Source organism: Anguilla anguilla, chromosome 3 (genome assembly GCF_013347855.1).
Source record: "Anguilla anguilla isolate fAngAng1 chromosome 3, fAngAng1.pri, whole genome shotgun sequence".
NCBI lineage: Eukaryota > Metazoa > Chordata > Actinopteri > Anguilliformes > Anguillidae > Anguilla > Anguilla anguilla.
The window spans coordinates 27,491,235-27,695,065 of record NC_049203.1 but is presented as its reverse complement, the minus strand read 5'-3'; the positions used below and the strand labels follow the sequence as shown (position 1 = coordinate 27,695,065).

General features: G+C 44.0%; 3 protein-coding genes across 17 annotated transcripts; 2 read left to right on the top strand and 1 right to left on the bottom strand.

The window, feature by feature from the left end:
- The first annotated feature begins 13,937 nt into the window (after positions 1 to 13,937).
- On the top strand, positions 13,938 to 31,067 carry si:ch211-161f7.2 (retinoic acid-induced protein 2). The gene is made up of 2 exons (XM_035407466.1): positions 13,938 to 14,297; positions 26,217 to 31,067. The coding sequence occupies exon 2, from the start codon at positions 26,353 to 26,355 to the stop codon at positions 28,078 to 28,080; it is 1,728 nt and encodes a 575-aa protein (XP_035263357.1). The 5' UTR covers positions 13,938 to 14,297; positions 26,217 to 26,352; the 3' UTR covers positions 28,081 to 31,067.
- A 3,130-nt stretch (positions 31,068 to 34,197) lies between these two features.
- Positions 34,198 to 95,470, bottom strand: scml2 (Scm polycomb group protein like 2). Of its 5 annotated transcripts, none has more exons than XM_035410466.1 (15): positions 95,339 to 95,470; positions 73,821 to 73,973; positions 72,765 to 72,833; positions 72,317 to 72,387; positions 71,757 to 71,991; positions 71,131 to 71,219; positions 69,302 to 69,545; positions 54,838 to 55,157; positions 53,239 to 53,374; positions 48,285 to 48,488; positions 46,607 to 46,783; positions 45,412 to 45,537; positions 41,388 to 41,630; positions 39,947 to 40,110; positions 34,198 to 37,549 (listed from the first exon to the last, which is right to left on the bottom strand). In XM_035410466.1, the coding sequence occupies exons 2-15, from the start codon at positions 73,840 to 73,842 to the stop codon at positions 37,424 to 37,426; spliced, it is 2,226 nt and encodes a 741-aa protein (XP_035266357.1). In that variant the 5' UTR covers positions 73,843 to 73,973; positions 95,339 to 95,470; the 3' UTR covers positions 34,198 to 37,423. The 5 variants fall into 5 exon arrangements, with proteins under 5 accessions (XP_035266357.1, XP_035266358.1, XP_035266359.1 ...); XM_035410467.1 differs by having other exon boundaries at positions 39,947 to 40,107; XM_035410468.1 differs by having other exon boundaries at positions 41,397 to 41,630.
- Positions 95,471 to 100,881: 5,411 nt separating this feature from the next.
- Positions 100,882 to 201,790, top strand: cdkl5 (cyclin-dependent kinase-like 5). Of its 11 annotated transcripts, XM_035409344.1 has the most exons (20): positions 100,927 to 101,016; positions 109,611 to 109,616; positions 113,698 to 113,965; positions 124,772 to 124,806; positions 165,135 to 165,180; positions 166,834 to 166,970; positions 169,547 to 169,667; positions 173,953 to 174,012; positions 175,550 to 175,640; positions 176,924 to 177,113; positions 180,651 to 180,731; positions 186,630 to 186,796; positions 188,877 to 189,948; positions 193,529 to 193,630; positions 194,200 to 194,305; positions 194,607 to 194,730; positions 194,918 to 195,023; positions 196,144 to 196,266; positions 200,012 to 200,242; positions 201,407 to 201,790. In XM_035409344.1, exons 3-20 carry the CDS (start codon positions 113,902 to 113,904, stop codon positions 201,767 to 201,769), a joined length of 3,219 nt encoding a protein of 1,072 aa, XP_035265235.1. In that variant the 5' UTR covers positions 100,927 to 101,016; positions 109,611 to 109,616; positions 113,698 to 113,901; the 3' UTR covers positions 201,770 to 201,790. The 11 variants fall into 11 exon arrangements, with proteins under 11 accessions (XP_035265238.1, XP_035265237.1, XP_035265234.1 ...); XM_035409347.1 differs by lacking the exon at positions 109,611 to 109,616 and having other exon boundaries at positions 100,882 to 101,016; positions 200,015 to 200,242; XM_035409346.1 differs by lacking the exon at positions 109,611 to 109,616 and having other exon boundaries at positions 100,882 to 101,016; positions 200,012 to 200,237; positions 201,402 to 201,790.
- The last annotated feature ends 2,041 nt before the right edge of the window (positions 201,791 to 203,831 follow it).

Genomic DNA, 203,831 nt, shown 5'->3' with positions numbered 1-203,831 from the left:
TTAACGAATCAGTGGTGCGCAGATTTACTGTGGCTGCGAATCAGGCATGAACTTCCCGATTCAGAAACATAGGCCATGTCAGACCTGCAGCTCAAGTAATTAGAGGTGGCATACGTTATATCAAAAGGAAATGTGTACACTACAATTAAGCATTTTCATCATGTTTCATCATGACATAAATCACTTGTGGCATGGAAAAAAGTTTTTGCATCTTTAAAGGATATTCTCTTTGGATTTTGTGCAAATACCGTGTTCTTTTGTCCTTTTAGCAAATTGCTTACCGTGGAAGTAGCTTCATGTCATGATCGGAGTGGGCTATGCACGATGGTGGGTGTACTCGCGTAGGGATTGTTTCACGGGTAGAAAACAAATACAGTGGTAGATAAGAAGAGCGAGTAAGATACTGGGGGATACCAAGTCATTCATCAAGAACAAATGTGAACGCCATTATTTATCCCTTCATTCAAATTTTCACACACAGGAAAATGTTTGATACCAAGGCTATACAAAAATATAATAATGATCATGGTACTTTAAATTTCAGACAAAGATTCACACCTTTGACAAGGCAATAGAGCTTAACAACTTAAGTTTTTATCTTGAATGTTACAGCCAGATGTAGCTTTGCTCTAGAGGAAAAACATCACAAAAAATGTATTTCTGATGTCCTGTTTCGTACTGTACCTGAAATCATAGATACAATCTCGATCCTGATTGGATGGGGATGGAACAGTGAGTGCAAACATGGAACCACTGGTCTCTATCCACCAGTAGATGGAGCTAGAGAGCCATTGCATGCCTGGACCAGACAGAAATTACTGTGCCAATAAAGCTGGTTTGTTATTTTTAGATGATGTTTAAATGCAAAAAAAGTATCAAATTGTTAAAATCACAGCAAAATCAGTCTAATTAAATAATTTCTTTAGCCTTATATTCCAAGCCAAATATGTATGATTATGCTATGACATCTGTAGTGACTGGTCGTTCCACAATTTTCTTTACCATTTCAACTCACGGCTTGGTGGGGCAGCATGCCCCATACCGAAACAGCACTGCAAGTTTGGGACTTTGTAGGGTTTCCCATAGAAATAACCACAATGACCACAGACTCTCAACCCTTAAGAACATTCACGTCTGTATCTTTCTGACCTCATGTAAACACCCAGAATTCAGATACTTCACTTCACACGTCCGCACAATAGAGCCCCAAACTTGGGTTATTTTGTGTTTTGTCCTTTTTCGTTTTGTCATCACAAATGCTCCAGTCCCACAATCAATAATTCTCTCCAGTGGAAATTTTGCTACGTCTTCTGCCAATAACAACATCTGATCAAATTAGTCTGATCTGAGTAGCCAGTTTCAAGATAATGTTCAATGCAAATGTTTCGGAAAGGTCAAAAGGGGGAGCCATATGTATTTCATGATGGCAGATTTATTGATTTGCTTAAGGTAACAACAAACAAATTGACCACTGTGGTGTTTCTAGTGTTAACTCATTTTAACTAGGCTACTGTAGCAACCTTGCAAATGCATCCTTTTAAAATTAATGTTAGCTCAACCTATACTGTAGATCATCTACCAACATACAAACAATTAGTAGGTTTATTGTGTATAGAAGAACCCATTAAAACACTTACAGGTGATTCATTTAAAAATATGACAAGCTTTCATTTTGTAATTCATTTGTAATTCACAGTCAAGGAAAAATATTGAATCCATGCCTATGTATTTCTTTAAGCTGGAATGTATGTGTGTTTGCACAATGTTTAAATAACCTAATTCTCTTCAGATTATAATATAAAAAAAACACAGGGCAGCGTTACCTGAAATAATTGAGGAAACATTGGATAGCATTGTTTGGCCTCATTTTAATATAAATACTTTCAACGGTAGGCCTAGATTTTGCCAGTGCTTTGTAAGTTTGAGTAAGCCTTATTTAATTGTTTAAAATTGTTGAGATTTTAAATACCAGAGTTCCATTCAAAACTAAGCTATTAGGCCTACTTGGAATATATCAAGTGCTTATTTTTGTGGTAGTGGTAGCTTATTTCAGAGAACGAAATCTGCCTAGACACAACCAACGACGTCATCTGGCATAGTAATATTGAGCAACATGTAATTCTAGAGACACTTTTTGAATTTTAGATGCTTGCTCTTATGGCCTGCAAGTTCCTATGCATTGCATGCATTATATATGAATACTTGGCAGGATTGTTGCACCTGACACCACCAGTGTAAAATAGCAACAGAGGGGAAATTTTAGACCTGGATTGATGTTAAAAATATTCCAGTGTGAAATTATATCAAAATCTATATGAAAAAATTAAAGATGGCCAATTTTCAATATTTAAATATATTTTCACAATATATTTGAAATGTATTTAAATATATGATATACAAATGAGCACGGGTCATCACCATGGCAATAAATAAATGAACCATTTTCATTTCCAAACATGGAAAATACTACTAGGTACTACAATAGGTAGGCTACTAGATGGAAAACTTGAATAGCTTCAACATCTTTTCAAAAATTCTATCTTGTTAGCATTACATAGCTAGCAATCAGTTCAGTATTATTTTTAAAAGGTAATTTTCCAAATATTTATTTTATAATAAAAATATAGACCGTTGCTGCTATAACACTGAAATTAAAGAACCATTAATACACCCCAAAATATATCACAGAAGAGTGAAGGTGGGTGAGTTCACATCACTTGTAATATCATTGGTCCTGTAAATTGAATGGGGAATGTTAGAGACGTTGCCAATAGATGGCGACATTTTACTGCAATTTCTCAAGTTAAAATACCCCGTTTTTAAAAGAAGTTCATATGAAACAATAGGCCAAATTATACTCCTGCTTAAAATGATCCAATGTCTTTTTTCAAATATGTGTTGAAAATAGAGATTCAAATTTTTAGAAACATTGAAGACATTCTACTTTAAATGTTAGTGTTGGTTTTAATATTTGTAATATTTCCTTTTAATTTGTAACACTAATTGAGCAAATATGACAGAAATTATTTTGCACCTTAATCAGTTTCATATTTACATGTTTCATTATACAGAGACACAGAAACTATTTGATGCGCTATTAGTATATTATATATTGAAAATCCATTTAGCATTCCCTCCTGGTCTGGCTGCTGTTTCTCTGTGTCTCAGTAATTAGCTGGCTCCTGACACAGAGATTAGTGTCTATTGCTCCATCTGTCGTCTCCTCTGTGTATCTGATACAGGCAGGCCAGAGGAATCTTCAGGCTCCTAAATGGAAGGATGTTGGCTGAAATAGATCAGATTATGGTCAATCTGTGTCTGGCTCATCCATCGGGGCTCAGCCCGGCGATTGGCTGACAGCCCACCTCCGGCAGTGTGGCTGCACTTCAGAAAGTGACCAGTCTTGGTTGGTCTTTCTGCATGAACAGCCACCTGTTTCTAGACCATATAAGACAAAAGCTGCATCTATATATTATTATTGTTATTATTATTATTATTATTATTATTATTATTATTGTTGTTGTTGTTGTTTTTGTTGTTGTTGTTATCATTATTATCATCATCATCATTATTAATATTATTATTATTATGTTTCTGTCATTGTTGTCAGGCATGGATACAACAGCCTCACTTGCACTCTAAGGCTTCAACAAGATTGGCCACTACTGTATGACATGTTTCCAGTATGCAGAAGATATAGAATAGATGATACAGAAGATATACAGTGAGCTCCATAATGTTTGGGACAAAGACATATTTTATATATGAAGGGTAGTTTTATACACTTTGATTTCACTATCTAGGAATTAGAGTACCTTTTATACATAGCCCCCCCCCACCAACCCCCATTTCAAGGTACCATATTGTTTGGGACATATTAATGTTATGTAAATGAAATTAGTCATGTTTAGAGTTTCCTCTGCATGCAACGACTGCATAGACATTACCCAGTACTGAGTATTTTCTCTGGTGGTAATCTGCCTGGCCTGTACTGCAGCCAATTAGATTCACTTCAGGTAAATGACTTGGCCAGTCAATAATTCATCCGTTTTGGCTTTTAAAAACTCCTTTTTGCATTAGCAGTATATTTGGGATCAATGTCTTGCTGCAGGATGGGTTTGGAGGCATTTGATTGAACTTGAGCAGGTAAGATGCTTCTGTACAGAATTTGTTCTGATGCTGCTATGAGGAGTTACATCATGGATGCTGACAAGTCAGCCAGTATCTCTGGCAGCCACACATGTCCAAACCATAACACCTCGACTATCATGTTTCACAGATGAGGGGGAGTGCTTCGGATCTTGGGCAGTTCCTTTTCTTTCACTCTGATACAAGTGAATCATGGTCTCCAAAAGACCTTTTTCCGGCTCTCTTGTGTATTTCTTAGCAAACTGTAACCTGGCCATCCTGTTTATTCAGCTAATTAGTGGTTTGCATCTTGCAGTGTAGCCTCTGTAGGTCTGTACGTGAAGTCTTCTGCAGACAGTGTTGGAGGGTTTATCTTCTTTATGATGAGAATTATTTGGTCATCGACTGTAGATGTCTTCCTTGGCCTTCTAGGTCCTTTGCAGTTACTAAGCTCACCAGTGCTCTTTCTTCTTAATCATGTACAAACAGTTGATTTTGGTAATACTAAGGTTGGGCCAATGTCTGTAATTGTTATTTTTCTTTTTATTTCTCAGTCTCATCATGACTTCCTTGACTTTCATTGGCACAACTCTGGTCCTCATGTTAATGAACACCACTAACAAACTCCAAAGATCAAAAGCCTAGACTCAAGACAAGATACTGAATGCTCTCTTATACCTGCTCTAAGAAGGCAATTAAACACATTTGACGCATCGGAAACACATGTGAAGCCATCTGTCCCGAACATTATGGTGTCCTGAAATAGGAAATTTATGTATAAAACATGATGTAATTTCTACATAGTGAACCCAAAATGTATAAAAAATACCCTTTAATAAAAGCTGAGAGTTTACGCTTCAACCACATGTGACTTATAAATGGAAAATTGGAGAGTACAAACATTCTGTAGCTCACTGTAGACATTCTCAGGCAGGAATACTCATTCCTGCAGACAGAGACAAAGCAGAGGACCTGCTGAACTCTATTTCCCAGCAGACTCAAAATGACACGTGCGAGCTGTACACTATCATTTATGAAGAAGGCAGAAAAAAGTTATGAATAAGTTCATACAAAGAATGATTGTTAACAGGCTGAGAGGAGGCTACAGAGGGAACAGCAATGACAAATGATAATCATGCTTGTCTATTTGCTCTGCACTGTCAATCTTTATAATTGCTGTTATTGAATAATTTTCTGTCTGTATGGAGCTGCCTTCCTGGCCAGGTTTCATTTGCAAAGAGACTGAATGGGACTGCCTGGTTAAATAAAAGGCTAAATAAAAATTACAAAAGAATTAAAGGACTCTGGTTCAGTCTGTGCAGGAGTGCATGGTCACATGTCCCATGATGTCACTTCCCTGGTTTGGAGAGGAGCGTGGCCTCAGCTGGGCTACATACAGGCCCTCCCCCCCACCCCCGATTCCTCCTGTTCTTCATCTTCGTTCACTCAGGCTTTTCACTTGGACGCGGAGGCCGAGATCAGTGACGGACGCAGCAGGGATGGATGGCTGTGAGCGACAGGGCTTGGTCATACACCAGCCCAACCCGACCAACAGACGTACGGCAGCCCACTGAAAGCCAGCACCGATCGGACCGTCGTCTGCCCCAGCTGTCGGCCCGCCAGCGCACCGCGTTCGGCACTGCAGCGGTCCGCTGGTCACCGTGAAACGGCCAGAATGAGGATCAGCCGTTACGTGAACGCAGATCAGCCGGTGGACCGCCCTGCCTCTGCCGCACCATCGTTCTGCCAGTATGCAGGTTTGGCAGACAGACAGCTGGCACCAACGGCAGTCCCGTAGGTCCTTGCTTTCTGGGAAGGAAGTTCTTTCCCTTTCTCTGCGTTCCCCCAAAATCTGATTAGTCAAGAGATATCAGTAAGTGATGCCTGTCGGGTGACTGTTCAGGCGCAACCCCTTTGGCCACAAGATCACTGGTGCTATGTTTCATTTATTCCTCAAATGAATATATATCTCAATATGTGTGTGACGCATTTATTTAATGCAAATGCTCTGTTAATAGTTAAATGCTTCAGTAAAGGGATTTGCTCTGTCAAATAATTCACATCACTCAGCAGTACAGCAGACTGCCCGATCACTGAAGGTCTGCACAAATCCTGCACTGTTTTGAGAGTTTGCCATTTGAATAGAGGTTTGCGAGAGATTGTAGCATGCATTAAACTAGTTTATTATTAACAAGTCACTAACACACCATTTAAATAGAAACCTTTGAGTTTTCCCTACTGTTCAGTTCAATACAAAATCTGAAAATCACAGAAAGCTCATTATTTTTTAATTAATCAGGAGTACTAAATATGTTTAGATAGTAAATGTGCAGTATTCTTTTGTTACTTAAAAAAAATATATTATATCTGTCATATTCTGGCAATGGTTACCAAAAGGGCCTGGGAGTATCAAGCTTTACATTCTATGGAAGAACGTCTTATGGTGTGCATTTGTATTTTTGCTCAGAAGCCACCAAAGTTTTGTTTAGACTAACTTTGTGAAGAGTCATTGTTCGAATTTCAGAGCCTGAGCTGTAATCTTATCACCTAGTATTAGGTCTGTGAAGGACCGGGAGGAACCCAGGGTGAGATAGTGCTGGCAGCGACCCGAGTAAAACGCCACACAGTCAGTAATGCAGTTCTCTGGCTATTTCATCATGAGCTCAGGACATGGCAGCCAGAACACAGGACTCTACTCAGGATGCTAATCGACTCAAAGATTACATAAATTACAGGGAGTTTTTAAAGTCTGTAAACTGATAATATTTGAATTCTGTTTTCTGTTTGGTCAGGACGGCATTGGTCAATATTGTGGCAATTGTTTACATGTGAGGTTGCTAGGCAATTATGCCTAGTCCTTTGTTTACATTTTTATATTTAAAACATTTCATGAGGTGTTGAAAATGAACCTTTGTCTTCTTCACCAGCTAGCTGTATCTGTTACTTCTTGTACTTCCCTCTCCAATCTGTTCAAGGCCTGAAGGGGTTCAATATAGGACACAGAAACAACCTGGGAACAAAGGCCCCTTTAATGAGCAATGGAAAAGAGTGAGAGAGGAGATATGGAACAAGGAAGGAAATTGCACAACAATACAATTAGCACAATAAAATGAGGCACTCTTCAGGTGCAGCATATTAGTAACGTCAGTGATCAATAAAAAACAAAGTGAATACGTTATAGCATGCAGGTGTGTGTGTGTGTGTGTGTGTGTGCGTGTAGAAGGTGGTAAGTAACTTTTTTCTCTCCTTTTCCAGTGTCTGTGTGTGAAGGAATGTGTGGAATATGTTGGTCACAGACACCATCTCACACCACAGTCCAACACCTCTCCTGCCAGACACCAAACCGCAGTGGGAAGTTAAACAGCATAAACTGTGTATTTAAGTTCAAGCATACAGCATCGCATGCCCCTTTCCAAATTACTTGTGTGAGAATATTGGTGCGTGCCATTCACACAGACTTGCGTACAATAAGATGCTTAATGCAAGTGGTGTGGATACACATTAGAAAACACAATGATTAGTCCGAGTGAGCATGCAGGGGAGACAGGAGTCATAGCATTGCAGTCATAAGGAAAAGCCCTGCAGATGGCACCCAGCATTGATTTCGCCAGCCTTCCTGTTTTGAGGAGAACTCTTTAGAGGTTACTGGCATCCTGAAAATGTTTTACACGTAGCACACCTATAGGATACATTACAAAACACTTTGAAATTTGGTTTGGGAAAGCAGAAGTAATTTAATGAGTTGACAAAGCCCAAAACTTTCATTGACAGATTGGAGTGGAAAATAGCTTACGTTGTATTTCTTATTTTTTTTAATAGACCACGTCTAATGATTGGAGAAATCAAGGGTGAGTAAAAGAAAGACATATAAGCACGAAGGATTTCATTATCATCTCCTGTACAGTGAATGACTAGTAAGATGTGGTTTTAACCTGATGTTAAGAGAAATAAGATAGTTCTGTTTTCTTGCTATAAAAACATCTTACCTGACTGAGATCATATCACCAAGAGTGGAACTAATATTTTAGATGTTTTACCCCTCTTGATCCTAGTTTTGTTTCACACTCTTTTCACTTGGGCTGTTTTTATAAAACCCAGCGAAGAGACACAACAGGCTTTTTATTCATAATGGGTTTTATTTATTTATTTATTTATTTATTTATTTTGCGCACTTATTTTGCCCATTTTTTATTTGGACAATAACGTTTTATTCCTCTTGACAGTTTCCTAAAGTATGATATCAGCCATGGTGGGTGGAGGGGGTCTTCATCTTGGTGAATGGGAAGTATTGAAAGAATGGGGGTGGTTGAAGGCTCAGAGGGGGATTAAAAAGAGGGCATTGATAATTGATTTACTCTGACTGGGATTTGGAAAGGGTGGCTGGGATTTCGGGCAGCCGCCTGTCCTCCTCCTCCTCTGAGGGTTAGAGGCCGTGTCCGGGGGGTCAGTCCCGCTGTGTCACAGGGGCGCCCCAGAACAATGTACTTTTCACTGACCACAGGCTGGTGCAGAGACAAGACCATCGGCTACCAAACAGTTCAATACATTCCTGATCCTTTCCTGCTTCTCACCAAGCCTAACAAACATTCATTTTAAAGGATACTTTTCCTGGCACAGCAGTTATTTTGCCACGCTGGTTGTCACCTGAGGTCACACATGAACTTCCTCATTCTGTGACATCAAAATGGACACAGTCCAGATGAAATTGCTCAGTGATATAAAGTTCCTTTTCAAGCACCCATAGTCTTAAAAATGTGTGTGTGTGTGAGGTGACACATGAGATGGCAAGATGAATAACCACGGGGTGAAGTTAAAGCCCTGTTTTTAGTGTGAATGCCTTCGGTATGCGCATAATGTCATGTTTTATGGGGATGTTCTGTTGAAACTGTTAGAGGCTATGCGTATTGCATGATAAAAAAAATGTGTGAACATAACATCATGGTACCTTATGATGACCAAACAACAAAAACTCAACATCGCCATTAGAAACCCAATCAGAATTGTGTGGAATCTGGTGCAACCCTTCAGTAAGTTGACCAGGTTTCAAGATATGTTTTGTATGGTTAAGTAATTGGTATGTGTTCTATGCACTGAAGATCATTTGACCAAGAGCTCTGCACATTCTGCATTTTTACACTTTTTAACATCAAAATAAAAGCATTACCTTGCATCAGCCTATTTGAAGCTTCATTCTGAAATTCTATTTTGAAGGGTGGGGCCCAGGAAATAAGATCATTTCTGGTTTCTGGTTTCTTCCCCCACCCTGCACTAGTACACATACAATTATTTTGTTTTTCATGTTTGTCTTTCTATCTTGCTCAGTTTTGTTTTGTGCAAATATGAACAAATAATTAAATAAAAACAATGCTTCAAAAATATGTTTAATTGTGAGAATGGGATGTACCGGGTGTCCCTGCGACTGAGAGTGTTCAGGGAAATAAGCAAAACAAAAAAAACATTTCATTAATGTCTCCATAAGCAGCTGGTACATAAATAAGAGAGGCATGAGGTTGTGTAGAACGGGCAGGGTGGGGGATCGTTGGATCAGATTATCTGTCCGGATCCTCTTTATCTAATCAGAGGCTGTGATGCAACAGCAGCAGGAGCGTCTTGTTTAATGGTTCTGGGCTCCCATGCTGTAGAGAACATCCCCCTGGTTGAGGGCGGAGGGGATGAGCCTCAAAAACTGGATTCGCAGCACGCTGCCAGTGGCACAGCACAGACAACACGCACGGCCTCACTGAGCGCGTGCGTGCAAACGAGGGCAGGCTGTGCGGCTCCCTTTGTGCAACGCATCAGCGGCTGCCTGTCTGCGAGCAGAAGCTGGAGGGCAGCGGTATCTGTGGAGGGGGGCGGCCTGCTGCTAGAGACGGCCTCAGAAACACACAGAGGCCACTGAGCCTTGCGTGACGTCTGAATTCATTTTTGATGAGAGGAAGCTGACCTAAATTCAATTTCACCATCCTTTGGCTACACAGACCACAGACCATAGGGGCAAACCAGACATCTCTCTCGCTCTCTCTCTCTCTCTTTCTCTCTCTCTCTCACACACACACACACACACACACGCATGCACATACGCAATGTGATCTAGATCTATTCTCTTTCTTTTCGTTTTTCTGCAGTGTCAGTGTAAGCTGTATTCCCAGTGTACTGGGAATGCTCAGGATATTATATATAAACCCTTTGCGATTTGCCATATACATATTTTCAAAGACAAAGGGATATCATATATATGAAAATCGGTTTACTCTATGTATCTTGCCATGACTGGATATTCACTTCTGGGGGTGGGGCTACATAACCTATATAAAACCGTTTTTTGAAGAAATGGAGATAAAGCAAGTTTTGCTGTAAAATGTGGTTCGGTGTTTTTTGTCAGGTGCAGTGTGATCTTTATAACTGTTCAGTTATTTTGCTTTGGTTGACATTTTCCTACATTTTTTATTTTTTTTATCATTATTTATTATTATGTTTGTGTTTGTTCATTGTTCATTTATTTTTTGCACTTCTGCGTTGGGAAATGTGGCATACACAAATTGTGGAAATGTTTTTCCAAACCAAATAAAGAACTTGATTTTTTCACCTGATCTCAAGTCTGGACATTGCTCTTTATATTTGAACAGGTTCTGACCCCTTCACAAAGCACCTTATCTGGTGACACCTCTCCACACAAACACACATTCGTTACTCACACACGCTCTCTCTTTTGCTCTCTTCCTCTTTTTATCTATTGGAAAGCATTCATTGGTCTTCGCAAGGCTGCCTGGGATTAAGAATAATTATCATACTGCAAACATGCAAACAAATGTCACCCCCCACCATTTTAGTTGGGAAAAATTAGAGGTGGAGAATCCTCTTGTGATCCACATCAATTAAAATGCAAAGTCCCCTGCCCCTGTTATGTTCCTCTGTTTCTTCTCGTTAAGGAATGGCTTATAGAGCTTCAATCACCCACGCTTATTAATTTCCATTTAAGCAAACAGGGCATGGAGAATTTCAGAAGACAGGCCATCCCAGGCACCTGGAATTTATTCCTAGATCACTCCGGTCACCTAGCCTGATACTACAGCACGGTTTCAATGGGGAGCGCGTGCAAGGTTATTTACTAGCTGTCACTCGGTAATGATCAAACTCATCAGTAGTTGAACAGGGAAACAGAGGGGGAGGATAGAAGAGACACATGGTTGTTGTGCCAGCATTTAAAGCTGTTTATACGGGTAAAGGCATCATTTTTCATAGCGACAGTAAATCTGATTCTGCTTGTGAGACAGTGAATTGACGCAGAAGGTCAGCTTTAAAGGTGAAATAAAAGACGTTAAAGGGAGGGTTGTTCTGATGCAACAAACAGCGATTTTGGCTGCATTACTCTAAATGTCATATGAATCCACCCACAAACTGGAACAGCAGAATCCAGAGACAATAAAGCAATTCTGGTTCTCCTTTGGCAGTTATGTAACTGAAAGTGAACATAAAATCAATAAATGACCCGGCGGGAAGATCTTTATCAGCTAAACGGGTGTGCTTTATTTTTCTCAATGTAGTAAGCGTTTCATTTCCTAAATCCTCTTCTCGTTTAACTGAATTTAAAAAAAGAAAAACGCATAGAGAACATTTTCATCTTCATTAACGATGAAAACCAACGGTGTTTTGGATATTAATCTTGTCACCCCATCATACATTAAAAATAAATTAAAAAAAAAAAAAACAATTACAGAAGGACAGATTGCCGGGAAGAGATACAAAACAGGGGAGGCGAGCGGAGCAGTGGCGGTGCCACGAGGGGTGCGTGGCTCATTAAAGTTTATTAAGTGTCGTCTCAGCAGAACAATGGGGAGACCGGGGCCTGGGGCTGGGCCTGGGGCTGCCTGGCAGTGATAGGGACTCCCTCCGGGCCCCTCCTCATCCAAGCATGTCACCGCCAGGCACCGGCTCTCGCCACTCGGCTGCGCACAATGCGAGACGCGGCAGCCGCGCGCGCGGCCTCCTCGTCCGTCCTGACACTCCCCTACCATCACAGCCGTCGCCATGGCAGCACTGCCACCCATGAAAGTTCCTTTATTCGCGAGCCGGAAAAGAAGCCCTTGACTGATGCCATCAATTGGACCTCACTCGTGGTGGGGGCGGGTGGTGGCGTATTAATCCAAATATAAAAAATGTATTGTTTGCATTTTCAAGCCTTTTTTTCCACGAAAAAAATATTAACTTTGTTTCTGATGTTTATCAAGTGTTTATCAAGTGTTTTGTCTGAAGAGTAGTGTGTAGGAACAGGTTTAAAATGCACTGAAAAGATCATAATGAAGACGGTGATAAAGAATACAGAGAAGACAGGATAAGGTAGACTAGAGTAGGCTATAGTGAAAACTGGCTACTTGTGCCTCTAACAGCAGTTTGCTTCTATCCTTCTAAAAGTAGTAGGCAGCAAATAATTTTTAAAAGATTTTTGTTGCAGCGCATGATGAATTAGGTGGTCGCTGGAAATATCAAAACAATTCATATGTTTTTTAAATAATATTATGAGCATTTTTTCAGATAGCAATATTTTTTATTTTATTTTTTAATTTTTTGTTTAAAGCATGTTAGGATAGAGGACTTTGGTCCTAACAGTTTTGTTCAAATTATGTCAATTTTTTCTGAATTGTTTTCATGTTGGACAAGTCTTAGTGCATACATGACACCAGATAACTGGAAACATGGTTTTGCTGACTCACTTCCAGAAATGCATACAGATTAGGTGTGATACACAATACTTGGTACACCAGCAAATAAAATAAACAAGTCATTTTCAATCAGCTGAGTTCATTGGAGTGATATCTTCTTACATTTGGCAGAGGTCAACAAGACTGTATCAGCCTGTGTTCTGTTATTAGCCAAAGCCCTACCCTTGTTTTAATGGAATGTATAATGAGTTGAAATTTGTTAAATAGAGTTGATTTTCTTCAGTATTAATCATCTAGCCTCATGTACCAGATGCGTATGTGGTCCCAAAAGCATCACACGTTGCTTTGGTATTTATGTAGCTATTCACTTCTCCTGCCAAAAAGCCATCCCTTCTGCTCAACAAAGAGCATTCCCCACAAGGAATGCCAATTGCATTTGGGGGCCTTGTGGAAAAAAATGTGATGCCTGAAATGCCTTTTAAAATAATATATATTGTATTAATATGAGTAAATCTAACAATAATTCGTTAAAGTGATATATTTTTTACATTTATATTCAAGCCATAAAAATTTTTTTTTACTTTACTAAAACATGCAATAATAATAATAATAATAATAATAATAATGGTGATGTTGATGATAGTGTTTATTATTATTATTATTATTATTATTATTATTATTATTATATGTTAATAACGGGTTTTTTATAGGACAATGTTATATCATTCAGCCTGCACATGCAGACGCACATACAGTCTGCTACAGGTTTTGTTCTTGTGTTACTATTTGTTTAATAGGAATAGGTAAAACGCGAAATCGTGTCGGACCTGAGGGATCCAATGCTGTTAGCTAGCAATTGCATGGCACGCTGTCCCATCTTGGTACATAAAATATATGTTTTTTAACCAACATGCATTATTGAGGTGGAAATACGAAGTGAATGATGTTTTTAAGATGATGTGAATGTTCAAATATATATAGAATACTTAATTACTTTTTTTAACAGATTCCTAAATACGAGAGAAAAACGCTATATATAGATTTTGGTAAGTAGGATGTGTGACAGGCAGCGTTGACCAGAGGTTTACCTCTGTAGCGCGCACGCACGCACCACGGATCGGGGGGTAGGGTCTACAGGCTCGGGCTGGGACGCTGCGCGCGCAGCCTGCTGTCACAGGACTCCAGCCTTCTGTGGTGATAGCCGAGTTTCGAGCTTTCATCATTGGGACGATGGTGATTTAACAGTGGCAAATATAAACCACGGCTGTTGTTTTATGGCAGTCGGCTGTCCGTTTTTTACCTTTCACGGGGACTAGTCCTTTTGAGAGAAGTATATTTTACGGGTGATTATCGGAGCTGCAAATACTGCAGGAGTACGACTCGACTGAAAAAAGAGAATTATGGTGCTGGGTGGATCGCTAGCACAGGAAAAGACACAAATGATGCGTATTAAAGGCACCCTGTCTTACATGATATTGCATTGTTCTGGCACCGGATTATAATATTACGGTAAGAGATGTTTTCCTCTTAACATATAGCTAACAGGCACGTAAAATGTAGATATTATTGCGAAAATATCGGCAATTGCAATTGTTGTTATGCTGTCAATTGCTACGAGACTCTTTCAAATGAAGCATAAATCGAAATTTTATATTTACCCGATGGGGGACCAAATGCCAGCGCCTTGCACAAAATCATTTATACGTTTCGCTATTGTAGCAGTTTAATAGTCTTGAAAATAAATAAAGCGATGATGCATTTTATTAAGCAACGCATATTTAAAGGGTAAGGTGGTGATACAGGTGCGTTGACAAGCCTCGTGTGCATTAAGGGAAGGCGCCCTTAAAGAGACAGAGGGTCAATTTCCCCATCAATATTACTGTAATGTGCATTGTACTCGGCTTTACGATTGATGTAGCTAAAGATATGCTTTCTGCGGGTGTGAACACGCTACTTGTCCTTATATAGCTATAGCCTAGAAAAGACAGATATGCTCAAATACAGTGTACAATGCAATGTTAATTTAGATTGAACATTACATTTATTTCTGTTAAAATCTCATAGTTATCGCTGGGATAGAACCAGACGCAGAATTACTGCTGTATGTTTTCACCTTCTGCGTAAGGGGGCGGTGAACTTCTACGTCGTTTCTGTTATATTCTGGGTCAACAATGTTGCCAAACAGCTGCAGTATTGTGAGGTAATAGAAGAGGTCCCTCGAGCTGGTTTGGGATACAATGAGATGCATGTGCTATGTAAAAGGATAGGCTACACTGTGTTTCTGTCTCCGGAGGCGTTCGTTAATAAGGCAATTACTGGCGCATCTAACCGCCGGGTTAGGCGGTGGCATAACTGAATTCGGGAGTATACTGTACATTGAATCGTTCGATATCTTGCAGTCCCAAAAAGGGAAACCTACTGTGTTACATCGGCTATGCCTGTTTGTGTTGTCTAGAAGCTGTGCTTCTGAAGAGGACAAAACGCAGTCGTGGTCTGCCGTCACACATGTTTACAGAAGACAGTATACTTCCCAGACAATTAAAAACGTGTTATGCTATTATTTCATGGTCCATATTTACTCGACATTAGATGGTACGGGGCCACCATTGGCTTCTCTACTCAGTTTTAATTAAGTGAACCTTCTCTTTTTTGCTGTCTTGAAAATTCAATATAATACATCCTTCGTCCTGTACTCCGAACAACTATTTGCTGCTGACCACATGTTCGTTACCTTGGGGCATTTTTGTATTGTTTCCATTGCCACTCGCCTTCTGACAATCAGAGAATAACTATGGCCTACGATAACTATGTTTGTGCGTGTGTGCATTTTGTCACATAAAGATAAATACTTTTTTTTTTTTTTTTTTTAGAAAATGCAAGACTTACTATATTTTAATCTTGAGACTGACATAAGAAAGTACACATATCACTCAACATACTATCTGCATCCTTATGGTTATGTTTATCCCCTCAAGAGTACAAATGGCTCTTGATTACCTCTGTGAATGTGTTGGTTATGTCGGTATCATCAAACATGAATCATACAGAATAAGGGATTATGCGTGACCGTATTTCCGTGTGACAGTAGGCCATTTACTGTGCCTCGTTTTGGTCTACAGCAGTGAACTAACAAACCCGAAAGGGAAAAAAATCTGTTCTGTCAGTATGAGATAAATTCTTCTCTTCTCAGTGTAGAAGTCGTTAGGGCCTTCCCCCAACATGGGACAGAACAGTAAACAAACTGGTTTATCATAGCAAATCATCCTTGTGAGTCCTTCAGAGGCTGCAGTCATGTCATAAAAGCAAATCACATGGTATTCTCTCCCTGTTTGAACAGAAATAAGAGAGCATTATCAGTGTTTGACCTAACCCCTTAGGCAAATGTGTAACATTTACACCGAAGAAGCTCACTGCGTAATTCACATTACAGTTTGTGCACTGGGTCATTGTTCATATGATATAATGGTATTCGTTATATGGTCTTGATTGTACTCTACATTACAGGCATTTAGCAGACGCTCTTATCCAGAGCGACTTACACAACTTGTATGTCGCATTTACATTGCATCCATTTATACATATTTACCAGAAGCAGAGGTTTCATTGAAGATGATCAACCTCCCAGTGCTTTACTTACTTTGCTTAGTCATTCATTTACCGTCTGTCAGGTATGAGTTTATGTGCATATTAAAGCTCTTCGCTGCGTATGGTTTTGGCGCTATGAGCACTCATAACCGAATGGCTTAAAAAGGTCACGGGGGTCAGTAATGTGTGTTGAGATGTCAAGTGTGCAAGATTTAACGACATACTAACCAACATCACAGTATAAGCATGATTCATTCTAATGCGCACACACAGACACACATAGCATACATGTCTTCCTCCCCATCAGCTCTCTCTCTCTCTCTCTCTCTCTCACTCGCTCTCCCTCTCCCTCCCTCTCGCAAACACACACATGCACACTCACATATTGATTTAAGATGGTTTCATTGGCTTTGCTGGTTTTGTTAACAGTGAAAGCTTTTTAAGTGGCTTCTCTAAGCGAGTTAAAGTAAGTCAAGCGTTGCTTTGACCATCAAACGCCAATCTCACAAGGTTAGCACATACATTAGCCTCTTAACACAAGTGCTTTTGTTGTCATCAAAGTGATGAACTGCTGAAGCTGTTGTGGTGCAGTGTATTCACTTCACAGGAGTTGAAGGGAGTTTGTATTGTGGTTGTGACAAGATTTTGTCTGTTGTGAGTCAATTTCTGTTCCAGTGTCTTAAATTAAGATTTTGTCAGCACAAAAAAAATGCTAATGCTGCAATATTTTAATGAATACCATCTCAGAAAGATTCAGATTTCATTTGATGATTTGTAGTTAATTGATTTTAGGCACTCTTCAGTGGAACACCTTCCAGTCACCACTGCAAATGTTTGTGCTTGGCAACAAAAAAAAAAAGGGAACCCCGAAAACCAATGACACTTGCTTGATGTGCCATTTAGCTCTATATATGCAGTGAAGCATTTTACAGTGCAAATCTCAATCTGCTGTTTCCTTTCTATTTCTTTGTATTATTATTTTCTCATCGGTTTGAAATGGGGATTAAGGATTGCTGCATGGAACACTTCCCTTTAGGGAGATGAAGGGAAAAGTAAAATGCAAAAATAACTGCCAGACCTGCAGACCAAGTAAATGTTTAAATACTTTACAGACTATTAAGAAATCTATTTTATTCAGTATTCAGAACAGAATGTTTCTTTTACACAAGGGGTCCGTAGCCCTGGAGAGCCATGAGGTCTGCTGGTCTTTTGGTTTTACCTTATTATTAGCAACTAGTTCAGACGCAAGTATGCATGTGAGATCAGTGTAATGCACTGCTACAATCGATCAGTGAGTAACAACAGAAAGCAGCAAACCCTATGGCTCTCCAGAAACAACGTTTCAGACCTCTGTTTTATACAGTTCTACATTTTGGTTAGTAACATACCTTGTACTTAATTTGCAGAATCTGATTGCTTTCCAATTTTAATGCTTTACATATATAATTATTTGATTTGATCCCGTTCTGGTCTCTACTGCATAGGGTTAGCATTTCTGTGTTGGTGCCAATGGTAAATGCCTGTGCCAGGTTTACCCCTGCCCTGGTTGATTTGCCCCCCTGCGCTCATCACCAGCCTAAAGAACAGTGCCCTCATGGACCTTCACGTTCAGAGGTGTCCACAGCGTTATGTTTGCGTTGGTCAGCTCTCCAGTAAAAAACTGCAATTTTTGAACATCAGTACCTCCATGGCCTCAGTACCAATCTCAACAAATTGTTCAAACTATGGACAAATTGATTTGTCCATAGTAGGTGCCCTGTACAGTATATTGGAAATTGTGGATATTAAAGCTGGAGGCAATGGACATACAGATTTTGAAATTTTATTAAGCGTATTTAATTTCTAACATGCCCATGTGTCTGATTTCACCAGTGTCTGGTGATGCCTATTGTTACAGACTTCAGGCAGTCATCAAATACAAAGGATTTTGCAACCAAGTACTAAATCTGACTATATTTCGATAATGTTAATTTGTCCCATTACTTTTGCTCCCCTATGTATGGAAAGGGCTGTTATTCCTACACAGAGCATCTGATGTGGATGTAAATATCATCCAAAAAAAAAGCAGGCCGCACTTCAACCTCATATACACTTACAATCCAACATGATAGAGCACAGAGCCAAAACAACAAAAATTGTGTCACTTCACAGTGCAAACATTTATATGGTAGTCACTACTCTGAGGAGTATGAATTAGGCTCTTAGAGTGAAGGTTTGAATCTTAAGCAATCTGCCCAGTGGTGAGTATATGTGGTTTGAAGTACAGTAGACATATACAGGGCTGTAGCCGTTTTCAAAGCTCTGTGCTGATACACCTTGATGGAGAGCAGGCTGATGTCAGCATTAGGGCTGATCAATTTAATTTTCTGTCTTTTGAGGCTTTTGGAAAATGCAAACATTTCACTTAAAATGGAGTTTTTTGTAATTAATAGCCATATTTCTCCCGCCATAAAGGTGGCAGTAAATAATCCTAATGAATGGTGATGGGCCGGGTTGTAATGATAACGGATGTAAGCGGGCTGTTATGGATAGAGGGTTCTCGTGTTTCTGCTGCATGCAGGCTCATATTACCTCATATTTAATTAAAGCGCTGTTGATCTGGCAGTTATTTATATCTGTAGCCTCCTCCCTTGTGCTCCACACAGTGGGGGGGGGGGGGGGGGGGGTGGTGGATTGGTGTGCTGAGGGCCAGGGGGTGAGGGGCGGGGAGCGACAGGGGATCAGACAGAATCCGCAAAAGTTAATGGGGTCAGGGTCATTTCATAAATTGCAGCACAATTAAACAGATGTCTTTTTTGACACTGTTATTTAGAGTGTTAAGGCTTTGGATTACACAATTCTGTCCCCCCCCACCTCTTCCCAAACCCACCCTGTGTTGCTTGCCTTGGCTGTGGATTGTAGTTTACTCCCCAGTTGTAAGGGGTAGAGGTAGCCACCCAAGCGTTCCAGACCACTAGAGTAATGAGGGAAATAACCCCCAGCCTGCTCCCATCGCTAGGCCTGGATGGATGTGGGGTTCCAGATTCCCATCAAGAACTGAGGCCAGCTCCCTACAAACAAACATTTCGCTCTGATAAGATGAGTGTACCTCAGAGGCGGATTAAACACAAGGGGGCGGGGCAGGGCTCAGGCAGGGGGCAGATGTGATTGGTTCAGCTGGGGGGGAAAGGTAGTGGCCAGGGAAGAAGAGGCCTTAATAGAGGATCATGGAATAGGGGATACAGACTTAAGTGGGAAACCTGAAGGTGATTGTTGGGAGGTGTCGGTAGGGAGTTGTTGTATATGTTTGTGCAGGGTGTAGTTTGGGAGCTAACCGGTCTGGGGGTGTTCTGTAAGGAGGGAATCGAAGTGCAAGACAGTGCTCATGCGATCTGATCCTGAATGACGCTAATGGCAGGGTCAGGGTCCAGAGAGAGAGAGCAGGGGTCTCGAAGCGTCTGAACAGAGACCAGGGAGTTGAAGCGTGACTGCACTTTGGCTGGGAACTTCTCTTTTTCACACGTTTGCCCTGCTTCCAGAGACTTCCAGAGGCATGTGATCCACCCCCTCCCAAAAGTGAAAGCAGCTGAACGTGAAGCAGAATTCACTGAACCGGAGAGGACAATCGTAAACTTGTGAAGGTGAAGCCAGCTAAGGGGACAGAGTTCAGTCCTCAGTTTTCAGTGTTTTATGTTTAATATCCAATTTTTTTAAAATGTCCTCCAAGTCTGCAAACAGCCCATTGTTTTTGTAGACAGTCCTGTTGGTGCGACCTCCCATAATTTTGGGAGAGGGGGCAGACTAGACTTGTGCGTGCCTGCAAGCCATTGTTGGCTGGACCGCAACAGCATGGCCAGCCCTACAAACGCGAATGTCTGTGACTGACTGAGTGAGTGACTGAGTGAGTGATGAAGTTACACCATTGGTCGGCCGGATGACGTGTGTTAGGTCCAGCCATATAGGTTTTAACCTGGTCTTGTTTCTTGTGACCCGGCAGCCCACTTCCTGTGCAGCTGGAGTGGGTACAGTGCACCCGCCCCATCAACCCCTCATCCGCTTTTGATCAAGGATTCACTCTCGCATAATGAAACAGAAGGAACACTTAATTGTATTACATCGCATTCATTTCATAGATGCTTTTATGCAGAGCTACTTACAATGATAGAGCACAGTGCGTCCACCTGAGTTACATATGCAATAGTGTCAGAGTCATCCATCTAGCCTCATCGACAATACGCTAAAATAAACTATGCGCAATAATGACAAATGCCATTATGTATTTCACCTCAACCTGACCTCAGCTGGTGCTTTGAGAAGATGCTTCAGCGGTTGGAGTTAGGTGCAGCAGGGCTCTCGTCATATCTGATTTTATTTGCACTCAGTGAGTTTCACAAATGAATCGGGCTCAGCCTGCTCCGGATCAGGGCATGCCAGCAACAGCTGTGGCCAGGAATCCCACCGGGTGACGTGTACTATGCCATACCGTCACCCCGAGAGAGAGGGTTTCCACTGGCATGGCAACCCCCGTCTCCTCTCTCCTCCGGCCAGTCTGACTCCTGCCATCTGCTTTCCCCAGCTGCAACAGCTGCGTAGTTCTCTGACACAGAGAAAGCGGTCAGGTGACAGGTTCTAGAGGATGAACGGGCTTGTGTGTAAATAACAGGAAGTCATTTTTTGGCCCGCTGTTGTCATGCTGTTGCCATCATGTGTATGTTCTTAGGTTACCATTTTTTTCATCCTGAATCTGAATTGATGGAAGATATGGTGGAGATGGAATAGGGTGTGATTGGACATTCCAATTTGGGGAGAACAACGGGAGGGAAAAGTGCGAAAAATCAGGGTGTAGCTGTGGTGTGAAGTTTTATTCCTTTTTTAATTGACTTGTAGAGTGTCGACAAATGCTGGTCTGATGCTGAGTCTGTAGTCGCCTATGTCACTGCACAAGGTGATGTATGGTTTCTCATGCCATTTTCGAAGACAGCACATTAATCACAGTATCTGCGTTATAGCTGGTTTGTATATGTGTGTGTAACACATGCATGAATGTGCGCACGCGTGTGTCTGCATGCCCTTCTGTCTTTAAGCGTGTATGTATTCCTGTGTGTGTGTGTGTGTGTGTGTGTGTGTGTGTGGGTCTGTGCATGCACACGTGTGTCTACACTCATGATCTCATTGCACATTTATTCCTGGGGTGCAGGCACCTTCCACTCACAGACGCTATAAATACAGGCTGCTGGATTGACTGCTGGTAGGAAGCCAGGGAAAAGTACAAAGGCTGCACTCTATAAATACACATGCTTTTTTACTGGATTCTCATACGATGTGTGTAAACTGGCCCTACTATGGGCCTGCAGCTCAGGTCCAGTGGAGAAGATCAGCCATGAGTTCTTTCCTCCCAAAAAAAAAAAAAAAAAAAAAATCCACATCTAATGGTTCACAGCCGTGCCGCGTGGGCTCAGTCGTGCTGCAGAGCAGTGTAGCTGCGTAGGACTGGTGCAGCACAAGCAGGCAGTGGGCCTGCTTATTTGTGCAACTGCTTAGCCACATGGATGCCATTATGTTCAAAAAAAGAAGTGGTGTAATAAAGTCCTCAATGGCTTGGGCAGGAGGCATTCCATTCGGCTGTTGAAATGCCATACGTGACTCCTGAAGCCTCTGATTATGCGGACGGCTCCGCCTCGTGACACGTAGCATTTCTTATGTGTGCATTAATTAATGCCCACGTTCATTCATTCATTCCTGACATATTGCCCACACATGCGCTGCAGCCTGTTTACAAATGATTCTGTTACCTGTCACCCCCACTATTGATCTCAAGTTTCCAAAAGCCGAATGTGACAAATTGCTGAACGGGGAGGGGGCTTCAAGATTAATTGTTAAGAGGGGAGGGGGATTAATTTCTGTTTAACAACAGCTTAGTGACTGAAATGTGTGAGGTTTCTGGACCTAAGATGTGCGAGTGTGAGACTGGTCCACAATGCGTGACTCTCACGCCTGATGTGTGAGATTTAAGCTTTGTATCTCACATCAATACGCTCTGGCAGCAGAGGGAAGGGCAGCTACTGGGACAGCATATGGTGACAGAGAGAGAGAGAGAGAGAGAGAGAGAGAGGGAAGGAGAGAGAGAGGGAGAGCTGAGGGGCAGGAGGCCATACAACCACACAGCTACTCCCAAATGAGGTACTCCCAGGTACAAAATGGCTGCCGACATAACCAGTGGAAACCATGGAGTTATATTGGTCCTGTGTTGTCATGACAACAGTGGCCAGACTCTACAAAAAAGAATAAAGAAATGGGGCCCTGTATTTTGTCTTCTACTTTAGTAGTAATATTTCATGGTCTGGTAACTTAATAACATACTGTTTACATTCAGGTGAACCTGGACTTTGTCTCTGAATGTTTACTGCAGGCTTTCATTAATAATTGTTATGGCAAGTAAAAAGATACTTCAAAAGTGGGGGGGGGGGGGGGGGGGGGTTGAATGTCTTTAGCAAGCCGTCTTCTGTCTTCTCCCATTGTAGAGGCACTGTGAGATAGCTCTCTTAGCCCACACTGAGATCTCCTCTTCCACCTCATATGGAGTTGATCAGTTTATAGGTGGTCCATCCACAGGCAAACGTTTCTTCTGATCCTGACAGTCCAGTGATTCACTGCTCCGTCTGTAGTTCTCATATCATCTGTTCAGTCTGTATTTATGATCATTCTTGGTGGTGGGTTTAAAAGCAGTTGGATCCTGAAACCAACCACATATTCTTCACCCAGACCTATTTCAGACTATAGGACTGATACGAGTTAGTAACCATTTGATGTCAGATACTACATTGGATCATTTTCATTTTACCTGTTTTTTTGAGTTTTTCTACCATTAAACTGAAAAATATTGTGGGTACCAAACCTAGGGGACACAGAACTGCCTTGCTATGATAAAACTGAATAGGCTACGCTATGATTTCTGAATCACTGGACCTATAAAATAGGAAAATCAGTTCGTAACAGCAGTTCATGTTTACATACAGTAGCATTAAGCCCCTACATTTATAAGCCTGTTGTCAACATAATTCGCTATGTAGTAATCTTTCAGATATACTGTAAATGCACTTTGCTTTTTTATGTTGTTGCAATGCATTTTGAGGGATTGCTGTTTTTTGACTGTCAAGTTTCTGTTGGAGTATAGCTTGTTTCTGTTTAGAATAATTTCTCTCCAGAGTATTTGACTTGCTGCATTGCTTTCCAGTTCAGGCTTAGAATTTAGGCTTTTTTTTTGATGGGTTCTTGGCAGACCATTTCATAGATCTTGGACTAATAAAAGTTAGACATGTGGTACCAGTGATATTACAAGCATGTGCTTGGTTTTTAAACTGATACTTAAATTTGTGTTTAATTATTTATTACATCATTTGCAGGTCATGCCGTTCTTGGCAAGAAAGCTCACAACACCAGTGATGAAACCAAGCGCATGTTTGTTAAATAATTCCTTTGTGAAATGGGTCTTTTAGTTTCAACTGCACATGTCTGAAAGATGTCTGTCTCAGGCTCCAACCACAGTGGGTTCAAATATTGCGGTAAGAAAATATTCCTAACCTTGGGTCTGTCAGTGAGATTGTGGGGGAAATCTCAGTTCAGATTAGATAAATAAGCAAATGATAATTGTGGTACATCTTAAACAGCACTGAGGTCACTTAGAGTTTGACTATTCTTTTTTCCAAACTCCATGGCCACAGCCAAGGTTTAAAGACGCATTCAGACTGAAATGCAGTCACGTTATTAAAGCGTGAAAGAATGGATCCTTACCAACAAGTCAATCAAACGGGAAGCGTGACTCATCCTCGGTCTTCTCAAAGACACCCGCATGAAAAAGCCTTCTCAGAGCAGTCACGTGTCATATCACCCTCACATCACCTCGCTGTCGCATACATTAACACATTAAGTTGGGAGGCCTCCATCCAAATGTGAACTGAAAACATAAAACCCCCACAAATCTCATTGGTGGTAATCAAAGGGGTGGGCTACAGTCTGGGTGAGTGATCTCATTTTTATCATTTTCTTATTGTTCCACGTAAGCAGGGCCCTCAAATGGAAAGTGTTATCATGGGGACTGGCACACAGTTTGAGGTCACAGCAGAGTGGACAGGGGTAAACTTCACAGGTCCCTTATCAGTGTTCCTCTCCTTGTGTTTCTGTGTCAAGGTGACATGTGCTTACAGATAGTGCAAGCAGCTGTCACATATTGGGTCAGAGATTTTTATTCTTCTAAAGGAAAATAGGAATCCCACCTGGAAGGAAATGACAGAAAATTTCTTGCCTGTGTTTAGATGGGTAAATCTGATTAGCTTCTGCAGTTGCATGAGGCTAATGGCTCCACTATAATTAGTTTTCTTGGCTGACAATGCTGTATTATTATTATTATTATTATTATTATTATTATTATTATTATTATTATTATTATTATTTTATCTATAGATGTTTTTCATTTCAAAGTGCTTTGCAGTTGAGGTGGTTAACATCTCAACCACCAATGTGTAGCACCCTCTTAGGTAACGCTTGTCAAAGTAATTATGGAAATGTTGGTTTCTTCACAAAATAGACTGCCAAACAACATCTCAGAAGTGATCCTTCCTATGCACTTTAATATGTCATGTAACAGCATTGCCCATTTCAGTAAATAAGGATAGTACAGTGACAAGGATGAGAAGATTTGCATGAAAGTGACATCACTACTGTATGTGCTGGCTGTTGCAACTTACCCAATTCTGTTGAAAAAAAGCCTAGTTTTGCAGTGACACTAGTGGTTCTGAATGGTTCTGAATCCAAAAGAACTCAGCAGAAATGTTTTTCCTTTAGTCAAAACATAATTTGGCAGAGAAGGAAGAAACATTTCTTGGCTCAAATCTTTCAGCTTTGTTTACTGACCTTCATAATAAAATTGAGGCTATTATGTTTAGTGTGGCGTCAGTGTGTTTGGTCTTCCACTGTTTTCATATGAGAGTATCATTAGTCAGTCTCTGCCAAAGAAAGAATTTGTTTATTTGCTGCCAGAAACGTAATTGGATAAAGCCTGCAAGCTCACAGTTTTACTAGAGTTATTTTAGTCACAGCTTTCAGTTAGGGTGCAGGTACTGTTGAGCACTGTGTTTGTTTCTGTGATCACACTCACAAGCACAATCGCGACGCATTACTGCACTATAAAAGAGACATGAGTGAATATTTCATGGGCCCCATGGGGGATCTGCAGGAAGATTTATTGAGCATCATAAATGAGTGTAGTCCAGGCCTGTGAATTTGTCCTTGAAGAAGTGTCTTTCATTGAACCGGAGTGGGAGTGATCATATAATAAAAATGCAACTTTCTGTCTTTCTGTCTTCACCGCAATGATCATAAGATATGCTTTTATATAATTTTGACACGTCTTTGTATGGTAAGTGTCTTGTGCAGGAGTGGTGACTCCAGACTTAGCTAAGTTGCTTTTATGTGAAATTGATTTTACCCTCTTTTCCCATTTTTATTATTTTCCTCAATTTATTTGGATTTTGAATGTATTATTATTTATAATATTAAATAAGGATATATGTATTATATCCTTTTATTTATTTTTTATTTCACAGTGAAGCCCTTTCCAGGGATTGTTTCCTTGAATTAAAGGTGCTCAATAAATTCATTGTGTTCATTGTGCCTTGATCAAGGGTAAACCAGCAGTTCCCCATCTGGAACTGGAACCTACAACATCTGAGTTACAAACTCAGTTCTGTACACTGCTGGCCATAACTACACCACTGAATCCTTCACTTTTACTGTTGACTATAATTTGAGTATAGGTTAGTTACTAATTATTACCCCAATCCCTTCCTTTTTTCTTCATTTTCATAGGACCTGTAGCTGCAGTCATTACTCAAGAGATCCAAAACCTGGGAGCCATGAGATCCTCAGCTTTGGTCAGCAGCTGAAGCGGATTTCTTTTGAGAGAGAGGAATTTTTTGTTTGTAAGAAAAGGGAAAAAATCACCATGGATGGCCTGCAGAAGGACAGCCAGCCTGGCATGCCGTTGGACATGGTGAGTGGCCATAGCGCGGGCAGCGGTGGCGGGGAGGCCGACGGCGGGAGCGGTAAGCTGGAGAACGGCATGACCCAGCTGATCACGGCCGAGGCCTGGAACATCAACTCCAGCGGGCTGATGAAGAAGGCCCTCTCCCCTATGGTGGCCGTCCCGGCCCCCTCGGTGGTCAGCCCCAGTGCCGAGTCCCCTGGAGGGGTGGCCCTGAAAGTGGCCGCCACTGTTCTGCAGCCCATCTGTCTCGGGGACAGCCCGGTGGTGCTCCCCATCCACCTCCAAATGGCCGGGAGCACCGCCCCCCAGGTCAACCAGGCGGCCAGTTCTCCCTACCTCATGACCAGCCAGGGTCCTGTCTCCCTGCCTCTGGTCTTGGAGCAGCAGGTGTTCCAGCACCTCAACTCCCCCGTTCTCCCGCCTGGTGCCCAGTGTCCCACCATATCCCTCCAGAACAATGTCCTGTGCCACAACTCCTCTCTCTCATTCAGCCAGCCCTCACCTTTGGATCAAAAGCCCATGGGGCAGGCGCAGGAGCCTGGGGTCCTGCCCCTCTTCCAAAACCCAGGGCTGGCTGCCATTTTGCAGGACATGTTCCCATCCCAGAACAACTTGGGCTCCTCCCCTTGTCACCCCACTGCCCCTCCCCCGGCTGACCCTTTCTCTTCCTCCACGTTCTTCCCGCAGCCCCCTCTCCCCCATCCATATAGTTCCCTGCTGTCTCCCCTGGTTCCTCCTGCCACCCTGTTGGTCCCATACCCCGTCATTGTGCCCCTGCCCGTTCCTCTACCCATCCCCATCCCAGTCCCCATCCCCATCCCACCTAACGCAGAATCCAAGTGTTTTTCCGACCCTCCCAGGCCAGTTTGCACTTTGAGCAAAAGCACCCAGACTAACAGCAAGGAGATCCCCAGTCCCTTGCAGAACTACAGCAGGGAAATGGCTCTCCTGGTGCCCCAATTGGACTCGGCGTCCTGCATTCCTATCACCAGTGGAGAAGTTCTGGACCTATCTATGAAGTCCCCACCATTTCAGACCAAGCAGGAAGTCCCAGTTCAGCAAGACAGTGTCCTTGACTTGTCAGTGGCCAGTGTGAGGAAACCGTGCATCCAGTCATATGCAAGCAGAGATGTGGGGGTTGAGCTGGACCACGCCTGTCGCTCGGGTGAAGAGACAGCACATGCTGCCTTATCTCTGGAGGTCCTGCGTCCCATCGAGCATGCCCAGAAGCTGGACTCCAAGATTCTGAATGGCCTGGCATCCCTGGAGTTCAGCCGGCAGCACAAGTGGGTAATGGACGGGGGTGGAGGAGGGGGTGGAGGTGGAAGGTCTGGCTGTGAGCCCAAGTGTGGTGGGGGCAGCAACTTTGAGATCGTCAGCACCTCCCAGACAGCCAAGGTCATCGTCTCGGTCAAGGATGCTGTCCCAGCCATCTTCTGCGGGAAGATCAAGGGGCTGTCCGGTGTCTCTACCAAAAACTTCTCCATCAAACAGGATGCCAACCAGCAGGCTGTGTTGCAGCAGTGCTTTGAACGGAAGGCCCAGGCCGACCCTCGCGACCCCAATGACCCCCTCAAAAAGACACCCAAAAACAGAGCCATAAAGTTAAAAAAGGTCAACTCCCAAGAGATACACATCCTCCCCATCAAGAAACAACGACTTGCTGCGTTTTTCCCCAGAAAGTAAAACTCTGTGCATATGCTCAAATTCAAATGAAGGTCGGGCTTGTCCTAACGATGGTCTCCTGTAGAAATGGACAAGGCCACATTATGTGCTGTTTTCCGCAAACAGTTAAGGGCAAGTGATACAGCCTTGGTTGCCTTTGCAAGTACTTCATCAGTCAAGTCCACAGAAAGCAGCTTTGTTTCACAGAGTAACAACAATTTGGTAGGGGGAAAGGACATATAGTACCATAGCCAAAATGCCCATGGGGTGATCTACTTCAGGAGGTTTTGGAATGCTTCCTTAGCCACATCATGAATATGCATTTGTTTTGACCCAGTAAGTAATGTGCTCTTATAGACTTTTCCCTCATTTACCATCAAGTTTTGTGTCACTGATGGTTTGCATTTCTAGCCTTAAAATGTATATCTTATACATTTAAAATCCCATTCCACCTCATTATATATATATATATACTATATATTAACTGTTTTGGGGGAAATAATCACAGTTAAGTCATGAATCAGAAATCATCAGGGGGTCACTTTGAACATCAGCATTAGATCTAAACATTCTTTGTTGATTATGAAATTTGATATAGGGTACTAACTTTCACTTCCTAATCTGATATCAGTTTACTGGCAATCGGCATTTCAGTGATTTACTCAACCAGTGCATATTTCTGATGCAGAACTTGGATTGATGACAGCTTGGCACAAACAAAGCTGTGTTTTCTTTACTTATAATGAATGCTTGGCACGCCAGCCGTGATATCATCAAAGCACAATATTAATCAGCTTGTAATGGGAGAAAATAGATGAACACCCCACATCTCTCCCACATTAAATTTTAAATCAAATGACCACCAAGGGCTATTTTAAGGAAAAGGGTCAGATTTGAAAAGGTCTGATGAGCAACTTGATTCAGCCTTGACAGAATGTCAGTCTGTTTTTATTTTTTTGCATTATTCACTGGAGACAAAATGTAATGCATATCACTATGCTTTTTTTTTTCAAGAACCACCTTTCATTAAACTCAGAGCATATACGTGATGCTTAGACATGTACATAAGTCATCATTAAATAGATTCATTTCCACATTTGGGAAGTGCTGCACCATTCACAGCGAGTTTTATTTGAAAAAAAAAATTACTTTCAGTGTCTAGACTTGACTCTGCATGTTGTCTTTCACAAAGCCCAGAAATAATCCAAAATGTACCTTCTGTTTGTGTGTATGTGAGCTCGAAATGGCAAGTTCTGTTAACTTCTATGTTATTGTTTTAAGTATTTTTACCTGTTCATGTTTGTGGTCAGAATTGTAATGTATATGTAAGTGCTATTGGGTTGAAGTAGATGCTCTTAATCTTAGCAATTTAGTCAGATATCTTAATTGATTTGTTTTTCTCCACCTTTTGAGATGATCTTTTACCAATTTTGTTATTTGTTTTTTATGGTGAAATCATATTGCTCTGTAAAGATGTGAAGACATGCTACTGCATATAGGCTATATGAATACGTTTGGTAGGAACTGAGTTTTGCAAATAGCAGGGGCAAAATGTGAACTCTATGAAACTAGTGTTGGGGTTGATGAGAAGAATATGATGTGTTCTACTTTAGAATAGTAATTTAATTTCACAGATTGATTGGTTACTTTTTATTGCTGTAATTTATTTTGTTGTACAGTGCAATTGCACAAGCTTTTTCGAATGAAAATAAAATCAATTTACTGTTGAGTGCAATACCAGCTGCTACTTCTCCAAATATTTTATAATGTACTGACATTGGTCAGACAGATTAGAAGGAACATTCAGATTGTAGACTAGATATGGAAATGTTGACCAGTTTTTTTTTTTTTTTTTTTTAATAAAAATTCACAGACACAAATGTGCATGTTCACACATAACATGAACACTCTTAAACATATTCAGACATGCATTTGCATCCATGCACACACACACACCTTTGGTATGAAGGATCCCTTCCCTTGTATGTGTGGACTTTTCCCTCAGTGCTGTTGTGTTAGATAAAAGTCGTATGTTGGCTTTAAGCCCTGTAGGCTTGTAAAGTGTGTGTGGGGGCAGGGGGGTTGAGAGGCTGTGTGGAGGGGGTTTGGTTGGGGACACATTTTCCTCTGCACTGTCAGTTGAGATTGCTGTTAAAACAGCTGGGTCTCTTTGAAAACAAAGAGGTATTCAAGTGTCATGTGACACTAATTCAATCTGACCAGTTTAATATGTTGGAAACTATGTGCAACTTTGAAAATATATCATTTTTTAGGTCAGAAAAACAGTGCAGGACCTCAAGGGTCATGTCACAATTAGTTGTTCTAGAGTGCAGTAACAAAACAGAGCAGCCGCATTCATACGTACAGGCCATTGGCTTATAGAAAAAAAGCAGTACACCCATGTCCCTATGGACAATCATATAGATATATTTTTACAAGTGGTTGTATGTTTTCAGCATGATCAAATTAAAGAAGGGCCCCATTCTAATGTATTTACTTGGTACTAGACCTAGTTTTGGATTGAAATGGACCTTGAAGAGGATCCAGCTATCAATGTATTTATGTGTTTGTGATGTTTCAACAACTATCCTATAAATTATCCTTATCTTACAATAAAATACTGTCTTGAATGTCTTCTACACAGTGAATTATTATACATTAACATTAGTGGCATATCTTAAAAGTATTAAACTGCATTGACAGTTCTTTCTACTTTTGCTTTTACTAAGAAAGACTGTACAATCGTGTAAGTACATGCCAGACTGTTAAAGACTGCAATGATTGTAAGTCATAGTCGCAATTTTCAGTGGAGAGCAATTTATGTTTAACCCATTAAATTTCAAGCTAGAATCATTGCTACTTATTGTCATGTGAAAAAATATTTTGTATACATTGGTATTTAAATTCCTGGATGAAGATTTTATACTGTGAGCCATATAATGGTCCACATTTTTTAAACAATGCAGCTGGGTGAATTACATGAATGAAAATAAAAAAAGGTTCTCCTATTTTGCTTAAGCCTGATTATTTACTGTATCAACTCAAAGTACATAACCAGAGCTTGGAGATTATGGTTGTGTGGCATAATTTATTATAAGAATAAATGGCAATAACTAGCATGTTTGTCTCAAGAGACACTCATATGAAGGCAACTGTCAGTAACAACATCTTGTAACATTATGAATTTATGTTGTTAATTTATTCAAATTTGGTCTAGTGTTGTATTGTATAGTAAAGTAGATTGGAAAACTCATATGAAAGAGCAGAACTGCAGTTTATATTTACATGGTGCTCGTAAATGGAAGGTTGTACTCGAGCCAGGTATATAAGCTGAATTTCTTCCGGGCATATTTGCCTGGACAAATGAAAAATGTGTAAACAAAGCACTTTAAATTGCAGAAAATAACCGTCTGCCAAGCAAACAAGTAAATAAAGACATTATGCAGCTGCAAGTAGTAACTGAACAGAGGCCGCAAGCGCAATTAGTATTGATGGTTTGACTAGTGATGTGAAATATGGGAGCAGGTGCTAATCCAAGCCATTTGTCTTACAATTGGAACAGAAATTATGGAAATTGTCTAACTTATCTGCAATGATCTGTAATTTAAAAAAGAATCCTTATCTGTAATTGGCTTGGTCCTTAGCCACCATATGGTTTTTACATCAAGCAAGAAAATCTTATGAGTAAGCTGGATAAAGGACACACCAGACTGTATATTTCATACAATTAGTGGCAGTTTGTAATAAGAGGCACTTCAACGGGTGGTTGGAGTCAGGTGTTTAAGCACATCTTAAATTAAGGCCACTGGACAGAATTGTATTTTCTGTACAGGTTTCCTGATTACTTTTACATATAATAACGGGGATAAAATTAGCCTTCACAAAATCAAACTGCCTCAAATAGACAGCCATTAACACAATTTTTGGGAATAGAACATTTCAATTATTTTTTGGGCTTAGAACTAAATCATTTGGAATAGTTCTGCCAGTATTTCTTGCACCAAATTTTAAAGAAAACCTCCACTGTATATATACAAAAATACAAATAAATCCATTCAAAATGTGGTGAAGAGTAAATGAAGAATATACCTTTGGTTCCTGTTTCAAAATGGATACTTTTTTGTTATTTGGTTTTTTTAAAATCCTGTGGGGCCTTTGACCATTAGCAGAATGGAGCATCATTTGGTATCATTGGGTGCTGTTTTTGTTTGCCAATTTGTATGACAGGACTCCCTGGAAGAACAGATATTGTATCTCAGTTGGAATTTCCTGGTTCAATAAAGCATAAATAAAAATAAAATAAAATTAATGTATTTGCATTCAACTGAATGTCTTGGTTTCAAATCTGAATAATGACTTAAACCATACCCACCTACACCAAGAACAGTAACTGCCCCTTCAAAAAGAGTATGGAGACAGGGAGCCAGAAAGCCCACAGTGCATTGCCCCAATTGCTTTCTAAAAGGCCACAGCCATTCTTGATGGCAATAACCAAAAAAAGGTAAGCAATTCTGAAACAGGAATGAAATGGCAGATACCCTTAATTTATTATCCTCTACATTTTTGTTCATGTTTTTGACTTCCAGTGGAGGTTCCCTTTAATTCACGCAGTTGTCTTATGTCCACGCTTCAAATGTGCCAATATCGATCTGCCGTTTCATTCTTCTCTCATACAGTCATTATGTGAACACTATAAATGAAAGGTGAAATATAATAGGCTGCCAAACATTCTGGCAAACAATTTGGGTTGTTTGGGGTGTATATACAATGCACTACGCTCTACATTGCTGCTAATTTCCATACAACAACAATGAACAGTCTAGAATGTATGGCCTTGTAAGCATTCCCTTAATCTGAGTATCTCATGGCATGTAAACTTAGAAATTTCAACCATCCTAACATAGGGCAGTTTTGGAACAGGTAAGGTGCATTTAATCATATTTTATCAATCCAGAGGTTCAAGAGAATTATTTTTTAATGATGAGTGTAAAATACAAATAATTATTTAATTGCATTAGTTGTAGCAGTTGTGTGTTTTCTTTTTTTTTTTTTTAGTAATATTCAGTAATGGGCTCAAATTACAGTTACAGAATAGACCCATTTCTCAATACCAATGAATGAGATTTACTCATTTGCATACTATGCACAGAACTTTTACTAATCTCATTTACGGAAGGCATGTTATTTCATCTAAAAAAAGTTTCATATCCAAAACATCAGTAAAAGACTTGCTGCTCCCAGGTGAAAAGGAGTGTGAGAAGGAGAGTATAAGGTGATGGTTTTTTTAAACATACTACATTTTCAAAAAGGTGGAAAACTTCTAGACCGAGCCAATACGAATACGAATGCGTGCAAGGGAAGGGGAACACATAGCATAGCGACCTAGGTTTACACATAATTGCTGTGTAAACTATAATTAGTAGTTTACACAATAATAATACTAAAATTTGTTGTTGCCAATAGTAATGACTGGGGCCATGCATGAAATGGCTTCCAACAGTCCTAATCAGTGCATCACACTCCTGCTGACTGGTCAAGTCTTTTTTGCAAATTGACTTTTTTTCCCCAAACTTACCCCCTGCAAAAGTGTACAAAATCATTTTGTATAATGGTTCATTAATGTCACTTGTCACTTTTTTCTCTTTTTAAAAAAGAAAACCATCAGAAAAGACTAAGTGCTAAATCTCAGGGGTCCTTCAGAAACATCAGTAATAAATCTTGTCACTATACCTCATGCATGGCAAAAACAAGCGCAAAAGGTCCTGCATATTTGGAACCAGTGTGCACAGCACCGCCATGTGGCCATGCTGCATCACTCATGGTGCTACTGCTATGGGCGGCAAAATCTCAATGTTGCATAGATTTTTACTGTGCTTTTTTTTTTTTAACACAAGCCAATAAAAACATAGTATGATATAGTATGCAAGGCACAGCAGGAGTCTGAATGCATATTAAGAGTGTGCAGGTGTGATTCTGAGTGCAATTGAGTGCATATTTGTAGACTATAGTCTTAAATCAGCCAGTTGAAATTTAACATGTATCAAAACAGACAAATTACCAATGCACTATAGATATGTTGGTGAAGAATGCAAGTGTGCATAATGCATAAATTATAAATAGACAAAACTCATTACATTCTCATTATTGCTGCCTTTATAAATAAAAAAGAACAAACAATGTCTTTTTTTTTGTTTTTTATAGAAATACAGGATGTAAATGGAGGTAAAATATTTCCATTGCTTTGACAAACATTTCAGAGGTGTATGTATGCATATGCCTATTATACAAGTGTTTCTTCAAGTTCTTGCGAGATAATTGAGAAATAGTTTAAAAGCACTATGTATACATTGTGTTTGTCTAACTTATGGCACGAGAGAGACAGAGAGAGAGAGAGAGAGGGGGACAGAGAGAGAAAGAGAGAGAGAGAGAGACAGAGAGAGGGGGGACAGAGAGAGAGAGAGACAGAGAGACAGAGGGAGGAAGAATGAAAATGAAAGGTAACATCCTCACAAAAGGGTGAACAGAGTATAGTCAAACTTAAGTGTCATCACTTTAAACAAAAAATGCTACTTTACAAAAAAATTCTGTCCTACAAAACAAAAACATAGACTAAGTAAACCTGAGGAATATCAGTTAACGCATAGCAATTTCCGTCAAGTACTTTTGAGGAATATCTTGTTTCAAACTAAAAGCACTGAAATATCAAAGGCAGTCAGAAAAACAATCTACATCCCCCCACCCCCTCCCCAAAATGAAATTATCCAAATTTCTATTTTTCATATATGATTGGTTTTACATATTTCCCAACAAAAAATGTACACTCCTGTCCCTGATATGTATGACTAAAATAAAATATCGAATCACAATAATCAGAAATTATAATAATAATAATAATAATTAGACACTATACCATGACAGGATCTGGAGATATGGGGAATTCCTCATTGTGCTAAGAAATAGAAACCTCACTTTAAACAGGTCAAATGTTTAGATGTGTTAAATGGGAAAAGTTGTGCTCAATACATTTTCGTGGAAAACTGGAGTTCTGTTCCTCAGTAGACATAATGCACTGGCAGAACTATTTTACAAACCTTTTTTATCCAATATAAATGTGAACTTCAAAATTCCTTGAAATTCCCATGCCTCCGTTTGGTGATATTTAATGACATTTTTGCACTTTAGCAAAAAAAAAGGGGGATGATTGTAAAGCAGACAAAAATATATATTTCTAAGTACTCCAAATCGTTCTGCATTATACAGGGCACCGTAGTGGATCGACAAGTCCTGCACGTTATCTTGAGTGAGAAGGGGGCGGGCAGGCCCCCATACATCCCCGACAACGTGCAGTTGTAGTATGCGTCTCCCCACCCCCAACCCCAGTGTTCCAAAGGATGGCCAGCAGCCCTAGGGAGGTGACCATAGACTGTAGAAAAAAATAGTAGTGACACTTGTGCTCTCTGTGATTTTATCCACATCGTCACCCGGTGCACTGACTAGGGTAGTACCCTAGTACTAGGGTAATTTCATTTTCAGAACAATTCAATCAACTCAAAATGCATGTGAATGCATCATATATCTACACAGTTAGGTGGGGGGTGCCACCTGCTTAAAAGCAGCAGACATTTGCTGGCTTAAAGCTTACAGAAAATGTAAAACCATAAAACTAAACCACAAACACTGGGTGAAAGGTGTGGTTTACTGACAAAAAGCTTCAACGCATGCAATGAACAACGAAATTAGATTTAACAACCTGAGCTTTCTAAAAAACACGTAATTTAAAACAACAACGGCAATAAATAATGACAGGTCCCGCTGAATTCACCCCACGACCTCAGCGGAATTTCCATGTGACCAAACAGAGAAATGACGAATATAAAATAAAGTTAAAAGGCGTGCGTTTCCTTTCTCTTCGTCTCAGAAAAGCCCCAAAACGCGCACGCGACACACTCATCCTGTTTGATAAAGGCCACAAACCGTCAAAAGACAAATACGCTAACCAGAAAACGGATGTTTAAATCTTTATGAAACGGAGTCCGAACATTCAAATCAAAAGTATTGGAGGCGTTTGGAAAACGTATCGAGGAGACGTGCTTTGCACGAAGCAAAGCTGGGATGGTGTATGGGTTCGCGGTTTAATCATCGGTATGTCTATTTTGAAATCATAAACAGCGGGGTGAAAACACACTTCTGTCAACTTATGTCATTTAATCATGAAGCCCTGTACCACATATCTTACCACAGACCCTACGCGAATGCAAAAAAATTAAAACAATAATAATAAAAAATCATATTGTTTATCCCATTTTTACAGGCTACATACAAAACTCTGTTTAAAAAAACATTTTCTATGTTTTTGTACATGTGTATAAAGTATGTATCATTCTACAATATGTGACCTGTCACTTTTTTTTTTGACAAAAGCACGTTGTTCCAGTCATAGTCCAATACAACACATTAGACAGAACAAAAAAAAGTCTGTTATCCTAAAAAGTTCATCACTGTAGAAATGTACCACAATCATTACTCCGGGTAAGGCATCCCATCAGTAAAACAAGGAGGCTGGAAGATGGGTCGAAAAATCATCCTCTCCCAATGCACGCTGGCGCGGCTGACAGGGCATCCCGAGTTCAACAGCTTTCGCCGTCCACAAGAGTCTAAACCAGCAGTGTGAATAAGCTCTCTCAGACACTCATTTGTAGTTGAAGACTATCCGGTAGTCTGGAAAAACTAATGAAATTATCTGTGGACTCTTTTTGTTTTTTAGCCTTTATATTAAAATCTTATTCCACTGTAAATAAGCATTATTTCAATTGTTAAAAAAGAAAGAAAAAACAAGGACAAAAAAAAAAAACAGAAATGTTGATTAAAATTAGCCCCTGCGGCTTACTGGAATAATACTCTAAGAGGACAAAACAATCTTCATCTTTGGGGCTTCAATCTGCACATGAAGCAAACATTGTTTTATTTTTAGTTTTTTTTGTGGAAAAAAATCACAGAAGTCCATGTGCACGCACAGCACGGATATGCAGTGTAAACAGTAGACAGATTATCCTTTGGGATTCAGCTGAGTCAACTACGTTACTCTGAAAACTTCCTTTTGCTCGCTGATGAGGTACTGTGGTCTCTGCAGTATATAAATAGGAGTCTCTATGAACATTATTAGCAAAGGGGGCGGAGCACATGTTTGTCGTCCATGGGAACCTCTGACCAATGAAATCTCCCCCTCGTGGAGTCGTAGACTGAAAGGGTTTCACAGAGGGGCTCCAGCGGAGGTTGGCGCAGTCCTGGTCTCCGCCCCATTTGTGTGGCCCAGGGTGGGTGTGTGCTGGGGCCAGGGCAGGGCAAAGTCGGCATGGTCAGTTTGCTACTGTTTGCCCTGTTTGAGCCTCTCGATGTGGTAGCAGAGCTTGAGGGCGGGGCCGAGCTTCAGGCCCATGTACTTCATGATCATGTCACTGCGTAGCAACATCAGTGCCTTCCCATCAATCTCCTGCACAGACAATGACATCACGTCACTCAGAGCCCCACCCTTAAAACCAACCCAATAGTTAGATATCACAACACTAACAGCACTCAATAAACTGTGGTCAGTCCTTAAACATAGACCATTAAATGTTCAAACATGGAAGACTATTATTAGTAAAGCATGCAGTTAAAATCAGAGGATTTTCCCCCCTAACAAAACATGCAGAATAACAGAAGAAACAATTTCAGGCATTTTTCTACATAAAAACGGCCATGTCACTGTCTTCAAATATACAGACAGGAAGAAATTATAACTGCAGGCAGGCATTTTTTTCCAGATTCATAACAAACAGTGTAATTTTCTGCATTACCTCCTTGTAAACAACTACTCTGACTTTAATTTTGGGTTTAATAGCATGGGAAAATGGTTGAAACTGTAAAATTAAGGTCAAATTTCCCCCAAAGAAAAAAAGATTTTTAAAGGGCAGGGCAGCATGGCTTTGAGGCTCTGTGTTCTGAGTTTCGACAGAGGGTTGATTCTGAGGGGGGGCGGGTTGGGGGGCATAAGACAGGCTGGAGGCAGCCTGATGCGTTGCAGACGGTGCTTTTATTCGCGGCACGAGCCGCGATGCTCCCCAGGAGCAGCAGGCCTGTCTCAGGAAGACGGAAGGCAGCCTGTCGGCTCAAATCTAAACACAGGGGACACAGGCAGGCCTGCGGCCGGCGATGTACACAAACCAGAGGAAGCACACACACCAGAGGAAGAACAACATGGCTACCTTCACTTCCCCTGCATTGGTGTCAAGCGGAAATCCTGTCTTTTTTATTTAGGAACAAACTTCTTTTTTAAACTTTTAAGGCGTAAGATGACAAATATGAGATTAGAGTGTTCTTAACTGAACATTCTAATGCTGATGTAACGATCACTACCGGTAACTGAAAGCAATGCAGTTCTAGAATACTGACTTGGAATTTTGAAGGAAAACATTCCAAAAAACATACTCTTCAAAAAGTTAACACACGTTGCGTTTTGTCATGCAGCTCTGTGTCCTGTAAATGTCCAAATACTAAAACGTTGAAGTTGGTTCAACTCTCCAAGTGACCAAACAAGAATGCCTTCATTGTCCGCAGTGAGGATATAGTTTTCACAGCTCAAGCAGACATTAAACAGGCCGCAGAGGTCATATAGCTTTTATTGGTAAATGGAAAAAATAATATATTTTAGAAATATGAGGGTTTTTGCTCAACACTACATAACACTGTCCACACATGCCCAACACAGACTGTTCACATACGAAGGACCTTCAGCTGAAGGAATTAAGGGGAGGCACCAGAGGTGAAAAGGGTGATTTTGGACAATTTGAGATCAATTTTAGGGTATTATGGTATTTAGCTTCTACAACTACTGAGGTTGCTGAAACGATGATCATTAACTTTAAATAGTTAATTTAGATGTTTTTATACCAGTAGCTTCGTGTCTACCAAGCACAAAATTAGCTTTAACAGCCATTTTCTCTAAATAACATATTTCCTTTATTTTTTGGCATATATACTGGGTTTTAAAAATAATTCAAGGATAAAACCAAATTTGGAAAAATCCCTCTGTAAATTACCAGCTATTGAGTTATTCATCACATTGAAACTCAAAAATTAACTCTGACTTAATCCACTGAGAAAAAAGTGTTTCAAATAATATGCAAATTTGGGCTTTTCTGATTATGCATGAGATAATTTGCATGTTTCTGAAGAAATAAATGGTAGGTATAATACAAGAAATGTTTGAATTTGTGTCCACATTCAAAATATAAATGTAATTTTGATTGGAGGAATGGAATTTTTTTTCCTTCTATTCTCCAGTGGTCTGTGGTTTCCTCCCATTTATCCGTCAGAACAGAATGGGGGGGGGGGGGGGGGCTGGGGACTGGGAGACACAGACAAAGACTGAGAGGGAGAGGAAGACAGCAGAGGTTCACCCTGCAGTGGAGAGAGAGGAAGGTCCAGTTTTCGGTGGGCGAGAGAGGGTGGAGGTGAATGAGAGCTGGGTGGGGTTAGTGGAGATGGAGACGGAATTCATGCTACTGAGCTTATAGGACAGGCTGCATAGGGTGGTCGGTGTAGAGAGGATTTCAAAGAGTCAACGCAGGGCAGAAACCTGGTGTTGCAGCGCTCTGTACGAGTTAAAATTTTCAACCTGAATGCACGGCTGGCCACATCCAATCAGTGATGTCATTACAGGCACTTTGCCTCAGCTGTCAATGGAAAAATGCCTGCTTAGACCTCACTGACCACAGGGAGTGCTGTAACAGCAGGGCTCTGCCCTGTCTTGACTTACTCTTTAAGGTGTTGAGTTTAAGGGACCGGCTCTTTGGGGGGGGGGGGGCACAGGGTCAATTTGAGACAGGGGAGAGAAGGACAAACTCACGTGTTTTCGGAAAAGTTCAGCATGGGGTGCCAGAGCCAGGGGGTCAGCCTCCCGGACAAACTGCATCACCTCCTCGATGGACCAGGTGGAAGGGCTCTTACTGGGGCCCCTGGGGGCCTCTCTGTCTGCAGCCTGTAGGTCGGGGCCTGTAGTGGAGCTGGCTGCTGCAAGGGACCAAAAACAGTCATTGAGTACCATACAGTATCCCAAAAAACCACTGAACACTGTGTAGTACCCTTTTAACCCATTTAAAATATAAAAGGTTCAGATCAAGAAATCCCATTTTCTTTGTGGAGAATTCAAAAAGGGCTCCACATTTTTTCATTATTATCACAAATACCCCAGTATGTTGGCATAAAAAATGAACACGAATGGCTTGTGTTACTGTCACTTCACTTGAACACAAACACAGATGCAGACAGAAGAGCGGTGGCAGAGAAACATCCACCACTAAGTGGCACTGTTTCATAGTGTTAAAACAGCACATTGTACGTCTGGCTAAATCATAGCAGAACACACATAATCGTTTTTAAATGGGAGGCAGAATTAATTGCATGATATGCAGGGCTCTCCTAGAGTCATCATTACTAAAATATCACATTTTAATTAAAAAACAGGAAGTCAGTAGTACTGACTGTGTGCTTAATCCACACCAAACAAATCATAATTATTCCAATGCCCTTCCTGAAGAATGCTATTATAATGTCCATTTTAAATAATCTTTGCAATATAAAATAAGCTTGCCATTGGAGGGAAGGCAAGCAAGATATAAAGTGCGACATACACACAGCTTTAACACTCACATGTGTCCACATGCTCACACACGCACAGTGAGAATGCATTTTTAACAGAAACACAGAAGCACAACATTTGGCTGGTAGCATGTAGATGATGTTGTGTGTTTGTGTAATTGGGAGTGTGCAGACGACGCCCTGATGACTGGCTGGTTCGGGAGACATCTTGTAACGATAGTGTCTCTGAACCAATCAGACAAAGGCCAACACCTCACCCTCAGGACAACTCAATCCAAATGCAACAGTTAGAGCTGTACAAAAGGACAACTAAAATGAGTGTGCCTTGAACACTCCTATGTGTTCTCATGGCCGGCTGCAAGAATTAAAACATCATGTCTTTTTGTGCTGAACATAAGGTCTATCTGTTCAACAACACTGGTATTATTCCATGCAACATTTCAGATTGACTGACACACACACAAATGCATGATCAGGATCACACACACACACGCACACACACACACATGCAGACACACACACGCATGATCAGGATCACACACACAAACACACACACACATGCAGACACACACGTTCACATACACACACACACACGCAGACACACACATGCACGCGCACACACACACACACACACACACACACGCACGTGTACGGTGTGCAATCGCGGTGCAGAGGGTGGAGGCTCTTACACTGCCTACCTTCCACTCGTCTGTTCAGGCGGGTGGAGGCCAGCTCGGGGGGGTTGGAAGCCAGGCGGTGCAGCGGCGGAGGGTGGCTGGGGTAGTAGGGGGTCCCAGCCTGGGCGCGGTACTCCGACGAGCTCCGCAGCGTCGGGGGGCGAGGCGTCATGGAGTTGGAGGCGGAGTCCATGGACTCCTCTGAGAAGCGCTGCTCCTTCAGCACGCCGTTTTCCTCGTGAGGAAGCGTCCCCGCTGGGGAAGGGACACGCCCAGGGCACAGTCAGCCATGCTCCTACACCCTCAGTGTTACTGGGCAACTCCGTCAGAGTTACTGACCAACTCTATCAGAGTCATTCAGCACTCTATCAGTCACTGACTAACTCGCACAGAGCCACCGACTAACTCGCACAGAGTCACTGACTGACTCGCACAGAGTCACTGACTGACTCGCACAGAGTCACTGACTAAAGCGGGCAGCATACTTCTTGCGGAAACTAAGTTCCGCAAGGTCGTAAGAACAAAATGACGTTATTGCGGAGAAAACAAAAAAACGCATTTCCTTGCCAAAGTTTTTTAGGCACATCTTGCACCTCCAAGATTTTCTACCTAGCCGAAATCACCGCAGTTGACCTCAATGCGAACATCGTGTGTGACCGGTCAGAAATTCACGGTGGGCGTGATCTATTTTGTTTTATTTCCGCAAGCTGATTCCCCGTCTCCATGGAGACCACACTGCCGGCAAAGTTACAATAATTACATACATACATAATACAGTAATATTGATACTTTTGTTGCTACGTGCGGTTGCAAAACTGCATCGAATATAAAACAATTTAGTCCGCAGAGAACTTCTTCGGTTTCGGCAAGCCAAAAAAATTAAACTTCTTTTGAAGTATGCTGCCCGCTTAACTCGTACAGTGTTACTGACTAACTCTATCAGCGTCATTCACCACTCTATCAGTCACAGACTAACTGTCACAGAGTCACTGACTAACTCTATCAGCGTCATTCACCACTCTATCAGTCACTGACTAACTCTCACAGAGTCACTGACTAACTCTCACAGAGTCACTGACTAACTCTATCAGCGTCACTGACTGACTTGTACAGTGTTACAACTTGCACAGTTACTGACTCACACTCGCAGAATTACCAGGTCACAATGTTACTGGTTCACACTCAGAGTGTTAATGGCTTACACTCACAATGTTAACTGAACCACACTCGTTGTTAACATCTCACACAACCAACTAACACTCAGTCTTGCCAACTCACACACACAGTGTTATCAACTCACACACAGTGTTATCAACTCACACAGTGTTATCAACTCACACACAGTGTTATCGACTCACACACACAGTGTTATCAACTCATACTCACAGTGTTATCAACTCATACAGTGTTATCAACTCACACACACAGTGTTATCAACTCATACACAGTGTTATCAACTCATACAGTGTTATCAACTCACACACACAGTGTTATCAACTCACACACAGTGTTATCGACTCACACACACAGTGTTATCAACTCATACAGTGTTATCATCTCACACACACAGTGTTATCAACTCACACACACACACAGTGTTATCAACTCATACAGTGTTATCATCTCACACACACAGTGTTATCAACTCACACACACACACACAGTGTTATCAACTCATACCCACAGTGTTACTTGCTCACATTGTGTTAAACTCATTTACACAGTGTTACCGGCTTAAAGTCATAGTGTTAGACCAAAACTCACAGTGTTACTGGTTTATGGTTACTATCTCAAACTCACAGACACACTCACAGGGTTAAGACAAACAGCAGAATATGTATAAAACCACCCATTTACCAGTCTAAAAGTTTACCACCTTCTGATGAACAGATTAAACCCCTACCATAGTTTGTAATGTAACAGAAGGTTACATTACAAACCAATGCTGAGTTTCGTAATCCACAATTCTACATTTTGCATGTAGCTGGCATGGTTGACTACGAAGGGAACACAGTGGCAATGCAACACATTATCTTGAGAATGCAGAACAATTCCATCTGTGTTCACTTTGGGCCCGGTCCTGGATTGCGATACGCGCGCTTGGCTCAAATTTCCACACGAGTAAAGCGCTTTTTTTTTCCCTGGCACGTCCTGGCTTGAGTGACTCCGGGGCTATGATGGATGTACGCTTAGGGAGGAGCCATTTTGAAAAGAAGCTGCGTCCTATCGAGTCACGCGCTAACCGAATCCTGCCCTGCGGCTCTGCGCTTTTCATCTAGCCCCATTTATGATGCATTTTCTCCCATGAAAAGCTGAATAAATAGGGCAGAGCTATCTGCCAGCATATGGAATTACAGCTCATTGGGGTTTCCCCCCCCCCCCCCCCCCAAGTGGACGACCATGGCTTAACGTGCAATACTGATCTGTTCCAAACTGATGAAACCCATCCAACCATTATTCAAGCCATTGGATGGCAATGCACACTTCAATGTTCAAATGACTAATATGAAGTCAAGCTAAAACAAGCACTTAAACCCAAACTGCAGTCAAGTTACTTGGCTACAGTACTTACAGCTCTTCTGCAGCTTTCACCTCAGTCCCATTCCCTGTCGTGATTATTTTGCTTACAACACCAGTAACCAAGCGTGTATGGTGAAAAATATTGTTGCATAGCAACTGAAAAGGGTGGGTTGGGTGTAAGGCTTAATTCTATCAAATGAACTGAACTTACTCAATTTCAACTGAAAAATCTATATATTCATAACAAAGACAACACCTTTTGACTTTGCATGTGAATTGTATGATTGGCCACTCAAATTTCAGCTGAAAACTGGTGAACACTGCTTATTTTAGTAAAGTTTCCATATACTAGATGTCCAAATTAATACGCAGTTTGGAAGATGTGTATTTGCGCATGCCTGGGTCTGTGGTTTCTTACATGCAGCAGTTTTCATTTGCTGAAGTTTCGCAATCTGCAATATGAAATAAAAGCCCTTTAATTGTATATTCTTCCTTACTATTGCCTTGCAGCGCTGGATAACAAGTTTCTATGAAAGAAAAAGCAATGTATGGGGACCCATTTTCCACATGTTAATGAGCTCATTTCATTTATCCGGTAGATCTCAACAATGAGCACCTAAGCATGCGCCTAAATCTGATGTGCGTAAATGCTGCATAGCTGGGAATGTATATAAAGAGCTTCAGTTCCACAAGTCAGGACCAGGGCCTGCAACATCATCTGCCAACGACCACCAATACTCCTGTAAATCTACAATCAGCGGTAGAAGTGTCACATACATAAATGTGCCAGACTTCAACTGCTACACTCTACAACCAGGAGAGGACTGAGTTTCAGAACAAGGGCATGTTTCTCTGTTAGCAGTTCTAATGGTGAATATTGATACAGCCAGAAAATCTCTCTTCAGAAACGCTTTCACGCACTCCATCAGACTTATGTATACACCCCACAGCACCACAGAACAGGCATAATAACTGAGAAATTTGATTCCTACTTTCTTTATAAATGAAATCTGGATGAAAGAAATCATTTTTAAATTCATATGAATGCACACAGTGTATGAAATGGCAGCCCACCATATGCACTGTACATGCGAAAACAGTCCTTCAGTGGTGTAAAACAGACCATTAAGATAAACAATTCATCAACGTGATTCTGTGCATCCTGTGATTCTCTTAAACCCGTCACAGCACGTAGGGAATCATAAACGAAGGCGGGCTGTGAATTTTGAGACGGCGAGAATCATGAGTGGCAGGTCATCAATGAGCCGGGCGAGCCTTAATTAACAAGCGATGAGGATAATCCAATTAAGAGAACAGCCACATTAGCAAGAGTGCTTCGGTCATCCGGAATGTTCCGAGGGCACTGGGAGGAAGTCGATGGGAAGACCCTTTACTGCTGCACAGCTATCGAACAGAACCAGCAGCACGACATGCTCATTTAGCGGAGTGCTCAGTGAATCACCGCACCCCTGCCCCAGTGCACTGTGGGTAGAGTGTGGACTCGGGGGCGGGGTACCTTCTGAGGGGTGTGCCTCTGTGCGCAGGAGTTTTGGGGACAGGGGAGCTGTGTAAGGAGGAGTCTCCCTCGGAAAGCGCTTGGTCCCGCGGTTTATAGACAAGGCTTCTGATGTCTCCTCTTTTACTGTTGTGAGAAAAACAATCATGAAACAACAACTGGCATAAGATACTGCCCGTGGAGTTCCATCAAATGTGTGTGTGTGTGTCTGTGTGTGTGTGTGTGTGTGTATGAATTGTTTTTTCCAAACGATTCTTGAACCTGGACTATAATTTGACTCTTTCAGTTACTGTAATGGAGAAATGAAACTGATTCAAGGTAAGAATAATGACAAATCCAAGCATGTATAATTGTCTTTGTACACCACATGCATACAGACTCAGTGTGTGTATCTAAATGGCCAAACACGCATGTGCACGCGCAAGCTTGCATGCCAGCACACACAGGCCTGCACACACATACTTACACATACACAGACACTGACTTGCGGGGACGCACAAACTCTTACTCATACGCAAAAACTTGTTTGCACACGCACAAACTTACTCACAAACGCATGAGCACAAACAGACACCCACATACAAACATGAGCATGTGCACACGCGCGCACACACACACACACAACTGCGTACACACGCGCACTCACATGCGCACACACTAGCGTGTACACACGCACACAAACACTCACGCACACTAGCGTGTACACACGCACACACTCACGCGCACACAAACACAACCACTCACGCATACTAGCGTGTACACACGCACACACAAACACTCACGCACACTAGCGTGTACACGCACACACAAACACAAACACTCACGCACACTAGCGAGTACACACGCGCACACTCACATGCACACAAACACTCACGCACACTAGCGAGTACACACGCGCACACTCCAGCGCACACAAACACTCATGCACACTAGCAAGTACACACGCACACACAAACACAAACACTCACGCACACTAGCGTGTACACGCACACACAAACACAAACACTCACGCACGCACACTAGCGAGTACACACGCGCACACTCACGTGCACACAAACACAAACACTCATGCACACTAGCGAGTACACACATGCACACACACACACACACACACACACAAACACTCACGCACACTAGCGTCTACACGCGCGGACACTAGCGTGTACGCACACACACTCTGTACGCAGTGCCGTACCTGACTTGCTCCTGTCGTAGGCGGTGTGTCCGGCGGCCATGTAGGGGCTGAAGGGCTGGCTGCTGAACAGGTTGTCACACTGCAGGTGGTGGCACAGAGTCTCCAGGAAGCGCAGCACGAAGGAGGCGCTCTTGGCCGAGGGCAGCTGCACAAAGTGGGTGCCCCCTTCTGAGCGCACTGCCACAGGGAACATAAGACTGCCATTAACTCCCACTGGCCTCAGTCACAAACACGCACACACACACACATGCACCCACACGCACACACACACACACACGCACGCACACACGCATACACGCACGCACGCACACACACACGCACACAAGACTACCATTAACCCCCACAGACCTCAGTCACACACGCAAGCACACACGCACACAAACACACACACACACACGAGACTACCATTAACCCCCACAGACCTCAGTCACACACGCACACAAACACACACACGACTACCATTAACCCCCACAGGCCTCAGTCACACACAAACACACACACACACGAGACTACCATTAACCCCCACAGACCTCAGTCACACAACACACACACATGCACGCACATACGCACACACATACATGCACACACACATGCACAGAGGTACACACACACCGCACGCACACGCACAGGGGTACACACACACACGTATGTATGCACACACATACACACACACTCATACATGCAGAAGTAGACACACACGCACATAAACACTCTCTCAACATGCACGCATAAAGGCACACTCGCACATGTACAGCGGCATACACACACACACACGCATACACACACATGCATAGAGGCACGCAATCACACACACACATGCAGACACACAATCAAACAAACAAACGCAGACACACACTCCGACTTCCAATCCGGCCGTTTTATTTGAATGTATTTTGCCTTTCTCTGCATTTCATGCTGATGGTGCGTGTCAGCCCGGGTAAACCCCTCCCCCCTCGGCCGCCCCGCATATACGGGCCGGTAGGAGAAGCAGATGTCCCGGCGGGGCCTGGAGCCCCCGCCCCCCCACCCCCCCACCCCCGGGGACAGCCCCAATCAGGCGCTCCGAAACCAGGTTATGTGCGAGTGTCACTCCTCATTACGCCGAGACGGATTACATCAGCGCCGGACCCCCTGCGCTCAGCCCCTCTGGCTCCGCCCCCAGCATTAGAGCACGCTCCCGCCCAGGCCTTCCCCAGCCCGCCAATTCAGCTCGGAATGAGACACCTCTACCGCCACGCCAAGCGTGTCCATCACAGACGGATTTCTATGAATATCTAAAGCGCAGGACCATCGCGCTTTCGCCTCATTTTTCTTTCCGCATTTTCACCCCGCGCCCCACGATGCCCCCTGCCGACACAGGACAGCTGCACCCCCAAAAATTATGAATAATTTATATTTATAATATGAATTATGATCTATATTTGTAAGCTCACTATCCTGCAACAATCTGCTCAAAATGTTTCACACAAATACGGAAAAGAACAAAAGCAAAAATAAAATTAAAGCGGCAATAATAATCCAAAATTATTATCAAATAAAAAGAGGCGACATAAAAGCAAACTTAAAAAAATTTTTTTAAAAAGATTATAAAATAAAAGATTAATAATCAGGACACCCCCCCCACAAAAACACCACCCTCCCCACGTTCCCCATGTCGACCCCCTGCTCCAGCGCGTACCTTTAATGACCTCCCCGCCGTCGGACTCCGACTGCAGGAAGTTGAAGAGGATCTTGGGCTGGAAGGCGCAGTCCACGCAGGCCTGCACGGCCTGCTGCAGGACCAGGTTGACCGGGCCCGGCCCGAAGTGGTCCGGGAGCTGCTGCATCTGCTTCCTGTCCAGGTGGGGGCCGCAGTTCCCGTGCTTGTTCACGTACACGCACACTGCACACGGGCACACAGACGCACGCGTCAGGTGACACTGCATCAACAATGGCTTACGAGACTTAAATCTGGACCATGAATCCAAATCCAGCCCTGGTTTTCTCCTCAGCCAGGTAATTAACTGAAGAGTCAGTGCTACTGACAGGCAAAACTGTATTTAGACTGGACCTGTAAACTGAAAACCTGTGGGTCCTGGACCTCGAGGGGCGTGATTTGAGTGACGGCTTTAGAGTATGAGAGCCAAACCCAAGTCCTAGAGCACAGGTGTCCAACTCCAGACCTGGAGGGCCGCAGTGTCTGCAGGTTTAACTCCAGTCCTGGAGGGCCGCAGTGTCTGCAGGTTTAACTCCAGTCCTGGAGGGCCACAGTGTCTGCAGGTTTAACTCCAGTCCTGGAGGGCCGCAGTGTCTGCAGGTTTAACTCCAGACCTGGAGGGCCGCAGTGTCTGCAGGTTTAACTCCAGTCCTGGAGGGCCGCAGTGTCTGCAGGTTTAACTCCAGTCCTGGAGGGCCGCAGTGTCTGCAGGTTTAACTCCAGTCCTGGAGGGCCGCAGTGTCTGCAGGTTTAACTCCAGTCCTGGAGGGCCGCAGTGTCTGCAGGTTTAACTCCAGTCCTGGAGGGCCGCAGTGTCTGCAGGTTTAACTCCAGTCCTGAAGGGCCGCAGTGTCTGCAGGTTTAACTCCAGACCTGGAGGGCTGCAGTGTCTGCAGGTTTAACTCCAGACCTGGAGGGCCGCAGTGTCTGCAGGTTTAACTCCAGTCCTGGAGGGCCGCAGTGTCTGCAGGTTTAACTCCAGTCCTGGAGGGCCGCAGTGTCTGCAGGTTTAACTCCAGTCCTGGAGGGCCGCAGTGTCTGCAGGTTTAACTCCAGTCCTGGAGGGCCGCAGTGTCTGCAGGTTTAACTCCAGTCCTGGAGGGCCGCAGTGTCTGCAGGTTTAACTCCAGTCCTGGAGGGCCGCAGTGTCTGCAGGTTTAACTCCAGTCCTGGAGGGCCGCAGTGTCTGCAGGTTTAACTCCAGTCCTGGAGGGCCGCAGTGTCTGCAGGTTTAACTCCAGACCTGGAGGGCCGCAGTGTCTGCAGGTTTAACTCCAGTCCTGAAGGGCCACAGTGTCTGCAGGTTTAACTCCAGTCCTGGAGGGCCGCAGTGTCTGCAGGTTTAACTCCAGTCCTGGAGGGCCGCAGTGTCTGCAGGTTTAACTCCAGTCCTGGAGGGCCGCAGTGTCTGCAGGTTTAACTCCAGTCCTGGAGGGCCGCAGTGTCTGCAGGTTTAACTCCAGTCCTGGAGGGCCGCAGTGTCTGCAGGTTTAACTCCAGTCCTGGAGGGCCGCAGTGTCTGCAGGTTTAACTCCAGTCCTGGAGGGCCGCAGTGTCTGCAGGTTTAACTCCAGTCCTGGAGGGCCGCAGTGTCTGCAGGTTTAACTCCAGTCCTGGAGGGCCGCAGTGTCTGCAGGTTTAACTCCAGTCCTGGAGGGCCGCAGTGTCTGCAGGTTTAACTCCAGTCCTGGAGGGCCGCAGTGTCTGCAGGTTTAACTCCAGTCCTGGAGGGCCGCAGTGTCTGCAGGTTTAACTCCAGTCCTGGAGGGCCGCAGTGTCTGCAGGTTTAACTCCAGTCCTGGAGGGCCGCAGTGTCTGCAGGTTTAACTCCAGTCCTGGAGGGCCGCAGTGTCTGCAGGTTTAACTCCAGACCTGGAGGGCCGCAGTGTCTGCAGGTTTAACTCCAGTCCTGGAGGGCCGCAGTGTCTGCAGGTTTAACTCCAGTCCTGGAGGGCTACAGTGTCTGCAGGTTTAACTCCAGTCCTGGAGGGCCGCAGTGTCTGCAGGTTTAACTCCAGTCCTGGAGGGCCGCAGTGTCTGCAGGTTTAACTCCAGTCCTGGAGGGCCGCAGTGTCTGCAGGTTTAACTCCAGTCCTGGAGGGCCGCAGTGTCTGCAGGTTTAACTCCAGTCCTGGAGGGCCGCAGTGTCGGTAGGTTTAACTCCAGACCTGGAGGGCCGCAGTGTCTGCAGGTTTAACTCCAGTCCTGGAGGGCCGCAGTGTCGGTAGGCCTTTGCAGTCTCCTTTCATTCAGCGGCCATTTTAGGACTTGGTAACAAGCTGTGTGAACTATTTGAACTCTTCCAATCAGTGACAGACATTAAACACCTAAATGCTAAAGTACACCCAGAACCAGCAGGACGCCGCAGCCCTCAGCTACCCCTGCGCTAAAGAACCACAGGGCTAAACAAACAGAGCAGCAGAGACAGCGGACACAGCAGGCACAGCAGCGTAGCACTGTTTTTAAAACCAAACGAACGCCTGGGTGTTCAGGCAGACGAGGTCATGCGGTTCAGGAGGTCTGCACACAAATTCTGTGAAATTATCATTCAAACAGCGAGAAGTGTGGTAATTTTCCTAAACCGTTCAAACGATCGGATATTACTCAAACTTGCAATAACAGCAATGTTAGTGGACAGAAATAGGGAGCGGATAGCATTACATTATGAAGTACCTTCAATAATGTACCCTAATTAAGGAAACCAACTGTCATTTCCCTCTTTTTCATTTGTTATTTTAACAACAAAATAAGGCAACTCATTTTCCCTTTTTCATTAGCATTGTATGTTAGCGTTCACAGAGTTCATTCATTCAGTGTTCTTTTTATTTCAGAATTCTAAAATGAATTAAATTTTCAACAGTGCTAAATTCCAAATTAAATGACCATATGTCCTCAGTGCACATCTGTATTGGATTGTGTCCCTCAGAATTCCTGCACACCGACACTGGGTACAGTGCATCTTTGGCTCCCTCTCAGTACTAAATTAGCACATCTTCCCTTCATGTTTTTATTTAGAGCCGTTTATTTTTAAATTCGTGTATTCAAAAATTCTACAAATAAACATGATGGGTTTTTTCATCTGAGGAGAGCCTTTCATGGTTGCCCACCCGGAATAAGGCATAATAATACATATTTACATGGCTCCAAGTTGTGGCTATGCTAATCTGTGAAGCTAGATGTAGCCCAGTGATCCTCAATCTTATCCAGAAAGGGCCGATGTGGGTGCAGGCTTTTGTTCCAACCAAGCAATATCACACCTGATTCTACTAATCAAGGTCCTTAGCAAAGACTCGAGTGTTTGATTAGCAGAATCAGGTGTGTTACTGCTTGGTTGGTACAAAAACCTGAACCTGAACACCGGCCCTTTCTGTATAAGATTCAGGACCCCTGCTATAGCCTACAAAATGCCCCTGGTGTTAGATGGTACCTAGTGAACAGTAGAGAAGGCAGAGTCACTGCGATGCTGAAATGGGTGTTATGATGCCTCAGCCTCTCTTCACTAGCTAACAGTAGAGAAGGCAGAGTCACTGCGATGCTGAAATGGGTGCTATGATGCCTCACGCTCTCTTCACTAGCTAACGGCTCATTTACTTTCCGCTCACACTCCGTGGTGATTTACCAGAATCGTCCGATTCCCCCGTCTACAAATTCAAATGGACGTCACGTCCGACTTAATTGAATCATTTAAAGCAGAATCTTTCCGGTGACGCGTGAATATTCCTTTGCTTCACGGAAAGCACACAGCTGCCCTGGTGACTCATGGGGGAGAGGACAAGGCCCTTGGTGGCTGGAATGGGCAGGCATGCCCTGTGTTTCGATATGATTCTGCAGCATCAGCTCAGCTAGATTCATCTCTGGAAATTCACAGAGCCAGAATTTCTCCATCTTACGCACACAGCCCAGCAAATGTGCAGTTACCCACTTGCGTCATGGTCCGACTCACAGCACCACCTATTTGGTGGAACGTGATACTGTCATTGGTCCCATAAGGCCGCATAAGCACTAAATCCACTAACAAATTATACTCATTATAAAAAGGAAAATGTTTCCACGTTCATTCCACGGTTTTACGGTCTTAATCCCAAATTAACCACAGTTCCTCATTAGGTGTTAGAGGGCATGTTTTCAGAGTCCGGACAGGAGCGGGGGTGTAAGATTATGGGTTTTAAAAGGTCAAAGCAGCGTACCCACGCCAGAGTCCAGGCATGATCAAAGAGGGTAAGCCTTCTCCCGGCTAATGATGCTAACGCTAGGGTATTTCTGTGGGGTGCTGTGGCATGTGCCAGGCCAACAGAGACCCAGGACCATTAGGAGAAACAGTCTCTGAACTGTGAAGATCATCGTTTGCTGGTTCCTCCTAAGATTCTTTTAATGAGGTATCACATTCGGCAATTCATGCATAAACTGTCACTTTTTTCCCTAGCCTTTTACTGTCATTTTACACATGCTTTGTCTTTCAACTATGAAGCACTTTGTGCTGCAATCCATGTATGAGAAGGTTCTGTACAAATACATTTATTCTTATTATTATTACAAATGCGCATTCAAAGGCAAGATGGCACAATTTATGTCAAATTACGCTGTGTAGTGAACTAAAATGTTTTGAAGATTAACCGTACGATCGTTACCTTTTCAAAAGGCTTAACCGGGCAGCTAATGGTTATTCATAGCCACAGTTCAAACAGAAAATGCGTTCTCTTACACAGTGCTTTGACTGCACGTTAATTGTGTTCTAAGATCTAGGGCGGGCCTTGCCAACACAGGACCTGGAGAGAAGCAGGGTCTCCTAGTTCTTGTATTCACCTCAAAATCAGTAATCAGTTCAGACCAAGGAAGCCAGGAGGGATGAGTTAAGTGGTAGGTAACTGGCTCATTGGTCAGGAAAGCAGTCTTTGGCCACTGCTCCAGGAGGCAGATAAGTGGAGCGGCGTTTTACCTGTGGACATGACTGCGGGGTTGGCGTTAAGGTGGCTGGGCCCATCCTTTGGTACCTGAACGCCGGCCAGTCTGGACTCCGGAGCCGCGGCCGGAGAGCCAGCCGAGGACGAGCTCTGGACCACTCGAGGCTTCCTCTGAAACACAAAGTCCCGCCCACCGTCAGGGCTCCGCCCACACCGCACCCCACCAGGGTACCAAAGAACCCGCCCAAAAGCCCCACCCACAGTGACGGCTTGGCTCAACCCCCAGCACCACCTGAGGCACAAAAAACCTGCCCAACACTATTAATAGCCCTGCCTCAATCTACCCAGTTAAATACAAAGCCCTGCCTGTCACTGCTATGCACAGTCCTGGGGCACTAAAGACCTTCTCAACAGTATAGCCACGCCCGCCCCGCCCGCCCCACTCCCCCCCCCCTGCTTTGGACTGAAGTGCAAACCTCACATTCCAAGAGCCTGCCACGGACCAAGGGACTGAGAGATAACATATAATCCATCCACATCAGCAGATAACGGTTCTTTTCTTGTAATGTTATTGAAAGCAAATCCTAATACGCATGAAAGTGTCACATTGAAAGTGTAACAATAGACAAACTAAGTGGAAGTAATTGACCTTAATGCCTCATAGTATCGTTAATGAAAACACTTTGCACATGCGTCACATGACTAGGGAGAACCACTGAGGCCGTGACATTGCTGGCTAAAATCCTGCAAGTACTTTACGCATGTCTCTGTTTATGCATGTAATCACTACATTTATTCATGGTTCATCCCATTCTTATCTGGCCGCACCGCGATTACTGAAAATGGGCCTTTCAAGATTTAGCCGACTGCAGATAGCCCAAACAGATCCTTATTCAGTGAAGACATGTGACGGCCCCTGATGCTTTTGATATTCCTATTGCTAACTATTATAGTTATTCATGATGGTTATTTCCTGATGTACTCAACAAAAACATTGTCATTTTTAAAATTCACTGATGCTGATAGATCTATGTTTACAGATCTATCTGACAATAATTTACTAAACTAATTAACATTTTACTGAGCACACCGGCATCTGTGTAGCCTATATTATTTCCAGTATCACGCAAACCGGTGAACAAGGCTCAGGCCAAAACATTCGTGAGACTTTTGTGTTTGTTTCATTAACTTGTCAATAAATGATCACAAAGCGAATCCGCTTGGAGCACAGACCCATCTCTCTTTATCTTCTACCATTTTTCAATTATACATACTGACCAAACCAACGTGTCCAGCTGGAAGAACACACTGGGTCTCTTTAAAAATGGAGTCTGTAACACGCCGAAAAATTTGAAAAGGCTGCGTGTGGGGATATCCATCTCTGGAATGATCGATATTTTTCAGAGTGCTGATGAGGTGCCTCACTGAAGCCAGCACGCCAGGGTACCGCCAGGTTATGAACATTTTTCTCAGAGGCGAAACGGGGGCCTACAGACGGAGCATTCTGTGGACTGGCCATCTCTCTAAAAGCAGACTGCGCTTCCGTGACCAGCTACACAGGGTTAGCGTCGGGGCTAATCATCTCTGGGATGACCCGCGTCTGGGAGGGCAGAAACGGGGGAGGGCGAGGTTACCTTGCTGCCCGGTTTGGGCCCCCTCTTCCTGTGGGGCCGGGGGGCGACCTGCGCGGCGGAGGCGGCGGCGCCCTGCGCCGTGCCGTTCTGCGCGGAGGCCGCCGCCGCGGCTGCAGCGGCCGCCTCGGCCGCCGCCTTCAGCATGGCGATGGTCTCGCTCTTGGGCCGCCGCCCCCGCACCCCCTTCCTGACGGGCAGCGGGGGCAGGGGGGCGCTCAGCCTGTACGGCGACTGCATCGAGCGCCTGGTGGGCTTCGCCGGCGACGAGGAAGATGAAGGTGGCGGAGGAGGAGGAGACTGGAGGCTCTTTGGAAGGGTCACTGCAACAAAGCAAGGGGGTGGAGCAGTCAGATCATGGAGCCGTCAATGTGCAAACCCATGATGCACCGTTTTTTAAACATTCAGCCACTGGTGTTCATTTTATTCTCTAAATCATTATTTACTTTTTTTAATTTTTAAGGGAAAAATCACCACACTTCAGCAAAAGCATAACGACATCACAATTACGTTGTGCCCAGAAAAACCAGTCATCTGATTTGACACTAATGCAATTCCCATTAAGCGTTTCAGAAATATCTCACACACATCACAAACAAAGACTTGCAATGAACTATGGGAGCCACAATTTTGTGATCTTTTGGCTCTGTACTCCAGCCCATTGGAGCTGAAATTAAACGATGACTATGAGGTTGAAGTGCAGACTGTCAGCTTTAATTTGACGGCACTCACATCCATATCGGGTGATCTGTGTAGGAGTTACAGCCCTTTTTATACATAGTTTCCCCATTTTAGAGAATCAAAAGTAATAGGCAATTGGCTGCATGGCTGTTTCTTGGCCAGCTATGTGTTGTTGCATCATTCATGTACAAGTAAGCTAGTGAAAGGTCTGGTGTTGATTCTAGGTGTGGCTAGGGTATGAACTTAACACCTGCCACCAACCAAATTCTGCTACAAATTGCAGCTGGTATGATTTTCTACTCAATCAGGCAACCAAATTCTAAGGCAACCAAACAGGCAGTGTTATACTGTAAAAGGTACTGTGGCTAATAAAATGCTGAAAATGGCCTGTGATTTTTAGAATCCACTAGCCGCTCTGGCTAGTAGGTGAAAGAGTTCATTTCATGCCCTGGGTCATCGGGAGTCTGCTGCTGTTGTCTCCCAACATGAGGACCAAATAAGTCTCAATGCTAGTAAAGCAGGCCATCATAAGGCTGACAAATCAGAATAAATCAATCCGAGACATAGCAAAAACATTGGCTAAGTGTTACCCCTTTTCAACTGCAAGGCAGATCAAAAACAGTCTCAAGGACACAGGCATACATGCGTATCAGACTACCATGAAGATAAGACTACACCAGCATAACCTCAGAGGGTTCACTACAAGATGCAAACCAATGTTAAGCCTCAAGAACAGAATGGCCAGGTTTGCTTTTAAAAAAATAAATTTAAAAAAGTACATTTAAAACTGTAGAGTAGTGGAACAAAGTCTTTTGGAGAGATGAGTATTAACTAGTACCAAAGTGATGGAAAGACAAAGAAAGAAACTGCTCATGACCCAAAACACCCCTGTTATGGCTCGGGCAAGACGAAGTGTACAGAAACATCCATCTGCTCACATCCAGCCCAATGCCACAAAACTCATTGGACAGTATTTCACCTTGCAGCAGGGACAATGATCCCAACAACTGAAATGTTCCTGATTGGCCGAGTCAATCACCCGACTTGAATACAACTGAATGCGTTCAGAGTGTTTCACTTGCTGAGAACAAGCCTGAAGGCAAAAAGCCCCTGAAACAAACAGGAACTGAAGACAGCTGCAGTACAGGCCTGGCACAGCGTAACTAGAGAAGATATCGAGTGTCTGGTAATGTCTGAGGGCCATACAGACAAAAAGGATTTGCAACCAAGTACTAAATGATGACTTTATTTAACATTATATTATTTTGTCCAATTACTTTTGGTCTTCTAAAATGGGGGACTATGCATAAAAAGGGCTGTAATGCTTATAAGGATAAAGGATCACTCAATGTAGATGTAATTACCCTTCAATAAAGCTGAGAGCTTGCACTTTAACCTCATATTCATTGTTTCATTTCAAATCCATGGGCTGGGGTACAAAGCCAAAACAACAAAAATTTTGTCACTGTCCAAATACTAATGTATTTATTGTTTTTTTTTGTTTAATTATTATTCCTGTCCACCTGTGTCATTCAGAGCTTTCCACCTGTAAATATTCAGAGCCTGAATATTCCTCCTTTGTTGCTAATTACACAAAAACATGAATGAAACACACTGCTGTTCATAATAAATTCAAACAATAATGTGGATGGGCTCTACAAAGCAGAAAGAAGCCTCATAATATCTATAGCACGTCCACTGACAGCATCCAAACAAAGTCAATGTCATTTACATATATTATTTTTGGTTCTCGGACTGTATCTGCGAGCCAGGAATCTCAGCTTTGCTAGGAAATTCTCTTTATGTAGTGGGGATGTTGCCTCCTGATTTTAAAATGTTGTATTTCATTCACCAGAATATATTTCAATGAAGTCACAGGGTGCAAAGAACCAATGAATCAGCCAAGGGGTCTTGAACCAGATACTACTGCGAGTACCTACTCACATCTTTCAAGTACGGTTTTTATACACACACACACACACACACACACACACACACACACACACACACACACACACACACACACACACGTGTACGCACATACTCACACGCAGGCATGCACACATGCACACACACACACACACACTTGCACACTTGCACACAAACCCACACACATACACACACACACACACACAAACACATACACACAGCTGCTATAATATGCATTACAAAATAAAGAAGCAGTCTACATGTTCTGAACATGGAAAGATCAAAAAGAAACACACATGAAAAAATAACTTTGATCTTCCCCTCTTTGAATCATACCGGCTCAAGGACCCTCGTGCCTTCGCTTTCATTATTCCCCCCCCCCCCCCCCCCCCCCCCCCTTTCCCGACTGAAAAATTCTAATTTGCCGTATCTGAAGTGTCATATTTCAGCTCCCTGCATTATGGCTATGTAACAGGGGCCTGGCTGAAATGCAATCCTTCTTAAAACAAACATCTCCAGGCAGGAGGAGGTCAGCCGAAATGGAGTCCTGAGAAGTGTGTGTGTGCGCGCACGCTGGGGGGGGGAGGGGGGGGGGGGGGGGGGGGGTGGGGGGGTTGGTCCTTGTGCCCCCCTGGTTTGACGACCCTTTTGTCTAAATGCCCCTCCCCCAGCACTTGACGGGCCTGTTTCCAGGTCTGGGACCTGAATCCTGCGGGACCCTCCACAGCGGCCTGTGTCCCATCACCATCCACCCTACCCGCACCTCCAGCAAGTCTATTAACATAATATACACACTGGACACACACTCAACATCTACAGCACCTCACTAACCTCCTGCACAAAGTTTATTAACATAACATACACAGCACACAAACCCACCACCTACAGTACCTTACTAACCTCCTACACAAAGTCTGTTAACTCAATATACACAGCACACAAACTCAACATCTACAGCACCTCATTAACCTCCTGCACAAAGTTTATCAATACAATATACACAGCACACAAACCCACCACCTACAGCACCTCACTCACCTCCTGCACAAAGTCTGTTAACTCAACACACATTCAACATCTACAGCACCTCACTAACCTCCTGCACAAAGTCTGTTAACTCAACATACACAGCCCACAAACTCACTTTCTATAAGAGCCTACTCACACCTCCAATACAGACATCATTGTTATTCACATACAACTGCTGTTTAAATGTTAATTTACTTGCAGTTTAGCAAGTGACAAGCGGTTTTCAAACAATAGTTTTAAGCCATTCCAAAATGTATAATTTTACAGAAACATTCAATTACAACAAAATACTTAGTGAACATCACATTTATACCACCAAAATAAGGACAAATAATTTTTAAGGCAAACAAGTAAAGGTGAGTCCTTAAGTAACAAAAAATAAGTGCAAATAAACAATTATCTGAAAAAAAACATTGTTTATTTGGGTAGGCTATAAACTATGGGCTATGAATAACAAATATAATCATTCACTCCCAGACACACAGGCTGGGGAGGCCATATTTCTGTATAATATACTAGACTATATATATTATTTCTGGTAGGATCAACTTACTACTAAATTTTCTTTTTTTTTAATGCCAGCATTAATCTTACCCAAAAGTAAACATACACATAACCATAAAGCGTACTCAGACAAATGAACAGGTGTAGTGTTAACATACTGGCGTGACTACTTCTATAAAGCCGTACGCAATATGACTTTAAATGCCTTCTAAAACAGCGGTAACTGTGCGTTTTCCTTCCTCTGCCTCCTCCGTCTGCCCCGTCTCACCACCGGCGGCTGTGAGTGACAGACGGAGAGGCTCGCCTATCTCCCATTCGCAGCGCTGACCCATCAGCGGAGGTGCAAAATGGCACTCTGAGAAAGCATTGTGGAAGCCACACAAAGCGACGGCTCCAGCGCTGCCCACGTCTGCCTTTGTTAACGCGTACACGCATTTCAAATTTGATCAGATAAACATCTAGTGTTTCAATAGAAGTGAAAGGCTGAGAGGCCGAGCGCATTATGGGGGGAAGAAGGGGAAGGGAAAATGCGCCTTTGGAAGCATGCAGACCGACTCTCCAGGGCAGTCTGAAGGACTGGAACCCCCCCCCCCCCCAAAGCTGTCTAATTGGAAGGAGCACAGAAACAAGGCCAGAATAGTGCTGTTACAGTGTGGAGAGAGCTCGATCAGTACACACACACACACACACACTCGCAGATACACAAAACCACACACAGACACACATACAGACAGACACATGTATACAAAAGGAAACACACACAAGGAAGCAAATGCACACACAGACACACACACAGACAAAAAGCGTAAGAGCCAGAGTATGGCTGTGCCACCCCCCAACTCCAATCTTTTTAACCCCCCCCTCCCCAATTCCCTCTCCCCTCATTTCCCCTCTTGGGCCTTAGGAAGGAGAATTCCGTCTGAGACAGCCAGATTTTTTTTTTAAATTTAAAAAAAGAGAAACTGTGGGACCAAGCACACATTTCCATAAAATACCTCCTCCTGCCATATTACCCAGGCATATGGTGCTGATCAGGACGACTTCATTTCCATGTGACCCAGTGACCCGAAGGATGAGAGCACAGTGTGTGTGCGCGTGCGTGTGTGTGTGTGTGTGTGTGTGTGTGAATGTGAGCCACAGGCTCTGAAGTGTGTCTCTGCTGGGGGGGGGGGGGGGGGGGGGGGGGGGGGATTAACGCTCACAGTTCATTAGGCTCCGTCCCACAATATTTACATTTCCCCCCAGACCCGGGCCCTGCTAGCTCTGGTTCTGAGCGACCCGGGACGCACAGAAAATCAGAACCACATGGCCCAAAACCGAGCTCCGGGGAAGCGTCCAGGGTGGAACGGGACGGGATCAGGGGAAACTGGGAAACGTAGTCACAATGCCCGCGGGTACTGGGATAAAACAATACCATCTGTGGGTGTATAAAATATCAAAATATCCATTACACCTCAACAACACAACCAACGTAACACAGAGGCAGGGTTCCACGGTAGAGCCTCATTTCTTCCCAGCTTTTTTTCTTTTTTGCGACTTCAGACTCTACTTCGTCAAAGCGTGTGAAATATAAGGCATGATATTTTTAACGTATTTGGGTGCTAAAAGTAAAGTAAAGACGTTCTGTAAAGTCTTTTTCGTCAAAAAGCTGCAAAGACTCAACGAAAAGCCATGTAAACACCAAATTAATTAAGTCGTCGCTATAAAGTTTTGTAAACCAGAGGCAATATCGCACAAGAGCTATGAAAACATTGATACAACTCAAACCTCTCATGAAAAGTGCTTCAGCAATAACAACACAGAAACAAGATCCCCCCCCCCCCCTGCTCCAAATAATCAAAGCTCATCTACCTCGCTCACTGGACTGTGTTATGTTTTCCATAATCAGATCCACGGAGCGGAGGAGCCTTTATGTGCGCCAAGTTTCCCAAATTTCACAGAATTTCCACTAATATCAACCCCCACCGACTCCACCGAAGGCACAGCAAATCCAACAGGCAGGCGGTTCTGCCGAGACACAGGCTAAGCAGCGCTAAACATTCACAGCCGCGCTTCGAGCGACGCAAAACAAGCCGCTCCCCGGCCGACTGCCTTCCCGCGGTCGGAAACGCACGGGCGCACGCGGACGCAGCGGCGACTCGGACAAAGAGCCGGCTCCCCGCTCGGGCGAGCCGCCGCCGCGAGGGCGTCTCAGGCGGGCGGTCGCAGGTGAGGCAGCGAGCCGCGCTTCGCCGCCGCCGCCGCCACACGCCAGAGTCAGGACCCGAGACTAAACAAAAGCCGGAGGGGGGGGGAAGGGGAAGGGGAAGGGGGGGGGGGGGGGTTGGAGGAACGGAGGAAACTCACCAAGCAGACAAAAGGGGGTTTTTTTTAAAATGGAAGCGGCTCCGGTTGCGATTCAGACCCCCCCCCCTTGCCGTTCCCGGGCCCGTTTGCCTGCCCACCCACCCCCCCGAGTCCGAGCCAGTGCGATCCGAGCCGGCGTCAGGAACCTGTGGGAGCTGCTGCTGCTGCTGCTGCTGCTGGCTCCCCCTGCGAGACCGAGTGGCTTTCTGCAGCTCGGACCGACCCACAACAAAGCCCACGCTGCCGGAGCGGGCGGGCGAGAGAGAGAGAGAGAGAGAGAGGGGGGAGAGAGAGGGAGAGGGAGAGAGGGAGAGAGAGAGAGAGAGGGGGGAGAGAGAGGGAGGGAGGCGGGCGCAGGCTGATTTGCATTAGAGCAAGGGAGGGAGAGTGGGAGGGGGAACCGAGAGGGGGAGTGAAGGGGAGGGGGGAGGTGGTTTGGCTGGATGCTCATATGCATATTATCAGCGGGCCGTATTGACAGTGCCCATCAGTCACCTGCTCTCTTTGGCCCCTCCCAAAGCTTTCTGGGAGGAGGGGGGGTGGGGCCAAAAGGTTAAAATGGATCAGAGGACCCTGCTCGGGGAGGGGGTTGGGATGTGTGGAGGGGGGAGGGGGGGGGGGGGGCTCCTGTTGGCTGCATTAGCGGGCCCTGACGTTCCCGTAGGAGGGGGTCTTGCGGTAACCCAAGCCTATTCAAAAGTCCCCAGAGGGCCAGCGCTGAAAGGCAGCCTCAAAAACACAGGAAACAGTAGCGCATAACAGCATTACCCGGCCTGAAAAAGTATGCCAGGAGTCCCCCCCCCCCCTCCCCTTCTTAATCTTAATAATGAAACGGGAGGCAAACAAAGCAGGCCTAATCCTGAGCAACGGCAACCTCAAAGCCCTTCCCCGTCGTTACTGCACTTTCCCCAGGAGAAATTATCCTCCTCCTATTTGAATATTCAGTTTTTCCCTTTTCCAAAATGCAATTTACAACTTCCACCTCCCCCCCCACCCAGCACATACGCACAGACACAAACACCACCAAAACCATTCATTCGTGATTGGATCTTCAGAAGGATACAGAAGTTTCTATTTTCTAAAATTTTATCCTTACTAATGTGGAAAAAATAAACGCAATATTGTTTGTTCCTGGTGCATTTTGGTCTTGGTGACATGGAATGGGCACAAGGAGAAATAACAGAATGAAGTAGAAACACACCGTTTGATGCCACAATAATGATGAACCCATAACAATAACATGCATTGCTTACAGAAAATAATAAACAATTTGTAATTTCAATACAAATTATTACGAAATAATATTTATTAATTATTTATTAACTTTTATGTCCCTGAATAGAAACATGCAGCTACCACAAAAGCAAAAATAAAGTAATACAAATACATATTACCCTCCATTTCAAAAAAGAAAATTCCTTTTAATTTTGACCAACTTGTTCAAACAGAAAGGCGTATTCAGATCCATTTGGTAAATTAACAAAGCCAGAAAATACTGTAAGTGTGGCCTTCTGCTAACTTGCATTAATGCTGCAGTCCACTCCATCATTGTTCACTCTCTCTCTATTGCTCTCTCTCCCTACACATGTACACACACACATGCACACTATATATAAATATACATATATATATATATATATATATATATATATATATCCTATTACACATTAACTTTAGAAAGTAGTCTTGTATAAAGAATGAATAAATGTAAAATCCAAACCCCGAAAACTTTCAAAAAACAGTACAAGCGATACAGAGCCCATTCCAGACCGTTTTAAAATTTCAAACCTCAATATCACCAGGCTTTAGAAATCTCAGTGCATGAAAAAGCCCACACATAAAGCCAACACTTCTTAAAATGCTTGCAGTTGTGAATTCCTGCTCAGACAAATTAGCATCTCCACTGTAGCTCAGCACAGGGAGCCTTAGCTCAAAGGAACAGACCATGTATTGGTAAGCCATCGCTTCATTAATCGCCGGTTCATACCTGTGACCGAAATAGAGCCTGAACCCCAGGGGAAGGACAGAACGAATCTGTCCGCCCAAACCAGTCTGTGAAATGACAAACGGTCATAACTGAGGTGATGAACTTAACCATGTCCAGGTTACAGGGTGGCGAAGGGGGTCAAGCCAAAGGAATCGTAAATTAAAAGATTTACGTTTCCCTCCCGAAACGCTCCCAGACAGCCCCATTTCCACCACCGTGCGAGTGAGCGTGCGTGCGAGAGTGTGTGCGTGTGTGAGCATGTGTGCAAGCGAGCGTGTGTGCGAGAGTGTGTGCGCGTGTGAGCATGTGTGCGAGTGAGCGTGTGTGCGAGTGTGTGTGCGTGTGTGAGCATGTGTGCAAGCGAGCGTGTGTGCGAGAGTGTGTGCGCGTGTGAGCATGTGTGTGAGCGAGAGTGTGTGCATGCGCGTGAGCATGTGTGAGTGTGTGCGTGCGCGCGCGTATGTGTGTGAATGTGTGCGTGCGAGTGAATGTGTGCGTCTGTGCATGTGCACAAGTGTGTGTGAGTGTGCGTGCGAGTGCATGTGTGCATCTGTGCATGTGCACGAGTGTGTGTGATTGTGTGAGTGTGTGCGTGTGTGTTCTTGTGAGGACCAGCAGGCGTCTCTCCTCACTCAACAGGGCTGAGATGTGCAGCATAAACAATAGAGCACAGGGACCGGAGCTCTGGGGAGCTCTGGGGAGCGCTGGGGAGCTCTGGGGAGCACTGGGGAGCTCTGTCTCCACTCGGGCCCCTGGGCTGCCTCATTAGGGGAGTCATATCGGCTAATTAGAGGGCAGCTGACGTTCTTTAAACGATTCTGATGCAGCCGATTCATTTTGGCTCCATCTACCAGAGGACTTTTTTTTGGGAATATGGGGGCATGTGTGTAACCCCCGCCCTCTCCGACCCCCCCCCCCCCCCCATCTCCACTCCAGGGGAAGAGGTCTTTCAGCACGTCTCAACGACCTCCTTACTCCACAAGCCCACATGTTCCATTTCAAAAGAGCACCGATGCTACTTACCAGGAGCCCACTAAAACCTGCGTCCATCACCAGCACAGAAATCATCAAATGAAGGCTTAAATGGGACGGTGTTTCACTCACTTTCAAAGTTCGGCCGGGGTAACGTGCTGGTCAGTGGGTTATTACTGCTATAAAAACGCCCGAAACACACCACAAACCTAAATCAAACCTAAAAAGCTAAACTTAAAAAAACAGCTTTTCAGCTGTGAGTATTTCTGTACATCAATTCATACTTTGCACTTGTAAGTTTGCGAATATTCCCCAGGCATTTCCTTGCACACGTAGAAACAAAGTGAAGAAAGAGCCATCGTCAGGTCCACAGGACAGAACCAAAAACGGGACCACTTCAGTCGGCTTGGTCTGTGTAAAATAGTTAGCAATGAATCGGGGAAAATTCTGTGAGCATTTAACTGTGAATTCAGCGCTGTTCTTTAACCCAGAGCAAAAGCGAACAGAAAGACTCACTGTCAATTCCCACAATAAAACAAAAACGGCAAACCACTGCAAAACAAGCAAGATAAAAACCAGGGCGACGGGAAAGCATTCTGTGGGGTCGCAAACAGTTTCGCAGACAGCGACTGAATGTGAGGAATTTGTAGCGTTTTTCAATCGCGGGACGGAGAGCGCTGGAAGATGGGGGGGGGGGGGGGGTGGGGGGGGAGTAATTAAAGCCCTTCCTCTGCGGAAGAAGGCAAACATTCGCTAACAACTGAAATGCCGCGTGGAGGAAGACGAATCCTCGCGTCACCCAATAACCCTCCGACGCCCGGCATTCGGGGACAATGAACACAGGAAGCGGTCTGTAAACACACCAAACGCACCGTTGGCCCGGAGGAACACGACCAATGGGAACCCTCAGAAACACGCACATATACCGTCCCCCATTCAGTCTGGGTCTGTTTACCCAAGTCATATCACTTATACTTCCAGGGACTTCGGTCACTTTTCAAACCAACATCCCCACACCCTTACTAAACATTACATTTACATCGCATTTATTTGGCATACGCTTTTATCCAGAGCGACGTACAATAAGTGCACACCGAAGGTCTTTGGAACAACCACGAAACACTAAAGCAGAAGGGATTACATTCAACAGAGAACAGCCCTTTCTTTCAACAAACCAGGGGTGTACTTCAGAGACAACAAGAAACAATGTGTGTGTAAGTGCATTTCATTAGTCGTATGTTTTATAATATAATCCCACAGGAAGGGAATGTTGCACGCAACCCTAAAAGGCACCTACTTTTCTCTGAAAGCCAAATTAAATGTCTGCACATATTTTTTGTTTATGGGTCAAATATGTAAAGGCAGTCTGGTTATTTTCAAATGCACGGTTGAATATATACACACAAGAACACAAACAACAGCAACAACAACAACATCAAACGGATTTCAATGGGAAATAAGATTACATGTGTTAAATTACAGGGGAATACTGAAATCACCCCAGGCACTTTCCCAGACAGCTGAACACAAGCAAAGACAAAAGGTGTGCTATCCTGCATTTAAATCCAACACATTTACTCAGCAAGCACACGGATTTTAGTGATCGCTCTACTAACACAAGAACACAACTTCAACTAAAAAAACCCTCCTCACTTGTTTCTTTTTTTTTTTTTTTACATTTTTTACCTTCAAGCTCAAAAAAAATAAAATAATGTAATGGAGGATACTTTCACAACAAAATAAGACTTCTTTCCATTCGACTACATAATTATCATCGTGAAAAATTCATTTTAATTGAGTAACTGCTTTCTTTGTGGGGGTAATGGAGGGGAAAAAAAAAAATCCAAATCCAAACATAAATGAGAAAAAACCAAGAGGGACGTGACAATCAACAGGGCTGGGCGAGGGGAGCAGCTCCATAATGGGTGAGTGGCGCGTGGGTCAACATCGCGCTCAGTCCTGGTCTTTGTTTGCTCGAGAGGGGAGTTGACATATGTGCACGCATTTCTGTGTGGGTGGGTCTCACAGAAGGCGGGGGGAAATTAGTTACAAAAAAAAAAAAAAACAGCCAGAATAATTGCCACCATCTTATTTCAAGAAAGAAAAAAAAGAAGAAGACCTTGAATCAATGGTCTTGGTTTGGTTTAATGGTGTTAAACCAATTTCAGAGCACACGCATACATACAAAAAAAAAAAAGTAGATATGCAAACGGCTCTAATTTGGATTGTGTTTGCGCGGATTGTGAGAGCCTTTTCAAAAAAAGGAGTTCTGTGGCTCTGGCAGGGTACTCGATAAGAGCAGGGAACTAAAGAGAAAGGATACGTTTAAAAATGGACCAAAATTATTTTCATCAGCTTATCCCCCAAGTCTAAGGAAAATTCAAGAGATTTCCTTTAAACCTATTAAGGCCTAACAATTTCACAGCACGGAAACGGATACAAATAGCTTGTCTGAAATCATTGGGTTAGATTATCACATTAGAGCTTATAGAGGTCTTATTAGCCCCCTTGCACAGAATAACCTGAGGGAGTGTGAGGCAGTGTGCTTTTGTGTTTGTGTGTGGGTTGGATATACGAGTGTGAGAGTCGACCCCTATCACGATACACAAAAGAGAAGGGTCTAGAAAAGCAGAGACTGATATTTTGCACATCAAACTAACCAAGACCAGCATAGTTAGGCCACATTCGTCAAATCTGCTTCCTGCAAAAACCACTACTGCACAAATTATGGAGGAAAAAAAGACTAAATAATAATTTTTTTTTAAAACCCTGAATTGCCAATCGTAGTTTAAAATTAAACCTAAAAAGCCCGAAAAAAGCACTGTATTATTAAATCTGAGAACTTAAAAAACTACAAATGGAGCCTTTAACCTCGTCTGTTGAAATTTCGGAGAGTTAACGACTACGTTAACGATGGTCGTTTGAATGCAATGCGGTCGTTTGCAGCATCCCACGAACGGCATCTCTGCTGGTAAACACGCCGCTCCACCTCACCGGAACCCCCCGGAAAGGCTGCCAGGGCCCCCATTTTAATCAGCCGGACCTGGGGAAAAGGGCCCGGCCTCTCCAGCGGCCCCCAGGTAGGCGTCCTGAAGGAGAATTCATATTTTTGAAACCCGGGTCACGCGTGAGCGGGTCGTGACCTGGGACGGAGCCGCTTCGGGTTCCCCCCCTTTCAGGGAGCACGCCCCGGGGCACTTCCAGCGCACCGTGGAATGCGCCGGAAAGCAAGCGCCCGTCACACGGCTCTGGAGCGTTTGCCCGTGCTAAATTCATTCACATTCCATTACAAACCACTCACTCACCAGCAACAAAAACAAAAAACAAAACAAAAGCAGCTACAGGCCACTCAAAGTTAGAGATAAAGCTATAGCTAAAGTTACGGTTAAACTGAAGTATTTTTGTCGCAACAAAATTGTTTCCCCCGTACACAATAAACAAAACGTTACTCTCATACAGAAAGCATACACTCTGTAGGCCTTTATGAAAAAAGTACTAAAAATCTGTCTGCTTACCAAATTATCGATATCAAACTGATACAAAGTTATAGCTAAACACTCAGTGACATGTTTTATAGAAACAAAAAAAAAAGCAATGCTACCCAAGACTTTTCACATTTAGTCAAGGAAACTGGCCCAGTGTTTCACTTTGCCATCTCATCTCTCGTTTGGTTTGTTGGGGGGCCTCACATGGTTAAACTGACAAGTTCTCCAGTCACTTGCCATACGCCACTGACATTTATATTTAAATACAAATTAATCATAAAAATAATCAGTGCTTAAAACAGAAGAGTCAAGTTCGGAACAAACAGTGCGAAACCCCTTATGGCAGCAGAATAAACGATAAGCATATGCCAGTGTTGCCGCATACAGAGTACCTAACACGTTTCAACTTGTTTTTGTAGGCAAATGGCGGGCCGAGATGGGCTGAATGGCCCATACTCATCACTAAGTATTCTTATGTAAATGTATCGCAGACTCACAGAAAACAAATCCTTTAAAGAAATATATTAAGCAACTTGCTCATGTGAATGAGCTGCTTATTATTTGACTGACTGCCATTTTGTACAAGCCTGTGTGGAGACAACATTGGGACAGAGCTCTAACACTGTGTATCTTATTATAGGAAATACACAAAATCACTGACAAATCACAAACTGTTAAACTGGATTTGTGGATGGTGAAGTTACTTCCCATTTATACTGGCTTCCAATGGACTCAGAGCTGAGAGGCCAAGAGTTTGTGGGGAAAGAAAAAAGGATTTCTACGACCCACGTTGTGAACAGCTTTTCTCAAAAAATAACACGCAGGTGGCAAAGTTACTTAATTTATTTCAATTACTTAGCCATCATGTTACTGATTTTTTACCAAGTTGGCTGCAATTTCACTGAAATAAAAAGGTTCCACATCTAGAATGTTTATTTCCTCACAACATAAAAATAATGTGATTGAAAATGGCAACATTCTGCTACTATGGCACACAAACATCCCAGTGTCAGTCAAAGCTGTCGCTGATAGCAATCTCTCAGACCGTACCAGGCCGGGCTGTGACCAGGTCTTGGGTTCGAGTGGGATAATCGTGGCTTCTGTAATTTGCCAGTTCGCACTACTCTTTGTTTACAATCTGGGACAGAAACCAGACAACTCCTGCCTGACACATTTACAAAACACTGCAATGCACCACTCGTGAGATTTTATCATTTTGACGATTTCAAAAAATCTTAATCTATTGCATTTTTAGGAGTCACCATAACTTAAGTTTATAATCCTCTTCTAATAAAGGCTTTGTTATAAAATAAACTGATCTAATCCACTTCCACAGATATATGAAGTGTTCTTATAGGTGTTCACATTTATTTGTTGTTGCAATTAATACCACACCATAGTGAGATGCATAACTGCAAGCTCAATTTGTAAAATTTTCTATATCCGTCAACTATGCTGCACACAAAGGAACTGAGAAGGGATTGGGAGGGCTCAGAAGCGTGAGCTCTGTCGCCCTCTGCTGGACGGGACTCACCGCTGTTGCCGGGCGGCTGCAGACTGTGTTTGGTGACGGAGCACCAGCCCACTGGGAAGATGTCCCGAGACTCGTATTTGCACCAGTAGTCGAAGGCGCCCCTCCAGCCGTCGAACATGACGAAGATCTCGTCGCCCCGGACCTCCCCGATGGTGGCGGGGCAGATCAGGTAGGGGTTCTTCTTGTCCACGGCCTCCAGCTTCATGCCCGGCTTGAAGCCGTTCTGCGGGGGCCTGGCGGGCTCCTGCACGAGAGCACAGGAGAGGCATCGCCATGAGACGCTGCGCTGGAACAATGCATCACGTCCCAATCCTTATACCTATCGCTCATGCACATGGAAACACTTTGAACCACTTTGTTCCAGTCTATTGCTCAATGGAGCGCAGCATCAATGTGCAATCAATCAATTATGTATGTATGCCTGTATGTACGCATGTACACTACATGACCAAAAGTATGTGGACACCCAAGCATCACACCCATGTGTGGCCTGTGGAACATCTCATTCCAAAACCATTAATATGGAATAGGTTGCCCCTTTGCTGCTCCACTCTTCTGGGAAGGCTTTATACTAGGTATTGAAAAATGGCTGCCGGGCTTCCATTCAGCCACAAGAGCCTTGGGGAGATCGGGCACTGGAATTGGGCGATATGGCCTGGCTCTCAATCAGCATTCAAATTCATCCCAAAGGTGTTGGATGGGGTTGATGTCAGGGCTCTGTGCAGGCCAGTCAAGTTACTTCCACACCAAATGGCAAGCCATTTCTTTATGGTCCTTGCTTTGTGCATGCATTGTCATGCTGAAATAGGAGAGGGCCTTCCCCAAACTGTTGCCACAAAGTTGGAAGCACACAATTCTCTAGAATGTTACTGTATACCGTAGCTCTAAGAGTTCCCCTCACCGCAACTAAGGGGCCCAGTCCAAACCATGAAAAACAGCCCCAGACCATTATTCCTCCTCCACCAGTTGGCACTATGCATTTGGGCAGGTAGCGTTCTCCTTGCATTCGCCAAATCCATGTTCGTCCATCACACTGCCAGATAGTGAAGCGTGATTCATCGCTCCAGAGAATGCGTATCCACTGCTCCAGAGTCCAATAGTGATGTGCTTTACACCACACCAGCCAACACTTGCCATTGTGAATGGTGCTCCTAGGCTTGTGTATGCTGCTCGGCCATGGAAACCCATTTCATAAAGCTCCCGGTGAACAGTTCTTGTGCTGACGTTCTTCCAGAGGCAGCCTGGGACTCAGTAGTGAGTGTTACAACCGAGGACAGACCAAGGACAGATTTTTACACACTTCAGCACTCGGGAGTCCCATTCTGTGACCTTGTGTGGCCTACCGATTCAGGGCTGAGCTGTTGTTGCTCCTAGACGTTTCCACAATAACAGCACTTACAGTTGACTGGGGCAGCTCTAGCAGGGCAGAAATATGATGAACTGACCTGTTGGAAAGGTGGCATCCGATAACAGCACCACGTTGAGAGTCGCTGAGCTCTTCAGTATGACCCATTCTACTGCCAGTGTTAGTCAATGGAGATTGCATGGCTGAATGCTTGATTTTATGCACCTGTTAGCAATGAGTGTGGCTGAAGTAGCCAAACTCACTAATCAGAAGGGGTGTCCACATTGCCATGAAGTATATGTATGCGTACGTATATGTATGTGTACATTTGTATGTGTGCATGTACGTATGCATGCATTATTATTTCTACTGTTACTACAACTATAGCAGCTTTTTGTTTTTTACTGGCATGCAAACCACATGGTCAAAGAAAATTTTATATGTAATGCACATTAGAACTGGTATTTCAAGTGGCGACATTTACCTTTTTAAACGCTGTTCCAGGAGCCATTTCGGCTCCACTGAGGGTCCTCAAGAGGAACATGGGCCACGAGGATGCATTCATCCTGAACCCTACAGAGAAAACACACCCATCACATCTACCTCTCTTCACAGCTGTCACAATGAAACATACAAAAGGAGGCTTACACAACACAAGTACTATATGTCATAAAGTGGAAACCAAGAAAAGCGCCAACTCTCAGTACTGTACTGTTACAGGGGCGGCACTACCAACTCAGAATTTAGCGGATAACCTGACATGGAAGCAGTAACAATCTCGGGGATTGTCTTATACCCCCTTTCACACTCATACCATATCCCAAAACAGTAAAACAACAAGATTTCATACATCATTTACAAAAGTCAGTAAACAAAAACTTCACACTTAAATTATAATATAAAAATGTGAAATTTCATTTTAGCATTATTTCTGTAAAAAATGTATACAAAGAAGTGTTATTTCAGTAAATCCCACACACATTCCACATTCTGTAAAAGCAAAGATTAGTTTAGCCTGCCCCCCAGCCACCCTGCCCTAATGGTCCTCGTTTCTCATGATTCCGCAGTGCAGCTCCCCGTTTCCCATGATGCTGTGGTGCAGCCCCTCACCCAGCGGCGGCTGCAGCATGTCCCCGTTCTTCTCGCAGGTGCCGATCGGCTGGATATCGGCCGAGTCCACCAGCCGCCAGAAGTCGTTGGTGTTGTCGCTGCCGTCCAGCCGTAGGCGGAGCCGCGTGCCCATCAGGCCCATCACCGTGGCGATGCAGACGGAGGTGGAGTTTCGCGGGTCGCGAGCCTCCAGCTTCATGTTCATTTTGAAGTCATTGGTAGGCGGCACCCTGGACTGGAGTGACAGACAAAGAGGGGGCGGGGTCACATGGGGACAAAGAGCTGGCATGAGCTAAGTATCAGCTGACCGAAAAGAGGAAACAAGCAAGCAGAATGCAAGGGTAAAAATAAATGACCTGTTCAAGAGGAGAAGGAAAAACAGAAAGGGACACAGAGAGAAAAAGGTGCTGAGAGTGGCAAAGAGACAGCAAGAAGAAACAAAAACAAAAAGATAAAAAGAGAGGTCGAGAGAGTGATACACACAAAAAGAAAGAGAAAGTTGACCTCCCAAATGAGTCACAGTAGTGACACGACCTCTGAACTCTGATGATGAAACATACCTGTCTGAAGCAACTTGGAGGGGCAGGTGTGGAAGATGTTTCCTTCAGATATTCCTCCCAACTGAATGTCTCTTTAAAATAAAATCGATGCGGGTGAGGATGCCTTTTGTATTTGCACACTTGAAAATAAAGAACTAAAGCCAATTTTCATATTTAGCAGATATTTGATTAGAATGCCTTTCCACTGACATTCTACAGGCTGGCATAAGAGCATTAAAATATGATCCTTACATTAATGTACAATGGTGCCTGGTGCAGTTACAATTTCACAACAGTGGGGCAATATGCAATGTCCTTTTCTCAACAGCAGAGGGCACTCAAAGCCAATGTTCCAGAAGAAATCACCAAACAAGTTCAGCTCTGTCAGTTTAACCTTTGGATACAAGTTCGAAATGTTCATGATCACATGATATACTCATCAAAATTTAGTAATTAATTAATAAGGTACCTTTATTTGGAGGAGGACCAGTTGCTGAGCCACTCCTGCCAGGTTTCTCTTTTTTATTGTCTTTCGGGTCTAGAAAAAGCAGAGCACAAAAGATACTCAAGCACACCCAATAGCACACATCAGTTCTTGAAATGAAGTGAAAATCTAGCTGACTTATAGAGTTCCAATGTGCCAATAAACTGTTTTCAAGGGGCAAGATTAAAAAAGGCATTCCTTAAGATACTCAGTTATACCCATAATCTGCAACAAAAGTATTAAAGGAAAACTCCACCCTAAAACACCATGTCATTGTTAGAATGCGCATATTTGTGATATACAGCGCAAGCCAGGTCCTATTTTCCCATTTTGTGCAGTATTTGTTTTTCTCAGTTAAACTCGAGTTCTGTAGACATGAGGTCACGCGGTGATGTTGCCACAGCAGGCAGGAAGGAGTTTAATATGACTGTGTGTCTTCAAATCACGATAGTGCTAATGGTAAGTATCAGATATTCATTTCAGCCCATTAGGGAAAACAAGTCAGGGGTTTTGCCTTGAATCTCTGCAAATCACCTTTCTTTACTATTCCTACTGAGAGAAATCAATCAATTATCAAGAGGACATACTGTACATACACATTTATAAGTTAACCCAAAACAATATTGTTTTTTAAGTTAAGGCCACTTAATTGGTTTACCTCAATTAACTTAAAATTCCTTTGATTTATGGAGTTAAAACAACTCCGGTTTTAGCGTTTCTAACTTAAGTATCAAGAGTCATGTTTCCATGAATCATCCAACTCGCACCAAGCCTAGTTCATCTATTCAAAGAGCCGAGTTGAACTTATTCAAATGTCAAGGCTCACAAAATTCACTTCAATTTCATGACATCAGCAGTCATTATTTAAATTGCGCTGAGTAACCGGACGATATTTGAGTAAACGGAACTTAACACAAGCTGTCCCGACACTTGCAGATTTGCGTGCGTGCTGTCCTGAGATCTACGAGGATGGCAGTTATGATTTACGGCGCAGAGGAAGGGAAGCAGTTGAGCTGCGGAACCCGAAAGCGCCTGGGTTACCTTTCACCGCAGTTCTGCCCATCTTGGCCGCCGGCTGGGGTGGCACCTGCGCCGGGTGATCAGGTGACGGGCAGGAGGGCGGTCACTCCCCCGACGCTGGGGTCCCGTAGGCGCAGGGAGAAGCCGCGACTCGCGGTCAGACAGACTGCACCTCTGCAGAGAGAGAGAGAGAGAGAGAGAGAGAGAGAGACTGTGTCAACAGTGCAGTGACTGAACTAAGGGATAACATACACAGGGCCTTCTACGTCATAAAACAACTCATTTCTGTACAGACTCAAATTAGAACTTGGCTTAAAATCTTTGAAGCTATAATTGAATCAACCACTCTGTCAGTGAGGTGTGGAGTCCACACATCAGTCAAAAATTTGGCAAATGGCAAAAACCTCCAAGTGAAATCCTGCATGTAGAATTCCGTAAACACACCTTAAAAGTACACAGAAACACAACTGGGCAGAATTAGACCAATGCCCATTACTTTTCAAGATACAAACAAGCCTAGGCAAGCAGAGTTCAGCCGGAATGGGGACAAAGCCTGTGGGGAGCACTGTCTGTCAGAAACTGGAACCTCTGACCCACAACTTTTTGTATGTGAAACGAGGGTCCAGTACCATTTATGAACAAAAACTGATAACATGAATAAGAAGTGATATAATTTTGACTTCAAAGTGGGAGTATCTTCATTTAAAGTCTATGAATCGAAGGTACGGTGATCGCCCTACCTTGACATACCTAAATGAGGTCTCTGGCTTCAGATAGTCAAATAAGCCAGCTTCACTATTAAATGGACGTTAGCTAAGTAGCTAGATGGCCACCGGTAAGCTTTCAGCACATCATTAAATGTTAGCTACTTGTAACTAGCCACTGATCTATAAAATATGTGGCGACATAGCTCAGGAGGTAAGAGCGGTTGTCTGGCAGTTGGAGGGGTGCCGGTTCGATCCCCCGCCCTGGGCGTGTCGAAGTGTCCCTGAGCAAGACACCTAACCCCTAATTGCTCTCAACGAGCTGATAGGTACCTTACATGGCAGCCTTTCACCGTTGGTGTGTGTGTGTGTGTGTGTGTATGTGAATGGGTGAATGAGAGGCATCAATTGTAAAGCACTTTGGATAAAAGCGCTATATAAATGCAGTCCATTTACCAGAATAGAATCTATTTAGCTAGCAAGTGCTTTGAACTTATCCAACAAATATACAATTAACATAATACTTACAAGCTATCTACCTACAACATGAACACCATTTCACATCCACAGTTGTGCTGTTTTTCTGTCCTTCAAAATGATCATACTCGCCAGCTGTCACTAGTCGTTTAAGACTAATAGCACTGCTGACTGTATGCCACTGCCACACGGACACATTTCAACAGTGGATTAATACCGCCACCTACTGCACACCAATGGGAAGTCAGCCAGCCCCTCAGGAAGAGACATTCACTGGCCCTCAGGATCCAGCACATTCAAATTTTGGAAGCACGTAAAACATATTGACCCCCAGTCAGATCAATGCACAGCCCTGTAATACTAAGAGTTGACCAAAGAAAACAACCCCCTCACAGCTTGTCCTGAGCCTTAGTTCTTCACGCACAGACACATACTAACACCTCCATGGCTCAGAATCAGAACAAAACAACTACAAACTGAACTAGAATCAACAAATTGCGACACAAATGAAACAAAGTACAAGCCCAGCGCTTACTGGGAACCTCAAACAAAATCACAAAGGGAAATCAAGTTTTATCAGGCAGCACACTGGACCAAACTATCCGTCTACCACGACTGACAAGATACCGAGAACCACCGTGACGAGGTACAGACTCAGCGAGCTTTGCCTAGCCATAAAGACCAGCAAGCACAAAAAAATCCAGAAAAAAAGACGATAAAACTGAAATAGAAAAACACTTCCTGATTGAATGTGCCAACAATAAAAGTCCCCGCACCTGATGCGGATGAGCTACCCTTCTTACGAAAGGGAAAACACAAACTGCTGCGCACCAGTACAATTTGTGTCCTCTTGCCGTCCTCTGAGGGACACACATACATGCACAAACATACGACCTTGCGGCAAATAGTCGTCATTTTGCTACAAAAGCACTTTAGTGCAAATCGTGAGAGAAAAGAGAGACAGAAAAAAAGAGGCAGAGACAGGGAGAGATGAGCGATGTATGCGTGAGTTCTCACCAGCCGCACACTCACGAAATGCTGTCCCCAGGATTGATTACAGCCTGCTGAACTAAAGCGACCCTTGATGTAAAAAATGAAAAAATAGCTTTACTGAATCAGATTTCTCCCCTTCCCACACTCCGCCCGTCTCTGGCCTTCTCTCTCCACTGCCAGCACACACAAGACTCACTTCAGCTGCACATCGCAGCTTCTCCTCTGTCATTTCTACGGGTAAAAAGCTTTCTGTGCTTTTGCATGTTTCTGATGTGCCACTTTGACTGTGTAGATCCAGACCAGAGCTAAGTCCCACTCCAGCACGATGTTCACCTCACGCAGTGACGCGACACTGTGGCAGAATTCACCGGTGGCGTGACACATTACAGGAGGGTCCTTGAACATACTCCAACACTCTGCCGAGCTCACCCTAGAGGAGGAAGACGACACTTTGTGACATGTTTTAAGGATTGCTTCCCTGTTGGGGGGGGGGGGGGGAAAGGCCATGCAACCCTTTGCTAAGTGTTTAAGAAACAACACGAAACGCTCCCGTCGGACACCTTCCACGTTCCAGCTCCAGGTTTCCACGGAGCTCGCGCCAGCCACTCGCGCGCTGTGGTCCCGATCGATCCGGGGCAGGATTTACGCCCGGTTTCCCCCGGCCCAGGCACTCAGGAGGGCCGAGAGCGCCGCTCGGTCTCGTCGTTCTGTGTTCTGATCACGGGGCGGAGCCAGCGCAGGATGGGCGGGTACGCATCAGCACGCCGCTCCGCGTTCCAGCTGTTTTCCGTGAAGTAACGGCACCTCGCCCGTCTCTGTACACCGCACTAAATCACCAGGAGACAGCGCAGCACGGTCTGCCCCGCAGCCCCGTCCCCCTCTACAAGATAAACATGGAGGTCTACAGGTTCCCTGCACAGTGGCCAATTCCCATTAGCTAGTCCCCGGTGAGAGAGAAACATTTTAAAAATGGCTTGTCTTTTGGCAAATTTCAAAAATAGACCAGCATAGAAATTAAGTTTCTTTTGCAACACCGTGCGGTAGCTTGCCTTTGGTTTCACAATGACATTTAAGAAAAACAAATTAACAATCATCCACAGACATGTAGCATCAGGAGAATTCCCTGGTCAGGATATTACCATCAGCCGTGTGAAGTAACAGTGTATGATTACATACTGATTTTAAAAATTGTAAAATAAATCCAGAAATAAAAGTACATAAAAATTATACAAGCTATAATACATTTAGTATATGCTGACTGCAGGAACAAAAGATTTTCTAAAAACATTTCTAGTTTACCGGGGAATTCCAGTGATTTAGCATTTTATGCTGTTCTAATTAGTTATGCCCAAACGTGATCATCAACTATCAACAAGAAGCCCCCACCCCACAAAAAGTAAAGCGGAAGTTTTCTTAATGATTCACCATTTAATATATTCATAAAAAGTACTAACTCTACACAACACTCTCTGAGTAGGCATAACGCAAGTTATAAGACACACTCTGCTTCTTCATATCTCAATCTACGGGACTCTTCTGAAGCCACCCTCAACCGTTTTCCAGGGTGAAAGAGTTCATATCCAACACCCTGTGCAAACCACATGGTGCCCTTTTTTTCTTGCAAGAGTATATTTGTTTCTCTCATTGTAACAGGAACTGGATGGATGTTTACATTTCTGATGGAATGTTCCACGTTCTCCTGAAAAAAGAAAACACGACTCTCCAAACATTCTGGGCAGGGTGACTGTGTAAACTCCTCTAACGGAACACGACAGGCTAAATTATAGCAAAAAGAACACTGAACCTAGAGGAAATGTCTGTGCACAACTATCATATTAGACAAAAAAATGTACACATTAAGACTAAGTAATGTCAAAACTGCACAGCAATAAAACATCAAATTTGTTCGCAAATGATGACTATAATAACAATGTCCATTAATTTTAACATTTCAGTGACTCAGAGAGGACACTTACAGAGTAGTCTGTAATTACGCTACAGCTTAGGATAAATATTTGCACGTTCCTGCAGGTAGAAGTTCTGCAACTCTGTCCTATGTTGCACGTTTTGCAGCAAGCTGCTTGCTTTAGCCTAGTTGTAACGCTAAAATGTTCTCCACTCGGCTCCACAACACTGAGGTTTCTCTTGACCACTTCCCTCAGACTTTTGAGGCATGGTTTAAGTTATCCTCATGCTGGAAAGTTTTTTTGTTTTTTTTTCCAGCCAAGCCTGAATCGGATTTTTGAGCCATAAATTTCATGGTATATATCTGTATTAATCTCCCCCTTGAATTCTGGCATGGACACTGTAACAGGAATTCAAGATTTAAATCAACCCCAAAGAGAAACAGGGCAGCCCCTGTCCTTCACAAAGGGAGAGACGTTCTTGTCACGGTGATTTTGAAAAACAATTGCAGATGAGCACGTCAAAGCTCATTTCTGAACCACAAAAAATGGTATTAAGGATGGAAAAAGATCTGACCAATCGGTACTACAGTAGCCAATGATTTTTGATCACCAGCTTTTGAAAACTCCATTTCCATTTTCCTTCAGAACAGGAATACAGCTGCCAAGTTGGAGAGCTGAGCAGAGAAATTCAGGATTGTGGACTCTTCCGGAAAGGGGCTGGGCCCCCCAGGTCTGCTTCTGCTGCATTCTGGGTGGGGTCTTCCTGTTGCAATTCTTTGCATTTTAACTCAGGAAAGGTCATATTTGGAGGTGTCGTAACCCCGCGACTCAGAATCCCAGACTGCCTTTATGACCTTTAACCTTTGGCGGTGTTTAGCCTTAAACCATTTGAATAATTTATTTTATGGTATACTGAGGTAAGAAGCTCTTGAGTCCTCTTCCTCACAAGGTAGAGATTATTCCAGTATTTTCTGGATTACAAACACTAAAGTCAAAACTAAATGGATCAGCATCATGTGATTTTTTTAACAGCAATTACCCAAAGTAGAGGTCAGTTTAACCATTAATACAAGTTTCTAAAGCTCCAGTAATGTTCTAGATGACAGAAATCTAACACAGAGTTCATTATAAAAGCTGTGCTTTTTAAAAGAGAAAAGTAGTATGCCGTAATTATTGGAGCATATGCCATTACATTAGTACTATATTTGACCCATTTGACCCAAGGTGTAAGATCACCAATACGCTGTTGAAGTAACAACACTTGGGAGAATAAAAACAAACAAACAAACAAACAAAAAAAAAATTCCAAATAACATAGGCTACTCTTCAAAGGGTTAAGAATAAAAAGTGATCCTAAGTGGACTGGTCAATAATGCTGCTTCTCTCTTCCTCTGGCCAGAACTATGCCGGTATGCTGATCCTCAGCAAAGAGAGCAGTCACGCGACTCAGCTATAGAATGGCCCGACCGTACCAAGAGGCTCGTGGAATAAGCCAAGAGGGCTGAAAACCTCAGACAGGGCGAGACCCTTCACTTTACTCATGAAACACCATGATACCTGTTTGCATCTGTCAACTTAGTCCATCGATTATCTCAAGTCCGATAAAGTGAGACGCTTAGTCCAGATGGCTGCCTCCCATACATAATTTAGCTACCCGCGGGCGCCTGCTTTCACTGTCAACAGACTAGCACGTTACATAACGAAAGCAATGCTGCGGCCTTCCCGCACACATAGGGCAATGAACTGCATCTGTGATACGGCAACACTACAACACAAAATTAGCAATGTTTTCAACTTCAGAACTAGCCATCCACCATTAACAGACAATTGTATTTAAATGTGAAATGTCATTATTGATATACAAATGTCACAATGATTATTACTGCAAGCCAGATTGACTTGAGTTAAGTTGAATTATAAAATGCAGAAATGCACTCTTACAACATTAGAAATTATTTGGATGGGCAAACGTTGTTAAACTGCAAAAGTATCTTCAGTAGCTTCTCAAACTGTCAAAATGCTAGCAACACATTTTGTAATGTACAACAATTCATATTCTTTACCATCCCATGTCAATCTGTTATTTATAAAAAAACAATAGCTACAACAGTTGGAAAGCATTACAACACTACTTGCACAAGATACAAACACACGTAATTCAACTTCTTCTATGCATGCAGCTAGCAAGCTAGCAGAATGCCAGTAAGAAGTTAACCACCTATAAGGTGCACCCGTTTCATCTTTCTCTAACCTGAAAACAGAACATTGCCGGCCTTTCCACCCAACATTTTAAAGTGAACAAGCAGTTTACTTCCTTTTCACCGAGCAAACCGTTCTACAACAGGCTGTTATAATACTGTAGCCAGCTATGTCTTCCTCTGACACTTCCCTTGTCTGTGTGTGTCAGTCAGTATTTCATAAAATAACCACCGTGCTGTGATCTACGCTGAAAAGTGTGATGAACTGAAAAGACACAAAGTTTAGAAAGCTAAACAAAGCAAAGGACGCAATAAGGAAATTAATTATTGATCAGGTTGATATGCAATCATCTTCTGGTTTAGTGTAGACAATAAATTACAACAACTTCCCAATCACGACAGGATATTTAGTCAGTCAGTGTGCATTATTTTAACATTAGGAACTAATGGATGAAGAGCAAATAGCAACTGGCAGAGTCCAGATATGCCATCAGCAAATTGATCAGTCACTGGCACCAGTAGTGTCCAAATCTGTTTATTTCTAGTACATCATGTTTGTTACAAAGTATCATTTGCATAACTACATCTGGAGGCCCGTCTGGAGCATGTACTCCGAAGCAAAGGGATAATGAAAAGAATATTTACATTTTTTTTTTTTTTTTTTTGCAATTCCTGCAATTTAATATGTCTGCCGTTACGAGGGGCCCAGAGAGCCGGGGAGAAAGGTGAAGCGCTCGTCATAAATATGTTTTGGGGGATTAAAAGACGTGCTCTTTGAACCAGGCTCGATATCGCAGGCAGGGCTGCAATTTACTGAACCTCCATGGCGGAGTGGCGTGAACGATCGAAGCCGGTCCAGCACGCCGGGACCTAATCGCAGCCCATTTAGACACACCACCGCAGACGTGCAGTCGGAGAGCGGGGCGACACAAGTTTTTCATTATTTCTCCCCCTCGTCCATATATTAGTCCATAACCCCACATTTTGAGATTTAAAAGTCTTCATAAAACAGAGGTAAGAGCAGTCTAAGCGTATGCTCACATTGGTACAATGAGTGCACCCCATTTTCCATGAGATCTGCTCGATTGCCTTTTAAGGCATCAGCGAATGATCTCTTGGGGTAAATTCAGTTTCTCTGTTTTTTTTTTTTAAATCCCTATGGAAAATGTCCATTCTGAAACACTGTGTGGAAACTTTTCAATGGTGTTATAGAAAAATGAAAAATCGACTAGGCTTGGGGTAGGCCTCTGTGAAGACCTCCACCACAGACACTTCCTCCTAGAGTCAAAGGTTTCAGGCGGCGGTTCAAGCAAATGTAACCGCACCTCCTGTGAGCAGACCGACGCGGTGCTCTTCATTCAGGGAAAGTGAGGGGGGGTATGTGTCATCTGCCTCCTCAGTTCTTACCAACATAATCAGGCAGAACTAGAATTGCAGTCATTTCTCCATCATTTGTGAGAAACACTCACAATGTCACCTCCCTTTTCTAAACATGTGAATGCACACACCCCCACATTCTCTCACATACGAAAATATGAATGGCAGACTTTTGTCTCAATGCCCTCCCACAACCACAGCCAACTACTTCCATTATTTTTTTTTTTTTAAAGTCCAGAAAACAGTGAAGAACTTCTGCTGGAGTGGCTCTTTAAACCCTTAAAGCCCAATAACCATGAAATGGTTAGATGCTGGCGTCCAACAATGTGTCTTAAATTATTGCTTTTATCAGTCAGTGATTCAAGGTGCAGTGCTATAACCCATATACTGTTGTAAAGCTTACATTCTTCGCATGGTGATGCAGTAAAACCACTAGAAATAACAAAAAAAACAACTAGTGCTGAAATTGACACCGCAGGTAGATGATTACAATATTTTATAATCCAGACAATGTCCGTAACAAGACAAATGGCTGCTAATCCTTCTCGATTGAGATTTACATAAACAAATTACCACCTGAGCCAAAACAAATGCATCCACTCTTTGTAGGCCTACACAGGTTAGGACAAGTTGATGCATTATTTTCCATTGAGCTGATTGGCTTTTCAGGAGCACCTGCAATTAGCGGTTCTGCATACGCACATACAATTTCAAATGTGAAAAGTGCCATTTTCTAAATAAGCTAATTCTTACCTTTCATGCAGAGAGAAAATAAATAATCTCAACCAGACATTTGAGTGCTGAGTGAATCATCCAAAAACGACTCCTACATGAACAAATTAGCCCACTCTATGATCTACCCATTGTGACTTGAGCCCCTGCTGGAAATCCCGTTATATAGCACTATAGTCAGTGCTGTCCACGGTGTTGATGGTTATCATATGTCAGACTTGGATTGAATGTCAACCTTAACACAGCCTATGAGTTTAGGCCTACGCATTTTAACAATAGCTACTGCCATATTGTGGGAAAACCAAAGTGCGACAATGATAAAGATTCTTGTCCTTGTCAGTTCTTGAAATTAGATGTTTGACGGCCCCTGTCAACAGTTGTGATGCCCACCTTCCCCCATTAAATAACATCAGTGACAACAGGCGTGCATCAAAAACCCAAACCTCGCTGTGTACAACATATTGTACCAAGACTAATTTTAAAGAAATAAAAATGGGCACATGGCAACCATGTTTTATTTTAGCAATGCAATTTGAGCATGCTCTATTTCTAGAGTGTTCTGTTAAACGCAAAAAAAGTATGCTGCTCATTTATTTTTAAACTTCAAGCAATTTTTACTTTTGGTACAGTTGAGTATGTTATTTCAATTGTATCCCACTGCAACGCATGAGATCTAGCAATCAATTAAACGAATTAGCATTTAAAAACTGATTCATTTCCTTTTTCAACAACTCTGCTGTGACTGCTCCATGACTTCTGTCAGTATTTTCCATGACAAACAACCAGCCTTATCAGTACAAACAACCCTACCAATCAGTAATCTGTAGCACTACCCCCAGAAATTCACCAGAAATTATCATTTCAGTTTTTCCAAAATCCCCCCTAGTGGGTTTCATTTCTCAGGGTCTATGCATTTCAACCCCTTCAATATTCAAACGAAAGTTACGCCCTTGCGATAATTCATTATGCAATGATGTAGGCTAGACTCTTACCATTAACCTACACAGTTTTTGCCTGTATGCCCAGACTGAACTGAGAAATAAATTCTGAAAAACCATTCATGTTGTCACAAGGTGCAAGTAACACCAGTGATAAGAAACGGTGCAAGAATTCTTTGAGCGAATGTATAAAAATAATTGAAAAACATTAATGTGTAATTTTTGTATATTAAGTTAAAATGTTAATATTGTACCCTAAGTTTTGAGTGACAAAAATGAAATGCATTTCAAGACATACCGCGATTCAAAATACCACTGTTTCTGTAGAATGACCCCTTGCAATATGTTAATCCATCATTGTATGCTATATTGTATGCACAATTCTGGCACTTAGCCTATAACGTGCAACCCTTCAATAAATATTTAAATTGTTCCAATTTTAAATTTTTGCCACGCCTTTCATTTTTTATAACCTACATCTCAATGTACTGTGGTGGTTTTCTTGAAGACTCTTGACAGAGCTTTGACAAGCACCGTCAAAGTCACCATCTAGGCCCTATTTTGAGTCACCAAAAACCCAGACTTCCCATGAAATTTCTGTTGTAAGCTTTGATAACTAGCGGTGTTCAGAACAGGTAGGCTAATTGTTATTATTATTATTATTACTATTATTATTATTATTATTATTTAATACAAGGCTTAGCCACAAAGAGGGACTTTGATAGAAGTCTGATAGAATTAGCTTCAGAAAGTGGAAGATGGCTGGGAAAAAACCATGTTCACAGTGCTCCAATTTGGAGAGGATTTGCCTTTGGTAAAACACATCTAATTTTACTGCTTTGTTCAATAGACTCAAACCTTTTTTCCTGGTGTTGGTGAGATCTTGAGGCACGATTGGAAAAATCTGGTTTCGTATAGTATCAGAAGTACATGTAATCACTACAGAATAAAGAAAACTGATTTTTTGATTTCTTTTTTTTTTTTTTTACAGAATAAATAGGCCTATGTCTTTTAACTTGCTGAGTGAGCATCCCATTGGATCAGGTCTGATTTGGTCATTTTTGTGCAAATGTGCTCTTTATTTCAAGCTTAGAATCATGTCTGTACTTCGTGTAGTTTTAGAGATAATGGTCTTTTCTAGGGTGAGGGGATTCTGACAAGGAATGATTAAACTAGGACTGATATTTCTGATGACAAGCTTTTCCTGCATCTCAACATGGCAGTTAGTGGATTGGCATGACTGCAACAAACAAGACAACTAAACAATTTCACTTGTAGCAACATCAAAAAATAAAGTGGTTAATACTTATGGTCAATTAACTGATGACTGTTTTCCAATGAAGACATTTATAACTGTATGCCTTATTAATGAAAATATATTTAAATATAAATATATAACTTAACAGTAACTATGTTTGTAATTGATGGAAAAAGCTCTTTATTCCTAAGAACAAGTGGACAAGACTGTGCTCCTGGGATTTTGGCATCAACAATAAAGGTGTCTAAAATATTCGATAGATATCTCACACTCCAGTGCTTTCATAATCAGTCAGGTTACAATGGCACTACCACCATCCTCCTCCCTCCCTCTCTGCTTACCTCCATCCATCCATCCATCCCCTGCCCCCATCTCTCCCTCTCTCCCTCCCCCCCAGATTGAGCCATGGGTTCCATTGAGAGTAGAGCCATAAAGATTCCAAGCCACAGTAAAAGCCCATTAAGCCCTTTGCATGTGGGGCAGCCTGCAGCCTGGAGATGAAAAGGATTCCAGCTCTCCTCATTAAGGGACGACTCTCGCAGTCCTCTGGCCCCGCCCCGTTTGGGAGGGGCCCTGCGTCCTGCCCGGGCAGGAAGCCCTTTGGAAAAGCCTGCTTTATGACCTGCGAGGAAGCACTGGCGGGCATGCGAGGACTCCACACCCCCCTTTCCCTTCAGCCACGTGAAAGGGAGGAGACGCAATAAAAACTCCATTTCCCTTGGTTTCAGAAAAAGAATTCCTGCCACTTAACTCTATATTTCACTCATATTAATTTCTCACCACAGTCATTCTTAATGATGAACTGCACGTCTGCCATTCCCTGCTGCCGAAGTGGTATACGATCAGAGCAGGTAAATCCGTACACTGTACACCCCACAGGCCAGCCTACATCCCAGATAAGAGAGCCTGAGTGTACGGTAAGGACGAGGCCTCAGACCGAGGAAAGGCCTGAATCGAGGCAAGAAAGTGGCCTATGAAAGAGCTCTCCGCGTGACAGGTGACCCATTTCACTCCAAAAACAAACACGTAAAAAGGGGTCAGGGGAGAAAGCAGGGCTCACAAAGGCCCAAACGCGTTAAACAAACAGAGCGTCAAAAAAGCAGGAGAGAGGGATGAGGAGGAGGAGGAGTAGAGAGAAAGAAAACGGGGTGAAACAGGCACGCCGGGTGGAGTGGGGGGCCCGCTGGTGCTCTTTTGGGAATGTTTATAATACGTGAGGCCGGAGAGGTCCATGGAAGCCGCGAGATGGGGGGGAGGGCACACGCCAGGCCTTCACACGGCGCTAGCTCTTCTCCAGGCAGTCGGCACAATGACAGTCCTAGATGGGCCGAATGGTCTGTTCTCTGCATCAAACGTTCTTTTGTTCTCGTGTCCTTATTCCACATCGCAACCTTCTCGGATTTTGCTTGAAGTCAGTACAAACAATTTTGCTGTTATAAGGAACAAGTAGCCTATTAACCAAAGAAAGCATAGTGAGCTCCATAATGTTTGGGTTTTTTTTTTTATTTGGCTTTGTACTCCACAATTTTAGATTTGTAACCAAACAATTCAAATATGCTTAAAGTCCAGATTCTCAAGCTTTTATGAAAAGGTATTTTTATACATTTGTGGTTTCACCATGTAGAAATTACAGAACTTTTTATACGAAGACCCTCCATTTCAGGGCAACACAATGTTTGGGAAAAATGACCAGTCAGGTGTGTTCAAATGCTTCATTAATGCAGGTATAAGAGAGTTTTCAGGATCTAGTCTTGATTCTAGGCTTTTGATTGCCTTTGGAGACTTATGTTTGGAGACAACATAAGGGCCAGTGTCAAGGCAGCCATTATGAGGCTGAGAAATAAGAAAAAAGCCAGAAACAAAAGGGAAACTTAGACTTGCCTAAACTAACAATTTGAAACATAATTAAGAAGAAAGAGAGCACTGGTGAGCTCAGTAATCACAAAGGGCCTGGTAGGACAAGGAAATCCTCTACAGTCAATGACTAAATAATTCTCACCATAATAAAGAAATAAAAACCCAAACACCTGTCCAACAGATCAAACACAGTCTTCAGGAGGCAGTCATGGGTGTGTCAGTGACTACCGTCCACAGAAGACTTCAGGAACAGAAAAACAGACAGGCTTTTATGAATTTTATGAAAAACTGAAAAAAAATCTTCTCATAAACCGCAAGTCTGATTGACAAAAAAATTGGTAAGTGGCATGTCTGTACCGGTCCCAAACAAGGTTAAGTTCTTACATCAAAAAACAACCATGCAACATGCAAATTAATCAGTACCGTAAATAACAAAATATGCAAATGAGACTGTCAGTCACTGTTATGCTAATAGTCCTCAAACTTGCTATGGCTCAACACAGAGCGATAGCATCGATGTGTACCAAGTCTGACCTGATAAAAACACACAATCGGGGAAAAACAAACGTGGCTGCCACAAGTGATTGAATATTCTGCCTTTTCTGTAATATTTGAATACACTTTTACACATCTTCATTCATGTCCATTATAAAAGGACCCTTATGATTATTACCATTATTATTATAAATAACAACAACAACAACTACAACAACAATAATAATAATAATAATAATAATGACAACGGTGACAAACTGGAACTCTGACTGTGGCAGTGCAGGTTCTAGCCAGATGCCTTGCCCCACAAGGCAGTGTCCAGGGTTGAAGGTGCTTAGCAGGCAGGGTTTGTCCCACCTCATCATGCACTAGCACGCCTGCATCAGCTGCACAAGAAGCTCATCCTCAAGTGCAGCAGCTGCGCAGCTCGGAGTGAAAGCAAGAAGCAGTTTGGATGCATGCGCTTCAGAGGATACGCACACTAGACTGCTTTCACCAAATCAGACAAGAGGACGATGCATGAATAGGAAGGGCCGACAAATAGCCTTGGACATTCCAAACCACTTGTCCACTTTTTAAATTACACTGTAGGTTCAAATAGTGCCATCTAATTTAGTTAATATTCTCTATCCAGGAAAACCACAGATGTCCGCCACACAGAAATGAATGGAATAGTCACTGAGCTGCTCAATGTTACTACAAGCAAACTAGAAGCACAAAATTTCAGACATGCAAATAAATTCAGATATAAAATTACTAAATCACATAACCACCATGTATGAGCCTCTCCATATCAGTGACAGTGTTAAATGCAGTGAAATATCCGCCAGTCACATGAACTTGAATTAAGATTGTTAGGGGGTGGGCTGGGCAGTGGGGTGTGTGGGGTCTTGGGATGGGAGCACAAATCCCCCTGATCCCTGTGCTGAGGTCTGTGGGTTTTTCTGTGTGGGGAGGTGGGGGGCGTGAGCTGAGATGGCACTGGCGTGGCTCTGTAATTGAAACCACATTGCTTCTCAAGCTACAGAAACACAGAATGAGTAAGTAGAGACATCCAACCCCACGCCCCACAAAAAATGGCAACGTCCTAGCATCGACATCACCGGCAGAATCTGTCCCCTTCCCATCTCTTACGGAAACTGAATATACACGAAGAGTATATTGATAAATATACTTCAGATTGGTATATATTGTAAAACATACTGCTATATCTAAAAGCACCAATAATGTATATTTACTTGAAAGTGTTGCAATAACTTCTCTGACCTTGAGGAAATATTTTACTTCAGTATACTGGATTTCCGCAAAGGATGTTTAAAGTCCAGTAAGACAACAGCCACTCTTTAAATCCTTACAAGAGCACCTGCAGGTTAAAGAATGCTTCCTCGGACTAATTTCAGAAATGATTTAGCCAAACCTTTAAAATATTTCACAGACGCTTTACCGCTAAGGGATCAGTAATTCAGTCCTTGGCCAAGGAGCTATGAGAAAATGACCCATCACAGAATATGACCTCCATACATCTGCTTGGCTTGCATTTTAAAACAGAATTTTCTGTGTTTTTACAGTGTGCTGCAATCAAGGAAATTTGTCTGTGGATTTCTTCTTTTCTCTGGCCTGGCCAGTTACCTCTAGCTTTTTCTATGTTTCGGGGTACCGTTTGGGGAAATAAACAGGACAAACAGTGTAGAAAGGGGCCTGGCTGTTCGCGGCACAGAAACGAATTCACGCAGCTCCAGCCAGGAAGCGAGAGAGCGCGGACGTGTAGCCTGACCGGCGGCGGCGGCGGTGTCATCCGGGCGAGGGGCGCCTGACGGCTCTCGGCCGCGGGAGGAATAATGCGCTCCTTGTGCTCGTGTGAGGAACGCACGCGGGCCCCACTATCGTCTGTCTGCGCGTCTGTCCGCAAACAGAGGATAACAGCAAGCCACTGTAATCTCAGGCGGAAAGATTCGAAGCCCTCCCCTGTCGCAGAGTGCGGTCGAGCAGCAGCACTGAATGGGGTCCATGGCGTAGGGCAGTTGGCACTTGGGAAGGTCCTTTAACTCCCTACCGCATTATGAGACTGATTACAGGGCCCAGGGCTGCCGTGGGGCCGCCCTACTGGAGCCTGTCTCCCACACAAGCCGCCCCGTCCCCTTTGGAGCTGCTTCAGGGGCAGAGAGCTGGAAAGCTCACCCAGGGAAGGGGCCAGAGCCCTGTGACGCGGGAGACCAATTAAGCCCTCACACACAATCACCCACTCTACATGTTACACGCAAGCTGACGAACACCCGCATTCACACACCCCCAGCCCTCCACCATGCCCCAACCCCCCTCATGGAAGTGAGATATACAGCCATATACTGCAAATATGAGGACTTTCCTGAACATATATATATATACACATACATATTTTTTTTATAGGCATTGTGAAATGTAACATTTTTTGTGCAGTGTTGCAATATCTCGATTAGGCCTATATTCCTCTTATTTAAATGTATTTTCAGTTGGCTTATATTCTATTGCCATAATGTCACAGCAGACGATCCCATTTCCTTCTGCACTCTGACGGTTGAACTCCGCAGGGCCGGAACCGAGTGCATTCTGGAGAGGGGCGTGCGAGTGACCGGGTCAAACGAGCGGTGCGTCTAGACCGGCAAGGAGGGGCACGACCCCCCCCCGAAATTCCTCGCCGAGGCACCAAAGGTGGAGGTCACAAGCAGAGCAGCGGGACAAAAGCATTCTGTACGCAAGGGCCCGCCCTTTAAACATGCCTTCGGGAGCCCAGAGCAAACACGGGCCTCAGCGAATCACAGGAGGCCACAGAGCGCCCAGTGGCATCTCATTAAAAACACCACAGCCTTTGAAAACTGTCCGTGCACACAAACTGCAACTTCAGAAGACCTGACTGAAGACTCAGCGAGCAGCATTTTCTGTACCACCTGTGGGAATCTTCCCTCTAGCTAACCGAAGCTTGGTCCCCCCCCCCCCCCCCCCAAAAAAAAATCTGGTGCGAGGCTCTTTGAGGAGGTGCGAAAAGAGAAATTAAACAGAGGGTGAAAGGGTTTATTCCTCCCCCCTCTTACGGCGAGCTGACTTTATCTCAGTTCAAGGTCTTGGTCCCCCATGCCAAGAGATGCAGACTGCAAATTGTTTTCTCGCAGGAATAAAATCCATCTGGTAAATATACAGTAAGCACAGGCAGGAATACAGAACAACCATCGCTCTGACCTCTCACCTCAAAGGGAAATAAAGGCAAACTTAATTCACAAAAGGTAGGCCTACTCCCACCATTCTGTATCATAAAACACATCCCTCTGAAATCTTAATCCTACAGCATTTATTCAAGAGCTACAGAACAAATACAATTGTCATTTCTATTAAATTTCCTTAAGTTCATTAAAAAGGCAGTCAGTCTAACCTCCACGGATGTTTCACTGATTAAGCTTCAGTTGTTCTGTCTACGGCCAGAGTTGCGGAAGAAAGGCTCGCTCCACAACAATAACGGTCTGATTTTGCCAGTCTTGCCGATTTTACGGCCGAATCATCAGTTTTTAATTTATGGCGTCCTGTAACTTAACCGAACCGCGCGGCGATTTCCTCTGCGACGTCCAACAGGCGCTCGGGGCACAGAGCTCCCTTTCACTGCGCGGTCGATGTGTCAGCAGAGTGCATTACACTCACAGCTGGAGCAGGAAGGCTACGGGGCACCCCATCGACCGGAGCAACCCTTCTCGCACAACGAGAAGGACATAACGTGGCCAACTCGGGCCCTCCCTTATTGGCTGGAGCTACAGCCAGTTACGTGCTGCTGTGCAGGACCGCGAGCCACCGTCTGTAGCGACACGGTCAGAATTCCGACCCGGACCGCGGGGCTCGCCAAACCGCCACGCTGCGTTTTAACGGGATGAGCCACACGGCAACACCTCTCGTTTTTGTTGTCCTGAAGAGAGAGTTCACCCAAGAAATGATTGAATGCAACGCGCAGACAGGTTTACAACCTGTTTCCTGTAGAGTAACAAACTGTGACTGTGACAGTTGTAGGTTGCTGTCGTCGTGCGACACCCAGCAGCTTTCCGCGAGCAGGGCGGCGGAGAAGTGAAAAGCGAGTGAATTTCGCCACTCTGCCGGCGGTAACAGACGGTGAAATACGCGGCGCCGCACCTCAGCCGCGAGCGAGGGCAGGTGTGGAGGCGTCTGGGTGGGCGGGGCGGGGCGACTGACGGCATCTTCCCAAACTGCTGCAGCAGTGCGGGGGAGGCCCGGCGCCTGGGGGGGACAACTGGGGAAGGTGTCCCGGGCCCAGTCTGGAGGGGGGGGGGGGGGGGGGGGGGAGCAGGAGAGAGAGTGATCCTCACTCATAAATGTTGGCCATTGATTGGGGGCATGGGCCCGTAGAAATAATTTTGTCCAGGGCCCAGGTGTCATGCACGCCGGCCCTGCGGAGGTTAGCGTCAGTTCCAGTCCCCGTCCAGCCTTGCGCTGGAGTCACAACCCCTCCCATACTACCCAGAAGATAAAAGTTCCACAGACCTCGAGAATCTCAACTATTCTCCAAAAGAAAATAAATAAGAAGGCCCAACTCAAACGTTTTCCAAAACCCTACTCCTATTGGTCTCAGGGCCCCTCAAACAGTGCCCCATTGCAGGGAAGGGCAGAGGCGAGGCATTAAAAAACCAAAGGAAATTCTCGTCCGAAGACACAAAGCACACCTCACAGTCAGTTCTTTTTTTACATACAACACATTCATGCAACTAATGTGTACAGATCCATTTATGCAGCTGATATTTACAGATGCATTCATGCAGCTGATATTTACAGATCCATTCATACAGCTGATATTTACAGATCCATTCATGCAGCTGATATTTACAGATCCATTCATACAGCTGATATTTACAGATGCATTCATGCAGCTGATATTTACAGATCCATTTATGCAGCTGATATTTACAGATGCATTCATGCAGCTGATATTTACAGATCCATTCATACAGCTGATATTTACAGATCCATTCATACAGCTGATATTTACAGATCCATTTATGCAGCTAATATTTACAGATCCATTCATACAGCTGATATTTACAGATGCATTCATGCAGCTGATATTTACAGATCCATTTATGCAGCTGATATTTACAGATCCATTCATGCAGCTGATATTTACAGATGCATTCATGCAGCTGATATTTACAGATCCATTCATACAGCTGATATTTACAGATCCATTCGTGCAGCTGATATTTACAGATCCATTCATGCAGCTGATATTTACAGATCCATTCATACAGCTGATATTTACAGATCCATTCGTGCAGCTGATATTTACAGACCCATTCATACAGCTGATATTTACAGATCCATTCATACAGCTGATATTTACAGATCCATTCATACAGCTGATATTTACAGATCCATTCATACAGCTGATATTTACAGATCCATTCATACAGCTGATATTTACAGATCCATTCATACAGCTGATATTTACAGATCCATTTATGCAGCTGATATTTACAGATCCATTCATACAGCTGATATTTACAGATCCATTCGTGCAGCCGAACTACCTTGCTTAAGTGCATAACGGCAGCAGCCCACCTGGGAACGGAACCTGAAACCTGAGTAATGAGCCCAGTTCCCTAGCCACGCGCTACACTGCCACCACAACTCCCAATGATAAGAGAGGGAGCTGCCAGCCAACGTCCGAGTCATCACTGGTCTGACATCGGGCAAGCAGAGCGGAGACAGCCAGGGACCCGCCCCTGAGGAGGACGCCCCAGGCCACGGAAATACAGCAAATTCCGTCAGTCCCAGCGGAGATCTGGGAATTAAGAAGCCCCCACTTCAGGGAGTTGGGGGGGAAGCATAGGGGAGCAGAAAGGTGAGAAAAGGGACCCATTCAAAAAAACCTCCCAAATCCCAAACCTCCCACTTCTCTCACTTCATACATTAAAGGCTCTGAGGAAGAGTAACATCCTCCAATCAGCATGGCACGTTTCTGTCAGAGAGTAGCACAGCAAACAGCAAACACATTTCCTGTAAGCAAATTAAATTCTGACTCAAATCCCTGCTTCGAAAAATACGAATTTGGGCAAAGAAATCGAACTGCCACGCAACAAATTATGGGATGAGGCATCAGGTCTGTTGTCAGTAGTACCACAGAACAAACAAAAGTTGCACAAAATGAAATGAGCTGCAAGGTTCCGATTCTGTTTTTCGTTTTTTATTTTAGAAATATATATAATGCACTACAAATGGTGATTTTTTTTACAAGAAAATAAGCAAAACAAACTTTATGGGCTGAGCTAATTTTTTTCATTGTGAAACAATAATGAAAAAAAATATGGGACAGATTGTGGAGGGAAAATGGATTCTTCTTTATCGGAGATACAGGCAAGAGATGCTGAAATCCCCCTCCAACGGCAGAAATTGGTCTGAAATTACAACATTGGCAGTAGGCTACAGGGCCAATGAGGAATATGCACTGGGCTAACACACCAAATACTAAAATGTTCTGTGCGGCTGTTCGGAACAGAACCTGCGGCATAGCATCTCAAATGGGCGGGTACGTACATTATACAATTTTCCCTCTGGTTAAGACATCGGAAGTTTGGATGCCCTTTCACACCGTCCCCATTTGTGAAAGGAAGGGATCGATTCATCCAATGAGCTAAAGCCAACAGCACTGCTTCCTGGACTCAAACCGGCCTGGTTCCACTGGCTATCTAAACAAGAAGGAATCCACACCCTCCAACCTAGCCTTAGCCTGCAGTATTGATCATCATTAGGTCAACCAAATCACACAACAAATCACACAAAAAGCTTGAGTGTCTCCTCCTCCAGGCATAGGTGTACACCTGAAGTTTCACTGAAGAAATGCAAAAGTACTCCCAGGAACATACTTTCACTCACTGAAGATCTCTCCGACCTCTCTCATCACTTAAAAACAATTAAAATTATCTGGAAAAACTTCTTGTATCAATGGCCAGTTAGGGCATGGTAATGTTTTCATTGTTTGCAGATTAGGTGAGAAACTTGTGAAGTCACACTCCATTGAAAGGAATAGGGAGTGCCATCTCCAGAGTTAACTTTCTGGCTTTTCAAAGAAACACTGAAGAAGGTGAAAGGTCTTTACTCTCCAAACATTTTACCAGACAAAGACTGATGCAATACTTCCTGTTGTAAAATTGGTATACACATTCTTTTGGTGTTAATAATATAGAGGAATATTCCCATGCAATATTAATATGGTCTCTCACCAAAATAAACAAGAAAAACCAATTTCAAGAATGAAAATATCTATTTACAACCTAATGAGTTCAGTCCGTCTTCAAAAATGTCATAAATACGTGTATGAAATCATAAATGTACTTTAAAAAGATTTTTTAAAATACTAATTGCAAAGTAATTATAATAACTAAATAACGTCGTTGCATTATGTAACATGTTTTATAAAACTGTACTTAATATATGCGCCTAGTCGTAAGACACTAACCATGCTATAAGTTAAAACACATTATCCTGATTACAGAATTTAATATTCGGAATGACAAAAACATACATAAGGCGAAACAAATTACGGATGTTGGCCTCCTCTTGCTGTTATTACTGCCTGACGTAATGACACAAAACAGCAGTTCTTCGTACACTAAGTCTGTAACTTCAAAAGAGTTAAATAGGTCCACATAGCGTCGCTATTCATTTGTTAACGCGATGATGAAACGTGATTTAAAAACATCGAACTACGCTGAGCATACAATACGACTCAACGCGCCTTATATTGTAAAGGCTAATATTACACACAGCATAAAAAGACCCCTTGTGTAGGCTACTGACCGCAGGAGGCGTGTCTCCTCTAACGCTGCGTGACAGAATGTAAAACAATTATTTCCCAGAAGTAGGCGTACAAAGACGATTTTTAAGAAAACATATATTTATTAAAAAAGCAAAGGACTTCCGACCAATTTTGCATACAACTGTCAGTGTATAAATCAATTATTTTTAAAAGTAACGCAAAATGTAGCTTGCAACACATCGCTATTTGTTATCTGTAGCCTACAATCGCGTATTTGTAACATATTTATTCAACCGAAAAATACATAATAAAGCCTACATTAACACGCATAATGATACCACGGAGACCTTATTAACAGAATACTGACGGGACGGCACGCAAGAAACCTTCTAACACCACAGACGTGGGAAAAGCTAACAAGCTAACAGCTTCCCATTTGTCTGGCGCATTCTCTTACGGTGTTTTTATTCCTGTTTCGATCAATATAAATGCCATCGTCTCGCTATAAGCAAGCTAAACAATATTAGGATTTAAACATAAAATAACTGAGCTTTTCGTGAATATTTGTACAAGGTGGTTATGACGGAAGATGATAGGCGGTAAACACCAGGACAGCTCAATGTGTACTATAGTTTGGGGAATAACGCAGCCCGTGAAAATACCAAGCGATCGGAATAAACTGTGGACAACTACCCTGCTTTTTAGAACAGTGACTTCTGGCTGTCTTTAATCGGCCCAAGCTACCAGTCCAGAAAGTAACATTTAAACTTTTCACGAAGACGGGACGATTATAGTAATAACCAAAATCGAGTTAACTTACCAATTATTCTTGAAAATCGCAGCAGGTTTCAATACTTTTCCTTGGTACTAGGCCGCCATGTTCTGTGCACATCCGCGCATGTCCAGCAGCAACCAACTTGAATTTCATGTAGGTATTTTTTCCATTAGCCTACTGGGGGAGATACTGCCAGCCTACAGTATATTTTTGTTTCCCTTGACTGTTCAGATGTTACGTCAGTTAATTACGCATATTGTTTTCCAAACACAGGCGTATGAATGCATATTTGCAGATTACTGGTCCGTTCTTGCAGTAATCAATAATCTATTTTATTATGTAATTGTGAACTATTAAGGTAAAATGTTCACCATTATAAATAAATAAGCAATATAGCTTCCGCAAGTAATAAGGTAGGCTACTTGTAGTGTGTTGTGGCATTAATTTTTTTTAAATCTCATTTCACCCACGTCTTGTGGTTTATGAAACCACGCGTTGTGTGTGTGATGGTATCTCATGTGGTCAACAAATAAAAATGCATAGGCCCATAAAGAGATGCTACAGTTTAGCATTTTAAATGTTGACCTATATTAGGCTATTATATTGCTGCCTTTTTGAAGTCTGCTCCCTTGCTCCACAAAAATGTTGACGCGCGTATAAAGCAGTAGATACTGTAAAGCACTTTACCTTTCTTGCATTTTAATACATAAAGCAAAAGAGAGGATGTGAGTGCATGATGATTGACCTGATATTAAAAGTCTTAGGCTACTGCCAGGAAGTGAGCTGCACATTTGATGAAATGATGAAATTGCTTGTTTTAATGTTGTTCTTATAAAAATGAATGCAGATAGAGCTTGCCTCCAGTTCCAAACATATCTGTACATCTGTATTTTTTCTTAATCAAGAACTGGGATTTTCTTTAGTAAGACTATATATATATTTTTTTTAAACTTACTTTTGGGACTTTCACGTATTTCACATATAAGTACACCAACATTTTTTATTTATTGCATGCAGTTGTTTCACGTTGTCCAAGAAAAACCAATCTCAATAACTTAAAACCACCTTTACAGGACATGGTTCTAATTCACTCTTTCTCATACTTTCTGTTGTTGTGGATAAAAAGCACTTTAGACCATGTCAGATATGTTGTAATTTACAATTTATCTGTTAATTATTTAATTTATTTTCAATATGTATTTTAATACCCCCTTCATTATCTAAAATCTTGCTAAGTGGAGCTTTGACACAAGTCCATTTTGAGTTTGGGTTTTTCATGAATAAAAGACTCACCACAAAACTATAAACATTTGTATGGGCATTATAAGCACAAGCGTAAGTCAAAGTAAACAGGAAGAACAACTTCTGGAAATAATCCTAATTCTGAAATAAAATGATAAACAACTGTACTGAAAACAATGGAAAATATAACAGACCTATAAAATAAATTAATGAATTCAAACAGGTTGTGAATATAGTGCATGTTATGAGGTACACATAAAATGTGTAAAGGTGAAAGTAACATTAATAAAGAGCATCAATGCACAAATAATGCAGTTACAAGTTAAAGGTAGTCTCTACATTAAACCTAGATTTCTGGTAACTGTCTGATTACTTTGCAACCTCGTGAATTGTATTTAAGCAGTATTTGCCAAGTGTTGGATACACCAGTAATAAACTTCTTGGGTATTATAAAACAGAAATAGTCTTCCATCACTGGAATATTGGGGTCATTCATATAAATTGGTTCAACTGGACAACATGTTAAACTATGATTAACTGTTAAATTTCAGTGGCATTGTGATACAAAAGGAGCCCATAACAGAAGTAATGGGGTCATTCCTATAATTTTATTGTTGAACAGGACATGTCCTGTTTACAGCGATATTGGTTTATAAGTAATGTGTTGTTAATATTATAAGTCAATCATGATTCAACCTGCAACAGTTATTTTGTCTTTGTTTAAGCAGTTCTAATCTTGTGCCACTTTCTGTCTCATACCACTGTAAGTTATCATAATTCACTCTATTTAAGTCACTAATCAGACTTGTGTGAAGAACATTTTGTACATTTGTATCAGGCTGGAACTGATATACCCATTGAGCTAATTAGGCTTTGAGGCCCAAGGCAGAGGAAGTCTATTATTCTTTCTGAGATTTTTATTTCACTGCTGTTTTCCCTCTACACTAAAACTATGTCACAGGCATCACTGATTTGGATGAAGTGAGCTTTGAATATGGGGGATGGGCGAGTAACAGTGCACAAGCAGCTGAACTTATTTGTTACACCTAAAAGATAGTCGTATAACAAAGGCCAAAGGGGACCAGTGTGATATATTGCATCCATCACTGTACCCTGTTGTCTTTTTTATGTGGCAATGTTGGCGTATCCTATTTTATCCTGTTTTTCTGGCATACAAGACCCTTGACAGCATGTATTAATTCCACTCAGATTTGACATACTCACTGGTCATAGTGCTTAGATATGTCATAAATGCCTCTTATTGTCACCACAGGTTAAAGGTTATACGAAGTGTCACTGCCAGTACATTTTCATTCTCAAGGAATCCTCTCAGGCACAAGGGTGGGTGAGAAAGTGCTTGTGGACCTGGGGGGAGGGGGGTCTATCATGGATGTGATGCATGGATTTCCATTTTTTCCAACTGCATTTGGAGCCCCTCCAGATGGACGGCCTTAGGCGACCGCCCTTGTCACCTATACCTACAACCAGCCCTGCTGAATAATGGGATAAGGCCAAATACAAGTAAATTAAAATTGGTTGGGGTCGGTGACAATATTGGCTGTAGTCGATAGTTTTCTTTTTGGGTAGGCTTTTTATTTATTTATTTATTTTAATTTTTTTTTTTTTTTTTACCAGCAACATTCATACACACAACCTAAAAACTACCACACCACAACATCTGCCTTATTTGTAAATCACTATTGGTTCAGTCACACAGAATAGCAGCCATGTTACAGAGTATTTTCGTAACCTTCGGCATTCAAATATTACTTTCAAATTCTGGACTGTCAGTTGCATTACCTTTTTGCATTTAAGACTTATCCATCAACCCATCCATCCATCCATTATCTATACCCGCTTATCCTAGCAGGGTCGCGGGGGTGCTGGAGCCTATCCCAGAATTAATTGGGGGAGAGGCAGGAATGCACCGTGGACAGGCTGCCAATCTATCACGGATTTAAGAATTATATAATTTGAAATTATTATAACCAAACATAGCATTCATAAACTTTCTACATCACTATTCGCCAAAATTATCAGTCTTCTTTTGGGCAACTATGAACCTACCTCTCGATTACTCATTTAGGTAAATCCACCCATTATCTATACCCACTTATCCTGGACAGGGTTGCAGAAGGTGCTGGAACCTATCCCAGCATGCAATAGGGCGAGAGGCTTATTTCGATAAATGTAATATGAAAATAGTTTCATTATGACTTATATGATAGAAACTAGTACTGAAATAAATTTAAAAAGCCACCAAACAATGTTCTCTTTCACAATAAATAGCCTTTTATAAAAAGAAAAAAATGTTGGACTCTTATTTTACTTGAGTAAATCAAATGCACAGGAAACAGGTGATTTTCCAAATGGACATGATATTCATTTATAGGTTATAATCCTGTCCATTTTGGAAACACATCCTTCATGGAACCTTTCTGTTAGCTGAAAGATAGACTATCCTTTTTGCTTACCTGAAACTAAGCAGAATATTGGTTATCAGCAATATCGAATATTGTAGGCTAAAATGATATTTATTTGAATTGCTTTAACAGTATGCTAATACAAGCGAAAATAAACTTGACCACTAGGAGGCAGCAAAACTTAAATGACCAGCTTCCATTTCTAGTCATTTCACCTTGCGTGTAATTTGACCACGGCAAATTGACCTACCAGGTCCATCACACTTCCCTGTTCCATTTAATTTGCATATAGGCTTACTGTTTAAGAGCAAGGGAATCAATTAAGTGCATGATCCTGTGCGCAGATCCACTGATCATTATGTCATTTGGGTGGGCAGATAATAGACACCAACGATTACATTCACACATCCATACAATATCAAGTTTAATGAATCTGTGCAGTGCTGGGTATGAAATGACATTTAATAATCAGTTTTTGTTGTTTTGTCTATTCACCCACGCCACACGGTAGGCATTTGATGCATATAAGAAACCTATCCTATTTGCACTACCTTTATTTTTGCAAAGTAGAAAACTCGCTGTACCTGCATTCATACATTTTGCACATTGTCCACCTGTATCCGCTGGATGAAAACTGAATGAACTGGAACTTTAAAAGTCCCCAATTCCACACTGATGTGCAGTATTCATTATTTAGCATTATACTAATGATACTACAACTACTACGGTTACTACTACTACTACTACTACTAATAATAATAATAATAATAATCACATCAACAGCAAAAACAACAACAATAATAATAATACATGTAATTTCTTATTCATAATAATGGCAATACATGTAATTTTTTAATTTCTTCAACTTTAAAATTACTTTAATTTTTTATTTAAAAAGTCAAGTAATAATAGCTTACTGTTATATTTCTATGCTCTATATGTGTCACTCTAATAATCTTTTTAAAAAATAATCTAATGTTTCTAATGTTCGTTTTACATTAATATAAACCTTAGTTTATATCTGCAGTGAATATTAAAAATAAATAAATGAAATATAAATATAAAAAATTAAATACTGCTACAAGGCAGTGAAATTGATCCTGCCACATTAAATTCATAATTACTAAATATGAATTAAATAAAATAAACAAGTTGCACCAGAGAATTTAACATCCAATTATGGTGGAAATACCATAAGTTTTAAGTTTACATGTTGAGCATGCACCTCTCCAATAGATGGCGGGAGCCATTTGTATCTTGTACCTCTTGAGGGAGATTACTTAAAACTGGAGGATCTCCAAATTACCCATGGTTATTATTTCTTTCCTTACAAGTGTGACTCTTAAATAGTGACTCATGTACTGCAATTTGCCTTAGCAACACTCTCAGAATACATATTTCTATGATAAAATGGCAGGCTACTTTTCTTCTCCTGTTGATTCTTAACCAAATTTAATACTGAATGGTTCCTAATGGCAAGTATCTATAGCAACAAATTATTAGTTAGGTTTGTCCAACACATGCGCACACACGTGCGCTCGCATACGCGAGCTTGGTAGCATGTATATATGTGTGTAAATACATAAAGGTGTGTTAGCTACAAACACACCACCCATATCACATTTTCATTAATACATGATATATACATGTAATGAACCAAAATCGTCATTAGGTCTTATTTTAATTAATTCTGAGACCAATTTTAGCGTTTAAAGATTTTCTCAGAATTAGGGTCATTTTCAAGTGTATGAAATGTGGGATGTCACAACTTCGGATAATCTATCGATGGATTCAACCGAACACAAATTAAACCCCGCCTTTTTAGAACCTACTTGGCTTTCTCTTATATGATTGGTTTCAAAGAAGAGTGGCGTATAAATAATTATAATTTTTAATCTATTTTGATTGGGTACAGGTACGCCACTCAAAAAGCTGCAGCTGTTGCTGGTAGCCGTGGTAGGTTGTCAACTAAAGGGTTTGGTTACTGTTGCTGCTGCAATGAAAACATCGGCAGTGGATGATGAGAGTGGATCCAGTCCATTAATTACCAAGATTTGAGTAAGTATCCTAACTTGACTGTTCTTTGAATAGCTGGTAATAGTTGTTCTTTATGAAATGTTGGAGACGTTTTGACAAAGCATGCTTGCTACCAACATTTTTTCGTATTCTTCGACCATGTCGTTAGCTAGCTTGCTAGCTAATCAATTGACATCCTTTCCGCTGTAGTGTAGGAAGCAAGCTAACGTTACTGTTATGTGACTGACAATTTTTCACTGCGCTCCGCACGATCGTGGTTTTCTTGGTAGCCATGTATTAATACCTCGCTGATCATCTGAGATCAATACAGAATTGGAAAACGTATGTGAAAAAGGTAAATGTAACGTGAGTTTGTGTGATGAAACGGGTACCGTTTCATGTAGCTACCAGTATGAATCTCGCTGATTAGCTAGCTTTCTGGCCACAGTATTCCATGATGCGGTTGAAGGTGCTTCAGTGCAGACCAGCATTTTACAAAATGGAACATATAGCTATACTTACAGCCTACACACTGGCACACGGAGCCTACACAGACAGACGTGAGAATTATTAGCGTCATCGAAAAGGTAATTAATTAGGTCTCGCAATATGGTAGAAATAGTGAAACTTTGTACATTCTCGTATTTAATTAGCTATGACTACGCATCGCGAGTGGTTACAGTGTCTGTTTTTATTCTGAGAATTCTATCGAATTTTCCCGTTTTTTTTCTTCCAGACTACGAATGAATGCATCGCAGTCGCAAATTACATGAGTAATTTAACAAATACAGTGTCATGCAAGCTGTGTTCATGAATTAATTATCTTCAGATACGATGTACGGTACATCATATTTGAATTGGACTACTGTACGGTTTAAGTGATAGAGGGGAGGAAGGGAAACTGTGGGTGGATTTGTCACTAGTAGCAACAGGGTCTGTATGACTGTATAGCTTGCAACATATAAAACGCAGCTTTGGAAAACGTGACCTAAAGGGTCTCAACCTAGTCTTATCCGAGAAGGGCTGGTGTGGTTGCAGGTTTTTGATTTAACTCAGCCCTGAGACACCTGATTCTACTTACCAATGTTTTGATTGAAAACCATGATTAGGTAATTAGTTGACTCAGGTGTCTTAGTGCTGGGCTGAAACAAAAAACCTGCACACACACCGACCCTTTTAGATAAGATTCGGGACCCCTGGTGTACAACATGCAAACCCTTATCGTGCATCGATGCACCTATATCGAACTGCTAGCCATTTAGTGGGTAATTAGCCTCGTGTGAAACACGAGTGACAATATACAGGAGCCAAGCTATACCTCAAAAGGGATTTTTTGTCCGTAGAATACCGTCGCATAGACCTTAAACCTTATAGTTTAAATCTGGTGGTGAATAGACCAACCACTCAGGCCGAGTTGTAACTGAAAGTTTTGGCTTCGGTTTTTTATACGTACGAAATACTTACGGTTTACACCACAATTGTAAGTGTAACTTCCGTGAGACGCAATTAAATCCCAGCCTCAATTTCGTATTTATTTGCAATTAAGTTTACAGCTACGTCGAAACACATGGTAGAATTTTAGCGGTAATAATGGAAGTTTAAGATGACATAAATAGGCCTTATGTCATAATCTATGTCACACGAAGGCTGCATTCGAAATTCATACATGATGACATAAAAAAACAGCCTCAGTCTGAAAAACTGCCACTTAACACGCATGCCACTGTAACGCTGCCCAAACCCCAGATGCACTTCAGTGCAGGATTGTCTTGATAAAGCCTGGTCTTAAATCATGCCATTGTTTTTGGATGACATTTGATGATTAGTCTATAGCATCCTAATCTAAAGTGTCGTCTTTATTTAAATAAATGTGTTTTTATTGTTAAGTGAAAGATGACAAGTTTATTTGATTCATTAAATTAGCCTATATGATTTGGTCAGTCTCAGAGACTTTGCTCTGGTTGAACATTTCTTAAAATAGGTGATGTTGTATTTCAGCACTGCTTACCTGAATTTCTTTGTGTTTAGCTTCTGTAACTTACTAATGTACAGGCATTGTTGAATACAGAGCATAATTTTTAATCTTTAAATTGCATAGTCTATCATGTATCATGGAATACGTTTTGCATTTGTTAATGGAATTTTGCTCCAATATCCAATGAGTAAACTAGAAACATGTTAATGTATGCTCTTCTGAAATCAGAGGAATATTGAGGAACAGATAATTTGGTTCCATTTAACTATGCTTCTGGTTAGCCTACTGTAAGTTGATTGTGAGTGACTGACCTTTTTGAAAATAATGCCTGCTGAATATTGAGGCCGTGTGGACTTGCTACTCCTGGACATCTGGCATCGTAATTTACCTTTTGTCAATCAGGTATTTTGGTGAATCTATGAAAAGATTTGGCCTGTACATAGCTGTCCTGGAATTTAAGGTTCTATTTGTGTTTATTTAGGTCAGTGAAATAAATAGACAGTTTGTGTTTATGAATCATTCTGATGCCTGTTCTCAACATACATGTTGCATAATTGAAACACGATTGGAAAAATTTGCAAGATTAATTCTGTGGAATACTAGTTACAGTTTTGTTTGACTGCCTAGAAGACAGAATCCTAATTTGGATTCATGAATTTGCAAAAACAGGTTAAATCCAGCAAAAAAGTGTAAAAATTAGCAAAACGCATTTTGTTGAACATTATAAAACAATCAGGGGTATGCGTAGGGCTCTAATTGCAGTGTGGTTGGTCCTTAGCTGCTTGTGATCACCTGGACCACTGAAAAATTAGGCATACAGTACATTAGGCTTAAGATGTTCCGGTGACTGGCAAACTTTCATGACAGGCCTCTGTCCTGTGTGCCAGAATCTGATGTAAGCAGGCACTTAAGTCAAACCTGAGCTGTGCGATCCATATTTAAGACTTTATTGTGACAATCCAGCAATTAGCTGGAAGTATTTGGGTGAACGGGAAATTTTTAAAAAAGATGGTTTTAACGCTGAAGCCATGAAGAACTGCCAAATAATCACGATCTACCTTAAAGTCCAGGCCGAGCTTCTCCATCTATAACAAACGTCCAGAGCACATTAATTCCTGCAAGAACGGATTTCAGTTTTGAATGTGTTTTTTTCCACTGCGTGTGTGGGTGTTTTTCAGTGTACGTGTCTCAGAGGGAGATGATTCGAAATTGTGCTGTTTTTAGGCATTTTGCCTTTTTCTTTTTTTCTGTTCTTGAGTCTCTGATAGAAGACATTTACCTGCAGCTGCACGGTGGTAAAGCAAGCTGTTGTTTTTAGGTTTATTGTTATTGACACGAAAAAGAAAGAATAGAAAGCCCAGTATATCAAATCAGTCTAACAAACTCCGCCACCATGTGACTAGAATTATAGAATGATCTAGCCTAACGAAAACAAGTTGAAATGCAGAATCGGTCTTTAACATCTAGCCTATGTTCTGTTGCTTTGGTTGTTTTTAACCTTCCCTTTCATTCTTCAGAGCAGTGCTGCCTGAATGGGGCAAAGCAAGCTATTCCAGTGTATGTTGTGACACGTTCGTGTTATTCTAAGGTTTTTTCCTGCTTAACAAATTTCTGGAAAATCATCTTTTACAAATGTGTGTTATTACCACGGTCTTTCAGCACGTTTGCTGTCATTTTAACATATGGACCATTCCAAAAAGTCTAGGCTCTCAAATTATTATGATCGGGGCTCTATTTGGTTTTACGATGGAAGGTTTCTCTCAGGGTGTTTTTGTGGAGCAGATTCAAACCACTGTGGGCTACGCTTGTACAAATTATTTTCTGCATGAGGATGTCGAGATGTTATGCTCTTGGAAAAAAAAGAAGTGATTTTCACTGACTCAGTCCATTACTCATCCTGTTGTTAAGAGACAAATGGAGATATGGTCTTCTGTAGCTCTCTGTGCATTTGTTGCGCACGGTAGCACATTAAACACCATTATCTGCTGCTGTAGGACTGCATGTTTCTCTGGCAGCGTTTCAGAGCCAGGAGGGCGATCTGCGAAGCGTTTTTCGGGTCGCACATAAGACATGGCCAGCGACTGAGAAGCCGTGTCTCAGCTGTGGCTGAGGGGGAGTGGCCTTAGGTGACAGCACGTCACCTGGAGATCTGCCATTTAAACTTTAATGGAATGTGTCCTGAGCCGCCCACAGCCTGCGAAGGCGTTCTGGCATTCTCTAGAGCTACGGACGCCCCTCCTGGCAGCAGGGAATGCCCGTGCAGATTTCCCAGGGTTCCTTGCGCCCAGGCCGAAGGCTATGGACATGGCAAATTATGCAATCTTACCTGAGGTCATGTCTGATACAGAATAGTTTCTGGGGTAATGCACTGTTCCGTCGTGACAATTGAGTCATCCCCCTAATACGGAATTAAAAGTTTGGAGATTGTTTCCAGTTGTTTTCGTGCTGTAATAAGCAATGTAATCAGACTTTAAAAAAAGTCATGAATTGGCAAATCTTTGCAAGATGATGGGCTCAGTGTCCCTGGTTTACAGACTGCATAAACCCCCCTTCAGCCGGACAGGGGCGGACTGTAGCGGGACAAGATGTCAGTTAAGACATACGCAGCTGGGGGGGAGGGGGGTGGATGGAAAGGGGGAGGACACACCGGCCCCCGAGTCGTTCTGACAGGGGCATCTTTCACGGAGGATAAAATCTCATTTCTGAGATGCTGCTCGGAATAGTTTGCCGGTTCTACTCCTGAAGAACAGCGCCGACGATGCAACACGGACAAAGTCCGCCACCGGAAAATGAATGGCCAGCCTTTAGGCCTGTTTGTCTGTTTGTTTTCTCTATTTACCTTAGATAGTTATAGACTTTTTATCGCCCGCAATGGGATTGCCCTAAACGGGCCCCACCGGACCAAAACCTCGCAAGAATGTAATCCATCCAAGGGCTGTTGGAATTCTGTGCCAGCTGAGAATGCGAGTTTCTTGAACAGGTCAAGCTTAGTAGATTTTAGTCTGAATTACTTAAATTAAGCGCTGTAGTGCTAAAACGTACTGAAATACCAGCAGGTTCTGTGGCCCTCCAGGCTTCTGACACTGCCGTTTTGAAACGGAGAAACTCACACAAGCTCAATACTGTGAAATTTTGGGCTTAAAATTAGCAGTGACTATTTCTGACATTGCAGTGACTTGCCCCTAATTAACTTCCAAAAGCCAGGACTGTAACACCCGGGGTCTGATCAGGTTGGCTTTCTGATCACCGTTTTGCAATATTGATTTTGGTAACATTCAGCAAGACCGCATGACCAAAGTATCTGAGTGATCAACACCCGCAGTGTCCGTTCAAATTAACGAAACCCTCAAACAACTTTCTGCTTGTCATCAAGATGCTTGTTTGTTGGGGAAACAATGTAATAACAATTGCATTCAGCCTGCATTATTTGTGTGTGTGTCTGTGTTATTTATGTTGACATGTGATGGATGTTCACAACTGATTCAAATGCTGGTCTGGGATTTGCTTGGTATTTATTTGTGCTTGAGTTCTGATTGGGGAAAATAGGCTTTATTTCCTGCTGTCACATATGTGAGCTAGTCTACAACAGGGTCACAGAGCCACTTAATACAGTCGGATTGCATAATTCAGCTCTTCGGTTTGTAATGTCAGGAAAGATTTAATTAGTTACATTGTTTAGGCAGATTTTCTACTACTTAGAAGGCCATCACATTCATTAAATTAACACTGCAAGAGCAAAAAAGAACAACTTCTCTCTCCTATTCTGTCACAGAATGTCTCGTCAAATATTTTTGTCAAGCTGAATTATTTTAGCATATGCTGTGTAAAATATATCTGTGATCATTTTAGCGTTATTAACTTCCATCATGTCACCATTTAGACTCACATGTAATGACTTGACATTGATGTGATTTGAAAGCTGCATTACTGTATTCAGTGTCATCCTTGAGCTTGATGCGACGTCTGTTCTGCCACCAAACAGGAAGTGTATGTTATATAATAACATGCACTTAAAATGTGGTCTGTGTGAAAACTGGTCTATGTGCATGCTAGATTCCGCATAGAAATCCTGAGTGCTGAGTACTTCCCTCTGGATAAGCACGTCTCATAACTGAATTTACCTTTTTGTGTGCGCTTAAAGGCTATGTACAAGAAGTGCTGTAATTTCTACTCTGTGAAACCAAAGAGTATACAAATCCTCCTAAATAAAAGCTGAGTATGTGCAATTTAACCACATGTGATTTGTTTGATTAAAAATCTAGAATTGTGGAGTACAGGGCCAAATCATGAAAAACAAAATTTCTTTGTCCCAAATATTGTAGCGCTCACTGTATGTACACATGTCTGTCTGTGTGTACATCCATTGCTTCTAGTGCTTCCCCTCCCTGTGTATTCCTACATTGCATATGTCTTCCCTGTACTGTCTGACCTGAGCCGGGCGGGACTAGGGGGTCTTTGCAGTATAAAGTCCCTTTCAGAATGACCACTCGAAACGGTACAAATTCACCTTACGGAAATCCATAACTTAATTTTTTTTTTTTATTTATTTATTTTTTTTTTACTGGGAATGGCCAGAGAACAGATGGAGATTGTTCTTGTGCCTGGCCTGCCACTGAATTATTTAAAAACACCCACAGTGTGATTTTGGCCTGAAAAAGAGACAAAAGAAGAGGGCGATTGGGCTAATGAATTCTACTTGTTCCCTTCGTCCCACTCCGTGCCGTACACCTCGGACGGGCCCAGCCGTTTAAAAATGTTTCCCCCCCTGCAGTACGGGCGTAACTGCATTCCCAAGGGTGCAGGTGCCAGGGCAAAGATGGCCGGATCGGAGTCGTGCGTTGGAGCGTTGCACGGGCAGAAGGCTGTTAGTGCCAGTAATGGAAGTGATACAATGACAGTCATTGGGGTGGGGCGGAGCCTGAAGTCTGGGATGCTGAATCGGTTGTGTTAGGATACAAGGACAGGATCAGGGAGCAGGGGGGGGGGGGGGGGGGGGGTTTGGAGGCGAAGAAGCCGAGCTGGTATGGAACGGTGCAATTTCAGACCGGTGCAGTGCAGGGGGAGATGGGGGTTGGAGTTCTGGAGCACCGACACCATTCAAACTGCAGCACTCCCGGCAAGCCCCCTGAAATTGAGTTCACACCCAAAGAGGTGTGGTTTGCATTGCCTGGTGGTGTCACACCAAATGGTGTTTATTCAGTGTGTTAAAATGAAAACCATTGGGGCTGCTGGCTAGCGAGTGAGCACCACAGACTTGGATCGAATCCCACGGCCACGCCAAATGTGGCCGGCTGTACCACAGGGCCGGCGCACAATTGGCTTCATGTCGCCCCCAAGGGGCATGAAGCTTTGACACTTGTTACATGTTGCCCCATCCCAGCACTTTTTGGTAATTTGTATTTGTCCTAATACTGTAGCTTATTCTTCTGCCTAGTTGGCTTTGCAGAGGTTAGGTCTGAATAGTGTTCACTGTGTGAACTAAACTGTGTTCTTGGCTAGAAATAGCTGTACATAATAAGTATTGTATCTTACTGAACCTGTGTTTAGTCGTTGTCTATGACCATGAAATGCACTTTTTGTACGTCGCTTTGGATAAAAGCGTCTGCCAAATAAATGTAATGTAATGTAATGGACAGATAGGAGCGATTCAGTGGGCAGGGATAGCAGTGTTCATTGCTCGAGCAACCCCTGTTGGCAGTGCGGGTGCCCATGGCTTGTTCTCTGCATGCCCGTATGATTGGGTCTTCTCCACCCCTACTCTGTGCGTGTGCAGCTTGTGGCTGTGGTGTGATAAGAAGCAGCTGGCTGACACCACATGCTTCGGAGGAGAACTGCGAGTTCTCCTCGCTCTTCCAAGCCGGCTGCAGGAGGCGTATACGAGCACGCTTGGGCGTAGTTCAAAAATTGGACATTCCAAATATGGGTAGGATTGCAGATGCCAAATTAAAAAAAAAAAAAAAAATTTCTAAAGTGGAATCCATTTTCTTAATGAAGCACAGCAGAGTCGGAGTGGGGGGGAGGGTTGTGATTTCTTGTTCCACACTGACTCAGCACTGTCGTCACTACTCTAGAGTCCGCATAACTCCATGCATCATTTGCACACCAGCTCTGGAACCTGACATTGTGACTGTTGTAATTTTTTTTCACCATGCGAGATGGCTCAGATTATGGCAACGCCCCAAATCGCTACTCGGGCAGTTAAAGGGGTTTTCAGGAGCAGGCGCATGTCCTAACTGAGGTGCAAATGCAAAAGAACAAGCGTGGCCTAATGGGTGAGTGAGTGATTGCGTAGTCATACCAAGGACAAAAAAATGAGTAAAATTTATAGAGGCCATAACATTTAAAATGTTAATACATTTTCCAGGTCTTTTGGCTGCTGTACTAATGTTCAGCCATTCGTTTGGCTATTATACTGCAGATTAGGACGATGATCTTTAATGCCAATGAAGCGCCATTCTTTTAATGTGTCAGCGGTGATGGTCTCTGTCCCAGACTGTGGGCTGGAGGTGCTCTGCTCTTAGTGCCTTGTTAGGGTGGGGCTCAGAGCAGCTGGGGCGTCCCAGACTGTGAATGGTTTTGGGAACCCGGCTATGCAGCACCCTGTCTAATGCACTGGCTCTCTAGGCTATACAGCCAAGCAGGTCAGAACTGTGCTCCAAAGGTGTGTGTGTGTGTGTCAGTGGAGGACAGACATATATAAGCTTTCAGAAAACATCTAAAAAAACAACTAAGAACTCCCAAATATAGGCTGGCCTGTGTGTAAATGTTTTGCTTTTTGATCAAATGTGTATTTCATATTACAGAACACTACACAGTAAAGTGAATGAATGAATGTTTAATGGCCAGCAGTCACACTATATGCTAAGATGCGCCCATACTGTATGTCCACGAGTGGCACCACAGGTTCTCGTTCAGCAATTTCTCAGGCGCTCCCTCCATCCTGCGCATGTTTAAGAAATGCCGAGTGCGTGACTGGTTGCCATGCGAGCGGGGAGCCTCTCCGTGACAGGGGGGATGTGACGGGGGGGCTGCGCGTCTCTGTGGCTGGGATGTGGCAGGGGGGCTGTGTGTCTCCGTGGCTGGGAAACCGTTGGTATGCACAGTGACTTCCAGACATAATTCATAATCTGCTCCTTCAATAATGTAGAGGCTTTCCCGAGAAGCAGGCAGTGCGCAGGAGGATCATGGGTAGGAAGATGCAGTGGGACAGAGAGAGGGGAGGGGAGGGGGGGGGTGGTGTTCTCATTCAGGGTGTGTTGAATTCAAGGCTGAGCCACATGGTTTAGGGCCCTGTAGGTGCTTGTCTTCTTCTTGGCTTGTGGCTGTCCTCTCTCTCTTTCTCTCTCTTTCTCTCTCTCTCTGATGTCAGTGGCCTGGCCAACACTGAGTTAAGCGGTGGCCTACCTCTCTCCAGTGAGCAATTGAGCGGGGGGGCGGGGCCTGCAGCTCTGCTACGAAATTAAAATTAGAAGAGCGCACGTAGGGCAGCGCTCTCAGAATGTCAGACCAGTCTCCTGGGCTGGGGTAATTTCGGCAGTGTGTCACATTGGAGGACATAATGAATAAACTGTACCTCAGAGTGTGTGTGTGTGCACTCTGAGCTGCTTCTTCGCATCTGAACCTGACACATCTAACACACACACGCACACACACTGAGCTGCATCCTCACACAACTAAAATGGACACGTCTAATACACGCGCTCTGGGTCCTGTGCCGTGCCTGCAGTTTTCATTGTGACGAGTGTATTTACCAAACCTGTAAACTGGTCACCGGTCAATACAGTGAAACTTGGTGATTATGAAAACAAGCCCATGTGTTCCCAAACAAATGGGAACACATGGGCTTGTCTGACTACAACGCCCTGAATATTAATGGCCTGCTGCCTGCAGAGAGGGAGAGGGAGAGAAGGGAGGGAGAGGCGGAGGGAGGTGGCGGGGTGTGCAGAAGCAGGCCTGTCACCCCACGCCGGCACGAGCAAAGTCCGCCCAGCCCATGGCCGATTGCCAGATAAACAGGGAACGGGCGCAGGCATCCGGAAGATTCCAGCACCCGGGAGAGAGGCTCATGGGTGGGAAATTCAGATACTGTACGGGCTTTGAACCAGGAATGCGTATCCATGACTACCGCTCGATTGTAAACCTTCGCGTACGCGTCGGGTTTTTAACCTAGCGGCCTTTTCCGAGCGGCCGTCCGTCAGAGGAGCGGCCGTCGGGCCGTCTCCGGTCCCGGGCGTGGCGGGCGGCTGCGGCTGCTGCTCTGAGCTGGTGCATCGTGCTGTTCTTCTGCTGTACCAGGACCAGCGCAGCTGCAGGGTATTGTGCTGCGTGCGTGTGTGTGTGTGGGAGTGTGGAGACGGAGAGCCGCAGAGTGAAGCCAGGGCTTTGGTGCTGTGCTTTCTCCCCGGTTCCTATTCCACTCCCCCCCCCCCCCCCCCCCCCCCCCCCCCCCCCCCCCCCCCGGACCCGCGGTCCCGATGACTTCCTCCAGGGGCCTTTTCGTGACCTTTGCCCTCTTGCGGCGTCGCTAGAAATGACTGGCTACTCGGGCGCCTTTACGAGACCAGAGGTTCTGAGCCAATCGGGGGGGCCCCCGGGGCACTGCCCCTTGCCTCAGATGAGACGCGGAACGCTCTTACGGAGCACCTGTCCTACAAGATGGCGCAAGTGAGATTAATGAGACGACATGGGAGAGATTAATGAAAAGGGGAGCTGCCTCGTCTATAATGACTGTGGCTGTAGTTTGTGCGTGGTCCATTCATGTGGACGCTTTCATTAGGTCGGCTTCAGGCTTTCAGGCTTTTAACCCGATGGCCTCCATCGGAATCTTGATCTTGGTTCATGTGTTTATTTATTACTATTTGGAACGGCCAACTGAAGAGTCAATTAAACATCCTCAACACGTCTTGCAGCATCCTGACATGAGACTAGGGTGTGTTTATTCCCGCGCGCGAACTCGTTTTTTCCCTGTCCTGGTATGGAGGATTCGAGGCCCTTGTTTTTAGGGGAGCGGCTGGGATTGTTGCCGTCGCTGCGGACTCGTTCCTCACGGCCGCCCGTGTGCTTTACTGCCTTCGCGCACAGTAGAGCGGTGTTTCTAAACCCTGGTCCTGGGGACCCACCGCCCTGCATGCTTTAGATGGTAAATGGTAAATGGACTGCATTTATATAGCGCTTTTATCCAAAGCGCTTTTACAATTGATGCCTCTCATTCGCCAGAGCAGTTAGGGGTTAGGGGTTAGGTGTCTTGCTCAAGGACACTTCAACATGCCCAGGGCGGGGTTTGAACCGGCAACCCTCCGACTGCCAGACAAGCGGTCTTACCTCCTGAGCTATGTCGCCCCCTGTTTCCCTGCTCCGACACACCTGATTCAAATGAATGGGTCATCATCAAGCTCTGCAGAAGCCTGATAACCCATTCATTTGAATCAGGTAAGCAGGGAAACTTCTAAAACATGCAGGGCGGTGGGTCCACAGGACCAGGGTTGAGAAACACTGCAGTAGAGCTTGTTTGATTCAGGAAGCCTCGGGGGTGGAGCTGGCTCGGGGGTGGAGCCGGCTCGGGGGCGGAGCTGGCTTGGACGCCAGGCCGAGGGCAGCCAGCTGTGCTTTTTCCCATAACGCACACAAACCCCACAAGTTTCACAGTAGACTCCACATTAACCATATTACTGATTCAACAAAAACCAGTGCCAACACATGCAAGAGAAGGTTATTTGCCTGTGGAGAATCCATCCATTTCCCCACTGGTATTATAGTCTGAAGCAAACCGTACTGATGATTCGCCCTACTGTATTTTTTTTGTCAGACTTGGTTTATGTGGTACTGGTTTCAGTAAAAAAACCAAAGAGAGAGAAGTTTGGGGAGGACTCGGCGCAGGACGTAATCGAGTAAGCCTTGAGCAGAGTGGAAGAGCGCTGTGGAAGGTGCGGGATGTTACTGTAAAACACTGAACGAAAGGGGGCTGTGTGTGGTAACGATGCTAGCTGATATGCCAGGCTGAAATATTTGCTGTGCACCAGATAAGTCTGTCCTTGTTTTTAAAAAAAAATAATAATTTAATGTAAAATGGTGAGTTCCAGGCTAGTTCACTTGCTGTCTAGTTTCAGTTACCCAGGATGTTATTTTGAACATGGAGTAGAAAGAGACTGCTTCATCAGGCACTTCATGACTGTATTTTTATTGACCTTTTTGTCGTTACCTCTGTGTGATGCTTTCATTGTCCAATGTTAATCCATACCTCACAGGTACGTGTTCCCACCACAGGGCAGCTACAGCCTAACTGTCCTGTTTCATAGGCATGTGTGCAGAGGAGGCGGGAAATGACCTCTATCGCAGGACTGCACGCACAGCAGGGCGATCCTCTGCTGCTGTGCATCTTGGGCAGATCGGGCTCGGGATAATTAAACCCTCCTGCATTTTTCATCTGTCTTTACGTAACGACTTCCACCGACCGGCTCATGAATTAATCTTAACGCGCGGGCAGAACGGCTATGAAATGAAATTGCGCTGGATCGCACGCAGCCCGTCCCCTAATGAAAGCATCGGTGTATTTAACGCATTAGCGGCCGCATTTGCTGTCGCTCCTGTTGTTGAGATCCCAACCCCACCCCACCCCATCCAGCCAGCCAGGGAAATGAATGGGGGCAGAGGGAGATGGGGGAGGAGATCGGGGGGGGTGGGATGGAGGGGGCGCTGGGGGATTAGTACTGGCGACCTTGCACTGACCCCTGTTTTTTTTTCTGTTGCAGGTGTGTGCGTGTGTGTATGCGCGTGAGCGTGCGCGTGTGTGTGTTTGCGGGGCGAGCATGTAGCATGCTCCGTTTCCTGAAGCGACCAGGCTCCACCGGGGACCTCCCGCCGGCCGGCCCCATGCACCCCTCTCCCCGGGACACGCCGCGCTGAGCCCCGCCACCCCCCCCCCCCAGGCCACACCTCCGCCGCCATTTGTCTTCATGAAGATTCCTGACATCGGTGATGTGATGAATAAATTTGAGGTCCTTGGGATTGTAGGTGAAGGTAAGCGCAAACGGGGAGCGCGTGAGGTCGGGGGGGGGGGGGTCTCACAAATCGTTTCCGCTCAGTTAGAAACCCCCACGGTTGTCAATGTCACCGTTTTCTCACCGCACTTTGACCCGAGTCGTCGGAAGCGGCGCTCGATGTCTACCTCCAATAAATCGCAGAATTCCACAGCTGCCGCGTCACGCGGAGAACGTCCCCTTTGTGTTTACACCTGCCTCTCCGCTTCATTCCCACGCGCTGAGCGGTGCTACTGCAATGCTAACATTTAGACAGACCCACACTTGCCCCAGTCAGTCAGTCAGTCAGCCATGCTCGGCTCATGTTTGTCTTAAGAGCAGGCAGTTATATCATCTGCGCTTCACTGAGGGGGAAAAAAGTGCTAGTTTGAACTGACATGATGTGAAATGGTAGGGAAGTATTCCGAGGGCAAATCACCCAGAGTGGCAGTTAAAATAAAAAAAACAAAAAAAACAAATGTAAATAAATTTCTGCTGGCCACAGTAACATTTTGTGCGCTGTGAAGTTCAGGTACATGCAGCAGAACGGCCTCAGCTTAGATAAGCTCCATGTTTTGTAACTCAAAATAAATGATTTACTTTTAAAAATCAATGCAGGTCTTTTCATGTTCCCCTGGCCTTTTGAATGCATTTTTTCAACAGCCTGTTTTGTTGCTTTGCAGTCTTGCCCCTGTGTGTGTTGCTGTTCAGCTGTGTTACTGAATTGTTCAAGGTGTCAACACTTGTGAATATGTGCAGCCCCAATACATAATTAGTCCACATTTGAAAAGTACACTAGGTCACCTTTATAAAAACAGGTGGGTCAATGAACAGGTTTTCTCTCACACTGACCACATTTGCACGTACACCATATTCCGAATAAGCATCCTTGCTCTGGTTAGGGTCGTATGCCGATTGTGCTGTTTACATGCGTCATGACAGGAATAGCCCAATCTGAATCCAGTATTCGCGGTTAGCTGAATAGTCGTTTTGCTCGCTTCGGTCAGTGCTAACGGACGGCGTCCAAGTGATTCTTCCATGTGCGTGGAGTGTTTAAAATTAGCGGGGCGTGAACCGGTATTGTTATGTTCCTTTGCCTTAAAATTAGGGCATTAACTCGTGAGACGTTTTTAACGGTTAACGCGTGCTTTTTTTTAAAACGCGGTTAATCGCATCGGTTCACTTCATTCGCTTGGAGGAATTCCTCGGCTGCCGTCCCTTTTGCGCTGACTGCTTCGACTGAGCTCAGCGTCTTTCATTTAGTCTGCCACGGCCTTTTAAACCAATCACTGATTTGATGTTTTCTGCAGTCTGCTTATTGCGCAATGTTTAATTATTTTAATACAGAAAATAAGACTACTTATTCGGTCCGGAAGCGAGCGGTTTCTGCTTGCCACGACATTTTTGCCGACTGACTTCAACAGCCGAGACATCTTGCGAATCTGTACTTATGCAGACTATGTTTATGAGTTGTACACAGTATAAGATATTTTTGTGATTTTCTTTAGCAAATTATTAGAGGCATATGCAACCAATCTTCAGATTTTGAATATTCAGAATAAGGGCTTTACCAGGTTCAGCCGTTTGGAATAGGGTGTTTACCTGGGCTGAATCGTACCTGGAATGGATGAGTATTCTGATTAGGACTGCTATAATGATGCGCATGTAAGTATGGTGACTGGCAGTTGGGACTGGAGCACAGTACATTTGAGGACCCTGCCGTAAAGTAACACCTTCGAAATATATTTAGCAACAGTAATACTGTAAATAAGATTGATTATGGACTCATGCACCTATCCAAGGTCGATTAATGAACTTTGCGCATGTTGAGAGAGGGTGGCCAGGCCATCTCGAATTACTCTCAGTGTGGTGAATTCAGCCAGCTGAGTGATTTAGTATGTCACCAAAGAGAATTATCTTACAGGGAGGTAAGCACTCTGTGTTATCCAGAACCTTCCGCGTACTACTTGCGGAGCATTGAGAAACGGGGATGAACCTGTCTTTCTCTCTGCGTGTTCCCTGGCGAGGGTCTCAGGCAGTCGTGAGGGTGTTGTCTCTAGAGTTCCTGGCCAATCAGATGCGCCGGCTAGCGCGTTGCCCACCCAGGAGCGCTTTTCACTGCAGTGGAACCCTTGACGAGGATCACCTTTCAGCATGAAGCATGAAGCATCCGTCAGGGTTGGGAGTTAATTCCCTTGTCAGATAATTCAATTCAGGAAATTAATTCAAATTCTCGGGATTGAACAAAATTTGTGGTTTTTGGCGAGATGTGTGGCGCTGTTCGTAGGGCAGTGACTCATGTGACAGTTGGGGGTTGATCAGCTGCAGTCCCTCTCTCTGTCCGTGACACATCTTCTTTGCTTTCAGTTGTCAATCTGAATAATGCAACAACAAAACAAAAAAAACATGGAATGAGGGCAGGCTGCTCTCCTAAAAAGTTTTTAAAGAAATCTACGTTTTGGGTGTTTTTAGTTCACTAATTGAATTTCAGTTAATTTCCTAAATTGACGTAATTTAATATAGTTCTTTCGTGCTTTCTCCTGATTTGGTAATGCCCAGTCACGCTTGCTCAGCATTGCTAAGCGCGACATCAATCAGTCGGAGCGGGAATGCCGAAGACGAGCGGGCCTCGCACGGGTACGAGCTCCCCGTCGACCAGCGAAGGTCGCTGGAGCACAGCGAGGCATCGCCACCCCAGCTGGCCGAAACGCTCCCTCCCTGGGCAGTGCCAGTGCCAGCTATGTGTCACCTTGCAAGGCTGCTGGCCACGGTCAGCGCTGGCACGGTCCATTACGGATTCCGTACTGATCCACGGGGCACGTCTGTGCACTACAACAGCGCCTTAACAGGACACGCCTCCCAGCAGCCCCCCCCCCCCCCCGAGGTGCACTCTGTCCATTTTACATTCTACAGGAGTCTACATTCTAGAGGGCGTCTTTTTTCAAATGAATGGGTCCTCATCAAGCTCTGCATCTTTTTCCGGTGCTCTTTATTTCCGAATCCTTCGCCGTTCCCGATGTGGCCTTGCGTGGCTGGAGCCTGGATGTGCACAGGTGGCGCTTCAGCAGCGGAAGCTTACGGCGGCTTACAGAGCAAACAGCCCCGATCCCCGGAGACCAGACTCGACGCCGTCATCGGCCTGGCAGTTTGAAGGGGTAGATGAGGATAGGAATGCAGGGAGCGCGCAAACGCGTGCTGTTAATAATAAGCCAGCGCCATTGGACCAGGGCGACCATTCTGTTGTGGTGTACGCCCCGATCGTGTTGGCTGTTTTTGGAAAGGGGTGGGGTGGAGCTCCACCAGTCACATCAACTATGTTTTTTTTTTTTTTCTGTAGCCAACAGGACAACGGCAACGGTAACTCATGGATACCAGCAACTATCTGGTAATTCTCATGGGGATCCTGATAATATAGCCAGGTAGCTTTGACCACTCTTGGCCTGTAGAATTCAGAAGGCCTAGAGCTGAAAGCAAAAGGTGCCTGTTTCCTTCAAATTTGTTGAGAGTCGACTCCGTTTCTAAGTCTAATGTAAATGTCAGTGTGGCGTCGTACTCACTGTGAGGGTCTTCATTTCCAATTCCAGTGGAAACATTGCGATGACAGAGTCACTGCCTGTCTTTGTTTCAGTTAGTAATGGAAACATTGCTCTTACATTGTAAGAGCAATGCCCCCCCACTCCTCTGGCCAGGACTCCTCTCCGCTTCGTTTGCGGAGCACCTTACAAAGCGTCGGCACGCGTTTTACTCCGCCGTCTTCATCAGTTCGGTCAGCTGTCCCCAGGGGACAAGGGGGGGGAACCTTGGGCCGTTCCACGCTAGTGAGCAGCGGGGGGGGGGGGGGGGAGGCGAGGACTGGTCCGGGGCTGCCGGTAGGACAGCGTAGTCACGGGCTGAATCAGCCACTAATTGGGTAGAACAGGCCTGTAGGACAGTGGCGCTTTTTTTTCTTCTTTTTTCTTTAGCCGCTGTCTGTCTGCTAACTCAAAATGGAGTTCTTGAGATGTTTTGGTGATTTTGCGAAATTTAATTAAAAAATGAGAAGAGAGATCAACCCGTCATGACTCATGACTTGGCTAAAAATAACCAGGGGAAAGATTCATTCAGCTTTTGTCAGACTGTGTAAGGCATTCCGTTTCGCTCATATGTGCTCAATGATACTGCCTGTAAACCATCATTATGGACATAGAACCACACCCCCACCCTCTCTTTCTCTTCACCTGTTCTTACGTTTGTCCTTATCCTCTGTGGCTCCAGCTGTTTACATTTTCATTATGTTTACAGTGGTATTCAAAACTTTTGACATCCCTGGTCAAATTGTTTTGTTGATTTGCTGTGAAAAGAAGGGTGCCTAAACTTTTGCACATGGGACATTCACGATTTTATTTTTTCAAGCTGTTAGATTTTTAATTTAGCAGGTGAATGGTAATTGTGCATCAAGATCTTGCCATATTGTTTGTATGCCTCCATGGAATATGGAGTTTCAATACATTTTAAACAATTATTTCAATATACATAGTCAATATATTGCAGCACTTTTTTTTGGCCAATATACAATCTTTGGGTCTTTCATATATTGCAGTATATTACATTACTATGATATATTTTCCAGAAAGTCCACATTGCAGCCTATGCAATTTCTGCAGTCGGTCTAAATCATGTGAAAGAATAGCTGTGTCACCAAAACCCAACTCGTGTTTTTGGTTGGACAAGGTGAAGGCTAATCTTGCCTCTTCAGTGTCAGGCTACACCAAGCTAATATCAAACGGAACAATCTTTAGTGCACAGTGCGTTGTGTGTGGGCAGGAGTTTGGTGCACAGTGGGTTGTGTGTGGGTGTTGTGTGTGGGCAGGCGTTTGGTGCAGAGTGCGTTGCGTGTGGGCAGGCGTTTGGTGCACAGTGCATTGTGTGTGGGCAGGCGTTTGGTGCACAGTGCATTGTGTGTGGGCAGGCGTTTGGTGCACAGTGCATTGTGTGTGGGCAGGTGTTTGGTGCACAGTGCATTGTGTGTGGGCAGGTGTTTGGTGCACAGTGCATTGTGTGTGGGCAGGTGTTTGGTGCACAGTGCATTGTGTGTGGGCAAGTGTTTGGTGCACAGTGCATTGTGTGTGGGCAGGTGTTTGGTGCACAGTGCATTGTGTGTGGGCAGGTGTTTGGTGCACAGTGCGTTGTGTGTGTGGGCAGGCGTTTGGTGCACAGTGCATTGTGTGTGGGCAGGCGTTTGGTGCACAGTGCATTGTGTGTGGGCAGGTGTTTGGTGCACAGTGCATTGTGTGTGGGCAGGTGTTTGGTGCACAGTGCATTGTGTGTGGGCAAGTGTTTGGTGCACAGTGCATTGTGTGTGGGCAGGTGTTTGGTGCACAGTGCGTTGTGTGTGGGCAGGTGTTTGGTGCACAGTGCGTTGTGTGTGGGCAGGTGTTTGGTGCACAGTGCATTGTGTGTGGGCAGGCGTTTGGTGCACAGTGCGTTGTGTGTGTGGGCAGGCGTTTGGTGCACAGTGCATTGTGTGTGGGCAGGTGTTTGGTGCACAGTGCGTTGTGTGCGGGCAGGCGTTTGGTGCACAGTGCGTTGTGTGTGGGCAGGCGTTTGGTGCACAGTGCATTGTGTGTGGGCAGGCGTTTGGTGCACAGTGCCTTGTGTGTGGGCAGGCGTTTGGTGCACAGTGCCTTGTGTGTGGGCAGGCGTTTGGTGCACAGTGCCTTGTGTGTGGGCAGGCGTTTGGTGCACAGTGCCTTGTGTGTGGGCAGGCGTTTGGTGCACAGTGCCTTGTGTGTGGGCAGGCGTTTGGTGCACAGTGCCTTGTGTGTGGGCAGGCGTTTGGTGCACAGTATGTGGCCGGTCATTTTGTGAACAGAGCATTAAGTGTTTGGTCCCTGCTTCATTTTGTTTATGCTGTAAGACGTGCTCAGGTACCATCAGCTATTCTGTTGTAATGTTTGTTTTTTATACACGACTTCCTTCCTTCCTGTGTGTGTGTGTGGGAGGGCTGAGAAAGAGGGGAACAGAGTATGAGGGAGGAAGGAAACAGGTGAGAGAGAGAGAGTGAGATTGAGGCTACCGGAATACCACTGCTCCTCCTAAAGAATCCCTGATCTGTGGTACGAGCCTTGAGTTGTGAAATATGGATGAGCAGATGGAGTGGGAGGCTGAGGTACCAGCTTAAAATTCAATGTTTTAGTTTGGGTTTCATGATCAATGTGGTGGCTCGGTTGCAGCCATCCTTACTAGCCTCTGACGCTGTGGACGCCGCACATGTAAATGTATTTAGACTGCTTGAGAGGTATCACATTTTTCTGGATTAATAATGATACTTGTATATGCACATACATTTTTTCAATCAGTATTTTTTATTGTAAACTCGTATGTAACATTTTAAAAGCCAAAATTGGTTATATGTCAGCAGGTAACTCATGAAAGTGAAAAGCTGAAATATGCTGCTTGCGCAAGTACTCACGCCCCACATGAATATTTTGTAGAGCCACCTTTTGCTGCAGTGACCGCTGTAAGTCTTTTGGAGTACGTATCTACCAACCTTGCACAATCTTTGGGGGAGATTTCTGCTTGTTCTTGGCAGATTTGCTCTGGGTTGTTCAGGTTTGTTGGGTGAGGTTGATGGCAAGTTTCGAATAGTGCCACAGATTCTCAATGGGATTGGAATCCCGACGATCACCTTATTGTCCTTGAGCCCCTCCAATGCTGCTTTGGCCATGCGCTAGGGGGCAGAGTCCTGCTGGAAGGTGAACTTTCTACCATGCTTCAGTTTTTTTAGAGGACTGTGTTCAGCAGTGTTAAGTTCCCCCCACCCCACCAAAATAAGCTCTATCTTGGTCTCATCAGACCACAGAACCTTTTCCCACAACTTCACTTGGTCACTCTGGTACTTTCCAGCGAACTCCTGGCACTAATGGCTTCTTTCTTGCCACACTCCTATACAGGCCAGTTTTATGTACAGCTCTTGATATTGTTGACTGGGGCTCCTTTAGTCAACTTTCAGCGATGGATCTAAGTGCTTGGCCTCTCTGTGGCTGCCCTCACACATCTCCTCCTCGCTTTGGCTGCTGAGTTTTAAAGGACGGCCTTTTCTAGGCTGTGCATTGAGTGCTGTGATGCAACTTCCACTTCCTGCTTATTATTCCAACAGTGCGCACTGTGATATCCAAACACTTGGATATTATTTTCTGTCCATTTCCTAATTTATGTATTTGTACTGCTTTTTCTCTCTAACATCCATAGAATGCTCTTTTGTCTTGATTTTCACACCTTTCCTTCAGGTTCTCAGTCTGACCAATGACTCTTAAGATCTGAGTGGCGCCTCATGTAGAAAATGTGACTGTTACTTTAATGGTCCACAAGTAGAAGCCAGTAGTCAAGCAACTGTGTCCTCATTTGTGTAAACTTGGAGCTTCTAATGCAATGGGCTTTAATGCTTATGTAAACGGAAAATATTTTCTTACATTTTCTTACATAACTAACGCCACCTTAAATAATTAATTTAGAGTTTCAGTGTTTTGAAATAACTGTATTGGCCAAGGGGTCTGGACACTAAGTGCTACTCACCAGAAAAGGAAAAGAAAAGGAAAAAAAAACGCTGATACATAGCACGCTCCCCTTTTCTTGTCTGAACTCGTATTTTGGCTGGATGTCAGCAACTGTCAGGTGATTCACTTGTCGCCTCTTGTCATTACTGTGCTTGTAATATGTGTTTTCCATAGCAGCCCTATTCATCACGTCTGCACCTGCATATTTTGTTTTCAAATCCGATATACAGGGTATGCAGTACACTGTATACGTTCTCTTCATTTGTATTTATCAGACACACTTTTCCAGAGTGACTTATAAAAGTGCAAACAGGAAACGTGTTAGTCTTTACTTATCTCAGTATCACAACTGAAAGCTGGGGTCATTACATAAACATAACCCACGAATGTTTATGAAAAGATTCCTGAACCCACTGTTAGTTAAATCTGTGTACTTTTGTTAACACAACAAACAGCTTACAATTTGATGCAGTGGCACAGAGCAGGAGTAGAGGACCTAAATGTGACCTTGGTTCAGCAGTGCAGCCATTACATTACATTTATTTGGCGGACGCTTTTATCCAAAGCAACGTACAAAAAGTGCATTTCACGGTCATGGACAACTACAAAACACAGTTTCAATAAGATACAATACTTGTTTTGTACAGCTATTTCTAGCCAAGAACACAGTTTAGTTCACACAGTGAACATTATTCTGACCTAACCTCTGCAAAGCCAACTAGGCAGAAGAACAAGCTACAGTATTAGGACAAATACAAATTACAAAAAGGGCTGGGATGGGGGAACATGTAACAAGTGTCATGAAAGGGGGGGGGGGGGGGCGATTTAGAGTGAAATATACAGAGTGGTGGTAGTTAGTCCAGGTATAGTCTGAAGAGATGAGTCTTCAGACCACGGCGGAAGATGGGTAGTGAGGGAGAGGTTCGAAGAGGGACAGGGAGTTTGTTCCACCACTGGGGAGCTAGGGTGGAGAAGCTCTGTGATCCCTTTGCTCGGGTGGGAGGGGGTGCAAGGCGCCCTGCTGCTGCAGAGCGGAGTGGTCGAGCAGACGTGTAGGATCGAATCGTGTCCTGCAAGTAGATAGGGGCTTCTCCTGTTGGCTGCAGTGTAGGCACTATAGGCTGTGTGCCACTACCATAGAATTTAACTATAGCCTAGCTATACACAGTGAAGCAAAGCTTACATATTGGCAGAAACATACTGGAGCTTAAGTATTGAAAGTGAGATATATAAGCTTAAATATAAAAGCTAGATATTAAACAATAAAGTATGCATAGGAAATCTTTGTATCGATTATTGAGGTGCTATTTCTGCAGTCAGCCTTGGATGTAAGTAAGGAAAGCATTAACAATTTTTGCAAGAACAAATGTGATTTTGCAAAATGCCATGTTTGATGCAAACCAAAGACCACAGAATCTAATGCCAGGCAATGATTTTGGGCTGTTCTGCAGCCACAGGACCTGGGCACCTCAGTCTTTGAGTCCACGATGAATTCCTCTCTATACCAGCATATTGTACAGGAAAATATGAGACCGTCTGTCTGACAGCTAAAACTTGCCCAAAAGTGGATCATGTGACAGGACTACGATCCTAACCACTCTTGTAAATCTGTGAGTGAATGGCTGAAAAGGAAAATAATGTGGGTTTTAGAATGGCCAAGGAAAAATCCAGAGCTCAGCCCCATTGGCATGTTGTGTTGGTACACTAAGAGAGCTGTGCATGAAGGAATTCCCTCAAACATCAATGAGCTGAAGCAGTTTTGTAAGGAGGAGTGCGCCAGAATTCCCCTGATGCAATGTAGGAGACTGACAAACTCACGCAGAGAATCATTATTTCAGGTCACTGCTGCTTTTTCTCAAACGTCTTATGCATATTGGCTTGCTTTGAATAATGGTTGAATAATTAATGACTGAGTAAAATCTCTTTTGTGTTATTTGTCATATGAGGTTAAATTAATCTACGCTTAGGATTTGATGAGGACTAGTTGAGGCTTAGTTATGTACTGTAGGACCATAGGATTGATGGAGGGTATACTTTCTTTTGCACCTTGCTGTATATTAATATTATAACTGACATAACTATGTCTGATATGGGATTAGAAACTGCAGCCCTTTGGTCCAGAGCTCTGTGGGTGATGACCTCGCTCCACGTGTAGTGCTGACAGGTCTAATGGGGGTCTTGCTCTGGTTCCCTGTGTTTTTGGGAGGTTTGGCGTGTCTAGCAGTGATAGGATCTCAGGATGTCCCAGTGCCCCATCCCAGCATCCCAGCACCCAGTGAATGAGTCCATGTGCCCAGAAACTCAATATGTGTTAGCTATGGAAGAGTGAGCTTTCATAAACCCAGTATTGGGGGGGGGGGGGGGGTTATGAAAACCAGTCACTGATTGTTTAAGCCAATTGAAAGGTTTTGCATTCTTTCAGCTAAACACAGTGATTGGCTAAAATAAATGAGTCTCTGATATGACATAGGGCCCTGCCCATCTTCTGGTATGATGTCTGTTTGTCAGTTTAGCATCAGTCAAATTAAACACGTCACCAGTTACAAGCCCTGAATCATATGAACCTTATAAGCAGCAAAATAAATGAATGTGAATTTGAACATGTTTTAGGCTGCATTGAAATGAGGGGAGGGCCAGAGAAAATGTATTCATTCATTGTGTTTCTCATAAACATAGAGAATATTAATTTATCAGTAAACTGAATCACTTCACTCTTTACTTTACATCACAGCTGGCCATTGGCACACTCTGTGCAGTGTTCCCACTGTATAAATATAAACGTTTCTATTATTGGCATTAGCATTGTTTGTGAAGAATTGTTTCCTAGCATATTGGTCCAATTCAGAATGTAGGCCAACACTCATCTTAATCCACTTTTAGTGCATTTATTCTATGGCCGTGGCAGCTGCTGAGCTGAAAATTGATGGAGTGGAACAATTCCCTTTAAACTGATTATTGGTTTCGACCTGTTTTCAGTCATTTTCCTTTATTAACAATACGGCGATTAATTCACGGAGTGCTCAGCACCATCAGATATAACCAGTTCTCCTCTATTAGGGGAATAATAACTTTATGTGCAGTGCAAAATTGTGTGCATTTTTATCAATTACATGGATAAGTGCTTACCTGAACATGATCCAGCCGTATCAAAGGCTGTTTTTTTAAAAAGGGGCGGGTCACGGAAAATGTAAGCAGTTGTCCTGGATTGGGAATGTTGGAGACCAGCGGCGGGTCTGAAGCATTAAACCTCTCTCTCTCATCTCCCCCCACAGGAGCCTATGGAGTGGTCCTGAAGTGCCGGCACAAGGTAAGCCCAGGGCTCCGCCCTGCGCCTCACTCAAACATTTTGTGACATCATCGTGACACGCGACGCGCACCGGAGCCCAACCCAACGTCGCGAGCGCGGGAACATTTTTTAAAAAACCCGCCGTTTAATCTGCTCGGCGCGCGAGGCGACAGGATCGCGGGACGCTCCTGCCTTCATTAGCGCTCATCAGCGCTCGTTAATAACGGGGAGGTAATCCTCCGGGCGCTCGGCGGAACCGAGGGGGAATTAAAGCTCAGACGCGTGACAGGAGCGGGCCCCCGTCTGTAATGTATTCGTGCAGGGGGGCACGATTGGAGCCGGGAGGCATTTGTGTAATTTGTCATTTTAATTCCCCTGGATTGCGAGAGAAATTTGATGAAATCAGAAAGGTGGCTGAGGGTCCGTCCGTTAACAGCACCGCGGCCCTCGTCTGTCAGACGGTACGTTTTTTTATAAGTCCTTTTTTTAAGGGCAGCGGGGACGGTAATTGCGATGTCTGATCAGGTGTTCCGCAGTTGAAGCTGCCGAGCGTGTTTTTAAGAGGCTTAATCTTTCCTGTTTGTGTCCTGCCGTTACCCAAAGATCTTCTGAGTGTCTCATTGAGGTAAGCGGTTCTGGGGTCCCGCTGCATTGCGGTCCCTGAACTGTATCGGACTTGATTGTTCTTGATTAGTCGCTTAATGTCCTTTTGAAGGATGATTTGCTCTCTTAAGGCCGCATTTTGTCAGAAATGGCTGAGCGTGCCGTGTGGGATAGGTGTCCTTGTGAGACCTCGGCCGCGAACCTTTTGTCCCCGGATGGCACCAAACGGCTGGCTAGTAGAGCTGCTGCAGGTACGAGGCCGGACGCAGGGGTTCCCGGGAAAGTTTTTGGATATTATTTACAGGACTTTATACCAAGTGGTCCAACAAAAAAAAAAAAGAAAATCAAAATACAAAAAAACAGCCTAATGAACTAGATTGACCCAAATGAACAGACCGTGCTACCCTCCATTGCTGTAGCTAGCCTCCTAAATGTGTGACTGTGACCCGTAGCTCCATAGCTCAACATGCGATTGGCGACGGCGGCGCCCCGGCTATGGGTGGGTCCCGTCTGCTAGGGGTCTGCTGGTGGATTGCCCGCCCAGGGGCTGCGTACTAAAGCCGCACGTGAAAAGTCTTCCCCCGACTGCGCTCTCGGCTGTGGTCTGTAGTGTGAAAAGAAGCAGCTGGTTGACGCCACGCGTTTCGGACGTGAACGGTGGATGCATGCACTGTCCAGTATCAGCAGTGGTGTTCCTGCATGGCTGCAAATAATTGGACATTCCAAATCAGGAGGAGAATTGGATATGTACTGCTCCACGTTGGGTGCTAAATACTCTTTTTTTTTTTTTTTCTTTAAGAAAATCAGGCATCTGTGGTGTGCAGATGCCTGATCACTGAAATCAGGCCATTTGTGGAAAATTAGGAATACAAAGCAAATGACAATCTGCATTAAATTAAAGCTTAATGAAAACATTAGGGAAAAAGTTGTACACCTGTTCTACAACCTCAATTGATCAAGATATCATCTCTATTAAAAACTATCATGCACAGTACAGTAAGTCCCCCAGGACCAAGTTTCAAAACTCCACGGTGAGAATGCGGATGCTATGAATTAGCCTTTTCGGTGTTTCAATGTTGAAACCCGTTTTAATTTCATAGAATGAATGACTTGTATATAAAATATGTTATATAAACTTCTGCTCTCTCACTGTAACAGCATTTAACACAGTGAGAATTAGGGATGGAGGGGGATTTGTGTTTGTATCTGTTTGTATTTATACTATTTGTATTTGTATTCGTCTTTGTTCAACCAACAAAATTATTTGTATTTGTATTCGGATAATACCAGAAAGTGGGTGGAGTTTAGCTCGGAAGCTGTATTAAATGCCAAAAATCCCAGATTTTTGCCATTATAATGACACTGCTATTGTTGAGTTATTAAAGCATTAAAGTCATGGTTTTACAATGGCATCAGTAATAATCCAGTTTAACAACAGGTAATTTGCTTTTTAAAGCTGTATTTAACAAACAATGACCTATTTGTCATATGTATGTGTAGCCATAGCAGGCTTTTATAACACCGAGGTGAACAGTCAAATCAAATTTCAGGCATAGGCAAAATGATTTTATAAATCAAAACATAGTTACTCACCCTTACTCTGAACTGCAGAGTACAAACTGCATGAACCCCACCACCAGCCCTACCCGACGGACTCTGAAGTCAATTATAAACTGAAAAAAATGCCTTCATAAGTAAAAAATATATATATTCTCATCTTCATTATGAACTACTGTGTGCCATGAACCCCTAATGAAATAAATAAAAAACTATAGAATGTAAGGCTAAAATATTTTGTTGTTTTTTTTGTTTAATACTTTTTCTTCCATTTTTGTTGAAGCCCCACTTTACCTGTGTTTTTGTTTGATTTGCGTAAGCTTGGGTAAAAGAAAAAACCAAAAAGCTTCCCTGGGTGGAACACATCTTCAGCTTTACTCAACCTTTTTCAAGTTGTATTTTGTGAAGGCAAACTCGTGCACACGAGCTGGGAGCAATCTAGAGCGATGGTGAGACGCAACATCCCTTGCTATACTGAAAAATTGCTTGGGGCAGGTCAGATATTTTAGAGCCACATGAGCCAGTGCTGGGTGTGTCATTCGCCTACGACCTGTGTCTGTTTTAACTCTAGAAAGGCTGCATGTTTTGCTACCGTTTCTCTGATGGCCAGTGGTGTCAGACAAATCCACCTTTACAGCATCGATTTCTGCACCAGCAGCGACCTCATTTCATAAAGATTACGAAACCATGTATTGAAAAACTTGAAATGAAGGACACAGCTGAATCAATTTCAAGGTTTGTTTTTCTAAATTATGGCTGTATTTCTATGTAGGCTAATGGAAAATGTATCGAGGTGTATTACAGGAACACTGAGAAAAGCGCTAAAATGTTCATGACATAACGCGAAATTGAAAAGTAGTTAAAGAAATACAAAGTGCAATATTTCTCAAAGCAAGTTCTTAGTTCGTTCAGCACATTTCTCCCTCCCTTCTCCTGGGAGTGTGCTTTTACATAGCCTGTACACTATCGCTCTCCTCTTCTCAATTCCACAGAGAACGCGCAGTTTTGGTGGTTTGCTGGGACAGTACGCGCACAAATCGGTTATATTTCACGCAGTTGCCGTGTAGCTTTTCTATTTCGTTTATTCAAAGTCTTATTCAAAGTTTCAGTGAAATATGTCGGTGGAATTATCTCATATAATTGTCGGTGGCGTTATAAGCCTATCATTTCTATAACTTCAGCATCCACAATTATTCATCCCCACCCTAAAGGCTTTATCAACTTCATCACAATTGCAGTGAATGAATTTTGTATGATTGTAAGTGCGAAATTAGTTGCCATAGCACTTAATTGGGAAATTCATATCGAAGCACCTGTCGTTCAATTGTTGAATGGCATGCCAGAGTAGCAACACAATCGCACCTGGGTAAAAGCTCCTGTTGTCTGTTGTCTTTCTGTTGTCTGGCGGGGGGTTTTGTGAGGAAAATGGCACAGACTGCCTATATTTCTTTACTGAGTCGATTTTGTTTTTCTAATTTTAAAAAACGCTGTTCATTTAAGCCAAATTATTGATGAAAGTCGTGGGAGGAGGAGGATATAGCATTCATGGCTTTGGAGTAATTTTAGTTTTAAAGTCCCACAAAGCCCCATGGCATCGCTCTGGCCTATCTAGTGTTAAGAGAAACTGTTACTCGCAGTCTCTCTACAGGTGTGTGTGTCTCTAATTGAGAAACTTGGCGCTGATTTCTGAGCGATTGGCATCAAAGAGGTGGGAAGAAAAGAATCAGAATCGCAATAATATTGGCCAAATTTGGGAGGAGAAAATATTTGTGAAGAACGCATTACTTGAGCATTGCCGAATATGGTATTTGTATGTGGCGCTTCCCTAGTGAGCATGAGGAGCTTCACAGATGGACACAGAACACGTTTGTCTTTTGTTTGGCTGTTTTTAGCCTTCAGTGGCCAGCAGCCCATATGACTGAATTCTTTCATTTTTTTAACAACTTAAGTTGGGAATACTTGTTTTATAAATAAAATTTTAGACAATCGTGTGTTTTGTAAATCTGTTGAAATGAGAGGCCACAATGATCTTTGTCGCAACGCAAACCTCTGTATGGAACCAGTATGGAACATACTGTCCAGCCATCCATTTTCTAAACCGCTTACACCTGGTCAGGGTTGAGGGGGGGCTGGAGCCTATCCCAGCATGCAGTGGGCGAGAGGCAGGAATATACCCTGGACCGATCGCCTATCCATCGCAGGGCCCACACACCATTCACTCACACACTCATACCCCGAGGCCGCTTCAGACTGTCCAGTTTACCTGACCTGCATGTCTTTCGACTGTGGGAGGAAATCGGAGTACCCAGAGGAAACCCACACGGACACTGCGAGAACATACAAACTCCACACAGAAAGGCCCTCGTCAGGATTTAAACATTCTTGTGAGGCTCTGCACCACCTTGCTGTCTCGAGCATGCATTAAATATATGATGAAATATATGAACAATATCAGAAAATATATGGACAATGCATGGTCAAATGTTATAGCAGCTTTCAGATATTGCAGTATTTTTTAAACGCTTCTTGTGAAATATGTGTATCATATTTTCTAGGAAGTCCACATATTTACATTTATTGCACCGTACTGGTGCCTGTGGGATCTTGACATGGTTTGGTGCGTTTTGGAACCTAGCAGAAGGGCATCATCTGTTGTCAAACGTTTCATACTTGTATCTGGCATATATGCGTGAGTGCACGTGTTCAGAACATTTTTTTCTGTTCACACAAACCACTTCTGCTGAAAGTTGCACGGTCACAAAGATCTGGGCTGCACATGATCAACCAACCAACCAACCAACCACATCAGAGCCTGTGCAGGCAGCCATTTCAACCACAGACAAAACTCCAGTTGTGTCATTTTGGCCCCTGTGGTTACTGTGGTCTCCCGGTATGAGCTGGCCTGAAGACATCTCTCATGCCGGCGAGTGTAAGATGAGAATGCTGTCAGGGACAGGTGAGTGACCTTTGACCTGTCACTCTGACGCGCTGTTGTGCGTAGTGTGCTGTTGACGCGTAGCTGCAAGGTAGCTCGCATAGTGGGTGCCTTGTTCTTGTGCTGGGGTTCAGTGCACTGTGGCTGCAAAACATTTTGCAGTTACACCCTCGTCGTTAATCGATCAGCTATTCTGGCAGGAAACACAAACCAGGTCAGTTCACACCACCTCTTGTTAACGGCCCTGTTTATTGAAACCACAGCCGGCGTGCCATTAGCAGCTTCGAATCAGGCATCGATCAGCCTTCCCTGTCCGAGCAGTCGGGAGTGAGATACCTGTGGCACGGGGCCCACCGAGGACAGGTACAGGACCGATTCTGAGGCTGCTGTTCACAGCTTTAAAGACCCCTGTTTACCTACTGCGTGCTCTCACCTGTAAACTGCAGTTTATCAGTTACATTTCCAAGCAATGGGCCTCATTCACAAAGCTTTTCTTAAATTATCTCTTTTGTTCTTAAGAATGTTCCTACAAAAAAGCAAGATGAGATTTATGACACGTGTGCAGACCTTTGTTTTTGTGCATATCCAAGGTGTATGAGATGATGAATTCTGTTTGTAAATTTTATGTGCAATCCTGTTCATGTGATTAGCATAAGGAAACAGCCATGAACAAATACAGATACGAAAAATAAAAGACGAATGCCGGAATGTTCTTGGAAACGTTCTTACGCACACAGTTTACGGTCAAATGTGACCGTACACCTGTTTCGTGAATCAGGCTCCACACAGTCAAGATTTTTTTTTGTATGTGCGAGATATTGTTTGACTGTCTTGAAGGAATAGGAGAAATACTCACCGATTCTCAATATAAAAATTTCAAATGAAATGTTGTGCATGCTACGCGGGAGATTCATATAGGGACGGGTGGGGAAAGATATTGACTGAAACGATGTCACAGCACATTAAGGGATATTTTCCTAGTCTAGTGCAGGAACCAGTAACCATGAGCAGGAGCCAAGGCTGACTTCCCATTGGCTGGTTCCAGCTGACTACCCATTGGCTGGTTGCGGCGCTGCAGTGGGAAAGGGGTCACAGATCTGCAGCTCGCCACCCACCACTCGCTTGTAAGTAGGGCAGCGTCAGGGACAGCGGCAGGCTAAACTGATGCGCTTCCTGCTCATTCAGGCGGATGAAAGAAATATCATCCATACAAACACACAGCCCACCTGGAACTAAACCTAAGCCAGTCTGGCCACAGCTCCACGATGGGGGGAAAAAAACATGTACTGTCATGTGTCCTATTTATTCTGTGTGACTGCCGGCATTTTGATTTAATCCTTTTAGATAATATTTCGAGGCCATAAATTATTTGGTTTAAATTTAGTTGCCTTTGCGAAAAAAATTGCTTTGGTAGACACTGAGAAACTCAATAAGCATGAGAGAGAAAGGGGGAAAATATAGTGAATTGTTTTAAGCCAGCCAACTCTTCAAATGAAAGATGGGACTTGTCAATATTTTATACTCCTTTGCTCTTTAGTGTGGTCGATTTCAAGTTAGGGCTCCGTCAGGCTTAAAGAGCTCCAAGACAGATAATGGTGGATTATGAAGACTATTTCACTTTTTTTATGAACCATTCTATCAATAGTAATTTCATGTTTTTCTTTTAAAAGGCTGTGCAGCAAACCCACTGCTAACTGTGCCCGGGTGTTGTCTCTTGCCACTGCCTGTGTCATTTGGGGGCAACGTGAACAGCACTGCCCTGGTTCATGAGCCGTGATTATTGAGCTTCATAATTCGCTTTATAATTCACTACGATTGATGTAAAGCCATTTGCAGAAGCAGCTGCAGAAGCGAAGGTCTCTGTTACGTGGCGCTGCATTGCTAGCATTAGCATTAGACTTTGATTATGGCAACACTGTCAGGCCTTCAGCCTTTCACTGCTGTCTCTACTCCCTGTAATTGTCGCTTAATTTCACAAGCTTACTCCTTAAGGTGTGTGTGTGTGTGTCCTTTTATCAGCTTTAATGATATGGTGTCCCATTTTCCAAAGTCAAAAAGGGATGGAGTTCTCCTGTCAGTGCTTTGAGCCAGTAAGAAAATTGGACAGTAAGAAAAGAAAAATGCTCCATATACTACAAAAGATGAAATCCAGGTTAGCGAAAATGATTTGTTTACAGTATAACCTGGTATGCAATTTGTGCTCAAGTGATTAAGTGAAAATGAACAAACATGACCAGTGCAAATTGTCCAAAAGCAAGCAAAATAAGTTATTCATTATTACAATTTCAAAACTATTTGCAAGTTAAAATAAAAAATTTTTAAATTTGTGGAACTATTTTCTTGCGTATAGACATCAACATAAATGGGTCGTGTGGAAGTGCCGTCGTCTGATTAGCGTAGTCAGGGTCCTGAAGCCTCGTGTGGTATTTCTGGTGGGGTTCCTGTGGCTCTGAGCGAGAGACTCCGCCCATTCCCCCCCCCCCCCCCCCCCCCCCCATCTTGTCTGTGTGTGCCGCCTGCGGCTCTAAGGACAAAGCCCCTCCCCCGACCAAGGGCGCGCGGGGAACGCCTCTGTGCGTAAGCGACCCGTTCCTTTCCCTTGTCGCGGCCCTCTCGCTCTGCGAGAGACGGCGCATCGATCGCAGGGGAGCGCCGGCGGGGCTGGCCGTTCCCGCCACAGGTGCGCCGGAGGCCCGCGACGCGTCCAAACACGCCCCGGTGTTCCGCTTCAGGCCTCCGCGTTATCGCGACCCCGTCTTTTGTGCTTGCGTCACCGTGTGTGTGCCGATGTCGTACCACCAATGTCGGGCTTTGCGGGTTAAACGCAAAAGCTAGATCCTAGAAAAGGACTCTGCTAAGTTTGAAGAATAGCTCGCCATCTCTTCACCTTGTTTAGGTTGTGATATGGGCCCAGTCCTAAAAAAATGATGAGTTTAATACATGCTGTCTATGCTCGTGTGACGCAGATATAGAGCGCACGGATTAATTGGTTCTAGATGTGTACGAGCGGGTTAAGGCCTCTCTGTTGTTGTTTCGGTGCGCGTCGTGGGGTTGTTATTTTTGGCGAACGGGCTTGTTGGAAATGCTCTGCTGCTATTTTCGGAGAAAATGAAAATGGATGGGCTTGGCTCGCAGGAACAGGCGTGTTCTCACGGAGACGTCCCGCGGAGCCGAATAAAGGGACGCGCAGCGGCACCGCGCCCTAAAATTCTCCCCCAGATTTCCCCTCGTTACCGGACCGCGCCATCTGCACCCTGATCCCAGCAGCACTCCGGCTCGGGCGCCAGGTTTTCGTTTAAAGCGAGCGCTGGTGGTTCTCTGTGTGTCGGGCTCCATCAGAAGGGCTGTTCAGCGCGCTCCTGCTTAGCTCCGCGCGTGTGTGTGTCGTGCCGGCAGCTTTATTTTTAGCCTGTGTGGCCAGCGGAGCTCACCCAGCGGGTTCTCTTAGCGCGTCACGCGCGCGGCCGCCGCTTCTCCTGTTTTACGCACGGAGGTCGAGTCCCACGCTCGCGGGTCCCCACCCCGCCTCGCCTCGCCGCGCCCTCTCGTTGGCGAGTTTGGCGATGTCCGCAATGTCCGCCAAGCTCCGGGTACGTGCCCTTAGCGGGGATTTGGGGGGGGGCGGGGGGGGGTGTCCGGTCTCAGCTTGCCCACAGACCCAGGGGGGAACCTTAAACCTCACCACACACACTATCCCTGGCAGCAAGATGCAGTATCAAATTTTTATCAGCCCGGACCGGAGCGCCCTGTGACCTTCAGTTCACCCCGCGGACTCCTTATCTGGGCCAGAGACGGCGACTGCGCCCGTAGCTGTAGCCGCGTTTAGGGTGACTGCGCCCGTAGCTGTAGCTGCGTTTAGGGTGACTGTGCCCGTAACTGTAGCTGCGTTTAGGGTGACTGTGCCCGTAGCTGTAGTTGGTGTTTAGGGTGACTGTGCCCGTAGCTGTAGTTGGTGTTTAGGGTGACTGTGCCCGTAGCTGTAGCTGCGTTTAGGGTGACTGTGCCCGTAGCTGTAGTTGGTGTTTAGGGTGACTGCGCCCGTAGCTGTAGCTGGTGTTTAGGGTGACTGTGCCCGTAGCTGTAGCTGCGTTTAGGGTGACTGTGCCCGTAGCTGTAGCTGCGTTTAGGGTGACTGCGCCCGTAGCTGTAGCTGCGTTTAGGGCGGCTGTGCCCGTAGCTGTAGCTGCGTTTAGGGTGACTGCGCCCGTAGCTGTAGCTGCGTTTAGGGTGACTGTGCCCGTAGCTGTAGTTGGTGTTTAGGGTGACTGTGCCCGTAGCTGTAGCTGCGTTTAGGGTGACTGCGCCCGTAGCTGTATCTGCGTTTAGGGCGGCTGTGCCCGTAGCTGTAGCTGTGTTTAGGGTGACTGTGCCCGTAGCTGTAGCCGTGTTTAGGGTGACTGTGCCCGTAGCTGTAGCTGTGTTTAGGGTGACTGCGCCCGTAGCTGTAGCTGCGTTTATGGCGGCTGCGCCCGTAGCTGTAGTTGGTGTTTAGGGTGACTGCGCCCGTAGCTGTAGTTGGTGTTTAGGGTGACTGTGCCCGTAGCTGTAGCTGCGTTTAGGGTGACTGTGCCCGTAGCTGTAGCTGCGTTTAGGGCGACTGCGCCCGTAGCTGTATCTGCGTTTAGGGTGACTGTGCCCGTAGCTGTAGCTGCGTTTAGGGCGACTGCGCCCGTAGCTGTAGCTGGCGTTTAGGGTGACTGTGCCCGTAGCTGTAGCTGCGTTTAGGGTGACTGCGCCCGTAGCTGTAGCTGCGTTTAGGGTGACTGCGCCCGTAGCTGTAGCTGCGTTTAGGGTGACTGTGCCCGTAGCTGTAGCTGCGTTTAGGGTGACTGCGCCCGTAGCTGTAGCTGCGTTTAGGGTGACTGCGCCCGTAGCTGTAGCTGCGTTTAGGGTGACTGCGCCCGTAGCTGTATCTGCGTTTAGGGCGGCTGCGCCTGTAGCTGTAGCTGGCGTTTAGGGTGACTGTGCCCGTAGCTGTAGCTGCGTTTAGGGTGACTGTGCCCGTAGCTGTAGCCGTGTTTAGGGTGACTGTGCCCGTAGCTGTAGCTGCGTTTAGGGTGACTGTGCCCGTAGCTGTAGCTGCGTTTAGGGTGACTGTGCCCGTAGCTGTAGCTGGTGTTTAGGGCGACTGCGCCCGTAGCTGTAGTTGGTGTTTAGGGCGACTGCGCCCGTAGCTGTAGTTGGTGTTTAGGGTGACTGCGCCCGTAGCTGTAGCCGTGTTTAGGGTGACTGTGCCCGTAGCTGTAGCCGTGTTTAGGGTGACTGTGCCCGTAGCTGTAGCTGTGTTTAGGGTGACTGCGCCCGTAGCTGTAGCTGCGTTTAGGGTGACTGCGCCCGTAGCTGTAGCTGCGTTTAGGGTGACTGTGCCCGTAGCTGTAGCTGGCGTTTAGGGTGACTGTGCCCGTAGCTGTAGCTGCGTTTAGGGCGACTGTGCCCGTAGCTGTAGCTGCGTTTAGGGTGACTGTGCCCGTAGCTGTAGCTGCGTTTAGGGTGACTGCGCCCGTAGCTGTAGCTGCGTTTAGGGCGACTGTGCCCGTAGCTGTAGCTGCGTTTAGGGTGACTGTGCCCGTAGCTGTAGCTGCGTTTAGGGTGACTGTGCCCGTAGCTGTAGCTGCGTTTAGGGTGACTGTGCCCGTAGCTGTAGCTGCGTTTAGGGTGACTGTGCCCGTAGCTGTAGCTGCGTTTAGGGTGACTGCGCCCGTAGCTGTAGCTGCGTTTAGGGCGGCTGCGCCTGTAGCTGTAGCTGGCGTTTAGGGTGACTGTGCCCGTAGCTGTAGCTGCGTTTAGGGTGACTGTGCCCGTAGCTGTAGCTGGTGTTTAGGGCGACTGCGCCCGTAGCTGTAGTTGGTGTTTAGGGCGACTGCGCCCGTAGCTGTAGTTGGTGTTTAGGGTGACTGCGCCCGTAGCTGTAGCCGTGTTTAGGGTGACTGTGCCCGTAGCTGTAGCCGTGTTTAGGGTGACTGTGCCCGTAGCTGTAGCTGTGTTTAGGGTGACTGCGCCCGTAGCTGTAGCTGCGTTTAGGGTGACTGCGCCCGTAGCTGTAGCTGCGTTTAGGGTGACTGTGCCCGTAGCTGTAGCTGGCGTTTAGGGTGACTGCGCCCGTAGCTGTAGCTGCGTTTAGGGTGACTGCGCCCGTAGCTGTAGTTGGTGTTTAGGGCGACTGCGCCCGTAGCTGTAGTTGGTGTTTAGGGCGACTGCGCCCGTAGCTGTAGCTGCGTTTAGGGTGACTGCGCCCGTAGCTGTAGCTGGCGTTTAGGGCGACTGTGCCCGTAGCTGTAGTTGGCGTTTAGGGCGACTGTGCCTGTAGCTGTAGCTGGCATTTAGGGCTACTGCTCCCTCAAAGAGCAGCCACGGCTGGAGCATGTTCTGTACCTGCAACGCAAAAACAGTTTGGGTCCACCCTGTGTCCCAAAAAAACAAATCCCATCTAAAAATAAAGGCATCTTTTTCAGGGCAAACTGCAAACTATGGAACACTGTGCCTGAAGATATTAGGGCCCTGCAGCCTGTCCCCAGATTCAAGTCTCTTTTTAGAAGTATTTTAGTATCTAAGTTTCTGTTGCCTGATTTTTATCTTGTTTTACATCTTTATTTTAAGTGTGTTTCTTTATTACTGCATATGTATTGCTATTTTGTTATTGTAAAACACTTTGAATCTGTGGCCTGAGAAGCACTCAACAAATAAGTGTTGTTATTATTATTATTATTTTTAAATGAATAATTAACCATTATTAGTGTTGTTGATTCCTTCATTATTTTAACCTGCATGACTTGCATGGTCACTTGGCTGCAGTGTAGCATAGTGGCTAGGGAACGGGGCACATGTTGTAGGTCAGGTTGCAGGTTTAATTCCTCAGTGGCATTGCCATTATACCTTTGAGCAGGGTGCGTAACCTGGATCGGTTTGTACGTATATTATAAATGCACTGCAGGTCTCTGTGGATAAGAGTATGTGGTAAATGGTCTAATATAAATGTGGAGTTCAATCAGTCCTGTGACTGCAGGTTAAATACAAACACCTTTGTGACACCACCAGAACTGATGAAACTTCCCTGCTGGTACCAATACAATGTGTTTTTCTTCCACTGCTGCTTAGATGACCTGAAACTTAGTTCATGTTCTGCACACAGTTGATGCATCGTTTAGTTCAGAGTAGTATGCTAATTGGGTTTAGCATTCTCCACCTATATTGAGTCTCTCGCATTTCCTGGTTCGCTGTCACTGAACACAATGAGGAGGAGCACGTGTTAAGCTAAACATGAGCGTGTTTTTCATAAACCAAGCCTCGGCTGCAGATTATAATAAGTAGGTGCTCATGCAAGGAATGCAGATATACTGGAAAGCTTTACCTGAATTCTCTCACCTCTGTTACCCCCATTCGCACTCAGCAATACAAGTTTTGCATATAGGAAGAAGGGTGTCAGCCAGTAATTCTGATGCTGATTTTAGATGAGAATTTGCATTTTAGCACATAATGGGCCTCATAGGTCTGATGTAACACAGCGCTAAACCTGTATATGGATTTCCGAATCAAAGCATAATTTCTCTGTGGAGAAAATAAACTGGGTCCCTGTCACAGTATGTGATTTAAACTGGAGTTTAAAACTTTGAAGTTTTTATCCGGACACATGTCTCTCTTAAGCGGCACTGGATCCACTGAATTCTGATGCCGCTTTCCAACCAATATAATTATTTTGCCAACCGTGAGCTAACACTGCTGGTAACGTTATTTTCGTCACAGCTAGCCTGCTGGCTTTTCAAGCTGATCAAAGCTACTGTTAGCCAGCAAAGAAATTTAAGGCAACAATAACAACAAGAAAGGTATTTACAGCTATATATAAAATGGTACAAAACAAAAAAACGTATAATTTATGACATTCATAGGTGACAGCAAACTGCTTACTCATGTGAATGGTAGCTTGAAATATAGCCCTGTGTGTGATGTTGTAATTGTGCAATGGGCCACTAACCACTTAGCGATTAGCGATTTGCTTTCTACAATTACGCATATTTTTTTTTAGATTATGAAAAAAATGGTGAAAAGTATTCTTTTTTCGTATACAAACAAACGTCCAAATGTCATTAATTATTTTGAAGGAATTAGGAAAATGGGTTTCGTTTCTCCCAAAGACAGTCTATTTTTTTGATCCAGAAGCCCTGAGAATGGTAGCAACATTGAAGGGAAATGACGACAACTTCTGAGGCCCATAGACAAGGTTAGTGCAAGTACATGTGAAACCTGATCCTGGATCAGCGCTCTGAGAAGCTCTGAGGTGCTTAATGAATTCGGGCCCTGATTTAGGATCAGTTTTCCCCATGGTAGGGGACGTGGCCAGTTGTCTCAAGGCCCTGCCTGGACATTACCCTGGCAATAGAGGCCTCTGAGGTAAAGCCCTTCAAATCAGTGACCGAATGACAGTCCATTCCTCGAGTGGCTTTCTGTGTTGTCTTTTGGCTCCTCAGTCAAAGCTGAGCAGTCCCCCTCAGCACCCTGCTCAAAATTAAAAACTAGAAGACTGGAAGAAGTGTCCAGAGGTAAGCCTTTGATTTTTGCATGCAAGGAACAGCTTGGTAAATGGGGGTTTAAGTATTACATAAAATTTCAGGCTTGTTTTTGTAAACTGTCTCCACAACCCACGGTCCTGCACTTTATTGGGGTCCTGGCTGTGTCATATGATTAGGGAACTGGCCTTGTAAGGTACACTTTGCAGGTTGAATTCCCAATGTGTGGAGCACTGCAGCTATACCTTTGGCCCTTAATTTTGAGCAAATCAGTACCCTTAACAGTACAGTGGGACAGCTTAACAGTAAATTGCACATTCATTGTGCATACTGTACACAGGTCTTCCTTTGCAACGATGTACAGTACATGATGTATATGAGGACATTATGGCATAAAACATTACCATAATGTATACTAAAACAGATCCCAATAATGGATCACATTATTGAAAGGGTCATGCAGAAATATATAGTTGTGAAATTGTGAAATGTATCAGTTTTAAGAACCAAAATTAATATAAACAATATACTGTGTCTGAACTGCAATAAGGCACGGGTGGCCAGGGTATGTCATTAATGTTGGCGTTTACATCCAGTGTGTGGCAAAGCTAGAAAATAAATTTTTGTCGTTACGAGACATTTTATTGGACACAGAAAGGAAGCTCTTTAGCTAGCTGCAGTGGCTAATACTAATGCACTCCATAATGACAGACTGTGGAGCTGGCCAGCTAATTCCACTAATGCTGAATTATGTAATGCTGTTTGGTGCAGTGATATTCCGGTCCCCAATTAAAATACTTTTTATCCATGATATGCCAGCAGTACATATATGGAAAGAACTCTTACGGGCCAATCAGCAAGCATGAATCTGTTTTGTAATTGGGGAGCATCATCGTGAGCCTGCTTGTCATTCAGACATCCTGTGCGCTCTGTGTCCACTCACTGACCGTCACTCCATTACGGTTACCCTGGTTACCCTGAAGGCCCTCGACGCGGTGCCTGTCAGTGGAGATGCATCAGAGCCCCCCTTTCAGGCCGCCGATCCGTACCTCTCCCGTCAGGCCAGTCACCCAGGGGACCCGCCTGCCGTGGCTGAGCCCGCCCTGACCCACAGACCGGACAGACCGCAGACCTGCACCGGGCCGGACGCGGGGGTCGCCATGGCTACAGAGCGCCCACAAGGTCACCCTGACATGATGCGCAGCTGGGCACCCAGTAATTGTGAACGTGTCTGTCTCGAACACATCTCTGCTGCTCTCGCTGCTTATCGCAGTCCAAGAGGAGGTGTGTTTCTGCCCTGCTCGTTTGTAGTGATTGGCCAAGAAAGCTGATGGACAGGGAAGTGAACTTTGCTGAAATGGAGTGTACAAGATACAAGTATGCAGGATATTTGGGAAATGTACGCCTTATTGCTGCTCATGTATGGCGGAGCTCACAGTGACAGTTGGCCGCAAAAGTGTACTCTTACAAGCTTCACCTTTGGATCGGTTTAAGCCGATGGATGTATTTAATGCTCCAATTTTAAACCTAGATCAGGGATTTGGAACCTTGTCCTTGCAGCGTGGGCTTGTTTTCATCTGTACTCAGCTCAACTGGTCATTTAAAGCAGCTCATTGCACAGTTAACTCCCCTCAGCTGGTTTCTTAGGCCTGAACTGGTTGGCTATGTCAAGGCGAATAGAAAAACATGCAGGCTCCGTGGCTCTCCAGGACCAGGGGTTCATACCCCTGATCTTATTGTTCGGAGAGATGTCTACTGTATTACAAATAAGGCTTTTTGTCCGATTTTAGCTAAAAAAGCTCTTGCTCTGAATCGCAACTCTAATGCTTTTGCTCCATTTGTGATGTCCTTGATGTTAAGTGGTTGCAGCGGCCACATTCCTCATGAGGAATGGTCAGATCAGCCCTGTTGGCAGAAGGAAGTTGAACGATCCTTAGGTCAGATCTTCACCCTTTGACTTGGTTCACATTCGTGCGCTGTAGCCGGAGATGTTTGCGTGGTGTGTTTGCATGGCAGAGTACACACACACGCATACGCACAGGCAGACCTGTTTCGTTGAGGGTGGTGTTCAGCCTTCGTGCTGGAATGCAGAGGCACATGCTGGCTAATGGGTCTTTCGCACAAAAAGCGCAAACACGGTTGCCCCTGCTTGATGTAAATCGAGGAAACCCATGTAAGACCTTGGACACAACCGATCAATCGCTGCCAAATTGAGAAACAAGTTGCTGCGTATTACTGTAACAATGGCTGCATTTATGTTTCACTGAAAATGCAGGATTGATCCTTGATGTATCCTGAGATCCGTTAGTTCAGCTGTGTGCTCCTAACTTTTAAGGATTGTAAAATGGCAGCCTGCTAGAGTGTTATGTGTGGAAGGTGCTTTCTGTATAACAGTAATAAAGGATGGACAGTAAAGGAAGGACACCTGTTAGAGATGGACTTAAAACCTGCAGGGAGGTAGATCTCCAGGAACTGTTTTAAGGTGACTGTCACTTAGATAGGAGGGGCATGCGTGAGAAGGTGACTGTTTCAGAAAAACACCCAACATTGCCTCCAGGTCCAACCGCCTGAACCGCTGGGGTTTCTGAATCTCAGAACGCTCCGATCTCTGGAATGGGGGTGGCTCTGGGAGAGATTCACATGTGCACACATGCACATTCAGACACACACATACACACGCACACACACATACATACACAGGTAGAACACACATACACACACGCACACAAACACACACACATACACACACACACATACATACACAGGTAGAAAACATACACATAAGCACACAAACACACACACAGGTAGAACACACACACATGCGCATATATTCAGGTAGCACACATAAACAAACATACATGTACACGCAAGCACACGTGCTCACACCATTTCATTTATCAGGCGCTTTGCCGCTTCCCACTTCGTCAGAAAAGTGCATTTTGTCATCACGCCATCGGGAGCTCAACTGCACTAAAGAAACCGCCAAAGGGTTCACAGATACAACAGGTTATAAACGAATCGTCTTGAGTTCACTGGAAGCTGTGCACATTAGGCTAACAGGCTAACATTGTCCTTCTTCTTAGCCTGTTCTAGGCTAAGGAATCCAAGCTAACATTAGGGCCCTCAGTCAAACACAGCAGCACCAACATATTTAGCTTTGAACTCGGCTGTAAAACTTTTTTTTACAAATCAGCATCGTGATTGTGAAATAAAACAGGTTGCATGCTCTCAAGTTGCTGTGAGGCCCAAGCTGATGTGAGAAAAAAGAAAAAAAAAGACTGCTGACCGTTTATGTAACGTTAGCTAGTTTGCTATCGCCATGTGCTTAGAACTCTGCCTCTGCAAATTAAATCGGGCCCCTAGGACCTAGCAGCGCAAGCACTGTGCATCTGTGCTGCTGTCGCAGCTGAAGGTAAAAAGCTTTTTGCTGTTTCCGTGAAGAGAGGAGCCGCTGTAGCCCCTAATGCTTTGGGCTCACTGCTGTAGCGCGGTGGCTAAACGTGGCCTGGCGCATGAGTGTGCGTGGAGAATTCGCGCCGTGACATCTTCATTAAGCTGGGGACCGCTGCAGTTCCACAGCCCTTCCTTTCACGCTTTAGTTAGCAACGTAGCGTAACAACCCCATGCTAAGAGGGCTGCAGGTGCGTGAAAGCGTGTCAGAGGCAAGAGAGTAATGGGTTTAGGGCCTCCTTAATTTGGGACATTGTATGGTTGGCAAATGCCAAAAATGTACTTTATTAAATGACCAGCATGTTATTGCAAGTAATAACAGTTTATGTAAAATGAGAAAAGAATAAAAAACCATTTTTTTTTTGGGCTGCTGGGTGGGTCATCCTGTTAAGGTGTTGTTCCAGCACATGGATGAGCAGCCTGGTGTGATATTAAACCCGGATTGTGACGATGCCAGCCCTGCTGCCCACACATACTTGGAGCCGCACACAAAATGTCTTCCTCCGACTCGAGTCTGTGTTTGAGCGACGTATCGACTGCGGTGTGGAAATTAACGGCGGTGACGTTGTGTCCTTCAGAGCTTGTCTGCACTCCTGAATTGACCTGGCAGGTCGCCATGAGTGCTGTAGCCTGAGCAGGATTAAGTCTTCAGAACTGGGGAGAACAAGAGGAAAACGTGTTATACTAAAAGCCTCTGATCTTCCCAAGGCCCATCCAGGTACGATATTAGAATTCGATCACGAGCGCTGTGCGTCACTTGGTTTTTACCCTGTTGTAATTGGGTAAGGGAATGCTGGCAATCCTGACTGCACAGACCTTTTTAGATCCGTTTGTCTATATTTATCACCAGAAGCTGTGCTTGTTTATCATTTTAATTATTTGTGTGGGTGGGGTGGGGTTTTGCTGCTTAGTGCTGGGGTTTGGTAATGCCGGGCGTACACTACACTACTATAGCATAGCCAATTTGGTCCCCGACGAATTTTCAATTTTGAAGTGAAAACGGCACGTTGCAAGACTCATTAGGAGCGTTGTTGTCCGCAAATTGTGAAAGAGTCATCGTGCTGCTCTTAACTGTTGTCCCGTTCTCCCTATCCAGCCTGGCACCAGCCGATCATTTTCAAACATGTTTGATATTTTCGTTGTTGGCTCTTGCAGTGTGACAGGTACAACGAGGCGAGTTCAAAGACCGCTCCAGCCCGTTTCCTTGCCCTCAGTTCGCGGGATTGTTCCAGCCCTGTCCCTCTCTCCGTGGTTATGGAGCGCTTCAGCCTTGCTCTTCCCCTGCCCATGCCTTGATGCAGCCTGGAGCTCCAGATATATCACTCTAAACTGCACTGTACCGAACTATATTCAGTCTTATTCCCATTAGCTATTACCTCGACTGCAACTTCTGCTTAACCCATTGTATTTGCTGCGATAGATCCCGTAGTACGTTTCTGTTACGTTCTATCGTACCACTGCTTTACACCAGGCCAGCCACTGGAGAATGGGCTCCCCCTCTGTAGTCGGGTTCCTCCCGAGATTGCTTCCCATCGGGGAGTGTTTTCTCGCCATCGTTGTGAGGGTTTTCTCTCCACTGGGAGTTTGTACCACATGCTTGCTATTTGGGGGTTCGAGCCTGTTTGCTCAGTTTGCTCTGTCTCGCTCTGTCTCCTTGCTTTGCTAATCTGTAAAGCGGTAGACTGAGAATCATGGCCGGTGAATGTGAGATGTCCTGCGATGTTAAGACAAAAAAACATTGTGTAGTATAATCTGGCCTAAGGAGTGTGCGTGCACTCTGGGCTGTGGCTACACACCCCCCCCCCCCCCTTGTGTCACTGTAGGCTCTCACGCTGGGCCCACACCGTCTCTTTCTGGGACCAGTGGTTACGAGCATATTCATCATTTTTATCCCAAGCGGGGGAGGAGGGGGAGGGGGGGGGGGGAGGGTGAAGGGGGGTAGGCGCGGCGCACTGGAGTGACTCCGCTGACATCACCCAGAGGTACTGAAGCGCAGATATGGACTCTTGCCCAAATCTCAAGATATAGCCTAGCCATGTGTGTAAAACTGTAGAGTGCTCCTGCCTTGATGCTGGATGGTACTCTCCTTGGTGTTTTCTCCCCCAGTGGCATGCTGCTCTCGTACCACATATGGAGAGAAATGAGGGTGGGTGGGGGGGGGGGGAGGGGCGGTACAGAGGGGCACAGGGTGCATTTTCTTTTTCCATTTTTCTGAGCAGGGCTCATTATAAATGTTGGATGTCCGAGGCGGTGCAGAGAAAAGCTCCAGTTTTCCATTGGGTATTCATTAGTCATCTTCTCAGGCTCCCTCTCTCTCTCTCTCTGTCTGTATCTCTCTTTCTCTCTTTCACTCGCTCTCGCTACAAGCTATTTGCAGGCACTGTGATGACGTTACGCAGCGTGCAGAAGGTTTGTGTGTAAAAGGTGTCCCAGAGTTTTTTTAAAGCGCGCAGCCGCTCCCTCTGAAGCGTGTTCCTCTGGGACCGCGCGTGCTGTCCGCGCTCGGCGGAAGGGCGCGGTCGCCGGGAGCCCTGCTCTGAGGTCAGCGACGCACGGAGCGAACCCCAGGCGCGGACGCCTCCCTCGTCTGGGATCGCCACGGTTACCTCCAGGCCTCAGTGAGTCCTGCGTCCGTGCCCCCTCGATAGCCAGTCTGTCGGAACTGACAGGTTTCCAGAGATGCCTGTCTGTTGCCTAATTGCCAATCAAGAGTTTGAAATGTGTTCTGTAAAGCTCCAGTGTGTCCAGTTTGATGTGTGAGACGTCTATATATCTGGTGGATAAATTGGGTAGGCTTTTTAGCAGAAGTGTCAAAAAACGATGTTGAGAAGACTTTGCGTTATTGGAGCTGCCCTGGCGTTGACCTGTGCTGCGTTTCTGCACGCACATTTTTACATTTCCCTTCTTTGGTGTTTAAGGCATCGTGCATGTCTGGTGAGAATAAAGAAGTCCTTGTCTGAAAATAAGGCCACTGTCTCTGTCTGTGCGATTAAATTACACAGTTCCTGCCGTTGAGGACAGTAACAAGTCTTTACATGCTTTTGTGTGAAACGGAACAGAGTAAAAAAACGCAAGATTTCCACATTACCGGCAGAAGAGAGTGCTATTTGAATGGCCAATTCTGCATGTTTATTTTGCTCTGTTATGTTGTAATTTAGCTTTACGTATTTTCACCTGTGCTGCCCTCCGCATGTTTATTTTTTCGTCAGCCGCACGCCTTTATCTTGAAGCTAGCGTTCGATGGCATCGGTTTCCCGTGGCGCCTTCTCAAAACTGTGCAGCTTTATTCTTTTAAAAAGAGGGATGAATTAAACAAGGTGTTTAAAAAAAGCCGTGGTGGCGACATCCGAGATCGTCCTCATTCCGCAGAGCAGACTCTTCTCTCCCATTGTTTCCCCCCAAACTGATGTCATTCCAGTATCTGTGGGTGGTGAAAAGGCCATTGTACAACACAAGCAGCCGCAGACCAAAATACCAGCCTTGTTTTTGTTTCCTCTGATAGTCGTGCATACTAATTGTGAATGTAAAGCTAGGCCGTTGGTTCCCAAACTGTGGGTCTCGTGGCAGGGGTCGAGGAGCGCTGATAGATGACGCACGAAAACAAAAGCAACCCGACGTATGTATTATATAAGCTCCGCTCGCAATAACAACAGTCAAATTATGCACTTCAACAGTTCAGCCCAAGGTAACTGGTTAGTGCACTTGTAGTTGTTTGGAAGTATGTTTACAACATTGTAATCCAGGGGCTGCTGGGTGGCTAACCCTGTTAAGGCACTGTTCCAATGCACGGTTGGTCCCCAGGATTGCTTCCTGACCATGCCAGTGCAGCGTTTGTTAGCCCAGCAGAGCGACATGTAATTGGCAGCTTTGCTGATGGTTGTGGTGGGTTCAGCCGAGATCCACATCTGAGCCGTCTAGCAACCCCTACTGGTCGATTGGGTGTCTGCAATCTGCTCAAGCTGCACATGAAGTGTCTTCTTTTGACCTATGTCTGCAGGTTTGGTTTGCACAGATGAAGCAGGCAGTACATGCTTTGGAAGAGAGTATGTGCTTGTTTGTACTCTCCTACGTGGGCTGCAATGTTTGCTGTGTGAGTTGTTACTGTGTACGACTGAGCATTCCAAATTGGGGAGAAAATGGGGGAGAAGCTTTAAAATGTAAGATATATATAATTCTCATATTTGATCTTATTCCAGCTAAGTTTTCATAAGGGGTCGTTAAGTCATTAAGTAATCATCTTAGAAACACTGTCCTAGTCATTATGACAACAATTACAGTATGGTCTGGCTGTCACCATAGATATGGCAGCAACTGACACATAACTGCTTTACTCAGGTGACTAGTATGAAGCCCACAATGGAGAAAGGATATGTAACTTTAATCTGTTATCATCTATATATTATTTTTAATTTAAATAATAGTGATGCCAAAGAGTGACTCTGTTTTTCAATACAGAACCCCAAACAATGAAATCGCCTATGTGAGCAGTTTTGAGCTGCACTTTCTAATTGTTTTAATTTGCATTTCCTGTCATCTTACTGTATGCCACTTAGAACAGCTATATTCTTACAGTATAGGCGTATGTGTTTAGCTTGACAGGTTTTCTAGCCTCTCAGTCTTGATCTGATTGGGACACTTTGATCAATCCTGGGCAACAGGCAAAAAAAAGGTTAAGCATTGAAAGTTATTTACCAAACTGGAGGGTAAGACCTCTATAGAATTCACGTAATTTCATTCTGTGCCATTTTGTCTGGTCAAAGACTCCCACCAGAGGAGATTTTTAAAAAAAACATATAAAAAATGAAACTTGAATCTTATCCTGTGAATGTTGTAATGTTTCAAGTTTGTGTACCTTGTATTTGTAAGTATGAATGTGTACGGTAGTACTGCTGATGTTTTCTCTCAGGTAAATTACAAAATTACAAAATCATGCTCTTTTCCTGTTTCTAGTTCAATAGAAATACACTAAAACAAGAGGATGCACTGCATGTTTGTAGTATACTATAAACAGAAGGTTGAGTATCCAGCATGTGCCATGTGGTGCACACAATACAGATGTCACACGATATCAAGTGGTACGTAAAACAAAAAATTGCATTGGTAAGAAAACGCTTAATGCCTGTGTGCTGACATTATTTTTTTAATTGTGTCTGCACTTGGAATAGAAGAGTGCACTTATGAGAGAGGACCTGGACTGCTCTGCTAACAAGAATGCAAGATATTCAGAAGTTTGCCAGCGTTACAAATGGCTGTGCAAAGGAAAATAAAATAATTTGAGTGGATTTGTACTACCAACAAACAAACCAGGTCATTTCAAATTGCAGCGGGCCTACCTCAGCTGAACGGCAGTACCCTGGCACAATGTCAGTATCAAAATGTAGTTCTAACAAAGCATCAAGTTTTAACGCATATATCGATTTTGTAACCCGTCACTATACTTCCCGTCATGCGACGCAGCCATTTTGAGTGTGCAGCTTATGAGAAGAGCATACATCTGAAGCCAAGTCCTAATGAGGAAAGAGCCCCGAAACCCTTTTTTTTCGATGCCAGCAGTTATTTTTACCCCTGACGAATTACAATCAGGCCACGAGCAGAGGAGAAAAAAACGAAGGGAACTTGTGCACACATTAACGTTAAATAGGTCACCTTGAGCAGGAAACTTGCGCGCAGCGACCTGTTTGGGAATCGGAGAAGCACGGAGAGGCTGGTTCCTCCGAGAACAGCGCGGGAGAGATCGTCTCTCTGAATGCTGGGAGAATTCAGTTCACCGACGCTCCCCCGACACCCACCGGCTATTTTTGGGCCACAGTTTTAACGCTGGTTCAGTGAGAGATCCAGGTTTTTCGGTGGATCTTTCTCTGACACTCTATCCTCACTCATTATATTTAGTTCTATGACATATTTCAGTTTTTTTTTTTTCCAAATTGTTCTTTATTTTTACATTGCAAATCTCTGTATTCTTATCTGAAACTGCAAAACAAAAGCAGTCATCACTGTATTGACTTTTGTCAATTGTCTTTTATTTGATGGGTGCCATGTATGTGAATGATTTGCCAGCTGTGTTCAGGTCCTTTTATCTGGTCTGTTTGGGTGCCAGTAGAGTAGCGCATAAAAGCTGATTTGGAACTTTGAATGTTGCAAAAATAAAGACATTTTGAAAAATGGAACATGCAAGTGCCTCTGCATAACTGTCTGGAAAATACCTAGATGTAAATATTACCCTTCCTGAGGATCAACTGTTAAAGTGTGATATGGTAATAAGAGCAGTTGTGTGGCAGTGATGACTGATGGGTATTAAATTGAGCTCCTGCATAAAAAAGCAGTCTGGCCTCTGAGCTAATCTTGGATGCCCCGCCCCAAACCAGGCCCAAACTATACGGAGGTCCCCTTGAGACTGATCTGTTAGTTCTCCTGTAGTTTCTCCCATGCAGTTCCTTTGGTAAAGCCTTAAGAAGCCCATGTTTTGATGGAAAAATCCAGTCCAAAATAAATCCAAAGCAATGGTTGTAGGTCACGGCAGCTGTAGAAAATAAACAGTGCTAGACTTGTGTTGAATGCAGAAGCAGCTGCTGTTACATATGTACCTCCAATGAGCAGCGTAGACCCTGAGGAACTGCTCACAGAGAATGGATACCACAGTTATTACCCTGCTGGGCCACCTGTGTGTGTGGATGATGTATGGTGGTTTTCAAAAAGGCCTCTCTCAGGCCCCTGTTGAAGAATGCACATCTGAGCTTGGCCAGCTTTGCATTCCTGCCATCTTTCAGAAAACACTAGAGAGCCGGAAGCCCGCACCCAATTACAAAAGGAGATGTGCAGGAGGCCCCACCCACATCTATAGGGCTTAGCAACCATCACCCAATTCACCTATTGTGAAGCCCTTCCTCGAAAAATAGGTTTTCCTATTTTTCGAGGAAGGGCAACAGTTTCTATCCTTCTCTGACTCTAACATCTTTTGCAGTTGTAGACAAGGGGCAGACTTATCCATTGCCCTAATAGAACTAAAAATACTCATTTGTTCACACAAAAATGAGAGAATACGTGATGGGTAAAAAGCTGGATAAATGGATAATGTACAGAGCCATGAAAAAGTATTTGCGCCCCATGAAATGATCTTGATTTCCTGTTTATCGAATCGGATCTTCAGACAAAATGTCGTATTAGACAAACCTGAGTGAACACAAAACCCATTTTTAAAATTATTTCATTTTTTTAATGAAAAAAGTTATCAAGCACCCACATCACTCATGTGAAAATGTAATTGCCCCTTAAACTTTATTGGTTGCTCCACCTTTAGCAGCAATAACTGAAACCAAACACTTCCTATAATTTTATATCGATCTTTCTCATCGCTGTGGAGAAATATATTTGCTCACTTGTTGCAGAACTGCTTTAATTCACCCAAATTGGTAGCATGAATTACTTGTTTCAGGTCCTGATAAAGCATTTCTATTGGGTTCAAGTCAAGACTAACTAGCCACTCTAACAATTTAATTTATTTTCTTTTCAGCCATTCAGATGTGAACTTGCTTTTGTGGTTTGGATCAGAATTCATGGTTCCTTCAATACTGCCCAGTTGTCCAGGTCCAGAGGTAGCGAAGCATCCCCACATCATTAGACTACCTCCGCCATGTTTTGCCGTTAGTATGATGTTCTACCTGTGAAATTCTGTATTTGCTTTACACCAGACATAACGGGACTCGTGTCGTCCAAAAAGTTCCAGTTTTGACTCACCTGTCCATAGAACATTATCTGAAAAGGCTTGGCGATCATTCAGGTACTTTTTTGCAAATGTGAGACAAGCATTCATGATCCTCTCGGTTAGCAGTAGTTTCTGCCTTGCTACTCTCCCATGAATCCCATTTTTGTGCATTCTCTTACTGTGGAGTCATGAACACTGACTTTAGCTGAAGCTAGAGTGGTCAGCAGTTCTGTGGATGCTCTTCTGGCATCTTATGTGACTTCCTGGGTAAGCTGTCTCTGTGCCCTTGGAGAAATTTTGGCAGGCCAGCTACTCCTGGGAAGATTCACCACTGTTCCAAGTGTTCTTCGTTTGGAGATAATGGCTGTCATTGTGGTTTGGTGGAGTCCCAGAGCCTTAGAAATGACTTTGTAACCCTTTCCAGACTGATATACTTCAACGTTTTTCACATCTCTTCTGGGATTTCCTTTCATCATGGAAAATTGTGCTGGTAGAAACTCTGCAGTAACTACTTCACTCTGATGGTAAGGTTCAGTATGAGTGAGTTTTAGATTCAACTGGACTGGCTGCAATCAAGCCTGGCTGTGTTCAGTTAGCTGAATGGAATTATGAAATAAATTAGGTTAATTGTTTAATTGAGTTACAAATGGGGCAATTACTTTTTCACATGGGTGATATGGGTGTTTGATAAGTTTTTTCATTAAATAAATGAAATGATTTTAAAATGTGTTTTGTGTTTCCTTGGATTCCCTTTTGTCTAAAAATTTTAAACCATTCATTGTGACAAATATGCTGGAAATCAGGTAGGGGGCAGATGCTTTTTCACAACTCTATACATTATCCATTTCATCATGTCAGATTCAGCTAGTTACCCATTATATATTCTCATTGCTGTGGGAACAAATCTTGCACAAATTGATCTGACACCATTTAGTCTGACAAATGCAATAATAAAGGGAATCAAGAAGGGGGCAAATACTTTTTCACGGCACTGTAGGCAATTTGTTTATCCAAGTCTGTATTTATATAGGATAAGTATAAATATTCACAACTTACTTCATAGATCTCAGAGTGCTTCCTCATTGTACATATGTCTAGTCTATGGAATAGAACTTAATTTGCCTTTACAAAGGTTATTTGTCTTGCATGCATGGACGGCATTACAAACACATTCCAACGCCTACCAAAAACATAATCACATTGCTCTCATAATTGTAAAATTTTGTATCAAATTTTATTCATGTGTTAAGATGTCATGTGCTTCTTGGAATGAAGGAAGATCATGTTCCGTTTGTTTTAAAGCAGGGTGTCAACATTCCTCCACAATTCATCATCTTATTTAACTTTCTTTAGTTTTGAACTGAAAGGCCACATCCCTGGCACTGAATGTCAACACTGCCTCTATGAAACTTCAGTAGAGCAGAATCAGCACAGTGCTATCTACTCTGAAGGCTGAAAGTTTACACATAAAGAATAACCACTGCTGGCCTTTTGCTTAAGCGTGAGTTATTCTTTTTGGTTAGTATGCACTGTGTTAGTATTGGTTGTTTTGTTTTGTATTGAACTGAATTGCATTTCATCATGTTTTTAATTGTCTCGTTACTGGAACCCAATGAATTTCCTCTGAATGACCATAAAGTTGAACTTTTATGCCATGCCGCAGGTCTAATAATGAGGTTGAGGCTGGATGTAGTTAGCTGACACTATTTATAATGTGTGATGACGGCATGCAGCCCCTACTGCAACCCAGTGTTTACATTGGGTCTTGACATCTTTTGGCGATCATTTGGGCCAGCTGTCAGCATTTCAGCTTGTAGCCAGTACTTAGTCAGATAGTGGCTAAATACTGTAATGTGTGGTTTTTATACGCTTCAGCATCGTCATTAGATAGCAGTCGAACCTTGCTGAAAATTTACTTTCCTTTTATCATAGTGTTGCTTCAGGATGTTGCTGTCTTCATCAGCATCGATTGACAGCTGGTGAGGCTTTTGTCTTTTACAGTGGGACCAGTAGGCTTTGGCTACAATTCTTCCATTCGTACTTGTTTGACGTAACTTTACATCCTGGATGTTACCCTCCATTGCAGGCCTGTTTGACAGCTACTAGATGGCTTTAGTGAGCTGTTTATTCCAAACATTTTCTAAAACATCTTGTGCTAGCTCAGATATGGCTAACTTGTCTACATCTGAGCTTCTAGATGACATTAGTGAACTGTTTATTCCAAACGTTTTCTAAAACATCTTTTACTAGCTGAAATATAGCTAGCTGTCCATATAAGCTACAAGATGACATAATGAGCTGTTTATCCTTAAGTTTTTGAAAACATCTTATGCTAGCTCAGATATGGCTATCTTGTCCATGTTTATAATTACAACATGGGACCAGCAACGGATTTGTTTGAGTTAGCAATAGTAACTAAGGGGGGGTGTGACTTTGTGAAAGGTCCATATCAAATGCAACTATTGATATGGAGGAACACCCATATTCATTGGACTTATTAGCCATCTGCCTGTTACTTTTTGAGAAATGCTAAATGTTACTACTCGTATAGTGAATGGGGAACTGGGTTTGTATCTGAAAATATGCGGGTTTGATTGCCTGCTAGAGCGCTTTCGCTGTACCCTTGAGCACTGTACTTAACCTGAACTGCTCCAGTAAATGTCTAGCTGTATAAATGAATTGTATGTAAAAATGTAATTGGTGTTAGTCGCTCTGGATGAGCATCTGCTAAATGTAACATAGATGTATATGCAATAGTAGTGGCCAGTTCACCAGTCAATCGGACCACCTTCTGACCACATCATGACCACATCATGACAAAACAGTTTCTTTGCCCTTTTCTCCCCAATCTGGAATGCCAAGTCACGCTCGTGATCTCCTCCGAAGCACATTATGTCACTGCTGCCTCTTATCACAACGCAATCAACAAGTTGGCTCACCCAGATGTGAGTTAGAGGGCAACATGTACTGTGCAGCTCAAAAGGCCCAGTTCACCAACAGGGCTCGCTTGTGCACAAGGAGACATGGTCATAACGCGGCCATTTGAAACCCTCCTCCTCTGGGCGACGGCAGCACCAATTATGCGCCACCCTGCGTGGCTGCTAGCCACAGTCAAAACTGGCAGGGTCCAGATTCAAAATCAGCCATGCACTAGAACAGAGCATTAACTGGACAAGCCACACAGTATATATGTATTTGATGAAGATGTAGTTAAGGTTCTTTATTATTTCTCTCATTACTGTTAAACATATTGATATGGAAAGTGGTTTTCGTACTTTATATTGACAAGGCTAATGAGGATAATGACCTGATACACACCATCTCTCACATGTTCCCTGGTACATTCTTATCTGTAGATCACAGAGGAAGACGAGGATACCATATCCCTGCTTCCAAAAGTGAAATTGGCCAGGGGCTGTTAATGAGACTTTCTGTAGTTACGCAGTCATACTCTTTCTTTCTGTGTGCTCCAGAAACCCAGTAGATACAGCCCTTTTTATATTGTTAATTTCCACTCAAGTGTGCCAAGGAATGAATCTTTCAGAAGTATGCATTCTTTAGTGTGATGACCAGCTATTTCCATGCAAAATTAATTTTAGCCTGAGGTGAACTGTCTGTTTATGTGGCAAATGCATTTCAGCTGTAGATGAGTAACGTGAAGGCTTTTGGGTTCTGATTTCTTTGTCCTTCAAGAGGATTTTGTATGACATCCTCTCCAGCGTTAGTGACATGTCTGCAAATAGTTATTTAGTTGTATATGGTTTCGTATTGTGTTTGGTACTTTGTTCTTCTCTTTATTGTGGGATAGGACAGGATGTTTCAGTGCATGGTTTTATGCATAAGCTTTGTTCCAACACAATAGCTCTGATAGGATAGGCTAGAATATTCTTTGCATTAATTCATCATGCATTTCTAGACAAATTGAACATAGACTTTAACTGGAGCTATCCTATTAAATTCAGTGTGTGCTTACAGAGGTGTGACCGTTCAGTGATTCTGTGTGACTGTGTTGTGCTGTTCAGTGTAGTACGTGGTGTGTGCTGCCCATTGTTTAGTGTGCCATTGATAAGGTGTTGAGTGTTCAGTGATTGGTACGATTGTGTAAGTAAGCATTCACTGTAGCACTAGTACAGTGCTGGTGTGTGTTTTGTGATTGGTGTGGTTTGTGTTAATGAGTCTGTGTGAGTGTGCTGGTCGGTGTTCAGTGCGGTGGCAATGTACGCTCAAGGTTTTCTCTGAGTGAAGTACCATTTGTCTCTGCTCTGGGCTTTGGTCTGGCTGAGGCGTTATCTCTGAAGTTAGCGGTGGTTTTAGGGAATTGCTCCTTGTGGTATTATCAAAGGACAGCCCTTTCTCTTTCTCAGCCCCTATTTACTGTTGTCTCTGTTGTGTCAGCAGCTACAGGAAATGAGGCCCGGGCATCCTGCCATTGAATCTGTTAGTGGTATCGTGGCTCCTGACAAGCCCCCAGCCTCCTGTTTCCTGTTCAGTCAGCTGTGAGCGCGGCCCTGCAGCTGAAGCCGACCCCTCCAGTCCCCTGCGGATCGGATGTGCCTTAAACGCTGGAGGACATGAAAGCACAGTGGTGGTCTCTTCTAAATGAATCTCATTTTTTAAAGCAATGGTCTGAAACTTCAAATCTGTGATCAGCAGTCCCAGTGTCTAGGTTTTTTGCCATTGCCTTTCGGTCAGCCACCAGTTTCGGTGTGCATAGTTGTGCAGGACTGGAGTTTTTGTGTTTTTGTTGGAGCTGCCCATTAAAAAGAAGGTACATGCAGGTACCTGAACTGGTGAAGTACAAACAAGGCTCAAGAGTGTCCTTTCATATTTCGCTATTAATTGTTTAGGCCTGCTGTCGCTTTGACCCTCCCCCTTCTCACACACTAAGACTAATCAGGGTTTGGAGTCTGCTGAATTTTAATTCTGTCAATTCAGGAAATTAGTTCATATTCAGTTAATTAATTGAATATCATTGGCATTTCCCAAACCATGTTTTGAGTTGATTTTCAGTTCATTTATGCATTGACTGAATTGAAATAGAATTGACCCCCAACCTTAGTCTTCAAACTGGGGAGGAGGGTTCAGAGGGCAAAATTCTCTGGTTCTCCTCCTCATGCGTGTTGGGCCCTGGACTCATGCGTGTTGGCCCCTCTCCTCATGCGTGTTGGCCCCTGGCCTTATGCGTGTTGGCCCCTCACCTCATGCGTGTTGGGCCCTGGACTCATGCGTGTTGGCCCCTCACCTCATGCGTGTTGGGCCCTGGACTCATGCGTGTTGGCCCCTCACCTCATGCGTGTTGGCCCCTGGTCTCATGCGTGTTGGGCCCTTGCTCTGCTCTCTGCTCCTGTCTCAGGCCTGTTGCTGTTGGGACATGGCTCTTTTAGCCACTTCCCCTGAATCAGATGTGCTGTTGTAGTTTTGGACAGCTCTACTCTGCAAACACACAATGCTGTCCTGCTCCACTGAGCTGGTCTTTTCCCAGTGGACACAAAGGTGTATCTCTCTCTCTCACTCTCTTTCTCTCTCTCTCGCTCTGTCTTTTCTTCCCCCACACGTATTCTCTATCCTACTCATTCTTTCTCACTTTCAGACTGGCTCTTTCCTTAAACCACTCCCTCTCCTACTTTTTCTGTTTTTCTCTGCCATTCTACATTCTATATCTCCCTCTCCTCCATTTCCCTCTGTGTGTTTCTCAGTTAGTCTCCTCGTTGCTCTTCGCTCTCCCTGACCCCACTTCCGCCTTTCAGACTCCACCCCTGTCTGTTTTGTATTGAGAGAGCATAGGGGCCTGTGTTCTCTGAGGAGCCCACCATGGATGGGACTGTAGGAAGTCGCTGGCTTTGAGCTGCATTAGCCTGCACAATGGCCACTCAGTATTTCCCTCTCTGTTTTAAGGCATGTGGGAGTTGCCCATTCAAAGGAAACAATGCATTGTGTGCAGTTACTGAAATAGACAAGGCTGATGAGAGCATTCTTCATTTGCAGTTCTTCCCTTGTACTTTTTCTTATGATGAATTGGACCTGCTGAGGCACTGCTGTTACCTCTTCCACCCACACTAACACTAACCAGGGTTGAGGTCACATCCATTTCTGTCCATTCAGGAAATTAATTGAAATTCTATGTTATATTGAACATCATAGGCTTGTTGAATTTCTGCCGGGGTGCAGGGTATTCATTGTGTCCTTGTAGTATCCCACAACCCTCTCCCGGCTTTTCAATGCGCCAGGCGAATCACGCGCATTGTGGAATATTAGAGTGCGTCCCCTGGTGGCCGGGGCAGGAGGAACAGGTACATCGCCCAGATTACCCTGTCCATAAACCATCATGCTTCTCAATAAACAGTTACCACCACAGGACTAATTATTTTTGCAGATTGGTAAAAAACGGTTAACTTTTTTGAGCGTTTTATAGTTTTTTTTTCAGGTTTTGTTTGTTTAAATCATCTCACTACATTTACACAGCTAAACTTACAGCTCATTACAGCCACAGAAAATACACAGAGAAACTATAAATGAAAGAAAATAAGCTTTTAAAAGTCCCTATCTACATTTGGAATCGGTACCACAGATAAGCCCCCTTGTTTAAAAAATAAGCACGAAACCATCCAGACCCACAACGCAACTTCTTAGCAAACTATATTTTTGGTTGATTTTACGCGCTCATATATGGCAGTTGGTTGAAAATAGACACTGCATGCTACAATCATGATAACGGCAATGACTGTGCTGTGAAGTTTAGGTAGCAAACAACAAGGCTGAATCCTTTTGACGTAATTTACATAGAAACTGTACCCTCTGATCGGCTAGTTTCACTCACTGTGGCCAAGCGGAATCGATAATGTTTCAGAAAATATATAACTTTAAAAGATTTAATTCAATCTGCTTCTGGGAGTTTTGCCGTTTATTGAGGGTGTGACAATTTTGGTGCCGCTGACTGTAATCGAATGTTTTTCACATTTACCATTCGATTGAGCAACTACCATTCACAGTACATTTTTATGGGTTAGTGCTGTCAGATTGTGCTAGCTACTTTACATGAACCTTCTAGGGCGATCAATAAAGGCTAACAGCACAGTACCACTTACTTCTTGTCACTTGTACCACCACTGTAATGAACTAAACAAAGGCTGCAAACTACCTTTTCTATGAGAAATGTGTTGTCGAGCTCACGCGCATACACTGCTGGCGACATTCTAAAGCTCCGTTTTGCCCTCCCTACTATATAGCTAGCTAGCTATGGCGTGTCCTCACCTCTGTAATGTTATTTGCTGTCGTCCGTGTGTCCATACATCTGTATGGGTGGTTGTAGCTGTGTATCCTTAGCTCGTACTCATGTATGCAGGATAGCATCCGTATGCGCTAACTAGGTTAACTAAAGTAGGCGATCCATAAGCGCGCTAACTAGGTTAGCTAAAGTAGGCAAAACGCAAACATGTTAGGGTTAGCTAAAGTAACTTTAGGTGATAAAGCTGTGCTTAAAAATGTCGTGCCGTACCACCTGTGCATGCGTCCTACTAAACGAAGCACCACCTGCGCATGCGTTCCACCAAACCTCCCTCAAAGGTTGTCCGTGAGTGAGTGAGTGACCTTTCAGTCAGGCCTCTCTAGACATATCATTCAAAGTCAAGGTTTGTTTGATTGAATTGTGATTGGTTTGTCAAACAAGGGACAAGAGGATAATCCTCCTCATGATTGGGTGCAGTCTACACATGCTTATCTCGGTTAAGGGCATGGTCAGCAGCAGACATACAGTACAGAAGACTGGCCGAATGAGGCTTTGAACAACTTTGCTTCATTCAGCTCATTTCAAGCTAGGGAAGTCTAACAGGTAATTTCATATGTATCTTTTAAGACCAAGCACAAAAATGTGTATATTTTATTGACCCTTTCAGTGTTAGAAGGCAGAAGAATATTTTTTCCAAGCTATGATCCAGATTTTGCTTACCAGTTATTGTATACAAAATAAGTATAAATATATGTATACAAAATCAAAATAAACACCTCTTCGATTCAGCTATGCTTTGCTACTACATTGAGAGTGCAGCTGCTTCCAGATGGATATTGCAGGTTGTTATGTTGTAAATTGTGTGTTTATTTTGACAGTTCTCATCAGATCATATTACCATCAAAAATTGATTCAAGGTTCAAGTTTCCCTTTAAAGTCAAATAATTCTGTTAAAGAGTGTACTCGTGTGCGAGGGCCAGGTGCAGGATCTGACAGACTGATTAATCTGTCGCTGATTGAGCCGCATCTCCTCTCATTGTTAGCACTAAAAGATGCTGCAGAGGGGGGTGAAACACTGAGATCTGATGAGCACCGTTTGTAAGCAGTCTTCTAGCTTCAGTGTGATGTGGTGATTAGGGAACTAGTCTTTTGCTGTTTGTGTTTGAAAACTAATCTACTTTTTTTCCCTGCTGCTTCTCTTTGCTGAAGTCTACCCGCTAGGCTGGTTGTGCTTTGGAACTGTGTGTGCAAGACTGCAAATGGAGGCAGGCTTAGTCCACCAGTGCTGCTGTTGATTCCTGACACATGTCTGACAGAGATGGAATGAATATATTTAACACTGACACAGCACTTAAAGTCAGCACAGACACATAACTAATAGTGAGCACTGACACAGCATTCACACAGTTAGCACTCACACAGTAGGATCTGATTCCTGTCTCTGTACCTTAGGAGAACTTTAGCAGAACACAAGACCCAAGAGTTCCTAGATACTGTCATTGTGCCATTCATCAACTTTCTTCTCATTATCCTAAATGAGTTACCTACCTGTTTAAATATATGTAATGTGTCAAAAGTTAAAATAAAATAAAAAGGTGATGTAATCAAAATGTAATTAAAATTTTAATAATGTTGATATAATAGTTTTGGCAGTTTCAGCACAGAGGCACAATGAAATTACTGATGGCTTTAATTAGAACGAACAATATGGGGCTTATATTATTAATAGACAAAGTACCACATGTAGCCTTGCTTATTTAGCCAAAATGAGGAGTTTGTGTGTGTGTGTGTATGCGTGTGTGTGTTGGGGCAGAGTTGGCTGCTGTGTTGGAGCCAAGCTGGCTTCTACCAACCACATCCACTGATGACAGGTCATGGGACATCCTTCAGATATGAATGACAAACTAATCAGGTGCTACCTGTCAAATACGTGGTTGCGGACCAACAGCGGGGGATTAAATCAGGTGTGGAGAGCCTAGTTGAGTTGATATGGTGAACTCAGGCCACTATCAACTAAGCCTGTAGCCATCCTGAGAGGCAGGATTGACAAACCAAAACCTGGCAGCTCCCTGCAACTTCTTCCACCAGAAGGTAGTCTCAAGTTCATCTCTTGCCGAAGGTCATTGTGTGGATGGGACCCAGGAACAGCATCCTCCCTCGGCAGCTGCTTGCACGTTTGAGCAGCCCTTGTCAGGGTCCGCACTGCTCACTCCTTGACAGGAGAAGCGTTTAGTAAAGGTGACCCGAACATTGTCTGTTCCTTCCTCTACCTGGATGGCCAGCTGTAGCCGTCAAGGCCTCCCCATTGCAATCAAAATACCGAACCTACACCTAGCAACCTGGAATGTGCGCACTCTTTTGGATGCTCCGGAGAACCGATAGACGTATTAATCTTGAGCACATGAACTTAGCAGATACAACATAGACATTCTTGCCTTGAATGAGACTTCTTTCTCAGGAGAGGACTCACGGAAGTTGGGATACACCTCTTCTGAAAGAGTCTCTTAGAAGACACCTGACAGTTGCAAGGAGTCGGCTTTGCAGTGAAAACTCATCTCTTGGATAACATGCCCGAGTCCCCCTGGGAATTGATGAGCGATTAATGACCTAGTGTATCCCTCTTGCCAAGGGCTACTCTGCTACTGTCATCAGTGCATATGCCCTAGTGCGTCAACCCTAGATACAGATGACAACATCAAGCATGCATTTTATGAAGCTGTCAAAAATACCTCCCGCCAACAAGAACTGAAATTTAGACCTGATCAACTGATGGTCAGTACATGCATAGCCTGTTTTTTTTTCGTCACACAGTCCTGGTCCTGTTGACAGATGATCATGTAGTCATGCAGACATCATTGTTTAGATTGCCCCAATTTACGCAATAACAGCAACCTCGACGCAGATTGAACACATATCTTCTCGGAGCCCCTGATGCCCTCGGGAGTTAGTGCAGGAAACGTGCCGAACACCTCCCTGGCCTCCAGGATTAACCCCCCCAGCAGCACCACCCTCAACATTGAATGCACATGGGCAAGCCTCAGCTAAGCAGTTCACACAGCTGCATCAGAGTCGCTTGGCATTACCAAAAAGCGTCACCTGAACTGGTTCAAAAGCGACTGTACAAGAAACCCCACATCTCCTTCAAGAATAATACACGGCTTATATTTGCCGTATTTCAAACTCACTGTCTTCCACCCTTCTTTCTTGCTGGAAAGCCATCCGTGTTGAGGCTCATAGACCACTTTGAGCCATGGAGAATGAGTGGTGGATCAAAAAATCCTACAAGACCCAAGTCTATGGAGACTCCAATGGCACTTATGCTTTCTACAAAGTAGTCAAGACATTAAACAAACCTCAAAAACACACCATCACTCCTGTAAGATTTGCAGATGGCTCAGTGATTTACAAGGACAAAAGGCAAATCCTTGAATTCTGGGTCAGACATTTTAACATCCTTCTTAATCAACTGATCTCTTTGTCATTGATGAACTCCCAAACTTCCCACCAGTGAAAGAGCATGATGCTCTCCTTGAATTCACCAAGGTCCTTGCAACTGTAAGGTGCCTCAAAAATAATGAGCATGGTCCAGATGGAATCCCAGCTGAAGAAAGGTGGATTCCTCCTAATGAAGAACTTACACCAACTCATCCAAGCAATATGGACCCAGGAAACTGTCTTCTAAACCTGGAATGATGTACATATAATGGCTATTTTCAAAATACAAGATAAAGCCATCCATGGGAGCAGTTGTGGCATATCTCTTCTGTCAGTTGCCGGAAAGGTGCTAGTATGGGTCATGCCATTCTGCCTGACTCATTATGACACACTATGGAAAATAACCTCCCAGGATCGCAGTGTGGATTTAGAAAAGGCCGAAGTACCAGTGACATGATTTTTTGTTGCAAGACAGATCAAGAAGGCCAGAAACAAAACCAGGACCTGTACATTTCTTTCATAGACCTAACAAAAGCAGTTCATACGGTTGACCGCCAGGCAGTCTGGAACATTCTTGCAAAAATTGAGGTACTACCCGACTTCCTGAACGTTCTGAAACACCTACACAATGGCATGCTAGCCTGTGTGCTCATCAGCGGACAACAATGTCCACCCTTCCCCATCCAGGCAGGTGTGAAGCAGGGATGTGTGCTGGCATCAGTAATTTTCAACCGTTTTGTTCCATGCTGATGATGGGGTCCAGCCTCAGCCTTGATGGCAGTCTTTTCAACCTTCTTTACCATCAAGCTTTTACAAAAACATTGATCACCCATGTACACAATCTTCAATATGTTGATGATTGGGCCCTTCTAGCTCATAACCCTACTGCAATGCAACATGCACTATATCTGCAGTCTACAGGGCGACCGGCCTTCCATTAAATAGTCAGAAAACAAATCATTGTTCAGACCTCAGCCCTCACATGTACTCACCCAGTGTTTAGCATTCATGGCATCCCCTTAAAGGTGGTTCAGCAGCTCTGCTAGCTCAGCAGTATCTTGACAGTAAACTGCCAAATCAACGACGACGTCCATGCCCAGATTAGCTGTGCCTTCTTGTCCTATGGTATAATGCGCTCTTGCATCTTTGAAAATAACAGCTTAAAGATGTTGGAAAAGGGAGCAGCCTACCAAGTGGTTGTCGTCTCCTCCCTACTGTGTGGCTTTGAGGTGTGGACCCCCTACAGATTCCTCATCCATTGATTGGAAACCTTTAACATATGCCTCCAACACATCCTAGGGGTCGCATCGAAAGACCAATTATCACACACAGTAATTTTTCAGTACATGCAGACAAGTGTGGAAACAACCTTGCTAAGATGCCTACTCCACTGGCTTGGGCATGTTATAGGGATCAAAGCTGAAACATTGTCTCATAAGGTAGATTCTATATGGTCAAATTCCGGGAGCTAACAGGACTCCTGGAGATCAAAAGTGGAGGTTTAAGGACCATCTGAAAGAGACCCTTAAGACATGTGTAATCAAACCTGGGGACCTTCAAGCAACTTCCATGAACTGTCAAGTATGGAGCATAACTTTCAACTCAAGGGTCGACCATCTCAAATCCAGTCGCACGTCTCAAAGAGATGCTCACCAAAAGCACTGGAACCAGCTTGCACCACAACAGTAGCCATCACTCGACTCGGCCCTCATATTGCCCCAGCTGCGGCAGGTCATGTGGGTCAAGGATTGGGCTTCACAGCCACCTCCAGTGGCACCACCTTCAGCAGCGGCGGCCTCAACTCCCTACAAATCGCTCCACAGAAATTACATAATCTTAAGGAATGCAAGTGTGTGTGTATGTGTGTCTCGCACTATGTCCAGGTTTCTGAGTTTACTGCCTTTTTAAAGAAAGTATTTTGTGTTGATTCAGATGGCTTCTTATACTGCTGAAATTATACCATGCATTTAGTGCTTTAGTGATGTTGCATATAGGTTCTCTCCTACTGGTGTTTGCCAGGTCTGGCACGGTTATATAACTCACACAAATGATGGTGCACTTATGTTCTCTGGAAACACAATTTGCTTTGGACATAAGAAGCAGAAAGTCTGCTCTGAACAAGTCTTGTAAATGAATATAATGTCATGTAGCCTGCAGTAAGTCACAGCTATAACCACACCTTCATAATTAATGCATTGGCTTTGGGTGGGTTCCCCTTGTTGGGATCGAACACCTGCCTTATCAGGCATGTTGAAACAAGTTTCTGGTGTACTGGAAACACTGCATGAGGCAGTGTGCCATGATTGCACACGGCTGGCTCACTTCCCTCTCGTGTGGGTTTGGAGACACTTCTGGATATCAACTGGGGGAAACACTTTGACACTCGGTGTAGCATGGCTCCTACATGCCCCGCACGAGTCTCCGAGCGCTACCTCTGTAGCTGCAGAGTCTCGGGTTGGGCTACAGCAGTGGTGAGGTCCAGATTTACTGTCGTTACTGTACACTTGATTATTATTATTTTTTAAATTCAGACCCATGAGCAGAACTGCTGTACCCCTGGTGTGTTGACCACAAAAGAGTGACGGCACTTAAAGTCCTGTGCAGCTGTCTAAGGCTGGCAGAAATGTTGTGCTGGCCTGTTTTAAACCACAGTGCCCCTGCCGCCCCCTACAGGGCATTAGTGTATTTGTACTATAAATGTGATAAGATATTTTGCTTCCAAGAAGGATGAAAAGACAGCCTTTGCTGCACAAGCCTGGTCTGAGGAATCTGTCATTGATGAACTCCCAAACCTCTCACATTGATGATGAAAGGGCACTGTAGTGTGAGAGAGAAAAGCTAGAGCACCCTTGCACGTTCAGTTGCACCTACTCAGGTTTGGGTGATGTTCAGATTTTTTAAGCCCTGGTTTCTCACAGTTTTAAGGCTTTGGTAACCATGGTTTAGGCGGTTATGGGCTGCATTTTTGGCTACATGTTGTACTTCAGTGTCATTTTGACTGTCAATAAATAAGTAATTAATTGAATGCATCAAACAATCAATCATCGGTTGTATGTAATATAATAGAGAGTGGAGAATATCATAACACCAGAAATTGATTAGAACCAATAATTGTGTTCTGCTGGGGAGAGAAAAATCAACAGAATGGTTCAAACAACTGACATGGTTTAAGCTGCCTTGTAGTTTCCTCCTGCATCAACTATGGGGTTCATGAATCCTCTTCCTTCCTTCAGTGCTTTTCACACTACAGCTCAATTAATAACTAATTAGCAGCTAATTCAGCTGAAGTAAAATCCAGCATACACAGGGGCTCCCAAGGGCTGAAGTAAGGAAGGCCTCGTCAACTGTACGGTCTGGGCAGCTATGCAGTGCTGATGGGCTAGCTGGGTCTGCAAAATCACCAGTCACCCAAGGGTTCAAGTTGTGGTTGAATCGACCACTGTTTTGCCCTTGAGTGCAGTGCCTATCCTGAGAATCCTCAGCAGATATCTGGCCATTCAAGTCCTGCTGATAAACTGTAAAAATATGGACAGAGTGACTGTGATGTCACCCATTGACTTTCCATGGGCTTGTGAAAACCGTTCTGAAGCCATGGGATCCAGGCATCGTGTGATTGACAGTCTGGGGACATTACTAAGCGCATGAGATACAGCCCCCCCTCCACCCCCGAGTTACACGTAGTGACTAGGCATTGACGCAAACTGTCCCTGAATGGTTTATAAATGACCTGGTTCTAATGACACATTCACTTAACAAATCAGAACATGGGCAGACATTAAACGAACAAAGCCAGCTACTGCGACTGTATGTTCTTATGGATAGAAATGAATTACTTTGTATTTTGACCGTTTTGGTACCATTGACTTATGATGAATTCGGTGGATGAAAGACCTATACTGGGACCAGTCGCGCTGGCGCTAGAGTGCAGCGTTTCTCACCTAGACTAGAAAGCCAGCTTCAGAAGCGAAGCTTGGTCTTGGCCCCTTGGTCCTGCTGTACGAGTTACAAGGTTGAGACTCCAGATTGGGGAGACTTCTGTGGTGCCCTCAAGCCAATACTGCTCAGTGTGAAATATGTTATTATGTTGTAAAGCTATCTGTATGTTGTGGAATCACCTCGTATAAGGGCTTCTATTACAGTATATGCATGGTTTAAAAGTCACACAATTTTGTCATCCTTATTTGTTTACCGGGAAATGGCATCTTTAGGCAGCAGTTTGTTTTGGCCCAAATTCACCTCATGGGTTTGCTGTGTGGCCCCAGGTCAACCGTTGGGGGGTACCTTTGCTGAAATGGAATGTACTGGTAATATATGGAAATACTGTATATTATCAAGATCAGAAATATTGCAGCACTTCAAAATGTACCATGCCCTCCATAATGTTTTGGGGCAATGGCAAGTTTTTTCTTGATTTGGCTATGTACTCCACGATTTTGGATTTGTAATCAAACAATTTAGGGTGGGCTATGTATAAAAAGTGGTATGATTTCTACATAGCAAACCAACATGTATTTTTTTAAATGCCCTTTAATAACAGCTGAGAATCTGCTATTTTGCCACATGCAAATGGTTTGATTACAGATCTAATATTGTGGAGTACAGAGCCATATCAAGGAAAAAATGCCTTTGTCCCAAACATTATGGTGCATAAGTACTGCATAAGCAAACATACTAATTGTTGCTATTGGATGTGGCAGTATATTTTTTAAAACACTCCTGGGAAATATGTTAATCGTTGTATTTTTCCAAAAGGTCTGCATATTTACAGTACATTACTGTGTATTCCATTTCTGTTAAGGTGAGCCCTACTTTTAAATGAATGCAATCCAATCCATGCTTTGCCTTTCACAATGATGTTGGAAATTCCCTCTTAAGTGCCAGGTAATGGCCTCCTTGTGCCCAAGTGTTTGTTTGTAATTAGTTGCTCTGTCTCTGTTGCAGGAGACAAATGAAATTGTGGCCATTAAGAAGTTCAAGGACAGCGAAGGTAAGGGAGCCCCTTTGTTAAGTCTGTGAACGGGCTATAAAAATGCAGGCTCTCCACAAACCTTCACACCATTTCCAACTGTCCACACTCACGGCTGACAGCTTCTCTACCTGATGCGGCTATCTCAATTGGTCTTTTTTAAAGCTACATGCAGTCATCGTGCTGTACAGCTCAGCAGGGTGCACCCACCGGTGGTGGTCCAGGCCTGTATTGGACCCTAATAAACTTTCTCTCATGAAGCATACATGTGCAATCTGCAGCTGTAGCTCATGATTTAAAAAACAATGCCAGATCAAGCAATAATCAGGTTTGTAGTTGACTTTCTTCTTGGCGTGATCCATTCCTAACAAGGAGTCTAGCAGAGCGGTTTCATCTGGTAATGTAATTTACATTACTGTTTCAAACAATGAAGAGGAAACATGGTGTTTGGGAAGGTGTGGTGAGGAGAAGTGGGAGAGGAACGGAGGACAATGGGAGTGTGTGTTTTGCTGTGTTTTAACCTCTCACACACTCCCTTATAGAAATCGAATATGCTGGAAATATATTGAAATAAAATATTTTAAGCAGTAGCACTTCAAAATATATAGGCAAGTATAGAAATAATTGCTGCTTTCAGATATTCTTTTATATATGTATATTCTTTTATATATATATATTATATATATAAGTTCAGTATAATCTAATATATCCTGGTTCAGTATGTGACAACCTTTTAATACTTTGTGCATGTGTGTAAATATATGCAGTTTTTATTCACAGTCCGCCATTTCAGGGCACCGTAATGTTTGGGACAAATGGCTTTACAGGTTTTTCTTATTAGTCAGGTGTGTTTAGTTGGTTCTTTAGTACAGGTATAAAATAACTTTCACTTGATTGTAGGCTTTTGATAGCCTTTGGAGTCTGTTGATAGTGTTTTCAGCTGTGCCAATGGAAGCCATTATGAGCCTGAACAATAAGAAAAAAACAGTCCGAGACATAGGCCAAACCTTAGGCTTACCAAAATCAACCATTTGGAACAACATTCAGAAGAGAGCATTGGTGAGCTCTGTAATCATGTAGGGCCTGTTAGGTCAAGGACGATCTGTACAGTTGATGACATAAGAATTTTCACCATAAATGAAGAAAAACCCCTAAACACCTGTCCGACAGATCAGAGACACTTGTTCAGGAGGCAGGCGTGGATGTGTCAGCGACTACCGTCTGCAGAAGACTTCACACACAGAATTACGGAGGCTGCCCTGAAATATTCAAACCACTACTTAGTTACAAAAACAGAATGGCATTGTTTGATTAAAAATCTAAAATTGTGGAGTACAGAGAAAAATCAAGGGGGTGGAATCTTTGTCCCAAACATTATGGAGCTCAGTGTGTATGTGCGTGTGTGTGTATGTGCATTTGCATGTGTGTGTATACACACTGCATATATATGCACACATATACTGCTGTATTAATGGGAGATCTTCTGGTGAGATCCTGACCCAGCCCTTACAGAAATAAAATGCTGCAATACGCAGAAATGAAATATCATGCAAAATATTTTCAATATATTTTCATATACTTTGATATACTGAATGATATATTGAAGTATATTTCATTTGTGTGTGGGCTAGCTCAGGATCGAATCCATTTTTGGTGCTGGTTTCTCCCCCACAGAGAATGAGGAGGTCAAGGAGACGACACTTCGGGAGCTGAAGATGCTTCGCACCTTAAAGCAGGAAAACATTGTGGAGCTGAAGGAGGCCTTCCGCAGAAGAGGCAAACTGTACCTGGTCTTCGAATATGTGGAGAAGGTCAGTCCCAGACACGATTTGGCAGATCCATACATAATGTTTCCTCCCTCTTTTTCCCCTTCTCTTTGGTCACCCAGTTTGGTTGGTTTCCTGTGATTTTTTTTCTTTTTCTTGGTGATTTCTCCATCTCTGTTTGAATTTACATAATTTGGTGGACTCTTATCTAGAACAACTTACAAAAGTTTTTCAAATCTCAGTACAAGATGGCTTCACATCCACGTATTTAGCAAGTGCCAATCAAGAAAATTAACTATCCATGCAATCTGTGCAAGTTTTTTTTATCGATTAGGGAAACAATTAAGGGTTAGGGAAATTTAAATTTTATTGAGGGTATGTGTTGGGTAGGTAGGAGCTTTGGCCCTTTCTTCTTCAAAGAGGTTCTGCAGTCTAATGCTAGGGAAGTCGTTCCAGAAAAAAGGCATGAGGTTGAGTACTGATGTCTACAGAGATGGAGTTGCAAGGTGACCTGCGTTGGCTGAATAGGGAATGGCTGAGCTGGGGCATAGGGCTGGACCATAGCCTGGATATAGGAGGAAGCAGACCCTGTAGGTCCACACTTGTCTTGAATGTGAGCTGAAACAGGGACCCAGTGGAGATTTGTGAGAACCTGGGGAAGTTCAACGCCAGTCAAGCTGGTGCATTCTGGTAGAGCTGGGCGGGGGGTCTTTATGGTAGAACTTGGGGGGGGGGGGTTTACGGCAGAGGTGGGGAGTCTGGTCAAGTGTGAGTTACAGTGGTTGAGTCGAAGGTTTGATTTCAGATCAAAACTCAAAATAATTCCCCAAGAATGACTCACAGTGATTAGTCTTGGTATGAAGAGACAATGCCACATTTGCAGTGGTCATAGTGTACTGCAGGGCAACTTTGGTTTGGGAGATTTTGGAATGGAATATACAAACTTAGTCCAATATGCACATGAATGGACACATGACATTGGTGCCGTTCTTTTAGTTATGGTGTATATTTTTTGTATGTATAGGGGTATATGGATGATGGGTTAATATGTATGTTTTTTGTTTTGTTTTTTTACTTTCTAAGCGTTGTTTTTGGGCTGTGGATTTCCGTGTGCACAATAAAGTTTAATCTTATTAGCAACCAGTAGTTTTAATAACCACTAATATTTATTTCACTATAGCTGGGCTGCCAGGTATCCTTACTTCCACCTATATAGTAGTTGTCGCCACAGGAAAGAATGTAAGGATTAGAGGATATCAGGATGCAAAACCAAAATGGAGTACTGTGTGAAATGAATGCTGTTTGTGGTCAGAAAATCAGTTTCTTGTTGATTCAGTGCTGGGCATCACTCTGCAGTCTCCACATACACACTAGACTGATATTTACATACTGTTATTCATACAATGCATACACTGGAGTGTTTGCTTTTTGTCATTCAGACAGTATGCACACTAGGCCTGGGGTGTCAGACTCCAGGAGTGCTGCAATGTCTGCAGGTTTTCAGTATATTTTAGCATTTATGTGATGAATCTAAGTCGCTGATTGGCTAAGGGGCCACAAACCTTGTTTCCAACACCTAAATGGGTGACTGGAAGGAAAGCGCAAAAACGTGCAGATATGACCAGAGGTGAAAAGTCCAGCGGTCAGAAAGAAAGTCCCACCCTGTGTTTCTTCCACCCATGAGCTCAGCCAGCTGATTTCACTAATTAGTTCTACCCCCTGGCTGAAGAATTGTACTGATTAAGAGGTCCAGCTGATTGGAACAAAATACTGGGGGGGATTTTTACTTTCTGACCCTGGATTTTCCACCTGTGGATAAGACGGCCCTCCGGGACTGGAGCTTGTGATCCCTGCCCTATGCTGATACTTCCTCACTGTTATTCTTAGGGTATACACTCCTCACTGTTATTCTTAGGGTATACAGTACACTCCTCACTGTTATTCTTAGGGTATACACTCCTCACTGTTATTCTTAGGGTATACACTCCTCACTGTTATTCTTAGGGTATACAGTACACTCCTCACTGTTATTCTTAGGGTATACACTCCTCACTGTTATTCTTAGGGTATACAGTACACTCCTCACTGTTATTCTTAGGGTATACAGTACACCCCTCACTGTTATTCTTAGGGTATACACTCCTCACTGTTATTCTTAGGGTATACAGTACACTCCTCACTGTTATTCTTAGGGTATACACTCCTCACTGTTATTCTTAGGGTATACAGTACACTCCTCACTGTTATTCTTAGGGTATACACTCCTCACTGTTATTCTTAGGGTATACAGTACACTCCTCACTGTTATTCTTAGGGTATACACTCCTCACTGTTATTCTTAGGGTATACAGTACACTCCTCACTGTTATTCTTAGGGTATACACTCCTCACTGTTATTCTTAGGGTATACACTCCTCACTGTTATTCTTAGGGTATACAGTACACTCCTCACTGTTATTCTTAGGGTATACACTCCTCACTGTTATTCTTAGGGTATACAGTACACTCCTCACTGTTATTCTTAGGGTATACACTCCTCACTGTTATTATTAGGGTATACACTCCTCACTGTTATTCACAAAGCTCGACTGATATTTCTTCACTGCTGTTTGCTCTTTCAGAATATGCTGGAGCTGCTGGAGGAACTGCCCAATGGGGCGCCACCAGAGAAAGTGCGAAATTACATCTATCAGTTAATCAAAGCAATTCACTGGTGCCATAAGAACGACATCGTCCACAGGGGTAAGCAACCGGCAAACTTTATCAGTGAGCAGGATTCTAGTTGCGAAGCTGGAGACTGCCTGCATCTGAGAAATCTCTTGCTGGTCTCAAACGGCCCTCAAATGTATCTGGGCTTGACATCGCCACCTGAATCTTTTATCTGAATAGTCCTTGATACAACTTCATTCAAACCCCTTAAATAACCTCAGAGGGGTGAATCCAGTGCACCAGTGCATTTTTAAAAAATCTCTCTTTGCGCGGGTTTGCATCAAAGAGACTCATTGGTTACTTTCCTGATGGTAGAAAGCAGGTTGACCAGAGAAATATTTAATCCTTTTACTTCAGACCTACGTGGCCATCATATGTGAATTATAAACAGGGTTGCCATTAAGTGGAAAAGCCACATCGCCGGAACAGAGCTTGCTTTTTTCTGAAATTAATGAACTTTGATTAATTGGGTAATTAAGATTCACAGAGATACAGCTGATGCTGCAGAAATTTCTCACTGGTAGGAAAGGGGTTTATTTTGTCCATTAAGTTTCTGGTAGGTCTGGTTAAGGGATATAAAACTTATTCAGGACATGAAAACACTAGACGTCAATTTCACTTTTTTTTTTTTTTTACCCGTTTGGACTTTCATACTAGGAAAAGACACAAGGAAAGGAAGTAATTAGGTAAAAAAAAATAAAGTAATTAAAAAGCAATTGGAATGCACCAAGACTGTTTAAGATGAAATTTTACTTCCTGTGCACAGTTGCCACCTTCTGCTGCCTCACTTCCTCTCCCAGCTTTCCCTAGCTGTGCCTTAGAGGCAGTGTTGATTTTACCATTAATATGGCGCCCTCATGCTGGCAGCAGTCTATGCCTCTTTTAATAATGTTGTGCCATTACTGCATAATAGCATCCCCTTGTAGAAGACACACCAATACTCACTTTGGAGTTGACCTACAGGCTCGTATCAAATAGAGAGCACATTAATACTCTAAAGCAGTATTTGGATGATACAGTTGAGGCCAAAAGTTTACATACACCTAGGCTAAAGATATTCAAACTCAGTTTTTCACAACTCTGCACATTTCATGTTACCATACATTTCTTTTGGCAAGTCAGTTAGGACATCTAATTTGTTCACATCTGAGGTAATTTTAAAACAACCGATTAAAGAGATTTATTTCGGCTTTAATTCACTTTATCAGAATTCCAGTGGGTCAAACGTTTACATACACCAAGTTGATTGTCTCTTTAAACAGTCTGGAAGATTCCAGAAACTGATGTAATGACTTTTTAGAAGCTTCTGATTGGCCAATTGTCATAATTAGGAGTTAATTGGCACCTGTGGCTGTTTTTAAGGGCCTTCCTTTAGAGCCACTGCCTTTTTGGCCTTGATACAATGGGAAAATCCAAGTAACTCAGCCAAAACCTTCTTAGGAGCATGGGCATCTGTACAAACAATTTTATGCAAATATAAAAATCTTGGGACCACACAGGCACTGTATAGTTTAGGAAGGAGGCACAAATTAACTCTCAGGGCTGAACGAACCTTGGTCCAAAAGGTTCAACTGAACCCCAAGACAACAACAAAGAGACTGGTGAAGGAGTTTGAGGCATCAGGTACTAAAGTATCTAGTTTTGTGTGAAAAGGGACTGGTTCACTTCAGAAAATAGATGGCATCATGAGGAAGGAGGATTATCTAGAAATACTGATGCAACACCTCAAGACATCAGATAGAAAGTTAAAATTTGGTCGCAACTGGGTCTTCCAGCAGGACAATGATCCTAAAGTTGTAACAAAATGGCTTAACGACAATAAAGTGGAAGTACCGGAGTGGCCACGCAAAGCCCTGACCTGAATCCCATAGAAAATTTGTGGACTGAACTGAAAAAGCGTGTCCGAGCAAGGAGGTCCACAAACCTGACCGAGTTCCACCAATTCTGTCAGCAGGAATGGGCAAAAAATCCAGCAAAGTATTGTGAGAAGCTTGTGGAAGGCTACCCGAAGTGTTTGATTCAAGTTAAGCAATTAAAAGGCAATGCCACCAAATACTAACAAAGTGTATGTAGACTTTTGACCCACTGAAAATCTGATATAGTACATAAAAGCTGAAATAAATCTGTCTCTTAGCTATTATTTTGAAATGACTTTTTATGGAAATAAAGTAGATACCCTAATTTACTTAACACAGGAAATGTATGGTAACATGAAATGTGTGGAGTTGTGAAAAATTGAGTTTGAATGTCTTTAGCCTAGGTGTATGTAAACTTTTGGCCTCAACTGTAGGTTGCTAATATGCTAAATGCATTGCTACTCCAAGCCTGTAGCTGAATGTTAGCATCCTTTCCAGGAAACACACTGACACTGTTTCTTTTGGGTATTACTGCAGGCTCGAACCTTCACTTAGGGCCCTGTTCAGACGAGGAAGCCTTACAAAGTCGCTTAGGCATTTTAGGCATAAGGTTTTAAGTCAAAAGATCTTTTCTAAGCATGTATTCAGGTCCACCTTACATACCTTCTTATCTCTGATATTGAGAGTTCATCCTTGCACACACAGAAAAATGTTAAGTTGCTTAGGTTAAGCACACACCCACGGGTGAACAAGAATGCCGGGACTTAAATTCCACTGGCACTGCATTTCTTGTATCTTTGACTTCTCTAAACACTGAGGAGACACTAATTGTGGAAAAATTATGAAATCAAAGCATTCGTGAAATCAAGAGGTTTCTGTACATACAGAGAAGTCGTCACTATGAAGGAGAACGTAGCCCTAGCTATGTTGCAAATATGCTTTTTTATATTGATTTTCAGCTCATATTTTGTTTCTTTTTGACCAAAGTGTTGAGAATCCCTCTCCCCATGGAATAAGTGTATTGAAACGTGCGGGCAGTTTGATTATTTAAATATGGAAGCTGCAAGCCTTTTTATTTTAAATGTAAAGTGGTGGAAGCTGTCATTACATCAGGTGAATTGACATTACATACTGAAATGAAAATCCTGAATAAATGATTGGAGAAACATAACAAATGCAGGTGCTTCAAATGCAGATGTGCTGCATGATACCATTACGCAGTTAACATCCTATCATGCTCTGTGACATGAGCAGGCCCAGGAAATTATTTTTGGAATTGAAAAGATAGTAATAGTACACATTTTAATTCATAATGAGAAATATACAGTATATCACTGATTAAGCATTTCATGAGAAATAACAAAATTAAAAAAAACATTTTGTTGAACACAGTTGTACTTAGGCCATGTGTTCTGATGGAGTACATTAGATATTCTACCTATTTTGTGCGTAAAATTCACATGGGCAAAATGCATCTGCAAGGTGAATTCTAGACATAAGTTTACTTTGTGAGATCTGAATAAGTTCTGTAGTGTTCACACTGATACTGTAAGGGTGTAGCTGCAGGGGAGGATCCTAATGCAGAAACACACTGATACTGTGAGGGTGTAGCTACAGGCATGGATGCTAATGCAGAAACACACTGATACTGTGAGGGTGTAGCTACAGGCATGGATGCTAATGCAGAAACACACTGATACTGTAAGGGTGTAGCTGCAGCCTAGAATCCTAATGTGTAGAAAACACAGATAATCTAATGGTGTAGCTACAGATTATGACCATCACAGTCTCTGTTTGACTAGCCTGAAAGAATAATTGCAGTCCTCTATCCTTTGAACACGTGCTGAATTATTTCTCAGTGTTTTTTTGCCAACTGGCTGGGATCACAGCACAACAACTCCAGATGGCCTGTGATGCACTGCAAGAAAAATGTGAAAATATTTGAGGGAAAATGCAGTCCGTTTGATATGATTCGACTTTCTGTTGTGCTCATTAAAAGGTTACAAGAGAAGAGTACCAGAGGCCTCCCTCAATGAAAATTCTGCAATTTATATGCAAATTTATTGTCTCATTAAAAATGCACGTATGAGATTACTGTCTTAATAGTCTATTGACCATTTCTCCCAGAATTTGAGTGCTAAATTCTAAACTGGGCTGTATAAAGCTGTTTATTAAGTTAAAGATGTTTAGTGATGCAGTCATCCTGCTTTATCCATGTCTCTCAAAGGCTGAGATTTATTGCCTATAATCTTAAACTTATCAGTACTGCCTATTAATCATAATTTCTTAAGCAATTTATAAAGGGCTCAACAGTTCAAAATAGCACCGTAGATGATCTTGCGAAAACAAATCCTTGTTCATGGCTAGAGCGTGGCCTTCTCTGCCCTGACTTTTCACTCACGTTTGGTGCCACCAGCAGTGTGTCGAGTGTAAACGCATCCCACCTTACTGCCTCTCCTCAGATATCAAGCCTGAAAATCTCCTCATCAGCTCCGAGGACATTCTCAAGCTCTGCGACTTCGGTAAGTGAAGCGGCCGCGTCTTTGCCCAACCGCCACGCCCCGACGCCCGGGAAACCAGCGGGAACGAACGTTCTTCGACGCTCGAACTTGCTTCGTGCCGACAGCGCGTCTTACTAAAAACGATGTGAGCACGGCGAGGCTGTCATTACGTCAGCATAATCTCACCCCTGCAGTTCCCGTCATTCCAAAAGGCTTTCGTGCTCTCATCGCTCGTTCGACAGTTAAGCAGCCTGGTGCTGGTAGGGCTTAGCTCTTTTTTTTTGTTTATTTGTTTTTGTTTTTTTTACTTTTGAACTTCGCCAGACAAGACACAACGCAGACTGAGCAACAGTGTCTCGCACACCGAGCTGGCCGCTAACACACTTTGGGCCACTCCTGACGTTTCAGTTCGAGAGCTACGTCACAACGTCGTTTTGGCGTTCCTATCCACAAACCTGTCTACTTTCATAACAGCGTAAGCAGGGTTTGAATTACATTCTTATTTTTTGGGGGGAAATTGTGGACTAGCAGGGGGGCTTTGGGGAGAATTTGGAGACTGGAGAGCTGAAGTCTCTTTTTTTTGGGGGGGGGGGAGGCTGAGCTCCCCCCAGCCGTCCCCTTAATTGGAACACTGCAGTAGTGCCATCCTTGCTGATAACCCAACATTGGGGTGCTTGAAATTTCAGTGCAATTTTCCTTCAAGACAGGGCTGTGGAAAGAGATTTGAATATTTACTATTAGAATTACTTTGTTTATGCAACGATTCTAGAACCTCCTCCAAACTTTTGTTTTTACTTCTTTCAAGGGGGTTCTCATCTCAAATCCCCCCATAATTGGCACCTAAATTTTCTGACCGCAGTTAGGCCAGACTTTTGCCGTAGATCAGTGATTCCATTTCTGCATAGTTGTTTGTCTTTAACCAAATCACTTAGAAGAAGGGTTTTCTCTGGCGCCTGCTTAGGCGCTTCGAAAGTCATGGAGGGCCATATTACCGTATGTGTGTCCAGTTTGGTAAGATACATCGGATTTGCCTTACAGATGAATGCCTTGCAGTGTGTTATCGGGTATTTATCAGTCGGAATTATCACAGTAATATGACAAAGCAGGTGGACATTTTAGATTACTCTGGAGTATTTATTTAACATGACGAGTCAGTAAAAACATGTTCAGCTCATTTTTTCTACTTGCTACACCTGGTGGTGAATATGTATTATTGCAGGGAAATATCAACGATAACGATAGAGCCCTGTATGAAGTCCTATTTCACTTAATCAAATGTATTTTGGATGCCATTTAAAAACACATTTCTAAATCATATTATTTCCATCATATATAGTTTTTATCTGTACATATGTATCACTTTAAAAGGTATTAAATACTCGGTTCACTTTGGAAATAATTCCCGTTTGTGCTATACACACCTTTTGTTTGTAATTTTATTTTTAAATATATGAATATTGATCAGTTAAACTGTTGTTACATTTTGAATTAAATCGTTTTGTTGTTCATTTGGAAATGACATGCACTCTCTGACCTGTTCTGCTGGCTCCTCCCTCAGGCTTTGCCCGCAACCTATCAGAGGGAAGTAATGCCAACTACACTGAGTATGTGGCCACACGCTGGTACCGCTCCCCAGAGCTCCTGCTAGGGTGGGTCCTGTCTGTGTGTGTGTGTGTGTGTGTGTGCGCGTGCATGCGCGTGTTACAAAGCATATTTGCATACTTATGTGTGTAGGAGTGGTGATTTGCTACAGGCTTTGGTTTTGACTTCATGGTCTGGTATGTTTTCGGTACAGCAGAAGGAAATTAAATTCTAAATATAAAATTGATTTTCATTTGTACTGAAAATGCAAACGGTGGCTAACTGGACATAATTTCATGCTGTGCCAAGTGAGACACGTTAACACTAAGCCATCGGTGGGAACTTCGTGAAAAGAAACCTTCCACGCGTGCGTTAAAGCAAGACTGGGATTGTTTTGGTTTGCGGTGTGTACCGAACTGAGGTTCAGTACGGATACTTGTACCATTACACCCCTAGTGTGTAGGTGCATTTGTCTTTATTGTTTTATGTCCCTGAGTGCATGATATATTTGTGTGTTTGTTTTTGTATGTGCATGCATGTTTGTGTGTGTGCATGCGTGTGTGTATGTTTTTTTTGCATTCAGACGCATGTACGCTTTTCTGTGTGGTGTGTACTTGCATGTGGGTGTCCATGGGCCTACATACATGCTTCTGTGTGTGTGTCTGTGTCTTTGCATTTGTGCTCATTGTCATGCATGCATTTGTGTTTTTTGTGCATATGTGCATGAACATTGAGAATGGCAATATGTGTGTGCATGTGAGCATATGTGTTGTGTGTGTGTGCATGTTTTTGTCTCCTGTTTTTACTGAAGTGTCAGATTCGTTAAGGGTGTATTTGTTGTTGCAGTTGTAGTGGATCTGTCGAGGGTTTCTTGTTGAGTTCCATACCTGCTGCGTTACCAGCCGTGCTACAGCGTTCTTCCTGCTTAGTGTTCAATTTGGCTGAGAAATGTTTAACAGTCACCTTTTTCAACTGCTAGAAATTGACTGTGGGGTAAAAAAAAACTGGAAATTCTCTTGATATTTGAATTCCTCCTACACAGTTATGCTCTTCCACCATCACGCATAGCCTTTCAGCTCAAATATGTATCTTCCACCCCCCCATCTCTTGCTTTTTCTTTCTCTATCTCTTTATCCATCTGTCTTTCCTTCCTCAGTCCACAAGTTCTCACTATATAAAGCTCATGCTGTATGTCTCCAGTAGTTGAACTGACAGCTTGTGTAAATGATTGGGTAAGGCAGTGTGTGTCAGTACTGCGTTGTGACAGTAGCCGGGTGTTTGCCGGTGTGCTGTTGATGGGATGCCGCCTGCGGAGGGAAGAAGGTCCCCATAACTGCCGCTGCTTTCACAGGGCGCCGTACGGAAAGGCTGTGGACATGTGGTCAGTGGGCTGCATCTTGGGGGAGCTCAGCGACGGGCAGCCCCTCTTCCCCGGCGAGAGCGAGATCGACCAGCTCTACACCATCCAGAAAGTTCTGGGGCCTCTGCCGCCCGAGCAGATGAAGCTGTTCTACAACAACCCCCGCTTCCACGGCCTACGGGTGGGCAGCCTCTCTCTCTCTCTCTCTCTCTCTCTCTCTCTTTTACTCCCTTTCACTTTATTCTGTATTCTTTCTCTTCTACTGCGCTTACTTCCTTATAATGTTTGTCACTCTCACTTTTCGGTTTCCTTCCCCTCTCCTGCTAGCTTAATTTTATATCTATCTCTTGCTCTCTCTGTCTGTCTTTCTCTCCCTCTCTCTCTCTCTCTCTCCCTCTCCCTCTCTCACTCTCTCTCCCCCTCCCTCTCTCCCTGTCTCCCCCTCCCTCTCTCCCTCTCTCCCGTCTTCCTCCTCTGTTTGTGCCTGGCTCGGTTCCCCGCGCTGTGACTAACTGGATCTGTGTGTGACTCAGAGTCTGAACGTTGCTCCTGGATTCCTCTGGCCTCCAGTGCAGCTGGCTGCTCGCTTGTGTGCGATAAGCGCTGGTGCTGTGGCGCGGAGCAGCCGGGACACCCACACCACGCGCGGAGCCGCCGCTCCTTTTCCCCCACCGCACCGCACCTGCCGCTTTACTCAACACAGGTTCAGAGACACGGGGGCTCTTCTGATGGAGCTTTAGCCCAGTCACTTGCGGACACGACGTTTTCTGGTTGCCCGCCCGCGTTATGTAGTTCTAAAATATACATAAAGTAGATGTTTATGGACCCGCAGTGCTGAACTCCAGCAGTACAGTTTACTTGAGAGAACTTTCAGTGTTGGGTCACGTTTATAGGAATGTCTTGTCTCGATTTGTTTTTGTTTTTCTCATGCCGCCTACAGCACGCGCACTATTTTTAGATTGAGTCACGTGCACAAACTCTGATTTGTGAAGCGTTTTTTGCGAATATTCTGATACACACATCAATGTGGCAATTCATACTGAACTCCCATCACCTCCCATTGTGCTCAACCGGGAAGTACGGAGCCAGAGAAGAAAGATTCATTAAGGCGCACATGAATCAATCTAAAAATAGTGTTGTAGGCGCCATGAGAAAACAATATCGACACATCTAGACCGCTTCCATTTGACAGGAAGTCACTACGAAGTTCCAATGGGAATATGCTTGCCTGTACTCACAGTAGATGATGATGTTGTGGATCTCTGGATCTCCTTATGTGTTGCTTTTTAATGAAGTACTTTGACCTATTTGTATTTGTATTAGCAGGGAACCGCTTGATGATTGTGGTAAATCGCTCTAGCATTTAGCAGCAGCTCCTTTAGCGAGCTGAGGGTGTGGTTGCTTTTCTGTTAGAGTGTTGGTGTGTGGGCACACGTTTCCTTTTGCTCTGGAAATTGAGCACACGGTTGCTTATGCAGTTTATCTGCTTGGGTGTCTGTGCTGATGTTCAGCCATGCATCACCGAAGTTTGCAGTTCAGAAAAGGTGATCCGATTACATCCATGCAGGTTCTCGAATCCTGATCCTGGACTGGAATAATAATGACAACAACAATAATAATGCTAGGTTGGTTCAGTGCTTTTCTTGCATGTGTGCTGAACTCTAGACTGAAACATTAGTCTCCAGCAGGGGGAGCATTCTGTGCTGAGCTGGCTGTCCTCGTTAGAGGATGTTTCCCGTTGGGGAGAGAGGAGAATATTGAGGCCACCGAGCTTAAAGAGATAGTTCACTTTCTGGGGTTTTTGATATTATTTCTGGTTGAATGTGTGTTTTTAATTGGCCCAGACCAAGAATTTTTTTATTTTAGATATTTTTAAAAGTTTCTGACAACCTCTCAAAATTGGCTGGTTTTTTTTTTTTGGGGGGGGGGGGGGTTTGAATTGAATCTGTTCATGTGTACATCTACTGAAAATATAATAGCATAAACCCTCTAAACCCCTATAGTACTCTGAACCTTTTTTTTATTAAGAGTTTTATTTAAAAATAGAGGAAGCAAGTTAAGATACTTTATACAAAGAAAATAATGTACATTCTTCCTTCAGAAGACATCTGTGCTCATCTACTTCTTCCATGAACACGGAAACTTGGTTACAGTTTACATTTGTAAGCAAAAGGTACCAGCATCAGCCAATATGGTACGTTATCGGCCCCACAATTTCAAACTGCGCATCTCTGGATAATCATAATAATAATAATTAATAATAATAATACGAATACATTTCATTTATCAAGCACTTTCCTCGGGCTCAGGGCATGGTACAGTCAATCAGACATGGATCCCGTTCCCAAAAACTCAGAGGAAGAAGGAACGGAAAACCTTGCCGCTGTCGTTCTTTTACGCACGCGCTCCTGAAGTTGTCCTCGTTTATTCGGCCGTCGCGGCGAGCGCAGCTGGAGGACCCGCGGGACCGCACAGAGCGCGCAGGTCCTGAGAGAGGAGGGGAGAGGTGACGCCGCGCTCCGTCTCTTACGGGCGAGCCTCGCGCACGGCGACGGGGGGCGGGACGCCCCGGAGCTCTCTTCCGGAACGTTCTGAGCGCTTGGTCCCGTGCGCTCCACAGCGGGAGGGGTTTGATTGGCACATCTCTGGGGGGGGGGGGGTCAACGAGTGAGGTCTGACCCTGCCCTAATTAACCAGCACGGTCGTCTGCCGTGACGGCGCGGGTCAGAGGTCACGGTCTTAGCCCAGACGTCTGGTGAGGCCGAGGAACAGTTGATCGAGTTACGCCTTTTTCGGTCAGGCCCATGTCTCGTTACCATGAGAAACCAAAAACGGGGGATTTTCTTTTCTTTTTTTTAAGAATCAGTGATTCAGTCGTCTGCCTCCCTCTTCCTCTGTCTCTCTCTCTCTCTCTCTGAGTCTGTACAGAGGGATTACTTGTGCCCTGGACTGATGTACCTGATTGGAGCTGACTGATAGGATTAGCTGACCTTGTTGCCAAGGTCACGCATGCAGCAGACCAGCTGATGGGTTCTCTCTGTGCTAGAGATCATGGATGGGGTTGTGTCACACTGTAGACTGGGTTATGAATGCATTTCGCAAACACATCACTGTGCATGACTTGCATTTTTCTGGCCCTTTTATAGCAATCTTTTATAGTTATGTTCAAGCAGCTGTCCCTGCAGGTCCAATCAGGGGGATCACATCTGTATAATGTGCCCCTCAACAAGAGCTTGAAACTGATCATTTGGGGTCAGTCAGAACTGAAGAGTACTGTAACTTTCTGCTCTTTTGATTACGTGTATTTCTCTGTGTCAGTTTTAATTGTAATTTGTTTGTGTCTCTTGTCATTTAAACTTGATTCTTCAAGTATTTGAGAGTCTCAGTTTTTATTTCTGACCATTTCAGCTTTTCTCTTGGAGTATGTGTGTTTCAGGCCCTTCTGACTGTGTGTGTGTGTGTGTGTGTGTGTTGGTGTGTGCGTGCATGCATGCATGCATGTGTTCGCCAAGTGCGCATATCTGCATGCGTGCATGCGCGTGTCTGTGTGCACATGTATGTGTACATGTGTTCGCGCAAGTGCACATATGTGCATGCACATGTATGTGTGCGCGTGTGTGTGTGTCTGTGTGTGTATGTTACAGCTCTGTCTGACTGTGTATGCGTATGTGTATGTGTGTGTGAGAGCTCCTCTCTCTAACTCTGCCCTGTGTATCAGTTCCCTGCAGTGAACCACCCTCAGACCCTGGAGAGACGGTATCTGGGGATCATCAGTGGCCTGATGCTGGATCTGATGAAGGTAGGAACTTGTGCTCTTTTTTTTCCCTGCCTCTTCCTCCAGGGTGTAGTGGAGCTCAGATTTCTCAGCCAAGCCGCTGTCGCTCAGCAGAGCTTCACACTGGCAGCTTGAGCCTGAGATATCGCTTCACGAGGAAACGGGCCCGTGTCATCAGCAGCTGGAGCGCGTGTGAGGTGGTCCCAGTGTTTAACTGTGACCGCGTATTTATCTCTCCTGTGGCACCTGTCTCACTGCTCTACACTCTACTGTGTCGCTCATGCGTAGGCAGGTCAGACTCTCACATATCTGCAGGATGGACAGGCCAGCCTCTCAGCAGGAATCCATGTTGCACAGCCCCTGCACATCCCCTGCACAGACCCTGCACAAACCCTGAAAAGACCTGCACAACCACTGCACTGACCCTGAAAATACCCTGCATAGACCCTGAAAATTCTCTGCACAACCACTGCACAGACCCTGAAAATACCCTGCACAGACCCTGAAAATATCCTGCACAGACCCTGCACCGACCCTGCACAGCCCCCGCACAGACCCTGCACAGACCCTGCAGTCCTGCACAGATTCATAGATCTTTATAGCATCTAGCTCGGTCAAAGAGATGTTACTTAAGGCACAGTATCAGCTGATCTGAATTTGCAATGTTGATGCAAAAAACAAAAAATTGTTTCTGTAATCCCATTTTCATTCTTTGGTTGCACAATTTAAAATGTATGGTCTTCGAATATACGGTGGTGCAGTACCCTCTGCAGAAACCGTCATATTTTACACACCTGAGCAATCTGGTTGCAGTGTAGCCTGTTTTGAGTATTATAACATCAGGAAACCATTTATTGATTTACAATATCTTGTGTTCTCCTTAATATATTATACCATATCTCCTAACTAAGGCAACAGTTTTTCTCAGACCAAAAATAGAGGGGTAAATTATACCTCTGTTTTTAGGTGCCATTCCTCAGTACAGGGCTTGTGATTGGTCAGATTATAACTGGATCTCTCAATGCCATTCGCCAGCAGCCAAGCAGTTGATGGGTGCCTGCTCACAGCAGAAATGGAAAGCACAGTAGTATACAGTATATTGATAATATATTTGACAGTAGTATATTTTGAAATAATATGTGCCAATGGTGGAAATAATTAATATTTTTATATTTTGTTTCAACATATTTTAAGTCTTCCCATAAGGGGAGGTCTACTCCTTAATGACTGGTTGTACAGTAGGCAGCCGGGGCGGTGCAAGAAAGCAGCACACGCCTGTGCATCATGTTCTCCACAGCATGATGGTGTTACCATCATGCTGTGGAGAACATGATGCACACGCGTGTGCTGCTTTCTTGCACCGCCTACTGTCTGTGTGCGTTTGTGCTGTGTGGTGGACAGACTCCTCCCGTCCGTCTCCCGCAGCTGTGCAGCCGTGCTGCGCAGACAGGCAGCGTCTGTGTCTCCGTCTCCGTGACGCGCAGCAGCAGGGCCCGGCCGCCGGCTAGCAGGCAGAGCCGCCCTCGGCTCGCGGCGTTGCGTAACCAGGCAGGGAGCAGCTTCTGCCGAGCTCGTGGGCAGCGCTCGCCGTGTGAGCTGCTCAGTGACTCACTGATCGGACAAAAAAAAAAAAAAAATCTTTTTTTTTTTCTACAGGAGGTTCTACATAATCACATCCTCCGGCACTCTGAAGGCATTTTTGCATTTCTGGAATCCTGCGTTCTGCCTCTGTTTCTCTGGCTCTTGGCTTAAAGGCTGAGCCGTTTGTCTGAGCCGTAATGAAGCCTGCTCACCGTGACCCTCTCAGCGGATTGATCGAATCCAAACCCAGCAGCCTCTCTGGACAGTCAGACTCCAGTGAAACAGCCGCTAGCAGTATCGATTTCTCCCTTGGTCGTAAAAGCAACTAGTGATCCATTGCAAATACAGTGTTTGATTCCATACAAGTTATATTAAATCCATATATATATATATATATATATTACAGTGAGCTCTATATTGTTTGGGACATAGGCATTTGTATTCAGACAATTCACATTCAGTGAAAGTGCAGATTCTTAGCTTTTATTAGAGGGTGTTTTTATACATTTTGGTTTCACCATTTATAAATAATAGCACTTTTCATACATATCCCCCCCATTTCAGGGCACCATAATGTTTCGGACAAATGGCTTCACAAGGGTTTGTGATTAGTCAGGTGTGTTCAGTTGCTTCTTTAGTGCAAGTATAAAAGAGCTTACAGTACCTAATCTTAATTCTAGGCTTTTGATTGCCTTTGGAGTTTGTTATTGGCGTTTCTCAGCCTACGGTCCAGAGCTGTGCCGACGAAAGTCATGGAAGCCATTATGAGGCTGAGAAATATTCAGAGATGTAGGCCAATCCGTAGGCTTACCAAAATCAACCGATTGGAGAATCATTAAGAAGAAAGAGAGAGTGAGCTGGTGAGCTCAGTGATCGTAAGGGGCCTGGCAAGCTAGGGAAGAACTCTGCTGTTTATGACTGAAGAATTCTCACCACCAAACACCTATCTGACGGATCAGAAACTCTCTGCAGGAAGCAGGCGTGGATGTGTCAGTGACTGTATAAGACTTAAACAGAACTACAGAGGCTACTCTGAAAGATGCAAACTTCGAGTTAGCTGCAAAAGCAGGATAGCCCAGTTACAGGTGGCTAAGATGTAGGCTACTCTGCAGAGTCTGCAGAGTTTTGTAAAGATTTGACTTGTGGACAGATGAGACCGAGATTCATCCGAGTGTTGGCAAGCACAACATGTGGAGGCATAAAGGAACTGCCCAAGATCCAAAGCACCCAAATCGTCTGTGAAACATGGTGGTGGGGGTGTTACCGTTTGGGCATGTATGGCTACTACATGTACTGGCTCATTTGTCTTCTTTGATGATGTAACTGCTGATAGCAGCAACAAAATGAATAGAATGGGTGTTTCGTGGTTTTTCTTCATTATGGCAAGAATTATTCAGTCATCAATTGTAGAGGGTCTTCCTTGTCCTACCAGGCCTTTTGCGATTACTGAGCTCACCAGTGCTCTCTTTCTTCATAATGATGTTCCAAACAGTTGATTTAGGTAAGCCTAAAAGGTGTGGACTATGTGTCTCTGACTGTTTCTTTCTTATTTCACAGCCTCATAATGGCTTCCTTGACTATCATTGGTACAGCTCTGATCATCATGTTCACAAACGCCATTAACAGATCTCAAAGGCTAGAAAAACTGTAGAATCAAACTTAGATACTGAAAGCTGTCTTATGCTTGCAGTAAAGAAGCAAGTGAACACACGTGACTAATCATAAAAAGAAGTGAAGCCGTTTATCCCAAACATTATGGTGCCCTGAAATGGACGTCTATGTATAAGAAAGTGCTGTTGTTTCTACCTGGTGGAGAAACATTATGGGGCTCACGGTACTTAAAGAATTTAGATATGAGATCAGAAGATAAATATGAGACAAAACAGACAATCAGCTTATATTTATTTATGTAGTGTTTATTTGCCTTTTTTTGGGCTATCGCACCATTCTCTGTGAACTGTTGAGTCTGCGTGTAAATCCCAGCAGGGCAACTATTTCTGAGATGATGGAACCACTATGTCTGGCTCCATCAGTCGTACCACTATCCAAGTCGATTACATTATGCATCTTGTCTATTGTAATGATTTGTCGAACAACTAAACCTCTTCACCATGTCTGCATGCTTTATATATTGAGTTGTAGCCACATGATCCACTGGAGGAAGTGGAAATGCAAGCTATTGTAGGTGGCCACTGCATGTGTGTGTGTGTGCGTGTGTGTGTGTGCGCATGTGCGTGTTCGTGTGTTTGTGTGTTACACGGTTGCAATATTCCTGTTGCTGAAAAATGCTAATTAAGGAGACCCAGTGCTCATTGTGCTTCCCAAATTCTGCCTCAAGCAAACCAATGGGGGACCAGAGTGTAAGATAAATGTGTTTCCCAGCCCCCCCCCCCCAACCCTCAGGGGGCACTGTGTAAACTAAAGTACAGTTATTTCACAGCTGACTCATTGTAATGCATGACTAACATCGCAGGTCACTCAGAATTCTGAAAATGGCAAATGTACTTTTCCAAGAAGCAGTCTTCGTGTTGCAGTTTCACCCACGTGCGTAGTGTTCCAGTCCCCCCCCCCCCCCCCCCCCCCCCGTCTGCAAGACATCACAGACATTAACAACTCACTACGGTTTTGGCTCACTGTCTTATTGTCAGGGAATTTATTATTTTATTTTTAAAAAATCAAATTAACAAGTCATTAGCAAAAAGCAAGTAACTCTTTTGCCAAATTAAAACTGTAAAATGGAAGGCTTTGGGTAATTTAATCTTAACACTGAAGTCTGTTAATATCTTGGGCTCAGCAGAAGTGTGTATAATGTGCAAACAGCTCCTTTGTTAGTAAACAGCCTTTTGAAACTTCCACTGGTGGGTGAGGTAAAATGAGGCAGGTCAGATTACAGCTTACACCACGAACGGCCAGCGGTTTAAAAATCATGAATTAATTTCTGCTATCGGGAGTCAGACAGGGAAACTGAAAGAATTTTAGATAGATGTGTGAGTAATGGTGGCGCCGAGACAGGGGCCCAAAATTCTCCCTCTGTGGTGTCCCACTCAAGCCTGACCGCCCCGTGTAAAGACAAGAGTTCTCGTCAGTGGTACGTGCATTGAGCCTGAATACAAATGCTACGCTTTCACCGTTCATCATTTCTGGCTCATCCTGCCCAGTTTTTGAACCCCTGGAGGCAGAAGCCAGCGTTTTGTTTGCGTCATCTCCGTATACAGATGGAGACAGTAGAGATAAAAGCACTATGGATACAGTGCTTTTAGTTTGTGGTTGGTCACGATTAGATTTCACCAGTGCGCTGTTTATGATAATGAAGATGACTCAGTGAATTAATTACCTAAATTTAAGGATGGGGCACGCATAATAAGCAGATTTACATCCAGTCCATTTTGAATTGCCTTTGGGGGAGACAAGATTCTCTGTGTGATATGCGCAACCCTTAGCATTTTACCCTTATCATTTTAAATTATTCCCGTCAAAGACAACTGAAGTTTTGCCAGTGCTGCCGGTGCCGGATAACAGTCTCGTTGCTCAGCGGTGGCACCCCTCTGAAGCAGCCGGCCGCCCAGACTCGGCCTGCTCAGCGCTGCATACGAAGCGTGTGCCTCCAGGCTCGTGCCAGTGCGAGCTCCCCTTGTGGGCACGAGTGTGCACCTCCATCTTAGATCGAATCCGAGCCGCTCCAGTGTCGACTGCGGCCGGCAGCCCCGCTTTGCGACGTCCGCGGGACGCGTGGGAGGCATTCGGTGGCCGGGGATAGCACTGCTCATTGCTCAAGCGCCCCCTGTTGGCCGTCTGGACGCCTGTGGCTTGCTCTCCGCGCACGCTTATGATTGGGTCTCCCTCACCCCAGCTCTGCACATGCTCGGCTAGTTGCTGCAGTGAGAAAAGAATCTGGCTGGGGCCGTTTGTGTCAGAGAACCGCACGTTGTCTTCACTCTCCTGAGCCAGCAGCAGAGGGCGCATATGAGCACGCTTGTACATGGTTCGCAAATTGGACTTTCCAAATATGGGTGGGATTGAAGATACAAAATTTTCAATTAAAAAAGGAGCAGTAGCTTGATATCTGATATAATGAAGGAGAATGTATGTGCTTGTCCACGCTCTCCCAAATTGATAGCACAGGTTACTGCAACAAGGCCGGTGAATTGGCCATTCAAAAATTTGGTGGGAAAAAAGGGAAAATGTATTTTAAAAAGTGTGATTAACATGGGGCACCTGAAAAATGTAAGGACCTCTGTGTGTCTGTCTGACAATCAGAAGCTCTCTGGGTCTGTTTCATAATTAGAACCTCTGTGTGTCTGTCTGCCAATCAGAACCTCTGTGTGTCTGTCTGCCAATCAGAACCTCCTGCAGCTGAACCCGTCAGAGAGATTTCTGACTGATCAGAGCCTGAACCACCACGCCTTCCACACCCTGCGCCTGCTGGACCGGACCGGACCACCCTCACCCACGCCCCCACGCTCCTCCAAGAGAAAGCCTTACCACGGGGAGAACAACGCCTCCAGCAGGTCAGGAGGTGGTACTGCCGTTCTGCAGACTGGCTGTCCACCATTTTATTTCTTTTACTATTTTAACGTCCCATTATTTTATCAGGTAGGTCTGTTGAGAATAATGTGATTTGGAAGGGGTTGTATAGCCAATCAGGTATGTGGGGAGTTATGGCGTAAAATATGTTTTTTTTTTTTTTTGTTAGTTTTGGGGCGGCTCATGGGCATCTGATGGGCGGCTCATTCTGTTAAAGCACTTGTGTTCCATGTGAGCTTATGTCCCATCCCTTATGGAAATGGACTGTACTATAGTATAATTTGGCCTGTGTCTCTCTAGTGTATGTCTATGTTTTCTTTTATTTCTCAGGCTTATAATGGCTTTGCTGTCTTTCATTGGTATAACTCTGGTCCTCATGTCTGCTATTGCAGACTCCAAAGGCAGTTAGAAGTGTAGAATCAGGACTAGATACTGAAAGCTGTCCTGCCTGCACTAAGGAAGCAATTGAACACACCTGACCAATCAGAAACTCCTATGAAGCCATTAGGTGCCCTCAAATGGTGGTACCCTTTAAAAAGTGCTGTAATTAAAATCTGGTGAAATAAAAATACCCCGTATTGTGTATATACCCTATTTATGTAGTTGTCGACGGTCTGTTCTTGCTCACACTGTCTGATCATGTCCTGCATTGACATTTCTCAGTCACCTGAAGAAGAGCTGCTCTTCTGTTTTTTTTTTTACACATTGCACATATGTATGAGCATCACGGTCATCAAATGAGTACTTTTGTCCACAATTTCCGACCCTATTTACTGATGTGTTTCCTATAGATCTAAATGTAGATATCATTTAGTCACTGTTCCTATTGAAACACTAGCCAGTTGAGCAGACTTTGTGACTGAAGTTCCTGCCATCCATGCCCCAATAATAAACCCTCTTTCAAAGTCACTTATCTTTTCTCCATGGAATCGAGGTCAACTGGGCCTGCTCAGAATTTTTATACATGCCACATGATTGGATGTTAATTGTTTAATTGTGGCATGCAGTACACACTGGGTGGGTGCATCTGCATTTTGTTATGTTTCTCCACTCATTTATTCAGATTTTTCCTTTGTCACCCGTCTGTAAATATTTTCCATGATCAGTATATATTTTCCATAAAGGATGGGCTTGTATCAAGTCCTAACCCTGCTCATGCTGACACTTGCTGACATCCCTGCAGGGCGGCACATGATGGGCCATAGTGTTTGCTAGAGAGGGAGGGGTCAGTTGGCTCAGTTCTCTTTGTGGGACGTCAGCCCCTTGTGCTTGATCAGGCCCAATGCAGTTTGCCTGTGCCGACTGCTTGGAGTTTAGCTGGTGGACTGCATAGGGAAAAAACTGCAACGGCTGCACTTTTGAAAGGCAATGCACACTTCAATTTATGGAGGCAGATGCAGCGATGAGACTGTATGACAGTGGTCTCCAACCCTGGTCCTGGAGAGCTACAGGGTCTGCTGGTTTTCATAGTGACTCTGCACTTCATGAATCAATTAGAGCAGTTGATTACACAGTTAACTCAACTCACCTGGTGTCTTGGGTCTCAATTGGGTGCTGATTTTAAGGTGAAAACAAAAACCAGCAGACCCTGTAGCTCTCCAGGACCAGGGTTGGAGACCACTGCTGTATGACAATATCAAAAACTTAAAATTAATAACTGGGGATTAAATGGGAGATTAAACTGGTTTGTGAAAAAAATTTCTACTTCTTTCACTTTGCTGATCAGAATTGGTAGCATGACGAAAGGTCAATCTTGTTGAATACAATATATGCATTATAAATTTGGAGTAAAAAAAAAGGGGGGTTGTATGCTATTTTACAGAAGTGGAATGTCCAAGGGTAAGTAAAAGTCCTGCCATGTGTTTTTTTCCGCCCATGAACTCCAGCTTATTTCACTGAGTAGTACCTCCTGGCTTGGGAATTGACAAATTCAGGCGATTGGAACAAAATACTGGGGAGAACTTTTACTTTCTAAACCTGGATTTCCTACCACTGCTAGTTTATGAAATAATTTTAAAAAGATGTCACTTTGCTAAAAGGTCAGTCTTTCTTTCCTTGGTTCAGGAATCATGGGGGCAAGAGCTCAGGACATCACCGTTCCAACAGCAAGGACTGCTCCAGCCTGCCCCGCCATGAGGACCTGCACCCCACCAATGACAGTTTCCTCAACGGCAACATGCCGGCCTCCGCCAGCCTCAGCCCCACCCTCCACCCCAAGACCTACCAGGCCCAGTCCCTCAACCGCTCTGCCTCCAGCAGCAAGGACCTGGCCAACAACAACCTGCCGCACCTGCTCAGCCCAAAGGACACCAAGGGCAAGACCGAGTTCGACTTCAACGTGGGGGCCAAGGCGGCCGACGGCCCCGGAGCCAAGTACCTGAAGTCCAACTCCCGCTCCCAGCAGAACCGCCACTCCTTCATCGAGGGGAAGACCAGCACGCTGCAGTCCGGCGAGAAGCACGGCCGCCACAGCTACATGGAGACCTCCCACGGCTCCATGCCCTCCTCCACCAAGAGCGCCGCCTCCTACCTGAGCCTGTCCAAGAGCCACGGGGCCCTCAGCGACGCCAAGTCCGTGGGGAACCTGAGCGAGGCTCGGCTGCACCCGGACGACCAGCCGGGGCCCGGGTCCCGCTACTTCCCCTCCAGCTGCATGGACCTCAACGTCCCGGGGAGCCCGTCCGGGCGGCACGGGGAGCGGCCCGCCCTCAGCCCCTCGGGCCGGGCCAACCCGCGTCTGGAGAGCGGAACCCTGGACTCCCGCCGCTCCTCCACCCGCCACAAAAACCTGGAGGAGACCGTGTCCCCGGAGCTGCTCGACCCGGGAGGGGGCGGGGCAGGGGGAGGGGCCGGAGGGAGCCACGCCCACTCCCTGTCGGCCCCCCACGAGTCGTTCCCCTACGGCCTGGGCTACACCAGCCCCTTCTCGTCGCAGCAGCGCCCCCACCGGCACTCCATGTACGTGCGGCGGGAGCGGCACCGAGCGCACGGGCCCGACCCCGGCCTGGCGGTCGGGCAGGGCATGCCGACGCGCGCCAGCAGCCTGCAGCTCCTCTCCCCACAGCTGCAGCACCGCACCCTCACCCGCCACTCTGGCAGCTCGTCCAGGGAGGACTGCACCGAGGACGTGAGCAGGGTCAGTAACCCGCCGTGCGCTTAACCAACCCTAACTTCTCTTCCCCCTCCACACGCGCAGAGGACCGAGTGCTGACAGCTTCCGGCCATTGCCGCCTCTCGGTGGTCAGGTCTCTAGGAAACAGATAAGCAGATAAGGGGGTTCCCTTTTCGCGGATTCAGCGCCCAGGCTTCCCGTTGCCATGGATCCCAGAGAGAGCGCACACTCCCTGTGCTCCATGTTCCAGGAAGGGAAGGCGAAAACACAGCTTCTTGTGTCGCGTTGGCTAGACGGCGTCTGAGAACATCGCTTCTCTGTTTTAGTCCCATTTTAACAAAGTGTCTAGCTTCTTCTGCCTCTTGCTTTGACTCAAGGTTATGAAAAGTTCACAGAGCCCTCAGATGTTCAAACTAGGTTTTTTTTGTTTGTTTTGTTTGTTGTTTTTTTAAATATATATATATGTTGCCTGCAGCATAAAGCTTGTTCGTACAGTCAGACTGTATGCACAGAGCAGATAAATGTTAAAAGTTAATGAGCTACTTGCACTAAGGATTTCTATGTTGGAATGAAGTGGCTGAAATTTAACATGAATTGTATCCTCTATGTTACAAAAATTAATTGGGAAAAAGCTTCTTGGATGTAGCCTACTGTACACCTACTGCAGTGGGTCTTGAAAATAGACAGTTAGGTACGATTATGGAATTTTCTCATTCCTGATATTTCACATTTATTCATTATTCACCCATTTTTACCAGCAGTATGGAAAGCAAAGCGGTCTGTCAGGTGTAATATTAATAGAGTTCTGCAAAACCGTTGTAACACTACAAAACAGCTGTGTAGGCAACTCTGTGTCTGCCCAGATTTGCCAAAGCAGATGTAGTTTTACTGTGTGAATTCAGTCTTTATAGATTCACAGAACTTCTGGTCGATTATTTTGCTTTTAAGCCTATATGTTGCTCTGTATTTCACATTAAGATTTTCAGGCTTTATTTTGATGCTTAAACCAGGCAGCATCATCTCAATGTATTTTATATTGGTTGTGTCACAGTATCTGTCTCGATTTACGCAAGTGATGTCTAAATCTATCTCTGTGACAGTTTTTGTAATAGCCACACCCTCCAGATGTGAATTGAGATTTGAATGATGAGTGGCTCAAACCAATAGACAGTAAGCAATTCACAGCTTTTTGTGATGTAATTAGTGCAAGTAGCCCATTACTAGATGAGTGATACACTATGAAAGTGCGTCATAAACGTAGCAACGTACACGGCAACAGCCGTCTGCGGGCGCTCAGTCCAAATACAGTGGAGCCTCCCGATCGTTCATATATTACATTGCTTTCATTTAGCAAACACTTACCCACAGCTACATACAATGAAGAGAACACAACTGCAACCACCACAGTTATGTGAGCAACAGTGCCCCACATGGCCATTTATACTCCCTAATAGCATAACCCATAGAATACATCATTAATGGCATAACCCACAGAATACACCATTGATGGCATAACCCACAGAATACACCATTGATGGCATAACCCACAGAATACACCTTTCACAAGGTGGTATCTTATAGGGCATCGTCTCATTTCTTAAGGGTAAACCTAAGCTATTAAAGCTTAGTAAACTAGCACACAGTGCAGGTCACATTATAGGGGGAAATTCCACTTAAAAATCTAATTTTCAAAATTTCTGTTTACTTATTTGAGTGTATTTGATCCATCCAGATATATTTTTGTATATCTATATATATATATATATATGACATTCCAGTCAGAGGTTTTGTCCAAAGATAACAGAGTCAGTGGTCAAAAACCTGCATGCTCAAACTACACTTAGAAAATTTGCTTTAATTAGGCATACTATGCAGGATTTTTTTAGCCTTGCTGTGGTCCTGTTTACAATCGAAGTTTCCTCCATTGTCTTCAACCCCACCCACTCACCCCTGAGTACCAGCCCGAGTCACTAACATGCAAATTCATTGGAAACTACTAGTAAATTTCTCCCAGCAATTAGTTGGACCGACATTACATTGTCCAGTCGCAACCGCAAACCGGACATGTACAAATAATTTGAAAACCGGTCTGCAGGAATTATGCCTTATTTTTTTCTGTGGATGACGTAGTGATCGATGTGGCTAGGTGCCTAGCTATTAACGTGCAACTTTTACATTAGCATCCCCAGTGAAATAATGTCTAGCAGTTGGATTTGTGTAGAAATCATATGTAGCTGATGAATTTTTGAAATTTATATTTTAAATTACAGCTGGATTATATTTTGTAAAGTAATTAGCCACACCCAACTCAAAAACCTATTTATGATCATGATCATCATCATCATAGTTGTACCTGTCCGGTCAAAACAGATAGCTGACTAGCTACTGTAGCTAGCCAGATGTCTAGCTACATGAAGCCAATCTGGAAGAATGTAAACTAACAAAACAAGCTAAAGTTTGTAGCTGTGTGAAGTATGATGCTTTGTAGTTGGTATCCGGTTGTAACTCACTGATAATTGCGATATTGATTGCGAATGTGCATTATGTTATGAGCTGAATGGTTGCTAGTTAGCTAATTATCACTGTCATTACACATACACCACCACCGTCACCAATCAGTCCCAGAATCTCCAGGTGGGCGAGGGTTCGATCCCCTGTCATGGCACCTTCGGAGCTGTGGTCCCTAATCTGTCTGTTAGCTACTCTGCTTTCGCAATGTCTGAGTGCCTATGTACAGGGACGTTTTTTAACTGGTCCCTTTTTGTAAGTGCCACTTCTTAAGTAGGGAAAAAATTAAGCCTGAGATGGGCACTTGGGACAGAAGTGCCCCCTGCAATTACCAGATTTAGACTATTCTTGCATTCTATTCTTGCATTATTAGCTTCATAATACGATAAAATTGGCTGTTGATTCAAACAGGTAGAACGGGTACAACTTCCCAGTGTCATCGCATGGTCAATCAAATAAGATGAATTCATCTACTGTAGTTTTGAGAAGGTTTTTCCCATTGAATTCCATTGTGTTCCATTGTGCTCATTCCATTGTGCCCAATCTGATCTCACAGCTTATTTAAAACTTAACTTGAGGGTGTATTTGGGGACACATCAATAACACTCAGTGCAAGTAGAAAACCCTGAGTTTTTGATTTTTGGGTGGAATATTCCTTTAATGCTTTTCATTTCCATTAGTTAATATTTGTCATTTTATTGACTCAATTGAGCTAACATTACTAGCCCACTTGACTGAATAAAATTAGCTCGCTAACTTGTTGTTAATCTAGCTGCCTACTCAGTAACAGCGAGCCTAGTAGTAATGGAACACGAAACAAAACTCTCTTTCCCGATCGCTACAGTGAGTAAAGTGTGCCCTCAGTGTGTGGGCAGTTGGGGTGTGTGCACATCCAGCGCTCTCAGAAGCGTACGCACTTTCATGGCGTGTCGCGGTGGTGGGATTCTGCGGATGTTCAGTGTCACTGGGCTCTGCAGCCGCAGCGTTCGTCGTACGCGTACGTGTGTGTTTCCGTGTGCTGCTGTTTGTCTGTTCCTCTGCAATGCGCCGGGCCCTGGCCTGCTGTCTGCTTCACTGCTCTCCATTCTGCCAACAGAGCAACCAGTCTCCCACAGAGGTGACCCACACCCGAGCCCCGATAAAAGACTCCACGCGGGACAACACAGCACCCTTTCCCACACAGCGTCAAAAAAGCGAGGTCCGCCCTGCTGTCACCCCTGCGCACAGTCTCGCACCCACCGGCCCCGAGCCAGGGGGCCGCTGCCCACTCTTCTGACACAGGGATCCTGCCTTCGTTAAACCCCGCCCACTACAGACAAGACACGCCCACTTCTCCCCTCTGAGCGTCTTACCTCAGTTAACGCTTAGGCACACACATGCATGCGGCATACATGTAGCGATGCATAGGTCCATTACTGTTACACAGCTGATAAGATTTTTTTATCTGATTTGTTTCTTTTAGTGTTTATATACCTGTTTTATGAATGTCCATTCAGCTAAGGCTGTTTTTAAAAGTTTGTAGCTTTTTTTTATTAGCATAAGAAGTGAGTGACTGATTGAGAAAATGGGTGCCCGCCTTTCTGTTTGCTTTCTTCCTGCACTCTGTCCATCTCTCTCTCTCCTTTATCCGAAATGTCGCACAAGAGGTGGATCCTGGAGTGCACAGCTCACAGTGGTTTCGAGCCCCACTGTGCTGAACAGAGAGATGGTTTTCTTTTTTTTAATATGCAACTGTCCTCACCTCAGTGACGCCCTCTTGTGGTCTAGGTTGGTATGTACCACGACACGCACCCAGAGGACGGAGCGTCGTCCAAGGAGAACCGCATCATCTACAGTGACTCTATGCCGCGCCGGGTGGGCAGCTTCTACAGAGGTACAAGCGGGTTGAAGCCCCTCCTCCTCTCCCTCTTCCACCTCTTCCTGCTATTCCTCCTCTTCCTCCTGTTCCTACACCTCTGCCTCTGCCCATCTTCCTCATAGCTCTTCCTCTTCCATCTCTTTTCTCTCTTCTTCTTTATTCTCCTCATACTACTCGTCCTTCTCTTCTAGTTCCTCCTTCTCTTCCTCCTCTTCCTTTTTTCCTCCTCCTTGTCCTCTTCCTGTTTCTCTTATGTTGGATTTCCATCTGAAAGACAGCTCTCTCGCTGAGTTTGGGGCTCTGTTTTGGGGTTCAGTACCTTCTCCCCGACCGGACAACACCTTCCATGAGAGCAGCGTGCCAGGCCGGGGGTCCGCAGGGGGCGGGGAAAACAGTGCCATGACCAATCACTCTAAGCGCCAGACAAACTTCGACCCCTGGTGAGCACTCAAATCCAGCCAGTGGAACTATGTTCAATGCGTTTGTTTTTAGTGTGATTATGATGAACAAAATCTCTTTATTTTTGTCAGTTTTCTTTGCCTAACCCACTCCATTGTTTTGTGTAAGACTCTAACCTCGTTTTCATTTTGAAGTGTCAGCAAAATCCTTCCTGTCGCTGTCTCTCAGGAACAACCCGGAAGCCGTGACCCTGAACCCTCCTGAACCTTCCAAAGAGAAGGAGAAGCAGGGCTTCTTCAGAGCAATAAAGAAGAAAAAGAAGAAGTCTCAGACGGTGGGTACCACGCTGCACCTGTCCCAGTCTTGGCTGCTGGCTGGGAAAGGAAGTGAGGAAGGAAGGGCTGCTGTGGCACTTTAAACATTTAGGCGTGTCCTCGCTCTCTGAGGCACAGGCATGACTGTGTGTGTCCTTGAAACACATCACTGAGGTACTAGTACCCTTGGAACACAAGGGGAAATACACATATCCTTGGTACGAGAGATGCATTATCCACTTATCTCTCAAGGGTGACATTGTGGTCTGTACCAGACCCACCCACACAATCACTCTCAGTTCAAATTCCTATTACTCTATTTCAATTCTCATAATTACGTTTCTGTTTTCTGAATTTTTCCAGTGGATCTTTTTTTTGCAATATGTATAAATTTAATTGGTAAATGAAATTTTCCATTACGATCGATGATATACTGTTATATTTCTTAGTGTTAGGGGGAAAATCTAATTGCATTTGGCCTTTATGTTTATCAAATATTTTTTAATCATCTGTGTGTCTCTTTGCCTGGATACACAGCACCGGGACCTCTGATTGGTCAGAATCTTGCTCTCATGGATTCCTTGCTTAATCCCATGCCACTGAAGCCAGTAGTGAGACTGTTGTATAATTTAGATTATACAATGTTATGTTTTGTCTGTTTTTCTGTTATTTGTTATGCTTTTAACTTTACTGCTATCTAACCTGAAACAAAAAACATAATGTTGGACTTGGCACCAGTCAGTCTGGGTGCCAAAGAAGCAGCGATGGTGGAAAGGGCACAGAATGTGCCTCGTGGTTATTCGGAACTCGTGGGAGAAGGGTTTCGGTCCCAAATCACCATGCTGATGTTTCTCTGGACTGTATTTTTTTTTGGTGAAAGACAGAAGCTGGAAATTTGGTGAAAGGGCCGGTGCTGGATTTAAACAGCATGATAACAACCAAACGCAAGGATGTCCTACGTCAGTGCATTCGGCAGGAACTAAATCAAACACGGCAAACAGATATATTTCTCCTGCCTTTATTTGAATATTGAACTGTGCTATGTGCTTCCTTTTGTTGAATAGACAACAAAAGAATGTGCTATTGCCTGTCTTGAGTTTTCCAATGTGCCACTCCAGTCTTTTGCGTCTTATATTGCAGACAGAGTTCGACGATGGAAGGAATCCGAGCATCAAGAAATGCCTTTTCCCTCTGTTTAATTCAAAGAATAATATAAAACATAGCTTCTCTATGAAAGCCCCTCCCGTAGTCTCCTCACCTATGGTATTACATTTGTGTATTGCACATTAACTCACCAGTGACCGAATCACCGATGCATGCTATTAACATTATTAATCAACATTGATTGATTGATTTTGATTTTTTTGTTATCCAGTGTATGACAGTATACTTTTTATTTTTTTTACAATGAACATGAAACCAGGAGCAGATCCATCACGTGACCGCACCACCCTCGGGGTGTAGCTGACAGATTGATGTGGGTGGGGGGGGGGGAATTAGGTCATACGCCAAACTGGCTTTGGAGCGTGAGCGTCCCCATCAGGCACTGCACTACCTCAGGTCTCCCTGAGGATGAGGAACCTCACAGTGTGTGTGCTTGTGTGCGTGGGTCTGTGTGTGTGTGTGTGTGTGGGTGTGTGTGTGGGTGGGTTGGTCTGTCTGTGTGTGTGTGTGTCGGGAGGGGTGGGTCTGTTTGTGTTTTGTGTGTGTGTGCATGGGTCTGTGCGTGTGGGTGGGTGGGTGTGTGTGTGTGGGTCTGTCTGTGTTTTGTGTGGGTGGGTCTGTGTACCCACATATATATACTCTGAAGTGGGCAGTTTGGGTATTGAAAAAGATTACACTAGTACAAAAAGTCCTATTCTCTCAGAATTATTTATTTTTTATATTCTCAGAAAAAACAAACCCATGTTTTAGCTCAATTTTTCAAAAATCTAGAAATTACTGAATTGGCTGTTCTTCAGTCAAATATATTAGTTGTTGATAGTCCTCAGGTAGAATCTTTGTCATTGACATAGCAGCATACTTTTGTACTTTCAGCTACATATACTGTAGGTTTTTATGGGTAACATCCTTTCTGTCATGACCCACATATGAACTTTATTTTTAGGCTACTTAAAAATATACCCTCCAGACAAAACAATAACATCACTTGTTGTTTATTGGTCTCTTTGATTTTGAGCGTTACCAGATTATGTAAAATTAACTTGGGAGGAGATAACTAATAGGGTGGCATGGTGGTGCAGTGGGTAGCACTGATGCCTCACAGCACGAAGGTCTGGGCCTTTCTGTGTGGAGTTTGCATGTTCTCCTCGTGTCCGCCCTCCAGGTTCTCCGGTTTTCTTCCACAGTCCAAAAATATGCAGGTAGGCTAATTGGAGACTCACAAATTGCCCATAGATATGAGTGTGTGTGTGAATGGTGAATGAATGGTGTTTGTGCCCTGCGATAGATTGGTAACCAGGGTGTATTCCTGCCTCTCGTCCAATGCACGCTAGGATAGGCTCCAGCACCCCCTGCAACCCTGCCCATGATAAGCACGTATAATGCATACACAGTACTGGCACAAATTATGAAAGTTGTCTTAAAACTTTTATTTCTCTTAAATCTTTTGCCTGTGCCCTTTCTTCTGATGTTGTTTCTTGACACTATTTTCCTCTATATAATGTATTTGTAGCAGTTGTCTTCTTGACCACAAGTGGTAATGGCATTCCGTGCTCATCAGGAATTTGAAATCCATTATCATTATTTCTTCATTTTTGTTTTATTTTGATATTACATTTATTACATATTACATTTACCCAAAAGAGAAATTGTTGCAAAAATATTGCAAATAAATGCTGTCTATTCATAATTTGTGCCAGTACTGTAGCTGTAACTGGGTGTAACTGTAAGAAAAGGAACAAAATACAGCGCTCCAGAGCCTCCACCATGCAGTGTAAAAACAGACATAAAAATTTTCAAACAGGAATAAAATTGATGAAAAAGACAATGAGCAATAAATGCAAAGTATACTTGTTTTTTCTGCATGTAGGATTTATTTCGAAGTCAAATTGGACAGCATATGATCCACAAAAACCATTGATTGGCTTTTGAATAGGCTATGATCATTGCGCATTGCATGAGAAAGCCCTGAAATTATGATTCTGCCTTCCACTGTAGATGTGGTCTGAGCAGGCAGGCAATGAGGGCGCACATCGTAGGCTAGACTCACACCAAAATTGCAATGAGCTGCATCAAAATTGCAGTGCGCTGCTCAGTTTTGACTGACACGCCCCCAGCTTGTCCTCTCCCACTTCGGTGGCGACGAGTCACAAACTTACGAAACGGCACAGGCATGTCAAAATCCATGACAAATGTACCACTTTCCCAGGTCAACAGCCTTACGGCTCCCAGAAAATAGAGCCCTTTGTGTTAATGAAACATCTCCTGATTTGTCAATGATTTCAAATTAGTTGTGTTTTTGCTCTTCCTAGGAATTGCATTTTTTGGAGATGAGATGCTTGTCTGTCATAACTGTCTCTAAATAAATACATCATAATGCACTGACTCACCTGGCAGTGAGCAATGGTTTTTAATGATTGACTATAAAAAAAATGAGAGAGGGAAATATTTCTGAAAAGACTGCATACAGCATGCAGCCAGTGGGATGTTCCAGACCCAAGCAGTGCAGCGGGGCCCATGTGATGGCCTCTCGTCTCCCTGAGAGGGCTGTCGTGTGATGGATCTTCCGTGCGGTTTCCTGGTGTGATGTGACGTCACCACAAGGGGGGGCCAGCGGGGCAGCTAACAGCATGCGTGGGGTGGGGTCCGGGCTGCAGCTGGGAGTGATGGAGAAGGGATGCATGGTTTCACAGCCGCCTGGAGCTGAGCCTAGTGCCTGCAGGAGCCGGGGTGCACGCTGTCACCCATACAGTGGCCCAAATCACTCAGGGTCCCGGGACAGGGAGCGGGAGAGTCCATCTGCCTGGCAGTAACAAATTATCCCATCATACTTCTATTATGAGTGCAGTACGCTGCGCCAGTTCAGCCAGATGGTCCTGGATCGCCACTCTGTGGTCAGACTTGAGAGGTTGCAGGTTCAATTCCCAAGTGTTCAAAGTGCTTTGAGTGGGGTGCTTAACCTGAATTGCTTCTGTATGTGTCCACTTTTTTTTTTTTACATGGATAGCAAGTGGAAAACGTACACTGTATGAGTCACTCTGGGTATGGCTGTCTGTCCAATGCCTAAATGTAAGTGTATAGTCAGCTGTAGGGGAAGTTGAGGGACACTACCTGGCGATTCTGTCAAATGCTGTTTTTCTTATTGAGCGTGGTCTGCCCTTACAGAAATGGAATATACATTAAGTATTGAAAAGTAATAGTCAAATGATAACAGTTAAAATACAATATAATAATTTTTAAATAAAATATATTATTAAGGTATTGCAATACTTCTTAATATATGTGAAAATATGCAAACTATTGGTAAAAGTTGATATATTTACAATATATTGTGATATATTCCATTTCAATATTAAGATTAAGAAATTCTTCTCACCTGAAGGCAGTGATAAATAATTAGATGAATAATTTGTACAGTCAGGTCATGTGAGGTTTGCGCTGTTTGAATAGAGCGGTTATTTCCCAGTGTGGTGCTCGCTCACCTCATTGTGCACAGGAACCGGAGTGCCCTCTGCACATCAGAAAAGGGTCGACTGAGTCAGGAAAAGAGGAAAGGCTGGCAGGGAGAATATTATTACTGTGCAGGGGGCTGCTGCTACTCTAAGATGAATGCTTTTCTTTCGAAGCCCACCAGCACACCCGCTGCTGGTTTCTCAAAGGCCTTACATGGGAGTTGTGTGTGAATATGCGTATGCGAACCTGGGCACCTGCCTCTCAGCTGGGCTCTCCCTCGTCTGGGGCTTTGCGGGCATTATGGAACGTACATTTTGGGCTGGTGGAAAGGAGTGTGTTCGGTCTGACCGGTACGTCTCTGACGCCCCGCCCCCCACCCCTCCGTTGTGACCAGCAGGTTCCCAGCGACGGCCAGGATCACCTGGTCATACAGAAGGCCGTCCGGTCTTCCACTCACCAGAGCAGCCGGCACAGGAACCGCGGGGAGAGAGACCGCGATCGGGACCGCGATCGAGACCGCGACCGGGAGCGAGAAAGAGAGCGAGAAAGAGAGCGAGAGAGAGACCGAGACAGAGACAGGGACAATGAGTGGCCTTCAGAAAAGCTGACCGAACCCCACCCTCAGGTAAGACACTTACCTTCATTTAAAAAATGTTAGCAAATTAATTTCTATTTGATATTATTATTATTCATATTATTAATATTAATATTATTTAGAAGTGGTTTCACACCAGCCAGAAAACATGAGTTTACTGCAAAAGAAAATCAAATACAAGACAATATTCCCAAACTCACTTCAAGTAATGGTTAACTGGCTGCAAAATTACTGTTTTGCAACACCCAGCTTAGTCTGCAGACTTGAACCCAGTCAGACATTTGTATTATGGAAGACGATGCTGTGGTGTTGTCCTTGTGAGTATGATGAACAAGATCATGCACATCTTTTTCTGTGAAAATCTTTGGCTTGTTAAACCAATTTTTTTTCTGAGCAATTGTATTAAAGTATAAAAGAATGTAATTTTTCACATTTGTTTGTGCACACAGTAGTGCGCGTTACCTTGCTAATTTTATACAGCAGTCCTTGCTCATCTTCATTAAGGGTGTGAATGGTTTTGGAGGGCACAGTCAGAAATTGTTGTGCTTGTTTATGCACGGCGTTGGTGTGTTTAGATTCAACATGTCAGTTCCTGGTTTACCTAATCCTCATGAATGAGGCCTGATTGACGACTGTCATTCAAAGCTGAAAACATTAAAAACCTAAAAAGGCATAATAATGAGAACTGGCCATGCAGTCCGTCTAGACCCACCATTGACCTGCAAACTAGAGTATGGAGCACTACATCAAGCCTAGACTTCTAATAAATACCCAGCGTACAAAGGGACCTGGCAAGCTGTTCTCCTGACAGAAGTATTACCACAGAAAGGGCACATTGAGACAGCCAGCACATGGCATTGCATGACACCTCATTTGCATTCCCTAACAGAAATGGAATATGGTGCAATCTATTATAAATATGTGGACTTTTTAGAACATATGATGATAGAGAAATATCTGAAAGCAGCAGTAATTTGTATATTTGCCCATATATTGTTGCAATATCTTATTTATTTTATCGCAGAATATTGGCAGTATATTACATTTGCGCCAGACATAATGGGTATCTGGACAGCTGACCATAGTGTTTGTTACTGACTGTGCAATCACAGTAAAAGATAAAGTCTCGGGCAGTGAGGTCACATTATTATGAGGTCACGAGTTTCTCCTCCTCTCCCCACTCCCCCCTCTCAGAGTCAGCCGCTCAAATCCCTGCGCAAGCTCCTGCACCTCTCCTCCTCCTCCGCCGCCAACCAGGCCACGCCCGCCGAACTGCGCTTCCAGCCGCTGCCCAACCCCCCCTCCAAGGGAGGCTTCAGTGAGGGGAGGGGCCACCCCGGCGCCGGCTCCGCCCAGCCCAAGAGCCGCCAGGCCGCCGCCTACACTCTGGCCGGACAGATCGAGTCCAACTGGCACGTGTCGGCCCTCAACCGGGCCGAGGGGACCGGCTACCCCGAGCAAATATCCGGCAAGGTGGGCCAAAATGGGCCCGGGTTTGCCCGCCCCCCCCGGGCACGAATGCCAAACCTCAACGACCTGAAAGAAACCGCTCTGTAGAGGAGCAATGCCCCGCCCCCCCCCCCCCCCCCCCCCAGTCCCCATTGGCCACACTCTGACCCCTCCCCCCCTCTGCAGCTTCCCCTACTGGCTACTGAACTGTACCCCACAAGCAAGCGAGGGGGGCGTGGCTTAAGAGGCTTCACCCTCAGCCGGAGGGCAGCGCTCTGTATGTCTTAAGTTTTTTTAAGCTTCCATATTTGATATAATTTGTAACATTATTTATGAAATTCTGATTACAATGTCTTTTGTTTGAAAATAAGTACATTGCAGTTTAAATGAAAAAATATATATGTACTATATATATGACAATTGAGAAAAGTATAGTATACGTGCGAGAGCTATAGTTTATACACAAAAATAAATATATAAAAAATTTTCCTGCATAATAATGCTATATTTCATTATGAGTATTTAGTTGTTTGTATCTGAAGTATATAGATTTTTCAGATTTAAGAGTATTGTTGTGAAAATATTTGCCATTTTCGTTTGCTAATTTCTGTTGGTTTTTATTTCCCCTGTATTTATTTTCTTATTCCAATCTGAACCCGTTGACTGGAGGTGCAGAAACACTTTGTTTCCTTACCCAGCCTAGCTGAAGACTGCTTTTGCTGGCTCAGTGTTGTGCAATTTGGGCTACTTTTCCCCCCCACATTTATTATAAACATATGAATTCTGAACCCCCGCCTGAACGGAGAAAAAAATACTTGTACGATTTCAGTTTGGCCACTTTTTTCCCCTGTGACTGTTGAACCAGGAGAGCACCAGCAGCTTTGGGCTTCTGCTCTGCGAGGTGAAGGTGTCGCCACTTTGTCCCTCTCACCATTTTGTTTGCGAACCAAGACGAAACAAACGTGTAGGTGTAATGCCATTTTGGACACTGAAGCATAGTTGCCATTGTCAGTCTGTAGAACTGAGTGCACTGCGTGGTGCTGTTTGACCAGCTGTGACTTAGGCGAAAGGAGAGAGGAACGACGTGTGCTTCTGAACTGCTTTCAGAGCCACGAGCGAGCGGGCGTGTGAACACACTGTGTTCCAGTCAGGGTCAGAACCCTCCGCTGCCTTCCACTCTCTAACCAGTCTCAACCAGTCTCAACCAGTCTGCCAGCCAGCCAGGTCCCTCAGAGTTACAACTTCACCATAAAATACGTTTTTGCGGTAACTAGCCATTAGGCATATGTTTAAAATAAACAGCCAAATTAAAACATACCAGTTTTCTATATATTGGTCTCCTGTCCTGGAAAAGTCAGCCTTGATTTGACTCTTTTTGCATCATTGTAGTAACCACACCCACTCTGAATGTAATAACCACACCCACTGTTAATATAACAACTGCACCGCCTCTACATGTAATAGTGCAAAGGGCATGTCAGGCACTGTGCAGTAAGTAAGAATACCTAGACAATCACCATTTTTTAAAAATCCTTTTTTTTTTGGTTGTTTTTTAGTTTTTTTAACCTATTTGCAAAATACAAAAACATTGAATTAGGGTGTAGTTTCCCTTCGCATGGTGCGGTCTGGAGTAGTGCTGCCGCTCCAGCCCAGGGACACCCCTCCCTCCATGTCAGGCTGCACTCTGGCCTGCGGATGCGCAGTGTCCGACAGTGCCTCACGCTGGCCGTCAGAGGGCATTGCACCAAACACCAATCATGCAGAGAGAATGGAGTCCATCCTTTCCACGCTGCTTTTCAGAAACGTTTCACTCATTTTTCAGTCTATGGCTCCAGAAATAGCTACGAAAATCTAATGCAACCAGCACTGACTATGATCAAACCTTTTTTTTTTTTAAATGAATAAGAACTGCAGTGATCAAATGTAATTACTCTTTATGAATTACTTAAGTAATTAGGAATTACATGAAGTAGGTGTTATTTAAAATATTTACATAGAGAGGATAATCAGTATATGTAGTAATTGCCAACAAAAAGACAAGCAATACAACCTGAGTTCAAAGATATTAAGTGTTGAATACCTTTACTGGTTTATTTAAACCAGTCCTCTGCTATACAACCTTAAAACAATGTTTTGATATACTAATGTGCATTGTAAATAGCTTTAAGAG

Excerpts from the sequence above, each read along its gene's own strand:
- cdkl5 (XM_035409346.1), top strand. The coding sequence starts at position 113,902 with ATGAAGATTCCTGACATCGGTGATGTGATGAATAAATTTGAGGTCCTT. Across the intron at positions 166,971-169,546 it reads TCTTCGAATATGTGGAGAAG|AATATGCTGGAGCTGCTGGA; the intron begins GTCAGTCCCAGA and ends TTGCTCTTTCAG. Across the intron at positions 175,641-176,923 it reads TCCCCAGAGCTCCTGCTAGG|GGCGCCGTACGGAAAGGCTG; the intron begins GTGGGTCCTGTC and ends CTGCTTTCACAG.
- scml2 (XM_035410466.1), bottom strand. The coding sequence starts at position 73,842 with ATGGGCAGAACTGCGGTGAAAG. Across the intron at positions 46,784-48,284 it reads CGGCGGGGAGGTCATTAAAG|TGCGCTCAGAAGGGGGCACC; the intron begins GTACGCGCTGGA and ends TCCCTGTGGCAG. Across the intron at positions 45,538-46,606 it reads CTACGACAGGAGCAAGTCAG|TAAAAGAGGAGACATCAGAA; the intron begins GTACGGCACTGC and ends TTCTCACAACAG.
- si:ch211-161f7.2 (XM_035407466.1), top strand. The coding sequence starts at position 26,353 with ATGGATGGCCTGCAGAAGGACAGCCAGCCTGGCATGCCGTTGGACATG.